General features: G+C 36.9%; 4 protein-coding genes and 2 long non-coding RNA genes across 11 annotated transcripts; 2 read left to right on the plus strand and 4 right to left on the minus strand.

The window, feature by feature from the left end:
* Positions 1 to 3,831: 3,831 nt before the first annotated feature.
* Positions 3,832 to 7,472, minus strand: GJD2 (gap junction protein delta 2). Its single transcript, XM_079127486.1, has 3 exons — positions 7,277 to 7,472; positions 6,455 to 6,623; positions 3,832 to 5,407 (listed from the first exon to the last, which is right to left on the minus strand). The coding sequence occupies exons 2-3, from the start codon at positions 6,523 to 6,525 to the stop codon at positions 4,513 to 4,515; spliced, it is 966 nt and encodes a 321-aa protein (XP_078983612.1). The 5' UTR covers positions 6,526 to 6,623; positions 7,277 to 7,472; the 3' UTR covers positions 3,832 to 4,512.
* Positions 6,546 to 37,841, plus strand: LOC306654181. Of its 2 annotated transcripts, none has more exons than XR_013761894.1 (3): positions 6,546 to 7,326; positions 37,388 to 37,485; positions 37,582 to 37,841. It is a non-coding gene; the product is annotated as an uncharacterized lncRNA (long non-coding RNA). The 2 variants fall into 2 exon arrangements; XR_013761895.1 differs by having other exon boundaries at positions 7,139 to 7,326; positions 37,388 to 37,475.
* Positions 37,842 to 41,511: 3,670 nt separating this feature from the next.
* Positions 41,512 to 46,966, minus strand: ACTC1 (actin alpha cardiac muscle 1). Its single transcript, XM_079125764.1, has 7 exons — positions 46,811 to 46,966; positions 46,026 to 46,176; positions 44,549 to 44,873; positions 43,703 to 43,864; positions 43,368 to 43,559; positions 42,381 to 42,562; positions 41,512 to 41,842 (listed from the first exon to the last, which is right to left on the minus strand). The coding sequence occupies exons 2-7, from the start codon at positions 46,152 to 46,154 to the stop codon at positions 41,699 to 41,701; spliced, it is 1,134 nt and encodes a 377-aa protein (XP_078981890.1). The 5' UTR covers positions 46,155 to 46,176; positions 46,811 to 46,966; the 3' UTR covers positions 41,512 to 41,698.
* Positions 44,883 to 76,515, plus strand: LOC306653005. Of its 4 annotated transcripts, none has more exons than XR_013761606.1 (4): positions 44,883 to 45,767; positions 51,219 to 51,525; positions 55,917 to 56,016; positions 75,172 to 76,515. It is a non-coding gene; the product is annotated as an uncharacterized lncRNA (long non-coding RNA). The 4 variants fall into 4 exon arrangements; XR_013761607.1 differs by having other exon boundaries at positions 55,920 to 56,016; XR_013761608.1 differs by having other exon boundaries at positions 51,219 to 51,338.
* Positions 76,516 to 104,655: 28,140 nt separating this feature from the next.
* On the minus strand, positions 104,656 to 213,530 carry AQR (aquarius intron-binding spliceosomal factor). The gene is given in 39 exon segments (XM_079127489.1): positions 104,656 to 108,954; positions 111,663 to 111,776; positions 113,899 to 114,073; positions 118,409 to 118,494; positions 124,331 to 124,501; positions 127,252 to 127,423; positions 128,069 to 128,256; positions 129,312 to 129,383; positions 131,550 to 131,687; positions 133,332 to 133,541; positions 135,088 to 135,223; positions 137,723 to 137,832; positions 139,830 to 139,940; positions 140,726 to 140,795; positions 141,588 to 141,731; positions 144,812 to 145,053; positions 148,545 to 148,714; positions 150,244 to 150,411; positions 153,793 to 153,971; positions 159,040 to 159,181; positions 161,391 to 161,511; positions 164,268 to 164,370; positions 175,730 to 175,833; positions 177,226 to 177,339; positions 179,450 to 179,566; positions 180,583 to 180,647; positions 184,790 to 184,866; positions 189,428 to 189,528; positions 190,866 to 190,870; positions 190,873 to 190,930; positions 192,845 to 192,898; positions 192,900 to 192,929; positions 192,931 to 192,967; positions 192,969 to 192,985; positions 195,491 to 195,611; positions 201,046 to 201,081; positions 205,879 to 205,919; positions 208,641 to 208,697; positions 213,269 to 213,530. Coding segments are annotated over 39 exon segments (4,467 nt in total). The 5' UTR covers positions 213,344 to 213,530; the 3' UTR covers positions 104,656 to 108,618.
* Positions 213,531 to 218,224: 4,694 nt separating this feature from the next.
* On the minus strand, positions 218,225 to 226,591 carry ZNF770 (zinc finger protein 770). 2 transcript variants are annotated; one of them, XM_079126430.1, is made up of 3 exons: positions 226,478 to 226,575; positions 223,825 to 223,905; positions 218,225 to 222,400 (listed from the first exon to the last, which is right to left on the minus strand). In XM_079126430.1, exon 3 carries the CDS (start codon positions 222,342 to 222,344, stop codon positions 220,239 to 220,241), a length of 2,106 nt encoding a protein of 701 aa, XP_078982556.1. In that variant the 5' UTR covers positions 222,345 to 222,400; positions 223,825 to 223,905; positions 226,478 to 226,575; the 3' UTR covers positions 218,225 to 220,238. The 2 variants fall into 2 exon arrangements, with proteins under 2 accessions (XP_078982556.1, XP_078982557.1); XM_079126431.1 differs by lacking the exon at positions 223,825 to 223,905 and having other exon boundaries at positions 226,478 to 226,591.
* Positions 226,592 to 288,358: the final 61,767 nt, after the last annotated feature.

A 288,358-nucleotide genomic window follows, 5' to 3' on the forward strand; every position in this document is an offset into this window, starting at 1 on the left:
AATTTTATACCCATTGTTCTTGTGTTTGATCCAATTAGCTATGCCGTGTCTCTCATTCTCAAAGATGCCTTATTTTATACAATAAATTACATAGTCCCCTTAATCATAAGAGTACCACTTGAAAATACTTACTGTTGTGGGTTGAACTGTGTCCTTCCAAAATCCATGTCAAACCCCAGTACTTCAGAATATGTTTATCTGGGAATAGACCCTCTAAAGAAGTGGTTAATTTAAAATGAGATGACTGAATTAACAGTTAAGGCTTAATCCCACCCAACTAGTGTCCTCAGAAGAAAAGAAAATTTGGACACACAGGTATTAGGGATGCATATGCACAAAGTAAAGACCAGGCAAGAAGGCAGACACCGGCAAGCCAATGAGAGGCCTCAAAAGGAACCAAACCAGGCAGCACCTTCACTTGGACTTCCAACCTCTGGACCATGAGATAATTCATTTCTGTTGTTTAAAGCACTCTTTCTGTGACAGTTCATTATAGCAACCCTAGTAAACTAATATACTTAATAAAATGTGAAAAAATAAAACCAATCTAAGTGTTGTTTCCTAAGTATTCCAATCCTCCAAAATGAATGTTTATACCATTTTCCAAGAAATGCACTTGGAATTTTGCACTTGTTTTGATTTTAGACCTTTTGGTTTCCCCAACTGTACAATAAAAGGCTGGCTTTAATGTCTTCACAGTATGTGTTTAGCTTTCATATTTTGAATCTATAAGATCATTCCCAGTCAGTCGCAGAGGCACACACCTATAATCCCAGTGACTCGGGAGCCTGAGGCAGGAGGATCTTGAGTTCAAAGCCAGCCTCGGCAACTTAATAAGGCCCTAAGCAACTCAGTGAGACCCTCCAAAAAAAAATACAAAAGAGGGCTAGAGATGTGGCTGAGTGGTTAAATACCCCTGAGTTCAATCCCTGGAACAACAACAAAAAAAATCATTCCCAGATGGAAGACTGAGGCCACCATCTCCCTGGTTGCAAATGTCCTATGTGGTTACGATGGGTAAGGCACAGTTCCTGCCCCCAAGGAACCACACCCTGATCCAGAAACATCTCATCCCCAAGTGAGTGACAAACTGGCTTTTATGAGGGATCAGGGCAGGGGCACTAAGTCAGCCTGCCAAGTTTAGAATAGGCTCCTGTGTGAGGGGATCCAGATTGATTTTCCATGGGTGAAGAGGATACTCCCAGTGAAAGGAGGTGGTGAGGCAGGTATTCCTCACTTATAAACACCAAACAACACCAATGATAACACAAGCTGGGGCAAAAAAGAAACCAAGCTCTCTTTAGTGCTTTTCTAACCTACCCTTTTGACTTTAAGTCTAGTCCTTGCCCTCTGTCCACAGAAGTTACAGAATACAGCTGTTATCTCACATATTTTTAACCGTTTAAATATTTGAGGACTTACAGATTGTAAATTCTGCACTTTCCGCTTTTTTCCCCAAGATGAATAATTTCAGTCCCCCAGGCCATTTTTCCAAAATTTTAAACCAAGTTCATCTATTAACACTCACTACTTTACCAATACACACACACACACACACACACACACACACACACACACACACACACGATGGGTCAAGAGGTCCTACAGTTCACCAAAAGGCCCTTTAATTAAAAATAACACATTAGTCCTATGCTGTCACAAAATACAGATTAAGGTCACATCCATCACATAGCTATGTGAACCAGCAAATCACCAGTATGTTTTCTTCATTAGATAGAAAGCAAAAGACTCTCTGAAGGATGATGCTAAGAGTTGATAGGTATGTTCCCTTCTCTATGTCTGACATACGAATTCATAATCTTGCTGTTCACAGGTGTTCAAAAACATCAACAACTGAAATAGATCAGCCCCACTGATAAGGGAAGCATTTCCACCAGGAAACACTACTGTTCTTTTAATCCTATATCAAGGCATAAATACAACAGACCTTGTTTTCCACACAGATTCCTGTTTCTTTCACACCCAAGCATATGCTAAGAGCTCTCAGGCGACACTCTTCCTCCATTTCTGGGAGGTGTCTTGAAACATTTTTAGCTTACCAAACACAAGACAGAGAAGGATCTCTTTCTTTGCTCAAGGAGAACCTTCTTCAAGTGCTTATTTATATTGCAGATGGAAACTATAGATTGCAATAAACAAATTTTCCTTCTAAAACTGGCATCTGTGCTGCCATAGTTAAAAGGTGCAACAATTGTGTTTGAAAAACAATCATCCAGGAAATTCCATTTTGCTTCCTAATGTTCAAAGTGCGCTTTGGAATCAGATGGTGAATAATGTTAAAGAACAGAGAAACGACATCAGCCTACTAAACTAATGGGACCACATGTCAGCAGACAATGCCAAAAATGGAGTGGTAAGTGAGGTTTTATGACATATAAGAAAAGACCAATCCCTTTTGATGAAGCCCAAATGATATGATTCATTAAAATCTAGAACCGTACTACATAAGACAGCAACAACTAATTATACATGGCTATTTAAATTAACTAGAATAGAATAAAATAGAAATTGAGTACTTCAGTTGCACTAACCACATTTTAGAAATTCAATAGTCTCATGTGGTTAGTTGTTGCCACTTTGGACAGCACAGATGGAAGAAATTTCCATCCCTGCAGAAAATTGTCCTGGTCACTGCTGGCTTAAGATGGTTCTGTTTGACTACTAGGTTAGCTAAGCATCAGGTCCTGAGGAGATCATCAGGAGAACAGTATGCCTATCAAATGCAACCATCCACAGCAGGAAAAACTAGGCTGAAAAAAGAAAAAATAAATTCACTCAGAACGAACTGCTACAGTTCAGTATTGGCATTAGTATTACAAGAAAAATACTTAGACAAGCAGAAAATTTTTGAGCTAAAATAGAAAGGAGTTCATAAACATTGCTATCTGAATACCACACTCCTCCTTTCTAAACATTCATAAAACATACTAGCTTCTCTTCATCTCCTAGAGGCTGATTGGATTTTATTGTTAATCTCTCAGAGATTCTTCATCCATTGCTCACTTCCTGCCTCCAATGTTCTGTTGTAACATCTTTGAACTTTTGAATAAATATAACCCCAATCAAAAATAGGAAAGTGCAGACTCTTCCAATTTTACAAAAAAAGGCAAGAACTTTATTTTCAACAAATCCTCAGTTGTATATTACACCATGTTCATATCTAAATCAAAAATGATAATGATAATTCAAAGGAAACAGTGGGCTTCTTCAAAGCACATTATCCAAATATTACTCTTGGCCAATCCTTTAACTAAATACACAGTGAATATGAAAAGTACAGTATGGCACTTAAATAAATAAGAGCAAAGAGAAAGAAACATATTCACAGTCCAAAGCAATAGGTTTTAGAACCTTTGGTATATGTCTCAAATAAGTATCCGTAAACACGTGTTAGCCAATAGTGTTTAGTTTCAGGTTTTTTAGGCTGAGTGATTGTGTAGGTGTGTGTGTTTCACAAATAAGAGATAAAATAATAAGTTGGGATTGACATGGGCTGATTAAGGTCTCTGGTGTGAGCACACAGGTAAATTCAAACCATGGCAAAATGATGTGCATCTGCATTGCACAATGAAACTATGTAACAAAATGAGTAAGATACACCAGTTAGAAATTCTGTGGCTTGGGTAGACACCCTCCATATTAACAACAACAAAAAATATGTTTACTGCTATCTAAAGTCCACAAGCTGGAAGGCAGAAGTATCCCAAAGCTCATAAACACATGCCTTACCGTGCAACGACCATCTCACAAGTGTTGTAGTTGCATATTGCAATTCCCTCCCGCCCGCCCATCCCCCACCCCTAAAACAGCACCAGTGCAGTTTGAGTTAGAAAATTGGAAATATTGAGACATTCCTAAGGTTTTCATAATGACTAAGAGCCAATCAGTTGGGCTCAAGTGCAAACCTCTGCCATGGCCAATTTCCAAAAAGCACCCCACGTAATTCCCTCTAGCTTGCAGATAAACCATATTAGGTCTAATGTAAGGCCAGGTTCAGAAAAAAAAGCTGGCATGCTATCCTGGGTTGAGGAAAAGGGCATGCTGATGGGGGAGACAAATGAAGGATCTTCCAGGATATTTGTCCTGCAGCCCAGGATAAAGGGATATGTTTAGATAGGTCACAAAGTTTATATCAATTATTTAACTCATGCCATTCGCCAGAATAGAACTCAGCAGAGATAAGTCCTACTTGGTAGCTGTGCAAGTCCACTGTTATCAGGATCAAGAAGGGCCATAAAAGAAAAGGTCCCAAAGAAATCCAAGTCATCCACTCATCACCCTACCCAAGTGCCTATGTGGAACCAGTGCTACTGATGACATGTGATGATGGTTCTGCTTTTTCTCCTCTCCTTTTGACACAAGATCTTCTGTTAACCAACCTTATCCTACATCTTAGTAGTGAGTCACATATGAGGGCAGATATATCCACCCTTAAGCAGTTATCTGCCTTGTGGCAACTTGTCCCTGCAGGCCTTCCTAAAATCTGCCCTTTCACACATAGGCGGAGTCACTGGACTGAGTCCTGCCAAAATTGGGAACACTGACCCTGGGCAGGTCCTTGTTACGGATCTCATAGACTGACTTCCTCTTGGCCTGAGCCCCTCGAACAGCCAGCTTGATCTTGCGCCATCCCAGGTGGTTGAGTTCAGCCAGGTTGAGCACAACACAGATGCCACTCACAGCAAACATGAACACTAGAAAGACTGTCTTCTCAGTGGGCCGGGACACATAGCATTCCACTTCCTTGATGCAGGGGTAGCGGTTACACTCATACAACCCTGGGACACTAAAGCCATAGAGGAAGTATTGGCCCACCAGGAACCCAATCTCCAGGGCATTTCGGAACACCACTTGGATAATGTAGAAGCGGGAGATGCCTTCCTGTCTTCGAAGCTTGGATCTCGCTGCAGTGCGCAGCCCGGATGGATGTGGAGTCAGCTCCTTAACCTCTAAACAATCTGGCTCCGTCTCCTTGCTGGTATTCTCTGTGTTCTGCAGCACCCCATTGACAATGGCATTTTGCAACTTCTTATCTTCTCGCTTTCCCCCACCACTGACCCCACCCCCAGTTCCTCCAGGACCCCCCATGGACTCAGGAGGGTCTCTGTCCAGGGCTAGGAAGACAGTAGAGTACCGGCGTTCTCGCTGCTTGGCAGACTGGTGCACAGAATATGTGATGAAGCAGAGACTGGGGGTGCACACCATTATGATCTGGAAGACCCAGTAACGTATGTGGGAGATGGGGAAAGCGCGATCATAGCAGGCCTGGTTACAGCCGGGCTGCAGGGTGTTGCACACAAACATGGTCTGCTCATCATCGTACACCGTCTCCCCCACAATGGCCACAATGAGGATCCGGAAGATCACCACCACAGTCAACAGGATCCTGAGCAGGGGAAGAGGAGGGAGAGAGGTTCTCACCGGCTGCATCACTGATGGGAAACCCCATTTTTCCCTTCCCTCTTGGATGTTTATCAGTTCTTTCACTGGGGAGCTGTCCATCCCTGAGTGGTACTGAACTGGGAATCTGGGAAACATGTTTGTCTTTTCCTTTTCTGCTGGGTGCTAGTAGGCTGGGGACACTTGTTATTACAAGGATCTCAGGCACGCACACCTCTATTTGGTTTATTTGCAAACTTATAGGTTTCATTTTTGTGTATGGAATGTACAGAGACACGAAACACACCTTTACTCTCCACATGGCAAATGCACACAGAATACCTGTACAGATAGTGCAGATTTCAAGGTCTACACACAGGGTGTGTATCAAACTACTCTGTGTGTAAATTTAATCTACTCTTAATATGAATATTGAATTTAATGCTTTACAGAAACAGGAACACATGCATTCATATATATATATTCATATATATGAATATGTATGCACAGATAGATACAAACATAGATACAGACTTACAAAATGCCAAATGGGTGTGTGGATTCCTGATACTATAAGTTTTCAAAGACAAATCAGTTTAGCTTAATAAATATTTGCTGAGAAAAGATTTATCTGTTCTGCAAATCCATCTCCCCATTTGCCCTTCTCTGGCCAAATGCAATCCTGCCTTCTTTGTAGAATCTATTTAGGGAACTGGATAGAGATTGGCTCTGACTCTGGAGAGTGTGGGGTCAAGATTGAGCCAACAACTCCTTTTCTGATGTGGTAACAGTGACCTCCCCCTCCCCCAGTGGTGCTTCACAGGAAAGGGATGGGGAAGCTGCTCAGGAGTAGCAGGAGAAGGGGGGCGTCACTGGGCGTCGGGTAATCCCTCAACTCGGGAGGAATAAGAACATGGACCCAACAGGATGGAGAGGAGGCAGAGGATGGACTGGGAACTCGGGGAGGGGGTCGGTCCGGACCTGAGAAGGTATTCCCAAGGACCACCGACGGGCCCGCTGACGGGCCCACTGACGGCCGGCTTGGCGCCCTTACCTCCCGATCATAGTGGAGTGCTGCTGCACCGCGGCTTCCAGCAGCCTCTCCAAGATGGTCCATTCCCCCATCGCTGTGCATCCGGGGGCAGCAGACAAAGACTGGGCAGCACCGGGCACGTTCCCGCTCCTGGCCCCTCCCCGGGCCGCACCTCCCAACTGGGAGCGAACTGCCTCCCGATTAAAGAAGCAAACGAAATTTTTTAAAATCCACGAATTTCCCCTCCCTTTTATTATTCTTAAAAGAGGGAAGCGGGGAAAGAAATCCACGCTCGTCCCGACCGATGGGGCAGCTAGCGCGGTCCGGAGCCGGAGAGCCGGCACGAACCGGCGCCGTCCGGGAATCGCGTTTGGATTCTGCAGTTGCCGGGGAAAGGGGCGGGGCGGTGTTGACAGCGTGAAGGTCCGAGAGCTCCCGCCAGCCAGAGAGAGGTCTCTGGGCGCCGCTTTCCGCCGGAGGCTGGGGATTGGGGGAGGGTCCGGGCACTAGCCCCGGCGCCTGCCACTTCAGCGGGCACCTGGAGCTCCCGCGCTGCCGCCTGCGATGCCCGGGCGGTGCGCGCCGAGCTAGCTGCTGGGCTGGGGAATCCGCGGCCGCCGCCTCTAATCCGCCTTTAAGTAGTCTCTGCCTGCGTCACGCCAGGTCGGCGGAGGGGAGCCGAGCGCTGCGTGCTGCTGTCGCTGCGCGTCGGAGCCCGAGGGGTCGGGGACGCGCGCGGGGGGAGAGGGGCGAGAGACCCGGGGCCTGGCAGGGAGTAGGGCGACTTCGAAAGAAGAACTGCAGCGCCCCTTGGGGCTTCTTGGGGCGCCCAGGTAACCTCACCTGACTGCCAGCCCCAGCAGAAGGAGGGGAAGCCCGGAGCAGACGCGTGGGTGAGTGGGGAGGGGCGTGAGTAGGTAGTTTATCTTCTCTGGATGCATCCGTCGCCTTTCGCTTTTTCCTTCGGGGAAACATCTGAAATTTCTTTTCTAGGTGGAGACGCTGGTTGGGGGAGGGCGTTTTAAAATCTCTAGAAGAGGACAGCTTTGCTGAGAGTGAAGCTGTGGTTTTGAGACTCCGTGGATCTGATGCTGGGGTGAGGAAAACAGGATGAGAGTCCATTTAGGCTGAAACGCAGGTGTGAAGCTGACTCTGAGAATGAGTGTCTGGGTCAAAGCCTGTGCCCAGCCTACTCGTAGGGTGGCCATGGTTAAATGTCTCATTTCTCCCAGCACAAACACAGATACTCTGCTGTTTTATTTTACTAATGGGAGGAGGGATACTCTTCTGGACAATGGTCTATTTTCAATCTAAGGAGACCCAGTATTCCGCCAGCAAAAACACAGCTCACAACCTCACCCCACCCCCACTTTCCTTACCCGGCCTTGGCTTTCTTCCCTGGACAAGCAATTCTGGTTTCTGTTTTTAAATTTTACATTTCGTCGTCAGTTCTGTCTAGAGCAACTACTTAATTGCCACTGGAAAATTGAAGCAATGACACCAGGCTGCTAATCAGCCCAGGGTTTAGTTTTAGAAGAGAGTATTTCATATAAATGCACCATAGTTGGGAGTGTTTCGTAGAAATGTACCAAAAGCACAATGGCTAAGTAGTTGTCATCTTTTTAAAAATACAACTGTGAAAGTCTTGCTAACTCATCTTAAGCATAGAATGCAGCCTTAATTATCCATGGCGATCATAGCACATATGTGTGTTACATAAGCTACACCATGGAGCGCTTTCAATTCTAAAAGAACCAAGGTGGTTGGGTAGCTGGTGGGCCAGGGACTAGGAGGATGCTGCAGGATAGAGGATTGAGCCCACTCACAGTGCACTTCCACATAAATGATGTTTAAAGACATGGCCCAAGGTTCAGTGCCAGAGGCATCACTGAGGTCCTCTCCTACGGCTGACATCTTTACCCCAAGGAAGCATCTTTTCACTGGAAGAGTAGAAGAGTCTCCCCAAAATGGAGAAAGCTATAAGGTGTAAATGGAGCACTAGGACAAAGGCAGATATTTCTGTTTCCTTCTGGGCAGGGAGGAGACACAAGGATGGGTATAAATGAATATCTTATCATTCGCTTGGCTTCTGGAAGGAATAGTGATCCCCTACTTGCACCTGGTATGTTTTCCTAGGTTTCCTTCTTGCTCCCTCAGGCCCTGGGTTTCTGTATTTACTCCTTCTCTGGCTGACACTTTTAAAGAATTTCAGACAAGAGAATGAGTGAGAAAGTCCCAAGGGAGAGCTATTTAACATCTTTAATTGTACCATAATAAGCTGACAACTCAGTCACTGAATTTTGGCTTTCCTAAACCTTTAAAGATAGTAGTCCTAAAGACGGATTGAAGAAAATATACTTTAAATGTTCTCACAGTGCAACTTTTAAGCACTAGCCTTTGTCTGAATTGTCCGTATCAGTTTAGTATTTTGAAATGTACTTTACTATGACATGTAGATTCAACTTACGAACACACACACACACACACACACACACATATATATATACACATCATTGTGTGTATAAACATACAAAACAACTGTACACAGAACCTGTATTTTAAGACTCATCTATTAAACTAGGTAGGTAGTTTTTAAGGTAAAAACCTTTTTCTGAACACCATACATTCAAAACTATTAACTACTTTCGCTTTTTAAAAAAATCATAAGTTGGGCTGGGGAGATAGCTCAGCTGGTAGAGTGCTTGGCTTGCAAGCACAAGGCCCTGAATTCGATCCCCAGTACAGCAAAAAAAAAAAAAAAAAAAAAAAAAATCATAAGTTGTTTACATTTATTATGTTGTGCTTCATCTTTTGAGCCCTGTCAATTCCATTTTCAACTAATAATTTTCCCTGATAGTGCCACATGAGATACAAAACCTTTCTGTGTCCAGCTGGGCATCTCTGAGTTTTCTTAGTACATTATTTCATCTCCTTAGATTCTATTTCAAGTCCCCTCTGAGATTCCCATTTAAATCATCAGGGAAGTTCTTTCCATTAACTCTTATTTAAAATTCATTCTATGCTATTAAAGTAATGACTTCGGATGAAAAACAATGGAACTCATAGAATAAAGTTGAGTGTGCATTAGAACACCTAAATATTTTCACTAAACATACAGACACTCATTCCCATCTGATAGGTACTAAATTAAACTCAATGGAAGTGAGGTTTAAGTACCTGCATTATTAATAAGCTCTCATCACTGGCTCTGATAACAATAAAATTTTGAGAACTTTTACTTCCGTGAGTACTGTGGCAGAAATGAATCCTAGAAAACAGAAAATACCATCTCCTGTTTTCATAGACATTAACACTTACCCAAAGTTTAGGTGACTTGCCAAAAATGTTACAAGTGGCAAAGGAAAAACTTTGAAGGAAGTGATTTAAGAGTCTTTGAGAAGAAGATCAAAATAATTTAAAAGGATGAAGAATGTGACTTTTGAGGACAAAAAAAAAAAAAAAAAAAAAAGAAATTAAAGTGGTTTGAATCATGGGAACATAGCCACCTGCAAGCATTTAAAGGAAAATAAGCCCTGGGTTGTTAGCCATGTCTTACTGAACAGTAATTTCCATTTACAGAGCAGAAAAATATTCTCCACTTCTAGGAGAAAAAACTGCAAAATCAGGTAGCAAAGGATGTGGTTAAATATTATAATTCAGGGATAGAATATAGTTACTGACAATGATCCCATAGGTTGTGTGTGTGTGTGTGTGTGTGTGTGGATTTGCTTTTATCTTTACATATGCTTAACACTTCATTCTCTTCTTAATCAAGAGAACCTTTTAGCTTTACAACTTCCAATAATTGATAAGTGCAACCTCATAGGAACTCTGTGTTTGTTGCAAGAATGAAAGTTACTCTATTGTCTTCTCTACTGGTTCATAAATTCTTGGGGCGCAGAGGACATGCCTCATATGTCATGTTGTTCTCTTTAGTGTCTTTAGTATGGAGGAAACCAAGCATTTGTTGTAGGAGTAGGATAGCTACTTTGGCTCTCCATTCCTCAACCTGGGAGAACTACAGGTTCCCTTAGTAGAAGTGGGTTCTGGCTGTCCTCCATGACCATAAAAACATTCAAGCAAGAGGGGAGAAAGGTGCTCTATTTGCCAAGTGAAAGTCCTTACACACTAAGGACAGCCTGGATCCCTCAGTAGAAGGGTCTTTCTAATCACCAGCCTCCAATGCTCTCACTTCCATTCTTCTCTCCCCCATTATGGTCCTGATACTGGTTAAACTAACCCAGGGGATGGTGCTGAGCATGCAAAGCTTGGGCTGCAACCTCAGAGAGTTGACCTTGGAAAGCTGATCACAGCCCTGGCTACCTCTTCCCTGGGAAGCACCAGCACCTGAAGTCTCCTGGAATTTGTATGGCTGAGAGGGACTGCATTCAATTTGGGATTGGTCTCTGTGTTACTGTCCTCAACGTTTCATTCACAAATAGCTAGGATTAACCGAGCTTCATCTCCCCCAGTGGCCTACATACATCTGTTTCCTAATGAAATCATCAAATTGTCTTCTGAAAAGACAAACCCAACCTGTCTTGTGAGACTTCAAAAAACATGTGGCTGTGAAACCTATTCCTCTTTGCTGTAAAGTGATATTTCTTTTTTCTTTTGTGTCTCCCTATGTTTAAGCCTCAGCTCAAATGTTTATGGCAATGCTTTTGGTTCTGGTGATTAGACAGAATCTATAGAGCATTATTTCCAAAGGGAATAGCTATCCATCCTCCCAGTCTGAAGTAGCCCTAAGTATGATGACTTGCTTTGTGGTCTAGGAGTTTCCAGTGCTTGTTTCTTTCAAAACTGTTCTGCCTTCTCAAGTACCCAAATGCCAGACTGTGTCTTAACCCCAAGAGATTGTGTATCCAAATGATGGAGAAATCTAACATCTTCGGCCTTCTAGTCCTTTGAGTAAAAGGGTATGTATCCCTTTAAAAAAATCACATGTACAAATTCCCCATTCCCCATCTACCTTGTATACAGAGAATATACCTTTGTGTAGTAATATCTCAGGGATTAACGTAATATGGCATTGTGGCCAAAGCAGATGTGTGAAATCACAGCAAATAAATTAACACTCCATTAAGAATGAAATCAGTCCCGCTGACACATAATCTTTCCCATTTATGTCAAGTCGTGATTCCCATTCACCTCAGGAGCTTCCCAGGGGGGCTCATTAGACCTGCAGGAAGAGATTTCTTTTAAGTCAATGCTATTCAAAAGTCATTCAGCTACTGTGCAGAAGAGTCTGCCTGGGGTGTGGGCATCCGCCTCTTCACAATCTCTTTGTCGCTGTCCAGCCAGAGCCCCGGCCATGCAGGATATAGCTGGGTTTCCTGCTGATGCATTTCCAGTCTGTATAAAGGAGATGAGGAAATTGCAGGGGAAGTGCATATGAGTAGGACCTGCCCTTGGAGAACTGGGAGAATATATTGGGAGAGTATATTTTAGTTCCCACATGTGCCCTGCCTGCACTTCTTCCACATCAAAATGTGTGCTGAAAGTTAGAGCACAATTTTGGATTCTTCCTGGTTCTTCATATTAACAGCCAAGATAGTAATGTGAAATTGATATGCATCCCCACAGGAACCTTCTCTAAGATCTGAATCAAAGCCCTTCCCTGCTCTGATAATTGTACATGGATTCCCCTATCTGCTTGGCGTCTTGACCTCCTGAAATTCAGCCAATTTCTGCCTTTGCCAGGACTCCTGGAGCTCAGGCATTACTCAGCCCAGAGGCGTTTGTGTTTATGCAGTTCTCGTCAACCTTCCTGCCTTCTGCTCACTCTTAGGCTCCAATGTTCAAGTCTGGTTTGTAGATCCTCTTGTTTCTGCAGCTGGGGTGAGATTGGAAAAGGGGCTTACTCATCACTTGTCATTCATGTGCTCAGCCAACAGTATGTCAAGAGCATGAACTGCAGCTTGCCTGTTTGATCTAGTTCAGTGTTCTCTGGCCTTCAGAGCATCATACCAAATTTACCTTTTTGGAATATATTCATCTTTCTACCTCCATTATAGATGTTCTTTGTCAAATATTCCATACCAGGAACTCACCTTGAATCTATATACTATTGATCTCTGAGCCTCCCACCACTGTGTTTCACCCACTCCTTGCCCCTTACTCCACTACCATAAAGGAAATTAATCCGATAAAGGAGCACACACCAGGGTGTTAATAACCGATAACCACTTAATGTATTATCCTTCTCAGAGGAATTATCCTCATTTAAGTTGTAAAGCCTTCATCCAAAGAAATGAAATATTCTAGGTAGTTTTCCAACACTGCACTTAAGAAGTGAATAGCTATTTGGAAGCAAGGATGTTCTGAGCCTTTCCAAATGACATCACACAAGGGCTTGCTTTTTTTTTTTTTTTATTGATCTATAAAGTGGTCTTACTTGTGGAAATCCTAGAATTACACAAATGCAATGGTTCTTAAACTTTACTGCACCTTAGAATCACTGTGGGAGCTTTGAAAAATCCCAATGCCTAAGCTGTATCTCAGAACAATTAAATCAGCATTTCTAGAGGCAAGATCTATGTGTAGTATTTTTTAAAAAACCAGCTAGGTGATTCTAATATGCATGTTTGCTCATTAGTGCAATGAGGTAAACCATTAACTACTTAGGCACAGTAGCCTTGCAGGACTCCAGTAAAACAGACTTTCTCCTTGTTGTGGGAACAGTGTTTCTGGACACAAAGCCAGAATTTCATTCTGAAAATGTGTTCATGTGGTTCTCTAAGTACTTAATATAATCCATACAGGCTAAGTAGTTAGTTGCTAAACTGCAAACACCCATCTCATTTCATCTCAGTCCACTCGGGGCCATCTGGTCCTCTGTATTCCCATTACAGGGCCATGTGTATATTAATGAAATGATTGCATCCGATTACATCTTTTATTCAGAGCACAAGAAGAACATCCATGTATTTTGTTTTCCAGCATCACTGCTTCTGTCATGATGTCATAAATTGTTATTCTATTTCATGCAAAGGTCTTATTAAGGTAAGAACAGAAATTCAATATGCTATTGCTGATAAAAACATTTTAATTTTACTGCCTTGTATCTATAGATAGATATTTCAGTCAAAAGCACAGAATTTCCCATGTTGGATACATGTTAGTAGACTCTTTTAAAATGTCCATCATAGAGTTTATATTAATGATCAAGTTGTGACAATTGTAACACAAGAGGGATCATCTAAGAGCTGAGCTGATCACTTTTTCTCTAATTTCTCTAGCCTTCGTGTCTGCAACAAGACGGATGATTAGAAAGTCACAGGCCTAGACTACACTACTTTCTCATTGCTTGATGGCATAGGGGATCCTGTGGGGGAAAAGGACTCGCCTCTTAAACCAACACAGTCCTTTGTGTTGTTACAATCAAGACACTTCTCCTCCTAAGGGAAAGTGTAGACAGTTCTCTTTCCAAGGGAAATTTAAAATGAAAGGAAATTTAAAGATTTTTTTTCATCTTGTGACATATGACTAAATAAAAATGATTGATGAGTGGATGAATAGCTTGGTATTCACTCTTTATCAATTAATCATGTTCTCTCCTACCCTTCTATCTTCCTGAAGTATACATTAAGCAATCAATAGATGCCCACAAATATCTACTGTATGTCTGCTTTCCTTGCTACAACAACATTCTCCCAACCCATTATTTTTATATGTGTATATATATTTACACGTATATATTCTTGACTTTCTCATTCACTTATTGGTCCAGTGAAGTTTTATTTATCACCTCATTTGTGCTAGGGGTTATATTGGCCCCTGACCTTGTGGAGCTTAAAATCTAGTAGGAGAGGCATATTACTTAATCAGATATTTATTAATCAAATAATCTCAAAGACTAAAATGTAATTTTTTGTTCTTTTTAGTTATACATGACAGTAGAATTTATTTTGATGTATTTAGACAAGCATGGAACATATCTTATTCTAATTAGGACCCAGTCTTGTGGATATACACAATAGCGAGATTCACCCACTCCTTGCCCCTTACTCCATCTTATGTACATAAGGAAAGTTATATTAGATTCGTTCTTTCCTATTTCCAACCTCCTCCCTTCCCTTCATTCCCTTTAGTCTAATCCACTGAACGTCTACTCTTCCGCTTCCCCCCTTGTTGTGTGTTGGCATCCACATATCAAAGAGAACATTCTTAGAACTCTATGATAAGTAACTACTAATGAATAGCACTGAGATATGCAGCCCTGGGTATATAATGGAGCCACAAGGGACTGACTTTCACTGTGTGAAAGGGTTAGAAAGGGAGACATTCTGTAGCTGACGTTTAAAGGAAGAATAAGAAAAAAAAAAAAAAAAAACAAATGAAAGGGTGAAAGAGGATCATTCTGAGCTGGAGGACCAACAGTGAACAGGGTGGAAGAAAGTAGCACATTCAAAGAACTTCATGGTCTCTATGGCTTAGCAAAGGAGGGAGAGGTTTGAGACAAGACTGGGTGGGAGGCAGCCAGGGATTGATTCCAGCAGGAACTTTTAGCTAGTGTAAAGACTTCGGCATCTTTCCCTTAAAGTCACATATAGAATTTGAAGACATGAAAGAGGGGAGTGACAGATTTATTTTTTAAAGCACAAGCTATTTTTTTTACAGTGTGATTAGATTGGAGGGGATTGGCAGGAGTGGGTTCCAAGAAATGAGTGATGATACTACCCCTACTGAACAGTTGGGCTCAGATAGTATCCCATGCACCTACCTTTTTCCCCTTGGTATTCACTCTTTATCAACTAATCATGTTCTCTCCTACTCTTCTATTTTCCCAGAGTATACATTAAGCAATCAATAGATGCCCACAAATATCTACTGTATGTCTGTATCTACTGTAGATGCCCACAAATATCTACTGTATGTCTGTGTCTATATCAAAGACACATCTCTAGCTTTACTCTCTGCTGCCAGGTAAACAAGTTGAATGACTTCTTGGAAATATCTCAAATTTGCGGTATTCATTAATTATGCAGGAAACAAATAGGCCCTGATTATGATGGCCAACCTAAATAATTCCATGATTAGTTGAATCTTAAGTGACAACTATTAATTGTAATGCCTTCCTTCAAACATGTTCATTTCTGGGTACAGTAGACAAATTGTAAAAGATGGTCTCCTGGCATTTAATAATTTCCAAGAGGAGGGCAGAGAGGACCTGGCCTCTCAATTAGGAAGGCCACAGTTCCTGTGTACTCCCCCTGCCTTTTTTTTTTTTTTTTTTTGCATTGGAAACCTGAATTTTGTGAGAGTCCTATAGTTCAGTAGAGACCAGAGTAAAGTCCAAATGGAAGGTGGGTTTCATGGCAGGAAGAAGAGCATATTGAGACATTAATATTCAGGAATTTCCTGAGATTTTGGTTATTTGTTTTGAATAATATTATTTAAAGATGATGCAACTACCCAATAGTACTAAGGAAATCAACACTTCTATTGATACCCTGAATGGAACAAAAAGAAGGTTGTCTCCCTAAGAAAATAGAAATTGGTACCACGTTTCACTTGAAATCCCAAATACTAAAATGAAATTTTAGAAAATCATCCCCAAGGACATCAAAATTTCATCTCATAGTTTTCAGTTGTGGAGAAGTTAACACAAATACTTATTTTTTTATTTTGAAATCAGTGCTATTAAATAAAAATATTGTCTTTGTTGCAGTTAGAAAAATACCTTGAGAAAATATCCTCTCTCACCAAATCCACATAAAAACTCACTTATTATTTTCCCCAGGGTAGCACAAATAGTGTCAATGGTCACATCAAAGACCTTAGCTATTTTTGTACTCATTTACTGACATATTGAATTCTGAGATCAGTAGCTTTCCTTAACTAATGATTAGTGTATTAATTTTTAGACAAAATATGTTTTTATATCAATTGCTTATACGCACTTAAACTGCTTATTTTCCTACTGGAACCACTTTTAAAAAAATGTTTATAACTAGAATAGTGATATTTTGAAAATTTAGGTACGATTTATTAACATGCTATAGTAAAAATAAAAATTCCATGGAGTCTGTTACCATATATATATACAAATAAATTGGCTCCAAATTTGGTGCCAGAACTCCAACTATTTCTGAGGCTTCTCTTGATATTGTCTTCAGAGCCCCTTGTTTGTACATAATAAAGTCTTCATTGCTTGAAAAATTACATCTTGTTTATTATAAGTTGTATGAACCAATTTGATTACCCAAATTATTTTTATTAGTGGATTCTGAAAATGTATATTTTAATGAGTCTGAATTTAAAAGAGGGAGAAAAATGGTTTGTGCCTGCATCTTGTAGAGTTTCTTGCTGGAATCCAGGTTCCTTGTGCTTTTCCAACTTATAAGTTGAATGGTTTCTTTGTGTTGTCTACTAATCGCCAATAACTTCTGGCTGTTTTTACAAAATCAAATTCCCCTTCAAAGAATGGGTTTGCCATTATCAAGGATATTTAGAGATAGTTCTTCCAGTTCCAAAGGAAATCACAATAAGCAGTTGGTGAGTTCCTAAAATGTTCTATGTAGTGGCAGCAGGCTGTATTGCGCAAGTGACCTTTCATGTTCAAGAGGAGTTACTTTGAAATATTTGGTTATTCACACTGTCAAGTGTGTGAGTGTTGATGCCATGGGGCAGAAATCCACATAGATTTTTTTTTTTTTTTTTTTTTTGTGAATGGATAGGTAATGCTAGATAGATTCATCTTTCACTCAAAGTGTGTTTCCAAGGAATGTTACGAGTATAGCACCAGTAATACCGCCACCTTATGTCTGCTTCGTATCTTTATCTTAGTATTTTCAGGGCACTGTTTTCCCCCTGTAAAACCTTATTTAATATAATTATATTTATATAATATATGTGAGCTATTTGATTTTCAAGACCTTGGAACTATATTCTAACATATTATATGTATGTATATCACCATACAAAATCAAAAAGTATGAGAAAAATAAATTACCTAAAGCACAAAATTTATATGCATATATGCTGAGTATGACAGAGGTATTTAGTTATTTTAGTCTAGGCTGAAAAGAAATGGTCGGTTAGTTGTTTTGTCCCCTCTTCCATGTAACTTTATACATATTGCCAACCCCTGAAGAAGTCTCCAAGTTGCCAGAGTACTAGTTAAATGCATAAACTATTAGAAATATTGTGATCTCTCAAAGGATCACTAAATGCATATTAATCCAGAGTCCTTTTAAAACACCAAAATCATGTCTAATCCTTAAAAAAAAAAAACAAAAAAACAAAAACTTGAGTAGGAAAAATAGGTCCTCACCAAACTGGACAATGAAGCTCAAAAATCTATCTGCAGCCCAGAACTACTAAGCTCCCTATAGTTGCTTCACAGACACATAAAAGTAAAAACATTGATAACAGCCTCATTATTTCCTTTCACAATTCTTCCCTATTCTATTTGTCCTCCAGATGCATTCTCTGTTCTTGTCCTGGGAGACTGGACTTTGTAGACTGCTACTCTGGGCTTGTATTAGGTAGAACCAGGGGAGGCCTTGGCAGAAGAATGAAGGGTAGAAGGGACATGAGTTGAGACATTCACTCTTCCTGCTTTGTGAAGTTTTGGTTATATTTCTTGTTTCTTCCATGGCCCTCAGATCTCAAAGCAGTCTGCTATTTCTACTTCTTTTCCTTGTCCCTTCAAGCTGCAGATAGTAAAAACTTTCTAATGTTGGTAGGCCTTGGGCATCTCGGCATCTCTTGTTGATTTCCTTTAACCTGCCCATACATCTTTCCTTCACTGAAAAGTTTCTTAGAAATCCAAGGTGATCCAGAAATGTGTTCCCTACTGGAACTCTGACTGACACACAACTTCCTTATTTAGTTTAATTTTATGTCATCCTGATTGCACAAATCATAACCTAGTTGCTCAAGCTAAAACTCTAGGAATTCACTTCTACCTTTTCACTCATACATCAAGTTGTTATGACCTGTTCCTCCCTTAATATATCTAAAAGCATTTTCTATTTCTCTCTTCCCATCATAGTTTATTTGGTATAGACCCACCAAAAGAGCCCCCTATTAACCTTCTAACTTGTCCTTTGTATTGCTGATGGAATGGTCTTTCTATAATGAATTCAGGCCAATTCTATTTACAGTTCTTCAGAGATCCCTGTAATCTTCTGGGGATGTTGTTCTCTTTGCTAGTCCCCTAGGGAGTGTGTATGGAATTTGGCCCAAATCTATCTTTCTAGTCCCTTCTGCACCCTGTACGCTGTACTCATACACATTTTGTGCAGTTTCCTACATTCCCATAGTTTTATCTTTGCTGTTGCCTCTGCCAAGAGCGCCCATCCTTTCCCACTGGCTGACTCTAACTCATGGCCCCAAACCTCCTTCCTTGCTATAACCTCAGAGCATGGCAATGGCATGAATGTGGGCACATGGTGGACAGATGATGCTGTAGATAGTCCTCCCTGCTCTTCCGAGTTCTAGACCAGCTCTTGTGAGGGGAATCGGGGCAGAAATCTTAGCAGGAATAGGTAAACATCCTTGGGAACTGTTTTTGGACACTCTTAAATTCACCTGTCTTTCTTCATCTTTATCACTACCTAGTTCAGGTCACTTATCATTCTTCCCTTAATAATTCATTAGGCTCTTCAGTGACCTCCCTGCTTCCAGCCTCACTCCTCCCTTTACTCTTCATGCTGCAGTGATTTACATTGCAGGTTCAATCCTTTCTCTACTATCTGTGGAGCATCATTAATACGAACTTCAAAAATCCAAACTCTTTAGCATGCAAATCCTTACATAAACTGGCTCTTGTTTATCTCTTCAGTTTCATCTTTTCCATGTCTTTCTTAAATTTTAAGCTACAGCCAGCCTCAGCTAGTTGCAGCTTGCCAAATTCACCATGGCACTCTTGCCTCAGGGCATGCTGTGTGAGGTACCCTTTGCCTGGAAAGCCTCTTAACCTCTGCCTGCTCCTCCGGACTCAGTCCAGAAATGTCCCCTAGGAACCCATCCCTGGCTCCCCACCCCCACTACATCCCCTGCATAATTGTGTTAGGGGCTCCTGAAAGCACATGGTTTTCTATGCTGTATAATAATTGCTCTTGCCAATAGACTATAAGCTTATCCAGTGAGGAATTATTTTATATTTTCATTTTGCTCTGTTTTGTTTTGTTTTTATATCCTTCAGGACATACTATAGTTCATAGCATATTATAGACACTCAAATATTTGCTGAGTGAAACTTCATGTATAGTCTAGAAGGGATTGATTTAGTCCAGTTTTTCCATGGCCAGCAGATCCTTTCATCAGCCCTCCCCTCTGGCATCACCTTCTCCAGGAATCTCTTCGGACCTTACCCTCTTCTTTGTCTAAGCTTGATGTCCCTTAGGGAGCACATGCTTTGAAAGCTAGAATAACATGTGAGTATGAAAGATTTAATCCTAAATACCACTCTGCAGCTAGTTTCTAGATGCACAACTGGAGTTAAATTACTTAACTTTTCTGATCATTGATTTCCAACACTGTAAAAGACTAGCGGTATTACAGGTTGCTGGGAGCATTATATGACATGTTGCCTAGTATCTAGCAAATGCTTAATAAGCATTAGTTTCCATTCCTCCTTTGTGCTCCTTTAACACCCTGTGCATATCCCATATCCTGCAGTGTTCTGGTTGCCTCTCTCCTTAGACCCCAAGTCAAAGAGCGTATATTTCATTTGTTTCACAGGACCCATGGGACATACTCAGTAAATGTTAGTCGACTGATTAAAATTCCTGCTTTTATTGGCTACCAACCTGAGGTTTGGAGAGATTAAATGACCTGCTTAAATCATATAGCTAGGAAGTAGCTAAGCCAAAAACCACAACACAAATCTAATGCTTAAGCTAATGCTTATTTGGTCAAACGGCATGAAACCACAAGATGAATGTATACATATATCTCTGAAATAGGATCTGTGCTCCTCGTCACAGGCATGGCCTCAGGAGGGCTTATCAAGTACTAGGCATAATCTAACTTCCTCTGATGAGAGAACAGGATTCTGTGTTTGTCTCCATTAACACCACCCTGCCCCACCACATATCTAACCCTTCTGGTTCTACCATCTTCCTAAATAACTATAGTATAATTTTGTTGAGCGCAGAGTTTGCATTAGTTTGGCTATGTAAGCACTATTCACATTTCTTCTTTCCTGCCCAAAGTTTTATTTTCCCAAATTGTTCTGTCCACCCCACCTCCCAAAATATCTGAATACAGGGTGTTCTATCAATTACATTTTCATAGAGAAATATCTCTCATAGTCTGACTTGATTGGAAAAGTGTACAGTTGGTATGTTCCAATATGCCTTCTCCATTATCCTGGAAATTCTTTTCCTTCTCTTCTGTGTGGAATTATTTGCCCATGCTTTCTTCCTTCTTGGTGTTCTCCCTTGTCTTGATGGAGCTTGTTGTCTAATAGCTTTCTGAGAACAAGTCCATGAGAGGAAAAATTTAGAGTTCTCACATTTGCAAAAGACTTCAACTTACTGTTATGTAATCGTTTCCTTCAGAATGTTGAAGACATTCCTCCACTGCGTTCCAGCTTCTGGTGTTATATCTGAGAAGTACAAAGCCATTCTGCTCTTTAAATAGTGTTTGTTACTTTGCCTTTGAAAGATTGTCTCTTTGATTCTGGTATTCCTAACTTTCACAATAATATGCTTTGGTGTGGATCTTGGATTCATTTAGTAGGCTAGTTACTCAAGGGTCCTTTAAATAAAAAAAAAAATAAAATAAAAAACCTCATGGACCCCGGTTCTTAGAAAGATTCTGAGATTATTTTGATGATTTTCCCCCCTAATCTTTGCTTCCATTTGTTCTGTTGTTTCTTTCTAAAATTTGTCACTTGGATCTTGGTTCTCCTAGTCTTATCCTCCAATTTTTTATTTCTTCTTTAATGTTCCTTTCTTTGCTGTACTTTCTGGGAGATTTCATTAACTTTTCCTTGTATTTCTTTATTGCATTTTAAAAATTTCTATAGTCCTATTTTCACTTTCCAAAGAGTTCTTTTGTACTGCCTTTTCCCTCTCAGGAAAATAATGATGATTTTTTTGAAGTTTTCTTGTCTTCAGCTTATACAGCCCGTTTTCTGTAAATTTTCTAAAGTTTATTTTGATTTTCACATTTTCTATTAGAGGCTTTCCTTCTCAGATGTCTGCTGGCTTTGTTTTTAGAGTGAATAAAGCTCTAGGAAGCCAATTGGAAACTCTTGAGTGCGTGAGTGGGACTTGCTGACTCTGAGTTCAGTATAGAACTATGGTTCCCAGCAGGGGGCAAGACTCTGGTTACCCTCACTCTGGGAGATGCCACTGGCATCTAGCTAGGCATTCTGCTAAGCATCCTACAGTGCACAGGACAGCCCCCAGCAACAATCTATCCTGCCCAAAATGTCATTAGTATTGAAAAATCCTGGTATAGAGTACCTCTGTGGACCACTGAGTTGGGAAGCCCATGACATCGATGCTATTTATCTTTCTCTTGATCTGGTCATGTTCTCCAGACAAGAATCCACCCACCTCCTGCCTTGGGGATACAGCATTGGCTTCCAATATCCTGGGAGATGGGGGTGGGGAAATGGACTGATGATTTCACCGATCAGTATATAAAAGTCACTTAATCACTCTTTCTGACAGTATTGATTCTCCACTGATGACTATGACTGGTATTCCCTCCAGGCCAGAGTCTGGAAGGGGGTTCAACATCTAATTTTTTCTCCTGGGGTGGTAAGGAGGGGAAAGGCAGTTTCTTGACTGTATGCAGTATGGAATTTTCAGTTTTTCTTTAGCAAACTTGCAAACCATTCTCCTGTTCTTAGCTACAACCTCCTATTCAACCCCAGTTCCAAAACCTTTGGTGGGTGGTAGATTTATGCTGCATAAAACAGATCATTCCTAAGTTGGGGATGCAGTTCAGTGGTACAGCACATGCCTAGCATGTGTGAAGCTCTAGGTTCGACTCCCAGTACTTACAATGAGACAAAACAGATTGCACTTAGGCTATTTCTATAGGTGACTCCTCAGTCATTATCACTTGTCTCTCTGTTTCCCAGCTTTCTACTCTTTTTGATCTTATAGAATTATGTCTTCTTAAAAATTGCTTTGCTATCATAATGGTGAGGATTCTAAAGGGAATGGGAATAAACGCATGTGCGCTCTCTCTCCTCCATCTGTTGTGTGGAGGTCTGACAATTTTATTCTTCATGTTGAAGCATTCCTTAGTTTTCTCCAAAAAGGGAATTCTAAATCCAACAAACCTATTATCAAATGAAAACAATATATCTGTACTGAACACCTGCCATTTACAAGGTAAAATGCCTGCACTCTGTTGAATTTCTCATGGGCAGTTTGGAGGTACATGTTACCAGATGGGTTTTGACATCAGGGGTGGTTTGGGTGGATGTGTGTGTGTGTGTGTTTCTCTTAAAAAAAATATACTGACTACAAATATCAGAAAAAGCAAATTTAGAGTGCATATAATCTTCAGGATTCAGTATAATAGGAGCAAAAAAAAAAAATTAAACCTAAACCCAAGCAAAAACAAGAATCCAAACACAATCTGCTAAAAATAAAATAACAGTGTGGACTAATTGGCTCTCTGAAGTTCTGTGTGAACAGAATTCAGATTTCTCCAGCTGACCAGTTCCCCAAGCAGCTGGAACAATGACTTTAGCTCAGTGTCACTGGCTGTGATCTCTCCTTAGAAATCTGATTTTAACTGTGGCCCTTTGAAAGCTGGTGATTCTGAAGGAGACCCAGATTGCACTCTGGATTTCCGTCCATGAACAGATGCTGCTTGCAACAACACTGAAGCATCACTTACATTAAAAAATCTGCTTTGAAAGCAGAAAGAGGATACGGTGATACTTCCCAGGTACAGAGGGTGCCAGCTGTGATTCTTTCACACTACATTTTCAAGTCATACATGAAGGCAGACATTACATTCCACCACTAGGAAGCAGAATTTCTAATGTGAAGTAAAAGTCATATTTCAAAGGCATATTTTCACTGGAGTTGTGCAAATAAATTCAGCCCTGACCAGCTGAAATCTTAGCCTAGAATGATATGACTCCTCCATCTTAACATCTAAAGGGACCACTTGAATGGTACCATGGCAACAGCATCACCTTCAATGATTCCCTTGAAGAAATCTTGCAGAAGCATGATCAGCACACATGAGGATTTGGCATTGATTTATGAACAAGAGATCAAAGGATTACATTTCTTACCATTTTTATTGTTCACTTTTTAACTTTTAAAGATTACATATATAATACTCAGCATAGAAAAATTAGGATATGCATATCAAGTTAAGTAAAGAAAACTGCCTGTAGTCTGTTTGCTCAGATATGAGCACTGACTTGCAGTTATTTATCTATCCTTCTGTATATCTATCCATACACAAGGAAGGACAAAATAAGACTTTTTGAAGACAAAGAATGAAAAGATGTCCTACTTACAGACCTTCAGTGAAAGAATTACAAGAGCTATAAAGAAAGAAAAGAATTATGCCCAGAGTGGTATCTGAAAAAATTGTGGAAAAGGTATCCTATCCTTGTTTTAAAGAAGTATTTATTGCAAATATAAAATGTGGGTGAACTGGGAATAAAAACAAAGCAATCATAACAGGAGGTACATAGATGTTAACTTTACGTTGTATTGTTAAACACATGCTACATGCTTCAGAGCCAACACTAAAAGAATAGAAATGGAATGTAAAACTTCAAGACTAACAGAGAAAAAGCGGAGGAGGGGAGAAAAGAAGACATGGACTTAATAGAAGTCAGTACTTAGTCTGTTCCAGCTGCAGATTAATAGAATGGGTGGCTTGAGCAGCCACTGCTTATTTCTCACAGTCCTGGTCACTGGGGAGTGCACCATCAAGGTGCTTACTGGTTCAGTCCCTGGAAAAGCTCTCTTCCTTGTTTGCCTTCTTTGCTGTGTCCTCTCATGGTATAAAAGAGAGAGAGAGAAAAAAGACACAGAGAGAGAGAGAACACAAATAAGCTCTCTCCTATCTCCTCTTATAAGAGCGCTAATTTCATATTCAGGGATTCACCTCAAGACTTCATCTCAGCCTAAACAATGTCCAGAGACCTCATCTCCAAATAGCCTCACACTGGGGATAAGGTTCAACACGACTTTGGGAGCAGGAAACAACACAAATATTCAATCCTTAGCCATCAGTAAGTGGGGAAATAGAAACAAAACAAAAACATTTTTAAAAAATATGGTTGTAGAAGCATCAAAATACTCTGGATTTCTTCATATGATGAAATTGATCTATAGATCTATGAAACTAAATGCTGACTGAAAACCTCAAGATGCTAGATAAGTAGAATATGGCTCCATTTGTATGACTGTTCCACACAAGAGCAAGTCTGTGTTTCATCTGTGGATATTCAGTGGTCCATGTGTGGCTATTCAATGGAATGAATGAAACACAGACACATGGATTTAAAGAATAGACACCAATTTCAGAATAGTGGAGGAAAGAAGGGAAAAGGGTTCAGGGAGTACAAAGAAACTTCCATTATATCTGATATTATTTTTAACATCTACCATCTTGCAGGCCCAGTGTCAAAAGACAACGGGCAGAAAGAGACAAGATTACTGTCCTCATGGAACTAACAGTCTGAAGGGAAGTCAGATATTAAGTAAATAATAAATGATTACTGTTATATACCCAAGAAGGGTGGTGGAGGAGGAGTGCAGGAGCGGGAAGAAGGCAGTACAGTGGATGAAGAGACTAGCACTTACAAAAGCCTGCAAGTGGGAGTGGCGTTTGTGAGAAGGCAGTGGGGCTGGAGTGGGGGAAGGGTGGCAGAGCTGGGGCTGCAGAGGAAGATGGGGCCAGACCACTTAGGTGTTGAGACAACAGAAAGGTCTACAAGCAGCAGAAAAGCACTGAGGGGTTTCATTGGGTAGGGGAGAATAATCCAAGTTACAGTATTAGACTACTCCTCACCTGATGTAGAGGGAGGCTGGGAGGGGCTGCAGGGCAAGAGGAGACATGGAGTCACTGCAGCAGTCTGCAATAGTCTAGGATTGAGGAGGTGAAGAGAAAGCAAGAGGAGATGAATTTCCTTTAACAGAATCGAGATTTTTAGAGGTACTTTCAAAAGGACTAGGTGATTAGCCATGAGGACAGAGAAAGAGAAGGCCAAGATGTGTCCCTTGCATACCTGTATGGACAGTTGCCATTTCAGAGAGAGAGAAGGAACCCTGGAAGAACCCCAGATTTATGGAAAAGGTTATGAATTTGGTTTTGGACAAGTTGAATTGAAAGTACCTTTGATTAAATGGAGACTAGAGGGAACAATCAAATATAAAAGTTTAAAAAATACAGGTGGTAATTGAAACCAGGAACATTGTTAAATTAGCCTGAAGGGGGAGACTATTTATGGTCTAAGTCGATCAAGGTCCTGAGAAGTTCCATCATGACTGATAGGTGGAAGCGAATCCTGCAAAGGATACAGAAAAGCTACAGGTTGGGGGAAAACCAAGAGTATAGTCAGGAAGGGTGGTGTGTTGGTAAGAGGCAGAGGTGAGCCATGCTGAGGATTGAAGAAAGGTCTCTGGATCCAGCAATATGGACGTCATCAGAGACCACAGGACTGTGCTGGAGGATAGACTCAAGTGACAAACTGGAGTGGACTGAGAACGGAGTGAGGGGTAGGGAAAGCCCTTTTGAAGGGTTTGACCATGGAAAGGAGAAAGAGGCCAGTAGCTAGAATGGAATGTAGGTTTTTGGCACAGTGGTTTCTTATGAAACATTTGAACTTGCATGCTTGGTGTGGAAATTGATAGTTTGTGACTTCCATTTTCCTTTTGAAGTTGGAAGGAGGCAAGTCATAGAGGACAAAGAAGAGGAAGGGGAACCAATGAGAGTAATTGTTCAAAAGAGAGAAGGTGTGACATAGCTACCAGTTATAGGATATTTACTCTATGTGGGCACCACACTAATATTTAGCCTTCATGCATTATCTCTTTACACATGGGCACAAATGATATCTCCAATATTGTGAGGTCTTTGTTTTATTTATTTATTTTTAAAAAATTTTTAGTTGTAGGTTGATACAATACCTTTTATTTTATTTTTATGTGGTGCTGAGGATCAAACCCAGGGCCTCAGTCATGCTAGGCAAGCACTCAACCACTGAGCCACAACCCCAGCCCTCTTTATTTGATTTAGTTTAGTTTTTCTCCATAGGAGCCCATCCCATAGTTAAAATTTTATACTGTGCATGGAGTTGGCATTCATGGAATGATGACCAAGTCCTGTATGTAACTTCTGAAACCATCAAGAGCCATTTTTGGAATACACAGGGCAGGGGTTTCTAGTTGAGATTTAAAAAAAAAGACCTGAGTGTGCAGAAGTATACGGGACCATATTGATAATGCAGCTGGGCCACTGCTAGTTGAAGTGGCCCAGGGAAATAAAACAGTATCACAGGAAAATTGGTGACTCCCTCCTTTCTCATCTCCCCACCAACCACTCTCCACATGTTCCATCCAAAAGAGGACTCACTTGGTCCAACCCTCAGGAGCAAAGCACTGAGAGGGAAGAAGGAAACTTCACATTTATTCCTAATTTACCAATGATATTATCAGAGGCTCTGGCTGAGAATCTTGACTTTCTTGCATCCTGGTTTTCTGTCTATGAAAGGATCATCTTACTTCTAACTATCCTGGTACCATTTAGAAGCTGTTAGCTTTAATAAATGAGAGGCTCTCTTGGCTAACTCATTTTCCATCCCTAGAGTTCAATTTCATTATCAACAAAGAGAAGGACAGCTCAAACTTGATATTCTCAGGTCCCACCCAGCTACACCTTTCTCTGATCTCTAATTCTATGCTTCCAAATAGGATAAGGTAAAGGGGACCATGGCAGGGGAACTTTTGAACTGAACCAGATGATCTGTCTCTTCCACAAAAGGTACAGAACCTGTGTTTGCAGCACCTGTGAGGTTTTCCGGAGCTTTCCTTCCAAGTTTGCTTTTCTCAGTGGTTTCCTGAGATCTCAGTGGTTTCCTGAAGTCTCCCCATTGATCTTAAGATTCACAATTCAGGCCTCCAGAGAGGATTCCCTAAATTCTGCTGGAAATCTTACCTGCATTTGGTAGGATGCATAAAGAAATAATGAAAATAAACTACTGAAAGAAATGGAAAGGATTTTATTACCTACAAAAGACAATTTGGAAACTGGATGAAGATGCAACCAGGTCCATTCTATTATTGTCACTACTTGTTTTAGTCAGATTTTTCATTGCTGTGACTAAAAGACCCAACCAGCACAATTGTAGAGGAGGAAAAGTTTATTTGGGGGCTCACAGTTTCAGAGGTGTCAGTCCACAGACAGCAGGCTCCATCCCTCAGGGCTCCAGATGAGGCAGGAACATCATGGTGGAAGAGTGGCAGAGGGAAGGGGCTCACATGACAATCAGAAATCAGAGAGGAAGAAAGAGAGATCTTCACTTGCCAGACACAAATACATACCCCAAAGGCATGCCCCTGATGACCCATCTCCTCCAGCCACACCCACCAGCCTTCAGTTTCTACTCAATTAATCCCATCAGGTGATTAATTCACTGATTGGGTTAAGACTTTAGCAATCATTTCTTCTCTGAACTTTCTTGCATTGTCTCAAATGTGAACTTTGGGGGATACCTTACATCCATAACACTACTTTTATGTACATGTGAACATTTTCCTAATAAAGGAGTTGTTGTTGTTGTTGTTATTGTCGTTTTTAAGAATAGCTGAAAATCAACTTCATACACCGGTTACTTTGAACTTTTTTCAAAAAAGACATGTTATATATGTATATACATGTGGTAATAAAGAGAAAAACTAAAGCATATATATGAATATATATACATATATAGACTTGAGCAAAGTTCTACAAAACATTTGCCCTCACTAAATATAATAAACTAACATTTTTTATGTTCTTTCCTGTTGGTTATTTTTTTAAAGATTCTTGGAACCTACTTAAGTGATTCCAAGACTCATTCATAGGTTATGAGCCACAATTTGAAAAATACAGCTAGAACTGAGCAATGTCTAATCATTCTGGTGGTCCATTGAGTATTTACCTGTTGCCGAAAGTCAAAAGGAGAGAAATGACTGAGAGGAGGGAAGAGAAAGAACAGGCATGAAGATTTCATCAGCTGTGTTGGAAAAGCCCCACCCTCACGTGCGGTCAGGTGTCATTAGAGCTTTATGAAGCAAAAGACCTTCACAGGTTCCCACATTTGTACAAGGCTCGGCTACCCAATGTTCTCTCCTTCTAGATCTGACAGGGCTTGCAGCCTGGCCTGCTTCTGAGAAGCTTTGCCCTCTCTGAGGTTTATTTCCAGTCCTAGGTCATTTCTCCAACTTGCCTGATTTATGAATTTTCTATCCTGTTCCCTGATTCTCCTCTCAATCCCCCACATGGTGACTGTCCCCCAGACCCAATGTCATAGACAAAAGCACCATCCATCCAAGAGGAGAGAGAAATAAGGACATAGCTGAGATTTGCTTAGCACTTAAATCCTATTAAAGCAAAGGTCACATTAGGTAAGCAGGGTATAGACAAAGACTAGTGTCTAGAAGAGTAATATTTGACTTTAGTATTTAAGAATGAAGTATCAACTGCTTAGTCCTTCAACAAATAAAAATTGAGTATCTGCTGGGGAGGAAAGTGAGAATTTCAGGATGACATTATTAATTCAAAGAACATGAAGAAAATACAGAAGAGACAGCACCTTGATCTATAATAAAATAACCTCAGAGGTGTCATTTTTAAATGCATTATAAAGGGCTGCATTACATATCTAGGGGTTTTATATATGTGAAATTTCACTAATCAGAAACCCATTTACAAAAACTGGTAAAATCAATGAACTTTCAGATATGGAAAATAATTTATGAGTGTTCATATAATCAGAACTCCATAAGATGTTTCATATAAGCCTATCATGAAGTGTTTTTATTTGCATAATTAAAATGAATAGATGATTCCGCAAGTGTTTATACAAGCAGTCTTTCTTACAATGATAGTTTTAAATATATATATCACCAGGGGCAGTGGTGCACACCTGTATCCCAGTAGCTCAGGAGGCTGAGACAGAAGGATCAAGAGTTCAAAGCCAGCCTCAGCAAATTAGTGAGGCCCTAAGCAACTCAGTAAGACCCTGTCTCTAAATAACATGTTAAAAAAAAAAAAAAAAAAAAAAAAGAGCTGGGGATGTAGCTCAGTGGTTAAATATCTTTGGGTTCAATCCCTGGTACCAAAAAAAAAAAAAAAAAAAAAAAAGTGTCATATACCTACAGAAAAAGCCTCCTTTGTGGAATTTCCAACTTATATAATTCATTAATCAGAAGGTATAATGGAAGTTTCTTATGTGTGCATGTAGCATTCATCCCAATGAGAGGTGCCTAGAGAGAAAGATCTGTCATCAGCAATAACCTTCATTTTTTTAACTGTGAAAACTTGTGTTAATGTGAATAATAATCTCAAATGTTTTTGGAAAAGTTAATCATCTGATAAAGCTTTTTACTTGAATGTTTATATGTTGTAAATGCATAAAATAATCAATGCAGGTTGAATATGGGAAACAACTGGATTTGCCAAGAGAAAGAAAATTTGAAAATACGCAAACATCTTAGGTGTGGAATACAGTTTGACCTAAATAGTTGTTTCAAAGCCGTTATCAATTTTTTGAAAATAATTAGGGCTAATATATAGAAGTATATTTCTAATTTTACAAATTCTGATTTAATGGTTAAATTACTATGCATTATTGAAGTTAAAACTTATTTTATATACTTTTCATGATGTTTCAGTGTATTGATAATATGGTTGTATGAATTTATTTCAGTGCCTTAAAGTATTTTGAATGCAATATTTTGCTAATGGTTAAAGAATTGTTCTCTTAAGAATGAAATGCTATCCGTTAAAAAGGATCTATGAAGTAATTTACACTTGTACACATGGATGCATTTGTCATTTTTGTTTGAGTCATGCATTTGAGAGTCAACAAATATTTATTAGGTGCCTTTGCTTTAACCAATGTTGCTTCCATTTAATACCCAGAAATGTAAAAAATGTGGTATTTGTAGTACCAACTTAATGGTTGTATTTATTTTTTAAATCATCCTTTGTGTCCTGAAATGAACTAGCATGAAGGCTTGTTAGTAAGAGTTTCTCCTTTGTTCTTTCTCTTCCAAAATAGAAACTGGATTTTAAAAATCATCAAATAGAAATGACTTCTTCCATAGATTAAAAAAAAAAAAAAAAAAAAAAAGAAAAGAAACCCATTTACAATTAGAGGAACTTCTCCCTAAAAAGCTCATTCCTCAGTTCATGAAATATTGCTGTTTGTGTTGACTGGAAAGACATTTCCGCTTCTCCAACTGTGAAAGCTGTGTTTCTTTTAATATTAAGGTTAATGAGGGCTGGGGCCCTGTAATCTACATGAGTAGGTTAATTCTCATGTGTCCTAGATAGTGGAGAGAGATTTAGAACTTCAGCTGAAGGGAGAGGCACACACTGCCAAACGAATGCATGGGAAGGGAGCAAGGAGGAGCTCTCTACCGAAGGAGCTCTGTACCTCAGCTTCTCCATCACCAAGTGCAGATGCAGAACATGCCCCGCCTCCCCTGTGCTTGAGTGAAAGAGGCCACTTCACAGGCTTTAGACACTTTGGAGGGAAGGCAATTATATGATGGAAGTTTGATTATATTATAGTAAGAAGTATTTTATCAAAGTTATCGGAGTTGCTGTGACATTGCTGGTAGGACACAGGTGTCTTTCAGAAGTGGGAATATGGCTTGAATTGATCTCCTGTTCTGTTATCAAAGGTATGAATGTGCAAAACACTATTTAAAATGTCTTCATCCACAAAGTTCAAAGTTTCAAAACAATGAATGAATATCTCATTTAATTAAATGAGACTATTCCAACTCACTTAAAAATAACACATTTTAATCAAAAGCAAAGAAATGTGGGCCCTATTCCCCTATTGTGACTTTCTTCCCCATTTCAGGCCACCTTTGACCTTGGTATGATGGCAGAGGTGAGAGGAAGGAAAGCAAGAAAGCTAAGGAGATGGAAAGAGACCCCAGCTCGTTAACTCCCATGGTAAAGTCCTCACCATTTCCTACACATGCTTCTGTGTCTTAAGTAAAAGGTGATGCATAGAATTATTTGGCACATTCATCCTGGGACTATCTGATTCTGCTAAACACTCAATAAGGAAACCATGATTATTTTCAGAAGAGTCTAATATGAAAGAGATTAGCAAAACAAATTACTTGAATTATGATTAGTATAAAATTTCAGAACAAACAAAACTAACCTATAGTGACAAATAGCATCGCCTGGGGTAGAGATGAAGAGAATTGAATTTGGAGGAATTTGGGAGTGATGGAATGTGCTGTATTTTGAGTGGGATGGTAGCTATTGGGTGTACACATTTGTTAACAATCATTGAGTTACATGTTTCAAACAGGCACATTTTACTATATAAACTATACCGTAATAAAGTTAAAACAAAAAATCACATCGTATGTGCTGTGGGCCAACATAACATGGGAGGAGGTGGGAGGAGGAGGCAAGACATGAGTACAACTTAGATGAGGTGTCTAAAAAGGCTTCTCTCTGCTAAAGAGATTTTCTGCTTTGAGGAGGTTAAACAGATTTCACAGGAGGCCATTGTTTTAGACTGAGCTTCTGCTGAGGCCCCAATACATCAGACTGAACCAGGATGGAGTCACTCATGCTAGCTACCACATAAGCAAACTGAACTTAGAAATAGGCCAGTTTTCCAAAATACAGAAGAGTCATAGTAACCAAACCAATCATGCTGGCTCAATCAATCCATGAGCCAGCATGATAAGGAAGTACCCTCTGCTTTAACCTATAAGTAGGGTGACTTCAAAATGACCAGTCCACTTTGTGTTCATCATCTCTGCTTTCTTTTTATCTGCCTGGAAAACCCACCTACTTTTGTGCGATATGCTGCCTGATTCACAATCGCCTATTAAAGTCAATTATATCACAAAATGCAATTTATTTAGGTTTTGCTTTTTGACAAGAAAAAAGAAGCCCCACGAGGAGAGCTGGGGACGTGGCCAGTGCTTGCATAACATGCACAAGGCCCTGGATTCAATCCCCAACACCTCCAAAAGAGGCCCTAGGAGGAAAATAACCCTGAACAGGGAGGAAACAACCCTGAACATTTTTCTTGCTTTTCCTTCAATAGAGGGCATAGTTCATCCTTTTGATTAAGACAAAAGTAGTAATTTGACTTGTCCCTGGAAAGAAAGTATATGCAACCATACTGCCCCACTCAAGTCTGGATGCAGGTGCAAGAGAATGATAGCTATAGTTTCTTTTTGAGGTGATGAACATGTTCTAAAGTTGACAGTGGTGATGGTTGCACTTATCTGTGAATATGTAAAAAATTATTGAATTATGCACTCTAAATGGGCTAATTGTATGGTATGTGAATTACATTTGATGATGATTCTCTTTTTTAAGTTAATGCAATTCTATGCGAGCCAGGTTAAGAAACAAGAAACTTTGGCGTGGATAAAGCAAAGGCAACTGAATGAAACCCTTAGTTTTTGATTCTATTAGCATTCTATCTACATGTTAAAAAAAAAAGGTGCAAATAGAGTAACTTCAAAGATATTTTGTATTTCATTCATATGCCAAAGAAAAACAAAATTTCCCCAGCCTCAAAAAAAAAAAAAAAAAAAAAAAAAAAGAATACAGTCACCTAATAATTAACTTCCGTTTCTGACAACATGGCAGTTTGGATAACCTGAACAACTCTTAAACATTCTGGGTGGCTTATATTATTTTAAATAAAATCACCTCAGAGCCTCAAAGCAAAGTGAAATTTTGGGAGGGTGAGTATCCCAAGCTGAAGATGACAAAATAGACTAGGTTAATCTTGTTGGTTAGCATACAGTAGCTTATTTCTCATTCAGATTTCATGTCTGCAGAGGCCTCAAGTAATTCTAATCCGGTGGGGATCCATTCTGGTGGAAGCTCCATTTAACATGTGAGCACTTTTTGGGTATGTGGTTTAGTGATAGAGCACTTCCTAACATGTGTAGGCCCTGGGTTCAAACCCTAGCACCATGGGGGTGGGGGAGAAGGGTGAACATTGCAATCGATTTTTTTTATTCTTCCATGCTTCTTTCTCTAAAGTTTGGAGATCATTTTATTTTTTATATTCTCCCTATTTATATTTGGAGTAAACACTCATCAAATTCTTCTTGCTGAATCCCTCATCCCTACCAACCTACGGTTTTCTTTTTAAAAACTGAAATCCTTACATGATATTTCAGTAAAGGAACTCCCTTTTCTGTATTAAAATCAAACTAGTTATTATAACACAATGGAATTGACACTCCAGAGTAATGGATATAAAAGGGAATGTGGATACCCTTTACTGTAAGATTTGAACTGTTTTAAAATAAATTCCTTCAACTTGAGAGTAGATTCAAAATGGTGTGAAAAAGTGCTTCCTACACTGAGAATTCAGAAAACCAGTTCAGAGTAAAATAACAAGATGCTATAAGATCATAGTAATTATTAATTGAATTCCTCTTTAAGCCCCATTTCATGACATCATTGTTTCCCATACTTTTTGAAACTATTTCAGTCAGTATCTCCTTTGAAAGATAAGGGGGAATCTAAGTCTATGTTCTTGGCCTACACTGTACATGTGCCATAAATTTTCCAGTTGTCCTTAGATTAAGTTTGTTCACTTAGGTTCTTTGCTAAATCCTTTTGGATTCAAATGCCAAAGTTCACCTCTTTTTTTGAATTTTTTTTTTTTTTGTCATTAAATGTCTTGCTTTGTTCACTTTTAAATGGAAAAATACATTATACTATAGAATATATGATATAAATTCATCACAAACATCCTTCTAAATGACTCTGTGTTGTATGTCCCGGTTAGAAGTAGTAGGCAATTGGTTTAACTATGCTGTCTTTGTTGCAATTCAGATTAACATTTACAAATCATGCTTTGAAGAATATTTTTGTATATAAAGTTTTTGTTGTATTTTCCCAGATTTAGATTTCTATATACAGAATTACTGGGTCAAAGAACATGAAGTCTTCACATGCTTTGCAACAGTTTTTTTCTCAAAAATATCAAATCAATCATACTGCTATTAGCTTTCTGCACCTCATCAGCACTGGAAATAAAATGTGCTTTTTATTTTTAATGTTTACTAATTCGAGTCACCTTCTTAAACATCATTTCCTGAGAAAAGCAGTGGCCCACTGTCATCGGTAAAAACATATGCTCTCGTGTCAAATCCAAATTTCCTTATGTGTCTTTCAAGTTCTTATACAGCATGTACACACATGTGTATATAAGGTATACAATATACACCTGTGTGTATAAGGTAACATGATAAATATACAATATATAAATATATGTAAACATAATGAGATTAATAATAAAAAGATCATCATTTAAGGTCCTACTATTTGCCAAGGCCTGAGTATGGTACCAATTTTATCCCATCTAACTCTCATTACAACTTTGGAGGCAGGCAGAAGGACTATCATTGCTGTGTTTTATAGACCAGAACACAGCCTCCTTGTATCTCCAAATCCATACTCTTGCTCTCACCCTACCTGGTGTAAATTGACCTGATGGCTATATCCCAATATACATCTCCTGCTCTAGCAAGTTCTTCCCACCATCTTTCTGATCTCAAAACCTCCATCTCTGCTCATTCAGTCTCCCTCTTTTCTTCTCTTAGCCACCTTTTTCTTTTTTCAGTCCTAGGAATTGAACACAGGGCCTTGCTCATGCTAGGCAAGTGTTCTACCACTGAGCTACATTCACAACCCACCATCTACCACTATTCAAGATCCAGTAACTCTCTTTTTATGTAAGACAGAAGCTGTATTCGACTGCCTAGAAATTTGGGTTTCTTTGAAAACAGTTTTCTTCCTTGCCCCTATCCAACCATCTGGCACAGTCTGTCATTACTGTTCATGAAACCCGCTCTTCTCTGCCCGCACTTCTCTGTACAATTCTCTGTCTTCACAGTGTCCTCAGCTCCAAGCCACAGCATCTTATTTTGCATCAAAGAGGCCCCCAGTGATTTACTTGCCTTTGCTCCTGTGTTTCCAGTCCAATCTCTACAGGACACCTAGAAGATCCTTTAAAACATGAGTTAGCTGGGTGCAGTAGCACATGCCTATAGTTCCAGGGACTCATGAGGCTGAGGCAAGAGGAAAGCAAGCTTAAGGCCAGTTGCAGAAACTTAGCAAGAATCTGTCTCAAAAAAAAAAAAAAAAAAAAATCAATCAGTGTTAGAGTGCCCCTATCAAAAATAATTGTTAAATTAATGATTTATTTATTTTAAACAATGATTTATCTTAACAAAATGCTAATAATCCAATTTTAAAATGGACAAATTATCTTAATAGAAATTTCTCAAAAAAAAAAAAATAGGAATGGCCAACAAATGTACAACAAAATGCTCTTAGAGTAAATCAAATTCCATGCATGTATGATTTTGTCAAAATGAAATCAACTATGTTTAACTATAATGTATTAATTTAAAAAATTTGTAAATGCTCTTGATATCATTAGCCATGAGGGAAATGCAAATGAAACCATAATGAGATAACATCTTACTCCAGTTAGAAAGGCTATTATAAAACAATAATAATAACAACAACTACAACAGCCACAAATGCTGGCAAGGATGTGGAGGGAAAGGATACTATAGGTGGAAATGAAAATGAGTACAACCATTGTAGAGAAATTGTGTAATAAAGTTCCTTGAAAAAAATAAAAATACATCTACCGATTTCACATCTGGGTATATATCCAAAGGAAAGGAAGTCAACCTACCAAAAGATAACTGCACATCCATGTTTATTTTGGCATTATTCACAATTGCTGAGATGTAGAATTAACCTAGGTGTCCATCAATGAATGAATGGATAAGGAAAATATGACATATACATATATAAATATATATCACATGTGATAGGATTTCTTTCTTCTTTATAGATGAATAATATGTATAATAATGAAAAAAGAAATCCTATCATTTGCAGCAAAATAGATTGAACTGCAGGACATACGTGAAGTGAAATAAGCCAGACACATAAAGACCATTACCAAAAGTTCTCTCTCATATGTAGAAGCCGAAAAAAGTCAACCTGAATGTGGAACAGTGATTAATTGAGGTTGGGAGGGGTGTGAGTGTTGGGGGGTACATAAAGGGAGGCTGGATTTGGTCTGTGCGCACTATATGCATGTGTTGAAATATCACTTTGAGCTGCATCGATATTTACAGTTAATAAATGTTAATCAAAAATAAAACTAAAAATATATGGATCATATTCTTATGTTTAAGGCCCTCTAGCATCTTTCAGTTACACTTAGAAGAATTCAAACTTCTTGCCATGGTCTGAAGGCCCTGTGTGTTTGGCATTCTGACCACCACTCAGTCCACCCCTTCAGCCCCCACCCCCATAACCTCCCCACCACATGGTCTTCTCTCACTTCTCTGTACATGTGGCAGACTCTCCTAGGTCTTTGCACATGCTCTTTGCATAGCCTGTTTTCTGCATTCTGCAAGTCTGAGATTTAATGTTACCTTTTCGAAGAGACAGTCCTGACAACCTTATCTAACTAGAATTTTCTGCATTAGAATCTTTCACCGCACCTTTTTATTCCCTCCATGAAGTTCTATATATTTTTCTTTTTTTCTTTTTTTCCACATAAGGGAGTTTATTAAGCAAACTGAGTGTCTCCCTGCAGGGTAAGAGAGAATATGAGAGGAGAAGAGAAAGGAAAGTGAAAGGGCACGCAAGAGAGAGTGTGAAAGTGAGGATAGAGAAAGTGAGGAGGAGAGAGAGCTCTCTATATATTTCAACGTGGCTATTGTCTGTCCTCCTGACACACAGGTATGCAAAAACTGGATCACTGAACTGTAAGCCATGTGAGTGCAGTGGCCATGTTTGTTTTGCCCCATGGACCCGGAAGAGGAGCTCAGTAAGTATAGGTTGGCTAGATCAATTAGTCAATCGAATAATCAATTCCTCCAACTTTATTTAAACCTTTTGACAGAATTAACTTTTTTTTTTTCTTCTCCTTAAAGCACTTGATTGGACACTGTAAATGTGACAGGAACTCAGAAACTCCTCACAGGCGGACTGTATTCATGCTGAGAGTATGTCTTCTGGCTTCCAGCTACCCTTGCTGGTGATAAGATTCCCTGGGCTGCTGGCAGAGGTGTGGAACCATCTCAGTAGAGCCAACTCTGGACTCTGCCATTTACTTGCAGCATGATCTAAGGCAAGGAACCTCTTCAGACACCAGTTTTTTTCATCAATAAAATGGGTATAATAATAGACCCTATTTCATCGTTCTGCTACAAAGTTTAAATAATATTTTTGAAGGACTGTTTTTGAATAAAATCATTGCTCTTCTCAAGTCTTTCTCAGGGCCTACCAAATGAAATAAAACTCCTAAACTGGAAAGTTGGAGCCTTCCAACAATTGGTTCCTCCTGCACAAACCAGCATACCTGCCCTGCTTTAGCTCCTTGGGTATGGTGTTTGCACTCTTTGGCTCCCCTTCTTTGGAGAACCACCCCTCCCCCATTCAATAACACCGATTAGATCCATGGTGCAGGCCAGTCCCCAGTCCCGGCCAGACTCAGAGACCTCCTGGTGAAAGTTTGCCAGTATTATATGGAAAACTCTGTTTTACCCCAGAGGCCAGTAAGTTGGTAGACCATGAACCTCAGTCCTTCATGTTCAACATGTGGAGAAACCTTATATAAGTCTGCTAAGACTGGCCTATTACAATACTACAGACTGAGTGGTAGTTGTTATTTTGTTTTATTTTGAATTTTGAGAGTGTCTCACTAAGTTGCCCAGATTGTCCTCAAACTTACCATCCTCCGGCCTCAGCCTCCCAAGTTGCTGGGATAGACTGAGTTGTTTCAGCAATAGAAATTAATTTTCTTTCAGTTCTGGAGGCTGGAAAACCATGAGCAAGGTTACAGGAAGGTTTCTGGTGAGGCCTCTCCGTGGCATGCAGACAGTTGCCTTCCTACTATATATTCTTACATTGTCTTTCCTGCATGTTCTTACTCCAGTGTCTCACCAGTCCTATCGATAGGACCCTGCCCTTGGAACCTCATTTAACTCTCATTATCTCCTCAAAGTTCCTCTTTCCAAATACAGTCATCTCCAAATACAGTCGCATTGGGGCTTAGGGCTTCAATATATGAATGGAGTGGGGCAGCACAATTCATACCATAATAGATCCTATAAAAGTGGACAGAATGGTAAGCCCTAGTAACGGGTTTAGGCCCTGGATACAGCAAATTAACCCTACCCTTCTAAATATTCCATTTTCTCCAATAATTTTCCTTTCCCCTCTATTTTCTTGAATGTTTAAATACAACTATATAATGCCTTTTGATCAGTTAAAAATGAAAAAATAATGTTTGGGGCTACTAGAAGCTACTAACAAAACTCTTTTCAACAAAAATTGAGAAGAAATATAATAAATGACATGTTTTTGTAAAAGGAAAGTTAACCAGATATATATTCACTGTAGATATCTCAATTATTTTTATACATTATGCCCAAAACAAAATTTGCCTTTGTAACTTCCTTAAGCACAATTTCTAGAAAATTCAGCTGTTCTAATACCTTATACCCTAACATGAAGCAGAGATGATCAAACTCAAACTTCTGCAAGGATCTGTGCGCTTACCACTTCTGATACAAATATCGGAAGGTGATTCTTAAAGCTTTGTTATGGTTTGGATATGTGGTGTCCCCCAGAAGCACCTGTGTTAATACAGGCTTATTTAGAGGTGAAATGATTAGATTATAAGAGCTGTAAAGTAATCAGTCCATCCTAATTTGAATGGATTAACTATGTGGTAACAGTTGGCAAGTAGGGTGTGGCTGGAAGAGGTGAGTCACTTGGGGCATGTGCCCTTCCCTGTGGCCCTTTCTGTCTCTCTCTCTTTCTCTCTCTCTCTTCTTCCTCTGCTATGAGTAAAGCAGTTTTATTCCACCATCCCCTTTGGCCATGATATTCTGCCCTCAGACCCAAAGCAATGGAGTCAGCTGACCATGGACTGAGACCTCTTAAACCATGAGTCAAAATAACATTTCCTTCTCTAAGTTGTTCTTGTCAAGCATTTTGGTCACAGTGATGAAAAACTGACTAACACAAGTGTCTACTTTTAAGTAAAAACACAACAGTATCCATTTCATTCCCATTCATAAATGAAAAAACTATAGGTGATATTCTAGTCAGTTGTTTACACTTAAATCATTAATATTGTTTTCAGAGGATAAAATTTGTAATGTTTATGTGCTGAGAGACAAGAGACAGAGACTCTCTGAATCATACCTCCCCATATCTGCCCCAAATCAGTTTCCTCAGCTGATACCTAGCTTTGAAACCAATATCTCTGTGCTACAAAACACAACTGGATCGGGGGTGGGGGGGGATATCTACAATAGCACTAATACCTTATCTAAGAATCCTACCAAATTGATTTACTATTTAGACTTTTTTTTTTTTTTTTTTTTTTTTAAAGAACTTCCATTTGCCTATGCTAAACATAGAGAAGTCTAAACTCTGAGCTCCTTACACACTGAAAATGTGCTCTGACCCATCTTTGGGTCCCTTTCTCCTACTACTGTACCTGACCCAGAGTTAGAGATGAAGAGATACATTGTGAATTAATGGACATAAAGACATGCTTATGACCTTGAATGATAATGACAGTGACAATTTATTAAAGATGTTGAGCCCAAAGTACTCCAAATTTGAACCCAGACTTTCAATTTTGATAGAATGGGGTTACCCTTGATAAACTATGGCTAAAGTTAGAAAAGATGCTTTTAAAAGCATCATCAGACAAAATGTCAAAAAACTGGGCTCCTGTCTTGGGTGCTTTACAAACAAACCATATAGCATTGTACCAGTTGCTCAATCTGTGTCTTAGTTCACACAATAGATAAAATTTATTAAACCCATCAAAACCCCTGTGAGCTCCCAGTTTTTGAACAATTTTTTAACTTACAAATGAAAAATCTTAAAGCTTTTGTAAACAGATTGAAATCTACCTTCCCAAAAGGTTTCCTAAAATTCACCAGCTCCTATAAGGCTACTGTAGGCCTGGCTTCTGCCCCATTTCCTCCTGCTGAGATTTCCTCCCTGTCCTTCTTAGCTCTCAAAACTGAACTATTCTTCAAGAGCCTCACCCATGTCCATCTCCTCAAAGCCTCCCAGACCATATATGCCTATAGGGTATGTGAGCCCCTTAAAGGAAGTGCACTCTAATCCTCCTGGCATGCTCCACAGAATCCAGCATGAAGCAGGACAAATTTTGTGGCTCCCCCAACCGTTGTTCCCTTAGAACATCAGTCTTCACTCCACTCAAACCAAGATCCCAAGATTACAAATGAAGAGATTGAAGATCTTGGCCACACAGTTACTGACTAAGAAGTTTCTGGCTCCTGCTTCCTCACACTTATTTTGAACATGCTTAGTGATCTTGAGTTGTTTACAGCATATTTGCAATGAGACATGGCTAAGTCTGTCAGTTGGACTTGTGTTTCATGCATAGCCCTCAAAAATACAACTGCAGAATCCAAAGAAATAAGAAGATAAGCTAATTTGTATAAGATAATCTTTGATCTTCTCATTACGTCTGTGTGTGAGATCCACAATGTTACAAAAACAACTGGAGTGTATGCTAAAAACAACAATGTTCAGTGTCATTCTTAGCAAATCATCTTAAAACATTGTCTTGTCATTTCCATTTCTTGCTTACATGGAGCTAAATCTAATGGAGCTTACCTATAAGTTACAAAGTACATTCATGATTCTGTCCCAAAATATGAAATCAAAACATAGTATATAACTTCCAGCTCAGTGTGACACTTATTTATCTGATGAACTTTATGATACTGTACTATTATAATGCTCAGGGTATCAAAGCAAATGCCTGCCCCACCTCAAGTCTACCCCAAAAGAGAAATAAGAGAGGCTTTTGTAGGTTGCAAGTCCTGGTCTGGTTTATTTATAAAGCAATAAATATTAGAAGCACAAACAAACTGCACGTGTGTAAACAAACTGTACAATGATTGATGAGACATGAGGAAGGGTGGTTTGGAAGATCCCAACAAGCATAATACCGTCATCCTGAATGTAAAAGAGACTAAGAGAGAAGGCACCTTAGAAGCATTTGCGATGGACAATGGATGGGCCTGCCTCATCATACTCTTGCTTGCTAATCCACATCTGTTGGAAGGTGGACAGAGAGGCCAGGATAGAGCCCCCAATCCAGACAGAATATTTACGCTCAGGGGGAGCAATAATCTGCAGAAAGAAAACAAAAACTTCCAGTGAACTCTGAGGTCCTAAGCAATGGAACAAGTAACATGTCAGAAATATCAACAGAAAGAAATTAGATAATAATTCAGTATAATGTAGGACACTTTGTATCACCAAATATTATGATAATCAAGTTTTATGAACTTCCCTCTTTTTCATCATTTCCATTATTAAAGACTCTACAAAATAGAATTTCTCCACTCTCTGAACTGAGTATAATGTGGCAACAAGCTAATTGCATGGTGAAGGCTAACCCAAAAGTTGGGGGGCTTAAATGTGTTCAAAGAGTTAGCTGTATTTTTTCCCAAGAATTTATTTTTATTCACTGCTTGAAAGCATTTTTAAAGTTTTCTGTCTTGGGGAAAGTACTGTAAAAAAAAAAAAAATCAAGAAAAGTGCTAGAAAAGCTGACAGGTAAAGTTTATGGGAGTTGGGAAGCTATGTGTGAGGGAAAAGGAAGAGTGAAGTTCGACTTGCAATACCAAGATCTGTGCTGGTCCTCCCACCCACAAAAGTTCTTTACCTTAATTTTCATGGTGCTAGGAGCCAGAGCAGTGATTTCCTTTTGCATACGATCAGCAATACCAGGATACATGGTAGTGCCTCCAGATAAGACGTTGTTGGCGTACAGGTCTTTACGGATATCAATGTCACACTTCATGATGCTATTGTAAGTAGTTTCATGGATGCCAGCAGATTCCATGCCTAGAAACAAGTTTTTTTTAAAAAAATCACAGCATATTCAAACTGCAATTCAATGTGGAGAGAACATTCTGCTGGGCAGAGAGAAGAGAACAGGACTCCTCTGTGTTGGTGAGCTGCCACCACTTGTCGCAGAAACACATGTTGCCCTATAAGATACAGTGCAAGGAATATGTGGAACAGGTGTCTCTTAAAAGAACTAACAGAAAATCCATCATAGATGGACAGGAAACAAACAACTGTGTTTAGCATCTATTTGGAGTGAACACCTTCTGTACCCATCAGATGTATGCAGATGTACTGCAAATGGCTAAAACAAACATTTAAGTTAAATGAACATACTTTTTATTTATGGACTAAAATCACATCCAAGCTTCTTCTTGGAAATCACTGCTTAGGAAAGATGTTTGGTGACATACAAGTCTCCCATTATCACTATGAGTAATTGTGTGGTTGCATGAGAAACTTGAAGCAAAGTCTAACTACTTGGTAATGGAACTTAATGAAACAACTCAGCTCTCTTGAGTAATTACCCTTCCCTGCATATATATAATATTCAGTTACTGCTGGGTCTCATCCTTGGAGATGAACCCGCATGTCATCCTTGATCACATCACTAGAGCATCATTAATGAGCCATCAGGACTTGAGGCTGAGCTGTGTGGGACTCCAAGCTACAACTTCACTCAAGGGTCTCTTAATTCTTCTAATTATATTGGATTTTACTCTGAGAGACCCCAAGACTCTCAGGAAAAAGCTGTGCCTCAGCACCTGACCCCACAACTCACCAACCTGACCCCACAACTCACCAATGAAGGAGGGCTGGAAGAGCGTCTCAGGGCAGCGGAAACGCTCGTTGCCAATGGTGATGACTTGGCCATCAGGCAGTTCATAGCTCTTCTCCAGGGAGGAGGAAGAGGCAGCTGTGGCCATCTCGTTCTCAAAGTCCAGGGCGACATAACATAATTTTTCTTTGATATCACGGACAATTTCACGTTCAGCTGCAGAAATAAAGAGCATCACAGTAAAGCTCTGAAGAAAGAAGCCAGTCGTGGTAATCCTCTGAGGGAGGAAAAAAAGTCTACACATGCTGCAACACATAAGACACACACACACACACACACACACACACACACTCACTCACCAGTGGTGACAAAGGAGTAGCCACGCTCAGTGAGGATCTTCATGAGGTAGTCAGTGAGATCCCGACCAGCCAGGTCCAGACGCATGATGGCATGAGGCAAAGCATAGCCCTCGTAGATGGGGACATTGTGGGTTACACCATCCCCAGAGTCCAGAACAATGCCTGTGAGAGGAAATAGACAAGAACAAAGTAAATCTCTGTAGACTATCACTTTAGTCCTGGTAAAACCTACTTCCAGTCTCAGCTGAGAGATGTAAGACTGGGCACTAATCCAGATAAAATCAGATCCCTTACAGACAAAGAATAAAAATGAGCATAATGGATAGATACTAAATCTAAAGCCAACAGAAGCCCATCCTTTAAAATACTGGAGTAGAAAATTTTCCTAAGAATACTTTCCAATGACCATCCCTCTTACCAACCATTAGCACATTATGTAAGTGTCTAGCAGGTTTTTCTTTGCTCCAATCTAACTTGCACATTTTTCTCTCTTTTTTGATTCAGACCCTATTGGGAATGTGTGTTTTCCTTGAAGATGTTGCCCAGGGGCTGTAATGGTATAAACACATGGTGACTGCTGCATTCCCAGTTGCTACATTGTGCTGGGCTTTGATCTTCAAAATAAGGGAAGGATCTAGCTCCTCAAGCTGCTAGCTCTTGCAATAAGTGTGCTCTGAAACTAACCTCAGGGAACTATTATAACCTCTCTTTTTTAGCATGGACACCTTGCTGGAGGGAGTGAGGGAAGGGGTCACTCTTCTTTTCAATTGAGGAATCAGACTCAGAGCAAGGTCAGTGGTTTGGGAACATGATGAATCAGTGACCAACCCCACAGCCCAAGCATACCTGTGGTTCTTCCAGAAGCATAGAGGGACAGCACCGCTTGGATGGCCACATACATGGCAGGGACATTGAAGGTTTCAAACATGATCTGGGTCATCTTCTCACGGTTGGCCTTGGGGTTCAGTGGGGCCTCAGTGAGCAGGGTAGGGTGCTCCTCGGGGGCCACACGAAGCTCGTTATAGAAGGTGTGGTGCCAGATCTTCTCCATGTCATCCCAGTTGGTGATAATGCCATGCTCAATGGGGTACTTCAGAGTCAGGATACCTCGCTTGCTCTGGGCTTCATCACCTACATAGGAATCCTTCTGCCCCATACCCACCATGACTCCCTATAAGAAGAAAAAGATAGGGAAATCATGCTTCCACCACGTCAGGAATATAATCAGCACCTTATCAGTCTATGTCTAACTGCCCAAGTCAAGGTACATCTTGAAAACATCACAAATAGTAAAAAAGTAGGATTTTACCTTAATATAGAAGACTCATTTAAAATCAGCTTTGTGCCTTATCACTCCACAAAGATGTATAATTCTATTGTTTAGAATATAATTGAGGAGGGGGAATAAAGCTATTTCATTGAAGAAGCAGAGTCTCACCTCAATTTTAAAATGCCTTCATTATTAAGTTTATCACCCAAGTCAAATAGAAAATAGATGGTTACATTCAGGAATGACTGAATTAGTGACACATCCTATTTCTCCTAAGAAAAGATTTTGACATTCATCAAGTGAGCATAAAAAGATGGGCTGATTGGCCACTGCCAGTCCGATGCAGCCCATCCAGACCTACCCTGGATACTGGTCACTCACCAACACTGAGGACTAATAGCTTTCCTCCCTGGCAGCCTGTCTGGCCAGGACTGTGACAAACCCAGAGTGCATGGCATTGCTTTTAATAAACAGGTGGTATGTCACTATCACCATGGCACTCACTCTGTCACGTCTGGCTTCTAAAAATGCAACAGCCAGGAAGGAGAGAGATTACATCTTTCGGGAGCCCTGTGAATTGGCTGTGAACAAGAGAGAGGAATGTGGGTTGTGTCCAGGTTGGTTGAGGGAAGTTATATTATTTTAAATTTTGAACAGGGCTGAAAAGGGGCGGAGGTGGGGGAGAGAAAACCACATGTATAAGAGGTACAGAAGACCCTGAGGACTAAAACTCAGAAGGTCAAGAGTGGAGACAGTCAATGGCTTTTCACAGGAGGCAGCTGGACCGGTTGACAGGTGTGCCATTGAAGTAGACTGGGGGAGAGTGTACATTTCTTAGTATTCGAGGGCTTGGTAGGGGTATTGCTTGTCTTGGCTTGAATCTGAAACTAACCCAAGTTGTCCTTATTTGACCCAAGCTGTTCATGAAAAAGCTGGGTCAGGAGAAACATTTCCTTAATTGCTGGACTGACTGAGGAGGTGGCAGGAAGGGGTGCGGAGTGGGCCTGGGGGCTGCCCCATCTGGGAGTAGGCCAGGAAGGTCAGAAAATGTACCTGGTGGCGCGGGCGGCCCACAATCGAAGGGAAGACAGCGCGGGGCGCGTCATCGCCGGCAAAGCCGGCCTTCACCAGCCCAGAGCCATTGTCGCACACCAAGGCAGTGGTCTCCTCGTCGTCGCACATCTTGGCACAGCTTCAGAGGGGTCTGCAGGTTGAGGAAGGGAAGGTGGGCCACATTCAGCGTCTGCGGAACTGGCCTTGTCCTTACCAGGAGAAGGGTCTAGAGCAAAAGGTGGATTCTAGGGGATGGGGCGGGATGGGTGCATCCTTCGAGACATAAAAAGAAGGGCAAGAAGAAGCCACGGAGGAGATTGGGTTCGTAGAGAAGAAAGAGAAACCCACCCAGGTTCCCTGGACCAGAAGTGCCACCCCCCCGCCTCGGGCTCAAGGAAGGACTGTCCCAACTATTCTGGAGAACCAATCCCTTAGGAGGTCTTCCTCGGCCCTTTTCACCTTTCACGAACTGGGACTCCACTCTCCCGCCCTACGCACACCCCATGCCTTGCCCCAGTGGAGAGAAGAACGCACCAAATCAAAGACAAAAAACGCCCCTGGCGGAGGGTTAGGGACGCGGGACTCGCTTTCCGCGTGCTCCTATCCCTCAAGATCCAAAACTTAGCACTAAACAAGTTAGAACCTCATCAAAAAGTTTTTTGGGGGAAAAAAAAAACCCCGACGGGTAGGAGGGCCGGCGCGGGATACGGCCGGGGGCGCAGCTGGTGTCCCGTGCGGCCGCGGAGCCGGGCGGGGAGCGAGGGCGCAGGGCGTCGCTGACTCACCGTCCGCGGCTCGGCTGGGCTCGGCTGGGCTCGGCTCAGGCGGCGGCAGGCGCTGGGTGCCCGCGCCAGGAGCGCAGCTTTATAGCGCGCTGATGGACGGGGTCAGTTGGAGCCACCGGGGGCAGGGGTGGGGGGCCCGGTCTGCCACCTTGCCTTATTTGGTCGCCTTAGCACCATCTAGGACCGCCGAGGCCATTCATGGAGGCAAGGGCAGGGGAGAGGATCAGCCGGGGGGCTCCCAGACCATGTAAGGAAGGGGAGGGGGCAGCCAGAGGAATGGCCAAATAGGGAGGTAGGGAGGGGCAGACGCTGGAGGGTAGGGGGCAGGGGAAGACTAAGTGACGCCAACCCTCCTCTCCCCGTTCCTGAGGTGGGGGAGCTCCCTGGATGGGCTGTGGGTTTGTTCCTCCGCACTCCTGCTGGCCTAAGAGACAATAAGCCACATGCAAGAGGAAAGTCTTGGCGCCCTGCCCTCTGCTAAGGGGTCCTGACAGCTGGGCGGGGGCAGCAGGGGAGCGACAACAGCTTCTCATCTTCCAGGACTGGGAGGTGGAGGAACAGATCCCTGGCAGTTCTCTTGGGCACAGAGGTTACCACAGCCACACGTTCAAGTGGCTCAAAAGGGGCACCCTTCTGGTCTATCCCCCACCATCCTGAGATGGGGCTTTGCTCGTCTAGATGAGAAAACTGAGATTAATCAATCTAAGTCCCAATCCACACAGGGATCAGGGGCTGGCATGGAAGAGGCTAACAAGGGTTACTTAGAGAGTCCAGCCAAGGCTTGCTGTAGAAGGGATCACCCCAGATACCAGGTACCACTTATCCAAGCTGCAGGGGTTTTGCTCCAGCTCAGACTCTCATTTTTAGGCCAGAAAAGGGTCCCCTGATAATAAAGTGAATGAAGTCACAAATGCCAAAAGTAACTTGGCCACTTGCGGTGGGTAGATGAACATCTTTAAATTGGGGACAAAGGTCTCCATTCCAGGTAGAGGCAAGACAGAAAAAGCACATACTCTTGTTGAGAAGATAACAAACAGCAACTTAAACCATAAGAACATATCAAGTCTCCATATTCAAAGTACAGTCTGTGGACCAGAGTGTCCTGAACCTGGGGATGAGTAATGCAGAGTCTCAGGCTCCAAAGCAGACTACTGACTCAGAATCTGCTTTTCAGTAAGGTTCCAGTTTGACTTGTGTGTACATAAAGAGGGAGAAGCACTGGTATAAATTACTAATATCAGCTCCTTCATGGGAAAAAGGTTTTGAAGGATTGAGGGATTTTTGAGAAGGAAAAAAAAGATGGCATGAAGTGAAGGCGCGGGAGGGACCAGGGAGACATAAGAAGGACAAGGGTCACTGGTTTGCCCTGGGGTGCCCTGTATTCTCAGTTCTTGACTAGCGCTAGGATTTTTTAATGCTTGTGCTTTTCCTCCAGTTCACACCAGTTAAAAATAGAAAACTGGGCACAGGCATCCCTCTCTAGAGTGGTCTTGGATTGATATGCTAAGGAGGCCTGCTGATTAGATACTTGTCCGGACTGGGGAATGTTAGGCACTCTCCTCTGAGCTCCCCAACCATGTTTGGGTTGGTCTGGAGAAGAAACTACAGGGGTAGCTAGGTGATGGAGCCAGGTGAGAGGCCTGGCTGGCATCGCCCCCTGCTACACGGCAGGCATAAATGCACCCGTTGGCAGGATGCAAAGAGCAGAACTGACTTGACTTAGGCAGATGCTGAAGAAGCAAGGAAAAGGAGAAATGGAACTGGCAATGGAGGCGGACAGCCCGGGCTTCAAATTCTGCCTCTGTCACTTACTAATTGCTGTGTGTCTGATCTTGGGCAAATCTGTAAACTTTCCTGAGTCTCCAAAAAGAGACACAATAACTTTTCTTCTAGGGGCTGAGTATTATAATACTCAAAGACAAATGGCATGTCATATAGAAGATAAAAGTGCATTTGACCTGTATTAGTAATAAAGATACTTCTGGAGGCAGCAGTAACTCTCACTTTTAAATAATTTGGTCGATTTTATTCATTCGTTGATTCAACAATGTCCTACTGGTTGTGGGACAGGAACTGTGCTAGTCACAGGAGCACAGTGATACACACACAGAGCAGGACTCATCCTCCATGGCCATCTCAGAAAAGTCAGAGACAAGGCACATGCCAGGAAGGAAAAGGGGGTGTCACTGGGATCATCAGAAAAGGGGGAATCTAAAATATGGTTCAGGGAAAGTCTTCCTGGAGAATTAGCATTTACTTGCTTTTAAAGTAGAATAGAACTGAAGTTCATGAACATTTGTGTGAGATAGGGCGGCTAATGGGAGCTTTGCATGTTCACTACCCTTATGGTAAAACTCCCTGGAACTACTCCATAAGGTATAACCAGAATCCTTAGTAATACTTTTAGGGCTCAGGAAGCCAATTCCAGCTCACCTGTTCCAGGATCATGGGTCCTAGTGAAGGATGGGTAGATCAGTGGAAGACCAGTTGTGTGAAGCAATATTCACTCTTAAAATGTTTTAAAAATATGTTTTGTATTCCATTCAATTCTTTTTTTTTTTTTTTTTTTTTTCATTTTTCGGTAGTGAGGATTGAACCCAACCAAAGGCACTTCATCACTGAGCTACATCACCAGTCCTTTTTTTTTGTTTGTTTGTTTATTTTTAATTTGAGGCACAGTCTCAGTAAGTTGCTTAGGTCTCCCTAAATTGCTGAGGTTGGCCTCAAACTTGTGATTCTCCTGCCTCAGCCTCTAGAGCTGCTGGGATTAGAGGCTTGCTCTACCACCCCTGGCTCAATTCATTTTTTAATACTTGGAGTGTATTGCCATATGTGTTATGTGTATAAGAAAGATACTTTTTTTCTTAAAGATTTATGGTAAAAACACTCAAAATCCTTTCTTTTAGCATTTTGAATCATGCATTCTATTATCATTATCTATAGTCACCCTGCAGTGCAACTGCAAACCAGAACTATTTGCTCCTGTGTCCCTGTAACCTAGTATTAATTGATCATTCTCTCCCCACCCTACTCCCTCAGCCTCTGGTAGCCACCATTCTACAATGGTTTTAGATTTCACATATAAATGAGATCCTGAAGTGCCTGTCTTTTTATGCCTATCTACTTCACTTAACATCATGATCTTCAGTTCAATCTATGTTGTCTCAAATTACAGGGTTTTATTCTTTTTTATGGTTGAGTAGTATTTCATTGTGGATATATACTAAGTTTTCTTCATCTATTCATCCATTTGGTTGTTTCCATTTTTTTGGCTATTATGACTAGTGCTTCAGTAAATACTGATATGCGATTGCTGGATCATGTTGTAATTTTAATTTTTTGAAGAAAAACCATACTGTTTTCCTTAATGACTGTACTAGTTTACATTCCAAATAGTGTGCATGGTTTTCCTTTCATCCACATCTTTACCAACACTTACATTTGTATTTTTGATAATAGCCATCCTTACTGTGGTGAGGTGATATCTCACAGTGGTTTTGATTTACATTTTTCTAATAGGTGATGTTGAGTATTTTCATCATGTGTCTATTGACCATTTCTATGTCTTCTTTTGAGAAATGGCTATTTGAATCCATTGCCCACTTTTAAAAATTGGATCATTTGTTGTTGTGGTCGTTTATTTTTGTTTTTCTATTGAGCTCAAATTTCCTGATATTTTAGATATTAACCCCCTGCCAGATGTATGGTTTGCAAATATTTTCTCCCCTCCTATAGGTTGTCTCTTCACTGTTGCTTCCTTTGCTGTGCAGAAGCTTGTGAGTGTGATGTACTCCCATTTGTCTATTTTTGTTTTTATTTCCTGAGTTTGAGGGGCATTGTCCTTAAAGATTTATGATTGTTAAGTAATTGCTATTGTAAATTTCCACATTAAAAAAAATCGAACCCTATTTTATATATTTTTAAATATAAGTCCATGGGAAAGTAAGATTCCATGACCAATTTTCATTTAACACCAATTTTTGGAGATCCATTTCATTTGAAACTTGAGATTGACTATCTCAACTACTTCAGTGTATAAAGATCATTTCTTCACTCTGCTGGTACATTCTAGATTTCTAGACATGCTTTTTTTAAAAAAATTGTAACAAAATAAACATAACATCAAATTTACTGTCTCAACTATTTGAAAGTTTGCAGTTCAAGAGTGTTAAATACAATCAAATCGTTGTCTGATACCCCAACTTTATTTTAATTTATTATTATTTTGCGTATATTATTAGTTTGCAGATTGAACCCAGGGGCGCTCTACGCCTGAGCTACTTCCCCAGCTCTAAAATGCTGAGGCTGACCAGGAACTTGTAATCCCCCTGCCTTAGTGTGCGCCTCCACACCTGGTTCTTAATCTTATTTTTATGCCAGCCATAACTCAATTGATTTCCAAACCTAGGAGTGGCTGTGTCCCGCAGTTTGAGAGAGATTGGGTCATATCCTAGAAGTTCGGAACCACTGAGCCCGCTTTGCTGAGGTCACACCGATGAGCTGATGGTAGTGTGAGATTCGAACCCAGGTACCCAGGTTGGGCTTTTTCCTAACCACCACCCAAGTGCCTTCCTGTCTGCCTTGAACTGCCCTTTCTCAGAAGAGGATGCTGAAAGTACCTGCGCCTCTGCTGCCTAACAAAACTTCAGATTCGCGGGTTCCACCCTGGAGGACTGAATCTGCATTTTAAATGAACCCTCGCCCTCCTCCACCAGGTAATCTGCTCCCTCCGCAGAATGAGCGGCACGGCGTGGCCCTTCTTCCCCAACCCACGGCGCTGTGCTGGACGCCGCCCAAGCTGCCAGTGCTGGGCCGAGTCCAGCTTGGCTGACCTTGCCCATCCCAGTGGGACGGCAAAGCCCGGCGGTCCCCGGGGCTCTAGAGGGCCTGCGAGGCCCTTCCCGGCGCGGACGGGCCATGAGGGAGACGTGCCGGCCAAGCTGAAGGAACAGAAGGTGGGACTGTTCCCGCTGCCCTTGCCTCGGGGGAAGCCTGTTTCATCCACCATCTGCTAGGATCCGGAGGGAGCGGCCTAGCCTCCTCCCCGGCACTGGGGGATTAGCAGTCACTTATCTCAGCTGTTCCTCCATTCGGAGGTGTCGCAGTATTTACAGAGAAGCCAGAAACAGACCAAGCCACACTTAATTCCTCCCCACGAGCCCTCTCCAGCCCCTCCCGCCCCTCCTGCATTCTGTGTGCTAGGAGCAGGGAGAGGTTCTTTCTAGATCAGAGGAGGAGTCGGGGAGCCAGCCTTCCTAAACATTTCTGTTTTCTCTCCTTACACATTTGTTCAACCCCCACTGCCCTCTGGCAGAAGCTGGGTTTCAATTTTCGTTAAAAGAAGAAAGTGACAGGACAGGGATGCGGGCCCCCACACATCCCGGTGCTCAGAATCCAATACCAAGGCAAGGCTAAGGTTACCACGTTTTACATGCAGCCACCAAGGAGATTAACCCAGGAGGCGGGTATTTCAACCCCAAATGGATTCTGTTCTTGGCAGATTCCAGCAGTCACTGCCTTCTGACATGATAAGACCAACTGCAATGGAGTCATTTAAAAAGGTTCAGAAAAGGAGGACAAGGAGGAAGGGGTTGGGGGAAGGGATGGGGGAAGGGATAGTGGAAGGGAGATGCTTCTGGATCCTGGAGTCACACGGGCTTAATTATCTAAAGCCTATATTTTCACTCTCCTCTATCCTGGTGTACGGCAGGAAAATCAGGAAGAATTTCTAGATAGCCTTTAAATTCCTTAAAAGGAGTTTGTCCTTCAAGAATGAAATGCTTTACCCCTGTAGGATTCTGCTTGGAAGGTATTCCTCTTAGTTCAGATTTGGCTTGCTCCCACACTGGCAGTGACTCTATTTATGGAGGTTCAGTTTTTCAAGTGTTACCTGGAGCAAGCCCGCTTTGCCTGGAGAGCCCAAACATGGCAACGTCCACCCTAAGTTTGAGTTTCTTGCTAGCAGAGGCACTAGTGGATATGCATAGGAGATGAGGTTTGAGCCCAGAAATTTCCTGAAGGCATTTTCACTCACCTGCCTAACGTGGAAATCTCTCTCCTATCAAAGATCACACATCTGACACACAATAATAGTATCAGTAATTAGACATTTATTGAACAATTCCTAGGGGCTGCCATTATCCTGAGAATTTTTATGTGTATATGGTCAACCTGGTTAATTTCTAGATAAACAGACTAAACAGACTGCCAACTACAGAATCCATGTTACTGACCTGCATTTGATATGATGTCACCAGCCTATATTAGGAAGATGTGTAAGAAATAGATTTGCTTCTGTTGCAAGGACATTGTCCTAGATGTTCATCATAGGACATGATCTACTCTATGAACATCTTGGGAGAATTTCCTGTCTGACTCCAGTACCAAGAATAGTATTACTTCTACCAAGCAACTAGTTTGACTCTGTGGTTCCTGAATCTAATGACCAACCAGGTTTCTCTTTTGGTTGTGGCTAAGAGATTTCTTGAAAAATATATGACCCAACTGTTACACAATTACAGGTCCTTGTGATTTATTTTATATACCCACCTCTAATTTTCATTTTTCTACTTATACTTTTAACTTTCATTTCCCATCTATTCTTATAAATCTTTTGTGGAACAAAACAAAAGGTGGATGAATAACGTAGATATGAGTGAACTTATGGAAATAATAGAGAATATCTGAATTGGAATTTGGGTGTCACTTTGTAAGTAGCCAAGAGCTCACAATGACTTGCATATATCAATAGATTTCTTCCACCCCAAAGGAAGTATATGCCAATGAAAAAAGCCCATTGCTTATAAAGTATAATAACATTTTGATTTTCCTTTTAGCATGGCAAGTAAAACTGGCAATCTAAAATAACATTTCCCACCGTATAAAATAATATGTCCTTATTGTGGTAAACGAAGAAGCATTTAAAAGAATACAAAGAAAATGACATATCTGGGAGATTTGTAAAGCTCTGTTTTATAACTTCCCTATAATAAAACTAAATGTGACATGAAATTCATAAGGCCTTGCTTTCATATCTACTTATAGCCACTGGTCTGACAAAGAACAAATAGTCTCCTATTCTGGTAGTTTGCAAGAATGTACACTTGTTCTTCAAAGAGAGACAAGCAATGTAAGGAATTTGCATTAAAAGCATTTCTTGGTCCTACTATTATAATCTAAATTATTTCTAGTCAACAGCTGGAACCAAAGAATGCCCAACTGTAAGCAGGCTCTGCCCTGGGGATTATATCATCCATATCTCACTTACGTATTTTAGAGGACTGGCTCTGGTTTCCACCTCAGCTGTTGAACTCTTTCAAAATTGCAGTCTAAAAACAGTGACCTGTTACAAACACAAAATTGAACTATACAAATGTATTACTAAAGGCTTTGTTTTTCTGTGGGGAGTCCGAAAGCAATTGCTTTAGGAAAAATCTTTACAACTGTTATATGATCAGCATTTCTAAACTCCTCTTGGTTGGGGCACAAATAACCAATTTATCTTACCCGCACAGCCTCTACTTTAATTTCAGAAATTAAAATAATAATAATAATAAAGATAATAATGGTTTTGCCTAAAGCCAGTGCTCATACCTAACCAAGGGAAAGAAAACAAACGGTTCCTCCACAATATAAATAACTGAAAAGCTTTCTGGACCCATTACTTTCATCTGAATGTTGTCACTCACAAATAAGTAGACCTGGGGCTTATGGTATTTTAGTGAGAAGGGCCAGCCTTCAAGGACTGAGGGGAAAAAATCAGCAGTTAAACCGTGATGTAGCACTGAAAATTGATCAGAGCAACCTTGAGCATGACCTGAAGGATGGAACAGAGTAAAATACTGCATCTTTATAGAGATGCTGCAGTGACTGAAAGCTCAAAGGTGAGAACATTTTTGTGGATAAACAGGAAAAGTACTCTCTGTTCAGCTAATCCTTTCACAAACTCTATAAATATGCAATCTTCCAGGTAGAGATTCTAGTTACTATCTAATATTATAGCACGATATTTATTGCTGCCACAAAAAATTCACATTGGGCTTATCTCTCCACCAGTGGTTATAGCCATCTTATTTCTGTACTCCCTGTTCAAAGACAGAAGAGTCCAGAGCCCTGCTCCTAAGTATGCAGAGGAAGAGCTCTGAAGCCTTAAGCCAATCTCTTAGACTGGCACAAATGGTCATTTCTGGTACCTACCCAAGGATCTCATCCTGAAGCTGCTAATGCAAGGTGGTAGATAGAGATGATAGAAAGGAGGTGGAGGTAGGGAGATGGAGATGGAGGAGTGACTTATGATACCCTCCGCCCTTCCTACCCATTTCTACTTGATAGAAAACTGAACATCTATATCCAAAGCATAGGTACTGGCACAAGGGGCTAGGCTTTGTTTCCATATCTGGCAATGGAAACCCTTAAACAAACTATGCTCATACTGTCCAACTCACTGATAACAAACTCCTAAAATGGAAATGAAAAGAGAAAAAGCAAAACTGATTCCACAAGGTAGAAAACCTCATGCATTAGAACAGTTCCAATGTTCTGGTTCCTTCTGGAAGTTTCCACTTCTCAGGTCTAAATATCAAACCCTAAAATGTCTTTCCATAATTTATATCTTTATGCAGCCAGATTTTTCTTTGATCTATCTGGGAACTAACTAAACCTAATTCTGACTAAATGTGAAAAGTTAAACGCTAAAATTTGCCTACTTTCTGACCTGGAAAATATTCCCGTGAATCTGAGAGAATCATTTGTGAGTGACAGGTTTGCCACTTCCATTTCCTGTGTTCCATTGTCACAAGGAAAGACCAAGTGCATCTTTCCAAAACATCTGATCAGTCACAATCATGTAGATGGGGTTTAAAAACTTTAAGGCTGGTATTGGGCAGTGGCTAAGAATGAACAGATGTTCTTTGTTTTGTCAGATATTTGTGGATGTAGAAAGGCCAGATGATATTTCATTATCACCACTCTGAGACTGTGAAAGGAATAAACCTTCTACAAAAAAAAAAAAAAAAAAAGTGTGTCATGCTAGGAAAATATAATGCCTTATAGTTAGAACATGTTCCATTTCCAATAAAGCACCCTTTACCTTTCTAATCTCTCTCAGCAGCAACTAAGAAGACATCCAGCAACTGATTTTTAACAAGGATCTTCAAATCAGTTCTCTAGGAGGTGTGAGGATTGCTTTCACCTATGCAGAAACCCAAGTATGTTAAGACTCTCATTTTGTAAATAGCAAAATATTTCAGATGAATAAACTCTTTGGTTTGAAAAAAAAATTGTTTCTAAGAAAATAAATATTACAATAGTGATGCTTCTCATGCAAATGTAAATACATACAAGAAGAAAAATCCAAATTTTGATGCTAAATAGTGTTCCTTTGAAATCGAGATGTGTTTTAGTTCTCTTCATTTGATGGATATTTATTGAAAACTTTCTCTGGGCAAGGCATTGTACCAAATACAGCAGAGACTATTAGATTGAATGAGACAGTGCCTGTATACCAATACAGTTTTCACTATAGTAGGTGGCTCTCTTGTACAACCATCCACCAGAAAGCTCAACGCCTCCCAGTAATATTAAATGAAGCCAAAGGGTTGGAGAAAAGGAGGAAATCTTTCCCATAAATCTCACGGGGAAAGCTTCGTAGACTACAGAAGTTGAGCTGAGCCTGTGAAGGCTGAATAATAGGTTCCTTTCCACCCCAATCCAATCCATACCTATTTGGTATAATTTTGCAAATGAATTAGGGAAGAGGATAGGAATGCTGAAGACCAGAGGTTTCCAAGGAGAGGAAATACTGGAAGAAAGATATTAGTAAGCTTCAGCATGTTATTCTATATTTATGAAATAATTTTCTATCCTAATTGTGTTTTTATAGGGAAAACAAAAAGTTATGTTGCTTTCCTCTAGAATAGTTTGCTGAACAGAAACCCACTGAATGCCCACTATGTACCATGTGCTTTGCTGCTGAGAAGTCAAATTCAAGGCTCTCTGTCAAGTCCCAAATAAGCACACAGCAGGAAATGTGGATGTGCATTAAAGCATGGTCACATCTTATTTTTTGTGAATTCAAAACTGGAACAGACCCGAGAGAGAGAGAGAGAGAGAGAGAGAGAGAGAGTTAGTTCTTCCCTGCCTCCATGCGTCATCTGCCATAACTGATTCTGAAAACCTCCAGGGAGTGAGCTATTTCAAATTTACCTGTACATAGAAAACTTGGACCGCTGATGGTTATTTCTAAAATCCAAGCAAATACACTAAAATTGTTAATAGTGAGGAGAGTACTGAAGAACAAGGGAGGGGGGAATTATTACATTTTTCACATTATACTTACACATTATTTGAATATAATTCCAGAAACAGGTATTCATTTTATGAATAAGAAAAGAGCAAAATAATCAGACTATCTTCTTGCTAAAAGTCAAGCATATTTTTGTCTTATTTACCAAATGGAGATTTCTACATAATAACTTCCATGTACTCGAAGAAAGACACCTCATCTGCAAGTATTGTTAAGATCTTTTTCACCACTGTTTTTAAAACTGCCTTCATATTTGGCCTATCATCTAATTCTTCTTCCAAGTTTTTTGTGTGCAATAAAATCTCTCTTAGCTAAATTGGTTGGAGATTGGGTTTCTGGTTAATTTAAAACTGCCAACATTTGGAGACTTGAACTTATCTAGATGCTCCCACACAAAACTGCAAAGAAAATGATTGAATTACTTGATTTATTTACTTATTAATTGATTTATTTATTTGGTACTGGGAATTGAACCCAGGGGTGCTCTACCACTGAGATACATCCCCAGCCTTTTTTACCTTTTATTTTGAGACAGGACCTCACTAAGTTGCCCAGGTTGAAACCTGGGCAACTTGAAATCCTCCTGCCTCAGCCTCCCAAGTAGCTGAGATTATAAGACGTGTAGCACCATACCCAGCAAAGATCCTTTAATTTTTGTTTATATTTCAAGTTACTTTCATAATAATCTCATTTTAAAAAGTTATTCTTGTCATGTGCTATGACAGTGCATGAGACAGATGTAAAATATCAGGCTACACTAAAATGACATCCTGAAAAGTTTATGTTCTGGACGTCACCCAGTACCCTGTTCCTCCCAGGCTTTCCCTGTGGACACAACAAATAAACACAGAAAGACTCAGGGAGGAGGAAAGAAGGGGGACTGTGTTGAGACTTTGAGACTTGGGAAACAATATAGCAGTGACTTCCGGGGTTTTCCTTGCTGCCTCTCAGATATTGTGGACATTGTGCTACAGAAACTTCCGATAAGCCAGGACTGCCAACAAGCACAGACAAAATAAGCTCTAAGAAAAGTCTGTTAATTCTATGTGAAGGACCAAGAAAAAGGGTGTCCTCAGGATGGAAAGACTTTTGGCAATGCCTGCCCTTCTTTTGACAAATAACAAAGGGAAAATTGCATCCCCTCCCCATAGTTTACATGGGATAGAACAGGGAGCCAATCTTCCTCCCACCCTCCGTCCTGTGGTATCAGGTGATGGTGCTCCAACTTCCCTGCCCAGTGGTGATGGTGGCCCTGATCAGATGCTGATCTTCATTCCTGCCCAGGCGAAGCAAGCAGTGCTCTCTTCTCCAAACAGGGCATGGTGAAAGCAGGGATCAGCAGCAAATGGAGCCTCTGCCCCTCCCCTGGTATCCTCAAGACTCACAAGGCTGTGTAGGTTGTGGCTGGTCAGCACTCCACCTCTGGTGTCAGTAGAGTCCCGTGGAGAGCTGAACCTGCCCACCCACCTGGCAGCAATGAGATCAAACAAGGATGTGCAAAAGAGGGCTAATCAGAACTCTAGTCCCCTTCCCTCCACCAACCAGCATCAGCCAAGAAAATGGGGTGGGGTGCAGATTGTAGCTGTGCCCCTATTTTCCTGTGTCTCCTCTGGTTTCAGTAGAGCTCGGTGGAGAACTGACCCTCTGCCCTCACCCTGAAGCAACAAAGCCCTCTAAGTCAGCCTTCCCCTTCCGTGTTCTCTAGTGATAATGGATCCCCGCAGGGAGCTGAGTTTTCACCCCATTTTGAAGGCAATGAGATGGTAGGGGTCAGTGCTTCACTTTGACTAGGAAGGTTTCAGTGGGGCCAAGGGGGGCTGAACTGCTTCCACCCATCCCACTGCAATGAAGCAGTGTGACTCAGAACTCCATTTTTGCCAGGGAAGATAAACATACATACCCACTTAGCTCTCAATATCTCAACCAGGGAACCAACTGCTAATAAAAGAAGAGAAAATAGATCCAGAGTGTCATGATGTATTATCAAAGCAGTCAGTATACAATTAAAAATCTTAACGTGAATTAGAAACGACAACAGATACCAACATCAAGATGAATCTGATGATGGAATTATGTGACAAGATTTTTAAAGCAACTATCTTAAAAATACTTCAGCAAGCAATTACAAATTCTCTTAAGGCAAATGAAAAAATGGAAAATCTCAGCAAAGAAATAAAAGTTACTAAATACTAAATAGAAATAATAGAAATAAAAATAAAATAAGTTAAATTAAAAACTTACTGGATAGACTCAATAGTAGAGGGGAAATGACAAAGATTACGATCACTAAACTTGAAGTCAAATCAATAGAATTTAATCAAGCAAATAGAAAAAATAATAGAAAAATAGTGGAAAATGAACAGTCTCAGGGATCTGGGGATATATAGGTATCATTGGAGTTTTAGGAGGAAAAACAATGGAATCAAAAAGTATTCAAAGAAATCATGGCTGAAAATTTTCCACATTTATCAAAACACATAAAGGTGCAGATTTAAAAAGTTTAGAGAACCCCAAATAAGATAAATCCAAAGATTCTCACCCACTAAGGGACCTTATCATGAAAATTTTGAAAACCTAAGAAAGGATAATCTTGAAGGCAACCGAAGAGAAATGACACATTACTTATAAAATAACACCAATAGAAATAAGAACAAATTTCTCACCTGAAATCATGGAAGCCAAAAAAAAAAATTAAATTAAATTAAATTTAAAAAGGTGGCACAACAATTTTTAAGTACTGAAAAAAAAAAAAAAAAAACAGAACTCTTAGTATCAGATTCTATATCTGGCAAAAATATCCTTCAAGAATAAGACAGGAATAAATTTATCTGAGAAAAACTAAGAACATTTGATGTTAGCCATTGTTAAAGATTGACTAAAAGAAGTTCACCAAACAAAGGGAGAGAGAACAGGAAACTTGGGACTTCAAAAAGGAAAGAACTTTGGAATTGGCAAAAATAGAGATGCATTTGATGGACTTTCTCATGAGTCTCTTAACTCACATTTGATGGTCAAAGTAAATCATCTTTGATGGTTGAAGTAAAATTCTAACATCATCTACTGCAGTCTTAATCTTAGTGGAGGAAATAACCCAAGATAATCACACTCAAGAAAAAGAGAAGGTAAAAGACCTCAATGGGAGCTGGGTGTTTATACTTCACCAGGTAAAATTACCAGTAGGCTCTGATAAGGTATATATAAATTGTCATAAACAGCAAATACTAAAATAACTTTATAAAGCCACATAATAGATGACTCCATTTGTATAATATTCTGGCAATGACAGAATTACAGCAATGGAGAACAGATTGGTGGTTGCCAGGGATGAAGGAGGTAGGGAAAAAGGAAATAGTTGTGAGTGTGAAAGGGTGGTGTGAGGGATCCACATTTTAGAACTGTACTATATTTTAGTGACTATATAAATCTGTGGAGGGGACAAGATAGCATAGCACTAAATACACACATGCACACACACACACACACACACACATACACAAATGCAAAGGAGTGTGCAGTAAAACTGGTGAGATCTAAATACAGTTGATGGATTATATCAATGTCAATTTCCTAGTTGTGATATTATAGTGTTTCTCAGTGGTAACCAGATGTTACCATTGAGAAAAACCAGGTGAATGATATGTAGGATCTCTGGATTACTTTTTATAACTGCACATGAATTTATAATTATCTTAAAACTTAGAGTTTTGAAAATCGAGTAAGATCAAATATACATAAAAATCCCCTTATTTCAGTTTTACAATCAATTTGATTCTGAATGAATAGCTTCCTATATTTAGGTGATCATAATTTATAAAATAACTATACTCAATATATTTGATATCTACAAGCAATCAACAAACATATGGAAAAATGTTCAACATCTCTAGTAATAAGAGAAATGCAAATCAAAACCACCCTAAGGTTCCATCTCACCCCAATTAGAATGGCGATTATCAAGAATACGAGCAACAACAGGTGTTGGCGAGGATGTGGGGAGAAAGGTACACTCATACACTGCTGGTGGGGCTGCAAATTAGTGCAGCCGCTATGGAAAGCAGTGTGGAGATTCCTTAGAAAACTTGGAATGGAACCACCATTTGACCCAGCTATCCCACTCCTTGGCCTATACCCAAAGGACTTAAAATCTGCATACTACAGAAATACAGCCACATCAATGTTCATAGCTGCTCAATTCACAATAGCCAGACTGTGGAACCAACCTAGATGCCCTTCAATTGATGAGTGGATAAAGAAACTGTGGTATATATATACTATGGAATATTACTCAGCCATAAAGAATGATAAAATTATGACATTTGCAGGCAAATGGATGAAATTGGAGAATATCATGCTAAGTGAGATAAGCCAATCTCAAAAAGCCAAAGGACGAATGATATCACTAATAAGTGGAGGTTGACACATAATGGGGGGGAGGGAAGGGTTAGAGTTAGGGTTAGGGAGGGGGGCAAGTATAGAGGAAGGAACTACTGTATAGAGGGTAAAGAGGGGTGGGAGGGGTGGGGGGAAGGGAAAAAAATAACAATGAATCAAACAACATTGCTCTATGTAAATTTATGATTACACAAATGGTATGCCTTTACGCCATGTACAAACAGAGAAACAACATGTATCCCATTTGTTTACAATAAAAAATAAAATAAAAAAAAAAAAAAAAAAAAAAAAAAAAAAAAAAAAAAAAAAAAAAAAAAAAAAAAGAGTCCTGTGGGCTGGCCCAGGAATATACTGGCATGTGGGGTCAGGTGCCAGAGAGGCTGAGGAGGTTCCTAGGTACACAGCCTGTCTGATGAATCAGGTGCCAATGATGCAAAGCAAACTTCAGGATGATGGAAGGACCCAGGAGAATTTATACCTATGTCAGATAGAATCCGGCACAGTGAACAGACTCAGCAACAGAACCTGAAGACTAGAGGAGAGTGGTGCTTCTAATTAGTAGCATGGAAGCTATTTAAAGCACCCTGATTGAGCTATTCCAGGAGCAGGTGAACACCTTAACATGGAAGACCTGTTGTGTAAGTGGTGAGAGCTGTCAGAATGAACTCTTGGGGCCTGGGGCCTCTGCTGGGAACACTCAGCAAAAGAGCAAAACTTAGAGGATGGGGAGTTAGTTTCCTGCTCTGGTCCAGGTTCGGCTAAGCAGTAAGAGATGATCAGCCTGAGATTCAGCACAGAAGACATCCACAAGGTTGGGATGTTAGCAGCAAGGAGCAAGAAGCAAAGACTATTAGTGAGGGCCACCTTGACCTTGAGTATCTGTGAGATGCTCCCTTAGGGGCTCCTGGAGATGGGAAGGAAGTGGAGGCAGCAGTGTGTGAGCAGTGTGTGAGAGGTGGGAAAAGAACCAGTGCAGTTCAGCCTCACTAAGAGAAAGGAGGCAAAATCAGGCCAATTGTATTGAATCCTGTACACATTAAAACCACCTTAAGGAGCAGACTCCTGGGCCTTGCTTCCATAAATTCTGATTTAATTGGTCTGGGTGTACCTAGGCATTTGGGAATTTTTAAAAGCTCCCAGGTAATTCTCATATTTAGCCAGAATCAAGAAACCTCCTTAAGTAGAAGCTTGTGCTTTTTGAACTTAAACTTGCATCAGAATTACCTGGCAAAATCCTATCTCAAAACATAAAAAAGACTGAGGATGTAGCCCAGTGGTACAGTAGTAGGCATCCCTGGGTTCAATCCCTAGTCTCTCTCTCTCTCTCTCTCTCTCTCTCTCTCTCTCTCACACACACACACACACACACACACACACACACACACACACAACCTGGAGGGTTTGGCATACAGCAGGTTGCTGAGCTCCACCTGTGGAGTTTCTGACTCAGCAGGTCCAGAGTGAAGCATGAAAATCTGCATTTCTGAAAAGTTTCCAGACAATGTTGATGCTGAACATATGTTGGCAGAACACATGAGTGGCACAGATCTAGGGTAAATATTTACTGAGGCAGCCTTTGTATCCTCCAGGTGGTGTGGCTGCTGGGCAGAGTTGGATATGGGGAAACTGTATATAGTCAGGGTAGAAGAAGTCTGAACAGGTTCACAAAGGCCTGAAACTCACTGCTGCCTCTGCCACATACTAAGTAAATGATCTCGAGTAATTTACTCAAACTTGCTAAACTGAAAGATCTTCATGAGATCTTCATGAAGCAAGAATAACTATATTCAGCAGTTGTTGCAATGCTAGCATTTTAAAAGTGCTTTTATCATGGTGAACACATGACATATATTAGGACAATTTAACCTTCGACCAACCTTTTGATGTATTATTTCTTCTGCTTTAAAGATGAGGAAGCTGGGTTTAGGGAAGTTACTTGTCCAAAGGCACACAACTGGTTAGGACAGGCTTAGAACTGGAATTCAGTCCATCTGATTCCAATACCAATACACACAACCATTTCACTATACTAATCCAATAAATACTAACTATTTGGGGTAGTAATTGTATTAGGAATGAGATATACATGGAATTCCAAAAACCTCAAACAAGTTTCTTGTTTTCATGAAATATAAATTTAACCCAGTATACACTGGGAATTGCTAGGATTAAATCTAATCTCAACTCTAAAAGCGTGGAATCATCTGTAAACTCCCATCTCAAACCTATAGAATTACAATCTCCTGGGGAGCAGGGCTCCAGAATCTGAGTCGTGGTCTGAGTCACAGCTAATATATTGAACGTATTTTGTAGTTACTCTTCTATTTCTTAGGCTGATTTAGTGTTCTTCTCAATGTTACCATGCACAAATTTGTACTATACTATTTTTGAGTAGACCAAGTAGATAGTCCACAGTTTGAGAAAATTAAATCAACCACTTAAGCTATTAAAAATATGCAAATAAAATAATTTCTTGGATATTTAACTTAAAATCTAAACCATTATGAATGTAGTGACTCAAAAACCCTAATTTGATAAAACAAGCAAAGCATTTCATTTTAGAGAAAAAAATTAAATTATAGCTATATATGTAGTTGACCTCCCTATTGTACTTCCTCAATTAAAAGCTGAGTAATTAAGACTTTTTAAACTCAACTGTATTGACATAATGCAATTTCATGGAAAAGTTACTCCCATTTGAGGAATTCCTCTGATTAAGCATTGTGAATGAGGACTTAAATGTGAATGACAAACTTCTTCCCTGGTCATGATGACCAGCATGTTACCACTGAGAACAACAAAAGTCAATTTTTCTAGTTTTTAAAAACACTCTTTAAACATTTAAAACATTTCTTTGAGGGTATAGAAGAATTACTAAGTCAAGAGAATATTAGGGGCTGAGTTATCAGAGAGGAAGGAAGGAAGCAGTTGAGTCTCAAACTCATTGGCTGCTTTTCCCTTGAGGAATCTCCCAGTTTATAAGGGGTGGGCATTGGGTGGGGGTGAAGAGTTATACTGAGCTCTCAATGATCTCTATAGTGCTTCACACATAATGCCTGACAGGTAATAAAAGAGTACAAGACCAAATGCTTGAAAAACCACAAGAAAAAAGTAGAAAACAGAGATCATCAGGAAATCCAGATACTGAAGTTACATTTATTTTAAAAATTGACTAATGTTTTCAAGATAATAATTGGCAAAATAGAGAATTTTATCACAGATTTAGAATCCATTGAAAAGAATCATATGAAATTCTGCAACTAAAAATATTATAAAAATCAATAACTCTATAAATGATTTTAAGAGCATATTGTCAAAGATGAAGAGAGAAGTAGTGAGCTTTAAGGTTGGTAGGATATATGCAGACTGAAGGGGAGGGAGCAAGGCAAGTACAATAAAGAGCTAAAAACCACATGGACCATGGTGAAAAGGTTTAGTACATGTAATCAGAGTTCCAAAAGGAGAGGAGGAATAGAACATCATGGCAAAAGCAAATTTTAAATAAATAATGGTTAAGAATTCTCCAAAAGGGAAGAAAGACATTAAATCACATGGCCAAAATCCTACCAACCTTAAACTGAGTGAATGCAAAGAAAATAAGACCAGGCACAATGTGCAAAATTGCTGAAAATGAAAGAAAAAGAGAAAATCTTAAAAGCAGCCAAAGAAAAGGGTATGTTGCTATCAAAAGGAAAGCAGGAAGAATGGAAGCTGACTTCTCAGGAAAAAGTAGAAGCCAAAGGTAACATAACACCATCTTCCACCCACCACAAAAGTTTGGCACAGTCATTAGAGCAATTAAAGTATGTGTGCTTGTACTGTCTGGAAGTGTGAAACAACAAACTAATATTAGTCTAAAATATGTCAGAAATAAAAATTATAGCTGGATGCAGTGGAACACACCTGTAATCCCAGCAACTAGGAACACTAAGGCAGGAGGATAGGAAGTTCAAGGTCAGCCCCAGCAACTTGGTGAGACTTTCAGCAACTTAGTGAGACCCTGTCTCAAAATGAAAAATAAAAGGGCTGTAGATGTAGCTCAGTGGTAAAGTATCCTTGGTTCAATTTCCAGTACCATAAATAAATTAATTAATAACTAAAAATAGTATTACATAGTGTTAAGGTTTGAATATTAGGTGCCCCCAAAAGCTCCTGTGTTAATGCTGGAGGTGGAGTGATTAGATTATGAGAGCTGTAAACTAATTGGTGGATTAATCCTTTTGATGAATTAATAATTCAAATGAATTACTAGATAGTAACAATAGGCAGGTAGGGAATAACTGGAAGAAGTAGGTCACTGGGAGCATGCCCTTGGGAATTATATCTGATGTCCCTGGATCCTTCCTCTCTTTCTCTGTTTCCTGGTTGCCATGAGGTGAGCAACTTTCCTCCACCATGTCCTTCTGCCATGAAGCTTTGCCTCACCTTGGGCCCAGAACAACTGAGTTAGCCAACAATGGTCTGAAACCTCAGAAACAGTAAGCCAAAAAAAAACTTTTCCTCCTCTAAATTGTTCTTGTTGGGAATTTTAGTCACAGCAACAAAAACCTAACACATGTAGGATAACCATTAAAAGATTAGTAAGATAAAATGTATGACCCCTAGTTGAGTATCAGTGTTCAAAATGCGTTGTATTTTAGAGTATTATCAGTTTGGGACTTTGGGATTAGGGATATGCAACTTGTATAATAATAACTACATTATTATAAATGGACTAAATCCAATTAAAAGAGAAAGATTGTCAAACTGGTTTTAAGAACTCAATTACATAGTGCTTATTAAAGTCATACCTAAAATATAAAATTACAAAAAAGTTGAAAGAATGAGGGATAGAACAAGATATTATTAAGCTGGGCATGGTGGTACATGCCTATAATCCCAATGACTCATGAAACTGAAGGTGGAGGATCACAAGTTCAAGGTCAGCATCAGCAATTTAGTGAAACCCTTGACAACTTAGTGAGACTTTCAATAAAAAGTAAAAAGGATTGGGGATGTAGCTCAGTAGTAAAGTGTCTCTGGGTTCAGTTCCCAGTATCAAAAAAAAAAAAAAAAAATTAAAGTATATTATTGTGTTAATTTTCTATCACTGTCACAAAACACCTGAAATAAAAAACTTAGAAGGAGTTTAAGAGGTTTAGAGATTTTAGAGGTTTTAGTCCTTGGTCACTTGATACTGTTGCTTTGGGGCTAGTGGCAAGGCAGTACATCATGATAGAAGCACATGATAGAGGAAACCTGTTCACCTCAGGACTTCCAGGAAGCAAAGAGAGAGAAGGAAGGGTCAGGAGTCCTGATATCCCCTGCAAGGGCATGTGCTCAGTGGCCTAACTTCTGTCCACTATGCTCCACCTCCTAAAGGTTCCACAGCCTCCCAGTAGCACCAACCTGAGGACCAAACCCTCAACAGTGTTGAGGCACACATTGCAATTATACAAATGTAATCCAATAAAAGCTGGGATTATTTATATAATATCAAAGTAAACTTCAAGACAAGAAGTATTATCAGAAAGTAAGAGGAGCATTTGTATTGATAAAAATACCAGTCTAACCAGAAAATAGACCAGTAAATTTTTATTCATTTAAAAAAATGCCTAAAAAAATGTGCAGGATATGCAATAAAAATCAAAGAAGAAATCTATAAATATACATATGGAAAAAGCAGATAAAAAAGATTGTGAGAATACAGATTCGAATCACAAGAGAGGGTCAAATATTCATAAGATTTGACCTAAATGATATACAGAATATTGTACACACATATGTCAAATATCCATAGAATATTATTAGAACATGACTATATAGTGGGTTATAATGCAAGTATCAATTGCAAAGAATTTAATTTTTATATTTTTTCTAACAATAATAAAAAATAACACACCAGATGTTTGAGATGTAATCCATGGCCCATGGGTAAAATTACAGTGGAAATAAGAAAGCATTTCAAACTGAATAATAAAAAATATGATATCTCAAAACTTATGGGATACAGTTAAAGCTTCAAGCACATATGTAGGAGAAGAATAAAGGTTACAAACCAATAATCTAAATAACCTAAGTAAGTTGGGAAAAGAAAATGAACTAAGGGCAAAGAAAATCAAAGAAAGAGACAAAGGCAGAAATTAAAATAGAAAAATAAATATAAGTAACACAGTCAAAAATTGTTCTTTTGAAAGCTAATAAAATTGATAAGCCCATAGTAAAGCAGATCAAGAAAAAGAAATCTTAAGTTGCTCATATCAGATAAGAAAAGGGGACATCATTTCCTACAGATATTTAACAAATATAATAATATTTATGTGAATAAAAGTATAGATGAAATGGAAAAATTATATATAAACAGAACTTATCAAGGCCAACACAAGAAATGGAAACAATAATTCCCCAGTGTGTGTGTGTGTGTGTGTGCGAGCGCGTGTGTGTGAGTGTTTGCATTGCAGGGGATGGAGCCCAGGGCTTTGCATATGCTATGCAAGCACTCCACCACTGAGCTATACCCCTCAGTCCTTGGAAACAGAATAATTGTATATCTGATGAATAAACTGAACATATATACAAATTTAAAACAAAGGTTTTGAGGTCTTGTTGGCTTCACTAATAAATCTAACCAAACATTTAAGGAGGAAATAACATCAACCTCACATAATCTTTTCTGGAGAATAGATAGGAGGAAACTCTCCAACTCTTCATGAGGACAGCATAAAACTTACACCTAAACCTGACAAGAATATGAAAATACAGGAAAATATTAACTAGTCTCTCTCTTGAACATAGATGCAATAATCCAGAACAACTTAATATAGCAAAATATAAAGATAACATAACAAGTTGAGTTCATTTCAGGAATGCAAGGTTGGTTTAATATTTAAAAATCAATTCATAAAATTCAGCACAAGGAGGGATATCACATGATTCTTTCAATATATGCACAAGACACATTTGATGACAGTTAACACCCATTCATAAGAAAAATTCTTAGCAAACTAAGAATAGAAGAAAATCTTTAATGTAATGGAGAGTATCTATAATACAACTAAAACAAACATCATATTTCAACACTTGTTCCAAAGATTGAGACTAAGACAAAAATGTCTGCTACCTTACTTCTATTCCATATCTTATTAATGATCCTTAGCAGTGCTATAAGGCAAGAAATAAGAAGAAAGGTATAGGAATTGGAAAGGAAGAAGTAAAGCTATATTTATAGTGAGAATATAAAACACAAAAGACTTTGTAGTCAAATTATTTAACAAGTGAACATAACAAGGTTAGAGAAAGAGTCAACTCCATCTCTATATGCTAGCAATGAAGTACAAAGATTACATTTTAAATATCATCATAAAGGATCAGTACCTAAGGATCAAATCCAATTAGAAGATTTGTAAGACCTCCTCCCTTAAGACTACAGAACATTAGTGTAACAAATTAAAGAAGAGTGAAACCAGAGGAGAGATACATTTTGTTCATGGGTCAGAAGATTATAAAGATGTCAATTCAACACAAATTAGTTTTTAGATTCAATGCAATACATTAAATCACTGCTGTGTGTGTGTGTGTGTGTGTGTGTGTGTGTGTGTGTGTAAATGTTGATTCAAAAATTATACAGAAATGCAAAGAGCTAAGACTAAGTTCACTTTAAAGAGCAAGAAATTTGAATAACTGACAAGTTATCAAGATTTATTGTAAAGTTATAATGACCAAGAGAATATTGTATTAATGCAATTTTAACAGAGAATCTAGAAAGTGACCCACATACATATGTATACTTGATCTGGATGAGTGTCACCCCAAACAACAGTGAGGAAATGGTGGGTTTTTTGATAAATGGCACTGAATCAAGTGAATAAGTATATAAGAAAATATTGACTCTATCTCATACTATCAACAAAAATCAAGTCTAAGTGAATTAGAGATCAAAAGGGCAATTTTTAAAAATTCCTAGAATAAAGCATGAACAATACATTGCTTACTTTATAATAGGCAAAGACTTTCTTTTTCTCTTTGAAGTGCTGGGGGTTGAACACAGGGCCTCACACATGCTAGGCAAGTGCTCTACCACTGAGCTACATCTCAGCCCCAAATATTTGTTAAACAGAAAACACTCTAACCACAAAGAAAAACAATGATAAACTAGACAACAATTTTGCTTCAAAAAGGACTCTGTTAAGAGACTGAGAAGATAAGTGACATTGTGGGAAAATATTTGCAATATATGTACAAAAGGGCTTAGATCCAGGTTGTACAGGGAATTCTTATAAATCAATGAGAATAAGACGAGTCAATGGAAATAGGCAAAAGCCTTAAAGAGACATGACACAAAGGAGGATTTCCATGCAACCGTGAAAAGTCTATTCTACAAATTGGAGTAATTTCTGTCACACCCCACTCGAATGAATAGAAGGACTACAGGAAAGAAAGGGAGACTGTCCTATCTTTATGACTATTTTTAGCCAGGGGTGGGCTCAGTTGTAAAGCAGTTGCCTAGCATGGCACTGGGTTTGATCTAGCTGGGGAGCACTGTTGGGGTGGGGGAAACTATTTTTACTTTACAAATGATGATGGAACTGCCAACTATAACCCTAAGATTAACCTTACATAGTAATTGCCTCCGCCTGTCAGTCAGATCTTGCCAACCCCCACCAGCATCCAAAGTGCCAATGAACTTTCAAAGTAACTTGCATAGATTCCTCTGTCCTAATAAAATCCCCAAGCTTTCCTTTGTTGTCCAGACATACCAGAGGCCACCCCAGCCTGTTCCCTGTGTGTTCTGGATTGTGATTTCTATTCTTTGTTGATTCCAAAATACAAGTTCCTCTATTGGAGATCTGTCCCCTTTTTTGTTCAACTTCAATACAGTCAATAAACATATAAAAAACCACGCAATCTCAATAGCAAAGGGAAACACAAATCAAAATCACAATGAGTTGCCATTTCAGACCCTGCAGGATAGCTAAAAATTTTGTAGGTTCCCTTTTTCTCTGTGTGTCTCTCCTTGTCTCCTTTCCTAGGCTTAAGGTTAGACCTCTGCCCAGAATATCATGTATTATCTTTCCTGCCAAGTCACGTTTCCCCCTTTCTTCTAATCTTTGTAACATTCCCTTTCAAAACATCTCTCCAGCACAGCACCAGCCTGATTCCCAACACAATAAACTTTCTTGATCAGCACCCTGGTCAGTCACTGCCAACCCCTGATCCCATGCTGGGTGGGTAGGTCAACTTTTCTATGTATATTGGAGCTCATAACCACATAAGCTTCTGTCAGTTGTCTTAAATAACTTCTTTGTGTTTATCCTTTTTCTTCTTTTGAAATTTAGGCTCCCAAAGGTGAAAAGCTCTCTCAGAACCTATGAGTAGATTATAATTTTAATTGTTTGAGGCTAAGAAAATGAGATGTTTCAAATAAATTTATTTTCTCTGTTTTTAAAAAGCAAGCTTTAAGGAGGGTATTTTGATTAATGAAAGTGTTCCAGCTGGGCACTGTGGAGCACACCTGTAATCCTAGTAACTTGGGAGGTTGGTAGGAGAATTCCAAGTTCAAGTCCAGCCTCAGCAACTTAGCCAGGCCCTGTCTCAAAATAAAATTTGAAAAGGGGCTGCGGGTGTAGCTCAGTGGCAAAATACCCTTGAGTTCAATCCCCAATATGTAGTGTGCACACACACCAAGTATTTGAATAAGAAAAACTATGAAGAGTTTTTATTATCTTTGCTAATGCTTATTCTAAAATCTCTACTTTGATAGCCTTGAAAAACAACCAAAGAACTGTAGGTATGAGAGGTGAATTGAGAAAGAATTCTTATCCTGTAACAAAACACCTCCAGATTCTGTTGAGTTAGGCTATAAACAAAACAAAACAAAACAAAACTTAGGTACATGCACAAACAGGGGAAGTGTGCAGGGGAGGGGGTGTTGGGGGGAGAGTTGGGGGGTACAAGGGGGGAAGGTGGGGTGGGTGAGTGCAAGGCTTTGCTGTGAGCCCTAGATGACTTCCATAACCTTGTACCAATACAATGGAAAACAACTTTGGCCAAAGAAAGCAGAGAAAAATCATGAGAGGGTGGGGGAGACTTACCTGGTCTTGTCACTACCCTGCCTTCCTGGTCAGGGTCAAATGCCTATCTTATGGATCCTCTCTAGTAGAAAGCAGGATGTGAATCTCACCTCCAATGTGAATTTGAGATGTTTGACTTAAGAAATACAGGGAAACAAATAAAAAACAACCAGCTCGCAACCAAAGTTCTTTTCATTAAATTGTCAGCAAGTTTTCAAAGCTGATGTCTCCAATTTCATGTAAATAAAAGAAAATCAAATGCCAGAATGTCAGGAAAACAAACACCATGTTTATAATTAGCAGCTCTTCTGCAGATCTGGTGGTGTCTATGTGTGGTGCTACACAGACTGAGCCCTGCAAGTGCACCTGGAGGCAAATGTCCTCTGCAGGGATAAAGCCACCCAGCCACCCTCCCCAGCTGCGCTGCTCTGCACATCTGGAGGGGCAGAGGATCTCTGGCAATATACAATCTTGTTCCTTCTCCCAGTTCTCAAATCTTTATGACTTTTTCTTCACTAATTAAATATTCGTTTAAAAGGATCAAGAAATATCTTTTCCTTTACCCTAGTAAGGGTAAGCCTATTGTATTGTAAATATACCTTTTTCTTGGTTGTTTTAATTAAGTTTTCTGCACTTTGCTAAAAGCAAAGATTTTGAGCAGAACCAAAGTCAGTTGATCCCTTTTGCTTGCTTGAGCTGGCTGGCAGGCACCATTGCCATTGTGACAACATCTAGTTTTAGAACAACAAAGAGAACAGAATGCTACTGGCACCGAGGAGTAGAAGACGACTGGGGAACTTAGTGGAGAGATTTGTGAAGGGGAAAGCTGTGTACTATTTTTATCAAGGGCCCTTCTGCAGGCATCTGTTGACTGTCCTGTCTCCATGGTGGGCATCTACAATGGATAAGCCACGCCCCTGAATATTTCACTTGAAAAAGTACAAGACACAATCCCTTGCCCTACTGGCAGAAGTTTGCCCAGACAGTGATGGGTCATGAGTAGAAAAGGAGGTTATGGCTGGCTGGAGTGATCAGGGAGGGCTTGCTGGAGGAGGTGGTGTCTGGCCTTGAAGACAGGGTGGGAAGGAAAAGGAATAGCATTCCAAGTGAGAGGCACAGAAAAAGCAAAGCCACAGAAGTGAGAAAGTGTAAGATGTTTTCAATGGAAACTAAGGAAAGTCCCCTAGTTGAAGCAGAGAACTTCAGACATACAGCTTATTCAATGGATCTAACAGTTTAACTTGAGAGTGAGAGAAACTTTCCAATGGCTTATTTATCAAAAATGTTTTTTTTTTTAAACCTGAAGTAGTAATATCAGAAGCCCAAAGGTAAATTTAAGATACCAGAAAAGGTTGATTTGGGTACAAACATGATAATAATTATGGTAAACACAATATCCATGTGACTGACAAAAAGTCCAATTCTAGGAGGGAGATTTTTAAAGCCCTCCTTCTTCAGGCTTATACCCCAGCAGCTGAGAACTGAAAGGAACATTTTACCATCTGGAATCATGGTTGCCTGATTGTCTTTATGTCTTTCTAGTCAACTTGTGATTATATTCTGCACATTATTTTGCACATTTTTCATTCTTTTTGAACCTTTGATAAACTCCACTCCTGAGACAGGCCTATGAGAAACAGATTTAGAAATGAAGCTACTGGCTGGGTGCAGTGGCACACACCTGTAACCCCAGCTATTCTGGAGGCCAAGGCAGGAGGCCTGCAAGTTCCAGGCCAGTTTCAGCAACTAAATAAGACCCTGTCTCAAAAGAAAAAGTAAAAAGGGTTGGGAATGCAGCTCAGTAGTAGAAAACCCCAAGGTTCACTTCCCAGTACCCTACCCCCAACACACATGCATGCGCACGTGCTCACACACACACACACACAAAGAAATGAGGCTAGTGGACAAATCTCAGTCATAACAGGAGTTTAGAATGAGCGCTTTCTGCTACCACCCTTCCTAGGCCTTCTCTTATCCTTTGCTTTCCTGAATTTCTCCTTCCACATTTTACATACACAAATTCAGGTCCTTCTCCTTTTTTGCTATGACCTGTCTACTCTTCCATAGTTTTGTGTTAGTATACTGGCTCTCTGAAAAAGTTAATCCATGATAGGTAGTATTTGCTGATCTCTGTGGTATACATACCCCTACCACAGATAATTTCAAGTTCTCACCAGCTTGAAATACTGAACAACCAAGCCTGGAGTCCTGACCCACTCTCTGGTCCCCTGTGCTACGTACACTGTGCTCCTTCTTCATTCTTTAGGAAACTTTCCCTGGGCCTCTATTCTCTGGCCTTTGTAGGAATTCTGTGCTTAATAATAGAGTAACAGCAACCAGGATCAGTTGTCTGAAGTCCCTTTGAATCACTCAGGTTAGACCTGAAGGATGTTGAACTACACGTTTTACCATTCTACATGCTAGGGCTCACCCTCCATCACTCTGGTTCAGTATTCTTGCAGGACCAGGTAATGTTAGATCAGCACAAGAAGCATTAAGGAGCTTCTTTCCTCCTTCACAAATTCCTCCTTCTTGTTCCCTAGCATTCTGGGCAATGTTCTTGACCCTCTTGATAAGAGGCAAAAACCTTTATCACTTGTGCCCTCTCCAGCAGTGCTTGATGCACTTCAATGTGTATACAACTATCCAGGAATCTTATTAAAATGCAGATCTTAATTAAGGAGGTGGATGGGGGATAAGGATGCTGAGTTTGCATTTTTAACAAGCTCCGAGATGGTGTGTTTGCTGCTGGTCTAAGAACTATACTTTGAGTAGCATTAGCTGGAGGGAGAATATGGTTGCTCACCCAGGGCAGATCCTTGGCCCACTGACTGTTGTTTAGGGGTTTTGGGGTCAGGGTGAGGAAATGGGGGATGTGATAGCTTTATTTACTGGCTTCTTCAAGGAGTGAACTAAAAGAGTTCCTATACTGGAATGTATGCTTATGTTTTTCTGACTGATACAAACCTCTTTCTGTATCTGTCTGTCTGTTTTTTTAGAGGCACTAGGGATAGAACCCAGGTATACTCTACCACTGAACCACATCCCCAGCCTCCCCCATGCCCTTTTTTTCTTCTTTTTATTTTGAGACAGGGTCTTACTAAGTTGCTGAAGCTCTTGGGATCCTCCTGAGTCACTGGGATTACAGTCATGCACCTCTCCATTCAGCTCTGTATTTGTGCAGAGACTTTCATCCACACTCAACAATTCTGAGAACTCTAGTGAGGCTTGCCAGCCTTCCGCCTCTAATTCCACTGCCCTCATCTTTTACCTCATCTTGGCTAACATCCTCACCTGCCTCTCATCCTGGCAAAGTCCATTAACATCTCCTGCTCCTCACACAGCGTTGTCAACACATTTATCCTGCCCTCTACCTTCTTGCCCACTAACACTCTCCATCCCCAGCTCACACTCACTGCCCAGGCTTACACCCACCCGCTCCAGGTCCTCAATCCAGTTTTAGCAGTGCCCTTAACACATGTGCATTTTTAATTGGGCCTATTTATATGGTGTCACTTTTTGTTTGTGTTCTCATACACATAATAGCTATTTACATCCCCCCTTGAATCTTCAAGAAGAGCAGCTGTGACTTTTGCCCCCCTTGCCCTCCGCTGCAGGTATGGAGCTCTACACTGATCGCCTCAGGAAGACAGGAGCTCTAAGTCTCACCCAGTGGCCTGAGGTGGTGTCTCACCTTCCTTTTTCTTTTCTAAATCCTTCCCTGACTGACCCTTCCTTCTCTATGCCAGAAATTTCTCTCTTTTCATCTATAGGGTGTCATTGGAAAAGCCAGTGGATTTGGGGCCAGATAGACCCAAGTCCAAACCCTTCGGCAGGTGAGGCAATGTAGTGCTAATGTAACAGGGCGAGAGCCCTTCATGGAGCTGAGGCAGCCATGATGGTCCCTTCTCACCCATTTTTGCGATCATGCCAGAAAGATTTCAGACATATCACTGAGAGTAGCAGGCATTAAAAGTTCATGAAAAGGGATAGAAAAAGGAAAAGGAGGATATTCTTTAGTGAGAAAGGGGTCCTCAGAGAGAGGAGGATGGTACATCCCTCCTGCCTTCCAGTTTTATTGAGGGTCCCAGGGAAGTTTCCAGGGAGTCCTGCCCAGGTTCACCTCTTTACTTTTGACTGACAGCAGGATTGAACCAAACATCCAAGTCCCCCTGAGCATGGTAAATATTCAGGGCAACTGTAGGTCATTTATGCCCATGCTGACAAGTTCTAATTGGGGGGAACTTATAGATTTTATAGTTAGGGGAATTATCATTATCTCCCTGAGTTCTGGAACCTGATCTGTGTAAGGTCACAAAAGTTCCCCACTTCAGGGTAACTGGTGTTCTTATTGGCATTTCAGGCATGTTTGTTTGCTGAGGAATGTAACATATCCTATTGACTTAATCCAGGCAGGGATGCAGGTAAATTGCTTTTTTAAAAGAAAGCATGTGGGTTGGAGTTGTGTCTCAGTAGGTAGAGCACTTGCCTGGCATGTGTGAGGCCTAGGTTCGATCCACAGCACTGCATATAAATAAATAAATAAAATAAGGTTCATTGACAATTAAAAAAATATTTAAAAAAATAAAAGAAAGCATGTGGGTGTCAATTTATAGAATTTTCTTCTTAACCTCATGTTCCCATTGCTCATGTATGTCTGTTATCTACCACTAAGAGCCCAGAATTTGGGTCCTTTGAGAAGGTCCTTCCAGAGTTCAAATTCACTTACCTCTTACTCAGCATGTGTGTTCAGGTAGGTTATTTTGTCTCTTGAAAACTATTTGTTGGTAACTGATGCAGTTGTAAGGGTTTGATAAAATAATTCATAGAAAATATTTAATAATGCCAGGTACAGTGGTGCACACCTATAATCCCAGTGACTCAGGAGGCTGAGGCAGGAGGACCACAAATTAAAAGCCAGCCTCAGCAACTTAGCGAGGCCCTAAGCAATTCAATGAGACTCTGTCTGTAAAATATAAAAAAGGGCTGGAGATGTGGCTCAGTGGTTAAGCACCCCTGGGTTCAATCCCTGGTACAAAATGTTTAAAAAAGAACATGTTTGATACAGTGTCTAGCACAGAGTAAAAATGTGATATAAACTTAAGAAAGTGATATAAACTCTTTACTCTTGGTTTCCTCCTGGGAAAAACTAGAGTGATAGTACCCATCATACCCATCATTTGTGAGCACAAAATAAAGCAGCATATGTGGAGTGTGAAAACACTCAACCCACAGATGTCTCTCCTTGGTTTTCTCTTCTTCCCACGTGGGCAGACTCCTGAGGTGCTCTGGTTGCTTTCCTCTGCTCCACAGCCACTGCTCCCCTCCTCTCCTTGCCCTTGTCTTTTAGGTGTGCATTGGCTCCAACGACACTGCAAGCAGACAGTGGAAGGTCCTTGGTCTCTGTTAATGCAGTAAGATGCAGGGAGAAGACCGGGAGCTGACTGGTAAAAAGGGATAAAGGGATAAACATATAAAAGAACGACCACTCTACATTAGCTCTTTATTCAGTCAGTAAAAACTAAGCTCTATGGAAAATATTCAATTATATGAGACATAGTACTTCTCTCTAATGCTTACACTCCCAACAAACAAACAAACACAACACAACACTTTAAGTAAGACTACATAGTGAAAATTTAACCACAAATAAAGAGCATGTCAATTAATTGGAAAAGAAACAAGAACAAGTCCTTTGGAGAAGGGGTGCAAAAGACAAAGTTTGCAGATCTTTCTAGAATCTCAACCTTTTTTTTTTTTTTACTTACCAAACCCAGCTCCCACCTTAGATCAATTAAATCTAAATTTCTGGGCATTAATTTTTTTTTTAAATAATCTTCCCAGGAGATTCTCACTTGCACCCTGAGTACCAAAGTACTATTTTAGAGACAGAGACAAATACCACCTGAGGACATGTTCTCGTTCTTTTTCTGTCTTCTGGTCAGGGCCGTCTTTTAATTCCTCAAATGCATCTAACCCTCCCACACAAGAGCCTTCACAAAGGCTCCTTGCTTAGAATCTTCCCCATCTTTTTTCCCTTAAAAAAAAATTTTTTTCTAATTAGTTACACATGTCAGTAGAATGTATTTTGACACATTATACATAAATGGAGTATAACTTTCACTCTTCTGGTCATACATGATGTAGAGTTACTCAGGTCGTGTAATCATATATGCACATAGGGAGCCCCTATCTTTTTTCATATACCCAGTTGCTGAGGCTGGTCTCAAACATGCAGTCCTTCTGCCCCAGCCTCCCAAGTAGCTGGGATTACAAGTGTGCACCACCACTGTGCCTGGCAAGCTTTATTTTTAAAACCATTAAGTCTATCTCAGAACTGACTAGAGAAGGTCAAATATGCTTCTCAAACCAATGAGATAAGATGCCTGTTTCTCAGCCAGGCACAGTAGTGCTTGTCTGTATTCCCATTGCTTGTGAGGCTGAGGCAGGAGGATCACAAGTTTGAGTCCAGCCTAGGTAGCTTAGTAAAACACTGTCTGAAAATTAAAAAATAAAAATGACTGGGGATGTAGCTCCATGATAGAGCAACCCTGAATTCAGTCCCTAGTACCACACACACACATGCACACACACAAAAAGTCCACTTCTATTTAGTATAACTCCAGCTGTCTCATGTCAACAACCTCCAATCAGGCATACCTGAAGCCTTCTCTTTTTTTCACTATAAATATTCCCTATTCCCTGCCTTTGAGTCTCCACCAAATGTCAGTGATGGTGGATGAACCTTTTGCTACAGCCTATTCTGTCTCATTGGGGTGATCTTTCCATATACTAGCGGACAATAAGTTTAAATGAATTCAAAATGATCTCTTGGCTATCATAGACTTGGTGGAATAAAATTCATAATTAGGATATGTTGAAAGTAGTCTGAGGGGAATAGAACTATATTTTCACAAAGGTATTTAAGACATATGGAAGCCCATGGTTGGATGGAGAACATTTGTCTAAGGATAAAAGAAAAGAGAGACACATGCTATTTCTGCAGAATGAGCTTCTGCTACCATACCCGGTTAAAGAAAAATATTCTCATAGTATAGACTACAAAATTGGAAAAAGATAATTCTAGTAAAAATTATGACTGTGATTATGGACTATCTGCTAGAATCTAACACTTTGCAACATAGAGAATCAAGCATTTCTGACTTGCTTTGTCAATATTTCAGGGATATAACAAAACCGTGAAATCAAAAAGATTATGTGGAAGTTGGCGGGGGTGGGGGCAGTAGTTAGTAGTTACCTCCTTATTAGAAAAATTTGAAAACGGACTGAATTGAGTTGGAGAATTCGTTTCTGCAAGCCATGGATTAGGAAGATTTTTTTAATACTCAGTAGGCCTGTTGTTGAAAGTCTGACATCACATTTTTTTTTCTATTAGCAATATGGTAAAAATCTCCCACATTTATGTATAAAACAGTGAGGTCTGATGTTAAGTCATTTTAGCATATGGTCTTATTTCTGATATGCTAATTTTGGTAGATATGTTGGACGGTTAGTGCTAACAAGTAAAATAAGAAAAAGCCACCACCTACATTCTACTACAGTTATATTTTTGACTTCAAATATTTTAAATAAACATTTTTGTATTGTTACTTTGCTGAATTAGTTTATAAAATTCATTAAAAATCAACGTGTGGGCTGGGCATGGTGGTGCATGCCTGTAATCCCAGCAACTTGGGAAACTAAGGCAGGAGGATCACAAGTTTGAGGCTAGCCTCAGCTATTAAACAAGGCAAAAAGCAGCCTGTGAGGCCCAAAGCAACTTAGAGACCCTGTCTCAAAATTAAAAACAAATAAACAAAAAAACAATGTGTGGCTCATGATTTCAAAATTTAAATAATCATCTCTTTTTAATCATAAGGGAAGAAATGAATCTTGAGATAAGGGGCCAAGTGCTTAGGACTTCCAAGTGCATATCTCTCAGCATGCATGCATTCTAGAATTTTCAGCTGTGTCTGCACTTTAATGTAATAGTTAATAGTACAAAGAGATCTTACAAAGGGCCTCTGAGATCATATCTGTACTAGGCAAATTATTAACATTGCAGACTGTTTTTTTATGTAAAGATTGAAATTATTCTCTTTTTCTTGACGGATAGATACAGTTCACTAAAAACTTGCAATGATTAAATATATACGTGGGTATCAACTGTGTGTAAGACACTGTGTTCTACTATAAAAAACAGACTGAACAAAAGATGGAAAATTTATTCTTCAAGTTTCCCCAAGTTTCAAAACAAATTTCCTCATTTCTCCCCTTCAGTGCTTGTCTTAGAGGCATTCAATTGATGTATCTTAGAATACTATAAAAATGGTTCCATCTTGTTCAATTAGCACTTCTTTGACACTTTGACAAAACAATTCAACTGTGTTTAAAGTATATTTTTTAATTAAAATAAGTATTTCTCAAGTTTATTAAAGGTCTGTTATTTGGACAGCATATTTGAAATACTTCTCAGAAAATAGCCTGACAAACAGAAAATGTTGATTTTGTGAAAAGTTCTCATTTTGGAGGTCTGAACATCTGGGTGCCTAAGAAAATGTATACCAGGATGTCACTCTTCCCCACTGAAGTTCCAATTCTCTACATGTGAATGCAGCACTTCTGTAATTAGGAGATTACCAATTATAAAATTACACTATTGATTCAATAACATATTTGGGGGAAAATAAAGTTCTATAAAATAATCATATAATTGTGTTAAAATAGAAGGTATATCCTAGAAACTACAAAAGATAATGTTCTTATAAAATACATATGCATATATGACTTTTTTTCTCATGAGTATTCCTATATATATTTCAATGTATCTCCCCCATCATCTGTGTGGGAAAACGTCTACCACAATAAAGACTGCAGACTCACATTCTGATTAACACGCCCACCAGCAGAAGCACCCTTCCCACATATGTGGCACACCTCTCATGGTTTGGTGACATTTTCCCTGCTTAAATATTTCAGTACAAATGAGAGTTTCAGAGCAATGATATCATGGGAAGTTTAAAATCACAAGAGCCAGGAAATTCCCCATGTAGAAGAAGAACTTCTAAACATTGCATGTGTACAAGATAGTTAAGTGTAAATAGCAACAGTGATCCTAACTTGGGTTTTCATTGTGTTTAGAAGCATTTAAATTATGTCACAAATAAAACTGGATACTTTTTTTGTGTTGACTTATTTAATTTTAATTATTTAGGACCAAGCACTTTCTAAAACCCAATAAGCAGGTTAAATGTACCATTTTGAGGGAAGTTCAACATGGCTCCTAAGCACAGGTGAAAAACACAAGACAGAAGATAAAAGAGAAACAAGAATGGAAGATGACAGCCATCTGTCAGCCTCCCAAAGGATATGTTGGTTTCCATGTCGATGTTTTCTGCTTTCTTTTTCAATGCTTTATTGGGAAGCATGTTGCTCATCTAGCAATATTCAGGTATAGGACTGAGCGAGAGGCAACTGATAGTACTTAACTGCCTTTTGATACCCTCCATATACAGCCCAATTTCTCCACCAACAGACTTTGAAAAATGATTTGAAAGCACAGGTTTTAACTCAGGACTCTCAAAGCTACCGAAGAAGAGATAAATTTTTACATCCATATCTATATATTATTTCAAGTACACAGCAAAATGTACCCTAGACAAAATCCCTAGAGAAGGTAAAGATTTCTGATGCCAGCACAGAATAACAGGGTAATTTTAAACTATCCCATGGCAAACAGCTAGAAATGACAGATCAAATAAAGCTGTATGCACTCTTTTTCCCTGCAAGTCTCTGTAAGATGAGGTGATCCACAGATGCTAGAAACAGGGAAGTTTGAAAACCCTGAGAAATAAGAATGTGTTTCTGATGAAGTTTTTATTCTAGAAATCAGATATCCATAGTAGTGACCTCTTTTTATGCTAACTTAAAATTCTGTAAATTTTTAGAATTATAAATCTGTTATGTACAGATTTTAAGTACATAAACTTGATGAATTTTGAAAAATGTACATATCCATGAAATCAATACCCCCAGTCAAGACATAGGACACATTTAGTGCCCCAGAAAGTTTCCTCAATTCCCCTTCCAGTCAATATCTACATCCACCCACAATTATTATTTCCATACCAAACATCATCTTCCAGAATTTTATATAACTGGAATCATATGTATGCATTCAGTTATTTATTTGTGTATAGATTCTTTCATTCAACATAATTTTAAGAAATTCAAACATTGGGGCTGAAGTTGTAGCTCAGTGGTAGAGCATTTGCCTGGCATGCATGAGGCACTGGATTCAATTCTCAGCACCACATATAAATAAATGAATAAAATAAAGGTCTATCAACATCTAAAAAAAAAAAAAAGAAATTAAAACATGATGTTGTGTGTTTCAATAATTCATTCCTATTTATTGCTGAATAATATTCCATTGTATAAATGGAATGTTTGTCCAATGATTGTTTCTAGTGTTTGGATATTTGAATGACAGTGTTATACTTATTCTTGCACAAGTCATTATGTCTTCATTTTTCTTGGTTACTTACCTAAGTATAGAATAAAGTAGGTATGTATCTAACTTAAGAAACTACCAAAATGTTTTCCAAAGTTATTGAAATAACCTACAACCTTATCAGCAATGTGCAAGAGCTCTAGTTGACCACAGTTTCACCTTTTTTCTGAGAGTTTTACCATGAAAGGGTATTAAAATCATTAAATATCTTTCTTCATCTATTAAGACAATCACATTTTTGTTTTCTTACTTTCCTGTTCATGTGGGAAACTGATTATAATTGTTTAATTTTTGAATATTAAATCAGTACCGCACTTTTTAAAACTACTTAGTAATGGACTATCCCAGAGTTTCGATATGGGAAACACTACCAATGAGAAAACACAGGCCACTTATGAAACCAATCTGCCACAAGAGTCATATGAACTTCTGTGTCTTTTCGAAAGAATGGAAAACATTGCTGTGCAGGGGGATTACATGGAAACAATATGTACAGGTGGAAATAGGCCTTGTTAAAGCAGAGTTCCTAGGTGATAAGGAAAGGAGCAGGGCTGGAGCCTAGAAGCTTATTATCAAGGTACCTACAGGTTAGCCATTGCTGCTGCCACCAACTTGGGACATGGTTGCTTACATCCAGGGATAACAGCCCAGACCTGAAAGATCATCACCAAGGGCCCTGCAGGCTTGGTTGCATCTGAGGTATCCCTGCTAGGTGTGCTAATAGCCACCATCTTGCTGCAGAGGCAGGAGAGAGCCTTGCAAGGGGTCGGTAGGTAGGAAAATGTGAGAGGGCATCTTGATCGAAACATCCAACCAACCAGCCTGGCACCCACTGGGATCTCAGAGACAACTTGGGAGCACTTGCTGGGACCCAACATCAGCCACCTGGTCCACGATTCCACCAAGCACCTGGTCCTACTGGTTTGGCAATCAACAGGGCCCTCCGGCTCCTCAATCCCCAGTCTCCCAGCCATCCCCTAACCACCAACCATCCCAGTTCCTGCAGTTACATGACTTGCCCACAGCTTTCAATGTCTGATCCTGACTTGCCCAATACAGAACAGCTTTCCAAGACAGGTGCACAGGTCCTGGCACTCAGACTTCAGGACATCCAGGTAGGAAGATTCCTGATTGGGAAGTCAAAAGGTGAGGGGTAGGAGAGATATAATTTAGAGACTAAATTATAGACAAGGAATTGTAGGGTCCACAAGTGAGGGAAGGGGCTAAGGCTCCTGTGTCACACAAGTAGATCCCACAAGGAGAGTCCTGGAGTGCAGTCTTCCAGAGGGACTGGCAATTGCTATACCTTGGCAATGTTCCAGGAGTCCCACCTCCAAGTCTAATCCTCCCACCTTAATAACTGTCACCATCCTGAGGGAGGAGTTTACAGCAAACTCCAGACAACCCCGCCTAACAGAATAGAAGATACTGAATTCCAACAGAAACAATTGTTCAATTTTTCCTTCAAGACTCCCCCCCCCATTTTTTTCTATTTTCTTTTTTCATTTCCCACTCTCACATCCCTATCATCTTTGAAATCAAGTACTTTTCATGCATCAGGCTACTGAGGACTGGGAGGTTTGAATGGTATATTTCAATGGTATATTTGATTGTAGATTCCTTTTTTTAAAATTATTACTTGCTCTATTTTCCTCTTATTTATCTGTTTCCTTGGAGTCTCTCCCTTTTCTCCTGCTAACAACCAACTTCTTTTGATTCCTTTTTCACTCTTCTGATCTAGTACCTCTATATTCTCACTTCTTACCTCATTAACATCACATCCTACACCCCTCCCCATCTTCTTTGTCCACCATTAGAAATTGTAGATCTTATTGCAAACCTATTGTTTATGCTGTAGATAATAATCAAACATATCATCTCTGTTTATTTATACAATACTGTAATGCCTTAATAGGGTTACATGGTTTAAGGCTGCATATTATTTGCATGGGGTACTGTTAATGTTGATCTCCCCCTTAAAAGCAAGGTATTGGAAACCTGCAGGGACACTATAAATCTATAGGGTGGAAACTATAATACCTCAGATCTGCACTGCTAGAGGGAATGCTACCTTCAAGAGACTCACCTCATAGTAAAAAAGCAGGGATTTCCACCCTCATATCAGATAAAGTGGACTTCAAGCCAAAGTCCAGAAGGGATAAAGAAGGACATTTGATACAGATTAAGGAAATCATTCATCAACAAGACATAACAAACATAAATATATATGCCCCAAACAATGGAGCATCTATGTACATCAAACGAACCCTTCTTAATTACAGGAATCAAACAGACTACAACACAATAATACTGGGTGACTTTAACACACCTCTTACAACACTGAATATATCTTCCAAACAAAAACTGAACAAAGAAACCATAGAACTCAATAACACAATCAATAACTTAGACTTAACAGAAATTATAGAATATTCCATTCATGTATGAGCAAATACACTTTTTTCTAAGAGCACATGGATCCTTCTCTAAAATAGACCATATGTTATGCCATAAAGACACTCTTAACATTCTATCAGATCATAGTAGATGAAATTAGAAATCAATGATAAAATAAAAAATAGAAACTACTCCAACACCTGGAGACTAAATAATATGCAAATGAATGATGCATAGATAGCAGAAGACACAAGGGAGGAGATAAAAAAAATTCTTAGAGGTAAAAAAGAACAAGAATACAATATATCAAAATCTCTGGGACACTATAAAAGCAGTACTTAGAGGAAAGTTAATTGCATTGAGCTTGTTCAATAAAAGAATAAAAAGTCAACAAACAAATGACCTAACATTACATCTCAAAGCCCTAGAAAAGGAAGAACAGATCAACACCAAAAATAGGAGAACTCAGGAAATAATTAAAATCAGAGATGAAATCAATGAAATTGAAACAAAAGAAACAATTCAAAAAAAATTGACAAAACAAAAGTTGGTTCTTTGAAAAAAATAAATAAAATGGATAAACCCTTAGCCATACTAACAAAAAGAATGAGAGAGGAAACTCAAATTACTAAGAATCATGATGAAAAACAAAGTATCACAACAGACACTACTGAAATACAAAACGTAATTAGAAGCTATTTTGAAAATCTATATTCTAACAAAACAGAAAATCTCAAAGATATTGACAAATTTCCAGAGACATACACTCCACCCAAATTGAATCAGGATGACAGACACAATTTAAACAAATCAATTTCAAGGAATGAAATAGAAGATGCCCTCAAAAGTGTGCCAACCAAGAAAAGCCCCAGAACAGATGACTTCTCAGTCAAATTCTACAGGACCTTCAAAGAAGAACTAGTACCAATAGTCCTCAAACTATTCCATGAAATAGAAAAGGAGGGAACCCTTCCAAACTCATTCTATGAAGCTAGTATCACCCTGTTACCAAAACCAGTCAAAGACACATCAAGGAAAGAAAACTTCCGACCGATATCCTTAATGAACATAGATGTAAAAATTCTTAACAAAATTTTGACAAATCACATGCAAAAACATTAAAAATATAGTGCCTCATTATCAAGTGGGGTTCCTCACAGGGATGCAAGGTTGGTTCAATCTCCATAAATCAATAAATGTAATTCATCACATCAATAGACTGAAGACAAGAATCATACGATCATTTCGATAGATGCAGAAAAAGGATTTGACAAAATATAGCACCCCATCATGTTCAAAACACTAGAAAAAATAGTGATAGTAGGAACATACCTCAACATTGTAAAGGCTATCTATGCTAAGTCCATGGCCAACATCATTCTAAATGGAGAAAAATTGAAAGCATTCCCTCTAAAAACTGGACCCAGACAAGGATGCCATCTTTCACCACTTCTATTCAACATCGTCCTTGAAACTTTATCCAGAGCAATTAGAGAGACAAAAGAAATTAAAGGGATATGAATAGGAAAAGAATAACTCAAACTATCACTATTTGCCATCAATATGATCCAAAAAATTCCACCAGAAAACTTTTAGAATAAATGAATTCAGAAAAGTAGCAGGATATAAAATCAGCACTCATAAATCTAATGCATTTCTGTTCATAAGTGATGAGTCCTCTGAAAGAGAAATTAGGAAAACTATCACATTCACAATAACCTTAAAAAAAATACTTGGGAATCAATCTAACAAAAGAGGTGAAAGACCTCTACAATGAAAACTACAGAATACTAAAGAAAGAAATTAAAGAAAACTTTAGAAGATGGAAAGATCTCTCATGTTCTTGGATAGGGAGAATTAATATTGTCAAAATGGCCATATTACCAAAGGCACTATGCAGATTCAATGCAATTCCAATTAAAATCCCAATGATGTACTTCACAGAAATAAAGAAAGCAATCATGAAATTCATTTGGAAAAACAAAAGAGCACTGAATAGCAAAAGCAATCCTTAGTAGGCAGAGTGAAGCAGGAGGTATCACAATACCAGACCTTAAGCTGTACTACAGAGCAATAGTAACAAAAATGGCATGGTACTGGCACCAAAATAGGCAGGTAGACTAATGGTACAGAGACAAAACCACATAAAAACATACAATGGAGAAAAGATAGCCTCTTTAACAAATGGTGCTGGAAAAACTGGAACTCCATATGCAGCAAAATGAAATTAAACCCCTATCTCTCACTCTGCACCAAACTCAACTCAAAATGGAATTCCTCAACAAGACTCCTAAAGTGCAAGGAGTAAAATCAAGAATCAATAAGTGGGATTGTATCAAACTACAAAGCTTCTTCAAAGCAAAGGAAAGAATCAAGAATGTGAAAAAAGAGCCTACAGAATGGGAGAAAATCTTTTTCACCTGCATCTCATTTACAGCACTAATCTCCAGAATTTGTAAAGAACTCAAAAAAACTTAACACCAAAAAAATAAATAATAATAACCCAATCATTAAATGGGCAAAGGAACTGAGCAGACACTTCACAGAAGAAAATATACAACTGATCATCAAATATATGAAAAAATGTTCAACATCTCTAGTAATTGGAGAAAATTTAGAAATCAAAACTAAGATTTCATCTCACTCCAAAAAGAATGGCTATTATCAAGAATATAAGCAACGACAGGTGTTGGTGAGGATGTGGGGGAAAATGTACACTCCTACATTGCAGGTGGGATTGCAAATTGGTGCAGCCACTCTGGAAAGCACTATAGAGATTTCTCAGAAAACTTGGAATGGAACCACCATATGACCCAGATATCCCACTCCTTGGTTTACACCCAAAAGACTTAAAATCAGCATACTATAGTGATGCAGCCACATCAATGTTTATAGCAGCTCAATTCACAATAGTTAGATTGTGGAACCAACCTAGATGTTCTTCAATAGATGAATGGATAAAGAAAATGTGGTGTATATACACAATGGAATATTATTCCATAATACATAATACAAGTCATAAAGAATACAATTATGGCATTTACAGGTAAATGGATGGAGTTGGAGAATATCATGCTAAACAAGATGAGCCAATTCCAGAAAACCAAAGGTCAAATGTTTTCTCTGATAAGTGGATACTGATACATAACAGGGTGGCAGAGGGGGGAAGGTGTAAGGGAAGAGTGGAGGAACTTTGTTTTGTGCAGAGGGAACTAAGTGGAGGGGAGGGGCATGCGGATGGGAAAGATGGTGGAATGAGGCTGACATCATTACTCTATGTACATATATGATTACATGAATGGTCTGACTCTGCATCATGTACAACCAGAGAAATGAAAAGTTGTACTCCATATGTGTACAATGAGTCAAAATGCATTCTGCTGTCATGTATAACCAAATAGAACAATTTAAAAAAAGAAAGAAAGAAGCAGAAGATGGCTATTTCCTTATTTCCTGTGCTTAGTCTGCTCTGTGTACCAGAATCAACAATGCAGTATGTCTCAGTTCATTCAGGCTACTATAATGAAATGCCTTAAACTGGGTAATTTAGAAATAACAGAAATTTATTTCTCACTGCTCTGGAGGCTGGGAAGTTCTCAATCAAGGTGACAGTAGATTTAGTATCTGGTGAGCATTTACTCTGCTTTATATATGGTGCCTCTTGCTGCACCCACACATGGCAGAAGGGGACAAAGGGGCTAGGGCACACATTTTAACCTATTCTAAAAGGCCATTAATCACATTTATGAGGGCACAACCTTCATGACCTAATCACTTCCTAAAGGCCACACCTCTTAATACTATTTCTGGGGATTAAGTTTCAACATGTGAATATTGGGGCACACCAACATTTAGAAAACAGCAGCGAGGGACTACCCAGATATTCACACAGAACTATGCTTTAAAGGGTTATTTGAAACAAACTTGATGATAATGGCAACCTACATTCTACCGTACTTTAAAGGGAATAGAGAAAATTTTGGCATAAGTTTTATGTTCTGCTCAATAAGAGGCTATTGGTCATCCTTCATCAGTGTGGACAAGGAATAGCACTGGTCTCACCTTCGTGGTATAAACCATCACTGTCATTTCTGCTTTTACTGGTATGGCCTTTTCTTTGAGTGCCATAGTTTCAATTTTGCCCTCCCAGCAGGCATTTATTTAAAGACTACCTTCAAGCCCTGAGTTTTACTTGTTAACTTGAACACTTCTGCAACTTCCCATCTCTAATAGGGGTGCTGACTCTTGTTTTGTAGCTGGAGAAGATAGCCTTCATTCGATTTTCCTTAGAAAAGACATAGAAAGGATTTAGTATCTGTTTTTTTTTAATAAAAGTCTCTTGCTGTGTCTGAAGATGCTTCTGTGTAACACCTTGCAGTTTCTTGCAGTCAACAATAACACAAAACTTCTATTTATTTACTTTCAAAACTGTGAATTACCCTATAAGCACTACGAAGTGATCAAAAGCTATGAGAGGAACCAGATTGTTTTATCCTTTCTTAAAAAGATGGTGATTACAGTAGTCTACAATACTAATCTACAAATGGCATTTATTTGACTCTCTAGATATGGAAATGAATGAATGAATAAAAAAAATTAAATGCCCAGGGGAAGCTAAGACACCCAAGTAAAAATTTCTCATCTTTAAGATTTTGAAATGCCCATCACTGCATTCAGAAAAGTGAGAGTTTGGGGCTTACTAAATGCTATGATTTGAATGTCCCCTCCAAAACTCATACTAAAATTGAATCCCCATTGTGAGTTAGTTAGAGGTAAGATCAGGTCGGACTTTAAAAAGTGATCAGGTTCTGCCCTCAAGAGGCTTCTGTCCTCATGAATGGGTTGATACAATCATGGATGGGTTAATGGATTAACCATCTGGATTAATGGGTTATCTCGAGGGTGGGTCTACTATAAAAGCTAACTTGTATATGTCTCTTGTATGAGCCTTCCTGCCACGTGATGCCCTGTGCTGTTTACACTCTAAAGTTCTCACCAGCATGAAGCCCTTATATTCTTGGACTTCCCAGTCCCCAAACTGTAAGATATAAATTAGTTTTCATTATAGACTACCCATCTTAGAAAATGGACTAAGACACTAGGTAATGATTGATGCTGACCCTGGGCAAGGTATAAAGTTGCAGGACAGCCGGCATCCTCAGATGCTCTGAACAAGTGGGCATGTGATTGGTAAATTGCCTCTGCTGAGTTAAGTGGGGCAGTTTCCTAGACCTGAGAAAAAAAAATACAGATGGAAACAACTTGGGTCCCCACACCAAACAGGTGACCATAGCTCAGGAGCTTTCTAACAGCCCTCTCCACATGTGAAGGTTTCTATCAATATGGGTGCTCCTTTTTCTCCAAGGACAAATTTTGGTTGTTTTAGTGACAAATTTCTTCATTCAAAGCTTTAGGAAGGATTTAACCAGCAGCTCAGGACTGGAATGGCCCTTAAAGGTCTGGTGAAGTCAACGCTGCTAGAATTTAGACTGTGCTTCATGATTTCTCAGTCTAGGATGCCACTGGGTACCTTCTCTATAATAACAGATGAAGAGGAAGAAAACATTTCATTGGAACAAGTTGGAGTGGGAAGGGGAAGAGAGCGGAGAAATGGTACCATGTCCCATTGAGGATTGGAGAGTCTAGGTTTTGGAGGAGAAAATAGACCAGTTGGGTCAAGGGGAGTGAGATTGATCTGGGGAGGGCAGTGAGAAGCTCAAAACCTAGGACCCTGAGAGGTTGACTCAAAGCAGAAAGGGATAGGAGGCGGTCCCTGTGTGGATGCTGCCTGAGCTCCCCTCTTGGCCGGAGGCAGTCACAGCTGAGCAGTGAGTCAGCACCAGGCAGTCATTCATCCATTTTGGAAGCCAAGTCTCTAGTCATTTCTAAAAAAAAAAAAAAAAAAAAAAAATTAAAAATATCAAGGAGGAACTGGATTTTTTTTTTTCTTCAGAACTCACGTGAGTGAACTCATTATGTGTTTTACCAATAAAAACAGCAACATTTTAATCGCACCTTAGGTTGAGGGAGTGAATGCTACTATAATACATTTTGTGCATCAGTGCTGCTGCTGCCAGTGGTGCCAAAGGACAGATGCAGCTTGTCCAGCAGTGACATGTGAGGATCTGTCAGTGCACTACCACCCACTAAAAATACATTTCCAGAAGCTAAGTGAGGGCTTCCACTCACCTCAGAGGCCAGACTGGGCCAGCTCACCCTCTGCATGTATCTCAGTAATAGACAAACATGGATGCTGTGTCACATATTGTCTCAGAAGTTCCCTCTCCCCATCCCTGGGTCTCTGTCTTATTTCCTGGTGGCATAGAACTGCACATACCAGTCACCAGCCTCTTGTCCCTAGGCCCAGAATCCATACTTCTGAGAAACACCTCCATGTGTTAGAGCAGGCCCTATGTTCAAAGATCCTGGTTCAAATCCTGACTCCTCCTCTTACTGGTTGTAAGTGTAAACCTTGGTTGTTTCTTAATTTCTTTAAACTTCAGTTTCATTATTTGCATAAAAGGAAATATATAGTACCATAGTGTCCTTGTGAGTAACAAATCTAGTCATCTGTAAAATACAGATGATGTATAATAAAAGCTTGATAAATATCATTACCAACATCTCCACCATCATTACCATTGCCACCAGCAGCAGCAGCAGCAGCAGCAGCAGCAGCAGCAGCAGCAGCATCCTGAGTCTTTGGCCCTCAGACTGTACCTGCTCTGTGTCTTCCTTTCTCAATGTACTGTTCCCTAGCACTGGTCTGCTAAACCAACATGCATCAAAAGCAAAGGATTTGGATGTCAGGACTGAGAAGGAACATTCTGGTCAGATCTTTTAGCATATTTCAAACCACACAGAACAGGTCAAAGAATAGTATTTATTATTCTATTTGATGGAAGGGTATAATATATGGCAAGGACTCCCTAAACATTTTTGGCTAAATAAATGATTCCTGGAACTTTTCTGATTAGCAAACCAAGTCATATGCTTCTTCATTGTAAGGTGATTTCTAACTTGCTTGAAATAGGAAAGCTGTTCTAGGAATTCAACCTAATGTGGAGACAGAAGCATCCACAAGCAACTAATTATAGGACAGTGATGCCATTCAGATGATGATGATCATGGTAATGGTGGCTACTATTTACTGAGTTTCCATTATGAGTCTGGCAGCATACTGGTCAATTCCCATATTTGTACATTATAGCAATCCTTCAAAGAAAGTATATGTTATAGTCTGGATCTGAAGTGTCCCCCAAGGGCTCATGTATTAAAACCTTAGTTGCCAGTTTGTGACACTACTGGGAGGCAGTAACACCTTCAGGGGGTGAGGCCTAGTAGAAGGTTAGGTCACTGGGATTGTGTCCTTGAAAGGAATACTGGAACCACAGCTCCTTCCTCTTTATTCCTCAGCCACCATGAGGTAAGCAGGTCTCCTCTGCCATGCGCTCCCTTCCATGTTGTACTGTGCCAACATGAGTTCAAAGAGATGGGGCCTAGTACCATGGACTGAAACCTGTGAAACTGAGTCAAAATAAACTTTTCTTTAAGTTTGTTATCTTAGGAATTTGGCCCAGTGAACCAATACAGTATCATTATCCTTATAATACAGAGGAGGAAACTAAAGCAAGTGGTTTAAGTCAATTGGATAGCTAGTCGGAGAGCTGCTTTAGTATCCTGTAATTTAGGCCTGATACTAAAACATGGTGGCAGGGAGCCTGGGAGAGGTGTCAGTGGAGAGCACAGCTGAAGAGGGAGTTATTTCATAAGGAAAGGAGGTGAGGGAATTATCCTAGAGGAGAAGAGGTGGACTTTGAAGAATCGGAAGTTTTATGGGTCTGTGAGAAAGTGCTTTTAGCAAAAGAAGCCATATGAATAACCATATGGAAACATGCTGTATTCAGGAAACAGGTGAACCAGCATGCTGGCTTAGTGTGGTGTCAGCACAAAGCATGAGATGTGGCTACTCTCATCTGGCTCCATCCCTATAAGTTGAGTCATGTGTCCCAGCACTAGTACAACCATACTTCATTCACAGGCTCCAGTGTGTAGGATGCTGCTTTACCCCACTTGGCAGCACGTTTCCAATCTGTTCTCGCTCTCTACAATGCCTGATCCTATGCCACCTGATATTTAATATGGTCCTGCGATGACAGAGCCCTGGCCTCAATCCCTGATCATTACTGATTTCCCCGACTTCCTGTAGTTCAAAACAATCAACCTGTCCAACCTTGTTCAAGACCAAGGACAGTCTTGATGTGCTAAGTTTTGCAGCCCCAGAAACAGGCATGGGCTTTACTTTCTATCTAGGGGTTCTTAACTAGGAATACACAGATGGATGGGCTCCATGGAATCATAAACCATTAGAATTCTAGGCAAAGTATTGTGATTAAAGTGTTTTCAGAGCTAGGGATTGAACCCAAACCCTTGTAAATGTTAGGCAAGCACTCTACCACTGAGCACATTACAGAATTTTTAAAGGAAAATGAAGCCTTCATTAAACACAGGGAAATATGGCTTTCCTAAAAGATAAAAAATTATAGAAATGCTGTGCTGTATATATAGTCACTAGCTACATGTAGTGATTTAAATCATCTAAAATTAAATACAATTTTAAATTCAGTCTCTCAGTCTCACTAGCCACATTTAAAGTGTGTGTGTGTGTGTGTGTGTGTGTGTGTGTGTGTGTGTGTGTGTGTACTTTGGGCAGCACAGATTGCAGAACATTTCCATTTTTGCAGAAAGCTCTCCTGGATACCAGTGCTGGCATGTGTAATGGGGAGCCTTTGAGCATGTTCAAGAGGGGAATGACATGGCCAGACACGAAAGGGAACGTGAAGGACAGATTTGGGGAGGGATATGCTTTTGAGGCAGGCAGACCAGCTGAGAGGAGTTAATCTGTGCAGTTATTGAGGGAATGAAGAGGAAGTCACAATTTTGAGCCGTTTCAGAGCACTCAGGGAAGGAATGGACAAAGCATAGAGGCAGTAAAAGAAGTCAAAAGCAATCCTAACAGCTCACATTTGAACAGTAGAAAATGTCAACACTGGTCCTATCTCCCTCTTCTTCTACTGTCCCTTTCACTCATCTTGAACACCCTGGGCCAGTCCTGGGCAGGGTCCCTTCACAGCTGCTGGCTCTGCCTGGAACACTCTTCCTCTAGGTATCCAAATGGCTCCCTCCCTCACCTCCTCCAAGTGCATGCTCACTGGGGCCTTCCCTCAGCCGCTCAGGTCAGTAGGAGATGAGGACAGTGAATATTGCTAAAGCAGGTGCTAGGGAGGCAACAATGTGCCACTCTGCAAGTGCTGAGTTTACCAGGGACCGAGTCATGGATGAGCAGGTATGTGTGGCATCAAAAAAGGGTAGATTGTCTGCCATCAGTCCTGGCTAAACTGCTCTGTCAACCCTCTATCTTTTCAAATCTTCTCCTGGGAAATGTCCTGATGAACTTATGAGCACTAGGTCCTAAGATAGCAGTACAGGTAACATGTTAGTCAACCAGAGCGATTTTCATTTTAATGTGAGGAAGGGTCCCAAACCATCACACTGAATCTTAATGGTGGATCTGTATGTATCAATGACACATCAGTTGAGAAAACCCTACACTTCCTCTTCAGAGGTGGCTTTCTGATCTTATGAGCTGACTAAAGCAATTCAAAAGGCATTCAGCCTAGGGTAAACAGAAAAATTCTTTGTGACTAACTTTCCATTACTCTGAAGATTTAAGTAGATCAGACGTCTCATCCCCTCACCCTCTGAGGATCTTGGTAATCACAAAGTTACTGTATAATGTGAAAATTTCCAAATAGAACTAAACTCAGGTCTATAAATACACATGATTAAGTCTTCAAATATAGCTCTGCTTTCTTTTCATGGGGGCTATTTCTGTGTGGTGATTGCCTGGCTGATATGCAATTTCAGAATACAAATGGCTTTTCTCCATAACTAATGAGAAACTTGGCAGGGCGCTGCACACCCAGGCACTCTCAGTGGAGGCTGTTAAACAGTGGTGAGTGCTCTTCTTCTGAATTATATAAGCGGAGCTGACAAGAGGAAGCAGTATAACTCTACATCCTGCTAGATGACATAGCGTTTGTTTGGTTTTTCTTCTGGTGCTGGAGGATTACTATTCTTGTAATAAACAATAAAATGATCTTGAGCACATATCCCTATTTTACCCTAAACTCTGCTACAGTGCAAATTAGGAATGACTGCCAAAGGAGATATATCTGACCCCGAATTCATAAGTAAATTTTTAAAATTTAAATAAGATGATGTAAATAAATTCATAAGCATGGTGACTAAACCAAAGAGCAAGCAAATCCCTGAAGTAGAACCCAAAGGTGTGATGAGCAAAATACTGACCAGCATTTGTCATCTCCATCCTCTAGAGAGGAATAGGGTTGGGATTAGAGAGGGTTAGAATCATATGGTATTCTCAACGCATAAAACAACTCTGATAATATCATCAGATAACAGAACCCAACTCTGAGTCAGGCCTCAGACCAGGTTTTATAAATATAAAAAGCAGTTTAGAGAAGATGGGAGTTTTGTGTCCAAGTTCAAATCACAGTTGTCTCACTTATTGATCTGGTGACTTTAGACAAGTAAGGGGGATTATGAATACCCGTATCTTGGAATAACTGAAAAGATCAAATGAGATAAACCATGTTAAAAAAAAAAAAAAAAAAAAAGCATTTTGCATATAGTCAATACCAAATGGGTGGGGGACATACTTAATATTTATCTGGAAGTCTGTCTTCCGTGCCAATTGACTTCTGAGCTGCTGCTCTGGCTCCATGGTTCATCAGAACCTGGGACTGTGTTTGTCGATGCAAGTGCTCAGCTCCACCAGCAGAAGAGTGACCTGAAGCTGCAGACCAAGGGCTAGACCTGGGGTCTTATTTTCAGGACTGGTTGTAGAACAGAGAAAGTCTCTGCAAATAGGTTCTAGGGCTTGAAAAGAAGAACCAAGTGTTACCCAGAAAAGGCAGGGCTTAACCACATTGATTCTTAAGGGCATTCTGCAGAGACTTACAGGTCCCTAATGGAAATGAGACATTACAAAAGTAGGCACAATAAAGCATCAAACCACTGTTTCTCAAATGTGGTTCAGCTTAGCCACGATAGACTAGCCTGCCCCACATGCTCACCAAGATGAACTCAAACACGCAGAATGTAACTAAGAAAAAAAATCTTCTGGAAATCACCAGAAAGATACCAAGATAAGTGAAACTTGAGAGAAGGGAAGCTTCTTGGGGTGACTGGTTAGGATCTCCACTTTTCGCACAATACTTTACCTGTAAGGGCTGTTAGAAAGTCTTGGTGTAGGAAAACCACCCAAGAAATGAGACACTTTAGGTAATTTGATAGGCCTTGCAAGATTAAAGTTTAAGTTTGAAGCTGACAAGGCAATTAAGACTTGCATCAAGATGCCAGAGAAAAGGGATGCAAAGTCATGAGTACAACACTAGAAGCAGTTTCTTCAAGTTATTTGCTAATTAAGTTGTAGAAGACAAGAAGAGGCTTAAAAACCAGAGAGTAAGAAGGTAAAGCAGAATTTTGGGCAGTTTCATAATGTTATGGAGACAACTGAGTACAGAACTTGCCAAGGAGGACAATTCCAAAAAATATCCCAGGCCTTACACTGGGACCTCTATAAGACTACATTTTAGGAATGAGGGGTCAGAGCTAGAGTGACACTGTCTAAGACAGCAAAGCTGCCCAAGGGCAGCACAGGCCTAGCTAGAATGAAGCAGCCTGCCTTTGGCTGCTTGCTAGAGAAGGCCGATCCTCTCTTGAGGGAGAACCCATCATTCAGAACCTGTGCATTATTTCAAATACGATGTCAGGCATTCATTAAAGAAGTGCCAGACACAGCAAGAATCTGGACTGAAATTAAAAACCAGAAAACAGAAACAGTGACAGGTGATCCAGCATTAGACACACAAAAATACTTGATTAACGGGTTTCAAGGAAATAGATGAGAAGATGGTGAGTTTCATCAGAGTTGGGATTTGCTAAACAAATAATAGAATGAAAATTATGGAGATGAATAGTACTATAACCAGAATTAGAGCTTGATAGATGAACTTAACAGCAAATAGAGCAGAACTGAGAGGGGATAATTGTACCGAAAGTTAGGTGAGTAGAAAATATCCAGACTGTACCAAGGCACAGCTGAGGCAAACTGATAAAAATCAAAGGTAGAGATAAAAGTTTTGAAAAGCAGCCAAAGAAAAGAAATACTATTTTCAAAGGAACAATAAAAGACTGATAGATAACTTTCCCAAAGACACAGGCACAAGACAATAAAATAACATTTTTTTTTAAAAATGCTCAAAGAAATTGACAATCTACAATTCGACACACAGAGAATCAAATGTGAAACAAAGACATCTCCACACAAACAAAAACAGAATTTGTCAATAGTACACTTGCACTACAGGAAATAGTAAAAAGAATCATAAAGAAAATTATCCCAGACAGAAGCACAAAAAATGAAGGAAGGAGTCAAGAGCAATGGAAGGGGTAAATAGATGGGTAAATTTAAATGATCATTAAGCTATAAACAACAATAGCAATGTTTTAATTAGTAGAAAAATTTCAAAAATTTACATAGGGGCTGGGAAGATAGCTCAGTTGGTAGAGTGCTGGCCTTGCAAGCACAAGGCCCTGGGTTCAATCCCCAGCACCACAAAAATAAATAAATAAATCTTTAAAAATGAATTTAAAAATTTACATAGAAGCAAAATTTATAAAAACAATAACAAGGTGCTATTTAGTATTTTAGTTGGTGTTATAAGGCCCAGGCATCATCTGGGAAGTAGAAGAGCTTTTAATTCTTATAGACTGCAGTAAGTTCATAATGCCTGCAGCAATCTTCAGCACAACAGGAAAAAGAATGTATTACTAATGAAAAAAATACTTTATACCTCTAAAGGCAAAAAGATGAGAAAAAGGAATATAAAACAGAGCATCGAAATGGTTAAGATACACCAGTCAGATAATCAGCAATTATATACAATTAAAGTGATCTACTCTAATTAAAAGGCATTGTTGGTCTAATTACATGGCATTGCTTACAAAAGAAAAACCTTAGTATATGGACACAGAATGCTGAGCAAGAGGATGAGATAAGCTATGCCATAACAAATCTAATCAAATAAAACTAGGGTACTTATATTAATGTACAACAAGGCAGACTTTGAGGCAAGAAGTGTAGCAGGAGTTAAGAATGGATGTTTCCTAAAGATAAAAAGTCCATCTACCAGGAAGGAATCATAATTCTGAATGTGTACATATGCAGTTACACAGTTCCCAAATACAACAAGCAAAAATCCCTGACACAATGACAAAGAGAAATGGCAAGCTCACAACTACAGAGCACCCCTTCAGGCTCTGTGGGGTGTGCCAACGACACATGGCTGCTTTTCACTCAGGCCTTTTCTCTAGAGGGTTAAGTTTGCAGTAAAAAACCTTGAGGATGAGGTACTATCTCCCTGTGGGATGAAGAGCAGGCTTGTTTGCTGCTTGCTATGAAAGTGGGGGATTCCCCAATGTTTCTCACAATCCACTGAGCGTACAGGCATCCATCTGGGCCCTCTGCGTTACCACTGTGGGACTTGGGAAGCAAGAGGATCTGACGCAAACACACACACCAATGCTCATGCTGCTAACTGTGCTTTGCTTATCACCCAGGAGTCTTATGCTTTCTGCCAGAGATGTGCAACTTATTAGCATAAGTAGGGTAAAACCAAATGCCAAGCCCGATAATATGTAGCTTATAATAGAAAATTCCTAAATACAAGGATATAGAAATTGAGAGTTTAAAAAGAGGAAAAGAAAGCTGCTGTAGCTACATTGATGTAAGACAAAGTAGATTTTATGGCAAGAAGCATACCTCAAGTAAAAGAGAGGCAGTATTAAAGCCTCATTAGGAAAGTAGAATAATTCTGTTTCTATGCTTTTATATAACAGACTCAAAATACACAAAATTTGACAGAATTACACTGGGTGCAGTGGTGCACACCTGTAATCCCAGCTGGTTGGGAGGCTGAGGCAGGAGGATCTTGAGTTCAAAGTCAGCCTCAGAAGCAGCAAGGTGCTAAGCAACTCAGTGAGACCCTGTCTCTGAATAAAATACAAAATAGGGCTGGGGATGTGGCTCAGTGGTTGAGTGCCCCTGAGTTCAATTCCTGGTATCACAGCCCTCCCAAAATTGGATAGAATTAAAAGAATAAACAAACCTATAATCATAAGTGTGCTTTAAAAAAAAAAATCTCTAGTATTCGACAAGAGATTAAAAAAATAACAAGAAATGATATAAGGGATTTGAACAAAATGATTAACACAAAAACACAACAGAATACTACAAAACACACAATCTTTTCACATGTACTTAGAACACATACCATAAAAGTTGTGATAAATTTCAAGGGATTAGCATCACATACAGTATGTTCTCTAACCTTAGTGGAAGGAAGCTAGAAATTAATAACAAAATGCCTAAATGCTTAGAAATTGAGAAATGTACTTCTTAAAACGTGAGGTGTTTGAAATGAAATTCATGTAACACATAATAAACCCCTTAAGAGTAAGCAGTAACATAAAAGCAACAATTTTAAAGTGAATAATTCAGTGGCTTTATTGCATTCTCAATGTTGTGTAACTATTACTTTTATAAAGTCCCAAAATTTCAATGAAAATGACAAAATGTGGGTTAAAATAAAATCGCAATGGAAATTAGGAAATATTTTGAACTGAATGCTGTGAAGATATGATATAGGATGTGTGAATAATAGCTAAAGTTATGCACAAAGATACTGTTACTTTTCAAATATAAATTTTTGAAATATAAAATTTGAAAATTCAGCTGAAATGGACAAGTTCTTAGAAAAATGTAACTGACTAAAACCAACAAAGGAAACAGAATAGTTCTAAACTATTACATAAATTGAATATAGTTCAAATCTTCCAAGAATCTTGTCTTACATGAATTGTTTTAAGCACTTAAAAAGAAGATTATAACAAATTTACAGATACTTTTCTAGTGAATAGGAGAAAATATATCTGAATTAAATTTGAGGTCAGCTTAATCTTGACAACTTGACAATAAAATAATAATTATTACTTAGTAGTAATAACAGAAGTAATAATTATTTAATAATTGACTTTAGTATTAATATAACAATATGTATTAATCTTTATAATTATAAATTACTCAATTATAATTAATAATTATTGTTATAGGTCACTCTCAAAACAAAAATGTAAGAATCCTAAAAATATTAGCAAACATTATTTTTAGATTAGGAATGTAAATCTGCTTTAATATATATAAAGCCAATGCTGTTCATGAAGTAGTAATCCATCATTCCACTGTAATCAACTAGAATACTAGACAAAATATATGAAGTAACTATTTTCAGACACTGAACAACAGGAAACAGAACTTGTCATTGAGTGAAAGGGAATAAGCAAGGTGAGCCCTGTAACTGTCCTGGCTTTTTGCCTGAAAGCAATTTCCAATCAGCAGCATAGTAAAGAACTCAAGTGAAGGCTAGCCTTTTCCCCAAAATTCAGGGATTGAAGCTTGAGGAGGCCAACCTGGACAGAATTTGTGAGGCTAAGTAACTGAAAAGAGAGTATTATACCAGAAAGAGCTCTGGAAATCTGATGAGGCACCCCTCTCAAGTCTTGGCTAATGCATGGGATGAAACTCCATGAGGTCAAGCAGGGAATACCTGCTAGTCTGATAAGCTACACTTTCTCAGAGTTCACACAAGAAGAGGAAATATTTACATTTAAACTACCCTCAATAGAGACACTTCCTTGAAGACCTGGGGCATCCAATAGGGATCACTGATGGGTCACAACCTAGGTATTGAGCTAAGCTATTCCTACAGTCAATGCACTCTATGCCTGCATAAAAAACTTAAAAACAATCATCAAAAACAACAAAAACCCACAAGTAACTACCTGCCAAAACAAACTTCAACACTCTTTAAAGGAAGAAAACAAAATCCAAATATTCAACAACATGGCGTTTGTAATGTTCAGTATTCCAATAAAAATTACTAAACATGGGAAGAATGGCACTTTAAGACTTTAAATGGAAAAAAAATGAATAGAAAAATGAATTAATGTAAATCATGACAAATAGCAAAAGAGAAACACATATGATTATCACATGATGGGTACAGACTTAAAAACACTTAGTAAACTAGGAATAGAAAGAAACTTAAAATTTGATAAGACATTTTTATAGAAATTAATAACAAAATGCCTAAAAATATGCAACAAAAAACTGTAACAGATGCTTCACTCAATGACAAAACACTGAAATCTTTGTCTCCAAGATGGGGGAGAAACAAACGTACTTGTTCTGATCATCTTGATTCATCACTAGAGGCTCAATAAGATCAATAAGGTTGAAAAGTAAATGAAAGGCATAAGACAGAAAAAGTATAAAGATTAAAGAGGATAAAACAGCACTTTCATTATAATAATTAAAATAATCTACAAACTATATGAAATCATAAATTTAACAAAAGCACTATACACCAACTCAACATATAAAAATGTTGTGTTTCTATATGCTGACAACAACCAATTAGAAATATAATTAAATGAATCATTTATAATAGCAAAAACAAATGAACTACTTAGAGGTACCATATTCCTAGATAGTAAAGATACCAATTACTATAGATTCAACGTAGTCCAATAAATATCTCAGCAGGGTCTGTGTGTGTGTGTGTGTGTGTGTGTGTGTGTGTGTGTGTGTGATTAAGAAGGTGATCCTAAAATTCCACAAGGACTAACAAAGCCAATAATTTTTTTGGGGGGGGCAGGGGAGTACTGGGGATTGAACTCAGGGGCACTCAACCATTAATCCACACCCCCAGCTCTATTTTGTATTTTATTTAAAGACAGGTTCTCAATGAGTTGCTTAGTGCCTCATTTTTGCTGAGGCTGGCTTTGAACTCATGATCCTCCTGTCTCAGGAGGGATTACTACTAGAACAAAAGATACAAACCTTCCTAAATAGCAAACGCACAAACATATATAGACATATCAATGCAAATATACAATATGAAAACTTTTAAGAGAACTATTTAAAAGAAAACAATAGGACCATAAAAAAACACATCTATTAATAAATATAAGGAATCTAAACCCAAGATTAAAAAAAAATTAATTTTGGGGGTACTGGGGATTGAACTCAGAGGTGCTTTACCACGGAGCTACATCCCAGTCCTTATTTTTTTATTTTTTATTTTTTTTTTAATTTTGAGACAGAGTCTCCCTAAGTTGCTATCGTCCTTGCTAAGTTGCTAAGGCTGGCCTCAAACTTGCAATCCTCTTGCCTCAGCATCTTGAGCTGCTGGTATTACAGGTTCAAGCATTTTTTTAAAAAAAGATTTTCAAATAAATCACAAAGCAAATCCAATTCTACATCGCACACAAGAAATATATCTAAACCAAAATAATTATCATAAAGGGTAAAAATAAAAGGATAGACAAATATAAACTTAAACATAAAAATATTAATCTTGCTCTAATCAGAGAAATGCAACTTAAAATGACATTAAAATGATTCTTCACTTATAATGGCAAGATGTTCCAAAGTTTTATAATATATATTACCGGGATGGCTATTTTGAGCAAACTACCAAGCAGTCTTACACTTTGCTGTGGGAGTGCAGATGGATACACTTTTGTGAAGGACAAGCAACATATATTAAAATTGTAAGTGCTCATAACCTTTGACCCAGTTATTCCACTTGCAGGGATTTTCTTTGAAATACACTCAGACTATAAAGTAATATAAAGTTATTCTTTGTAGCTGGCCAGCATAAGATATAAGTATCCGAAACAAAAATAAAAATATATCCAAAATGATTTAAATGTCTATTAGGAAATAGTTAAATAAAATGATAAATAAATAAAATGACTCCTTCATTTTAGTTTAGGAATCCTCAGAGCTGACACCTTCAATCTGTTCTGAGAACTCTGTGTTTGGTGTCAGGGACCTTTGTATTCATTTGACCTGCATCTGACATTTCAGAATAGCTGGGTGAAGAGATGGTACTCCCTCTAATTGTTAGTTCAAGACAAGAACCAATAATTTCACTTCCTATGCCCACTATTAATAGTTGTATGGCAAGTTAAGATCAATTAGATTACTGAAATATCAATGAAAATTGACATTCATGACTTTTTCCCTAAGATAGGATTGTATTTCAGTAGAGGACATATTCTCTGCTTGCTCACATGAGCCCATTCTTTGAATGAGTTCAACTAGATTAAGATATGCAATGGCAGCCTCGGAAAACTTATTTCTGTAATTTTGTAGGAGTATATTGTTTCGAATTGTTTTACAAATAAACTTATACCCTTGGGGACTTTTAACTCACATGGATGTTCTTTTCAATTCTCAAATATACCAGTGCTGGGTTTGTGATAGGAGGAGTTAACTGGAAGGCTGAACCAGTTAGTGTATTAATGGTAAAGTACAGATTTTAATGAAACCTATCTGTCCCCTTAATAGACATCACATATTTTAAGAGTATTGCTATTTAACCTGTTCTTTCATTGTTTAAAATACAAAATGGCTTCTGGATAATTAACTAGAGTTTTGGAGGATCAGAGTACCCCTACTAAAGTCCTTTCCCATTGTGAGGCATCATACATTTTTTTAAACCAAAACAAATACTAATTTTGCTTTCTACTAAAAGTATAAACATTGGAGCATTCTTTCTACAGACCTTATTTCCTATCCTTATTTTGGTAACCTAGCCTCTTCTCTGGTATGTTAACCCTGACAGGAATTCTTAGTAGGTTCATTTTTCTCATGGGGAAAGCCTAAGTGTTGCTTCTTCTACTTCAGTGTGTCTCAAGGAAGTTCAAAGAACAGTATGGTAAGTAAATCTGCCTGGTTCTAGTCCCAGTTCAATCAACTGTGGTAGCCTTCAATTCACCCTTGGTGTTATCTATAAACCAATGGGTTGCTTCTGGCTCAGGTGCCTGGCACATAGTAGGTACTTAATAGACTGCAAACACACAAGAATTAGAAATGCAAAGACATCTTGCAACATTTCGTTATACAGAATTCAAAACACTACCAGTGAAAAGTAGTCAAAAAAGCAAAATGAAATGCCAACTAAGTAGGTCTACTTCTCTTCCACTGCTATTTTGTGGTAGTCAGAGGAAACCAGCACACTGGAAGGTGCTACTCAAAAGTCAAGGGTATCAAGACTATAGTAACAGGGCACTTTCAGTCCAGCTTGTGAAACCAGAAGAAAAAGTCAACCAAACAAACATGGCCAAAATGAACCAATGAACTAAAGCAGATACTGTTTTATACTCACCAATTCCCATTCAGAGCTATGAACTTTTTAAAATGTTAGTAACTCAGCTTGTCAAAAGAACATTTTATATTAAAACAGGTATTTCTTGGAGAGTTATCTTTGAGGTTCTTCAACTTAAATTGCAACATGACGCATAAATTGAAAATACAATGTGAAGTCACAGAGGGGAAGGGAATTGTGGGGACAGTCATTTATGGATATCAAGCAAGAGAGAATTCAACCTGCTGATGCAAGGTAACTATGTGGGTTCTCAGCGTTTAACACTCTGATGAAAGGAAATTGTATTCATTTTTATATTTGCCTTAATTTTCTTCTATTATTTCTGGCTCACTCCTACTATGTGAAATAATTCATTTCTTTCTCAGAATTTAAACTGAAAAAAAAAAAAACAGAAACAAAGAATGGAGAACATAAGACATATTGGAAATAGGAACTCTTACTGTACAATAGGAAATGAGAAGAAAAGCTTGGTGTGAAATTCTGGAGTCTCAAACAGAGAAAGCTCAGTGACCTTTTCTTAGGAGGCTCACATGAAGGAATGTCATGTTACATTGATCAAACTTATTAACTTGCCATTTCAGGATGTTGGTATTAATGCCACATGACACTCAACAAATTACACTATAATATGACATTTTATACAAATCACTCACCTCTAGTTTTTTGTTCAACTATGTTACTTCAGCCTCTAGTTACTTAGAGAAAAAAATATTTGGGCTTTATTTTTTAAGGGTGAGTCCAAGTTGTAAAGATATCAGTTCCTAAGCTATGTTCTGAGGAAACAGTTACATAAGGTGTTTTAATAAAAAAATTTAAAAAAAAAAAAGTTCTATGTTCTAAAGTTTGAGAAGTGATACATAAGCTAAACACGTTTCTTTTCAGCAGGACTTCTTAGAATCTTTACTTGGCTAAGTGAGATTCTGCAAATGGAGAACACAATTATTCATTTTGTTTCCCAAAAATACTTGACCAAGGAAATTGCTTTTTTCAGAGTATTTTTCAAAAGCAGTATTTTCTGAAATATGCTGAAAGATAATGGGATCAGAAATCTTTGTATATAAGTGAAAAAGCTTAACCAGCCATAGCAATTTGTGTATTCTCTTGGAGAAGGCCAAGAGAATAAGATTGGAATAATGTCAGCAGTAACCAGGCTGTATTCTGAGCCACACTCCAACGGACTGGGCTAGGGTTCATTCCTACAAAGAAAAACCTGGGCATCAAAAGCTTCTAGATCCCATTTAATTAAACCTTTTCTGGGGCACTAAAGAGTACCAGTGGGTAAAGGAAAAACCGTCTCTCATATCTTCATTTACAACCTTGGCTTAGTACAGTTCCAGTTCCACCATTCATAAACATCTATTAACACGATTGCCTAATAATTACAAAGATAAATGGCTAAGTGTTTTCTTACAGAAGGCACTGCTTATCTTTCGCAGCTCTTCTGGCTCCTACAAAAGGATTGTTTTTTTAAAAAAATCTTTTGTATCTTGTCTTAATTGAAGAAACAGCTCTGAAAATACCATTTGAATGATTGAAAAATAAGAAAATAGCACACTCCCGGCACAAAGTCAAGCAAATCCAACAACATAAATGATTTAAGGCTGGGGCAGTACACAATTCATACATGGTAGACATTCACAACTGATAGACACGATCAGCTCCATGCAGTTAAGACACATGTCAGAAGCATGATGGGACCTATTGACTATCCTGGTCACAATGTTCTGTGAGAATTTTAATTTTAGCAGAGACCACCCTCAATGTTATAATAGACTGATTCAGAAGTCTCTAACCAGAAGACCTGATTTTGATAGATCCTCAATGTCGATTGCTACCATGTCCCCTTCATTGTCTTCTGTGCTCTCTGGATAGGGACACGGGTAGGTGCTCAACTTAAAGGATTAGTTGACAATTTACTACATTGTCTCAAGGCTTTGGAGAAAAATGAGAAGACAGGGACTGTTATTTCCTGAGTGGCTAGGAGTTGAATCTTTTCATAAACATTATTCTATAAAACAAACTAACAAATCCAAACAGATCTCTACCCTGTTTTTATAAAGAAAACTGGGACTTACAGAAGTTATAAAGTTATAAAACTTGTGTAAGGTCAAATCAAAGGCTGATAAACAAATTAGGTAAAATTTGAGCCAGGTCAGGGTGAGTCCAAAGTTTGCTTTACAATATCATGCTATTTCCTGATCATAAAAGCTTCATTTTTAATAGAAGCACAAATGATCCACTTATACAGTTTCTTTTTAGTATCTAGCAAAACATCTCAACTTTTATCATCACATCAACTTCAAGAGTCCTGATAATGTTTAGATCTTCTCATTCATTTGCCTAAATCAATGGAGTTATTTATTCTCAGCTGCTGGTAATGAACTTTCTTAACTCAGCATTTTGTGGGGAAAAAAGTCTCAATACTTGAATTGCTTCATTTCATCCTCATTCTCTTAGCATGCATCTTTTTGGTCTCCTTTTAAAAATAGAATCCCAAATCATGACATATTCAAATATGAAAAACAGGATGGAGAGCAGTGGGAACACTAATCTGCAAGAGTCAATGACTCTAGTACCTGTCTGTAGAATATGTTAAATAAAAAATTCTTGAATTGGTAAAGCCATCACTCTTGATTTAAAATACAAATAAAATACTGCTTTAGGAGTATGGACTTAATTTTACCTTATGCCCCCATTTGTCAGCCTCTCCATTCTGTTTCCTCATTATTTTAAAAAACAATCTCTAAAATTCCTTAAAAATTCCAGGATTCTCTGCAACCCTCTGGCCTTTCTGGTGAGTGAACAATTTAATTACACTGCCCTTACCCATTTTTTAATTCCTTTGATAAAAGGTTTATCCATCTTCCACCTACGTTTGCCTTTTAAATTGTGGTAGAAAAATCAAGCAGCAAAGAAAAAAGTATGATCATCCAGTTAGACAGAGATTTTCTAAGTTAGACTTGGAAAACAGTTTGAGAAAGCTGCCCAGCAGTTTGCTTATTTTGGCTGCAGGTATCATAATTCATATCCTCTAAAGGGTAGAGAGAAAAATCAATCTTTTCCAGGAAAGACTGTAATACGGCAAAGCTTCTTTCCATCTTGCTTAGCCTGATACCATATATTCACAAATGAAAATAATTCTGGGAGTGCTATTCCTCATACAGATGCCCACAACACCTGCTTTCAAATTCTTATATCAGAGAAATTACATAACAGACTGGTTTGATCCTTACTCTGATAACAAACAGACTAGGGATTCCTAGTAGTTTCCTTCACATTTTACTCCTTTCACATCTCTTCACTTCTCCCTCCTCACTTAACATTTACACAGTGTTCTAATGCAGTTACACACACTGTAAGGTGAAAGTGTGAATCATATCCACCATAGCCTGGTAGAATTGAGCAAACATTAGTGATTCAAAAATACAATTGACTGAATTTTGTGGGTTTAATTTCCTTATGAATTAACCATCTCTTCAAACTGCCAGGATCAGGGGTACAATTCTTATTCTTTCCTCAAAAGTTTCTTGGATGTGGTTAATTCCATAGGTAGATGTGCTTTGGGAAAATCCTCTCCTCAGTCAGCCTGCCTAGCGGATGATCAAGATGGGAAGAAGAGAACAAGTGGGCAATGTCTCTGACCCCTACAAAGACACATCCATCTCTTCTTTTGTGCTCTGACCATCCATTCCAGTCCTTATAGGCACAGGTCACTAGTCAGAAAACACACCAATCTCAGTACAGTGATTCTCAAACCACAAAATACAAATGAATCAGCTGAGGACTTTGTTGAAATACAAATTTAGATTTAATGGATCTGGAGTACAGCCCATACCTCTACATTTCTAATAAACTTCAAATAGGAAAGTACTCATACCTCTGCCCTCCCAAACTTGGTACACTGTAGACCTGAAGGTATCCTTGTGGATAGTTATTCACAAAAACTAAACAGCACAAAACTGAACTCTGCACATCCACAAAGAAAATGAAATGGCACAAAACAGAACTCTGCACTGGAGGCTTCCACCCTGCACAATAGCTGAATTACTGCCCAGAGTCTGGGCCCTGCTTCCTGCCCAGAATTACTGGCCAGTTTTCCTGTTCAGTTGAGTGACAAATCCTATTTCAGCCTCACCAGCCTTACCTGATGCCACTCTCCCAGCAACCCAAACACTATCAGCCTATCTAACCTTGAGATTCTGAATGACCAGGTCTGAGGTGGACCCTAAGAATAAACAATACTATAGGTGATTCTGATACACTCTGAGATTCTGGGGAAGGTAACCTCTTTGACAGACTGCAGAAATCTTTATGGAATGTCTTTAAAGAAAGAACAAAAGGTAAATCAAAGGTGATGGAACTTGAGTATGCATGACAGAAGAAACCATTTCCTCCCTAATTGGGACATTTGCTCAAGGGCACTTATAGTTAATTACAGTGTATTTTGTTCTTTTCTCTAGAGCTTGCTAAAAATGTGAAGTATGTCTTATACATTCTAGAGGAAATTATATTAAGGTAGATACATTATAGATACACTCAGTGATCAAATATAAAAGAAACGGTTATTTGCCCTTCTGCTTAAGTAGATGAAACCGAACTGTTTATATACATTTAATTTTTTAAAAAAAAATATAGAGGACAACCAGTTAACAAAAATAAGAACTGAACATTAATTAGCGCCATTGAAATAGCAGAAGCAAATGTAAGGTACCAAAAGTAACTTTGCTTTGACTTTACGACTGAAATGTCCTCTCTAAAAAAAGCTAATTTGACTAGTTGGTCTTTGCTGGGGCAGATGTGGCATCCTGAGGGGTGACAGCCTCTACTGGTGCAGTTACAGTTCCTGCCACAGAAGCAATAACCTCACATGAAGCAGTGAGTGTTTGTGGATTGGAATCAGCTCCTGTCTGACTGGCAGTGGTCTCAGTCTGATTGGGGGTGGTGTCAGACTGAGGTGCCAGGGTCTCTTGACTACAGCTGTCATCAGGTGGACTTGGTATGTCATCAGCTTGAATGAGCATGGCTTCTTCTTCTGCTTCCAATTCTATTTCTTGATTTTGAACTTCTTCACCTTCTTCCACCATCGCAGGTGGTAGTTGTAAGAAAGTCTAATAAAAAAAGACAACCCCAGTAAGTTGAAATGAAGAAACAAAACAAACAAAAAAAACAATGAAACCCCACTGTGTTCTATAACATCACCTTCCTAATTAGATAACTGTTGAGTTCTCCAAACACTGCTGGTCATTTTATATTATGGATACTAAGACCTGTGATAACAATGGCTGATGTTCTACTAATACCAAGGCATATGATGTCACGCACTATACTAAATCCTCAAGGACTAAATGCCACACCAACTCAAGAAAGGACCAACTTCAATGAAGAACTCTGAGAGAGGTATAGTGGAGCGTAGCCTTGAAACAAGGCCAGGGAGTAGGGAAGGAGCAGGAAGGGCACAAGATTTCTGTCTCATTCAACTAGAAAACTGGAGCATTATAAATGCTCAGCCTTTTGCACATCCCAGCAGTCTGGAGCTAATGCATAGCTTCTCCCCCTCACCGACTCTGTTTACCTTGTTGGAGATTATGAAACAGCAAAAAACTAACAAAATATGTGTAAGGTTTATATACTGAAAACTATAAACTCTGTGAGAGCATTCAAAGAAGATCTATATAAACAGAGAGATACATATGATATTCATGGAAAGGAAGACTAGTATTTTAAGACGTTAATCTCCCCAATTGACCCTAAACAATTCTACTCCTCAAAACATACTATTTAAAAATTGCAGCATGCAGTGTGGTGGTGCACGCTTGTAATCCCAGGGACTCAGGAAGCTGAGGCAGGAGGATCACAAGTTAAAGGACAGCCTCAGCAACTTAGCAAGGCCCTAAGCAACTTAGCGAGACACTGTCTCAAAATTTAAAAATGATAAAAAGCTGGAGATGTGGTGTAGTAATTAAGTGCCCTGGATTTAATTCTAAGCACAAAAAATTAATAAATAAGTAAAAACTACAGCCTGAAGAAATCAACCAGATGGCTTTAAATCTGAAAAGCAAAGACACTACAAAATAGTTTTGAAAAAGAACAAAACTTAAGTACTCATGTTGATTAATTTCAAAATTTACTACAAAGTTATTATAATTAAGGTAATGTAATGGCAAAAAGGACAGACACACAAAACAATATAGTAGAATGGAGAGCCCAGAAATAGAGTCACGTATATGGTCAACTGATTTTTCTGAGTACTAGTATGACATGCAATTCAACAGAGAAAAGAATAGTTTGTTTAGGAAATGATGCTGAAACAACTAAATATCCACACGCGAATGAATAACACTCATCACTACCTGAAACCATAACAAAAAAGGGTCTCAAAACGTATCACACCTGTATATCAAACCTAAAATAATACAACTGCTAGAAGAACAGGACACATGTGAATTATAGGAGAATAATTCCATACATTGAACACCAAAATTTAGAAGTGTTCTTTCAAAGATACTTAAAAAAAGAAAAAAACAAATCACAGAGTAGGAGGATATTTGTGTATTTGTGTGTGTGTGTGTGTAGTTCTGGTGACTGAACACAGGGGCGTTCTACCAGTGGGCTATGTTCCCAGCTCTTTTTATATTTAATTTGAGACAAGGTCTCACTAAGTCACATGGTGTGGCCTCTAATTTGCCATCCTCCTGCCTTAGCCTCCTGAGTCTGGTATTTCAGGCATGTGCCACTGCACCTGGCTAGGAGGAAATATTTGTAAAACACCTATCTACTTAAGGACTTATCACCAAAATACATAAACACCTCTCCAATCTCAACATACTTAACATACAACCTACTAAAAAAATGAGCCAGAGATCTGAATAGACACATTCCCAAAGATACAGAGATGGCAAATCACTACCTAAGACACTTTTTATTAGGATAATAAAACATTTAAAAACACACTGAAATCACTATATACCTACATATCAGAATTGCTAAAATAAAAAAGACATACTCCATAAAGTATAGGTGAGGATGTTGATCAAGTATAGGTGACTCTCAAAGCTGGAGAGTGTAAAGTGGTACTGTTTTTCACTTTGAAAAACAGGGTGGTGGTGTCTTAAAAGTTAAACATATACTTAACATATTATCCAGCAATTCTACTTCTAGCTATTTACCTAAGAGAAAGTGCACGGACTTCTACAAGAATGTTTACAGTAGCTTTATTTGTAAAAGTCCAAACTAAACAATCCAAATGCTCATCAATAAGTGAATGGGCAAACTGCTGTAAACCCACACAAAGGAATGGACTATTGATATATTCAACAGGAATACAAATGAAATACAAAATAATTATGCTGAGTAATAGTAGCAAAAAAAAAAAAAAAAAAACCAAAGAAAAATATATATTGTTTGATTCCATTTATATAAATGCCTAGAAAATGGAGACTAATCTATAATGGCAGAAAGCAGATCTTTGGTGGCCTAGAGAAGGTGTAAAGGGGACTGATGAAGGATAATGAGGGATTAAAGTGGCTCAAGAGACTTTGGGAGGATAATGGACGTTCATTATCTTGATTGTGATGATGGCTTGATAGGTATATACATATGTCACAATATTTTGAATTGTACATTTTAAATACATACTTTATTGTATGCCAAATGTTATGTACATAAACATGTTTTAAAAAACATGAATGCTACATGAATAACAACAATCTACTTTGGTTGGTTCCTCATAAGAAATTAGGTACTTCAAAGATTCATTCAGCAAGAGAAGATTCTTTCTATAACAAGAAATGTAAGAATCAATTTTAAGAAAACTTACCTGATGATAATGATGTGTGGTCTGTATCAAATGCATGTACATGTTGTAAACAAAGTTTGCCATCTGGGGCATATTTTTTATTATCTGTACTTCATGAGATGGTCTTTCTCCATTCTAGAAGAAGACAAAAGGAAAGTTAAGCATCTAGTGAAAAACCCTAGAAACTAAGCTATCAAAAGAAAGCTGTTTCTCAATCTTATGAGTAAGCACCATTTGCGTTTGGAGGATTCAAGCACAGTAAGAGAACATAAAATGGCAGTGTAGATTCCAATATGAAATGATTCCTTTTAAATCTAAAAAAGCTAGAGACTAGGAAAGTTATGGAGGAAGGAAGGACTGTATAGAGGGAAAAGAGGGGTGGAAGGGGTGGAGGGGAGGGAAAAAAAATAACAATGAATCAAACAACATTGCCCTATGTAAATTTATGATCTTTAATAAAAAAAAGGTAACTATATACAATGGTGTGTATGTTCAGTGGCTTGACTGTTGTATTCATATCGCTATGTAAATACATAGCAAAGTAATATGCTGTATGCTTTAAATGTATACAATAAAATAAACAAATTTAAAAAAAAAGAGTAAGTAGTTTTTAAATACAATTTTGAACTGGTCAATAAAATATGGGTTTTAGTTTATTAATTAATGTAGAAGAATTAATAAGAAAATAATTTGAATACAGAAAAAAATCAACATGGTCTAAAGTAGCATTTCCTAACACTGTATATGCTCCAAAGGTGTTCATAAAATAATTTGGAAAGAAAATACCAAAATTATTCTTCCTATTTATGTTTTTCTAAAATAGAAGAAGTTAACATTTATTACTATTAGTCATGGAGGTAAATATTAAAATGTCCTTTTTCAAACTTTGTAACGTCTACCAGAATCCTCTTGGGGAGACTGTTAAATTGTACATGTCTGGGCTCTAACTCCCTGGGATTTAGATTTAATGTATCTGGGACAGAAAGAGTTGATTCCTATAAAGTAGTGCCTCATAACAATCTGAGAAACATTGCTGTAGCAGTGTAAAACAGTAAAGCAAATGAAGACCATACAAAATTTATATTCCTTCCTGAATGGACCTGGAATAAAGATTAACAATTTTCCTACTAACAAAATGCTTATAAAGTTTTACCCTTTTCTGTGATAGGGACCAATTCAGAGAACAATTTAGGCAAAAAATATATACAAAGAAAAAGGATTCTATCTTAAAATGAACAATTGTCTAAATTTGGTCTACAAACAACTGAGAAGCACAGAGATATGGGACTGTGTCCAAAATGCAGAGTCAGGCACTCAAGGTTTTATGTGACATCACCCCAACGAACATGTCCCTTTTCTTCCTATACTTCCACAGCAGCATTTCATAAAAAGCAAATAAAAATGCAGTTAAAGAGAAATACTTAATACTATTATAAAACATGCACAGAATTTGTTTTTTCTTTTTTGTGTAAGAGGTGGGGGTAAGAAGTATACCATGAACATTTAAAATAATTTTACTTAAAATCTAATGAACCTTCAGGACATTTCATTAAATGAAAAAAAGCAAAACCTGAAAGTCTATAGCATGCTAATTAACCTCCATAAAAGAGACAATAACATAAGAAAATAAACAAGTATCTGCTTCTTTCTGCAGAAAGACTATAATAAACTATGTACTAAAAAGACTGCTTACCTTCAGAGGGAGGCTGGTAGGAAAAGGAAGGAGCATTTCTGAGTCAATGTTTTTGTTAAATGTTTGTGTCCCCCATTTCTTTAGAACATAAGTTCTTAAGAACTAAACTATTCATTACTCTGTTATCAAGTAAATAGCTAATTCTTCTCACAAAATAGAAGACAGGATATATAGTAATATGATTATCATATGGACTCTGGAGTCTGACTGTCTGGAATTTCAAATCTTGGATCTTCCACCTACTAGATACATGGCTGTTAACTACTTAACCTCTCCTACTTTCCCCATATATAAAATGGGGTTAATAAGAAAATTTACTGAACAGGGGAAATGAGATGAAATGAGATAATGCAGGTAAACAGCAAATAGCCTGACACCTGGAAAATACTCAGTGAAAGTTAGCTGATATTTTTTTATGTAGAAAATCTAATTCCGTCCATTGGTGAAAGGAATATTCTAAATTAGTGACTGAATATTACTGGCTAATGTAATTATATGTAACAGAATTCCAGTTTCCCATTACGGGGAATGCTAATCTATGTAACAAAGAGAAAGAAGTTCTACCTTTCTAGTGGTTGGGAAAGGTTCTGTTGGAATTATATGCAAATGAAGTGGGCGGGCTGTGAGTTGGCTGAAAGCTGGAGTTAGTTCAAAACAGTTTTGGAAGAGGGATACTCTGGCGAAGATATAAAGTCCGAGTCTGGCTCTTGACATGGCCACTACTAAGCGACGAACATCCCTTTGTGAAACAAACAAAATTATTAACACACTTCAAGATTAATAACATATTTATGCAGCTTATTTTTTTCTTTTTTTTACAGACTCCACTAAATTCTATTAAACTATGGCAATAAAAAAATAAAAACTTCTTAAAACTTAATACATTGAGTAACCTATATAGTCAATAAATGTTATATGACTAGTAAACCAAGTAAAAAATTACTACTTTATTACTAATCTCTTGTTGGCTTTTGGGGGAAAGGGGAGAAGATCACAAAAAATCCAACGTACTGATTTAGAAGGTCCAAGTAAGTCTATTAATATTATGGTTCAGTTCAGTTGTCAGTCACCAATTTATTGTACTACTGCTATTAAGTAAATCCAAACCAGCTCTCCTAATTCTTTTGCCTACCAAATTCTTAGGCTCCATCAATCTAATTTTACTTCTTCAGTAACTCTTGCCACAATGTTTTATAATAATGATTATTTTAGTAATAAAGATAATTGTTTTTTATTTTCTCTGCATTTCCTAAGAACCCCAAGAAGTAGAGCTATAGGTGAGTACTTCCAATACCCCTAAATGGATATACAATACTGGAACTACTTAGCATGAGTTCTCACAAAAATATTATAAAGGAAATTATGGTTTCAACAGCATTGTCAGAGAAAAAAGGAGTAGTGGAGGAAGGAAATGACTTAAACTACTATTTTCAAGGTAATCACTATTTTATGTTCAGTTCTCTCCTTCACAACCTGTCTATCTATAAACACAAAGAAAGAACCAGTGCTGTTACAGTGGCCACTGCACCAGTCACTCTGAGAGAACTGTTCCCTCCAGTCCTCAGTGCTGCAGTGCAGTGAAGAGTTTTTTGTATCATGCCCACTGTATATGTGGAGAGGTGAGTTGAAATCTGCAGATTCAAGTGTAGGATCTTCCTATGTTATTTTTAATGGATTCTAAACTCTACAAGGGCAGAGGATCATGAAAGCTATATTTATTATTGTATTTTGAGAAGCTAGCACACTGGCAAATAACAGACGGTTCTGAAAGCAATTGATAAATGAATGATCAAACACTATGAACATAAAAAAGTAAAAGGCAAAACACAAAGACAAAAAGCATGAGTGGGCTGGGTTCTTCAGAGCTCTAGTGAAAACAGGGCCATGGAGACTACCACCTTCTTTCTTAGTCCCCAGAAGAGGACTACACGAGAACACTCTTCAACGACAAAGCCAGCACTCTGTAAGAACCCCTAACAAGAAATAACAGGAAGTTCTGGCCTTACTATTTTGCCCATAACAGGTCACAAGCATCTCCATTAGTACCTAAGCTCTACAAATCAGTTGGGCAAGAGAACAATGAATGATGGAAAAGGGATGAAAAATGTTCCATGACTCTGGCTTCTAAACAGTTCCACACTGTCCTCAAACAGGTCTCTGGAACTGAAGCTAACAATCTGGTTCCTATTCACTCAGTTAGTTCATCTTGATGAAAAAAGGTATAGATAGAAGAATATGGCAGTACTTTAGTTCAAACCAAGTTTGAAAATGGATACTCTGGCAAAGATATAAAGTCCAAATCTGCCTCTAGACATGGGCCAGTTACTTAAAAGGTTATAGAGATAACAAATGGCCGAATAATTCCACTCCTACATTTAAACCCAAAAGAAAACAAATCTTACATAAAAACTTATATAAGGATGTTCAGAGCAGCACTATTGATAATAGTCACTAAATAGAAACAACCCACTGCCCGTCAACTGATGAATGGATCAATAAAAATGAAGTACTGATACATCCTACAACATCAATAAACCCTGAACACATTGTGCTAAGATAAAGAAGTCAGTCACACACAAAAAAACATATTGTATGATTTCATTTATATTAAGTACTCAGAAAACGCAAATCTACAGAGACAGAAAAAGAAACAGTGGTTGTCAAGGGTTTGTGGGGAGGAAAGGGGAGTGAATGCTAGTAATTATAGGGTTTCTTAGGCAATGAAAATGTTCTAAAATTGATTGTAGAGATAGGTACATAATTCTAAAATTATGCAGTTTAAAAAAAACATTAAATTGTACACTTAAACTAGGTAAATTGGTTAGGCATAGTGGTATACACCTATAATCCCATGAAGACTGCAAGTTAGAGGCTGCATGGGCAACTTACTGAAACTCTTAGGAAGTTGGTAAGACCCTGTCTCAAAAAATGAAAAGTACTGGGAATGCAGCTCAGTGGCAAAGCATTCCTGTGATCAATACCCAGTAACACAAACAAATGAAATAGGTATCTGTATGGTACATGAATTCTGTCACAATAAAGCTATTATTAAAAGATAAAACATGGTAGGAAGTAAGTAGGTTTTCTAGGTCCCCTGAAACATATTTTCCTACTTACAAAAGGAAGGATATGAAGGATTAGCTCTAGAAACCAAAAAGTTCTATGTAGAGTTTGTTAACAGTCTAGGTAAGATATTTAGACTGAGGTACCTGGGTAATGGGAATCGTAAAGAATAATTAAATTGACACATCTATGCTCTAACACAACATCAACATGATGATCCCCTGATGAAGAAGTTAGATTTTCAAAAGAAAAGTCTGGCAAATACAAAGACTAATTTATTTGGTAAAGGTATTTTTGCTTTGAAAAGTTATAGGCAAGACAATACTGAAAACAGGTTCTGTTTTATCTTTTCATTTGGAAGACTTATAATTTAGATCTGTGTTGAAGCCTATAAGTTGAAGGCTTGGTACATACCACTGGGAGGTGATAAAAACTTCAGGAGATGGGGATTAGTTGGAAGAAGCAGGTCACTACTTGAGGGCATGACTTTGAAGGGTACACTGAGACACCAGCCCCTTTCTTACTCTTTCTCTACCTACTTTTTGGCCACCATGAATTGAACAGCTTTGTTCTGCCATGGTCTCTATGCCCATAATACTTTGCCATACCACAGGCAAAGAACAGAAACAACAGAACTAAATGGCTACAGACAAATTTCTGAAACTGTGAGCCAAAATAAATCTTTCCTTCCTTAAGTTGCTTTGCTCAGGTATTTTGTCAGAGTAACAGAAAGCTAACTTGCACAATAAGGGTTTCATCATCAAAACCCTTTAAAAATTTTTCAGAAAAATGAAGTAAAGAACAGTATAGAACTAAAGTCACTGGAATCTGAAAGAGGCAAACTACTACAAAGTAAGAAAAAATGAAGGGGAAAAGAGGAAGCAGCATTCATAAATTCATACAATAAAATTTTGAGATATTTTAATTGTGCAAACCATAATGATGGCTAATTATAATTAGTTATAAACATCAGTGAGGAAAAGGAATGGCTTTTTAGAAAAGCGAAGACTCCACATGCTTGAAACTTCAATAAATAAGCAAAAATAAACTATTTTAAAATGTTATCATCTTGAAACAATTTCTTAAAATGTTACATCTTTGCTTACTCTTACATAAGTTATTAGGCTAATGGAATTTGATCACTGGGTTAAGCTCCAAATAGATCTTGACTTAATGATAACATACAAGAGCTTGGGGGTTTTTCCTTTTATATCTACCAAATAAAATAATATAACAAACTCTCCATTTAATTTTGCTATATGAAGTCATATAAGATGAAGGTTTATATAACACTAAATGGCTACTTTGTAATAAAAAGATATGATTCCCATAAATCTCTAACAAATAAATACATCATAATAAATGATTAAAAATAGATTATTATTTCTTTTGACAATTCTTAATCCTAGGAGAACAAATGGCTCTTTTATTTCCTAACACTGAAACTGAAAGAATATGTGTATGGAGGAAAATCAGAACCCCACACAATGAAAAATTTAATCTGAAGAGACTATCTCTCTGATTTAATTTCTGGTACTGTTTCTAACGGACATAGGATAGCTCTATTAAGATTTTTTTGAATAAAATTCCTATCTTTCAAAGCAACTGAAGAGTAAAAAAGCTAATTACTAAAACATTTAAGAGTAAAAAATCCAGTAAGCAATGGCAATGGTTAACTACACAGGGAATCTGATAATGTTACATTCTAACAAAAAGCACCAGAAGTTGTTATAACAATGAATTATAACTATATATAATTTAAACCTAAAAATTAGAACTACTTTGCCACTGAGATTCAAAATGGAAACAGTAAAGTTACATAATTTGTTAAAGAATTTTCCTATGGGGGCTGAGTTATAGCTTGGTGGTAGGGCACTTGCCTTGTATGTGCAAGGCACTGGGCTTGATCCTCAGCACCACATAAAAATAAATTAAATAAAGGTAATGTGTACACCTACAACTTAAAAAAGTAAAAAAAAAAAAAAAAAAAAAAAAAAAAATTCCTACGCACCTCAGATGGCCCACTGCCCTGGTTCGTACCAGAGAAAGAAGAATGTAATCATTCTGTTGACCTTGAAATCTATCAACAGTTGTTACCTAGGAAGATATAATGGGAAACATGGTATATTTTCAAAAGCACAATAAAAAGGCTCTAGAGATTATTTGAACAATGTACTAGGAATAATCATGTAACTCTTCATCACTCTCCAAAGAAACAGTCATATGATTGGAATTGTAAAAGCAAGTTACTGAACAGTTAAACAGATTGCAGAAACCATATTACCCTATATTCTTGTATTATTCACACTTAGTGACACTTGTCTTTATCTTTGCTAATAATTGAATTATTTTTAGAATTCAGAGTCTCCTATTAGACTGCCAAGTTTCATGAAAGCAGGCACTATGTCTACCTTATTAACAGTAGTGTCCCAGTTTAATACTCAGAAATATATCTCAGTATACTTGTTTATTAAACTTAAAACCTAATATATATTCATACTAGTTGTCCACAGCATTCCTCTGTTATATAAACAAACAAGAATAACAATAAATAATCTTCATGGTACTTTTTGTTCAGTTTGAAAACATCTGCAATCAGGGAAGTTCAGAGAGGTTTAACAAGTAGGACATAATCCCTTTTTTATCAATTAAAAAAAATGCTCTGCTTGCTCTCTAACAAACTGTAATTTATAGTTTCTCTGCATTTAGAAATAAGACACTTCTTTTTAAGTTAACTTCACAAAGATGTACTTTATACAAGAAAATGTGCTCATTTTAAGTATATAATTTCATTGATTTAATTAATTCCCATGTTAACACCATAATAAAATGTTCATCACCTCAAGTTCAACTGTAGTCAAATCTGCATCCTATCAGCTCTAGGCAATCACCCATCTATTTTCTGTCACTATGAAGTATCATTTTTTTCCCACATTTATTGGTTCATTATCATTGTACATCATGTTGAGATTTGTTGTTGCATATTTACACATGCACATGAACTGTAAATAATTTTTTTCAAGTTTGAGAATACCCTAAGAGTGGAATCAAAAAGCACAGGCTCCTGTCTAGTTTCTTTCACTCAGCATAATGTTGAGATTTTCCCATGCATTCTCCACAGATGTTCTCACTGTTTTGCTTCTGAGTTCTCTTCTGTTGAATGAATATACCACAATTTGTTTAACTATTCACCTGTTCATGGATATCTGGGTTGTTTCTAGTTTGTGGCTATTTTGAACAGAGCTGAATTGAATATTCAAGTGCAAATATTTTTGTGGACATATATTTTCCTAGCTCTTGGATAAATACCAAGGAGTAAAATTACTGGGCTAAATGGTTAAGTGTATGCTTAAGCTTGACAAGAAATTGTCAAACTGTTTTCCAAAACTGCACCATCACCAATATACATATTCACCAGCAATGTCCCAGTTCATGAGTTCCAAGTTGTTCCACATCCTTGTCAACACTTGGTAATCTGTCAATCTTTTTAATTTACCTATTCCATTGGATGTGTAGTAGTATATTATTGTTTTAATTTACATTTCTCTGATAATTGATGATGGTAAGCATTTTGGGGGTCTTACTGGCTATTTGTAGGTCTTCTTGTATGAAGTACCTGTTCAATCAATTTTCCCATTTTTGTATCATGCTGTTTAAGGACTTTTATAGAAGTTTATATACATTGTAGATATAAGTCCTCTGTTGTTACGTGTGGTGTTACACTTGGAAATTCTGTTGCTATCCTAACCAGGTGCATAACTTATCTGTGAGCTAGGCTCACACACAGAATGGTAGGGCAGAATGATGAAATGAACTTCAGTCCTTGCTAACATCACTGAGCCCACCCTGCATCCCAACCCCAGAACCCTCCTACTTCCATTTTCTTGTTTCTTACTTTGTTTAGCATATGTTCCAAATCCATTCATTTACCTGCATTTATACTATAATTTCATTCCTTTTTAAGGCTGAGTACTATTCCATTATGTGTGTGGGTGTGTATATATATATATATACACATACATGCCACATTTTATTTATCCATTCATCTGTTGAAAAACATCTAGGTTGGTCCATAGTTTAGCTATTGTGAATTGAGCAGCTATGAACATTGATGTGGCTGTGTCACTGTAGTATGCTGATTTTAAGTCCTCTGGGTATAAACTGAGGAATGGGATAGCTGGTCAAATGGTGGTTCTATTCCAAGTTTTCTGAGGAATCTCTATACGGCTTTCCAGAGTGGCTGCACCAATTTGCAATCCCACCAGCAATGTGTAAGTGTGCCTTTCTCCCCACATCCTCACCAACACCTGTTGTTGCTTGTATTCTTGATAAAAGTCATTCTAATTGGAGTAAGATGAAATCTTAGGGTAGTTTTGATTTGCATTTCTCTTATTACTAGAGATGTTGAACATTTTTGCATATATTTGATGATCAATTGTATATCTTCTTCCATGATGTGTCTACTCAGTTCCTTAGCCCATTTATTGATTGGGTTATTATTATTTGTTTTTTTGATGTTAAGTTTTTTGAGTTCTTTATAAATTCTGGAGATTCGTGCTCTATCTGAAGTGCGTGTAGTAAAGATTTTCTCCCACTTTGTAGGTTCTCTCTTCACATTGTTTCCTTTGCTGAGAAAAAGGTTTTAAGTTTAAATCCATCCCATGTATTGATTCTTGATTTTATTTCTTGTGCTTTAGGAGTCTTATTAAGGAAGTCTGGTCCTACACCAATATGATGAAGATTTGGGCCTACTTTTTCTTCTATTTAGTGCTGTTCTCTGGTCTAATTCCTAGGTTCTTGATCCACTTTGAGTTTTGTGCAGGGTGAGGGATAGGGGTTTAATATCATTTTGCTGCATATGGATTTCCAGTTTTCCCAGCACCACTTGTTGTAGAGGCAATCTTTTCTCCAATGTATGTTTTTGGAGCCTTTGTCTAGTATAAGATAACTGTATTTATGTGGGTTTGTCTCTGTGTCTTCTGTTTTGTACCATTGGTCTATATGTCTATTTTGATGCCAATACCATGCTGTTTTTGTTACTACTGCTCTGTAGTATAGTTCAAGGTCTGGTATTGTGATGCCTCCTGCTTCACTCTTCTTGCTAAGGATTGCTTTGGCTATTCTGGGTCTCTTATTTTTCCAAATGAATTTCATGATTGCTTTTTCTAGTTCCAGGAAGAATGTTATTGGGATTTTAATAGGAATTATATTAAATCTGTATAACTCTTCTGGTAGTATGGTCATTTTGATTATTAATTTTGCCTATCCAAGAACACGGGAGATTTTCCCATCTTCTGAGTTCTATTTCTAAACTGTATACTTCAAAGTTATCAGTTTCTCTTTTTAATTCTCTTCTTATACAGTACTCTGTAGTGTTTATTCCTCTCTATTCCTACTGATTTTAACTCCTATGATTTTATTTTCTTATGCCTTACATTTAATTTCTTACTGAATTCTTGCATTTCTTTGTTTTGTAGCCTTTCTTTATAAAATGGTTACATCAATAAGTATTAAAAAAAATTTTTTTTTTCTAGTCAGGGTCTCACTGTTACACAGGCTAGCCTCAAAGGAGCCTAGTGGTTCAGCCCTTCAAGTAGCTGCAATACAGGCACGCACCACAGCTTCCAGCCTATCTTATCTAGGTTTTGATATTCTTTTACTCATTTTTTTCCCTATATATGTTGAGCACTTGTGATAGTTCTTTTCAAAATTCATCCCTGAATAAGTGGGTTTCTTAAATTAGCTAAGGGTGAGCAACTGTGGTTTTCTAAAGGATAGATGATTTTCACAACAAAAGGCCTTCTTTTCCTCTGCTACTGTAGAGTCTATATTCAGTAAACATAGATCACCTGCAGGTTTCTTTGAACCAGTCCAACATCTGCATTTGAAAAGCAAGGGTATGACTTCATCCTTTAAAGTATGCTTCTCATCTTCAAAGTATGTTTTTGCTGGCACTTGAATAATATGTTCTCAGAATTCTTTTCCTCCTATATTTTCTTCTAGATTTTAGCCACCTGATCTGTCTATTCTCACTAAAAATGGAATTTGTCCCCTCTTCCTCCATTTTTCTGTCATTTTTGGTCGATTTCCAAGAAAAGGTTAAAGAGCTTTTTACACAGTCATGTTTCTTATCATAGTTGCAATAATCAGTAATACTATATTTATATTTTGTTATTTAATTTATTAAGCCCATTAATAAAGTCAAGTTTTTTAAAAGGCTTTTTACTTTAACTTATATATTTTTAAAATTTTTATTTGTTCTAATTAGTTATACATGATAGCAAAATGCATTTTGATTTGTTGTACAAGAATGGAGAACAACTTTTTATTTCTCTGGTTGTACATGATGTAGAGTCATGCCATGTATGCAATCGCTCATACATGTACCTAGGGTAATGATGTCCATCTCATACCACCATTTTTTCCACCCCCATGCTCCCTCCCCTCCCCCGACTCCTCTCTGCCCAATCTAAAATTCCTCCATTCTTCCCTTGCCACCCGACCCCCGCATTATGGATCAGTATTCACATATCAGAGAAAACTTTTGGCCTTTGTTTTTTTTGGGACTGGTTTATTTCTCTGAGCATGATATTCTCCAACTCCATCCATTTACCTGCAAATGCCATAATTTTATTCTCCTTTAAGGCTGAGTAATATTCCATTGTGTATATATACCACGGTTTCTTTATCCACTCATCTATTGAAGGGCATGGCATCTAGGTTGGTTCCACAGTTTAGCTATTGTGAACTGAGCTAGACCAGAGACCCTGCATCTAATAGAAGAAAAAGTAGGCCCAAATCTTCATCATATCAGCTTAGGACCTGACTTTCTTAACAAGACTCCTAGAGCACAGTAAATAAAATCAAGAATCAATAAATGGTATGAATTAAAACTAAAAGGCTTCTTCTCAGCTGAGGAAACAATCAATAGCGTGAAGAGAGAGCCTACAGAATGGGAGAAAATCTTTACCACACATATCAAATAGAGCACTAATCTCCAGGATATACACAAAAAAACTTAACACCAAAAAAGCAAACAAACAATAATAACCCAATCAATAAATGGGCAAAGGAACTGACACTTCACAGAAGATACACAATTGATCAACAAATTTATGAAAAAATGTTCAACGTCTCTAGCAATTAGAGAAATGAAAATCAAAACTACTCTAAAATTTCATCTCATTCCAGTCAGAATGGCTGTTATCAAGAATACAAACAACAATAAATGTTGATGAAGATGTGGGGGAAAAGGTACACTCAGACATTGCTAGTAGGACTGCAAATTGGTGCAACCACTCTGGAAAGTAGTGTGGAGATTCCTTAGAAAACTTGGAATGGAACCACCATTTGACCCAGCTATCCCACTCCTTGGTTTATACCCAGAGGACTTAAAATCAGCATACTACAGTGATGCAGCCACATCAATGTTTAAAGCATATTTACTTTTGATATTACTTATCATTTTTCATTACTTAAAAAATTTTTCAAAATCCTTAGGTCTGCATATACTATACAAACTTTCTTTATCCTTCAAGATAACCTTTAGCCACCTATGCACACACTAAAAAGCAGTCCAAATTATCTCAGTGCAAAACAAACAAAAAAAATGCTACAGTTCATATCTCTGTAATAGTACCTAAATTATAATGAAATTATTACCTACCATTTTACCAATTAAATGTTTTAAAAATACCTCTGATGAATGCCAACAAAAATTTTCAATCTGGTAGTTGAGATGGAAGTTTGTAGCAAACCAGTAAAACTGTTGCCAAAGAATTATTTATAGTTCCTATTATTTCACTTTCTCACATATCTTAAGAGGAGACAGCAAAGTAGCAAGGTGGAGTAGTATGAGTAACTCATAAAATATAAACCACTCCAATGTTGCCAAAATGATGAATAAGAGAACATACTATATTCATAAAATTACCTTATTTGGCCTTCCAATCAATGGATTATTCCCACATCGTCTATTGATGATATCACGAATAAGATGCTTTTGGCCATTGTAAGTTGTTAGAATACTGATCCTGTCCGCAGGGTAACCAAGTAAGCACATATACATAAAAAGTGCTACTACATATTCTGCCTCTCCAAGATTCTGTAATGCAAACATAATTAGATTGTGCATTTATTTCCTTTTGTTTCGATTTTATAGAGAAAATGGTTTATCTAATACACTTCAAAAAAAGTGAAGCTAATAACCTAGACAAGTGAACATTTGGTAAAATTGAGGAATAACCTTATTCTAGGTTAATACTGATAAAAACTTTGATATTTGGAACATATGTATAATACATGGCACAGTCGTAACACAAAAGTCACCAATTTGAAGGCCTGATAGTCCTAGGACCAAAACGATCACACTGTATATCAATAATATTTTTTACAGTATAGTGAAATTGTAGTTATAAAAAGAAATTGTAATATAAAGGAACAAAGTAACTTAAGTTCAAAGTGAGGAATCATACACAGTTTAGTCCAGTAGAGGAGAGACTAAATTCGAAGTACTAGATGAGAGAAGAAAGCAAAATGAACACATACATGAAATGAAGAAACAAAGATAAGAAGCTGGATTTTAGGCAAAGGCAATAGGAAAATTACTGGAAGACCTTCAGAAATATCATTTATATTCTGGTTCTTTATAACACAAAGACCAAGTTATCTCTGTCATTTAAATTTTCTAGTCCTTTGGAAGATGGGAAAGAAAAGCAGCCACATGACTGTAAATCTTTCTATTTTCTATATTGGAAGCAACATACATTTATTGAAGTATCAGTTCTAATATAGATAAAGGAACAAACTGGGAATCATGGAAATGACCATAATAAAAGTTTGGGCTGGAATTCAGTTTTCAGGATTTGAGTATCTTTGGCAAGACAAATGAAGTGAGTTCTCAACAAATAAAGTCCATTTCTTTATTAATGTGAAAAATAAACACTGCTCAACTTGATATTTGGCCCAAAGGTCAGACATAAAGTATTAACAATAAAACAATGTGAATTATGTGTTAACAAACATTTTAGGACTTGGGCAAAATAAGATCCTTTTAAATTAGTGACTTTTATTAATCTGTCCATCTATTCTCTTTTAGACACTAATGTTTCAAATATATTGTTTAAATGCAGAGTGTTCTTATTTAGGGGGATAATCTTTTCAAAGGTTCAGAAATATATTTAACAGTAAAATATAAATCATCGTTTAAAAAATACATTAATTTCCTGAAATACAGAAAACTCATCTGGAGTTAAGACTAATGATAGGGCTGGGGAGATAGCTCAGTCGGTAGGGTGCTTGCCTTGCAAGCACAAGGCCCTGGGTTCGATCCCCAGCACCGCAAAAAAAAAAAAAAAAAAGACTAATGATAAAACAGAGAACCAAACAGGATAATAATGTTCCAGATCAATACTACATTTAACTTAGGTAGTGAAACTGACTCAAAAGGGAAATTCCAAAACCATTACATAATGAAAACATCAAAAGAATACTGACAGAATTCTTAATCATCTTCACAGGTGGCTAATTATGAAACATATTACCAATCTGAATTAGGTTCTACTATTTTTAAAAGTTATCACTTAAAGGTCACATGTGTTCCCAGACTGTAAGAATACAAATAGATAGAGTAAACTAACTTAATACAAGCAAATATTTGGAGAGATAATAGAATTTTCATGAGTTATGGCCATATATTATATATAGATATAGATACAGAGATATATACATTTAAGTCAATGGTATGTAAAACTTTTTCATGTATAACTCAAGGTATCTAATTTATACAACAACATAAATTGGATATTTTGCTGTTAGAAGAAAAAAAGAAAAATTTAAAATAACTCCACAGAGTTTGTTATCTTTTGGTGCATATGCTGTCGGATCTTTTTGTATAGGTATCTGTATCTATTTCTATAGATATTTTGCTGTTTCATTTCAATAAACAAGTGAGACACTACAGATATGTTTAGCAACTTATGTTTTTAATTTGATACAGCATAAATATTTTTCCTGTCAATAAACAAACATTATTTTTCATTGTTATTCAGTATTTCAATGGATATGTAATAATTTAATCCCTACTGGTAGATATTTGAACTGTTTTTCATTTCCAAAATACTTTGCAGTGATGAATATTCTAGGATGTAAATCTTTGCAAAGCTGCCCAATTATTTCCTTAGGATAAATTCCTAGAAGTGAGAATACTGTTTAAACACATACTATCATCTGTTTACAAATTATTTTCCTACTAGCACTGTATGAGAATTCCCCCAAACCTACTCCAACACTGAGTATTGTCTGAACCAGTAACTGATAACTGTTATAAATCTATTAACTTTTTTGGGAAATAATTTATTCCTATTATTATTATTGTATTTCTCTGTTAGGGGATTAATTTTAAAATTGAAAGAATTATACAAAATATGCAGAATTCAACCCATTATTTGAGAATGTAAATTTTTCTCTTGAATCAATCAATATTTTTCTTTTATGACTTTTGCTCTTTTTTTTTTTTTGCGGTGCTGGGGATTTGAACCCAGGGCCTTGAGCTTATGAGGCAAGCACTCTACCAACTGAGCTATTATATCCCCAGACCTGACTTTTGCTTTTATTAACAAGCTTAGGAAGCTCTTTCTTACAACATTGTATATTCATTAATATTAACTTCTACTTTCTAGTACGTTTGATGTACCTTTAATTCATCTGAAAATTGATGACTTTTGTGTTGTAAGGTGGGGCTCTAAACTTTCCTTATTTCTAATGGCTAGCCAAATGGTTCAGTATCACTCAATTAGGTAGTATTTCAACCAGGCAAATGCAAAATAAACTTAAAAGTTTCACATTTTTTCTTACCTGATAAAAGTAGGGATTAGGTTCTGATTCTCCAACTCCTTGGAAATCTTCAACATTAATGAGCTGGAAGTCATATAGTAAGCCAGCATTTGCTGTGCTGAACTCTGGCAAGAGCTGCACATGGGGTAAGTTTCCTAGATTCTTGTATCGCCAGTTGTAAAGGTTGCACAAGCTTTCCAAAGACAAATCCCCCCGCAAAACAGGAAAGATTAGTAATGCTGAATCCCTTTAAATACACACAGGAGGTTTCTAAGGAGGTTTTGCTTTCTTTAATTTTCATGTTGCTCATTTTTTTTCTCACCACTTTAGCAATAATTTTTTTCATCCTTAGTCTCTTTACTTCAAGTAACCAGTGGTCAAGAGACTGAAAACATTACAAAATGGTAGCTCTATTGCACTCTCTGAGGTAACTGCTATTGTTATGCCATAAATTAAAAAATCAGGGAAGAATCTGTAAATTGAGGACATTGGGAGTAACTACAAGATGGGGATGGTATTTCATGAAGTGAGAATTGTTGTAATCTCTGGTATACTTTTGCATTAGGTTTCAAAAATATATTAACTCTTTATCTTTTAGGGACATGAAGAAACAGGTAGGAACAAGTGAAGTTTTTAGATTATAAGCCACTTAAGTTAGTCTCAATATAATGAAGACAATAACTTATTTAGTCAAATCACACCTTTAAAGCAGAGAGCAATAAAGGTACTTTCAGATTTGCAAATGACAAGTAAAAACCTTATATGAGATGTTCACAAATATTTGGATAATAGAGCTGATGTCCTTCAGAGAAATGTTTTTTCTCTCTGTTGCCTTTACCTTGCTCTGGCTCTCCCTTGAGCATCGAGGTCCACAGTAGGAACACCAACCCGGACAAAGCGAGTAAAGAGAGACTGCTCCATGTTTGAATATTTCTGAAAGGCCATGTTCTTAATGACTGGAGGTAACTGGTGATGATCACCAATCATGATCCATCGTTTCAGTCGGCTAAATCCATCCTGAGGATTCTAGAAATGAAAGGTAGAAAATGGTAAAATACTACACTTAATGCATTAGTCAGTTATTGTGCAAAAGACTTTTCTTCATCAAATGGCATCATTAACTGAAATTCTTGACCTTCGCCAGATCCCATAGAGAAGAGTGGCAAATTTGTAGGATAATGTACCAATCAGGTATGGGTATCATTGCTCTTGGCTGACACTGGGCAAAGGAGGGAGGAAGACTTGAAGAAGTAAGCATGGAATTAGCCTACTTCAACAGTTAGGGCAATCTAAAGAAGTCTTGAAGGCTTAGGTTAATATTTGGTAAAGTCACAGGGAAAAAAAACAAAAAGAGAGAGAGAGAGAGAAGACCCAAGAGAAATGGAGAAATGGCAAAATAAACACTTTAACAATTATGCCTGTTCTGAACTTGAGACAGTAAAAACTGTATCTTCTCTAATTTCCTCCACCACTACTATTAATTTCCTACTTTACATGCTTCCTTATTCCTTGAAACATAGCCTGTGTTGAATAAAACATATTCCAAGTTCCAGATAGTTTGGCTTATAAAAATTTTTCTAACGCAATTAAAAATATAACTACTCTAAATTACACAGAGAATTTCAGATTGTTTTTAATGCTTCAATAGTGAAGAATATTGTACATAAAATTCTTAATATATCACCATTTATCTCAAAAACAGCCATAAAATAAACCAAAGTATTCAGTGAACATCAGAAACAATTCTAGAATAACTCTAACAAAAGAAATGAAAAATATAACATCTTCCTCTTAAAATGAATAACAATGTAATTTCTTAAATAAAATTAGTCTTTCCAAAGCCACTTTTTGTAGATATAAACCATGAATTTTTAGAATACTATTCCCAAAAGCAAAACAAATTACTAAATGGTCTATAAATAGATTAAAGGAAACTTGCACACTTAAAATAGAATGGCAAACAAAATGAATTTTTAAAGAGAACATAAAATTGTGAAAACTAGCACCTCTAAACTGTACAGCTTTCAGATGTTTTCCCCAAGACTTCTTAAATCTTTTTGTTTCAGATCTTAATTTCTTACCTGTAGGAGAAGAGGTATAAAAGTTTCTATCTCCAGAATTTGAGCAGCCTCTTCCATTAAAATGTTGTCATACTAAAAAAGAAAGAGAAAAATTTGTTGAAAAATACCTCAAATGCCAAACAACTACCACTACAACCATAGCAACTGTCAAAAACATAAGAATTTCAGATAAAAATAACAACATATAAATTCTTCATTTATCATTATACGCCTGCATCTGCAATTCACATCTCTAACCTAAGGAAAGACCCTCTCTCCCCCTAACTGTGTTTGCATTGAGTAGATTTTGTACATCATTTCCTAGATTGCAATATCTATTTAGTTCTTTTCAGTTTATTTCTTTACATTCTACATAAGCAAGAATTGGTTTATTGGTATATATGAGGTAATTTCTATATTCTTAATTTCCTTTTTTTTTTTTTTGCAGTGCTGGGGATTGAACCAGGGCCTTGTGCTTGCAAGGCAAGCACTCTACCAACTGAGCTATATCCCCAGCCCCATTTCTATATTCTTACCCTGTATAGTATTTTGGAGTAATTTTTTTTCCCCTTTATGAATCTTACACTCATCCTGACAATCCATTTCTGTCTTGACCCCAGGCATTCCATCCAACACCAAAGTGTGTCAATTTTACCTTCAAAACTCCCTCTAGAATCTATTTTTACTTTTCACTATTTCTACCAGAACTAACCCTCTAGTCAGGACACCACATTAGTCCTTTCCCTTCCTGTCTTGCTTCCCTTAAGCCACTGGCAAACAGTCATAGGATCACATCCCCTCCTGATTTCAAATCTTTCACATTGTGTCAGGGGGAGGGGAAAGAAAAAAAAAAAAAAAAAGAAGCAAGTCTTATGGCGTGCTCAAGGGAGTAGAGGACTAACTCTCTTATGTTAAGTAGATCTATAGGTTTATAAACTCTTAGGTTTGAAAACCTATGTACAGCATTAAAAATATTTTAAAAAATCTTTCACCACTCATGCTAAACACCTTTAGATATGTTAAGTACAGAATAGGATTAATGAAAATTTGATAAGCAACAATATTTTTGGAATTTGTGTGAAAAACTGAATGAAAGAATAAAATGCTAGTTATGATTGTATAATTTCCCCTTGTTATTTAACTAATAGAATTTAATATCAAAGTCAAAGTATGTTTTATATGACAGTCTCAAGAACAAAATATTCAGGTGAAAACTTCTCACTAATAATTTGCAAAAGGGTAAGTTCACACTACTTTTTAACAAATTATCGTATTTGTCCTACCTTGCACCTGAGGAACCTCTCCTCCAAGATGACAATTCTATCATCTTGAATTTATTTAGCACTATCTTTCAATTTGATCATATGTCTTAAAATCCTGTTACTTTCATAAACAAATGAACGGCTAACTTTGAATTCAAACAAGTATACAAACCTATTTTAAACAGATAAACCAACTGCAGGAAAATTAAATGATTTGTATTAAAATTGGAGTTTAGGTAAATATCAGTATCAAAGTCATAAAGAGTCTGCAAATTCGAATTTTTGGCTCCATCATTACCCTACTTCAATTCAGTCATAGGTTAACAGGCTATCAGGCCATCCTTTTGTCTTTGTCATGTGATAAAACATCTCATTTCAGATGCATATTCAATATTTGAATAATGTAAACATACAAATGTCTTACAAGTAACAAACATTGTGACATGTTACTTATAGTTTTTAGTTCTGTTTGGAGATTTTTTAACAAGTGATATTTAAAGTAAAACCTTGCCAGGCACAGTGGCACATGCCTGTAATCCCAGTGGCTTGGGAGGCTGAGGCAGGAGGATCACAAGTTCAAAGCCAGTCTCAGCAACTTAGTGAGGCTCTGTTTCTAAATAAAATATAAAAAGGGCTGGGATATGGCTCAGTGGTTAAGTGCCCCTGTGTGTTCAATACCTAGTATTGACCCCCAACCCCACAAAAAAAACCTTAACAAGTTTGAGAATCTGGTTAAGCAACCACATGGTTATGCTAATTAGTAGACAAAATACTAATAAACAAACTTAGAAAAATTAGATTTAAGTTCACTAATCATATAAACATTGGATATTATTATTCACATTAAAGAGACATTTTAAAGAAACTATAAATGAGAACTTTCATAGGAGTGAGCCAATATCCAAGGGAAAAAGCTAGGTAATTGAAAAAAAGTAAAATGACAAAAAACTAACAATTTAATAGAGATGAAGTAAGGAACTAAAATGTAAATCTTTACCTTAAAACCTAACTTTACCAAGTCATGGCGTTTTAAGGCAGCATGAGTACAGGTCATAGCAATGATTTTGGCTTCCTTCACTAACAGGTATTTAGATCTGTCCAGTCCACTGCGGAGAAGTTCAGAGGCTCTGAATTCCTATAAGGTGGGGATGAGTGAAAGATTACTTTAGGGTAACACACAGTTTATGCATAAAACTATACAATCCAGTCAATCAAATGATTCATGAGAAATTAATATGAATATATAATAAACTAAGCCTAATGAATCATAATCCTGTTTGTTATTATTTGGGTGCCAACTGAGTTCAAATAATAGCTGATAATCAAGCTACAATTGGACTGGTTTGTGTGTGTGTGTGTGCACACACGCATGAGTGTGTAAGATTAAATATTCAGAATATAAACAAGATAACTGAATAAAATATCAATAACTATTGTATCTGTATTATTCAAGATTCCTCTAGAAAACAAACTATTTCAAATATTTATAAAGAAAGGAATTTAAGCAATGAACAGGTTATACAGATGACAAATGACCTGAAAAGTCAACATGGGAATAAAGTAACCCTGAAACTGAGAAGAGCTAGAAGTCTCTGCCACTCCTAGACTAGGGCAGATAAAACTGGTGTTATCAGAGATCAGTGACTAGGGTCACAGGTCACAAAACAAGTTGGAACCACAGTGGGCCAATCCAGGAGTCATGGAGAGATGAAACACAAGGCAAAGGTAACTAAAGAAGAAATACCTTGGCTTCTCCCTTTTATAAACTCTTGCCTCATCTCTCAAGATGTGGTTAAACATAGCGTTAAGTCAACTGACATAAGCAGCTGGGACATGAAACCTGCAAAGATCAGCCTGAATCTCAACCACAGTGGAAGTTGAGGATGGACAACAGAAGGTGTGAGGAACAAACAGGCCCAGGCAGAGTGCCCCATATCAAGTTTGTTAAATCTGAACATTACCCATACTGAACCAAATCTTTTTAATATTTTTACCTTGTTTCTTTAATAATTTAAACATCACTGATACAGGTAAGGTACCAGTCTCCCTACTCCTTTGTAAGGCAGCTACTGTTATGAACTGAGTATATTTTTCCTTTTGACTTACTGTTTATTGAAGCATAAATACAATAATACATTCCTTCACAGGTTTTAAAGTTGTTATTTATTATCATATTTTATATGATTGCTATATTTTTCCAATGATGTTTGCTACAGGGAGACATCCCAGGGAACCCAGGGTTCCAGATGTATCTTCTCTGTCTCCTCTGTGTACTGATGATTCTTATTTAATTTTAATATCAGGATCAATCATCCTGGCTAACAATGAAACTTCACTTTTTGCCTACTGATCAAGAGGTATGAGAAACTAAGAAAGGCCACATGGTAGTTTCAAATTCTCAAAGAACTATCATTGGGGCTGGGGGCATAGCTCAGAGCTCAACTGCTTGCCTAGTATGGCCCTGGATTTGATCTCTAGCACCAAGTCGGGGGGTGGGGGAGTAGAGGGGAGCTGACTGTTAAATTTCCTGATGGAAGCATTCTTTTCTTAAGAACTAAGACCTTCACACCAGAAAAATCAGAATAATGAGGATATAACTCATCTTAATTTTTGCTTATTTCTTGAACTAAAACTATAAATGTGTTTTTAATAATTTCACTTAAAAGTAACAATCTGATTTGTAACATCTGAACATTCCACAGTTACTTCATTGAACAAAAAACACTAAACAAAATAAAAAATCTTTAAAGGAAAATTAAAAGCACATGAGAATTCTTACCTCAAGCTGAGTAAAGATTTTCTTTATATGCCTGAAACATCCTTCAGCAATTTCCATGTCTTCTTCATAAGATCTGCCTTTAAAAATGGGTTGAGGAGCATTTGCAAAATATTCATGGAAAGGGAAAAAAGTGGAGATTTCCGTAACATCTGGTAATGTACTGCCTTTATTTTTTACTTTGCTGATATATTCTTCCCAACGAGACATTACCTGTAGGAAAAAGGACTCAAGGTTTATTTTGCCAGCTAATATGTTTTAAATGATAAAACTAAATCTAATAAAAATAAGATCTGCTAGATGAAGAAAAAAAAATGCAGTCTTATAACTATTTCCCATCCAAGTCACTGAGAGAAAACTAATAAAAAAAGTAACCTTAGAACTTAAGAAGAAAAAAGAAGAAAAAAAGATCTTTAATAAAAAATGCAGAAACTGGAGAGAAATTCAAAGTCGTTTCAGGACTTGAGGAGAGGAGAAGAGGGGAGGGCAGGTATACTCTTCTCTTACACCTTTGTATTTTTTTCCCAAATCTCTTTAGAACATTTGACTTTGGACTGAGTATACATTTGAAAGCACACCTTGTGACTTACGTGATACAGTTCAATTACACCCTTGTACGATGTCAGCTATGTAACTAACCAGTCAGTTTCTACTTAACTTCAATTTTTATAATTTCCCAAAGCTTTTTTTGTTAAAATTTCAGTGTGTCTCAAAGTGTAGTCCTTATGCAGAATATCTGAGGAGCTAAATAAAAACACAATTCCCATCCCTACTGAATGCTTTTAGGGAAGGACTTAGGAATCTGACCTTGTGAAATGCTTTCCTGATGTGATTCCTTTATGTAAAAAACTGTTGATCTACACTGTGAAACTTCAATTGAGTTCACTTTTTCAAAATTTAGAGATTATTCCTACTTTAAAAAGTAGGTTTTACTGAGAAACAAATGATTTTTCCCTGTCAAATAGACATTTAAGCATGATTTTTTTTCTCCATTCTTCAAAATTCTAAATAGTCTAAGTCTAATAGTAAACTTTGCAAGACAGTGCATGCCTTCCTTGCTTTACAAGAAATCATGAAATCTGCTCATTTTGAATATACTCAACTCGTTTGTCTATCTCCTCAGAATAAGCATGAACTCATTCTTTCATATAGAATATTCATTATTTGATTATCAATCCTTTAGAATTATTAGCAAGTCAAATAAAGTTTATTTTTATTTATTTTATTGGCTATTTCTCACAGTTTTTCAAACTCAAAGAAGTCAACAGAAATTTTAATTTACAGTCCCAGTGTGCACTTCGTTCTAAGACATAATTTATTTTGGGAGATTTGAAAGAAAAATGTTTTCCTTTATTAGTTGATTAATGAGATAATAAAATTATAGAACTGTACTTTGTTACCACTGGGAGGCTAGAAAATGTAGTTAGATTTCTACAGTAATAAGAGAGGAGAAAAAGGGAGGTAGGAAAGAGGGGGGGAAACTTTGTAAAGGCAAGAAAGAAAAAAAATTTAAAGCTTGCCAACACTGGCCTTTCACTGAATGAGTCATCAGCCGAAGTTATTTAGCAAAGAAAATTAAAGATAATAAAAAATACAAACACTTAACATTTATAAATATAGCTCTGGCAGTACCATATATTTTAATCTGCTCAACAACAACAAAAAATATACTTTCAAGAAGAATCTTGGGAGCCCATCCCAATTTTCAACTGGGACCACATTATAATTAGGTATAATTTAAAAACCTTTAACATCTTACCTGATATAAGAAGAAATAACCTGCAGTTTCACAAGTGTATGAAGCATCTCCTGGAACCCCCAGACTCTTCTGCAGTCGCTTGACTTCTTCTAAAAGTTCTATTCTTCGAGCCAAGACATAATTAACTCTTCCATACCTAAAAATTTAAATTAGGTAAAAATGCAAAACTCTTTAATGAAGAGACTTTGAAGGAAACTACTAGCGAAATTAAAGAAAATAATTAATAGAACTACAAACAAAAAGGAAAAACAGCAGAAAACAATTTATATTTGTATGTGGTAGTTCTTGGATTATGTTACACCAAAAGCTACTTAAAGTATACCCAAGTTCAGTGTGATTTGGGTCTGTGTGGGGGTAAATCAATTAGTTTGGCTATCACCCCACTGCTCCAAATAAAATTTCCACAAAGAAGGGAGTACAGTGCATTCTGGTGCTAGGACCAAGAACAGTCTACAGATTGACGACTTTGAATAGAACTGTTCTGCATTATCATGGAAGGAGATTAGATTATTTCCAAAAGCTTTAAAAAGTAATCAGTATATCCTAACATATAGCTTGGTACCCAAACCTATCAGGTTCCTAAATATTTGCTGAATTAATAAGAAAATAGATGCTTGGGAACAACCCTGTCCAAAGACAGAGTTAGGAAACAAAGTAGTGGAACCAGACTTTGACAGAGTTAGGAAACAAAGTAGTGGAACCAGACTTTGAACTCAAAGTCGCATATATACTCTCCATAACAATGAAGTGCCTCCTGTAACTCTTACAACACTGAAAACAGTCTAATCACTGCTATTAACATGTTTAAAGAACAGGTACAGGGATAAGTCATATTCCTAGATACTTCATAATACAGAAATTCACCTTTGAGGCAGCCAGAAATGATGAAGAGTAGAAAAGAGATTAAAAAATAAGGTCTATGATTTGAAGAATTTTTCCACTTAGAAGGATAAAAACATTGAGAGAGGAAACTTCTTCTGTTTACTTATATACAGTTTAAATTTTTTTCTACAATGAACACTTTGATAATGAGAAAAAAATTAGGAGTTCTTAGATCTTATAAAATTGCAATTCTTGTGATATACATTAAACTTAAAAAAGCAGTATATTGGAACTCTATGTACTATCTGTACAATTATTCTGTAAATATAAAACTATACTTAAAAACAGACTGTAAATTGTTTTTTAAAAATACAAAACCTCAAATAAACAGCCTGATTATAAAAAAAAAAGATTAATAAAGTTTTTTTAGGGAGTGTAATTATGATTGGTCACCTGCCCCTATACTATTTTACCAGGTTTTAAATTTTTTTTCTTTAGGAAAAGTGATATTATTTTTCTTTCTAATTATGACAAAGAGAAATGAAAGAACATGCTCAAATGAATAAGCACATACATATACAGAGCTTAGCATGTGTATCAGAAAGCAAAAAACACATTTCCCCCTAAAATATAGTAGCACATGAAGTTATTTAAAAATCATTTTCTACTATAATACCTTTAAGAACTATAAATTCTACTGCAATGTAACTGTCACTGCATTATTAAGCATTTCATCAGCACCTTTATGTTCACTGAACTCTGAATTACGGATCTTAGAGTCTAATCCACTTTCTTAAGTTAGCTTTAACATGAGAAAATACTATGGGAAAACTTTAGGGAAGTATCACTGGTAGAGTCAATAATTTATGATGTGTTGTTCTGTGTAACACACTGACTTTTATAAGCTAAATATTTGGTGATCTCTGTACTACAAGAACTCAGAAGAGACATGATGCATTAATTTAGTACCCTTTTAAATGTGTATGATCAATAACCAAATATTCAATATGTTCAGCTGTTAATTATGCTTATCATCTGAAACTGTGCTTTAAAAATAAATTTAAATATAAATGAAATGAAATATAAAGTAACTTTGAAGATAAACATAAAATATTAATGGCAATAGAAATTTGATCTGTAAAATTTTAGCCAACTTACAATAAGTAATATTAATCATAAAGTACAGCTAAACTAGCAATAAGCTCTAAAACTTACACTATTATTAAACTATTAATTTAATTTACATTTCTCTAAATCAACCTCTTAATTAGTAGCTAAAAAATGTAAATTAAATGTCAAGATAATATGTGAAAAAGGAATCATCTAAAGTTGAACAGTTTTAAACTGGCCACATTAAAAATTACTTCAATAAGCTGGGTGCAGTGGTGCATGCCTGTAATCCCAGCGGCTTGGGAGGCTAAGGCAGGAGGATCTCGGGTTTGAAGCCAGCCTCAGCAAAAGTGAGACCTTGTCTCTAAATAAAATACAAATAGGGCTGGGGATGTGGTTCAGTGGTCAAGTGCCCCTGAGTTCAATTCCCGGTACCCTGCAAAAAAAAATTACTTCAAGAAACAGAAAACAAACAGCAATTCGCAATTTTGTAATGAAGAACGTGATAATTCTCTTCATAGAAATGACTGTATACTTGAAAACATGGTATAAACAACATATAGTCTAAGTGGGTTATACTAAAAATTTGAGAATTACACTTGATCATTCATAGTTCTTTTCTATTGGTGTATCTTTAACAAAAGAAGAAAAAAGTTAAATATTCTTTGGTACAATGTTTCAAAATTCACTATCTTTTGCTTACCTGCTGAAATCTTTCTCTGTCTCCAGCTCTTCTTCTCCATGACCAAGACGCAGCAGGTGGCGCTCATCAATGTCTAATGCCATGATTTTCTCAAACAACTGGTTCAGGGCCTGGAGAATAAAGCAAAAAGGTTAATGGTGACTTTCAAAGACTCAGTTAGATATCTTTGAAAATAACAGAAACTAACATTTAGAAGGACAGAGTACTGCTCAATAAGAATCGCAATCTAAATAGAAGGAAACAGGTCTTATACTAGGCCATTTAAAATTTAAACAAAAGAATAGTTTTATTGATTTCTGATATTGCCATATTTACATTTGGCCAAATGAATAACTGGAAACCATAAAAACTACCCACCCATGAAATCTGAGTGTCTAATTTCTGAAAAGAGAAAGGCACTGGTTCAGGTGCTATTTCCTCCAAGATGAAACAATTCCTAAAATAATTCACCACACTGAGTTTCATTTTACTCACAGTAATTACAAGGCTGCAGAGAATCAAAATTTTTCACAGTTGGAAAAGGACAGTGAGAAGACAATGTGTATAGGTAGACTACACTAAGAGGACCAGAAAAAGGTAAAATGCATCATTCAAATCTTAAGCTGAAAGTCTTAATTTCTCTATACAATAAGCAGGGTGCTCATTTAACATAAACTATTCTGATGAAAGCCATTTAGAAGTTACTTCTCTCTACCTATGAAATATTCATATTTATGGGTTCTTCAAATCCTAGTATCCATTATCTAAACCCCTGTAGTTATAAAGTTTTGCAGAAAGGCAAAAGTTTCACAGAACAGATACACCAATGGACATCATTTAAAAATTAGCCCTATTCAAACATTTCTCCTCCTTTATCATGAATCTAACCCTACTCATCAACATGTAGTCTCATAATCATCCAAGCTACATAATGTAAATGATACCCTTTACTATCAAACTTCCAGCAGAGTTCAGAAACTGAAGAGATTAATAATTTTTCAGAAAAATTTCCCACTACCCCAACTTTTGATACTCACTATTCAAAACTCAGGACCATACAAACCATCAAACTACCTGGCATTACTTGCTACCCATAGACAGGAATCACATAGATTTAGAAAGCAAAAAAATTTACAATCTCAGAAAAACTATATTCCATTGTGAATTAGAAAGATATTGAAGAAACTACTTGAATTATACATGCAAACGAAGACCTAACAAATAAAACAGTTAATTCAAGGAAAAAAGCCCTTAGCAAACAATGAATTCTTTGGTTCTTTTTGCAAATAACCTTCTCTATGACTATGCTATATAAGTCAATCACAAGTAAAGGACGCTGCAGAAAGTACTATCAAGGTAGGGCAAAATAGTAAAAAATACTATGCTAAAAACTTGACTTAAGTCTTTGTTCATTCTAAGACTTCAGAAATAGGTATAATTATTACAGACTAAAATTTACTAAGTAGCAGAAAAAAGTTCCATAATTTTTGTTTCCTTTATCAAGATGTAGTCCAAATCAATTTCCCAAGACAAGTCCCCTGCATAAATTCACCATTTTGTACAACAAGTCACCATTATTCATAAACTTTGAAAGTACTACCTATAAAAACATGGGTGAATGAACTGGATAGCATTACTAAAAATAAATAAGTCAAACTGTAGATTTAATGAACAAACTGACATTCCCAAAACTCTGTACTTCTTTGTAGAACACAGCTTCTGAAAATGGGCCAAACAAAGTCACCACTGTTAATAAACACTCTGAGAAAATAAGTACTTTTGAAGGAGTAGAGGACCATGTAAATTTCAGCATATTTTAGGATGTTCTCAGAACTGCCTGTTATATTTGGCTCCAGAATTAATAATTTGTTCTTACCTTTTTCTGCCAGCTTCAGAAGGACTAATAGCACATACAGTGCTTCAATGTAGTAAGGATATTAGCAAGTACACTTCACAAAGATTTTAAATTTAATCTAGCATTAATATATTTTAGACCTTAATCTTTTAGTAATACTTATTCTACTAAGTGAAAAAAAAAAACCTACTTGTAAGGGTTAGCCAATACCTTTAATCTCAAAGTGCTAGTGTTCTCATGCATGCATGCATGTAAATACATGCACATATTTACCTGATTCGAATGAGTAACAATTAGAGTCCTCTGCTCTGGGAAATTGTGGTAGATATTGGATATGATCTGTACTGCTACATCTGTTTTTCCTGTACCAGGCGGGCCCACAACCTAAAAAGAAAAAGAAAAAAAAAGATGAACACATCAAACACTAAGTTAGTACATTACCACATTACTAGAAAATGGAAATTCTAGAACTGAAAGATTAAATAACGAATTAAAAATTTGTTGGAAGACAATAGTATAATAGGACAGAGTTGAAGAGTAAACTTGAAAACAAAAAATAAGTGGTTTAGAAGTGATCAAAAAGAAATAGCAATCAAAATATCAATCAAAAGAAAGATGCAGTGACCATATTATCACCAGACAAAATGGACTTCAGAGCAAAGATAATTGCCAGTGATAGAGACGTTACATAATAATACAAGGGTCAATTCACCAAGATGACATAATAGCCTTGAGGTATGTACTCATCTACAAAACTTCAAAATACATTAGGCAAAAATTAACAGAAATGGAAAGAGAAACAGATTCACGATTATAGTCAAAGATGTCAATACTCTTCTTCTCTCAGTAATCAACATTAATTACTATTTCAATAGACAAAAAAATCAGCAAGGATAGAGAAGAACTAAAAAAAAAAAAAAAATCAACCAAAGCGATCTAACTAACATTTATAGTTCATACCACCCCCAAAACAACAGACTATACATTCTTTTCAAGTACATATGGAATAGTCACCAAGACAGATCATATTCTAGGCTAGAAGACAAATCTTAATAAATTAAGATTTCTCTTTTTTAAAAAGAGAAACCACACAAAGAATACATTAAAAATCGTGTGCTTATTCCTGGTCTAAATTCACATAACAACATATGTAACAGTAATTCTCTTACCATAGTAAGCCCAGGCTGCATTCCAGCTCGAATGGCCTCAATCTGTGTATGAGTGAACTGAATTGTATTACTGTAAACAGAAGTGTCAATAAAAAACTGGTTAGAATTAGATAAATGATATTTAGTATAAATTTGGACAACAATGACCAGAAGTCTGTTTTGTATTTGTCCTTGTTCTTTCACTCTCTTTACATTTATATACTTCATACCTCCAAGTAAAAGAATAAATCTTACGGAAAGACCAATTATTTTTCAATACACGTAGCCCATTCTAGACCTGTTTTGGCCTGCAACATCTGCAGTTCCCAAATATAATACCACTTTTTTAGTTATGGTACAACTTGCACTAGGGCTACTGCTATATGTAACACAGGGTCATGAAATAAGAACTCAGCTCAAATTAAAGTAACTCCGTGTGGTAATATTTATTTCTCAGAGTACCTGAACTGGTTCCTTTCTGAAATATTATTACAGATTAGCCTAAAATGTCTAAGCTATTCAGTTGGCTAACACAATAAAAGCAAAGAGAGTCCAGAAACAAAAGTATCCTAAGGTTTTAAAAGCATAAGAAAGCCAAGTACAGTGGTGCCCGCCTGTGATCCTTGCAATGCAGGAGGCTGAGGCAGGAGGATTCTAAGTTTGAGGTCAGCCTTGGCAATTTAGTGAGATCCTGTCTCAAAATAAAAAATAAAAAGGGCTTGGAATGTAGCATAGTGGTAGAACACCTCTGGGCTCAATCCCCAGTACTGCAAAAACTGAATGAATGAATAAACAAATAAATAAATAAAATTAAGTTAAAATAAAAACAGTAATCCATCTGCAACAGCAAATTTATAACACTTAGAATAGGTAGTAAAATTACCGTTTGGGTTGGTTATAAGGATAAGGTCCCCTGTTAGGAATAACATGAGGTTCAACAATTAAGGTTTTTGCCTCTTCAGTGTCTTCATCTTCATCTGCATCTTTCCTTTTCTTTCCCTTTCCACTTCTTACTGGAAAAGTTATCCTACAAGACCAAAAAAAACCTTTGTTCAATTTTGCAATTAAAAAGGATTTATTAAGTACCTATCTTGTGCATGACTTCTACGGAGTATAATCAGATGAGTAAGAAATATTTTTGGCCTAAGGGAGCTTACTATTTGTGCATAAACTCTAAACAAAAGCAAATTCACAAGCATTAAAATGTGGTGTTAAAAAAAAGTCTTGGGTTTGTGGCTCAGTGGTAGAGCTCTTGCGTATTACGTGTGAGGCACTGAGTTCGAGTCTCAGCACCACATTAAAAAATAAATAATATTGTGTCCATCTACAACTAAAAATATTTTTTAAAAAAGTGTTCAGATTAGGAAAAAGTCATTCAATTAATGAGAATCAAAGAATTAGAAAATATTTATGCCATATGCATTGTAAAGTGCTTTATTTGTGTCCTTCATTGAATCAGAAAAGATATTAAGAGATAGCAGCTGAGTCTCAAATAATTTAGATATCTGAAGATGGAAAGGGAAGATACTACTGGAAGAAAGAAGTAACAGTAGGGGTCAAGTACAAGCAGCCCAAATTTGCTGGAAAATAGGATGCAACAAAGTAAAGGGCTGATAGGCTGCATGAGCCTTGTTATGACACTTCAGGAACATCAAACTTTTTAGGCAGAGGTTCTTAGCCTGGGTGTGAAAGTGACTCTCCATAGATACATGAGGGAAGTCTGATGAACTTCCTAAAATTAAACTAAAGAATGAATCACCTACATGCAATTTTAAAAATCTTTCTTCAAAACCTTAAAGGACAGACAGTTCCAGAAATGGCTAAGAACTACTAGGAGGCTAAGCGGGTCAGTCTTATTTGGTAAGTAAAAGGAGCGATCAGCTTTCTTAGGTAGTGAGTAGCTCTAGTAGTAAGGCATTTAATAGTTAAAAGTGAAGAGAGAGAGGTAGAAAAGATACAGCTACTGAAGGCCTAGAGTTGTAGTAGTCGGGAATAACATTTGAAAAAACTATACTTATGGGAGAAGCTACTCTATGTGTCACAAATTATGAGAGTAAACAGATTAAAAAATAATGCTGAGATTTCAATAACTAGGTTTTTAAATATGTTTAATTATTATATTTATATTTAAGAATCAACTGAAAGCTGTGTGTTATAAAGTTCAGTTCAGAAAGTAAGCCCAGGGATACCACCCACAGCTATCTGAGTCTTCTGCCTCTAACCCATAAGAAGAATCCAGGGAACGGCAACCAAATGCTTCAGGCATTTCATTCTATTTTTCTACTCAAATTTTAAAACCAAAGCTAATTTAACATTAACTATATTTGAATATAGGTTGAGTACCTCTAATGTGAAAATGCAAAATCCAAAATGCTCCCAAATATGAAACTTTTTGAGCACTGAGATGACACTCAAGATTTTGTCTTTACTAGTTACTCTTCTGACAGAGGATTGATAGAATATATAAAGAACTCAGAAAAACCTAATAACCTAATTAATAAATGGGCAAATGAATTAAACAGACACTTGTCAAAAAAAATTCAAATGGTTACCCATACATGCAAAATGTTCAACATCTTTAACAACTGGGAAAAGCAAAGAAAAAATACACTGAGATTTCATTTCATTCCAGTTAGAATGGCAATCATCAAGAATACAAATAATAAATACTGGAGAGGACGTGAAGAAAAAGAAATACTTTATATAGCTGGTTGGAGTAAGTAAGTACAATCACTATGGAAATCACTATAGAGGTTCCTCAAAAAGACTACGAATGCAACCATCATATGACCCAACTATACCACTCCTTGGTATTTAGCCTAAAGAATCATCAAAGTCAAAATACCTGAGTGATAACGTATACCCATGCAGCACAGTTCAAAATAACCAAACTACGGAACCAGCCTAGGTATCCACCAATGGATGAATAGATAAAGAAAATGTATATACACAATGGAGTTTTACTGTCATAAGGAAAAATGAATTATGTCTTTTGCTGAAAAATGGATGGAACTTGAGACCATTATGTTCAGTGAAATAAGTCAAACTTAGGTTGAGGGTCCTATTTTTTTTTCTCATATGTGGAAGATAGAGAGGAAAAAGGAAAAGAAAATTGGAGGCAAGGGTCTCATGAAAACCAAAGGGAGGTCAGTAGAGTAGAGAAAACAGATCAAGAGGAGAGAGAAGAAAAGAGAAAGGACAAATAGTGGAGAATGATACTGGCCAAATTCTATTATTATATTGTGTGCAGGTATGAATACATAAACAAATCCCACCATTATCTACAATTATAATGTACCAATAAAACATATGGAAAAAATGTTTCAGATTTTGAAGCATTTCAGATTTTAGATTTTCAGATTACAAATGCTCACCCAGTAAAGTTTATGCAAATATTCCAAAATTTGAAAAAAACTGACATGTAAAACACTTCTGATCCCAAGCATTTAAATAAAGGATACTCAACCTGTATTCAGAATCTGTGAGCCAGACATGGTGGCACACACCTATAATCCCGGAAGCTTGGAAGTCTGAGTCAGGAGGATCGAGAGTTCAAAGCCAGCTTCAGCAAAAAGCAAGGCACTAAGCAACACAGTTAAACCCTGGCTCTAAATAAAATACAAAATAGGGCTGGGGATGTGGCTCAGTGGTTGAATGCCCCTTGAGTTCAATCCCTGGTGCCCAAAAAAATAAAATAAAATAAAACAAGCAAGGATAAAAGAAAAAAGCGTTTTTCCTAAAATCTAAATAAAGTTCAACATCACATGGCTATGTGTGTTAATCAGAAACTATTTCAGACTATATGTAAGATGAAAAGACACATTTCATCAAACACATTTCATCAAACACTCTCTCCAGACAACATACGCTTGCTGATTTTTCAATAAGACATGAAGTTACTTTTATTGTGTTTTTAAAACAGCTTCTGCTCTAATAGTCAGAAATAGAGTAAAATGTAATAAATGTATCCCAGGAATTATATGTAGAGACTGCCAAAACAAAATCCTGATATAATAACTTAAAACTCATGTTAGCCATCGGTGCTGATGCCCGATAACTGGAAGACCATGGAATGCTTGAAAGGAGTATATGCAAGTCTGACTTTACCTGAAAGGGGGTATCTGTAGAGTTGGGTCATCCACAGTTACTTTAACATTATGACCAGGAAAGCTGGCTTTTAAATGTTCAATGGAGAGAAATGTATCATTGAAATCAAGGGTAGCAATCTGATTAGGCATTTTTGAATAATGAGCACTACTTGGGTCCCCGTAACCTAAAATGATATCATGCAGCCAGTCAGGTACCACACAGTCAGTATTCATCAGGTTTCGAATAGTCTCCAGCACAGCCTGTCAGTAAAAGAACAGAAAAGGATTGTGTCAATAAGACATTTCAAACATTTGCACTTCACTGGAATGCAGAGCTGGCTGCATTAATCCAGAATTCCCAAGTGTTTCAGGGCAAGAAGCTATTTTCTGCTGACAGGTGCTTGGCTAGACTGAATCAACAGCTATATTTTCAGCTGATACCATACCCTGATTTAAACAAAAGATCAAGCTTAGCAAGAACAGTTTATCTGTTGAGTTCATTTAGGCATTAAAGACATAAATGAGTTTATCACTTGACTCCTCTTGAGTAAAATAAAAATCAGACTCACATCAACCAAATAACATGAAAACATTACAGAACAAACCAAAGAAAATGTTTCCTTAGGCACTCCTGGAGTCTTTCCCTCTTATATTCCATAGTTCTATGTTAAAATCACACACAAGGGGATGAGGATACATTTCAGCTGGCAGAGTGTTTGCCTCACATGTATAAGGTCCTGAGTTCAATTCCCAGCACCACACAAAAAAAAAAAAAAAGAAAAAAAAAGAAAAACCAGACCATATTAATGTATGCCTTAATCATGAAACAGATCACAATTTAGAAATACTAAAATCAGCATGGTGAGAAATAATAAAAAAAAAAAAAAAGTGAACAGAAATAATAAAAATGAAGAAAATGTCAAATAAAATTTCAGAATAAAGAATCAGGACTACAACAAAAGGTTCTTGTAATAGCTAATATATATATACATATTATCAAAAGAAATTACTTAAGGCCAAGGCAGATTCTTACAAAAATCACTTGGACAAAGTAATCTATCCTACATATAGAAATTAGGAGATAAGGTTATTCATTTCAAAGAATAAAATAACCAAATCAACAATGTTTTGAATCATAAATGCTACAAAATCCAAATTTAAAAAAAAAAAACACAGGATAGAATATGTTAATCTTAGTGCCTGGTTTTATATACATGCCTTTATCACTTCTGAAATTCTCTTGGTTCATATACTCTTGTCATTTGTTTAATCACCCACCAAAATACAATTTTCAGAGTAGCAGAGACCTAGAACAGTTTGAACATGGGATAGGTGTATGGATATATAGACAGATTAACGAGTTTGTTCATATAACACTGATGAATAAGATGAAAGCTCTACCCTCCAGGGAAATTTTAATTCTAACAGAGAGATAAAATATGTCCTTAACTATGATACAAAGCAGCAGAATATGGCCAACAGTAAAGAATATTACAAAATACAATAAGAACACTTCACAGATTAGAGAGATGGATTCATGGGAGACTTTTAACATTAGGAAAGGTTTCAAGGAGGAAAGTGGCACTTTCTCTCAAGTAAAGAATTTCTGAAGCACTCGAATTTATTTCATCATTAACGGAAAGTCACAGAAATGTTCGGAGAAGCAGAGTAAAATGATCAGTGTCATACAGTAGGAGGGAAGGTATGAAATACAGGTGCTTATGAGGAGACCAGGGAAGAGAAACATCCAACTATCTAGGCAGGAAGTGAAATATCCAAATTAGAAGAGGCTGTAGAAGCTGGAAAAGAGACAAGGAAATGAGGGATGCTGCTCAGGTAAACAAGAAAACACTCAAGATGCCAAAAGAGTATTCTTCCTTTCCCCAAACAGGCAAATTAATAAATCCCCCTTTCTTGGATCAGAACCTGAATGGCTCCTCTGAACTCCCTGATACTTTCTACATGTACCCCTTTTTATGGTTTTTGACACCTCCTAATCTTTCATGGTAGCTATTTGTTTATATTTCTAAGTTTATATTTCTAACTTCCCTTAATAGTAGTTAAGCTCTCTAAAGGTGAGTTGTGTCATTCATTTTTATAAGCCTCATATAACTTTGCCAAGTACATACACTAGGCACCAAATAAATAAATATAGGAAAGGATTTTTTTGTTATGTATAGTGAAGTGATTGAGATTCATTTACTGAAAACTGACTAAATCTGAAACTGTCCTACGTATTTGGAAAATTTGAAAGCAGATTTCTCCATCCTACATTCACTGAATAAATATTTATTAAGCACATACTATATATCAGGCACAGCTCTAGGTGTTAAGATTATGTTGACAGACAAAAACAAAGACTGTGCCCATACAGACTTGACATCTAATGGGCAAGTCAGATAAGTAAATATATAATTATTAGGTATGTCAAGGGGTTTGAGGAAAAAATAGAGCTAACAGGATAGAGAATGCTGAGAAGGGATAAGTAGGTAATCTTACCTACTTCAAGTAAGGTTGCCAAGGAAGGCTTCTCTTATCAGGTGGCATTTAACTCAGTTGTTCATGTGCAGTCTTGGGTTATTAAAGAACACCAGAAAAGGTCAGTGTGGCTTTGATTTAGTGAATCAGGGTCAAGATAAAATGAGAGAGGAAGCCAGAGGATATATAATGGCAGGGCCTTCTGGATTATGGTAAGAATTTCCTAAATGATGGGAAAAACTGAAGAATGTTAAACAGGAGTACCAAAGTATAATTTGCATTTTAAAAGGATTATTCAGCTGCTATATGGAGAACAGTGGAATGAGAGAAGAACACAAGAATGGTGCATGGAGGTGAGAGTTGAAGGTGTCTAGACATGGCATCAGTGGCAGTATTGAGCTAGTCAAATTATTGATGGATTGCATGTGCAGTGAGACAAAAAGAAATCAAGGATGCCTCCACTGTTCTTGTCCTCAACAACAGGGAGAGACGGAGAAAAAGTTCCTTTATTTGATAGGTTTCTGGTTTGTTTTCATAACAATGGATAAATAGAGGTAATAAAGTAATAGGAATACATAAGAAAAACTGCATTTTGAGGCAGAGAGGAAAGAAAAGCACTTTCCACAAAATCCAGATATTATCAGACACTAGACATGCTCAATGTTTAAGATTCATAATATAGTTTCAAACAATTTTTTTTAAAAATCTTCCTTTACTAAACTCTTCTCCCCACAAAATGATAAAAGTAAAACAGTAAGTTCCCAAATCTCCCCTTGCCAATAATGGATAAAGCATAGATATATCAGAGTAATTCAGATTTAAAAAAGAAGTTCTAGTAAACAGTTTTCTTCACCTTATCCTGGTGTATACGCTGAGTACCTAATATTAAAAAAAGCTTGAAAAGAGAGTAACCGGGGCTGGGGATATTGCTGGGTGGGTAGAGTGCTTGCCTTGCAAACATAAGGCCCTGGGTTCAATCCCCAGCACCACAAAACAAAACAAAACAAGAAAAGATGGTAACCTTTTGAAATAAAACTTCCATTCATATTTTAAGATTTTTATCTCTCAAAAGACAAAACAGATACAGCAAATGAATTTACTTAAATTTTTATATTTAATTAATATATTAAGAATTTAAGAGTATTATTTAGAATGAAATTAAAGCAATGATTATTTGCTTAAAAAATCTTTTATATCCAACATTTTTGCATTAATGTCTTAGGGCTATTTAAATTATGACATAAGTACTTTTAGTTATACAGCCAAAATAATACCTTAAAGTTATTTTCCTTTGGTTTTCTCCTCATTATTATATTGAAAGTTTCATACACATCTTCTGCTCCATTTTGTATAGTATTGGTCATATCCTGTTGATACTGGTTTGGATCCAAAAATACTCTAAATGTTCTTGATTCTCCTCTAAGATTGGGTCTGGGTTCAGGACCTAAACATTTTTCAAAAGTCTGTTAAATGAAATACTTTTCAAATATCAAAGTAAGTTAATAGTATCTCTTATCTGGAAAAAAGTAAACCATCCAGACTTAACTCCAACCATTCTTCTCACTGAAATGCTCTTTACTCATACACTTCATATTCAAAGAAGTTAAATCATTTTCTTCTTTCTCTAGAATGTTATGATTCCTTTCAAGTTGCATAATACTTACTATGATGCAATGATGTGAACTGCAACTATTTGTATATATCCTTGACTAATATTGGAGCTCTTAGAAGTCAAAGAACTTGTTAGTCACTCACAGCTCCTACTAGGGCCTTACATACAGTAAGTACTCCATAAATATTTTCACAATAAATAAACTTTATATTTTAAGATTTAAGGCACAGTTTCTCTACTTCTAATTCGACAGAAGCTGTCACTCTTCTCAACCTTCTGTATTCTGCCTACTATCACCAGCATGAAAGGAAATTTCATATACACAGAAAAATGGGATACTGGCTGAAAGTCCAGATGCTGCTTCTTGTCCCTTTGCCTTCTCTCTCTTTTGGGGTCACAGACCTCCAACTTTGGTTATGTAGTCTTATGTTTATTCTACCCAGTCTCCATTTCCTTCTACTCTAGAGATGAATAGCCTAACCATAAGTAGTTTAGCAATGGTTTGATCTCAAAATCACAGATGGCAGAAACTGATTTAAGTTTTAAAGAAACTTCAGCAACCAAGCTGTAAAATAAGCATTAGACTTTAGATATACTTATAATGTAGCAGGTATTTTTTATAAATACCTACTAGGACAACAGAAGAAAGAATTTCAAATGAACAATTAGCAATAAGCATACAAGAGCTGACTAACCAAGTAAAGCAGTTTTTACGTGGTAATAATGCTTGTCATCTCAGGCAGGGTTACTCTGTTTATACTATAATTCTTTAAATGTTTAGCATCCCTGGATCTCATCCACAAAATGCCAACAGATTGACATTAACCACCCTTACCCTAGTCATTTGACAATCTATGTACCATCATACATTTCCAAATGTAATGCAGTATTGTTTCCAGTTGAGAACCATTACTATAATGAATCAACATAGTAAAATTTAAGAAGAAAACAATTAGATAAATACATCACTGAATCCAAAAACCTTGAACAATTATTAAGAAGTGCTTAGGAATTTTTCAAAGCAATATTGTAAAGTATTGTAAAATGATGGTTTTGAATAATGTGATTTCAAAAGATCCTGTCCTTTCCAATATCTAATACAGAAGCTTTTACAAAAGTGTCTGACACAAAATTGTGCTTATTTATGGGGTACAATGTAATATTTTAATACAGCTAACACAGAAGCTTTGAATCATTACCTGTTCTAAAACTGTGAAGTAGGTACCTTATATATACTTTATATATAAAATCTCATGTTGAGTTAGTATGTACACAACTAAAAATTTTCCTTAAGAAACGAAAGAAAAAAGGCAAAGAAACTTATTCTATACAAACAATTTCAAAGAGATAGATCACCATACCATCCTCAATGACACGCCCTTTATCATCCAGCATGCCCTGGATTTCACAGCCTCTGACATAAACCAGGCCAACCTGCTCAATAAAAGGTCTCCTCCGGTCAAACTTTGTGCCGTAAGGTTTTGTGGGACGCACAGTAATTAGAAAACATACATCATGTTTACGAAGACCTAGTAAAACATAAAAAGACATATTCATTTTTTAGAACTTCATTGTTTTTAGATTTCTTTTGGCAAATTCTCAACCTTTTATAAGGAACAGAGATTATTTAAAAAAAAATTTAAATACTAAGGATGACCAATGATACTTGCATTGTATACAATTATGGGTTTTCCTATAACCTTTAATACTTAATATCTCATAGTAATAATTATGTTGAAACCTTCTATATTAAAATTAGAAACTTTCACATTATGAATCCATTATTGAATAAGCCTTTTTAAGTCATGCTACAGCTCCAAAATTGGATGCTCGTCATCATTCTTATTTTTAACATTCTTAATAAGTAACCAAAAATGTGGTTGGCATATAATTCATCTATATCATATTTAGCAGGTTTCTAACATCTATTTAAGCCACCTATCAGTGTCATTCCAACCATAGCCTAACTGTACTGCATTAAAACAGGTCAACTCAAGAATAATTCATCAAAGGCACAAAACTGTTGTTTATAGATAACACCATGAGAAACACGGTTGAATGTATTAGTTTTAGATACAAATAGTGAACATTTTGTAAGTGAAATGTCAAGAGATAGGAGCTTTGTGCCAAAGTACAAAGTTTCTCAGCCATCAGATCAAATAATGGACTCAAATGATTTCCCAGTCAGGCATGGTGGCACATGCCCATAATCCCAGTGACTCAGGAGGCTGAGGCAGGAGGATCTCAAGTTTGAAGCTAGCCTCAGCAACTTAATGAGACCCTGTTTCTAAACAGAGGATATAGCAGTGGTAAAGTGCCCCTGGTTTCAATCCTCAGTACCAAAAAAAAAAAAAAAGACTTACTGGATCTATTAAAAGTACAGATACTAGAAGACAGGGACTATACCTCATAACATGTGTAATGTTATGCAACTTAATCTTCATTGCTTTTCTGATCCATTTTTTGATCATTGCATTTCTGATGTACTATATAATATAAATGAAAAGTTAAATAGTCTGCTTCCTCATAATATTAGTAAGAAGATATACAACTAAATCAAATCACCAAAATGAATGTATGGCTAATAGAATTTGAGAAACCAGTATGGATTATTTTCCTTTGTAGCATGTTCAAGTGTGGATAAAGCTAGAAACACTTAATTATGACATTCTATGCAAAGAAGTAGGATAGGCAAAGACAACTAAGGGAACCATTCTACTTTGTTATACTGCTTCCATGACCTCTAATCTGCACAATTCATTGAAATGTCTAAGAGCCAAAGAAATGACTCTGACAAGTCTCTCCCAATGGAGATGTCAATTTTTAGCATTACTGAGGTATGAATATATGTTCCTTTCAAAAGCAGATTATTCTACTGTGATCTAAGATGAATATTAGATCTACCTATCTTAAAACCTACATTGTAATGAGCTCGATTACTTGTCTCTTTCCAATCATTTGTATCCACCCTCTCCTGGCTGTGCTTTCTGGAGTAGAACCCAGCATTCAGTTTCATTAATTCTGCTTCCTTAATTTTAAATGTAAGTAAAGGAAAGGATAAGGACCTGAGCTTCAAATTTTCTTGAAGGCACAAGATGACCGTTTCATAAATTCTAGTTGGAAAATTTCAAACTATTCTCTATTTTTATAAGACAACACTCATTAATGTTTGCAGAGCCTCTCATTTTTTGCCCCAATTTCCTATTTGATTACCCCTTATGTGATCAATATAAGAGCCAAGTCTGGACCCTGGTCTATTAAACAAAGCACTCTCTTTCCACAATATTCCATAATATGAATCACTAATCCTTAAATTCTCTAGCTTACCCACCAACATATACCCACTATTTATCATTCTACCAGTGGCCCATGTTTAAAAGAAAGACTGAAATAGAAAGAGAGGAAGGACGGAAGGAAGGGAAGGAGGGAAGGAAGGAGGAAGAAAAATCAAGAAAAATCTATTTTAGGCCTTCTAATAGCAACTGTAAGAGGGGGCGGGGAACAGGAGTTTTCAAGGACAATACCCTTTCTTCCCCCTTAACACTGTAATGCACATGGGTCATCTGTCATCTATAAATGCCTATGAAGAAACTTTTAAAATTCCCAACTATTACTATTTACAGGGATACACAAGTTATTTCAGTATGTTACCCACTGTGTAGAAGTGTTTAATACCTCCTTAAATTTCAAGGGGTAATAAGTACAAGAACTTCTACACCAATTTAATGTCTTTCTCAAGGTTCAGCAATAATAAAGGTGCAAGTCATTCTAGATGTGTACTGCAACAGACTGGAACTCTTTTAAAGGATATAGGAGTCACAAAAACAATCTGTCACAAACTATACCCACTAGATTAGCCATTTGTTAAACATTTGGCCAGCCTCATTGCTGAATTCCTTGATAAATATATCATATGTTCCATATGTTTATAGTTATGTAGGGGGCAATAATTTCTGAAAACTGATCCATTAAGGGAGTATCCCTTTCCTTCTGGCATGCAAAGAAGGTAGCAGATTAAAAATGCTGGCTACTATTTCTTACGACATGGCAGCAAGTAAGAGCTCTCACAGACAGCTGGGGGGAAAACATAAAAGTGTCAATTAAGAATCAGCGCATGATCCACTTCTGACACAGGTGTTAGTGATGTTTTAACTCTTTGACTTGGAGAATTTGAACATGTCTGCCTCTGAAAAAAACTGTGACATAGAATGCTCATCCCTAAAAATCTTGCCTAGTAAAAAACAGAAAAAAAATCACTGGTTCCATTTCTCTGCAACTGTCATATATCTTTGAACAAATTTGATCTCACTAATTTATCTGCCTTCTTCACTTTGGTGACAATAAACTATTATTTCTTTCTGAGTTATTTCACTATATCTCCTTCCTCCAAACTCCTTTTTTAATCTTTATTCTTCACAAAGTATACACATCCCTATACTTTTTCACTTTGGCTGCTTTTATCTTTTGAAAATATCAACTTTCCTTACTTACACTGAACATGTGTGCAAATTATATGTGGGTTTTCTCCCTTTCTAAAATGAACACTAATGTTTTTGTACTTCTTGAATTATTCCTATAAATTCATATTATCTTACTTTATGACTTAAAATGCTGTCCTCTCGCCTTTGCAAACTAATTTTCAAAACACTGGGATACATATGTGATCTTATTCTTTTTATTAAAATATTTGGGATACTTATATATTCTTGAATGATCCTTAGTATTTTTACTAATAATAATTAGAAGGACAACTGATATCCTTTAAATCAAATTTCAGGGATAAAAGTTTAAGAAAAACTTTATTTAAAAAAGGGAAACATTTAGTAAAGTACTTTGTTAATATTCTTAAATGAAAAATCTACAAACTAAAAAGGTCAAAGGTAACTTCAACATTTGAAATACAAAATTACCTTCCCATTCGTCTTTGATGTGATCTCTGACATTCAAATTGATGGTGACATCTGCACGAACTCGGGTTGGCCAGTTTTCACCTATGTTGGGTTTGGCAACCTCAACTACAGTGAAAGCCACAATGGGCTGGGCCATTCGTGCCCAACCACCAAACACTACACCACCATACTCAGATTGCCTGAAAACCAAAGAAGTAGGTGATTACTCAAACAAAAATAACTTTCCCCCAACTTTCAGACAAGTAAAACTACTAAGAAACATGTTTAGCTAGTATTTAGATACTAACATTAGCAACCCTTATTTTTAAACTTATTAAAAAAAAAAAATCTAAGTCCCAATATACAGGAAGTATATGTGATAGTATAAGACGAGTACATATGGCCTGGAAAAGAAAGGGAAGTGGAGGAATATTCCCTTATCTCTAAAAAAAAATAACACTATGCATATTAAAGTCTTCTGGAGTGGAATTATTTTATTTTAAAAAAAACATAATTCAGCACAGTTTTATTTCTGCTTTATAAGCTATAATTGACAAAATGTGTATACATTTAAGGAATATGTATGTTTTACACATACAATGTAAAATGATTACCAAAGTCAAGCTAAATTAACATATCCATCATCACAGTTAATTTTGTTTGGTACTATGAGAATACTTATGTTCTATTATCTAGCAAGTCTCAAGTATATAATACATTCATTATTAACTACAGTAACTATGCTGTATATCAAGTCTCTAGAACTTAAAACTTTTTTTTTTTTTTGTATAGGGGATTGAACCCAGGGGCACTTAACCACTGAGCCACATCCGCAGCCCTTTTTAAATTATTTTGAGACAGGATCTTGCTAAGTTGTTTAGGGCCTCACTAAGATGCTGAGGTTGGCTTTGAACCTGAGATCCTCCTGCCTCTACCTCAGCCTCCTGAGCCACTGGAATTACACGTGTGCACCATCACACCGCTAGAACTTACGGATCTTATAGCTAAAAGTCTATAACCCTTGACTACTATCTTCACATTTCCCTCACCTCTGATCCCCCACAGTCACCTTTCAATTCTTGAGTTCAACTTTTTTTAGATTTCATATATAAGTAAAATCATCAGTATTTGTCTGTCTGAATGTGGCTTATTCATTTAGTATAATGTATTTCAAGTTCATCCATGTTATAAAAACTGGTAGGATGTTCTTTCTTAAATAAAGCTGAACAATATTCTACAGTGTGTACATGCATACACACCATATTTTCACATTTTCTTTATTCATCCATTGATGGATACAGTTTGTTTCCATATCTTGGCTATTGTGAATAATGAACATGGACGTGCAGGTATCTCTTTGGTACAGTGATTTTATTTCCTTAAAATATATATGCAGAGTGGGATTGCTGGATCATACAGTTCTATTTTTAATTTTTTAGGCATCTCCATATGGTTTTCCGTAATGGCTATACTGACTGACATTCCCACCAATAGTATAAAGGGCTTTCCTTTTTTCCACATCTTTGTCAACACTTATGTTTTTACTTCTTTATAATAGTCATCATAACAGGTATGAGGTGATAATCTCACTGTGGTTTTGATGTGCATTCCCCTGACAATAATAATGCTAAACACATTTTCATATACCTTTTGGTCACCTGTCATCCGAATACTTTCTTTGGAAAATGTCTATTCAGATTCTTTGCCTTCTTTTTCAATTGTTTTGGGTATTATTATTTGTTTGTCTGGCTTTTTTTTGGTATTGAGTTGTATGAGTTCCTTATATATTTTGAATATTAATCCATTATTTTATATATGGTTTACAAATATTTTTTCCCATTCCAGAGGGGTTATCTTTTTATATTCTTGTTTCCTTTGTTGGGCAGGACTTTGTTAGCTTAGTGTATTTTTATTTTTGCTTTTGTTGCCTGCACTTCTATTATATCAAAAAGAAAAAAAAAAATCACTGCTAAGACCAATGTCATAGAACATTTCCTCTGTGTTTTCTTCTAGGGGTTCTATGAATTCAAGTCTTATGTTTACATCTTTGATCTACTTTGAGTTCACTTTTGAGTATGGTACAAGACAGGGATTTAATTTCCTTTTGTTTTACTAATACCATTTATGAAAAGACTATCCTTACTATCCTTTCCTTGTATATTTTTGACACACATGTGAAAGATAAGTTGTATATGTATGGATTTATTCCTGGGCTTTCTCTGTATATGTATGGACTTATTCCTGGTCTTTCTCCTTGTCTATTGGTCTATGTCTGCTTTTATGTGTGTACCACACTGTTTTGATTATTGTAGTTCCGTAACACATTTGAAATCAAGAACTATAATGCCTCCAAGTTTATTTTCCTTGATTAAAATCACTTGTTTTAAGGGTCTTTTCATGTTATTAATTTGTATCCTTTTGTTTCAGCTTGAAGAATTCCCCTGAACATTTCTCATAAGGCAGGTGATGAACACCACCAGCACTTCACCTTCATTTCTGCAGGACAGCTTTACTTAGTTTTACTTTATACTCTTATTCTTTTGCCTTCTTCATCAAATAGTCTCAACTGCTAATATTTCTATTTTCCATACTTCAAACATTTCTATAAGCTACTTCAAATACACAACTATAAATTTAAAAAACTAAAATCAAGGAAACAAATGGTTACATATATGCAAACACCTCCTTCAGAACATAACATTTAAATAATTAAAAAGACGCTGCCATAGATTGAAGGAAAAAAAAATAAGTCAATTACAATTACTAGAACCACTAACGTCCAAATACCCATTCTTTCTTATGTTAGTCTAACTTGCACTTTAGTTTTTACATTAAATAGTATATTAGGGAAATCTGTAACACAAAAACTCTAGCAGCACTCACTCCCCTACTAGAAAGTACTGCCAAACATTACAAGCTAACAAAAACAAACTACATACAATGAAAAGGCTTCGTGTCATAACAAAAAAATACAGAATTTCATAACATCAAAAAGAAACTAGCTAGGCACAGTGGCAGCACACTTGTAATCCCAGTGGCTCAGGAGGCTGAGACTGGATTGCGAGTTCCAGACCAGCCTCAGCAACAAAGAGGCACTAAGCAACTGAATGAGACCCTGGTTCTAAATAAAATACAAAATAGGGCTGGGGATGTGGATCAGTGGTTGAGGGCCCCTGAGTTCAATCCATGGTACACAGGAAAAAAAAAAAAAAAAAAAAAAAGACAAACTAATTAATAATAAAGGCTCTGCAATCCAATGACTTAGCAGTAGAACCGCCCCTTGTAAAATAACTATCACTTCCTCCATTTTTATAGTTTTATTTCAGTATAATTTATATATTATAGAATCCATTCATCATAAATGTACAATTTAAGGATTTTTAGTAAATTAACAGAGATGTACATCTATCAACACAATCTTACAACATTTCTATTATCCTTAAAAAAAGATCCTTCTTGTCCAACTGCAATCAATCCCTGTTCCCACCCCCGCTAACCACTAATCTACTCCCCTTATTCCTTTGTCTTAATATATGAAACTTTGGGACAAAGCACTGAAAAGTACAAATTTGTGCTCCTCCTCTCTTATCAATGCCCAATGATTTCAGCAGCCTGAAAATATGATCATAATGTAATAAGTAAAAATGCCTCTGCTACTTTTTCACCTTCAGGATACTTGCTATATAGAAACAACACTGGTTGCTTTTATGATCTTGTGATTTTTAACTATTTTCACAGATAGGCATTAAGAATGCAAACTTAGAAAAATTTAATATTATAAATATGAATGAAAAAACTACAGAAGTGACTTTTCCCCCCTCATATCTTAAAATGGTATCATCTTTAAAAATTCCTCTATTGATAGGTCCTAAGTATTTTTATTGTATTTAGCGTTTAAATAAAATATAAGTGCATTCTATTTATTGAACTGCTAGTTAATAAGTCTGTATTTGGCAAAATGGTCAAAATTAGGGCCTGAATCCATACATATAAATTCAAGGTAATGATAAATTGTAAGGAAGTTTTCTGATCAAGAACTCCCGCAGGGTTCAAACAATGGGCAATAATTTCAGCTAAGCTGTAGGCAGGGATGATCAGCCAGTGGGTATACAAATTTAACAGTGCTAGCCTGCTTACTGACTCAACTGATTATTAAGTCAAAAATACTTTGTCTTGTGTTTTATAGTCTCACCCAGAATAACTTTTCACATAATAATTAATTAAAAAATAGAACTAAGTATAAAATAAAATATGGAAGTGAAAAAAATAGATCATAATCACAGTGTCCATGGTAGCTCTCTGCAATTAGTAAGGAGAAGTCTGGAAGATACCTGAATTAGTTCACTTTCAAGAAATGTTTCAAGTTTTTTTTATATAAAATGTAGGACAATTATGTATGTGTATGGAATATGACCATAATGTAATGAAAATTCATTTCAAAGAAATTTACTCATTTCCAATTGGTTGTTTTGCATAGCTTATGTCACATCTATTTCATACTTTGAATGTCAGAGTCATTGGAGAGCTTTTACACAGTCAACATCTAATAAACCAAAATGAACTTTCATAAATCTCATAATGCAGAGCTCTCTACCATAACTACAGTTACGGACTTCACTAAAGAATTCTAGACATGAGCCAGCAGGTGGAAAGCCAAGTTTAAACAGAAGCATTCTCAAAAACTACACCTACTCAACTGGTTCTTAAAGTAAATCCTGATGATTTAGCCCCTTCAAGTTCACCTACAGCTGAAGAGCCAGGGAAGACTTAACAGTGTACCACTCCATGTAATGTTCAGCAACACCTCCCATCCCTGGCCAGTTCCCATGGAGACACTGATAATGACAACAGTAAGATGAGTAAATGATAGAGGAGTAACCCTTTATCACAAGTTTCATCCAGGACCTGAATCATTTATCCTTCCCTGGTACAGGACTGCGAGTCAACCCACACCCATCTCTTTACCCTTTACCAATGTCTAACCCACTTTTCTCTACATCTTTCCCTTTCTTCTCAAAGTAAGACAACTCCTCCTACTTTATCCCCAGGCTCCCAGCTCCATCTCCAAGTACTCAAGTACATACTTCATATTTTAGCACTTCTGATAGATTTTAACTCACACATAATTTCTTAAAGAGCAAACATCTCCTATTTTGGAAGGTTTCATGTCATGTAACTATTTTTTAAACACATTTATGAAGTTTTTGACAGAAGTATATCAGTTACTGTATAAATCTCTCTATTACAAAGTGGAACCAATTTACTTACCATGGTTTCATTCTGCTGACACTATCCTCAATATCCTGTCTAATTTCATATGTTGATTCTAAGCGGAAGAGATTAAAATTCCTTAGGAGATAGTCATGAAGAGTCAAAAACTGTAAATTCAACTTGGGAAGAGCAAGACAACCTAAAAAATAACATCCATATCTGAATTACCCTATTAATCAGTCACATGCTCTATGTATTTTTTTTAAAAAATAGTACCACAAATTTGGTAAGAATTTAATAAAAAATGAAATCATTTTTCATTAATCAGTGATAACATCTTCATTTTCACATAGAAATTGAAACCAGGTTAACAAAAGTTGTCTATTAAGAACTGGGGATGAGAGCTGGGAATGTGGCTCAGTAGTTAGGTGCCCTGAGGGTTCAATTCCTGATATCAAAAACAAACAAACAAAAAACAAAAAAACAAAAACCAACCTGGGGTGAAGGATGAATTTTATTAATACGTGTAATCTGCAAATCAGACTCATAAACAAAGCTTCTTTAAAATATTTAAAGATACCTAATACTAGTAGTCTCAAATACTTTATAAAGTCCTCTTTTATCATCTAATTCACATTTGCCAAATCTTGAAGTATAACCTTAGACCCTGACAAAATTTACCATGAAAACTGGATTAGTACATTTCATTGCATAAATAGATCTCTAATGATCACTACTGTGCTCTAAATTTGCCTTGTTATTCCAGACTTGCTCTTCTCTGTTAATGATAAATATTCTTTCCATTATCCTCACTTAACACTATCTCTCTTAGATAATAAGTGACCAAGTATTTCATGACATTATTAAAAAGTAAAAAAGAAAAAGCAAAGAATCCAAAGCACATTTTATTGGCAAATCACAGTTTATGATCCTTATGCAGAATATCAAAGATAAAACAAAGACAAGAAACAATGCTGCATAAAAATTTTCACATCATTTATGTTAGTAAACTCTGACTTGCAATCCAATTCAATTTCTTTCAGGCCAGAGATGAGATGAGGGGAAGCATCTCTTTTCATAGCACATTTTATTAAAAAAAAAAAAAAAAAAAAAAAAAAAAAAAAGAATTAAAATGTTACCATCTTACGACCAACCTCACTTGAATTAAGAAATCAAGATGTTAAGAATCAATGGATACTAACCCAAAAAGAGACAATTCTCCTGATGAAAGAATAGACCACCACTAAGAATCTTACCAAAGAAAAACCTTAAGACTGACCAAGCCTCTGCAAAATTTGTTAGCAAAATGAAGAGTGGACGAACATACTGCATAACAACACTATTCATTTTGAAAAGTCTAGGCTGTGGGAAACTGCAAATCAAACAACCCAGATTTTTCAACAGAGGGGGAAGAAAGGATATAGGGAGATATGCCAAAAAAAGTATAAAGGACATTTAAAAAATGAAACCTTGGAATCACCTTGTTAGCTATCCAGGACTCTCCCATATGCCTATTCCTAGTTACATTTTCTTAATTCCACGTGGAAGTAACCATTTCCCAACTTTTATAACCATCACTAGCTTGAGTTTCTGTAGTTTATCACCCAAGAATGCATCCTTAGACACAAAAACGACACATCAACCTTTCAAGCTATAAAAAATAGGAATCCTGACTGCCTATTCTGAACCTTAGTACAATTTTAGTACACTGGTTTTGCTACAGTTATGCATTCAGGATACAACTCTGAAGTAATTTTTTTTTTTAATAAATGTACCAATAATACATGTCACTGGAGCTGGGGAGATAGCTCAGTTGGTAAAGTGCCAGTCAAGCACAAAGCCCTGGGTTCAATCCCTAGCACCGCAAAAAAAAAAAAAAAAAAAAAAAAGACAGAATGTACTTCCGTATATACGCAGTTGTAGCAAAGTCTCCTTCTTAGGGGATGAGCAAAAGGTACATAGAACCAAATGTAGTGAAAGGTAGGTGAACAAACTATGTAATATCACTTTGGATCAAAATTAAGGATTTAGTTATCAACTAATGATATGTCTTTTTGGTGGTCATCACTTTGCTCTACAAAGAAGTCAAAAGACCCTCTAAAAAAAGTTTGATGAAACAGCCTATGATAATGACAAAATGAAAGTTATCCTTTCAGGATTATCTTAAGAGTTTTACAGTCATACTTTCTATGTAGTGTTATATATACAATAAGGTATAGTTAAATTTAATAAAAATATTAGTGCTAAGCATTCAAAATACTAAATATTTTATAGCTTCTAAAGTTGAGCTTCAGGGTACCAGAAAATTATTCTAACTATGAAATAAACTGGAGTACATTTTCAATTACATATGATGAATCTGAATTAAGTTTCATGTTACAACTGAATCCTATATTTCTTTACCATACCTTCCCCAGAATAGTACTCAGTTGGGACAATATTTTCATCCCATATGATTTTTTCAGTTGGATACAAAGGCATCTGATTCAATTGCTGAATCTGAGAAATCCGACGTTCATGTCGAGATACCTAAGAGAAATGAAACAGGTTCATATAGAAAGTGAGAATCATCTTTGTTCACTCAAAATAATTTATGGACAAATTCACCATAAAGTACGGAATGAGAAATTTTATGCCTTTTAGGTTACTGAAGCACTTTTAACAAAATGTTTTTTCTTTCCCCCATTTTCTCCATTAAAACAAAGATGAAAGAGGAATCAACAGTGATGGGCTTTGGAATCTGATGGGCTTTGCAATCAGATGGACCAGAGTTCAAATCTCAGCCTCTCTATGTTTGAACAATGAAAACCTGAACAAGTTATTCCAACCTACCTAATCTTAAGTTTCCTTTTTAGTAAAACAGAAAAAGTGCTACTCACCTCTCTGGTTTCTCATGTAAACTAGATAGAATATTGTAAAATTGTGGAAATCCTTGGTATATACCAAGAGTTTAAAAACTGAGTACTTATCATTAACCAATATAAGAAAAAAGTAGAAGCCCTAAGACCCATTTTTCATTCTTATACAATCTGGTCTCAGTCTTCTGCCTTGAAAAATGAAAAATGGATTGTCTGTATTTCCCCTTCAATGATGACCTTGATGTATCTTTATTAATACAGCAATATGGTTGTAGCTCAGTGGTAGAGTGCTTGCCTGGCATGTATGGGGTACTGGGTTCGATTCTCAGCACCAATAAAGATAAATAAATAAAATAAAGGTAAAAAAATATTAAAGAAATCCATCTCACATACAAATGTAAGTTTGTTACCTAATCAACAATGCTAAAATAATAACACTTGAAAATGTCATACTCTCTTCAGTACAGGTGACATTATTTTAGGAAAAAAGATATTGTGATAGCAGCTAAGCAACTTTTTAAAGGTAATTTGGATAGTAGAAGAAACCAAAGCTTGAAGTCCTCCTTTAGGAAAGGAAGGAAACAAAAGCTACGTTATATCATTATAAATCGAGAATTATTTTCTTTTATAATACCTATTTAAATTTTAAGGGTAAGATTTTAGTTAAAAGACCCAAAAAAGCATAGTATCAAATTTATACTCAAACATACTTTGTTAAGATTCCTAATAAAAAAATATGCATTTTCTTTTTATTATTATTAACACCAAAAATCTGACTCACAACAGATTTTATATTGTCAGGAAATAGCACAAAGAATTTTCAGAAAGCACACATGTGGTCAAAGACAATGAAAGTGATTCGAAGGAAGAAAGGCAAAGATAGTAGTCTAAGAAATGCTCTTTATGCAAGTAAATTTATCAATAAAAAAGCATTTTTTCCATATTTAAATTAATTTAAAATGCTTCCCAAGGACTTCTCCCCAGTCAGCACTTAAAACATCTGTCACTAGGCTTTAAACACCTGCTATAGAGTTTATTGTCTCTGCAAAACTAGTACATCATCATCTTACCTATAGTGAGGGATTATGTTTTACATCCTGGAGTAAAGATATTAGCTGGGAAAATAAATCATAAAACAGTATACTTAATATGGTCCCGTATGTATGAAAAAAGTACACACGCACATCAACACAGTATGTTAGTTTAGAAACGAAAATGTCTGAAGTACACAAGAAGCTAATCTAGAATAATTCTATTTTATTAGAGAAAGTACTCCATGAATATATAACTAATAAATTAAAGTTATATTTTTTAAAAAATCTGGAAGGATGTAGAGGCAAGTGTTAACACCATCTCTGGGGAATAGAATGAGTTCAAGGAGAATAAGGTTTTGACTTAATTTCAAATACCTCTGTATTGTTTTATTTATAAATAATAGGAAACTATGATTTCTATGGAACTACAAAAAAAGCTTCACACACAATAAGCACAAAGTAGTCTGGAAGTTAAAGTCTCTCATTTCCAAAAATGACTGAGAAACCCCTAAGAATTCTTTCAACTACTTAGTGAAAGTTCTTCTATTTCTAACATATCCAAGATTTCCTAGTGATAAATGTAAAACCTAATATTCAAGGAACTATATTTAAATGATCACTTAATCAAATATGAATGTTTATTCATATACATGTATTATGTGTATTTAATTGAACCTCCTTAAAGAAAGGAATGGTGTCGATTATGTATCTCCAATGTGTGAATTCAGTGCCTGACACACAAGCTGCTCATAAATGCTTGATAATGTAATGAGTTCTTGTCAGAAAGCAGTTTCAAGGGATGAAAGACCTAAGAGAAGAAATTCAAGAAATGAAAAAGCAAATCTGACAAAAAGCAAATGATAATTCCAAGAATAGTTGTTATATGTTGTTACAATTTAAATTTGCATTTCCCTAATGACAAGACACTAAGCATCTGTCCACAGACATACTAACATTTATCTGCTTTGATACTGTGTCTATAATAAACGGAAATCTCTTTCCATTTATTTATTTTCTTACTAAAGAATTCTGAGACTTTGGGATACCAGTCCATATTCTCATATTTTTCTCCCAGAATATGGCTTGCCTTTTCATTCTCTTAACAATGTCTTTCAAAGAGCAGACATTTTAAAAATTTTGATAAAGGCCAATTCATAAATTTTTCCTTTATACATTAGCATCTGCAGAAATCTTGGTATGAATCATAATCACAAAGATTTTTTTCCCTGTTTTAATTTTGATATTTAAGTCTGTGATTCATTTTGAGTTCATTTGTGTATATGATTTGTGTATAATCTTTTAGTACAGTAGAAATACATAACAAACATCTTTTTGAATAATTCAAGAAGGCAGAGAAAACAACATGAAAAATTCAGAGAAAATTAATATTTACCAGCAATTCTAGAAGAAATTTTTTATCAAAAGTTGTATCTTCATTTTTAGGAAGGGTTGGCAACAAGCAGAGGTATGATGCCACCTGGTGGAGTGTGTTTGAACTGCAGAATGAAGAACATAACTTTATTTTGCTTTTGAAACTGTACTTCTACAGAGAGTTTAAAAAATAAATATAATCTTATGATATAGGCAGCCAATATCAAAAGACAGCAATGAAAATTATACTTCTAATTCAGGGCTTTCCAAGTATTTCCTACAAACCTCATGGTACCTAAAATCCTTCCAAAGGGAATTACAAGGACAGCATGATTTTAATAGAAAGACATTTTCCCCCCACTGTGTTCATATATACATCGACAGTACAAGGGCACTGGTGGGTAAAACTACTGGCAAAGATTTAGACAGTGGCACCAACCTGTGCCGAAAGTAATCATAGAATGCCTCACTTGCCACTGTTATTGAAGAATGTCCCTGATTCAATAGTAAAAATATTAAAATTGTTATTAAATTTGGATTCTTGAATATCCATTCCAAATTCTACTATGAACTTGACAGCTTTCCACTAAATAGTTTCATCAACTCCCAAATTTCTCCCATGCCACTTTGCATCAAACCTTCATTCCAATCTCTAGCAACTGCTAATGTATTTCCAGTCTCTATGATTTTGTCTTTTCCAGAAGATCGAACCACACATTTGGTAACCTTGGACACTGGCTGTCTTCTCATATTGGTAGATGAAATTCACCCACAGTGTGGTGTGAATCTATAGTCGGTTGCTTCATATTGCTGAGTAGTATTCTATTACATGGATATATTACAGTATGTTTTTTCATTTACCAACTGAAGGATATTTATGTATTCTAGTTTTTGACAATCACAAGTAAAGCTACTTCACATTTTCGCATATATAAGATAAAATTTTTAACTTTCCTGGGTATATCTTTTAAACAAGGAATGCTGGGTCAAACAGTAAACACATGTTTAATTTTAAAAGGAAGTGTTGGTATTTTCTAAAGTGGCACTCATTTTTATTTCCCACCAGCAATGTCTGGAAATTCTAGTTGCTCCACACACCTGGCAAACTGTCCATTTTTTTTTTTTTTTCTTTTAAATAATTCTAATACATATGCGTATATTATGATTCAATGCTGCATTTTCCCTAGCACCTTTTCATGCACTTCACTAACATCTATCTGCTTTGATACTGTGTCTACTTATATTTCTTGCCATTTAATTAGTTATTTTCTATTATGGAATTGAGACTTTTGAATTCCAGTCCTTCATCAGGTTTGTGTTTTTTAGTCGATATGTGGTTTGACTTTTGATTCTCATAACAATATCTTTCAAAGAGCTGACTTAAAAAAAAAATAAAGATCAATTTATCAATTTTTTCCATCCGTGCTTGATTGTCTGTAGAAAATCTTGGTACAAACCACAATGACAAAAATTTTTTTGTTTTAGTTTTGATATTTAAGTCTGTTATTTGTGTATATGATGCAAAGTTATGGTTCAAGCTTCATACTTTATATATGGAGGTCTAACTGTTCTAGCATCACTTGGAAAACTGTCCTTTCTTCATACTAGTAAACAAATTTAGTACTAATTAAGTACACTATAAAAATCAACTAACCATATGGTCTATTTCTGATTACCAATTCATAAATCAACCCCATTTTTGATACTATAATATCTTAATTACTATTTATACTAAATAGTAGAAGCAGGTAGTAAAACTCATCCAACACTGTTCTTTTCTAAAATGGTTTTGTCTCTTCTAGTTCCTTTGTCTTTCCATATTACTTTAGTATAAGTTTGTCAATTTCTACAAAATATTGTGCTAGGATTTCATTTGGAATTAAATTATATCTATAGATTAATTTGAAAAGGATTGACATCTTATCTGAATCTTTTCTTTATGAGTAAGACATGGAAGTTCATGTGCAAACCCAACCATCTTCAATAAACCAGACATTACAGAGATTCACATAAATATAAATCAATGCCACTCTTCCCATCAGGTGTTCTTTTCATTCTAGAGAATATATTTATCATTAACAATATACATTTAACATACAATGGACCATAGTTCATATTTTATTGAGTTATTGGACAAAATAATTTTCCCAAATGTATCATGCAGATAAAATAAATGTAAAAGTAATCTATAAAAATGACCTAAAGATATGAGACAATAAAGCACAATTACTAAAAAAATGATTGACAGATATGATTAACTAAAAAATTAAAAGGTCTGCAAAACAAACCCAAAAAACAGAGTGGGTGCAATAATATAAAAAATTATGAAATTATTCAAACATTTATAAAGATATGTGATACTGAACTTTTAAATCAATTTAATGACATTTATAAATTGATATGGATATTCTTGCAATTTAATTTAAAATGCCACTTTCATTTGAGATCATTATATTAAATCACAACCTGCAGTTATTTTAGCATGAAGCAGAACTAATAAAAGTTCAAGAACTAAAAAATTAAAACATCTATAATAATAAAAGATACTACAAAGTTAAACTAGTTTGAGGAAAAAAAATCATGAAATACAAACTAGATAATGGATTAACATCCAGAATATATAAAGGTTTCTAAAAATAAAATCAACAAGAAAATCAGCAATCAAATAGAAAATAGTAAAAAATAACAGGAAAGTTACAGAAGAAATGCAAACGGCTAAGAAAATTAAAGATACTCAATTTCCCAAATATTAAAAAAAAAAAAAACACAAAGTAAAACAATGAAGATTTTTCTGCTCTTGGATGGGCAAAAAAAGTAAGGACTCATTTACTTATGGCTGGTAGGGAGAAGCCTCATGTGTTTGCTGGTGTTAAGTGTAAACTGTTCATCTTTTCTGAATGAACAAATTTTTAAACATATAACCTTTGAGGCAGCATTAAAAAATTTTTACATAGAAGAAAAAAGGAATGCTGCTACAGTTTGAATATTGAATCTCTCTCAAAGCCCATGTGTTGAAGGATTAGTCTCCAGCTTTGGCATTACTGGGAGACCTACTAGAAGGAAGTTAGGTCATTGGAGACATGCTCTTGAAGGAGAATTTGAGACCCTAGTCCCTTCCTCCTCCTCTGCCCACCTACTATGAGTGAGCTATTTCTGCCATGTACTCCTGCTATGATGTACTGCCTTCACACAGGCCCAAAAGTAACAGGGCCAACACACCATGGACTGGCACCTCTAAATTTTAAACCAAAATAAATTTTCCTTCTTTTAAGTTCATTTATCTCAGATATTTATTACAGCAATGGAAATCTGACTAACACAGATGCTCAATGTAAAATTGTTGGTAACAACCCAAAATTTTAAAGTTAAAGATCCATCAATAAGAGAGTGATTAAAAAACAGTATGATAGTACCATTTAATGGAATTCAATGCAGTTATTTAAAAGAATGAAAAAGATCTATGTAGAAAAAAATGAGAGGGAGGGGGATAAGAAAAATGGTACAAAGAGACAGACATAATTACCCTATGTACACGTATGATTGTATGAATGGTGTTAATCTACATCGTGCACAGCCATAGAAATGAAATGATATATACCCAATTTGTGTACAAAGAATCAAAATGCAGTCTGTAAAAAATTAAAAAATAGGAGTTTCAAGATGGCGGCCTAGAGGGTGGCTGCATTTCATGTTGCTCCAGGACTCAGGATTCAAAAGAGGAGATATTGAGACACTTGGGACCAACTCAAAGCAGCCGGGTGAGTCTCTCCCATTGGGGAGGCGTCCCGGATGGGACGGTGGTCCCGGAACGCAGGAAACGTTGTGAAGTAGAGCTGCCGGTGAGACGCCCCTCCCCCCACTGGAGCAGTGAACTCGGACAACTAGGAGCGCCGAAAAGGAGGCCGCTCGGCACAGCACTGGGACTCGGAGCAACCACTGGGGCTCCGGCGGCTGCCCAGGGGAGGAGTGGCGAGGAGAGCTGTGTGGACTCAGGACACTGGGGCCTGCCCTGAGGAAGAGGAGGAGGAGCGTGGCCACTTGCATTCGGAGTGAATGCACCAGAGCTACAGGCGGTTGCCAGAAGAGAAGCTCCGCGGCGAGCTGTTTAGACTCAGAACGACGCTTCTGAACCCCGGGGCCTGCCCTGAGGACGAGGACGAGGAAGAGGAACTCGGCCGCTTGGATTCGGGGTGACTACACCAGAGCTTCAGGCGGTTGCCAGAGGAGAGGCTGCGTGGCGAGCTGTTTGGACTCAGACCACTTCTGAACCCCGGGGCCTGCCCGGAGGAGGAGGAGAAGCGCGGTGGGTCCTTTGGACTCGCAGTGACTGCAGTGAGCGCTCCAGGCGGCTGCTCAGAGGAGAAGGCGAGTGGTGAGTTGTTTGGACTTAAAGTGACAGCGCCTGAACACAGGGGGGCTGCCTGGAGGAGGAGCGTGGTGGGTCGCTTGGTCTTGAGTGGCCGCACCAAGAGCTCCGGGCGGTTGCCCATAGGACCCGTGCTGCGGGTCACGTGGACTCAGAACCACTCAGAGCGACCGCTCCTGAACACCCCGGGGGTTATCTGGAGAAGGAGGAGGAACGGGGAGGGTCACTTCGACTCGGAGTGATTGATTGCCCAGGGCTACGGGTGGTTGGTGGGAGGAGGAGGCACGCAGTGAGTTTCTTGGACTCCTAGTGATCGCACCGGAATACTGGGCGGCTGTCTGGAGGAAGAGGCCTGTGGCGGGTCTCTGGGACTCAGAGAGATTGTACGGGGCCCCAGGTGGCTGCTCAGAGGAGGGGCCGCATAGCCAAGCAATTAGGGGCAGAGCAGGGTCCCAGGATCTAGGAGGCTTCTGGGTGGAAGAGCCGCACAGAGACAGACTTAGGGCGGAGCGAAGGTTCCAGGCCTGCGGGCATATTCTCTGAGGAGGGGCAGCCTAAGGAGATTCATCTGCGAAGGGTGAGGCTCCCAGGCCCAGGAGGTAGGGCCGGGCCCCTGAGAACTTTGCAGAGGAAGGCAGCCCAGCCCAGGCGGTAGCTGTAATTGAAGGGAACCTCTAGGAGGGTACTGACCAGCGAGACCTCCCACCGGGTGAGTCTTCCCTGCCGGGTGAGGTGTTCCCCACAAGGACGGTAAAACTAGAGACTCAGGCCCAAACAGGCCTTGCCCTCAGCCTGCAGCCTAGGTCCCCTTTGGATGACCATGGTCAACAAGTGGAGGCAAACCTCTGCCCACTAGCAGGGGAATATACCCCCACCTGAAGGCCACCACTCCTAGAGAGGCAGCTTCCTTGTGGCGCACTGCATTATCAACTTCCTCCAAGACTTCAGCCTACTGAAGGCTAAGGGGGGATATATATAGAAATCTTCAGGGACATTGTAATTCAATAGAGGAAATCTGCATATCTCAGCGGTCAACTGATACCTGAACAATATGAGAAACAAGGAAAGAAAATGCTGCAAACAAATCTAGATGTTACATCAATAAAACCCAATGACAGCATGGCAGAAGAAATGACAGAAAAGGAGTTCAGAATGTACATAATTAAAATGATCAGAGAAGCAAACGATGAGATGAAAGAGGCAAATGCAAGCATTGAATGATCGCACCAATCGACAGTTAAAAGAGCAAATACAGGAAGCAAAAGATCATTTCAATAAAGAGTTAGAGATATTGAAAAAAAAACCAAACAGAAATCCTTGACATGAAAGAAACAATAAACCAAATTAAGAACTCCATAGAAAGCATATCCAATAGGATAGAACACCTGGAAGACAGAACCTCAGACACTGAAGACAAAATATTTAACCTTGAAAACAAGTTGAACAAACAGAGAAGATGGTAAGAAATCATGAACAGAATCTACAAGAACTATGGGATATCATGAAAAGGCCAAATTTAAGAATTATTGGGATTGAGGAAGGCCTAGAGAAAGAAGCCAAAGGAATGAACAATTTATTCAATGAAATAATATCAGAAAATTTCCCAAATCTGAAGAATGAAATGGAAAATCAAGTTCAAGAGGCTTATAGGACTCCAAATACACAAAATTACAACAGACCCACACCAAGGCACATTATAATGAAAATACCTAACATACAAAATAAAGACACAATTTTAAAAGCTGTGAGAGAAAAGAACCAAATTACATTCAGGGGGAAACCAATACGGATATCAGCAGACTTTTCAATCCAGACCCTAAAAGCTAGAAGGGCCTGGAACAACATTTTTCAAGCCCTGAAAGAAAATGGATGCCAACCAAGAATCTTATACCCAGCAAAACTTACCTTCAAATTTGACGATGAAATAAAATCCTTCCATGATAAACAAAAGCTAAAAGAATTTACAAAAAGAAAGCCAGCATTACAGAACATTCTCAGCAAAATATTCCATGAGGAAGAGATGAAAAACAAAGCAGCAAATCAGCAAAGGGAGGAATTATCCTAAAGGAATTGTCAAATAAGGAGGAAACAAGTTGTGTCAAAGAAATAAATAAATAAAATTTAAAAAATGAACCAAATGACCGGGAAACCAAATCATATCTCTATAATAACCCTGAATGTTAATGGCCTGAATTCATCAATCAAAAGACATAGACTGGCAGATTGGATTAAAAGAAAGGACCCAACAATATGTTGCCTGCAAGAGACTCACCTCATAGAAAAGATACCCATAGACTAAAGGTGAAAGGATGGGGAAAAAACATACCATGCGCATGGACTCAGCAAAAAAGCTGGAGTATCCATCCTCATTTCCGATAGTGTGGACTTCAAGCCAAAGTTAGTCAGAAGGGATAAAGAAGGTCATTTCATACTGCTTAAGGGAAGCATGAACCAGCAAGATATAACAATCATAAACATCTATGTCCCAAACAGTGGCTCATCCATGTATGTCAAACAAATCCTTCTCCATTTCAGAAACCAAATAGACCACAACACAATAATACTAGGTGATTTTAACACGCCTCTCTCACCACTGGACAGATCTTCCTGACAAAAATTGAACAAAGAAACCATAGATCTCAATAACACAATCAATAATTTAGACTTAATGGACATTTATAGAATATACCATCCAACCAAGAGCGAATACACTTTCTTCTCAGCAGCACATGGATCCTTCTCTAAAATAGACCATATATTATGCCACAAAGCTAATGTTAGCAAATACAAGAAGATAGAGACACTACCATGTATTCTATCAGATCATAATGGATTGAAGTTAGAAATAAATGAAGAGTAAAACACAGAAACTATTCCAACATCTGGAGATTAAACAATATGCTATTATATGATGAATGGATAACAGAAGATATTAGGAAGGAAATTAAAAAATTCTTAGAGGTAAATGAGAACAAAGAAACATCATATCAAAATCTCTGGGACACTATGAAAGCAGTACTTAGAGGGAAATTTATTTCATGGAGCGCATTTAATAAAAGAAGTAAAACTCAACAAATAAACGACCTAACGCTACAGCTCAAAGCCCTAGAAAAAGAAGAACAGACCAACACCAAAAGTAGTAGAAGACAGGAAATAGTTAAACTCAGAGCTGAAATCAATGAAATTGAAACAAAAGAAACAATACAAAAAATTGACAAAATAATAGTTGGTTCTTCGAAAAAATAAACAAAATTGATAAACCTTTAGCCACACTAACAAAGAGAAGACGAGAGAAAACCCAAATCACTAAAATTCGGAATGAACAAGGAAATATCACAACAGACAGGATTGAAATACAAAACATAATTAGAAGCTATTTTGAAAAACTATACTCCAACAAAATAGAAAATTTCGAAGACATCAACAGGTTTCTAGAGACATATGAATTGCCTAAACTGAACGAGGAGGACATACACAATTTAAATGGACCAATTTCAAGTACTGAAATAGAAGAAGTCATCAAAAGCCTTCCAACAAAGAAAAGTCCGAGACCAGATGGGTTCTCAGCCGAGTTCTACAAAACCTTTAAAGAAGAGCTCATTCCAATACTTCTCAAAGTATTCCATAAAATAGAAGAGGAGGGAACCCTCCCAAACTCATTCTATGAAGCCAATATCACACTGATACCTAAACCAGACAGAGACTCATCAAGGAAAGAAAATTTCAGACCAATATCCTTAATGAACATCGACGCAAAAATTCTCAACAAAATTTTAGCAAATCGCATACAAAAACATATTAAAAAGATAGTGCACCATGATCAAGTGGGCTTCATCCCAGGTATGCAAGGTTGGTTCAACATCAGGAAATCAATAAACGTAATTCACCATATTAATAGACTTAAAGTCAAGAATCACATGATTATTTCAATAGATGCAGAAAAAGCATTTGATAAAATACAGCACCCCTTCATGCTCAAAACACTAGAAAAAAATAGGGACAGTGGGAACATTCCTTAACATTGTAAGGCCATTTATGCTAAGCCCATGGCTAATATCATTCTAATGGTGAAAAACTGAAAGCATTCCCCCTAAAAACTGGAACAAGGCGGGATGCCCTCTTTCACCACTTCTATTCAACATCGTTCTTGAGACTCTGGCCAGAGCAATTAGACAAACCAAAGAAATTAAGGGATACGAATTGGAAAAGAAGAACTCAAACTATCCCTGTTCGCTGATGGACATGATTATATATTTAGAGGAACCTGGAAATTCCACCAGAAAACTCTTAGAACTCATAAGTGAATTCAGTAAAGTAGCAGGTTACAAGATCAATGCCCATAAATCCAACGCATTTTTATACATAAGTGATGAATCTTCGGAAAGAGAAATTAGGAAAACTACCCCATTCACTATAGCCTCGAAAAAAATAAAATACTTGGGAATCAATCTCACAAAAGAGGTGAAAGACCTCTACAATGAGAACTATACAACACTAAAGAAAGAAATTAAAGAACACCTCAGAAGATGGAAAGATCTTCCATGTTCTTGGATAGGAAGAATTAATATTATCAAAATGGCCATACTACCTAAAGTGCTATACAAATTCAATGCAATTCCAATTAAAATCCCAATGACGTACCTTACAGAAATAGAGCAAGCAATCATGAAATTCATCTGGAAGAATAAGAAACCCAGAATAGCTAAAGCAATCCTTAGCAGGAAGAGTGAAACAGGGGGTATTGCAAAACCAGATCTTCAACTCTACTACAAAGCAATAGTAACAAAAACGGCATGGTATTGGTACCAAAATAGAAAGGTAGATCAATGGTACAGAATAGAGGACACGGACACAAACCCAAATAAATACAATTTTCTCATACTAGACAAAGGTGCCAAAAATATGCAATGGAGAAAAGATAGCCTCTTCAACAAATGGTGCTGGGAGAATTGGAAATCCATATGCAACAGAATGAAACTAAACCCATATCTCTCACCATGCACGAAACTAAACTCAAAATGGATTAAGGACCTCGGAATCAGACCAGAGACCCTGCAGATATAGAAGAAAAGTAGGTCCAAATCTTCACCTTGTTGGTCTAGGATCAGACTTCCTTAACAGGACTCCCATAGCACAAGAAATAAAAGCTAGAATCAACCACTGGGATAGATTCAACTAAAAAGCTTTCTCTCAGCAAAGGAAACTATCAGCAATGCGAAGAAAGAGCCTACAGAGTGGGAGAATATCTTTGCCAATCATACTTCAGATAGAGCGCTAATCTCCAGAATCTATAAAGAACTCAAAAAACTCTACACGAAGAATACAAATAACCGAATCAACAAATGGGCTAAGGAAATGAATAGACACTTCACAGAAGAAGATCTACAGGCAATCAACAAACATATGGAAAAATGTTCAACATCTCTAGTAATAAGAGAAATGCAAATCAAAACTACCCTAAGATTCCATCTCACCCCAATTAGAATGGCGATTATCAAGAATACGAGCAACAACAGGTGTTGGCGAGGATGTGGGGGAGAAAGGTACACTCTTACATTGCTGGTGGGGCTGCAAATTAGTGCAGCCACTCTGGAAAGCAGTGTGGAGATTCCTTAGAAAACTCGGAATGGACCCTCCATTTGACCCAGCTATCCCACTCCTTGGCCTATACCCAAAGGACTTAAAATCAGCATACTACAGAGACACAGCCACATCAATGTTCATAGCTGCTCAATTCACAATAGCCAGACTGTGGAACCAACCTAGATGCCCTTCAATTGATGAGTGGATAAAGAAACTGTGGTATATATATACAATGGAATATTACTCAGCCATAAAGAATGATAAAATTATGGCATTCGCAGGCAAATGGATGAAATTGGAGAATATCATGCTAAGTGAGATAAGCCAATCTCAAAAAGCCAAGGGACAAATGATATCGCTAATAAGTGGAGGATGACACATAATGGGGGGGAGGGAAGGGTTAGTGTTAGGGTTAGAGTTAGGGTTAGGGAGGGGGGCAAGTATGGAGGAAGGAAGGACTGTATAGAGGGTAAAGAGGGGTGGGAGGGGTGGGGGGAAGGGAAAAAATAACAGAATGAATCAAACAACATTACTCTATGTAAATTTATGATTACACAAATGATATGCCTTTGTGCCATGTACAAACAGAGAAACAACATGTATCCCATTTGTTTACAATAAAAAAAAAAAAAAAAAAATTAAAAAATAAAAAAGATTATATAATTAATTCATTTGAAAATGAATAACCAAATCAACCTTAGTTTGTTTCAATTCAAACAGCGAATGAACTAAATAATTTCTTCCAAGAGTTAAGACAAACAGGGATAATGCAACATAGTGTTATAACTTAGGGTTCAGGAATTAAACTGGTTCAGATCTTATCTCTGACACTTATTTGCTGTATAACCCTAAGCAAATTACTTATTATAACTCTTATCTTTATCTTTATCTTATCTTTATCTTATCTTTATCTTATCTTTAACTTTAAAAAAGTTATCTTTTTTAAAAACTGGTACCTATTACTAATATGAAGTTTTGACAATTATTTACATACTTAGCAGAGTGCCTCTTACATAGTAAATGAACATATGTGATTACTATTGCTATTTTCAAATAAAGTATATTAGCACATAATAATGCCAGGCAATATTACTAATTTTATAAATTTTAACCATGCAAAAATGTTTCTAAGTCATAAAGTTAATATCACAAATGATGAACCATTACTGGTGTCTCTTACATGACTGATGGGATTGGCCAGTTTAAACTCCTACTCTAGGACAAATTTAAGATCTAGAAAATGACATAAGTTATGAAAAATATCTTTCACCCCAAAAAGGCAAAGAGAGAGAAAGAGAGAGAGAGAGAGAGAGAGAGAGAGAAAGAGAGAGAGAACGCAAAATGGAGAACTGCATTTAAGTGACTCAAAGATATCAAACTGCTAGAGAGTAACACAAGCTTAGATGTCAATGAAGAGTGAAGGAACACGCAGCATTACCTAAAGTAGTGCAAAAATGAATAAAAGCACAGAGAAAAGTAAAATTTAAGGAACATGATACTAAGAGAGTATATAGTTTTTCTTTTGTGTTGCTTACCTAAGAGGGCCAAAAAACTTGACCAAGGATTCCCGAGTATCTACTTCTGCTACATTTGAGAGGGCAAAATCATAGAGTTCAGGGAAATGTGCAAAAGCAGCTCTCTGAAAAAGAACAGCAAAAACTATCAATAATTAATATCTACATATTAATAAAACCATCTACAATTTACATACTGTGTAGTGGAAATATTTTCTAAAGTATACGCACTACCCTTTCTTATGTGGCATCTCCTATGTGACTTCTGCCTTATTCAGCCAGAAGTGTGCAATACAACCGGATAAAAATAAAAGCAAAAAAAAAAAAAAACTGTTCAAGCAGGAAAACAAAAATGAAGAGCCAGTGTTCAGATTTTTATTTATGCTTATGCCTGTTTTTGTTTGGAACTCTAAGAAGAAAAGACCTGGTAGGTTAATATTCCCAACCAATATGGGAAAAGCTATAAGAAAATAGAAATAGCAGCACTATGATGGTAAATGTCTAAGACAACAACCTTAATTTTCCTTGATGCCCATGTGTTACAGAAGAGACCCAGATATTTCTATGTTCTCCATGATGAAAGACACACACAGGTCACCAACGTTATGAGTAAGTTTGCATGGGATTATTGAAGACAACTACAAAATGACTGTAAGCAAGTTGAGAGTGAATGGCCTAAACCAGGAAATGAGTGAGAATCAGTTCTCAGAACATTAACAACATAAAGAATAAAATGGGAGCCTCCATCAGCAGTGGAAACAGACAAGTTCCTTGAGAACAGTCAACATGCTTTTGCCTGTGCCAACAGGAGAAACCACATCCACATCAACTGTGATCACTTCAAGCGCAGAGGCAAAGAACAAAAACACTTATGTTCTAAGAAAAGAAGGATAAGACATCTGAGTTCATTCTTCTTCCAAAACAATGAACCTTAAAGCCTCCATGCACACCCAGATGTGGCTTAGGGCAAGAGAGTAGAATTCATTACCAAAGAGAGTTTGAACTTCAGTTTGACTGAGTCTTTACCCCAAAAGACTCTTGAAAACAAAACAACTAGTTGACAAAAGCTTCCTTCAGTCATCAAAGAAAATGGAGCTCAAAAGCAAAGTAAGAACAGTAACAGAAAACAAAGGTACTTCTTCTGGCATATATCAACTATATTGGTAAATTTCAGTCCTATTACATGTGTTATTTTAAAAATGTGTAAAATGCTTACATTTACTTTACCATATGATGCAACACTTGCTCATAAAATGAAAGTGGCAGCAAAGTCAATATTTAAATGTACCAAACTGATCTAGAAATTAATATTTCTGAGTACAGAATAACAGCATATTGATTTATAGGACTTACATACACTATGAAAGTCATTTTTTCATTAATTTATCAGAATTAGCTTAAAAAAGTTAAAAATAAAAAATTAATATTTTTTTCTATCTGCATCTATACAAACACTAGATTATAGTATGATTCAACCTTTTAGAACAAAAGAAAAGGCTATAAGACATTTCAATTACCTGTAGAGAAGTAATTCTATCATAATGAATCGTGGTCATCTCATTCTCTGTCAGAGCATTTCCAGTCTGGTCATTAATTTCAAAACCAGTATAGAACTTAAGCATGTCCAAAAGCTGAAAGGACACATTTAAACTAATCAACCATGGAAATAAGACCAAGAAAATATAACACTATTTAATAAAATAAACAAGTCAATATACTTTCTTAGAGCTGCTGAAAATTTTTGGAATGTAAAGATCACAACAAATATTTCATAATATACCCAAACACATTTAGTTTATGTAAAAAGAGTATGTCTTATGAATAAATTGCTGAGTCTATTACTTATACATGGTCTACTTCTACAGAGAATTTAAACTGTAACCCTCAAAAGATATTAAGGAGGTGATCCAAGAAAGTCTCATATTTTAATGAAAAAAGAAAAAAGCTATCAATATCACTGAAAAATTATGAAACTGTACCATTAGAGAGAAGTCCTGAGGTCTTTAATTTATGCCACTTAAATGGATTTTCTGAATGAGGGTTTTGGATTTGTAAGTGGAGATCTCTTCTATGTGCTGCTTCAGTTAGGGAAAAACTGTAAGGTGGGAAAAGCTAAGTTGTTCTTTCCTCTCATCAGTCTCCATGGCCATAAAGTCTTTGTTTAGCTGGATTCCTGCGGTTAAAGAGTCCCTGCTTTGAGATGGAGATTCAAAAAACTAGGAATGAAGCCACCATATGACCCATGTATTCCACTCCTTGGTATATATCCAAAAGATTTAGAATCAGCATACTACATTGATGCAGCCACAATCAATGTTTATAATAGCCAAGCTATAGAACCAACCCAGGTGCCTTTCAACAGATTAATGTATAAAGAAAATGTGGTATATACACACAATGGAGTCCTAAACAGGCATAAAGAGAAAGGATATTATGGCATTTGTTGGTAAATGGATAGAACTGTAGACTATCATGCTAAGTGAAATAAGCCAGTCCCAAACAAAGTTTGAATGTTTCCTCTGATGTGTGGAAGCTAATCCAAAATAAGGTTGGGGGAGGGCTAAAAAAAAAAAAAATAGAAGAAATATCAGTGGACTAGACAAAGAGAATTGGAAGGGGAGAGAGGAGGGATGGGATAAGGAAAGAACAGTGGAATAAATCTGACCTAATTTTCCTATGTACATATATGAATAAGCCACAATGAATCTCACCATCATGTATATCTATAAACACAAATTTAAAAAATATATATGTATATATATATATATATAAATAGCAGAAAAAATATATTTATATAAATAACAGAAAGATCAGTAGAGTAGAGGGAAGGGAACAAGGGGAGGAAAGGAAAGGGACTGAATTAGAATAAATTATATTCCATAATTTAATAATTTTTTCAAAATGAATCCTAATATTATTTATAACTAAAAAGCACCAATAAAAAGAAAAAAATAAATTTAAAAAGTCTGCTTTTCCTATGTGGCTGCAGCATAAAAGAGTTCACTGATGCATTCACCCCAAATCTGAATTATTTTCACTTCAAATTCATGGCAGATCAGATACTAAGATTTTAAGACATATGGCAAATCACTGGTCAGAAATTTATAAAGACAATGAGAAAAAGAAATGCTTTCAGACGTGAGATAAAAAATATGTAATACACACAAAAACTATCTCCAATTATATCACTGAAAGACAATAATTACAAGTTTGTTATGTTTTCTATATGACAGTACAGAAAATGTGAAATATTAATATTTTTACCTTCCTTAAAGTGAGTTTACTTTCCTACCCAAAGCAGCAGGATAAGTGCACATACATTTCCATGCTATCAACTGCCTACCACCACCATAATATGGAAAGACAGAGCCATGGTATTGGGTAATTTAATTGAAACTAATATTCATCATTGACTATATTCCACAATAGTTATTCACATAAAATCAAAATATGTGAATATATAGAACTACAACCCCCAAAACACAATTTAGTCCAATAATAAAATCATACATAATTAACGTAGTTGTAATATATACTTACTAAAGGTCACCTACATAATAATGCATTGACTTCATATATTAAGACTTGACTTTAAAATGATTAATTAGAATTTTACATCACTCAATTTAATATTTAGAAGAATTTCCTTTTTCATGTGCTGGTTCTTCCAGTTGCATGGCAAAGAAAAGATCAACTTAGAAATTAAAATGGTTAAGTGTGTTTAGATATATCAGTGCTCACCTGAGAAAAAAGATGGCCATCCTCTTCTCTATGAACAAGATTGGAAAGGTAACAGTGAACCAAAAGATGAGAGTCATCTAGGATGGTATTAAACCAGCGCCTAGTAGGGAGCAGGGCCTAGGAAAAATAAACACCACAGCAATAATTTTGCACGTATTCTCTGCAGATAGCGTAACGGTGAAGGTGAAGTCTACTGTATCTAACTCAGAAGTACATACCACAAAGTACCCTCTAGCATCTACAAACACATACTGTACACAAAGCAAGGGGACTGGTCCATGCTGTCAATAAACTCAGTGGCAATGTTTTTAGTTTTAATAACGATGATAATAGAACTTTAAAGATAAAATTAAAAATAATATGTAACACAGGAAGAATTTCAACAAATCATCTCAACTAATAGTTTTCCAACAAAATCCTACATGAAATTTCAGTGTGAATTTGCAATTAAGTTTAAAACCCAGTATAAATTGTTTATGTTTAAAAATGGAGCTGCTTTTAAAGAAAAAGGTAAAGGTTGCCTAAATGAAGACCCCTGTCTTCCATTATTCTCCCCACCTCCCCCTATAATAAATAGTCAGAAAGGTAATAATGAGAAACTCTAGGACTGTGACAGTTTAAAAATCACTATCTAATCAAACATATGCATTTAACCGATGAAGCTGAGATTCTACATACTGAAAGGACATAAATTTATTACTAACACAATTAGAACACAAATGAAGACTTATGGAATGACTGCTATTCTAACATCTTAATAATCATTTCAAAATAAAGCACAAAGAGATATTCTTTCAATTTCCCATATTAAAAAGAGAAAGAAAATGGATTTAATTTGAAATATATCAACTTTCTATCTTTATCTAAAATTTCTATTAACATTCTACACATAGTATTACGGGAGCTTATCCTTTAAAAATCTTGATTTAACAAGTTGACAATAAATAGATGCCAATGCCAAATGGGACAGTCAGTCCCAAACCTCAAAAGATAATAACTTGTGAGTATGTGACATCTTGACATAAGGTTCAAATAAGGCCAATTAGAGGTGATAAAGAAATGTATCACATGTAGTCATATACTTAAGCTTAGACTCTTAATGCATACCTAACAAGTCACTATATATTTCTTACCTCTAGATCTATCATAAGTTCAATGAATCTTTCACAGTAATGAACTTTGTCCATAGTGACAGGTTCTAGATATAAGAGAAACACGTTAGAATTTTACTAGGCTATCTGTGTGCTGCTTCTTAAAATTAGCAATTACTTAATAATATAAACAAATCAGTTTTCTCACAATAATTTAACTATGATTCTGAATAAGAATTTCATGTATTTTTTAAAAGGCAAGCTGATTTTTAGCTCTACAAATATAACTATGTGTCAGGTGTGCAAAAAGATATTTCTGAAGTGCCAACTTTTAAAAACCTACACTTAGGTTTTGAAAAACTTGGGGATATATAAAAACCAAAAGGTAGTTTTATATCTAAATTTTCTCTACTTTCCTTAGTATAATCACATACTAAACTTCTAAAAGCTTTTTCAAATACGTAAGTACATGTGTATATGTATATATATGTGTATACACATGAATATATATGCACACATCTTTAAAATACATAGACAATTAGTATAATGTATGTTATCTTTTCCCACTGTACATGTATTACTTTTGATATTAAAATGCCAATGACACAGAACAATGAAATATTTAAAAATCACAATTTTATTTTATGCTACTTAATGCACCATTTTAAAAATCATTCATTTTGTTTTAAAGTAATTTCAACCTTGTGAAAAAAACTTTCAGACCATGTAAGATATTTTTAATGCTAGGTAAGGACCTACCATTTATCAGCTAAAACCATCCTGCTAACTTGGTTTCAATGTAAATACAGATAACTTTCAGGTCCCTATGTTGCACAAAGGACTTCCAGCAGTGACAGCTCAAGTGGCATGTCTGTAAAAGACATCCTATAACCACTTCAAAAACTTCATTTGTTTTATTTATTTATAGTGGAAAGGAAAATGGAAAACTTTATATGAAGAAATGTAAATACTTTGGTGACTCATACACAGAAATGTTAACTAGAATTTTCTCTACAACTTTTAGTTAAAATGTGCCCATAGGGAGTTGGGGATATAGCTCAGCTGGTAGAGTGCTTGCATAGCATTCACAACACTCTGGGTTCAATCCCCAGCACCACCAAAAAAAAAAAAAAAAAAAAAATTAAATAAAATAAGCCCATAATCCAGACCCTAAGGCAGAATTTGATAGCTGGAAAAGACCTTAAAAAATAGCTAGTCTGTTATGTACAACAATAATGCACCAATTAAAAAAAAAAATGTGGGGTGGGGCAGGAAATATCTATTCTACATATTCATTTTCCAAGTGGGAAACTGAGGACCCCACCTGATGAAGATGCAGAACTGGGAGCCAAGTTTTCTGACCTTAGTATAAGTCATACAGTTGTTCAAAGAATTAAAAGGAACCAGGCTCAGTGGCACAGGCCTGTAATCCCAGTGGCTCAGGAAGCTGAGGCAGGAGAATTAAGAGTTCAAAGTCAGCCAGCAATTTAGCAAGGCCCTAAGCAACTCAGTGAGACCCTGTTTCTAAATAAATATAAAAAAGGCCTGGGGATGTGGCTCAGAGGTTAAACACCCCTGGATTTAATCCCTGGTAACCCCCCCCCCCAAAAAAAAAAAATTAAAGGAGCAATTTTCAAATTAAATTAATTAAACTAGCCCTCTGTTGCTATCTTTCATTCTTATAATTGTCAAAGGAAGATATTTCTTTTAAAACTTAAAAAGTGAGCAAATTCTGTATTCTGTATCTTTGGAAAAAAAAAAATGGCTGGCAATGGCCTGGTTAAAATTAGAAAACAAAGCTTGGTGCTATTAAGTACTATGCTCTAATGGTCAGAGGTACCCAGTGTAAAAACAATTTGTTGTTCCAATTTCAGACACAAATATATCCTTATCATTTGTGTCAAGTATTTTGCAGTTTTTTTTTTTCCCCCTTCCTCTGAGAGCAGTCTTGACATCTTGGAGCATCCTACACATATTGCTTTTAACAACTAATATGGGTGTTTTGTTTTTATGATTCTATAAAATGAAATTACAATCCTCATTCTTTTAAAAACAAGTTTTCTGTTTCATAACTCTTTCATCCATCTTTATACATGCTTCTTTGAACTGGCACATTATTTTCAGCATTTTATTGATTCCTTTGTCAGCAAGTTAACTTTTTTTTTTGTACCAGGAATTGAACCCAGGGGTCCTTAACCACTGAGCCACGTCCCCAGCCCTTTTTTAATATTTTATTAGAGACAGGATCTCACTGAGTTGCTTAGGACCTCACTAAGTTGCTGAGGTTGGGTTCAAACTTGCGACCCTTCTGCCTTAGCCTCCCAGGTTGCTGGGATTATAGGCGTGCCGGCAACAATTTTTAATTAAAGCTTAATATTAATCTAAGAAGGCTAGGTGTGTTGGTGCATGTCTGGAATTGCAGCAACTTGGGAGACTGAGGCAGGAGGATCACAAGTTGGAGGCTGTAGCTCAGTGATAAACTAGTTTTTGGTTCAAACCCCAGTACCAAAAAAAGAAAGAGTATAATCATCTAAGAAATGTTGTTAATTGCTTTTTAAGCCTAGATGACCCCAGATTAACAATCCATAATCAGAGAAATTTTTAAGACCCTGATTATTACAGACATTAGTAGTTCAAAGCATACTGTTACTATTTGTGCCAAGAAATTCCAATCTTCATCTTCATTTGAGGTTTAAGGAACTTAACAAAAGATTTAAATGTACTAATATTAAACAACTTAGATTATAAGCACATGACAATTTATATTGTTTGCTAATAATATTATACTACAAATGGGGAACAGGTAATTTATGGCATTGGTGTCTATTCCTGACTGAATTTTAGTTAAGATATTCAGTTGTTTAACATTACCTGGAAAGTCAGCATTAATAAGTAATTCTGTGGCATTTTAAATAAGACTATAACCTCTGAAAAAATATAAACATGATAAAACTATAAAGCTGTTCTTAAAAGATATTTCACTTATGAAATGAAATATTAAATGATAACATTTCACACAGCATATATACCTTTATTAAGTAAAAATCTGTACTCATTAAATGCTTGTCAAGATCTTAAGTATACAGGTATATAAAGTATCAAGTATACAAGTATATAAAGTATTAAGACCTTGGTACACAGGTATATAAAACATATGCACACACATGTGTATAGTATAATCATGTGTATATAGTACACTCATAGTATATTAACACAGTACAATCTATATAGGGTATAATTATATTATTCTCTTCAATGAACAGGTCATGATGGACCCATTTCATCTTTTTTTTTTTTTTTTTTGGCAGTCCTGGGGATTGAACCCAAGGCCTTATGCTTGTGAGGTACACACTCTACCAACAACCGAGCTCTATCCCCAGCCCCAGACCCATTTCATCTTATAGGTTATATCTCAAAAGTCATTCTTCTCTTTTCCTCTAAACAGTATTTAATATCACTTGAAAAACACTATTCAGTACTGCATTACAAACAATAAGCAAACAAGTCTCTGTCTTGTTCACTACTGTATTCAAGCTCCTTGTACAGGACCTAAATCAGTAAGCAAATCTAAAATGTTTGCTAACTAAATGACAATTTCAATAACCATGCTGATGTGTGGGGAGCCATTCATGGCTGAGCCACTGGGATACAGAGGTCTGACTCCCAGGAACTGGCAGTCATGGAAGACTATTACAGATAGCCAAGGAGTAAGTGGCCCTGTACAAAGTGGTTTACCGTCTGAGGATATGCTAATTCTCTAAGCAAATCGCTTCCCTAACTCCACTCCATCCTGTTCCTCACAGAAAAAGCCCCTCCCATTCTAGGCCTCTTTACCTATGTTACTATAAATAAAGGTGAAGGTGGGGTTCTCCATCTTTTTGGAGGCTAGATCCAGTATGGCCCAATCTGTTACATCCCCCTTCCACTGGAAAGGAGTACTGGCTCTTGTGTTTACTGATTAGATAAGTTAATTAGTGATTAAGTGATCACCAGCACCATTGTCCTCTGACAGAAACTCTTCCCCCCATCCACATGGGACATGGAAAACCCTCATACTGGTGCCTTTAAAATAACCTTCAAGGCTGTCAATGTTCAGACTTGCAATATACTGGAAAAGGAAAGGACACATACTTTATTGCTACAATTTGAAATCATTCTAAGAGCAGTTTTTAGACTACAGACAAGTAAATTCCATAGGGAAATCTATATAATAAATTTACAAATAATCTGAAAAAAAGAAGACGGTTACCAGAAAGTGGGACTGATTTCAGAACAGAGATAAACTTCTGGATGAGCTGTGAAAGAAATCTTCTTTCTTGATAGGCCCTAAAATTAAACATGACCAAATTATTTTTAAAAAGTTATTTCAAAGTAAATCTTGAAGGATGAATAAGCATATTCAAATATTGTTGAAATGTTTCATTTCACACTGACACTGGGACCATAATTTGAACAAAGTGTCGTCTTTGTAAATACAGTGCTACAGGAAGAGCCTCATTCCTGGTCTAATAAATATCTAAGAAAACCCCTTCTTTCTTCCTGTCAAAGTTTTTACTTGTAATTTAAGGATCAGAATTGCAAAGATTTCAAATTTTCTTTGTACTTTGCCATTAAAATTTAAAATCTAGTATTTAGCTGGGTATGGTGGCACATGCCTGTAATCCCAGCAAATTAGGGACACTGAAGCAAGAGGACCACAAGTTTGAGGATAACTTTAGCTCAGGAAAACCTCAGAAACTTAGTAAGACTGTGTCTCAAAAGAAAAAAATAGAATGGGGGATGTAGGTCAGTGATGAAGTATCCCTGGGTGTAATCTACAGTTCCAAAATAGAAGGAAAAAAAGAAAAGAAAAAAAAAAAAAAATACAGCATTTAATGTAGTTAAGTCAAGGTAAACAATTTTATACTTTAATATGTTTAAAGTACTAACTACAGTATTTCAATAGCTAAAGATTAAATGTTAGTTTAAAAAACAATTTTCTTGACCACGTTCTTTTTTGGGCATATACAAATATTTCACAATGCATCCCACTATTGTGTATTATAAAGTACTAAAAAAAGAAAAACTTGCCATTCATTATTAATTTAATTACTCAACATTTATCAGATACTGGATAGCTACAAATGATTATGCTAGTTCTGCTAGAAACACAAAGGATGGAAATGATTAAAATCTACTTGAAGTGATAAATCATATATAAAGATAATGACTAACACAAGCCAGCATGCAATTATTAAAAAACTGCCTGACATTAACTGAGCACTTACTCTGCCAAGACATGGGCTGGGCTAAATAATTCATGCAAGAAATCTCATTTAAAAATGACAATAATCCTATGAAGTAGGTACTATTGCTCACATTTCACACTAAAGTTCAAAGATGGAAAGAACTTGCCCAAAGTCACACAGCCACAGAGAGCAGAATCTACTTATAAACTATGGCTTTAGAACCTACACTCTCAACTGCACATATTCCAAACATCACACATACAGCTAGTGTTATGTGTTCTACGAGTACAAAGGCAAAAGCATCGTGGTCTGAAGCAGGTGGTAGGGAAGAGTGTTTAGATGGCTAATATTCAATCAAGTAGGTAGAGGAGAAAGGGACCCAGGGGAGGAATGGTGAAGAAAAAATGACTAGACTGGTCAGAATGGTTCAATAACTGGGGCAGGTCAGGGTGGGGGTGGGGGGGTCACAGAAAATGGAGGTTTTATAAAGCCATTGTAATGAGTTTAGTGTTTATCCTATGAGAATAAGGAAATCACTGAATACTGAGCAGAAGTGGGGCAAAATAAACACAGTTTCTATGAAAAAGAATACTTAAACTATATTGTTACGGGAAAGCTGGAAGAAAGACCAAACAGGAATTTATTGTAGTGGTTCATTAAAAAGGCATAGGGCCTGAATTATGATAGTAGTGTGAATACAAGAAAGGAGAGGAGAGACAAAGTGGGAATCTACTAGCATTCCCTGACTGGTTATAAAGAGGCAGTCAAAGGTCTCGAGTTTTCCAAGCTCAATTGGCTGGCATAATTGAGAGGAACTGGGCAGAAAGGTGAGTTTAAGAGGAAAAAACAATGATTATTCCTATGTAGCTGAGCAAAATTTGAGTTCATGACAATCATCCATTTAGAGGTATAATGGAAGAAATATAGTGAAAGGACAGAAAAGAAATCAGGACCAGAGGGATTTAAGATAAAATCACATCAAGGTAACGGAAAGGAAAGAGGGGCTTCTTAAGCCAGACAAACAAGAGTCAAATTTGGCAAAAAAAAAAAATCAATTGTTCAGCACAACCAAGATGATAAAATGCTGGCTAAAAAAACTATGATGAAAGTAATGAGAGTGGAGCTGAAATAACAACAGGGATGTTCCTACTCGACCCTAATATCCTTCCTACAGTATCCCTTACTCCCAAACTCATCTCTCTGACTTGCAGCTTTTCAATTTCTTCAGTATCACCAGCATGACTCCAGGTTTCACTTTCTTTGTCTTCGCCCTTCTGCTCGTGAGTTTACGCACCTCACTAAATAATCTCATACTCATGACTCAATAACTACTACACATGTACTACGAAAAGTGGCACTTACTGCATTTCTTATAACCATGATCTCCTGCTAGAAATCTCCATTTGTAATGGCAAAACTGGAACCATCTTCTTCAGTGCCAGACCCACTCTCCCCTCACATTCCCCATCCTGGCGAGTTATCTCATTATCACCCACTCATCTAAACAGAAGACCACTTATTTACTGTCAATTTCACACTCAACTCAAAATAGGAGGGAGGGGGAGGGAGAAGGGGAGGTTCACTGGATTGGATGGGGCGGAGTGGGGGGAAGGGAGGAGAGATGGGAATGGAAAAGATAGAATGAATCAGACATAACTTTCGTATGTTCATATGTGAATAAATGACCAGTTTAACTCCAAATCATGTACAACCACAAAAAAAGGGAAGTTATAGTCCATGTATATGTCAAAATACACTGTCATATATAACTAAAAAGATAAAAAAATTTTTTAAATGTAAATAAAACACAGAAAAAAAACTTCCCACTCAACAGCTTACCAACACCCATTAAATAACTCCGCTTTCTCCATTTGCCTCCAATTCACAATTAGTCCAAAATTCTGACTCTCTTGCCCAATTATTACCAAATAATTGCCTTAAATCTTGCTCACCTAAAATCTACTAATTCCAGAGAGAATGTTAAAAGAATTCAAGTTTGATTATAGCACTCTATCAATAAATCTTTTGGGGGATATCATCACGTAAGAGATATAAAAGTCTTCTCACAAAATTATATTTCTTATTAAAAAGTGGTCAAGAAAAAAGTCTAGGATGAAGAAGTAGGTCCATATTAGAATTCTTCCCGATACATCACTTTGTATTTTTAGGGGCAAGTTACTTATTTTTTTCCAAACTCAGTTTTCTCATAAACCCCTGGGGCTATGGGAAGGCCTTGGAATGTGTCAATACTTTGTTCACAGAACCAGGGAAGACAGAAAAAAATCCAAAAGAAGAAAAAGAGAAGTTATAGACTTAAGGAAGGAGAGATATATAAGAAATGGTAGCACTACTGACAGAATAAGGGGTCAAGGGAAAGACAAAACCAAACAAACCCCCTGAAATGCCAAATGACAGAGGTGACTGGTAAGGTGAAAAAGAACAATTTTAGGTTGGAGTGGAAAGTAGAAACCAAAATTCAAGTCAGAGTTACAAGGTTTGAAGGAAAGGCAAATATAAGCTACTCTCCTATAAGGCAGAGGTAAAAGAAGCTATCATAGGCCCAAAGAAAGTAAACCTTGAGAGTGTATGTGTGTGTGTGTTTGCATAAGAAGAAGAGAAAAAGAAGACAGTAGAAGAGTGAATGAAGATGAAGAAAGAAAAAATACTACAGCTAGAACAGTTCTGGAGCAAATAAGTCAAGAGCAGAGACCAGATAGTTTCAAAGACAGAAACAAACCTGAGAGCACAGAGGTCCTTCCCTGGGTCCTCACAGCTCTTTATTTCATGAAATAAATATTAATTACCACAGACTTTCATCCAATTGCCAACAAACATCACTATTAGAAACAACCCATAAAGTAAAGCTGATGGCTAAAATTGTACACAGTAAAATTTGATAAAAAAAAATTAAACTTTGTAGAAATAACTGACCATTTAAAAAAATGATCATGCCAACATCTAAATAGCACATAATAAAAATATACTGATCAACAATGAAGGAAAAAATCAATTTGTAATAAAATTTAGATCAGAAAATTTTGGATACGGATGCTATAAGAGTCACTGTCAACTGCTACTTTAATCCCTATACTTGATTTATTTTTTCCTAGGTATGGATCACCATCAAACATACTATATAATTCATCTGTTCATTGCTCTCTTTTCCAACTAGAATATAAGCACCATAAAAATAGAAATTATTTTTTACTTTGTTCTTTGTTGTATCTCCAATGCCAAATATAATCCCTGTCAAAACAATACACTCAATATTTGTTGAATAAATGAATGAATGATGGTGGGGTATAGAAAACTCATTGTTAAGAATAAAGGAGTAAGAAAAAGTTGAACTGATTAATAGTCTGAAGACTGGAGAAAACAGAATCACTCTTGAGGGACAGATGAGGGACAACAGGAAGAAAGAAGAAAAGTGGTACACTGGTACAGAGAAAAGGAAAGAAGAAAAGTATGATGTGGCTTTGATGATGTTGTGGCTTCTTTTTAAGACCTTTGTAAAAAACATTCCTACAATAGTCTTAATAAAAGCACTTATTAAAAACTTATTTGGACACAGCAATATATCAAATGAAGCCAAAGATACATTGTCTAAGAACTGTAATCCAGCACAATAAGCTAATATGGAATTAGCTTTGTTAACATACTGTTCTCTTGCTTCTGGATCCATCTTCTCATCATTCTTTTTAATCAAATTCCAAAATTTTCTTAGCTTAGGTGTCTTTTTTAATTCTAATTCCAATCGCGCCTGAAAAAGAGGTACCGTTACATTACCAGTAACTTCAATATTTAAAAGGATAAAGACTAAATAATCTATTAACTGGTTTCCTAATACATGATAGAGGGCAATGTGATAAAATCTAAAAACAATAAAACAAACCTTGAAAACTAAGAAATGATTAATTTCTAAAATTCAATTCTAATACTTGTTGAAAAAAAAAGAACTGCCTTTTCTAGTCAAGATTTTAAGCTCAAAGATAAAATTTCTTTATTTCTCAAATTCAGTCTGAAAAATATCAACATTAACAACTGTGAACATAATCACAGACATCTGAAAAATGAGTCTCAAATAATGAACTATCAAAAGTAAAAACAGAAATGCCATCAGTAAATTCTCTATTATGGTACTTAAGTTCAAATTATTCATATGTGCCTTATGTTTTTATTCCATTAACTGCTATAGTGAATGAGTATTCATATCTGAGCATGTACAGAAATAACTTTGTGTAGGAAATACAATTAAGAATAAAGGGTTAGCTGGGTGTAGTGATGCATGCCTGTAATCCCACCAGCTTGGGAGGCTAAGGCAGGAGGAACCAGCCACCCTCAGCAAAAGTGAGGCACTAAGGAACTCAGTGAGACCCTGTTTCTAAATAAAATATAAAACAGGGTTCGGTATGTGGCTCAGTGGTTGAGTGCCCCGATATTGAAAAAAATACATAGGGGCTGGGGAGATAGCTCAGCTGGTAGAGTGCTTGCCTCACAAGCAAAAGGCCCTGAGTTTGATCCCCAGTACCAAAAAAAAAAACAAAAAAAACCAAACAAACATAAATAAAGGGTTACCTTGAAATTTGATAGTTTAAACTTACTCCCTGAGATATGTAAATTTGATATATGCACATATTATCCAATAAAGATTAGGTAAAAAAAATGAAAGTCATTAATATTAAACATGATTCAGACCTTCTTCTGCAGCTGTATGTACATTCTAATCAAGGAAACAATAAAAATTCAAGTTTACATATAGTCTTATCCAAAGAACTACAATAGGAACAATAACCATACATTGTTAAAATTAAGCCTTTCTCTACAAGCTCAAAAGAGAAAGGAATAATTTCTTTCTCTATAAGTTCTATTGATACTAAACTTACCTTGTAATATTGAAATTAGGTGAAACATGTATTATGATGCACATTAAAACTTTAAAACTATAAAAACTACATATATAGTTATGCATGATAACTGCTAAGGAGGAAAAGGAATTTTAGCTAAGCACTTTTATAACCATATTAAAGCTACAGTCTATCAAACTCATTCACTTACTACAAATATACATGCATAATATTCTGAAATTAGATACAGTACGCTGTAAAGCCCATCCACATTGGGAGTGATAAGCGCTGTACTTGACTCCGTATCAAGTCTACTTCCTATTAAAGGTATGAAGCAGAAAGTCTATAAACTTCCTAGCATTTTCAACTAAGTTTTTATACAGGTAATTTTACACTTTTTAAGTTCCTAAGGGAGAAAACATGGCACCAATACTGGAAAGTTGGTGAGATTTTAATAAAAATATTAAAATGAAAGTTTAAAGTTCAATATTTTAAATAAACAAAAGTTAGTGTTAGTTATTAACTGATTCATATCTGCAAAGTCACCTATTCACAGATCTGTACCCCAAATCAACAGCACAGAGCCTCAAAAATTGTGAGCTGCCCTGAATGTACATTCCTAGCTAAGGCTGAGCTGACCCTATTGAATTTGCAGTTCTCACACTAGAAACAAGTATCCTTTTCGTGATCTGATTCAGTGCTACTTTTTTGGAATTAGTGAAGCTTGTTGTTGGTGATTTCATAGTGTTAAAAATGTACCAAACACACCAAGAACAAACATTGAACCTTATTTTTGCGTTTCTAAGTTCACTGGTGCAATAAAGTATTTTTTTCTGTCCCGCACAGAGAAAATACAATTTGTTATATAAGCTCATTCATGAATAACTCACTCAGGAAGCATTGAGTTCTAAGTTACTGAATCAAAAATATTATATAAATAAGATGTCTGTAAACAGAAACACCATAAAATAAAATTATGCAGTGAGAGTTGGACAAAATGTTGCAACCAGAGACTTGCAGGAACCTAACCTTACTTTTCCTTTAGGAGCCAGGGTTCATTATTAGCTTACTCAGGATTCAGTACTTTACAGAGCAAATGTAATTGCTTCAAATAAGTTGACAGCATACGGAACAGAAAACCATTTTCAACATAAATTGGGTTTTAAGTTACTTAAAATTAGCACCAACTACTGGTAACTAAATCTTGCTTTTATTCAATTTCTCATAAGAAATTATATCTATTTGTATTTCTTTTTGCTGTTTAATTTAATTAATGTTAAAGAGATAAAATGGGTATCTATGGGAGCACCATAAATCTTTTCTTTAGGGCTTTACAAGATCCGAGTGAGGCAATACATAGAAACAAGCAATAATCATTCATCAATCAACATCCAGTCGTCAGGATAAGAAAGAATTCCATGCATTCTCCTGCAAGGCTCTAAGTGCATTATCAATAAAAAAATATTTTTAAATAAATATGGATATACCTTCAGATAACCCAGAAGGAAGGTCAAATGAAATTTCCATTTTTTACAAAGATAATCTTACAAAGGATGAAAAGTTATCACACACAAGCATTTCAAAGATAATCCACTATTGTCCTTAATAGTCAACTCAAAATATAACCCTCTTGCAGGGCAAGTGTTGCACACGCTTGGGGAGGCTGAGGCAGGAGGATCCAGAGTCCAAAGCAAAAGCGAGACCACTAAGCAACTCATGAGACGCTGTCTCTAAATAAAATACAAAATAGGACTGGGAAAGTGGCTCAGTAGTCAAATGCCCCTGAGTTCATTCCCAGTACCAAAAAAAAAAAAAAAAAAAAAAAAAGAACCCTCTTGCTTATTAGCCAGTCTGAGCATGAAGCAAGACCCAATAATACTGAAACTACATTTTAGCATGCAGCGTGTGGCACAGGTTTCATTAATCATAGTTCATATTAGTCAAAACTCTGCTGCTTCTCATTTTTGTGTTCTCTTTGAATTTCCAGTTCTCATTATCATTTTTCTTAGAGGTCTAGGTAGAATAAGCTAGGATCAAGTATAAAAACCACTAAAAAGTGAACAAATTTTATAAAGTTATTTTACCGAGATGTGATTAAAATCAAGCTTTTAGCATTCTTTTATTCCCCACCTCATTTGTTATGAAAAGATGGCCACAGAGGTAATCACACCTAAACTCAAACCTAAAAAAACAGAAAACTGAAAGCTGCCCCAAAATATAAAGTAAAATTACCAAACTATTGAAGCAATGATCAAGAAAAAGCAATAGAACTGTCGGTTCATGGAGTGGAAAATTCACCATCATTTTCAGCTAATGCCCGCTTTCAAGATGCGCTTAAAAAAGAATGGAAGTGATCTGGTTCTTCTTAAAAGTCTGAAAAGAAAAATAAGAATACATTTTGAACTAGCTTGTTCATGGGCATTTTCCTCCTTAAAGCACACATCAGTAGCTTTAGAAATCTATTAACAAAATCAAAATAATTAACAAAAAAGATTATTTGTACATGGGTAACGAGGCATTACATGCTTATTTACAATTAAAGATAGCAATTCAAAAACAGGTTTCTAACAGAAGAAACTTGCAGAAATAGCTATAAAATAATGGCTTTAATTCCTTTTGTTTTTCCTTCTGCAAACTATACTTGTATTGAGCTAAGCTTTGTTTTCTTATTAAGAATCTAAAGCATTTTTAATTCTTTGATTTGAACAAAGGAAACTACATGTTTAGGAAAAAATAGTTTTCATACTGTAATTAATCTCAGCGACAGCTTATCCTGCTTTATAAGGTGCTTTCCTTTCTTAACATGTAAATATATTCAAACCTCTTTGATCTACTTCCCCTCCTACTTACTATGATAGTCAAGTGCTCCAAATGTGTGCTCCAAATACTAGTTTCCACTAACTTCTCTAAACCAAGCTTCCATCAATATCACTCCCATGACACTATTATGGCTGGCCAAGTCCACTGAATCCTATCAAACCTCAACTCCTTTTCACTGTACTGAAGGTTTCTTTTCCTTTGTTACTTAAACAGTTGTGTTCCTATTCTTCTTTTCCACCTCATATTACTTTATGGTATACTAATGATTCCAAGTATACATCTTCAGTACAGATTTCTCTCCTCAGCAATATATTCTTAGGTTCCTCTACCAGGAAATTTCATCTAGTTATTACAATATTCATCTAGATAATACAAAAACAATTCAAACTCAATGCCCTAGACTCAACTGAAAAGTTTTGTACCCTCCAAAGTATTCCTCAACCCTCTACTCCTATCTTGGGAATGATACTATCATCAATTATATTCAGTTGCCCAAGTTTGACAGATTTTTGACAATAACCCCCTTTCCTAATGCTATTTTACTTATCAAATCAGATTGATTCTACTTTCTAAATACTATATATCCTCTGAATCTGTACCATGATTCTCCTTATCCATAAATTCACTTTCTAGGTTCTAGTTACTGGTGGTTAACAACCACCAATATTAAATGGAAATATTAAATGGAAAACTCCAGAAACTTAAAAAAAAAAAAAAATCCCTAATTTTAAACTCTACACCACTGTGAATAGTGTGACAAAATCTTGCTCTATCCAGCCTGGGGTGTGAATCATCCCTTTGTTTAGTGTATTCATCTATGCTATATACATTATCCACCCATTAGTCACAGCCCTCTTAGTTATTAAGCACACTGACTCTAATGGTATGGCAGTACTTATGTTCAAGTAACCATTATTTTACTTAACAATGGTCCAAAGTCAAAGAATAGTGATGTTGGCAACTTTAGTCCAGGTGTATTTTTATAGGAAAAAATAAGGATACATACCATTCAAGGTTTTAGATTTCTACTGGGAGTCTATGGATGGCAGGTGGGGTGAGCTCCTATGTTGTCATTTTTCTATTTTAAACCCTAATCACCAAAATGGTCTTCATAACTATCTGGCTCAAAAAAATTTCCTTCCCCCTTTCTGTAATAGCTTGAAACAACTTCATGAAATCCATTGGGTCTCTCAATAGGACAATAAAATCATAGTTTACTCTAAGCTGTAATGTGTCCTGAATGGCAGTCACTTAATGAATACTTGAGAGACATGTCCATGGTTTTATCTTAAAGACTCTAGGTAGAGTGCTTGCCTCGCAAGCACAATGCCCTGAGTTCAATCCCCCAGCATCGCAAAAAAAAAAAAAAAAAAAAAAAAAAAAGACTCTAAATGTCATTTTAAACACCTTCTCTTTCTGGAGACTACCTCCTCAAAGTAGATGACAAATATCCATTCCTTTTCTTCATTTAAAAAAGTATGATTGGAAGGAAAGAGACTATGGATGAGTTGGCCATTTTATGATGGGCAAAGAAAATCTTGGACCTCTAACTGACCAAGTTTCTATTGAGTCAACATCAAAAGAAAACATAACTTCATTAGAAATCTCAAAAAGGAAAAACAGATCCCAAATTGAGGACAGAAAAAACTGAAACTACAATATAACCTCTGTCTTGACTTTTGACATTGTCTAATTGTACTTATTAATATAACCTTTCCTTTATTCCAGCTTCTTATGTCTCTATAATTCATGTTATTCTTTAGTTCTAGGCAAAGCAGAAAAATAACTCCATATTTACTAATTTTTCAATTACAAATTAGAATTTGTAATTACTTATAACTAATTAGAAGTATAAATCAGTAGTGTTCACAGTAAATTTAGAAGTGTCATAATTTAAAAAACTGATATTATCTTTCACATGTCCACTCTTAATAGTACTTTTTACTGGGTAAAGTTCAGCTCTAAAATCACATTTATTGTCTTTAAAAAAGTTCCTCTACTTTATAATGGCTTAAGTAGATAAAGTATAAAAGCTATGAAGTCATTTAAATCTGTTACCTCCCATGCAGGAACATTTTCTCTGAATTTCTCATTCACCATACAGCAGATGGACATTAAATAGGCCTTGCTAGATACCTCTGGAGAATAATTCATCCAGAGATAGTTTTCAAGATACTGGCTGTAAAAAGTAAAAAGACACTGAATATTTCATTAGTACTACCAGTCACTGTATTATTCACTCACCTGGAAAAACAATTATTTACATAGTCCTACACTTTCAAGTAATAGATATCAAAGGTTATCAACATACATAATTATCTCTATAAGATGAACAATAATGTCAAATACATATCAGCTCTAAAACAAAATAATATGAAGGGCACTTTCACAAATAAATGTATCTGAGACATTAGCACTAATTCCTATCAGGAAAAAATGTCTTTCAGAAACTAAGAAAGAGACTGAATCAAAAGGAGGCTTGGTAATTTTTAATTTACATGATATTCCACTTAAGTCAGTTTTCCAATGTAATTAGCATTTCCCCCTCCAGATACCAGAATTCTTGTTTTAAGACTTGTGGAAATATTCCTAAACAATTTGAGGTACTTCTGATTTCCAAAACATAATCTAGTCATTTCTTACCATTCAAAGTAGTTATTAACATCAATTATCCTACTGGCTATAAAATACTGTCAAGCACTAACAAAAAAAGGCAGGACAGTATACGTTGTGTGTGGTACTGGGGACAGAATCCAAGGCCTCATGCCTGCTAGGTAAGCATTCTACCAATGAGTTACATTCTCAGTTCTTTATTTTTAAATGTTTTTATTAGTGCACTATAATTATACATATTAATGGGGTTCATTTTGACATATTCATACATGCATGGAAAATAACTTGCTCTGCTTCAATCCTGAATACTTCCAATTTCCCTTTCTCCCTTCCCCATTTCCCAGTCTCTACTCTATTGGTCCTCCTTCTATTTGTTTATTGTTTTTTTTTTTTTTAAATTGGTGCTTTTTAGGTATACATAAAAGTAGAATTCATTGTGGTATATTCATATATGTACACTGCATAATTTGGTCCATTTCATTCTACAGTTCCCTTTTTTCCCGTCTCTCCTCCCTCCCCCTCAATCTCCTTCTTTTACTTTGCTGATCTCCCTTTCATTTTCATGGGATTCCACCACACCCCACTTTTTATCCTTATTTTGCACCAGCCTCTGCTGAGATAAAATATTCAATCTTTGACTTTCTGGATTTGGCTTATTTTACTCAGCATGGTATTATTCTCCAGTTCCATCTATTTATCAGCAAATGTCACAATTTCATTCTTCTTTATGGCTGAGTAAAACTCCATTGTGTATATCTACCACATTTTCTTCAGCCATTTGCTTTTGACCCAGCCCTTTATTTTATTTTTTAAATTCTGAAACAGGGTCTCCCTAAGTTGCCCAACTATTGCAAACTTGTGTTCCTTAGTCTCCCAAGTATCAAGATTATAGGCATGTACCACCATACCTGGCAAAAGGCAGGACTTTGGCTCCAGCTTTAAATCATTATATATGCATAAATTTTCAAACACACACATGAATACATGGACAATCATTTTAGGTTCTGTTACAGTACTATAGGTTTTTTACTTCTTTTTATGCTTCAAGAGTCTATTTATAATGGTATGTCCATGGACCTTTAGCAATCCTTGGTTAATTTGCAACAACCTTAGTAATTATGTAAGATTTTAACCAAAATAATGGTCAAAAGAATACAAGAGACTAGAGTGCTATGTCATAAATGGGTGAATCTTCAATGCATTCTTTTCTTACAAGTTTAAATTTCTTTATCCTGAATTATGTCCTTTAGCATTTCTGTCATCAATAGTGTATTAACCTATCTTTCTTTGACACTGATTTCATAGTTTAGCTGGGTACAGAATTCTATTTATCCCCCTACATATGATAATGGAACATCCCATTCCATTATATTCTCTATTACTATAATTGAGAAGTCTATAATCAACTATTTATTCTCTTCTTTAATATGTCTTTTTCCTCCAGCAAATTTTAAGATTTCATTCTATCTTTGTTGTTCTGCAGTGGCTGTTTATGATTTGCTGTATTTCTAGAATTTAAAAGACTTGTATTTAAACAACTCTAAAAAATTTTTGAAGATAATCTCTTCTAAACTACCACTTTCCCACCTCTCTAAATCCTTTCTGAAACTCCCATTAGACTTCATTCTAGCCTCTGTATCTCTTCGTTATTTTTCATCTTTTCTCTGTTATTTTCTAGTTAACTTCTCAGATCTCTCTTGCAGTTCACTAATTTCCTTTTTAACTATATCTAATTTGATATTTAATTTGCTCACTAAATTTTAAGTATCAATGATTTTTATTTCCATTATCCCAAAGTCTGTACATTTTTAGTGTCTTCTTTCTTGATCATATATTTTGTTTCTCCTTTTATACCCATACTAATTTTAAACATAAAAATTCAACATTGTGGCTGGGCATGGTGGTGAACTCCTGTAATCCTAGCAGCTTGGGAGGCTGACGCAGGAGAATTGTGAGTTCAAAGCCAACCTCAGCAACTTAATGAGGCCCTAAATAATTTAGTGAAACCCTATCTCTTAAAAATATATATATAAAGGAGTGGGGATATAGCCCTGTGGTGGTAAAGTGCCTCTGGGTTCAATTCTTGGTTCACTCTTGGTTAGCTTAATTTTTGTAACTGGGACTGTGAACTCACCTTTATCAGGGGTTTATCTGTAGGAATATTTTGCAAAATGGTTGGACTACCTATCCTTTCAAAGTATCTTCATATTTATTTCTGCTAGATGCCCACAGATTTCACTACCTAGTCACTGTTTCCCAGAGTAATGTCTTGTTCTGAGTATGACAAACTCAAAACCGATTCTGTACATTTTTCATACAAAGAAACAAAGGCAATAGTCAATGATTGGCCTCATGTAATATAGACATGGCCTTGACTGTGAACAACATCTCTTCCTCTAAACTTAAGGATTTGTTCAGTTATTCCCTGATAGTATTTTAGCAGTTACATCAAATGCAATTTATATCATATATAACAGTACCTCCTTCCAACAAATTTCATCAACAGAAACCTTTCTTTCTCAGTTCACTTTCCAATACCCAGCTAACTTTGTCTCACTTTCTTCTCTAGCAAGAGCCCCTAAATTACTTTTTTCTCTTTTTTTAAATAATTATTTTATTTATTTTTATGTGGTGCCGAGGACTGAACCCAGTGCCTCACTCACGCTAGGCAAGCACTCTGCCACTGAACTACAGCCTCAGTCTCCCTAAATTATTCTATAACACAAATTTTAGAATGGTTATGTCTGGAAGCTGGTTAGAGAATATGACATTCTTACATTGAAGGTATACACAAAAGTTCCTAAAAGACAACAACCCACTTTTTCAGTTATCAAAAATCTTCCACTGTCATTGATGAATTCAGTGTTTTGTTATCCAAAACACATCCTGCCAGTTGCTTAGACAAAGGGAAACGACAGAAAGGGAGGGAGGCTGGGAATAGGAAAAAGGGAAGAATAATTTCCTATATTCATATATGAATTCACCACTAATGAAACTGTATATCAGGTACAATCACAAGAATGGGATCCTAATTAGAATAAGCTATACTCCATGGATGTATAATATGTCAAAATACACTCTACTATCATGTGTATGCAAAAAGAATTTTTCTAAAAATCCTGTACATCCTCCTGATGTCTTTACTCTAGATGTCTGATTAATTTTAATTGTATAACATTATCCTCTTGATTTGCTATAGTCTGGATCTTGAATATCTTCCAAGGGACCATGTTTTGAAGGCTGGGAACTCAGCCTGTGGTGCTATGTGGAGATCGTTAAACCCCTAGGAGGCAAGGTTTAGTGGGAGAAAGTTAGGTCATTGGAGCCATGCCCTTGAAGGGGATATTGGGGCCCTAGCCCCTTCCTCTCCCTTTGCTTTTCAGCTGCCTAAGGTGAACAGATCTGTTCCACCATGTGTTCCTGCCATAATTTATTATGACACCACAGGTCTAAAGAAACAGGGTCAAGCAATCATAGTCTGAACCCTCTGAAACAATGAATCAAAAGAAACCTTTTTTATTATCTCAGGTATTTTGTTACAGTAATAAAAAGCTGGTTAACACAGCATTCTTGAAAGCTGATGTGACACGGTGGAAATGGCATGTTTATCTAAGGACTAGGTAGGTCTAATTTCTAGCCTCAATTTTCTCCTCTACAAAACAAGATGATCAAAATGGGATTTTGTGAAGATGTAATGAGATCATATTATAATACAGTTCTCACAGTTACTTACTTTAATTCCCAACTACAAACTTCAATTTCCTTCTGTGAGAATGGTAAGACCACCCACTTTATGTCATTTTTATGAGGACTGAATTACTGCACACAGAGAATAAATATTATAAATACAGAGGCTTTGACCTCTGATTCAAAGCAGATCTCAACAGGCAGTGAGAAGTGGAAAAACCATGAGTCTTGATATCAGGCATTGACACACCAGCTCTCCCAATTACTTAATTGTAATATCTTGAACAAATTACTTCAGTTCTCTGATTCCAGCTTCTTCCAGTAAATGGAAAGGATAATATATCCTTTATAGGATTGCTACTGAGTCATCTATAAATAAAAATGTTTAACACTAAGCCTAGCACAGGCAAGAATTCAATAAATGGTAAATATTACTATTATCAACAACAATCCTGGCTTTTATTTTCAGCATACTGGCCCAACCTAATTATAACATGATCTAATCTACCTTCACAATTTAAAGTTGTACATTCTCTCATCTGAAATATCTGTTATCAGTGAACAGGCTGAAATAATGTTTCAATGGTAAAAACACATTAGGTTGGCAGGAAGAAAAAATGGCTGTAGAATATACCAAATTTATTCAAAATGATCACTACAAACCTAGCAAGACAGAAAATGCTTAGCATTTGTTACCTTAAGTAGTGAGAAACAATGCAAAATACAAGTTATTCTGATAATGGGGCATCTTTGGAAAATAGGATATATATATATATATATATATATATATATATATATATATATATATGCCCAAAATAAATCAATCACAAAAATATGAATCCTCACAAATTTAGAATTATTTTCTTTCTTTCTTTCTTTCTTTTTGGGAGAGGATGGTACCTGGGATTAAACTCAGGGTCACTAGACAACTGAGCCACATCTGCAGTCCTATTTTGTATTTTTATTTAGAGATTTGGTCTCACTGAGTTGCTTAGTGCCTTGCTTTTGCTGAGGCTGACTTTGAACTCATGATCCTCCTGTCTCAGCCTCCCGAGCTGCTGAGATTACAGGCGTGTGCCACAGCACCCAGCTTAGAATTACTTACTTTATTTATTGTTGTTCTTGTTTATTATTTTGGTGCTGGGGACTAAACCCAGGTCCTTGTGCATGCTAAGTATGTGCTATACCACTGAGTTACACTGTCAGAGGACAGAATTATTTTTTTAACTGCTCACAGAAATATATTTTAAAAGTAGCTAAAACTTAAATCGCGTTGTCATCTTTAACTTATCAAATAATTCCTTTTAACTCACCTAAATTCCAACAGCATTATCTTTCGGATGGCAAATCTAAAAACATAAACACAAATAATATTTAATATTTAATAAACAGGTATATCAAATAATTAAATAGAAAACAAAATACTGAAGAGTTCTCAATGTAAACGCATTTTGGAATCTTTTGTTTTAAAATTAAATAACATCAGATCACAACTGTCAAAGGCTAACCAGTACAACCTGTACAGAGGCCTCACACATTTGGTAAGTGCTCTATAACTGAGCTACACCCCCAGGTCTGAACAACTTCTTAAGCATTAACCATCATGCTTTTATTTCATGGGCACATTTATGTCACAAATTTCAAAGTCAGATGTCTCACATAGTTCTTAGTCTTGACAGTGAACCTAAAATATAAGCAAATATTTTGTAGGGATTACCAGATCATTTTGCTTCCTTTTTATAATAGAAATACTTTTGTTTTATATGAATAGATGATACTACAAGTCATGGGGTATCTCTCCAAAGGCAGGTTCGAACAACACTAATTTAGTTTTATCATCTTATAACAGTAGAAATAAGTAGCCAGAACAGAACACTGCCACTAGATAATAGTTTCCAACTTGAAAATTACATGTATATGAATTATAAATTTAATATCCCAGGAGACCATTATCGTGTCAAAATCCTATTCCACTGATTTCTGAGCTCTTAAATAGTTTCACTAAGCAAATAATGTCACAGAACTTTGCTGAGAATGAAATGAAGATTTTTACTATATGCAAAAGTACAAAGATAGAACACTATTAAGGTACTGGCTTCTAGAGCTATCTAGGCTGCAGAGTGGATGCAACACCTTGAGTGACACACACTAAATCTCCAGCCTAACTAAAGTGTACATGCAAAGCACTAGACATCATTTCAGAAGAACTTCGAAGATAAGTATGAAAAGTTCCAGTTGTATAAGTTACCAATATTCACTGAGAGCAAGCATACAATGTACCCAACACTGTGCCACAAACTTAACAAACATTTCATTAAATTCTTCCAAAGCTGGACAATTTATATACAGCATTAACTGTATCAGTAACTCACTGATTAAATCTAATAAGAAAAAGAGAGGACATGCAAAGGAAAATTCCTTTGCTGCCATCACTGCTACTGCTTCCTGTCCTGGGATACGGTCATGTAAAACATGGGGTTTGGATGGCTGCAGCCTCCTGGTAATCACAAAGGGAAAGCCAAAAGAATTTTCTGAACATAGCAACAAGAGTCCTGACATTATGAACTTCTGAACTATCTACTTCTAAATTTGTTAAATAGATGATTAAAAAATAAATAACTGTGAACAAAAGATGCCAGTCACAAAAGGGTATATATTGTGATTCTACTTAAAGTTCAAAAAGAAGCCAAACTATATTTTTCTTTTTTTCATTACAATGTTAAAATAAAGGAACAAGGAGGGGGCTTCTGAATCACTGACAACATTTGCTACATTTTGTTTTTCTGTTGTTAAATTTCATAATAAAAGGGTTTATACATTTCAAATAAAAATTATAGGGGCTGGGGTTGTGGCTCAGTGGTAGAGTGCTCAACTGGCACGTGTGAGGCACTGGGTTCGATCCTCAGCACCACATAAAAATAAATAAAATAAATGTACTGTGACCATCTACAACTAAAAAATTTAATGTAAGCATTGACAAAAGTAACTTGCAGCCAGACACGATGGCACACAATGTCGTCCCAGCAGCTGGGGAGGCTGAGGCAGGGAGGATCCAGAGTTCAAAGCCAACCTCAGCAAAAGCGAGGTGCTAAGCAACTCACTGAGACCCTGTCTCTAAAAAACACAAAATAGAGATGGGGTTGTGGCTCAGTGGTTGAGTGCCTCTGAGTTCAATGCCGGGTAAACACCATCCCCCCCCCCCCCCAAAAAAAGAATAAATTGCTCTACAGGTAATTTTTTAAAGCATAAAAACCAATTAGACGAATTCACAATAGGATTAATAATCATACCACAGTATGCAAGAGATTTCTAGAAAGCAATGGACTCTGTCCTACTTAAGAACAGAGTACTGCATAAAAGTCAGAGAATCTGGAGTTAGTATAGTCCTTTCCAACTGCTGGGAAGCAGTGGGGCAAATTATTAAAACTCCTTGTACTAATTTCCTCATCCCCAACATGAGGATGATAACAGTGTTACAGGGTTCTTGTGAAGATGATAAGCTACTACATGCAAGGTGCTTAGAAAGAAGCTGATACAAAGTTGGCACTTAACAACAATTATAATTTTGAATAGTTTACAACTCGGATATATAAGTTTGCCAAATCTGACAAGGCCGAGAACAGCAAAAAAATGAGTCAATTATGTAACATACACACATTAATTACATGACTGAGCAAAAAGACTTTTTAAGAATTACCTAATTTTGAGATTTTAGAAGTGATTTTTTTTCTTTTATTACATCATAAGAATATTAAGATCTAATTGATTTATTTCCCAAATGCATTCTGGGGAAAATGGAATTGAGTGCAAAAAATGTATATCATGAGAAGTTTAATTATATATCAAGATAACCTTAGGGCTATACACCCGGCCTGTTATGATAGCCTACTAACAGGTTAATAAATATTACATCGAGTCATTTCCCCAATATGGAAGGTGCCACATAGCTCAGCAAAATAATTTCCTCAAACACTAATCTAAAACACTGGTCATTTACATTTTAAACACATACTCTGATTTATGTGTTTGCTCTTAGTATTCAAAAATGTATACAGATGAGAAAATGGCTATTAAAGTGCCACTGTAAATCTCTGCAAGTTCCACCAGTAACAGTTAAAAATAATGTAGCTGATGTGGCTTTAAAAAAAAAATCACTGACAGCTTTCAGTTATGTTATTACAAAAATTCTTTCAGGAAGAAATACTAATAGCAAGAATTTAAATGGGAAAAAAATTACTATCCAGGGCAGTGAAAGGTATATTATTAATATGGAAAAAAAACGCGCGCGCACACACACACACACACACACACAAAATATCACTCCAAGAATTTACCTACCAACTCATCTTAAAAATCTCCTCAGGCAATTTTATCCACACCCATTCTCAGATCAAGTCCTATATCAAATATCTGCTCAAATTTCAGGTCTTTAAGGAGGATTTGTCTGATCATTTTATCTAAAGTAGGGCAGTCCCTGTCACTATGCCCTAGCTACATTTTAATTCATAGCTGGTAATGATGGCTGATACAAAGTAGGCTCAAATCAGTCTAATCTGAGCGCTACACCTAGATTCCCAACTATCTATTCTAATTCCCATCTGCATGGCTAGAAAATAGAGTTCAAGATAACCAAAACTGAACTCATGTTCTACACCCAATCCCATCCCAATAACAATGGCAAAAGTCAGTAATGGCACCACTAATCACCCAATGAGTTAAGCAAAAAACTTAGGAGTCATCCTTGATTTCTCCATTTTCTTCACCCACTACATCTAACAAGTTTCTTCAATTCTTTCTTTCTCTGATGATTTCTCAACTTTCTTTCCATGCGAGTCCAAGCCATCATTATCTTAAACATGATTACTATAATATTCAAGTAATTTCCTGCCCCTTGCTCCTCCAAAACCAAATTCTCTTTTTCAAATATTACCATTATAATTTAAAGCTCTTCACTGGTTTCCTATTGCTTTTCAAATAAAGAACAAAATCTTTAACATGGCCTTTGTACCCTCCTACTTCTATAGGCTCACAAATTGAAAATTAAAATAAAACAACTAGCTTCCTATTTTGACATTGCCCTAAGTTTGCCTTCAAAATATTTAACAAAATTTGTCTCTTAAGATTCAAACACATGAAAAATCTGTAACATTCATAACATTAATGTTTCTATTTCATATTATAACATTTAGACAACCATCCTGTTAAAATACTGGGCTTATATCCATACAGGTGAATATATGGTAAGATATGTTATTAAATTTAGAAGAAAAATGAATGATAGAGAATGGCATGTATAAACCCTTTTGTGTTGAGTGAGGCAGAGAACCAAAACAGATATATACACAGATTTTATATATATATAGTATATATATAAAAATATATATATAAAAATATATACACATACACTCACATAAATTAGGGGCTAAGGAGCATGAAAGATTTATTGAAAGTTATGTCCTTTTATATTTTGTCTCAAAATAACTTTAAATGATTATTTTTTAAAACTACACTTTTGTATGTTACATATACATATTATTATTTTGAATTTGTTTTAATTTTATAATTTTTAAAAAAAAAACCTTTTAGTTGTAGATGGACATAATGCTTTTATTTCATTTATTTATTTTTATGTGGTGCTAAGGATCAAACCCAGTGCCCCACATGTGCCAGGTAAGCACTCCACACTGCCACAACCCCAGCCCTTAATTTTATAATTTTAAGAATGTTTTTCAGAAAATTTTTCAGACAGACACGATATGAAATTAGCATTAGTGAAGTAGAATCTCTATGTTTACTCTTTCACATTTCTTCAAAAACCAAATAAACTATGGTATTTAATCCATGCAATTTTGAGTCAAAAATTAAAAGGCAAAGAAATCGGGCTCGGGAGATAGCTCACTTAGTAGAGTGCTTGCCTTGCAAGCATAAGGCCCTGGGTTCAATCCCCAGCACCAAAAAAAAAAAAAAAAAAAAAAGGCAAAGATATAATTTATGACTTCATTCCCTTCAGTTTTTCTGCCCACCATCTCCCAATGACCACTGCAATGAAGGAAAAAAAAAATTCAAAGTTCTGATCACAGAAGCTCACACAAGATCCAATTTGGTCCAGTCATAATCCCAATGTACAAAATTAAACTACTTCCTACCTTGACTTGACAATCTCCTTCTCATATATTTCTTCAATAACCTGTTACCAAAAATATAAAAATGTTTTAATATCTCAACTTTTTTTCAGACCCTAAATTGATAGTTTTCAATTACTGAAATTATACAAAATAAGGTGGTTTAGGAAAGTTATCATATATTACTGCTATTAAACACTTTTGAGTGTTTTTACACTTACGAGTGTTTTTAATAATCATTATAGTTCTCAAAATGTAAAATAACAGAACGCAAAGTAGTTGAAAAGGTAAATAATAAAATATATCTACATAAAACAGTCCCAAAATAGCCATCAAATTGATATGCTTATAATATTTCCAGAGAAAATTAAGACTCACATGATCATATTTTAAAAAACTAATTAGAAGTATATAAATGCTATTGGATTCCATCAAAGAATTCTAACATATTCTTTAATATTCTTTTTAGTTTTCAAAAGCCAGACAGTAAGTTTAAAGTATGAAGACATAAAAGAAACACATTAATCATTATATCCTACTTTCCAAATGAATATGATAAAGCCCCAGAATTTCCATTAATTTGAGTTATGAAGGACAGAATTCACACTGTGGTATAGTAAGCCTACTTTAAACCATCCACCTTCACTGGTGATGGCTATGACCCTACAACAAGTGTCTGACCTCTCTAATGTCAGTTTTCTTATCTATAAAATGAATACAAAAATACAAACTATTCCACAGGGTTGTTGTAAATAAGACAGAACATGTAAATAATTAATACAAATTCTGACACATGATGAACATGATAATAGTTATCAGGAGGAGTATAAGTAATAGTTGTGCTAGCAGTAAGCACACACATTACAATGTCTTAACAGTACAGAGTGAATTTGTCAAATGTGTGAAGGTGATAGAGAGATGGAGGTTATGAATCAAGCAAGCCTTGTTCAGGCTAGATGTATTCTCCATTATTGCTTTTATCAAACTTCAAACATAATAATAAAACAAAGGCACAGATCACTTTAAATATCAACCTGTAATGAAGTTCTTCTGAATAAGAGTACACAGCTTTATCTGGAAGTATCTAGTATAAACTAAAATAATCTGGATATGAGTTCAATCACTAAAAAGCTTAATCTAATTAGGTTAAACTCAATCTAGTAGTCCCATCGAGATATTTTGTTATTTATGAAAAATTACTCCAAGACTCCTGGCCCCAACAAATACAAATGAAAAAATACACAGACAACACAAAAGAGATAAAGCAACCCTGCTGATAATTAAAAGTAATTAACATGCTAGGCTCAGTGGCCCATGCCTGTAATCCGAGTGGCTCAGGAGGCTGAGGCGGGAAGATGGAAAGTTCAAAGCCGGTCTCAGCAAAAGCGAGGCACTGTTACTCAGGGAGACCCTGTCTCTAAATAAAATACAAAATAGGGCTGGGGATGTGGCTCAGTGGTTGAGTTCAATCCCCAGTACCCTGCCAAAAGTAATTACCATATGCCATGTTTATGGATATTCTTCTGATGAAAAGGATTATCAGAATAACAAAAATATATTTATCAATGAAATATTTAAGTTCAAATAATATAATACATTTTTAAGTTAAGAGGTGCAGTATTACCAAGGGTTCCTAAAGGATCATACTTCAATTTATAAAAGCAGAACTTAAAGTTTGAGTCTTCAATACTTGTTTAATGATATGCAATATATCAACAATTACTTCATAGGAAGAACACTTTAAATAATCTATTTTAACGAGAATTAACCCCACAATTAGAATTTTTCCTTTCATTTATTCTAAATTGCTTCAATTAAACTGTTAAGTCCATTCCCTTACTGAATATTATGGGCTTTTAGTCACCTTTTCTATTTTTTCCACTTTTTTTATTGGTGCATTATAGTTGTACATAATGGTGTGATCTGTTGTTACGTATTTGTACATGCGCACAAAATAACAATATAATTTAGCAATATAGCAACATAATCATCAGTTTAATCATCTAATCTTTCTCACTAAACAACTCCCACTCCTTCTACCATTATTACAGACCTTTATCTGTTTATCAACCTAACAATAAAAAGAAAAAACAATAGACTGTACCCTAAATGAATTACCAAAAAACTTATACAAAAATTTCTGTATATTTACAAAAATATTCATCACATGTTCATTTATAATAATTTAAAATTGCCTAAGAATCTATAAACAGGAAAATGTTTAAACAAATAATGTACAAATAATTTTTTAAAAAGCTTTAAGAAAAACAAAATAATAACAAGGACTATATCTCTGGGTACTGACTTTTATTTTCTTATGTGTAACATTTAAAAAAAAATTTTTATTTGTTCTAATTAGCTATACATGACAGTAGAATGTATTTTGACACAACATACATAAACGGAGTATAACTTTCATTCTTTTGGTTGTACATGATGTAGAGTTACACTGGTCTTGTAATCATATATGCACAAGGTAATAGTATCCAATTCATTCATTCCTCTATCATTATTATTCCTACCTCCACACCCCTTCCATTCCCTTCACGCCTTTCTGTCTAGTCCAAAGTACCTCTATTTACCTCTATTCTTCTCTAGCCTCCTCCCGCGTAACATTTTTATTTTCCAAATTTTCTAATATGAGTAATTATAAGTTTGATAATAAAAAAACTGTATAGTTACCTTTTAAAAAATTATGAAATGTTTTTATAGACTTAACCATTTTTAAAAAAGAGACAAAAAGCATATCTACTCAAAAAAGCATACTGCAAACCAAGAATTCTTACCTTTATGTCAAAAGGTGATTTTTTCTTGATGTGAGGAGCCCAGTATTTACATGCTAACTGTAAAAAGTAAACATTATAAACAGTAAGTCACAGATTCATACCACTGTGGAGCTGAAAGACAAAAATAACTTAAGGAAAAACTGTTTCTAAAAGCAGTAATAGTATTCAGGGGCAGACAACTCTAAACCCTAAAGGGACTATACAGGTATACAGGCTAGTTGGCATCCTCCACTCCAATCCACGAAATGCCAGGAGTGCTGTACACTGCAACTTGCCATTGTGTGATTTAAAAAAAAAAAAACAAACCTATACCTCTCTTCATCTGGAACTAAGAAAACTGTATGGCCAGGTTAAAAACCAGAGTTTAATAATAAACCTTTATTTTATTTATTTATTTATTTATTTATTTTTGCGGTGCTGGGGATAGAACTCAGGGACTTGTGCTTGCAACGCACTGGGCTATCTCCCCAGCCCAATAATAAACCTTTAAATGATCACTACACACCGACGCAGACATAAAGAAAATCTTTTTTAAAAATATTTTTTATTGTATATGGACACAATACCTTTATTTTTTATTTTTATGTGGTACTGAGGATCAAACCCAGTGCCTCACACATGCTAGGCAAGCACCACTGAGCTACAACCCCAGCTCAAAAAAATCTTAAAAGAAAAAAAAAAAAAAAAACTAATTTATAAGCTAGTTGTTACAGAGAATACAGGAGTTGGTATGCCATATTTCAGCGAGCTTCACCTGGAAATTTAAATTAATATATATACTCTCTTCAGATACTTAGTTGAATAGTATAACATGGAAGAAGCAACATGTTCTTATTGTTTTTTAAAAAACTAAATTTCAATTTCTTAAAAAACAGAAAACTCTAGCAAGCATAAAGACTCAACCAGGCTGGGGATATAGCTCAGTTGGCAGAGTGCTTGCCTTGCAAGCACAAGGCCCTGGGTTCAATCCCCAGCACCACACACACAAAAAAATAATAATAAAAAAGACTCAACCTATTTATAAAAAGATGACTTTGCAGTGTGCGGCACATTGGAGGCACCCAAATAATGTTTGATGGATAAATGCTGGATGAAAAGATGGGTGAACATATGAAGTAAAACCTTACATGTTACCACTTCTCCGAGGCTTTCCTGAACTCTACCTGATAACTCCTTCTTCCTTCTCTTCATTTTGTAAATAACTTCATTATAGTCTCATTTTTGTGTACTGTGATCACTGACTGCGTGATTTTCTTCCACATTTAACCGCAACATTTAACAAATGGAACCTACATGTTCAATTCTATAGCTCAGCACCTAATGGCCAATATACTTACAGAGCCCCTCACACAGTTGAAACACTGGTTCTGAGGTAAAGTCTCTAAAAATATAACGGCAACTGCCCACTTAAATGCCACTTACCCAAAGTATCAAACATACTCCAACCCAACACTTCTGGGATGTCCTCATCCCCAGTTTTTCAGATGTCATTTCCTGATGGGCACCATACAACCTCAACCATCTTCTCTTTATATCATAACCCTTAAAAAAACTGAGTCTAATTTGTCTTAATGGGTTCAGGAATTTACGTATGTTTTAAATCCTATCTTCTGACTGAAACTGTTTACTACACATATAAACTTGATTAATAATCCAGCAAACATTTATTAAGCATTTGCCCTGTCTCTTTTCTCTGAATTTTTCCTTTTCCTTAGTGTCTAATCTGTGATCTCTCAGATACTACCACTTTCAAGTACATCTTGCCAAACCCGACACTCTCCAGCCTCAGGGTAAAATAAAAACTTACCAATAACAATAAATAATTAAAAGCGCCTTCTCTGGCTAGATGTATCAGATGCTCAGAAATTAGAAGAGGAGGAGGAGGGAAAAGCGGAGGAAGAGAAGGAAGTGGGGGAAGGGGAAGAGAAAGAGGAAGAGGAGAATGGGAGGAGGGAGATGAGGGAGAAGCAGAAGAGGGACTAGAAGGAAAAGAGAAAAAACTGAGGCCCAAGATGTCCTCTCTATCTTGAAAACCAATTTGTACACTTTCCTATCTAAATTTCAAAGTCCATCTCAAATGCACTTCCTCAATGAGAAAAATTATCTCTGGAAATTCTTTCCTTAGGAAAATGCAATTATTTTAAATTCTATTTCAAAGCACTTCCTTCACATCTCTAATCTGGCATTTATCACATCACACTAGGACAAGTTCTTTAAAATTTCTTAAAGTCTCCATCCAAAGACTGTGAACTTCCTGAAGACAAGGAGCACCTTTCTTTGAAGCCCAGAAGCACCCAAAGAGTATCTGGCAAATATCAGTCATTAACTTTTGCCAACATCACCCACTATTACCAAGAATCTTCATTCCCTCCACTACATCTTAATGCCATAGTCCATTTGTTCATTAAATCACTGATTCATTCATCCAACAAATACGCATCATGCAATGCATGCCTAGGTGAATGCAAGGTACTGGGAGTACATAAGGAATAAAACAGAACTAGTCCCTAGCCTTAGTCTTCATAATCTAATGTAGGATACCATAAATGTTGTATATTTACAAACGATGTTCTCTAGGCCTTTCTCAGTTAGGACTATAGTTTTAAGTATCATGTCAGATCAATAACTCTCAAAGTTATACTGATACCAACCAATCTTGCCAATATGCTCTCGTCTCTCGTGTGCAACTGCCCTCCCAATACTTCCAACTATATCTCTAGTAGGCATCTCACACTTAATGTGGCCAAAACAGAACTTAGGATATTCCCCCACTAAACCTCTTTCCCAGGCATCCCCCTCTCAGTAAATGTCCAAACCATTCACTAGTTGTTCAAACTCTTCTTAATTTATCTCCCCTGATCCACAATCTGTAATCAGGTCCTACTGCCTTTAGCTTCAGAATATAACTGGTCTACTTCAATCTTAAATAGCAAGGACTCTATCTAGACTACTCATCGGTATCCCTATTACTAATTTTGTTCCCTTGAACTCACCCAATTTCCACACTTTAACCAAAGTGATCTTTTAAAAATGTTATTTATCAGATTGCAATTAAAATCTACAACATTTAAAATAAAATACAAACTTCTTCCCCAGTCTCCAAAACTTGGTATAATCTGGTCTCCACATACCACTCTGTCCTCTCTGGTACCATTCTCCTTCTCATTTATGTTCCAGTCACCCTAACCTCCTTTACAATCACACCTTAAGGTATTTGCATTTGCTATTCTCTGGACCATTTCCTTGCTCTTCCTACAACTGGCTCCTTCTTTTGCAATCAGGTGTTAACTCAAATGTTACCTTTGAAGACTTTTCTAACTGCCTTTTATGCCCACACCAGGCACTGTCACAACACCCTGCCTCATTTTTTTCAGAGCCCTTACCAATGTCTGAAACTATACTGTTCATTGTTTGGCTCTTCTCTCTGTAACGTGAAATTCATGAGAGCAGGAAACTAATTACTTTCACTACAAAAAAAAAAAAAAAGGTATATTGGGGAATGGGAGCTCTGATGTAGTTTAAGACACCAGGAAAAGCCTCTCTAAAGTAGTGTAGAAAGCTGAGAATAAATAAAGGAATATGGGATAAAGTAAGGATTTTAAGCAAAGAAAACAATATCAAAAAGCCAGGAAGTGAAAGATATCATGGCACATTCAAATAACTGCAGCTCAAAATGGCTAAGGCACAAAGAGTAAAGTGAACACATAAGCACAGATCAGATTATGCAACACTTTGAAAGATTACAGTAATTATTCTAAAGGCAAGGATTTTAAGAAGGCTGATATGATCACATTTGTACCTATGTAAAATCACTCTGATAGCAACACGAAGAATGAGCTGGAGGGAAACAAGAGGAAAGGCAAGGTAACAGACTAGGGTGATCTGGTTCAGGCAAAAAACAATGGTGGTCTGGTTCAGGATGACAGAGGTGTAGAAAATAAAGGTTTAAAAGATATTTAGAATTCAGATGTGTGGAGCTTAAATAAAAGTGAGGACTCAAATGACTTCCAGGCTTCTGCCATGGAAAATCTACTGAGACAGGGAGCAGAGAAGGAAGAAGGTGGGTTTAATAACTTCTGCACTGAGCCACTTACACTCTTACCTAATTCCCAAGTAACTAATAAGGATTAGGAATGTTGTGTTTTCCTATTCAAAGCCAAGTTGGGCTAACAATGCACGAAGTAAATAGGTTCTAATGAAGGCTTTCAAACGACTGGATTATTCTCTTCATAGATGGAGCCACTTGGAGAAGGTGTCTTAGCAGATTATTGTCATTCTGCTCACGACCAAGAAAAAGCCTCCTTCATGTTAGTCCAGTCCTATGCCAATTTCAGACTGAAGTGTTCCTTCCTCTCTGAATCCACTGGTCCTGCGACAAACTCCAAAACCAGCTAAATCTACATAGTACCTTTTTCTCTCTCGTTCCTGGACAATGAACCCCTTGAGGCAGGGTGGCCTCTTTCACCATGGCATTCTTAGCACCTAGCAGATACTAAGCAGAAAGACTTGAATGGACTGGCCAATGAATGCCTTCAGGTGCTCCCAATCCAGAAGAAGATCCCACCCCCAGACCTAGGGACCTCGCACGTTCTTATCCCCTCCCAAACCCCAGACTAGCCCGGGCTCACCTGGGTCACGAACTCTGCGTTGATCTGGGACACCGTAGGGGCTACGATTTTCTTCGGCTGTGCAGGGGCCGCCATCGCCACACTCTCCTTCCACTCCAGCAAAAACCAAAGGGCCGTGGGGTAAATCCAGTGCACTTCTTAGAAGAAGCTGCTAGCCCCGGCCTCCCGATGAAGAACCCGCTGACCCGGAAATCCTCAGCCTTCACAGTCCCACACGGAACCCGTACAGCCGTCCGTGCACCTCTCCGGAAGCGGAACAAAATGATACCGGAAATTAATACCAGCGTTGAATCTGAGCTAGAGAGCCAACGGTTTCAACCTCCCCAGAATACGCCCCCTAAGGGCTGGCAGAGAAAAACTATCCAGCGTTCAGGATTGGGGTCACTGGGAGAGACCAGTGGTGATGGTGGTGTTGGGTAAGGGTTCATTGTGCTTAATGAGAAGTAGGGGTCGAGGAATCGGGATTTGGGTTTCTTTCAGCCCTAAAGAAACCTGTAATGTAAAAAACGCTGGGAGTCGGAGGATTTTTCTTTCTTATTTTATGTAGATATGGATTAACATACAACAAACTGCATTTATAGTGTGAAATTTGATGTGTTTTGACATACTTATACATCCATGAAGCCATCACTAAAATCATGATAATATGCATATACAACTCCCTAAAACGTTTTTTCACGAACTTTTGCAATCCATCCATATACCAATCCTACCTACCATCCATCCTCAGGCAATCACTGATCCTCTATTACTAGTTGGCCTTAATTTTATATAAATTAAATATTGAAGTATGTGCCTTTTTTTTTTTTCTTTCACTCAACAAAATGATTTTGGAATTCATCCAGTTTTTGCATGTCATTCTTTTTTATTACTGAATTATATTTCATTTTTCAGACATATCACAGTTGGTTAATTTGTTAATGCTTCTATAAGTATGTATGTATAACTTTTAATAGGGACATGTATTTCCTCTTAAGTATGTAGGAGTGAAATGGTTAGAACATATGATAGGTGTATGTTTAACTTATTAAGACTCTTCCAGCTTTCCAAAATAGTTGTACACCGGGAGCATGTGAAATTTCAGTTTCTTCTCATCCTCACAGTTAATATGGTCAGTTTTTGAAATTTTATCCATTTTAATAGGTATGTGGTGTATCTCATTATGGGTTTAATATGCATTTCCCTAATGAGTAGTATTGTTGTACATGTTTTCATGTGCTTATTTACTATTCATATATCTTCTTTAAGAAACCATGCGTTCGGATTTTTTAATTGGATCACTTTTCTTATTCCTGAGTTTGCATATCTTATCACTCAGAAATTTATATATAAATATTTATCTCTAGTAAACTCTTCTGGATAAATACAGGCAGGACACTGGTAACACTATTGCCTCCAAGGAGGAGACACTGGAGAAGTGGGGAACAGGAGTAGGAATGGCTTATTTTATACTGTGTACCCTTTTGTTACTTTTGAATTTTGTAATATATATGACCTGTTCAAAAGTGAACAGTGTGAAAGAAGAAACAAAATGTCTGTTGGTCTGGAGATTAAATGCATAAATGTAAGTCCTTTTTTCTTCTACATCCCATTGTATAAAGTTCCTATATAGAGTTATAAAATTTGCATAACAGATTTTGAATATATAATAATTACATTTTATTTCCAAAGGTACTGTCTACAAGACAGTAAAACAAAATTGTTTAGTGGTTTAATGATGAATATTGACACATAAGTAATGTTTTGATAAACAGAAGCTGCAAGGATTTTATTTATATACTGCATTATAGTTACAGTATAAAGTCTGCTGGGGGAATGTTAGAGTTAGCAATAGACTTGAGGTGTTGAAAGCTTTCAAGTCTAGGGAAAGGAAACTGTCTTTATTGCTGAACATAATGGGAACCATTATTAGAAATTACTTTTGGGAGAATTTTCAGTAGCATATCAGATAGGTTGAAGTAGGTACCCTGGGGATAGGAATACAAACTGGGAAACTATTGCAAATCTAAGGCTAAAGAATGGTGAGTAAATTTGGTTCTGGCAGTAAAAATGAAAAGAGAAAACTAAATGAGGAAAACAGTAGGAAAAGAATAAATAGTAATTCATCTTAAGTAGTTGAAAGAAACGTGGAAGCATAAAACACATAAAGACAAGAGTAGATTTTAAAAGAAAGATCATTCCATTATATAGAGAGGCAGTCTGAGGAAGAGATCAAGGTAGAGATTAACAGTTTATTTTCCAGTTTGACTATTTACTGAATTCATAATTTATCTGATTCTGTGGATAAGAGGATATCAAACCAATAAGCTCCAGATCATATGTAGTTTTCTAGTGATTTATGTGAATGGTAATCCTATCTCCTTGTCAGTGGTTTGCTCAGAAATGTGTTTCTGTAGCAATTCTGATAGATGAGAGAGGTGAGGTTTCTGTAGGCTTCTGGGAAAGTTGTCCCTTGCTTTTAGGTTTTCCAGATCTTTCACTCACTTCTTACCCCATTCTACCTCTCATAAAGTATAAGCCATTGATTTTAAACAAAGCGTCCTAAAACCAAGACAACAAAGGAAAATAACCTATCATTGTGAAAGACAGGGCATATGGAAGGAAGCAGCAATCAATTCAACATATTCAACAGCTCTAAAGCTGACCTCATCAGTGAACTTCAAGTCATGTGAACCAATAAAGGTCCTTACTACTAAAGCAGTTTGTATCAGGTGTTTCATCACTTGCAGCCAAAAACATAACTGAACAGGGAATACATGGAAAAAAACATTTTTAAGTGGAGGGAAGGGAGCCAATGGAGTGGGAAAAACTAGACAACAGGAAAAAAGAAGGGCCTGTTAATGAAGTTCCTAAAAGGGGGCAAGGAAAAAAGATGGATGAACATTATTCAGGAACAAATGATGAGAAAGATAAGAGTAAAGATAAAGAGATCTGTGAGTAAAGTTTAGAACACATGTTGGATTGGCTTTTATCTCAGCACAAGAGAAGGAAAACTCATCCTCTGAAAGTGAAAGATCTAAGTTACAGGTTTAAAGACGTAACTTTAACCTCTTGGTCCATCAGCCATGTCAAGCACCACTTCCTCCAGAGCTGGCTTCTGTTCCTGATTCCTCCAGCACCTCCCAGGGACCATGGCTGGGACTCCGTGTCCAAAATGTTTCCTGCCCCAAGAGACAAACCACAAAGAGCTCTGTGCCCTCCTGGTCCCCTCTTCCACTTCTGCCACTAGATTCCCAAGGTGAACTCCACAGGTCAGCCTTTCCCCCTCCCTCCATGGCTACACCCTGTCATTTTGTACCATGCTTTTAATAAGGCCAATACACACTGAAGTTTAGAAATGATGTGTAATGGGAGAAAACACTGACAACAGTGTTGCTATAGTTTGGATATGGAATGTTCCCTAAGGTCCATGTGTTAAAGGCTTAGTCTTAGCTTGGGGCTATTGGAAGTTGGTGGAAACCATTAAGAAATGGGGCCTACTGGATGTTTTAGGTAATTGGTTTGTGCCCTTTCAGGGGATTATGGGACATGGGTCTCTTGCGTTTTACTTCTAAGTCAGCTTGGGGTGAATAACTTGCTCCACCAAAGGTCCCAAAATGAGAGGTCAGTTGACCATGGACTGTCTACAAAACTATGCCAAATAAACCTTCCCTTTTTTAAAGCTGAATGTATCACATATTTTGTTACAGTAACAAAAAGCTAATACAAGAATTATGACAAATAGTAGTGGACACACAGGGAATGGAGTGCCCGGGTAAATCAGAAAGGCTCCCAGAAGAAGTAGTATTTATTCCAACTTCAAAGGATCAATAGAAGCCAGCTTTTGTAGATGCAAAATATTTTTATGTCCCAGTTAATACCACTGTGTCATTTCTTTGCCATTATGTGCTCTTTTTTTTTTTTTTTAGTGGTAATAGAATTCTAGCACTTAACCCTGATATTCTACTCTTCAAACTGGCAAGAGAAACTGCAAGATAGGGATTAACTGTTTTTTCCTTCCCTGAAGCTTCTAAAAAGCAGATACCATTCCGCATCACAAAACAGTCTCTGCAAATGTTATTTCTAACAAAGGATTTTTGTAAGATAGTCACACTTCAAAGAACATTGCTATGTCCTAAAAATATCTGTAATTTTAACTGGTTGTTTTATATAACATGTATGTTGAAATTTATGTTTTCTGCAAGTGACTTTTAAGCACTTGTTTTCTCCCATGCTTGTGGAACGGAAGAAAAAAAGAATAAAACCTGTTAAGTTTCTTCTTTGAAGAGTGACTTTCTGTCTAAATTAATACTTGATAAACCAGAGGCAATAACCATATTACTAGTAGTAGAAGTAGTAGTCATCATCGTAACATGGGAGAAACTAATTCTATATTTCATTAGTACAAATTGGGAGAAGGCAGCCAGAGAGAAGGATGGGTAAATGAATAGGAAGGTATATCATAGAACATGCAATGGAGTCAATGGAATCTTTTGTAGGTAATAAGGATCTATCCAAGGAATAAGTTAACAAGGAAGTAAGTGATAAAATTTCCATATATGTTCAGAATAGAAGGTTTGATTGGAGTGGATCCACAAAATTTTTTTGGCAATCAGTGCCTTGTTCCAATGAGTTTAAAAAAAAAAAAAAAAAAAAAAAAAAAAAAGGTACAAATTGTGTAACTTGAAACTTTATTTTTAAAATATTCTAAGGTTTTTCAAGATTTTAACCACCATTTACCTCCCATGAATACATACATTTTTATCTTAAAATTATAGGCCCTATTGAAGTACAAAACAAGACAGTAATTCTAACTTAGCTAATCAAACTCCTCCAGTAATTAAACATGCTACAGCCTAGAATCACCCAAACTAAAATTCTAGTTCTCTTTAAAATATATTTATAGCCACCCCAACCCCTCCCAAAACCAAAGTAATTGATTCAACAACACTTATAGTTCTAGCATGCAGCAAACCATCATTAAACAACTGTTTATTCTTCTTAACATAGACACGTACTTTATTTTCATTCCTATAAAGTTTCCATAAGAAGCTTGTACTGATAATAAAGGTAAATAAGTATTTTGTTACAGGTACTTCAAATAGCACTACAGTATATCTTTGACAAAATCTTTACAATTTTCCAACTTTCAATATGAAACAGCTTAAAAAGGCATGGGTCAAAAAAAAGTATAGTTGCATCACTTAGGCAAATAAAGTCTCATATAGTCATACAAGCACAACACTCAGAACTCTCCCTGTTAGGTTGGGAAAGAAGTAAAACATTTCCATCAAATAAAATTACATAAATAGCCTAAGCCAAAATCCATAATTTCAGACATTAAGGAAGTAACTCTTGAACTTTTATTATTGGAAAATATGAACTAATTATTCCTTGATTTTATGTAATAGGTGTGTTATTGAAGAGTTTTGTGTAAAGCAAATTCTGTAAACCATATCTCACTTGCGCTGGAGAAACAGTTCTCAAGGAAACATGAGAAAGTCTTCTTGTGATTCTCCTTTGCTTTCTAGCTGAATGCCTCTCCTTAAAAAACAGGCACATTTGTACATCACTAGGTATATTATCCTATTTCATCTCTGTAAATTAAACTCAAGTTACTTAAAATTCACTTGTGGTAAAAGCAAGCAGACCAAACCCCTTCCCACCCCCAACTCCGCCACCACAAAAGACAGTTCTAAGAATATGATGCAAAACTTACAACTGTTCATTTAGCCACATTCTCAGAGGGTTTTTCACTATATTTGTGTGCTAAGATACTCACCTGTTCCTTTTACCTTAGAAACACAATAATTTCTTGTTACTACAAAATGTCATTCCTAAAGAGTTCTATAAACAATGACACATCTAAGGACAATTTGTGATTATAAGTTCCTCATAATTTAGGATTAAGTGAAGTATTCCCCAAATCACAATTCTGTTATAGAAAATGGATAACTTTCAACTCTGTTATTCCTATACAGGGATGATTACCTTACTAATCAAAATACAACTTAATAAGGATCAAAGTAACATCTTTAGCGTTTTCTGCAAAATTATAAAGGAATAAAAAAAACTAAACCTACATATATTCATTGCCATTTGATTAAACTTATAATAGATTTAGTTGTCACAGAACCATTCAATTAAAGAGGCATTAAGTTTTACTAAAGTAAATAAAAATCTTATGGAAATGCATTTTTCTAGATGAGATTGTCTATGACTACTACTGTCAACTATTATCAAGCAAAGAGATGAAATGCATTTATTCCTCTGAAAAGATAAAACTGTGTACATATTTTTTAAAAAATCATGGCATTTGGAAAATATTCCTGGTGAATAATTATGATAAATGTGGATATAGCCTAGCCTCTCTCATATTTTTAAGTTCTTTGGGGGAAGACAATAGCAGTAAGGACAAAAAAAAAAAAAAAAAAAAGAATCCTCACCTGAGGAAAAGGATGTGAAACAATCACAGTCCTAATCTTTGAGATTTATGAAAATAATGCTGTAATTTTTTCATCCATTTTTAATTTATTATCTCTAAGAAAAATGTTTTCCAATAAAAAATTTGAACTACAGGTGGACAAAATTATGCTATCGTGTAAAATAAAATATAGGGGCACGATTTGCTCCAGCTAAAAGGCCATTTTTGCCTCAGTCTTTTGAGCAGATACATATATATCTTAAAGGAGATGGCATGTCTCAAGGATTCCTTTCAAAAATAAGGCTGTTTGTGTAACATGGATTTATAACTTCCAATACAGCCAAAGTATGCGTATAGTATTAAAATAAATGCTTATATTATGGCATTAAATCATGTTCTTCCTTTTAAAAATTAATTTGACTTCCTAAAACATGGTATTAATTTTCTGTTTATCTTGTCTCCTTACACATAGGACAAGCAACTGCATATGCAATCATTCAAAATGCAGGTCTTTAGATAAAAATGTTTTAAAAGATGACCAGAGACAAGCATGTTGATGGTTTTCAGTTACATAACTGAATCTAAGACAGCTATTTTCTCTTGTGGTCGTTCTTTAAAGTGAGTAAGTTGATGTCTCTTCCAGTGAGGAGCCTGTCTGAATGTTTTGCCACAAACTGAGCATTCAAATGGTTTCTGACCTGCATGAATTAGATAATGTCTTTCCAGTTTAGATGGAGATCGGAAACTTTTACAACAAACACTGCATGGGTAAAGAAGGCCATCATTTTTCTCAGGCTGCCCTGAATAACTATAACAATGGTGGCTCTGCTCTGATTCCAAAAGTGCATTAGAGAGATAGGGTTGTTTGTTCCTACAATGGGTACCAAGAATGAAATCCTCTGATTCTGCCTTAACTTCTTTTTCAGACATCTGACCTGACTCTGAAACCTCATATTTTTGAAAACCAAGAGCCTGACACTGTTGGGAAGCATTATAGCTAACATTATCACCTGAGTGAAGAAATTTGTTCATATTTTCAAAATCTATTTGGTAAAGAGAACTATAAGCACCCTTTTCAATATGTGTTTCTTTATGTCTTTTTAAGTGAGCTGACTGTCTAAAAGACTTCCCACAATCATTACAGGCAAAAGGCCTCTGTCCAGTATGAATTAAATAGTGTCTTTGTAGTTTGGATACAGAAGGAAATACTTTCTCACATTTATCACAAGGAAACATCTTATGTCCATTATGTATGTTTTCGCTTGGAACTGAGAAGCCACACTGAAGTACTTCACAGTTATTAAAGAGTTCCTCACCTGATGAGCCATAGATAGACAAGTCTTTATTATTCACTGAACTATCCCTAGTTAATATGCTTTCTGTCATAAGGACATCTTTCAAATTTTTCCCAGTATTTTGGCTCTGGAATTGCTTTTGCCAAGAAAATGGCAAAGTCAACATTTTCTTCTTTCTATTACCAACTGTTTTAAATGTTCCATGTTTGCCAAGAGAACCCATAAATGTTCTCTGGGTTTGTTCAGAGTTCTGCTCACCAGAAATTAGATCACTATTTTTCAAGAAACTGTTTTTAAATACTTTTTTCTCTGTTCGAAAGTTATCTAATTTTTTACCCCCAGCACGTTTAAGCTTGGCCAAGATTTTTTTAACAATGGTTTTATAGTTGTAGCTTCTTTTGAGCCTCCTTGGAATTTTGCCACCTCTGGCAGGAAAACACTTGTGTCCATTGAGAATCTGCTCTGATTCAAAACATTCTTCACACTCTGAACACTGAAAAGGGACAATATAAATAGAGTGGACATCAAGTGGATTATTCTCAGATTCACCCATATCGCCATTTTCAAAACCATCTTGCTTTGTATTTAATTTATTAGGCAGAGGGCATGATTCTGGACTCTTCACCTTTAATGAAAGAGTCTGAAAAGTCTTATTTTTAGTATGGATTTGTTTATGCTTCAGAAGTTTGCTTTGAATCTTAAATCCTTTTTGACAAAAACAACATTGAAAAGGTCTTTCTTCTGAATGTGTGAGTTGGTGAATTTTTAAATGAGTTGACTGTCGGAAAGATTTACTGCACAGGACACATTTAAAAGGCTTCTGACCAGTATGAATAAGTGCATGCCTATCAAGTTTTGATTGTGACGGAAACATCTTGCCACAGATTGTACATGCATGAATACTCTTTCTTCTCTTCGTTGTGCTGTATGTGGGATCAGGCTTAGAGCACGGGTGTAATGCCCATCTCTCCTCGCTGGTAAAAGTGTTATATACTCCATATACTGGCTTTTCTTGCTTGGCCTCCAGCAATCTTCTGACCTGCTTAACATCATTCTGATAGGTTTCATTGTGAAGCTGCTGGTGCTTCACAAACGTCTTCAGATTTTTAAAGTGGCGTTGACAAATACTACATTTAAAAGGCAGATTATGAGTTAGCTGATGCCTCTCCAGATGAACTAGTTGTCTAAATGTTTTATGACAAACATCACATTCAAATGGTTTTTGACCAGTATGAATGAGATAATGTCGAGCCAATTTTGATGGTGTTTCAAAGTGCTTGAAGCAAATATTGCAAATATATGGCCTGTTTCTAGGCACTTTGTTGGCTTCTACACACTGCTGAATCTCAAGCATTTCAAAATTGTTTTCATCCATCATGTTCTTCAGTAACACACTCTGACAAGCTCCATAGTGTTCTTAAACTCCATAGATGTCTAAAAATTAAAAAAAAGTGTTAATTTTAAAATTTGTTTATTCATATGAAAAGAAAGAATTTATGTTGTCTCCTTTGGCTGTAGATATCAAGAGTAAAGGAGAATTTGGATTCTTAGAAGTTAACCATTTTAGAAAAATCAATAATATTTTCACACATGAAGATAGGTTACATCTTAGAAAAATATCTAACCATATATAATTTTTATTTAAATTCTATTTCATTATTAAGTAGATTTAATCAACATTTCATTACTTTGTCTTTTTTCATTTTGCTTTGTCATTTTTTAAAAAATGAGCTAGGAAGGTACAGTGTGTAAAAATTAAAATACTAGAATATGATACATTTGTATTCAATTAGAGCACATACTGTAGACATGCTCTGAGAATGGACTGTTTCACTTATCAAAATTAGATTTCTTGGCCTCATTAACTCTATTTATTTTTAATTACTTCTTTAGATCAACAAAGACAATATGGACAACTAGGAGAAAATTCTGAAAGACCTGGGTTCTAGTCTTGGAATTTTTACTACATGATCTTGGTGATAGGAAGAAGGAAATACAGATTCCTTATCTGTGAAATAGGGAAATGTCTTATAGAATGACTATGACACCATGTTACTGTGCAAATTAACAGAGTTAATGCATGGTGAATGTGTTGGAAAACCCTGAAGTGATATATAAATGTAAGGTATTATTTACCTCAAGCCTAATCAAATTCTAAAATTTTATTCTTTTCTCCTTAATAACATTTTTAAGGTTTCTAACTAAGAGATATACAGTTCTTTTTATTTCTCCTTTCCACTTTATTATAAACTTCCTTAAAAAAAAAGTATAGTAAAATGATGCCAACAAATTGCATTCATATATATTTATGAATAAGTCATTAATTGAATGTTGGAAGATGATTCACTTGTCAGGCAACATAATAAAAAGGTTATTCTGGCCTCATAACATATAAAAATGTCTTCCATGCAAGACACATAAAAGTTTAACAGGCACTTCCACAACATCTTACACACTATCTTTTTGATCATCAGAGAAGCCAAATTTCTTTTCCTCCTACTACTACTATAACCCTCCTTACACAGAGTCAGAGGCAGGCATGGTGGTGCATGCCTGTAATCCCAGTGGTTCAGGAGGCTTAGGAGGAGGATTGAGAGTCCAAAGACAGCTTCAGTAACTTAACAAGACACTAAGTAACTCAGCGAGACCCTGTCTCTAAAATATAATATGAAAAAGGGCTGGGCTGTGCCTCAGTAGTTAAGTGTCTCTGGGTTCAATCCCAGGTACCAAAAAAAAAAAAAAAAAAAAAAAAATTACCAAAAACAAAACCCACCATCACCACCACCACCACCACCAAAAGAACATAACCATGCTGGCTCCCTCATTCTAATTTATCTTCTAAAGAGTTGATAACTCACCAGAAACTCAGGGTTCTTTCATCAGCTGATTTGGCAAACAGCCAACATATATGCTATTTACTGTTTTCTCCTAGAAGACACCTTAAACACAAAATCAAATATACCCATGGTGATTTTTTTTAGCAATATTAATTTAGAAATAGGAAAAAAAATACTTTCTACTGGTAGCTTTATTAGTGTTTTTTAAACTGCAGGTCATTACTCATTATTTGACTTAAGTCAACTTAGTGGATCATCATCAGCATCTTGTTTTAGAGTAGAAAGTACCAGAGCACATATCATATAGTAATGATAAATACTGTTTTGTGAAACATCTACAGGAAAAAGTGAAGACATTTGTGAAAACTGTTTCTAACATACTCTTTGCACAACACTACATAGAGGAACCTCCAGTAAATCAATCACTTTATTCAAAGTGGCCAAGTAAACTATTAGAATGATAAAGGTAGAGGCCCATGGGATGAAATGAAATTACTAAGGAAAGCATCAGTGTCCGTTTTTTTTTTCACTTGTTCTATATTATCTCAAAGTATTTACTAAAAAATCACCCATTAGAGGCCAAATGGAAAATGCCCCAGAAATATATGCAAAATAAAATCATCTGACCATAAGCCACTATGTTAATTTATAAAATATACTAAATAGTCCTATGAGAATCAGCTTAACAACCTTAACAACAAGCAGTTGTTAGTTCTATGAATATGAATTATCACTACACTGAGCTAGAGAAATTACAGGTAAACAAGTTCCAAAATGCTGATGGTTAAGAGTTGCAAAGATCAAAAGACATAAATCGAGTGAATTACCAAAACTCAACATTTAATTCCTATTGAGCCAATAGAAGTCAAGGTGGTCCATCAGGATAATGAGCCAAAATGAAAGTAATAATTAAGCCTTTATTCACTTACAACAGTATAAACAAACCACTGGTTCTCTAGTGGTCCCTCAGACAGAAGGATAGTAGGTGAGGGTTAAGTGTAGTGCATAGGAGGGAATCTTCTTGCCACAGAGGAGCTCCTAACCAAAGGCTCCTGCGTAATGGACCAGTGGGCCAGGGATAGAAGGGTTAGGAGTAAAAGGACTGGAGGCAAACATGGAGAAAGAAGTGAAAGGACTGGAGACAAAAATGGAGAAAAGTGCCTCAGCGAAAGCATTCAATAGGAGGACCTCCAAATGGAGGCACCTGGGCCAGGAAGTTGTGGTAAGAGCATGGCTAGTAAGAGGGGAGAGGAAAGTCTGTGACTGCAACTTCTTCCAGGAAACTGCAACTTTTGCACTGCCAGGCACTAAGTCTGGTATGGAAGGGCAGCTTTCCCCCATGAGGCCAGGAGGCAAAACCTAACAATTGTCTAAGATTGGGCCATAGGATTTTGGTCTAAACTGGGGTTCTCAATTCTCTTTGAATGCTTCTCCTTCCATTTAGTAACTTTTTTGTGGAACCCATCCAGAAAAATTCAAAAACAATGACAATAAAACCCACAGTAGAACCACAGAAGACAACCATTTCTGATTATAAGAGGAATTGACTACCTATACCTCCTGTGCCAAAACAGGTCTATGGTTGATAACCCAGCACTAGCACTAAGACTGGATACTATTGTCATTTGCCTCCCCATCATGTGGGAAAGCACTTACTGGGAACCTTATGTTGTTAGAACCACTGGTGACAAGTGGTGATCTCATCCTCTATTTATAAGTAAAGGTCAGGGATTTCCACACTCCAACTGCAAACCCCCATGTATTCATACAAGGATGTACATGGGATTCTAAATCCCATTTCAATTGATTTTCCGTTCTCTCTCTTTTCTTTTTTCTTTTTTTTTTTTTTTTGTCAATAACATTTAAAAACCCAAACTAAGACTTAATTTTTATGTCAAACGGCAACAAAACTAAATCGTACATCTGCTCAATGGTTTAACCCAGAAATCACCCTGACAAGAGCGAGGCGTATTACACTGGATAACTATAAAAACTGACCTAAATGAAATTCAATGCTGCCTCAAGACTTCAGGCTGATTTTGTTTTAATTAACACCATTAAAAAGACGTTAGGATATCACAAAAGTAAATGAACAAGAAGCTAAAGACCTAAGAGAAACATCGACAACTTTCGGTCAGGGAATAATGTGGTGGCATTTACCACAGCCTTCGCCTCTTCGTCACTGGTTTCACTCCACTACTCCCACCCTCACCCGCTCTCGTGGCCTTGAACCCTCACCTTTCCCTCCCAGTGGGACTACCCTAAACAAAGGACCCTGACGACTAGTTCTGTCTAATCGCCCACAACCAATGAGCACCTAGGGGTGAGTCGTGTCAAGAAACTATAAAATCCCACACCTGGAAAGGAAGGGCAAGGGTGAAAACTCCTCTGAGGGCAGCCAGGAAAAAGAAAATAAATAAATAAAGCCGTAGGCGATACTGCCCACCGAGGGGGATTTGAGGGGAAGCTTTCCTTCCGTGCCTTCCTCTTAGATTCCCGCTCCCAGGGAAACAAATTCAATAGACAGGGAAGTGGGAAATGAAGCTGAGGGGTGCTGTGGTCGTGGCACCCCTGCTCTGGGTCCCCGGGCACCTTGGCGGTATCTAGGCAGGCCTGACCCTCCCTGGGGTTCACTACACCTCGCACCCGGGTTTCTGAAGTCCTCCACACGCACCTGGAGCCGGCTAGGGCCCGGCAGCCGCGCACCTCAAGGCGCCGCGAGGGTAGCAAGCGCACGTCCGCAGGGTCTGCGCGGCGACTGGCTGAGTGCGCAGGCGCGGCGCTCGGGCGCGCCCCAAGACGCGGTCCGACTGGAAACAGGTTCTCCCCATCTCTGGGCCGCCCGCCGGTCCTGAGAACCCGGATTCCAGAGGCGCGCTCCCAATCCTAGCGCTGCTCGCTTGCAAGTGGGAGGGTGCATTTTCCATCTTATGAAATCACAATTAGGGAGGGAAACCCTGTAATCAGGCTAGAAGGGTCAAGGCTTGGAAATGAGAGTCAGCACACTAGATTAGTCCTCTCTAACGCGTAGGACCGGTGATAAACCCCCATCTATTCGGGGGGGGGGGGGGGGTGTGTGTGTGTGTGTGTGTGTGTGTGTGTGTGTGTGTGTGTGTGTGTGTGTGTGTGTGTGTGTGTGTGTGTGTGTGTGTGTGTGTGTGTGTGTGTGTGTGTGTGCGCGCGCGCGCGCGCGCGCGCGCGCGCGCGCGCCATCTCTGCCTCAGCGCTCTCTGTACACGGGCGTTGTGTTCAGACATAACTCCACTTTCGGCTATACCAATGGCCTGACAGCTAGGGACCTTGTTGGCCTCGCTCTCTCATTCATTTGATATATTTTAGATGTCTATGATGTACAAGGCCCTGTGTACAGCGTATTAGTTTCTTAGACGCTCTGATAATTAGATAAAATGCATGTAAACTGCTCAGCATAATTACTGATGTGTAATAGGTCCTCAAATAACTATTATTTATTCATTGCTATTTTATGTTGATTAGAACAACTTTATTAAGTGAGAGGGTCCAATTTTAGGAAAACAGGCTAAGAGAAGTTAAGGAATTTAAACTTATATAACTGATAAATGATACAGGTGATATTTTAACTCAAGTAATCTAATACCAGACCAGCACTTTCGATTCACTACTGTTTCCCAAATTATAGATATTTCAACATTTTATGTGGACACAAGGGCCAAAGATTGTTGCACAGTTATAGACTGAGGTGGCACATTATAGCTAAATAAGATGCTAAGGTGTTGACTAAAGATTTTAAGGACAAAGGCATTAGGGAAGAATTTATTGTAAGTTTTTACAGGTTCTGGACTGTAATGGTCTGACCTTAAGACAAGGAAGTGAGAGCAAGTATCAAGCAAACTTTTCCAGCTGTAATCAACTTTTTGCATTATTTTCCAAGGACTATTGACAAAAAAAAAAAAAAAAAAAAAAAAAAAAAAGTTAGTTTCTAATTTTGGCATATTTTCTTCTTAGGGTAAGGAGAAAATTGAGCTAATAAAGATAAATCTCTACTTTGGACATAACAACATGAGAAAATGACCGATAGTAAATGATTTTTGCTTCTGACATAGGAACCTTGAAGGAGTCAGATTTGTGAAATTGCTTCTTCCAATAGTTACTTCCTCCAAAAGAAGCATGTATGCAGAAGGGAAAGGAAGGGCTTTTTAGGTGTCCCAAATGCAAATCCCAGGGTAGGATGCTGGTAGTTCATACAACCCATGGAGTCTTACTCCATTCTGCACTTTCTCCTGGGGAACTCAGCTCAGTCAAATCATGCAAATAATTGCATACTTCATCAGCCACATAAATCCTTAGGAGAGATATACAGACCCTGAGAGAATGCTACCTGAAATTGCAGCCCAATGGAGGGTAGGATTAGTTCTTTATTCATTCCCTGCAAACATAGGCCTTTGCATCAAAAGCCTGAGTATAGAGTGTGGATAGCAGTCAGAACCTAGATAATCTATTCTCCAAGGCCACATATCCCATATGATATCCTTTCCCATTTACTCTTAGAGCTATCTTGGGAGCTTCCTGTTTGAAAAAAAAAAAATAGAAACTAATGTAAATAAGAGTCATCAAGGAAGATTTTATTGAATAGGTGATATTTGAATTTGCACTTAGGAGTGTGTAGAATACAGATAAATAGAAAATGTGGGATCAGGACTGAACATGGGAGACGGAGGGCTGGGATGAAAAAAAGGCAGTGTGACAAGGAAAAATAAAAGAAATGACACAATAGATATTTCCATTAGTAACTTATGTCTACAACTTACTAATTGAGTTCTTGTAAGTTATTTAGCCTTCCTGAACCTCAGTTTCCTCATCTGCAAAATGGGAACTTATTCATTTCTTCAATGACATATACCAAACATGAACAATTCACTTCTAGGTATATAAAGATGAGAAAGTGAGGCCTTTGACCTTAAAGTGGTGTTCAGCTTACAGGAGAAAACAGCATACAGACACACAAGTACAAGAGACAATATATACAGAGTGGCTTGAGAGAAATAACATCTAAATCTTCCTGAGGGCTTCAAGTGAAGATGGCCCCTGACCTTAGGCTACATCCATCCTTCCTTCCTTCCATCCAACCATCCTTCCATCCATCTATCCATTCATCCATCCTAAATGTATTTTATTAAGCATATCCTGTGTTCCAAGTCCTACTCTAGGCACTGGGGATAGAGTAACAGACAAATTACAAAGTCAAAAATCTCTGTCTTAGGAGATCTTTTTTTCTACTGAGGAAGGCACACAAATTAGATGAGTAAAATAGATATGTTAAACTTTCATAAGAAGTAAAAACAAAAAGTAAAGCACAGAAATGAGCTATGAAAATTTTGTGGTAGGGATTGTTGGCATTTTAGTAGATGGCCGGAAATGACCTTACTAAGAAGTTCTGTGATTTTTAAAATTTGAAACCTGATGGAAACAAGAGATCCTGCCCTACCAATGAAAGGTAGTAGGAGGCATGACTATAACTGAGTATGAACTTATTTAGCAGACAACAGTGTGTGCTTTGGGGAGATAGTTGAGGAAAGGAAGGATAGGCAGAAAATATTCTAAACACAAAAGACAGTGAAAGAGAGCATACAAATGGGAAACTATGAAATGCAGGTCGGGGAGAGGGGAATGGCAGGAAGAGATTCATTCAACCAACAATTTGGCATAAATACTACTCAACAGGCTTTATGCAAGAAGCCTCAAAAGTCGTTCTCTACAAAGGTTTCTTCTATTTTTTTTTCTAACTGTTATGAAAGTTAATCATACTTAAAAGCAACCTATACTTTTAGCATCTTTTATAGCATTGTGTGTGGGGGGGGGGGGCGGGTACTGGGGATTGAACCCAGGGACTTGTGCATGCAAAGCAAGCACTCTACCAACTGAACTATATCCCCAGCCCCTAGCATTTTTAATAGTATAAAGGCAAATTTTTTGAAATTGAGTTTACATGCTCTGAAAACTCTCTTCTGCCCTCAAGTAACAGGCCTGGCAGGAAGGTTCCATCTTACCTCTCTTATCTTTCCTTTCTTCTCCCCGCCCCTCTCCTGTGGAGCAACCAGTACAACCATCTTCTTGTCTCCTGCAGATCATCTACCAAAATCTGCACCCCTCAAGTATCAGCTTCACCCGCAAGCAAATTGTAAAAGAATTTTTCCTACAAAGAGAGCTTTCCATTTATAAGAGGATTTGTGTGTGTGTGTGTGTGTGTATGTGTGTGTGTGTGTGTTTGTGTGAAAAATCATGTACTTCCTCAAGAAAAATATTTGCAGCCTCTTGCACATTTTGCTACACAATCTGAGGGCCTTGTGGCATTGGGGATGAGGTAGAAAAGTGGAGGGTGGTAAGTAGAGAATTAACTGACATCAGAAGATGAAGCTCAGTTTGGCTGTATTTTATTTAGGGCAATTATACCACTCACAGGCTAGTCCCAGTTTCCTAAATACTTCCTGGAAATTTCTAAAGCTCCTTTGCTGATACTGCCTAGCTATTAGATTTCTGGGTCTAGTTAGGTGGTTGGATTGTCCCACCCATTCCACACCACTTCCCAAGTGTCCCTAGTTCAAATTCAGTAGCCCTGAGGTTCCTAGAAGGATGACAGGATCCCCAACATAGGGGTTTGACCCCTCCTGTTTACCCTTAAGTCAGGGCCAACCTCTTGACCTTTCATCAAATAGCCCTCTGACTACTTTAAATTCAGAGTGTATGACAACAAAGAAGGGAGGGACAATCTAAGTTCTTTACTGAGCTTTTAGCTTATGGGATCAGAGAACTTGAGACTGTGACCCTCTCCTTTCCTGGATCTAAATTTCTGAAGGATAGTGATAGAATTCTCATAGGCATGTAACAGTGGTCCACTTCACCTTTTGAATATAGCCCTCCCTGCTTATTTTTAAAAGGACATGTTTTTCTTTTCTTCTTCTCCCTCTCGCTCTCCTTAACCTGGGGGATGGGGAACAAGATTACCTTGAGTTTTCTGTCAACCACAGAAAGGAGATGTCACCAGAAGATCTAGGAAGTGACTATCTCCCAAATTAACAAGTGAATTTCAACACACTTGCTGGGGGCACCTGGGACCCCCTGTCAGGGCACACCTGTAGTGTAGCCTTTGAATAGCTTCTTTCAAAGCCATCTGTTTTTCCGGATGGGGACAATCACATCCTCTGGGACAGGAGTTCCCTGTGTTTCTCTTTTGCTAGCAAAGCAATAAAACTACTTTTTCCTTTTTCTCAAAACCGTGTCCTCATTATTAAATTGGCATGAATTGGCATCAGGGTCAAAGACTAAACTTCAGTAACAGAAACAGTCTATCAAAAAGCATGTCTTCACAAGAGCCAAAACATGTCATTTTCTTCCTCAGTTGCTACCCACAAATAGGACTGTGGATTTGGTTATTTTGTTAATTTTTACTTACTTATTATTTAGTTGACACATAAAATTGTACATATTTGTGGGATACCATGTGATGTTCCCATGTTTGGCCATTGTATAATGTTCAAATCAAAGTAAGCATATTTTCTCCTCAAACAGTGGTTATTTTTTGGGTGTGAAAACATTCAAAATTCTTCTCATTGTTTTGAAACATGCAGCACATTATAATTTCTAAAGTCAACCTCCTATGCAGTGGCACACCAGAAATTATCTCTCCTACTGTTACTGAGTGTGTCTATTTGGGGTCCAGGTCCTTGGTGTTTGAAACAAAGAATTGAGCAAGACATGCACAAGTAACAGGCAAAATACAGATTTACTGTGGAAATTTGTGTCTTATATGCTGAACTGTGAGGTGCTCTCTTCCCTATATGGACCTAATTGAACACCTTATCCCATTTGCCCCCATTGGTTACCTGATTAGAATATTGTCCAATATTTCCCCATTGGTTACTTTAGAAAACCTAATTAGAATAATGTCCTATTTCCCACTTTGGTCATTTTAAAATACCTACTCTGCCTCTGCCATCTCAGTCACCCTGAACTCCTACCTAACACTACTTAGCTGTAATTTAATACCCATTGATCTGCCCTTCTTCAGCTTTATCTCTCCCTATTTTTCCCAGCCTCTAGTACCACTTTATCTCAGCTTCCATGAGGTCATTTTTTTATATTCCACCTAGGAGTGAGATAACATGGTACTTGTCTTTCTACATCTGACTTGATTTAACAGAATGACCTCTAGTTCCATTCATGTTGTTGCAAATGGCAGAATTTAATTATTTTTATGGCTGCATAAAATTTCTTTTGTGTACATATGCCAGATTTTCTTTATCCATTCCTCAGTTGATGGACATTAGGTTGTTTCCATCTCTTGGTTATTGTGAATAGTGCTGCAGTGCACAGAGGAGTACATTTCTCTTTGACATATGGATTTCATTTCCTTTGGATATCCACCCAGTACTGGGATCACTGGATCATATTGTAGCTCTATTTTTTATTTTTTTGGAGGCACTTGCATACTGTTTTCCATAATTGCTGTACTAATTTGCATTCCTACAAACAATGTGTAAATGTACACTTCTTTTCACATCTTTGCCAGCGCTTAGCTTTTGACTTTAACTGAAGTGAGGTGATTTTGCTTTGTATTTCCCTGATGATTAAGGATGTTGGGTATTTTTTTTCACTTATCTAACATTTGTATGTTTTCTTTTGAGAAATGTTTCTTCAGGTCTTTTGCCAATTTTTAATTGTAATAGTAGTACATTTTTGTTTGCTTGTTTTTCTTTCTTTTGCATTTTCTTACTGAATTGAGTTCCTTACCTATTTTGGATATTTATCCCTTGTCAGATGTATGGTTTACAAATATTTTCTCTTTTTCTGTACACTATCTCTTCACTCTGTTGATTATTCCCTTTCTGTGCAGAATTTTTTTTTTAGTTTGATGTTTTTTTCTGTGCTTTTCAAATCTTATCCAAAACAAAACAAAAATCCTTGTCCATTCCAATGTTTCAAAATTGTTCTGTATTTTCCTCTTGTAGTTTCATATTTTCAGGACGTACATTTAAGTCTTTAATCCATTTGAATTGACTTTTTTATATGATAAGAAGGATCTAGTTCCATTCTGCTATGTGGGATTTCTAATTTTCCTGGGACTATTTTGTGAAGAGACTGGCCTTTCCCCAGTGCATGTTCTTAGCATAACAAATCAGTTGTCTGTAGCTGGATAAGTTTCTAGATTGTTCTGTCCCATTGATCTACATGTCTGTTATGTCAATATCATGCAGTTTTTATTAGTGCAGCTTTGGAGTATATTTTGAGGTAATGCCTGCTGCTTTGTTCTTTTTGCTCAAGATCGCTGTGGCTATTTGCTTTTTGGGGGGTTCCATAGACGTTTTAGGATATTTTTGTATGTTCTGTGAAGAATATTATAAATATTTTGAAGCACATTACATTAAATATTAGTCTTTTTTGGGTGGCATGAACATTTTAACAATATTGATTCCTCTAATTCATGATTATGGGATGTCTTTCCATTTTTGGTGTCCTTTTTTGATTTCTTATATTAATATTTTATAGATTTTATTATAGAAATATTTCATATCTTTGGTTAAATTTATTTATTTTTCTAGCTATTGTAAATGGGATTACTTTCTTGACTTCTTTTTCAGATATTCACTATCGACATATAGAAGTGCTACTGATTTTTGTATGTTAATTTGTTTATTACTTCTAATTTGTTTTTTTAATATACGTATGTGTGGAGTCTTTAGTATCCTATCATCAGCAAACAGTGGCAATTTGACTTCTTCCTTTCCTATTTGAATATCTTTATTTCTTCCTTTATTTTTGCTTATTGCTTTGGGTTAGACTTCCAGTTGTATGCTGAATAAAAGTAGTGAAAATTGTTATCCTCATATTTTTATTTGGTCTTTTAATAGGTCTTTTCCCACACCTTAAAGGGAAAATTTCAGCTTTTGCTCTCTCAGTATTATGTTAGCTCTGGGCTTGTTATATACAGCCTTTATTATATTATGGTATGTTCCTTCTATACATAATTTGTTCAGCATTTTTATCATAAAGGGGATGTTAAATTTTAGAAAATACTTTTCTGCATCTATTTAGATGATCATGTGTTTTTCATCCTTTATTTTGTGGATGTGATATATCATATTTATTGATTTACACACGTTGAATCATTTTGAACCCTTGGATATATGTGTGCATGTGTGTGTATGTATACATAATTTCTATTTCTTCATGATTTAATCTTGGTAAGGTGTATATGTCTAGGAACTTATCTATTTTTATAGGTTACCAAATTTGTTCTACATATAAATTTCAAAGTTTCAGAATGCTTCTAGTGTCCACTAGATTCCAGGAGCAAATATATGAGATGCTACTGATTTCCTGTTTAAGGCCTGTCTTCCTAATTAGGTAGTCACAGTTTAGAAGTCATGGCTTTTGTTCATGGTCCCAGGGCTGTTTTGGTTATGCAATCTTACCCAAAGTATAGTAGCCAGTTATCTCATGGCCAGGGTGTTTTGGTAAGTAGATATTTAAAATCAAGTAGCTAAATTTTATCTCCTGCACTGCCAACTCTGCACATAGAGATGCCTTCCCCTCTAACTCTGAACAGTTCTCTGAATTCTTCCTCTCCTTGAATAAGTTTTTTTAAGAAAAAGGAGTGGAGATAATTTCTCAGGTTTTCACAGAAAGTTATGAACTTCTGCAATAACTTCTTTAAATTTCTCCTATACCAACTTGATCCAACAAGCATGATTTTTTCATATGTCTTCCCAAAAGCAATATGGAATGGTTTGTTGCTAAATCCTCTTAAAAATTCACACAAATGCAAGGGTCATTTCTCCTTCCATTTATAACATTGTCAAAAACCTGACGTACAAATCCAGATAGTTTTCCACACTACCAAATAGTGTTAGGCATTTAGTTACTCACAGTTCCCCAAAGGGATGCATTGGTAGCTTAAAGATCAAAAAAAAATTTTCCTCATTCTGAGTCAGGGTAACAATTAATTATTTTCTTCTTACATCTCAACCTCAACACATCTAATATTTTAGTGTGCTATAAAATCCTCCTTTCTGTGTTACCTAAAAATGTCTATACAGTAAGTTTCTTATGGAATGTATATGGAATGTAGTGTTCAGTAGGGGCCATAGTAGACAATCTGAAATTCAGAGTCTAATTTGCAAGGAACCCTGCTCAGTAAAAGTGGCTGTTGTGTTAGGAACTTTTAATCAGCTCAGTAAAGTGTTGAATTGTGCCCCTACCCGCCCCCAAAAAAGATATATTTAAGTCCTAACCTCAGGAATCTTTGTATATATAATAAGGATTTCAATATGAAATCATCTTGGCTTTGGGTGAGCCCTAAATCCAATACCCCACGTCCTTGTAAGAACAAGAACAGACACAGAGAAACATACAGAGAAGGCACTGTGAAGACAGAGACTGAGATTGCAGGTATGCATTTAAGAGCCCAGGAATTCCTGTGCAAACTGAAGAGGCAAGGAAGGACTGTTCCTTAGGGCCTTCAGAAGCAGCACAGCCTGGCTAACACCTCATTTGGACTTTCAGTCTCTAGAACAAAAGAAAATAAATGTCTATTATATTGAACTACCTATTTTATGCTACTTTGTTATGACAGCACTAGAACACTAATGAAAATTCCAATATTTTTATTTATTACCTTGAAAAACATTTATAGAACACTTATAAAGCATAAGGCAGACAAATGTGAAAATCCTTGTTCTCATACAGCCTGTAATCTGATAGAGATGGAGATGGGAAAGAGAAAAGGAAGCACAATAAATTAAAAGATAATTTCTTTTTCTGTTTTTATGGTGGTGCTGGGGATTGAACCCAGGGCCTTGTTCATGCTAAGCAAGTACTCTATCCCTGAGCTACACCTCCACTCCTGAACTCAATAATTTCTGATGATAATCAGGACCATGAAGACAGGTGATTTGAGAGAATATTGGGGTGTTTAGGGACTTCTTTAAATTAAGTGGTCAGGGAGGAAGGTATCTGAGGAGATGACATTTGAGCTGAAACTTCAATACAAAGAAAGAACCAGTGATATGAAGATCAATGGGAAGAATGTTGCATGCAGATGTTACAGCAAGTGAAAGGACCCTCAGACAATTCACTTGTGTCTGAGGAAGAGGAAGGAAGCCAGTGGCTCAAGAATGGTGAGACAGGAAAAGGTGGTACCAAATGCAGGAGCTCAAAGGATGGCAGGGGTCAGATTTTGTGCAACCTTGTAAATAATTATTCCAGATGCAATGGGAAGCCCTGAGAAGGTTTGAAAGGAAAAATGATCTGATCTATATTTTTAAATAAACTCTATTGCTGCCATGTTGAAGGGATATGGAGGATTTGTATTGCATCGATTTAGCTGAAGACATCAACTGATCCTGTGGGACACACCCTCAGCAGTGTCAGAGGCTTACAGGTAGTGAGAGACTGGCTGAGTTTCCAGGCCATCCTCATAGATTCTAGTTTATTCGTATAGATTACAGTTGGTGCTTGAATCCCTCTCTTCACATCTATCATCACTCCTAAGTGCTGGCCCTGGGCTCTGACTCCAGACACGTGCTGTTAATCAACTCCTAAGTTGTAAAAGGTCAAACTCCTAAATTCATATAGATGTTAATTTATATACTTATATAAGTACATTTACATATTATAATTATTTACATAGTTATGTAAACAGTCAAACATTTCTATAAACATTTAATATAAAATATATTTTATGTAAATATATACTTAAATATATTATATATGAAATTCATGATATATACTTAATTTTTTGTGTATAAAATATGTGAGTTTTATGTACTTGTTTGCATGTGCTTATATGTGTGTGTCTGTCTGTCTTCTACCTCCATCCTTTGTGGTTCTGCTTCTCAGATCATAAGCTATTGAAGGAGAAACAAAGGTGAAAGTAGGTATACTTGTTAAGAGGCCATTACTGTTTAGTTTATAACCACAGATCCAGAGATGTTGTCATGGAGATGGGCAGAAATGTACCAATTTAAGAAATGTTTTGGAGGTTGTGCTCATCAGTGTTGCCCTGAGAAATAGAGAGAAATAAAACCAATAAGGTAAGGGTGTGTGTGTGTGTGTGTGTGTGTGTGTGTGTGTGTGTGTGTGTGTGTGGCTGTGTGTGTGTGTGGTGGATGTGTATTAGGAGGGGGAGAAAGAGAGAGAGAGAGAGAGAGAGAGAGAGAATGAATAAAAAGATTTATATGAGGAATTGGTTCATACAAGTATAAGAGTCTGAGAAGTTCCAAAATCTGCTGTTGGTGAGCTAGAGAATCAGCAAACCTGCTGCTATAATTCTATCTGAGTCTAAAGTCCTACAGACTAGTAGAACTGAAGGTATAAATTTTATTCTGAAAGTCACAGGTTCAATACCCAAGAAGTGCTGATGTTCCAGTCTGAGAGCAATGGCAAGAAAAGACTAATTTCCAAGATCAAAAAGTCAGGCAGGAGGAATTTCCTCTTTTTCTCAAAAAGGTTAACGTTTTTGTTCTATTCAGACCTTTAAATGATTGAATAGGGCCTGCTTACATTAGGAAGGGAAATTTGCTTTACCCAGTTTACCTACCTATTGAAATGTTAACCTCATTCAGAAACACTTTCACAGATACATCCCACATAATGTTTACCCAAACTGCTGGGCACCTCATGGTCCACTCAAGTTAACACACAAAATTAACCATGATAGAGGCAGAACTTACAAAATGTTAGATGTATATTGGATGCAGGATAGTCTTCCTTCCAGTTATACCAGGCCTCACACTTAGAAGGTCCCCAAAGTTGGTTTAATACTCTGCTATAGTTATATTGCAATTTTTCATAATTTTTCAATAAGAGGCCCCGAATTTTCATTTTCCACTGGGCCCTACCAATTATATAACTGGTCTTGACTGGATGTGAGGAGTGAGGAAAAATATCTCAAAGATCACACAAAGGTTTTTGGCTTAAATGACTGACAGATGCTATTGCATTTGAAGGTGTAGTTCAGGAAAAAAGTCAAAAGAATTCTGATTTGAACATGTCAATGAAGAATTGCCTCTTAGACACTGTGGTAATACATTTATTGATAGCCTCTTCAAGATTCATTTCCCTTTTCCTATCTAGACCTACCTGTTAGGTCGGAATTTGGGCGACTATATGACGGAGTGCAAAGCAACTGAGGCAAAGGGCAGCACGCCACTCCGGGACCAATCAAACCGGCAGGAAAACTCCACTGACTTTTACCTCCACCTGTCACTCAGCAGGACCCCCGCCCATTCTGGCCTATAAAGACGCTGGGCAGCCGGGGCCACGTGCGATTTTCTCAGGCTCCCTACCCTGACCTGTAACGGTTGCGGGGGTGGGGAGCCAAATTCCAATAAAGCTTGCCTCGCTTCTTTCTGTCCGATTTTATTTGGCCGCTAGCTGAGCCCTGAGCTTACACTACCCATCTAGCTTCATGTTTAGAGTTTGATTTGCTCTAATTTCACAAATGTCCCTGGCATGAAAGGCCCTGTTCTATAGGGGAAAGGTAATATACTAAACTGAACAGACTGATAAGTAATCTTTGTAATTCCCTTTGACTCCATATAAAAGAAAAGAAAAGAAAAAAAAAAATACCAGATACTTAACAAGTTGGGCAGAAGCTGCAGATATTCGGCCTAAAAAGTTTATCAAAAGTGATTGACAATTCTTTAATCTACAATCAGTGAAACTATTCATTTCCCCCAATGTCTGCTTTTACCTTTTCCTACATAAAAGAACTTCCACTTTTAAGCTGGACCAATAGATCCCTGGCAGAAAGACTACATTGACCAGCCTTTCATATAGGCAAACACAACCATGTGATTATATTCCATTTAATGGTCCATCAGAGAAAGTGGTATGTGCAGTTTTCTGGATATATCCTTAAAGTAAGGGGAAATGCAATTCCTCCTATTTTTCTCCTTCCAGTGGATGAGATAGTGTATACATTGACATGTGAGTTAAGTCAGCTTTTCATTGCTGTGGCCAAGATGCCTGACAGAATCAACTTAGATGAGAAAAGTTTACTTTGGGCTCATGATTTTCAAAGGTCTCAGTCCATGGTTGGCCAGCTCCATTGCTCTGGATCTAAAATAAGACAAAACATCATGGCAGAGGAGAGTGGCAAGGGAAAAGTTCTCAGCTCCTGGCAGCTGGGAAGGAGAGAGAGAGAGAGAGAGAGAGAGAGAGAGAGAGAGAGAGAGAGAGAGAGAGAGAGAGAGAGAGAGAGAGAGAGACCATGCCCTCAGTGACATGCCTCCAGTCATACTCCACCTGCTCACAGTTACCACCAGTTGTTCTTTCAAATCACTATTTCGTCAAACGGTTTAGTTCACTGGTAAGGTTACAGCTCTTATAATCTAGTCATTTTACCTCTGAACATTCTTACATTGTCTAACATGTACTTTTTAAGGGTCATTCTTAGATCCTAAGCATAACAATAGGAATCCCAGTAGTATGCAGCAGAAAAGGATATCACGGAGCTAGCCAGTTCAGAATAGGCGAGCTCTGGACTTTTACAAGAGAAATAAATTCAATCTTGTTAAAGCCACTACAATTTTGGTTCTATCAGATGTAGTCAGTGCTAATCATAAGTGATATGATATCCTATAATTAACACCTTTTCCTAAGGACACAAAAATGAATATCTGCTTTCTATAAGCAATGGTCCAATTATAAGAATATTTTTTATTACTCAGATCATGTGCAATTTAGTTTTCATACACACCAAAGACCCATATTTTGATTTACTTTTTTAAGTTCTGCAAGAAATAGAGACTTTTTATTGGTATCTATTATTAAAAGTATTACTAATTCCTCTAGGGAAGCAGCAATTGATCCACATTTTCCTGACAGCAGCTCACATTTCATAAATCCTTGTTTAAAATTAATACAGATCATTAAACAACATAAAAAGTTCTTTTTAAATTACACAATAAAAGTTGCCTTCTGAGAGAATGAAAAATGTGAGTTTAATGTAATCTCAGATAAGGTGACCAAATATTCAAAATTGGTGAAGACAGGCACAACTCCCAGACTGCCAGTTGCTCTGGTTTCTGTCTCCGCACACGTTCTATGGTTCTAACCAGATGTCATCCAACTTTAGGATGGAAATTTCTGCTTCTGCTCAGAAGCACAAGTCATCATAATGGGAAGAAACAATAGGAAAAATATACATGGCAAAACAAAGCAAAAATAAACAAGAACAAAAAAAATCCACCAAACAACTGTAACTAAACTATGTTTGAAATTTTAGCTAACATTTTGGTTCTTTGACAAAGTTCAGGAGCATTTGTCAGTGAATATTGTTTTTTAATTCGGAGTCTTCCACACTGTGAATGACATGATCCACTCCTAGGGCTTGCTTAATATTTTTAAAAAGTGATATAAACTAGGAAAGACTACAAAATGCCCAAGAACATTGCATATAATAAGGGTGAATATTTTTCAAAAGTTTTATTTTTCAAGCCTTTTGCAAACCTTTTTCAAAGGTTGTATTTTGTTTGTGAGTCTTCAGTGTGGGGGGGGTAACTAAAAGAAGTTTAAAATCCACTGGATTTTAGTCATTTACAAATATACTGACCCATAGTTTTCTTGGCTCATGCAACCATATTAAGACATTGTAAACCCTCCATTCAATATATATTTAACATGTAAAGTAGCAGTTCTTATGAAACCATAACTCTGGATGGAGTTCAAACTCCATTCTCCCACAAGTTTTCCAAGACTGTTCTGTGGACCTAACACACTCAAGACTGTAGGATGGTAGGTTGTCTACAGGGGATTGGTTGGTGGTAGTTCAACCTTGAAGTTCACTGGACAGATAATGTTTAAATTCAAAATCAAAGTTAGCCAGGTGGACAAGAAAAGGGTGCACAATCCAGGTAAAGAGAACTGTATGTTAAACATAAGAAAGAAACAGTATAGCATATGGATTCTTGATCTCTTATGTGTCTTTCCGACATCTGAAACAAAATTTTCTTAATTTATTAGAAAAAAATCCAGACACAACTCAGTCTGAAGTTATTGGTGTGCTGCATTTGTCTGCAATTCATCAGGAAACAGGTGGCATTCTCCAAATGGGGTTACTTGAAGAGGATTTAATAAAGAGACGATTTTCAAAGGTGTGGATGGGGTTCAGAGATAGATACCACAGAGGATAGTGCTGACTCAAGGGATAGAAGGGTGACTATGAGACAATACCCTGGCACTAGAAACAACAAAGCTCTTTTGATCCCTAGGAGATCAGAAGAGGGAGTGGTTCTTGAAACTCAGAAGGAACAGGTTGTGGAAATATGTCTAAGAGCAAAAGTGAGTGTCAAAGTCCTTCAGGGAAAGGAAATAACCTAACCTTTCTAGAGGACTCCAGGGTTGCCCATCGACTGTACCCCATCAGAACCCATGGGAGCAATGGAATGTGGAGCCCAGATAGGTCAGTTTTCTGGGGCCAGAGCAGGGGAGAAGGGTGCATGAAATATCTAGAAAGGTCAAAGGAAAGATACCTGGCTCCGTGGAAAACTGACTGAAGTTATTTACAACCTTATCTGACCCAGTGTGAATAGTCTAGGTCTCCTGCAGAAATATTTATGTGTTTGATGATACATCAATTAGACCTTGTTGGGGGTTGTATAACATACAGTGTAAGCACAGTATTATTTGCAGAAAACCTAAACAACTTATGAATTCTGAAACACCTCTGGGTTCTGGGAGTTTTTGCTAAGTGAGCACAGGTCTGCATATTGTAAACTGGAGACATCTTCATTTGTCTAGAAGATTTTATATGGAGGAAATGGGAAAAGATTTGGTTAAAGAAGAATATAGAAGACAATACAGGAGTCAGAAAGGTGGACTGAAGCCATGGCAGAAAGAAGCTCTCGTGTCAGACAAAGAGGATAGACTTGGTGATAAATGGTGGGAAATAATGAACCACCATTTGACCCAGCTATCCCACTACTCAGTATAAATTCAAAGGATTTAAAATCAGCATACTAGAGTGACCCAGCCATATCAATGTTTATAGCAGCACAATTCACAATAGCTAAGCTATGGAAGCAAACTAGGTGCCTTTCAACAGATGAATGGATAAAGAAAATGTGGTATATATACACAATACTGTATTACTCAGTCATTAAGAAGAATGACTTTATGACATTTTCCAGTAAATAGATGAATGTGGGCACTATGCTAAGTGAAATAAGCCAATCCCCTCTAAACCAAAGGTCAAATGTTTTCACTGATATGTGGAAATTAATTCACAATAGGGTGAGGGGTGCGGGGAGAATAGAAGTTTAGTAGATTAGACAAAGGGGAATGAAGGGAAGGGAGTGGGTGGGAAAATAAAGAAAGTGGAATGACTTTGACATAAAGCACCACAGAGAATACACCACTACCAGGTGTATCCACAAGAATGGGGTCCTAATTAGAATAAGATATATTCCATATTGAATAATTATATCAAAATACTGTCATGTGTAACTAAAAAGAATTGATTTAAAAAATGCAGAATTTTAAACTGGGGTGACATGGTTAGACATATTGTTTAGGAAGATCATGTTAGCTATGATGCATAGGTTGGGTTGGACTGTCTTGGGTAGACACCTGACAGTATGAGTTTCTCTCACTCCTAAAGTGGAGAAGGAGCAGAGGAGGGGAGGCTCAGAGGTATATAAGACTGCCTCAGTGTCTTCCATGACTGTACCACGTGACTCTTGCATAGAACATGAAAGAAGCAGGGGAAACACTTACTAGGGGCAAGGGGAGGACATTGATAGCTGTTTCAGATGTCATCTTCAGCACTGCTTAGTAAGCTGCTTAACAAGGCTTTGACCAACATTGGCGATGCATGCCCACAAAGACAGATGACATTCTCTTCTTTTTTGAATCATACATTTTTTTTTTAAAGAGGATCAGACAGGAACACATAGGTGTTAATTGGCAGCAGTAACCTAGTGAGTCAGTGCCTGAACCTTTACTGAGCTTCTAACTCTGTGCCTATTGTTTGTGTCATACTACACTGCCACTTACTCAGTGGTTTTAAATTAAACAAGCAGGAGGCCATTGGCCAGAGGCTGTCTCAATTCTCTGATTTCCTATGTAACAAACCACACCCTCACTTGTAAAAAAAAACAAATGGCAAAACTTGCTTGGGAGTATATGTTGTAACAAACAAGGTAACTTCAGCCAATCACAAGCAGCCAACCCGATCAGACCATGCCCAAATAAGGCAGCCATCTAACTATAGTTAATGAAGTGATGCTACTTTGATTTCATGTTTGACCTATAAAAGCTCACTGCTCATGCTGCTAGGCCTACCTCTTTCAGTGTAACTCTCTGAACTTCAGATTTCCGAATTGTTTAAATAATCTAGGTTAAATTTATTTGTTTAAAATTTTTAACACTGTAAAATATGGTGTTGGGTCACATAAATGTGTATGAGTTTCTACAAAGAATACATAAGAATAAAAGATATTGACCTGTCAGTCTTTAGAAGATATTTTCCCCTCTAAGTTTTTATGAAAATAAACCTACAAGTCCATAGGCATTAGCAAAATAGAAGCTTGTTAAAACTAGCACAAAATTTTATGCATAATTATGGATGGATTTGTGTATAGAGTCGTTATATACATTATGGGTCATTTTGTCAAATTTATACACGGTCCGTTTGTAATTGATTATTTCTTAATCTCTCTCCAACTGTTTAATGGTTTCCATATGCTTGCTTGTGCTTTAAATCAAGTGCATTTAGTGAATCTTACCTACCAAAGCAAGTAGGAGTCTATAAAGTAAAAATTAATTTTCTTTTCACCACCACCCACTCTCAGCACATTCTCCAGAAGTGTTTAAGAGGTTTTTATGTATTTTTCTAAAGTTTTTCTAATTGTATCCAAATATACCTATATGTTAGAGGTACAGAAATAAATGCTATTGTGTGATTTTCCCATAAAATGACATAATACTAGGAAAGTATTCTGTTTATAAAACATATAGTTATCCTTTTTATGTATATAGAAATCACATATATGTATATGTATATATATGTATGTATGTGTATATATATATATATATATATATATATATATATCCTTGTTTAGTTTTTTTTTAAAGTTTTTGTTATGGCAAACAATACTTCAAACAAACATTCTCTATTTACTTCTTTGTAGTACTTAAAGGATTTTACTCTCTAAGATCCTTGGCCAAAATGTATATTTTTAAAAACTGATATCTTTTTTTCTTTTGAAACACAGAAGTCCTTCATATTAATTATACACAGAATGACAAAAATCATTTTATTGATTTTCCTGCAGATGATAAAAGTGATAAGGGGGTTTGGTTCAGATTTAATCAAAATTTCTAATTTCTCCCTATTTTCACCTTTAGCTCACTGATTGCAACTTCTTAAGCCAGGTCATTTTGGAGATTACTCTTAGAATTCTTTGGTGTTCATTTCATCACATCCTTTATCCTAAGAACATCTGAGAGTCATAGATCTGAGAAAGAATCTCTGGGTTAAGGAGGTAGATGTTGCCAAGAGTTAAAAGTGGCATTTCCACAGTAGACAAGCAACATGCTAAAGGCCCTGGTATCCAGGACATTTTCTAACTCCCACCTGCTCCTTAAATAATGACCTACTTTGAGAGGAACAGAAGAGTATAGACTCCATACTAGACACTCTGGATTCTGTTGCTCATTAGCAAATAGCTTAACCTCATTGTGTCTCAGTTGCCTCACTGCTAAAACAGGGGCAATGATAATGATGATAAGATTGCTTTTCTGTAGTTTGTTATGAAAAATCAAAAATTAAAATATCTTTTGTGCTCAATATAATATTCTAACAAGAATATTTGCAAAAGCACACCATAGAAGAAATTGAGTCAGATTTCAGAAGTATAAATATAATGAAAATTGCTGAATTCTAGGAAATTCAGTGACTTCCTAAGCATTAGGAAATTTGTTGACAATATATATTTATATCTTGCATGTTAGTCAGTTTTCTATTATTGCAATGAAACACCTGAGAAAAACAACCTAAAGGAGGAAAGATTTATTTTGGCTCATAGTTTCAGAGGTTTTAGTCTATAGTCATCTGACTTCATTGTTTCTGGGCCTGTGGTGATGCAGAATAGAAGGTGGTGGGGAGCAAAGTTGCTCATCTCATGGTAAGTCAGGAAGTAAAGAGAAAAGAAAGAAGGGGCCAGGACAAAACGAACTCTTCAAAGGCATGCCCTGTCTGTTAACTATTTTGTCCAACTAAGCCCTACCTCCTAATGTTTCTGCCACTTCCCAATAGTACCTTCAAGCTTCAACATGTGAGAATTTATAAACAGTCCAGTTTCAGAGTCTAGAACCTCATTTTCAAATTTTGATATTAGAACTATTAGAAGTATAACCACATTTTATCTATTCAATATCTGATTAGCCAGATCTGATATTTCAAAAGTACTTAGTTGCTATTTCCCTCCTACCCTAACTCTGCAATTCCCTGCATTTTGATCAATTTCAAAGCATGTGAACTCAAGGCAAACTGAATAGTTCCTCACATTCTCTTTAGCAGAAAGATAAAGAATAAAGAACTAAAGAGTCACTCCTAGCGCACACATATGCTCTGGAGTAGTTTGACTATAGCGTTGAGTATTCTGAGCAAGTAGTTTGGCTACATCATGATTTAGTTTCATAGCAAAGTTGAATGTGTCATTGCTCATTTTATCACTAACCGGTTTTGGGGGCTTGATACCAGCTTTCAACCCCAGCTTAAGCATGGAATAATATTTGTAGGACTTTGAGGTATGTTATTGCCTGCATGTTTGTGTTCCTCCAGTTTCATATGTTGAAATCCTAATCCCCATGGCGATGGTACTAAGAGGTGGGGAGGGAGTTAGTGAGGACAGAGCCCTCAAAAAGGGATTGGTGCTCTTGTAAAGGAGACTCAAGAGAGAATCTTATTCCCTCCATCATGTAAAGACATGCTTAGAGGGCATCTTCTATGAATAAGACAGTGGCCTCTCACCAGACACCAAATCTGCTAGCACCTTGATCTTGGACTTCTCAGTCCCCGGAACTGTGAGAAATAAATTTCTACTGCTCATAAGCCACCCAGTTTGTGGTATTTTCTTATAGCAGTTTGAATGATCTGTGATGGAGATTCCTGATGCTGAAAGAGGGCGAGAAAATTAGCATGTGGTGTGTCACCACTGAAGTATTAATGGAAAGTTGACTTCCAAACCTTCAGACTTACATGGTAGCACTAAGGACAGACACTGTATTAGATACAACTATAGCCAATAAAGACATATTTCATGTACATTTGTTTGTTTATTTTATGTCTTACCTTGTTCTAGAAAGTTAAAACAAAGCTATCCTTGGATTCTTCTTCCAAAACAACAATAGGAAAATATTGAGCTCTTGTTTCTTTTCTTTCTCCTTGGCTGCAAAGACCTGTGGTCAACAATTTCTTTTCAAACTTGAGTTGCTCAGGCAACTACACTCTATGCTCTCTAACTTGACCCCATTTCCTGATGAATGGCCTTTTCATTTCTTTGCTAAGTCCTAAAGGTTTTCCACATTCTGCAATTTTCTCTGCTAAATAGCTCTAGGCATAACTGCTTATAAAATCATAGGCAATCTTAAAAGCTTAGATCTAGAAGGAACCTTAGAGACCATCTAATCCAACCCCTTCATTTTACAGTTAAAGAAACTAAGTCCCCAAGAGGGTAAATAGTGGTTCAGTGACATCCGGCTAATATGTACAGTGGTGGAATTTTCCCAAGCTAATTTTTTGACTTGGATAGAACTACAACTAAAACCATTTTAAAGGGCACACACTTTTTCAACTTGATCATTTTGAAATATCATAATAATGTAATTTACAGAACCAAATTTACAAAGTCACCACTTCTAATCCTGAAAATGATGTCTGTGACTTACAAGCTTTTTACTAGATCATTTATTACATCTCTGGTCTCAGATGCACCAGTTAATTGAAGTTTGGTTGGGTCAGTCTAAAGAGATTGCTTTGCTTTATCTAATGACCTTTTCTTGGAGAACTGAAGGAAAGTGGGCCAATAGAAACTGAGAGAAATAATGTCAATGTGAGATTCAGATTAGGTAGAATAATCTATTGTCATTATTATTACCATTAATATAATATCACATTCTGTGCTCACAAGATTATAACTCTACTTTGGCAGCATGAAGTCCAGATAAGAAATTATAAACTAACATTGTGTTCAGAACTTGAATCTAATTAGACACAAATATGAAAAGTCTGTGTTCCCCATCTTTCTATGGCCTACTCACTCTAGGAAGTCCTTCTGTGTGCCGCAAAAAAAACTCATAGAACCCTTCGAAGGGTCATTTTTCTTGAGTGCTCTGTGCCTCTTTTTGTAAGATAGTATATCCCACAAGTGGGCCCATTCCTACATTTGTGAGCTTCAGAAGAATGTGCAAATGTGTGTCTCCCACCTTCTTCCAATGGCTCACCACACTTAAACCCATCCTTATCTCAAAGAGACTTGGGTAGAAGTGTATAGACTACCCCACCTATCTAAGCTCCACGACTCCAAAAACCTAGTCTGAAAACTTCCATCCCTTGAATATTCTTTGGGCAGTATCATAAATAGAAATTGTCAGAAATTCAAGCAGACCCTAGCAGAAGGTATGGCAAGGAAAGGAAATTTGGGGATTCTTGGGAAGAGGAGTTTGGTTTAGAATAGGGGAACAGGCTAATCCCTTTGGTCACTCAGACCCATTACTCTGTAGGAAGGAGGAAGACAAGCAGGGATCCAGAGTAGGGCCTTGCAGCACATAGGACCCAGGAAGAAATCCTGGTAGACCCGATCAACAGTGAAAGTTCTAGAATGGGGCTTTTCATAGACATCATTTCTTGGATTAGACCTGTTCAAGGCATGGGAGCAAAAATATTTGACAGCTAGAAACAAGTCAGCTTGCACAAGTTATTTTTTCAAAAAGGAAAGTTCAGAGATGTTCTAAAAGATTATAAAAGAACAAATCTGTTCAAAAATGTGTCATGTCAGACTGAAAAGAATCTTCAAGATCATCTAATAAAGATGGAATGCTACTACAGAGACAAAATGACTTGCCCAAGGTCAGACTGCAAGTTAGTAATAGAGCTCAGACTCAAATTTGGAACTTGGGCTCCCAGGCCTGAGTTCTTCCCATGATCTAGTGATGAATTCCTTTAAAGTATAACATTAAGCAACATGGGAGAAGGATGGCCACAGGGTATCTCTTTTACTATATCTTTTTGCCTATGTGGCAGAACTGCAAATACATTTTCTACAAAAAAATCAAAGGTCAGTAAAATTGTGTGTGTGTATGTGTGTGTGTGTGTGTGTGTGTGTGTGAGAGAGAGAGAGAGAGAAAGAGAGAGAGAGAGAGAGAGAGAGAGAGAGAGAGAGAGAGAGAGAGAGAGAGTGTGTAACAGAGACCGAGAGACAAGAAAAGAAAGTGGGGTGGGGAAGCCCCAAAGCATAAAAGGCAGAGGACTATGTACTGGTCAGGATGCTGATGCTGAGCATTGGAGAAGCTTTATCTTATCTCATGGATCAAACCAGGAAATGAAGTCCTCAGCACTAGGTATTTCAGTTGGGAAACTGGCACAATGAGAAGAGGCAAAAGTAAAGAAGGGAGTTACAGGGACTCTGAGTCACCCCTTTATTCCCATTTACTCCCACGTGGGGATGAAATGTCAACCCCCCTCATATCCTCCCATATTGTCATTAATGTTTGCTTTTAAAATGAAAGCCAGGAAATAAAATGTATTGAAGTGACAAATAAGGTCTAAGCATTGATTGATGGTGTTACAACAAATTAACAGTTGAGGTCTATGAAAAAGGGAATTAAACTGGAGTATGAAATTTTTATCCCAGTTGCAGCTCTGTGGTAAGCCATTTAACCTCTCCAAGTCAGGTTTCCCAAAGGTAACATGTAAATAAGACAGTTCTTAATATTTATGACAGAAAAAAAAAAAAAAAAAGAGGGTAAAAACCTAAAAGGCCAATAACAAGGAAATAAATTATGGAGTACTTATATGCTAGAATACTGTTAACATTAAAATTAGAGCTTTGAAAGTTGTTAACAATATACTAGAAATTCACAATATCATATTAAGTGAAAAAGCATGATTCATAAACTGTATCTATTGAAATTATACCAATTTTATTAAACATTTACATGCATATAAAATACTTGAAAGAAATACATCAGAAAGTCAATTTTACCATTGCCAGATGGTAATTGGAGCTGGTTTTAATTTTTTTCTATATTTAGTATCTTCAGTATTTTCTGAATTATGTTTAATGTTAATTTACTAATTTTACTGTCAGAGAGAATGCTTTTAATAGAAACAATATGTTCACAATTAATTTATAAGGATGTAGTGAGGGAAATGGAAATAATATATGTTTAAAAATTCTCAAGTCTGACAAACATATGCTAAATAATCCAAGTACTTATGTTAAAGGAAAAATTTGATATATGTTTCCATGGGCATCTTTTTGTCTTAGTAATACATGAATGTGCTAGGAGTAATTGTTCATTATTGGAGGAACACAATGTACTTCATGACCAGACTCAATCAACTTCTCTTTTAAATAAATATTTAACACAGGTATTAAATATATTTCTCTGAAGACACATAAAGTCATTGGCTTGCCTCAATTATCCCCATTTTCATCCTACCTGTCTCTGACACCACTCCCACATCCTCTCTCCTCTGGGCCTTTGTACATCTATTCCCACTGCCTAGAACATTCTTCTGCCCTCTATTCACTCCTTCTCTTCACTTTCCTTATTAGTTCTTCAGATCTTGGTTTCAGCATCCCTTTCCCTTAGAGGGAGGTTTCCTCTAAGCAGAGGTTAGAGAATTTTAGTGTATGTTCTGACAATTGTCTATCATGGCACTCATTACATTTCATTGTTACTACATATCTATTGCCCATTTCCCCTTACACTTTGAGTTCTCTGAAGACAGGACCTTTTTTGTCTTGTCCACCACTGTTTCCTCATAGCTAGTCCAGTGTTTATTAAATGTGCATTGAAGGATTAAATGAGTTGAGAGTCTGAGTCTATGTACCTAGTAAGCCCTTGCTTAGAAGGATCAAAACATGGGACTAGAAGTGTGATCGGCTCTTTGGAACTCCAGAGTACAGTCCCTTACTTTACCAAAGCTCAACCTCATCAAATGACAGTGTCAAGAATTCCGGAATGAGAATCAGGAGCATAAGACCCACCCAGTGTGTCAGCTTTCATGAGTTGTTCAACCTCTTCAACCTCAAAGTTTTTCTGTGTAGCAAAGTGTAGGAAAAGTACTTGAAAACAGTACAAATATAAGTCCACTTTAGTGGCAACACAGAGGAGATGTGGTCGTCTTAAAGGGGCTGTGGTTGGGACAGGAGGGCCCCACTCTGGTTCTCATTTTTCCCACCTCATGCACAGTCAGTACAGTGGAGCCCCTCATCAGCCCCCACTCACCACTGCCATTATCTGACTGATTAATACAGTTCATGTGTTATTGCAAGGGGAAGGGGAGGAGGAGAGAGAATAAAGTGGCTGTGTTGGCTCGTTTAAGAATGTGGTAGATCTGTCAAAAACACTTTCCAGATTCCTCATTCTCTAGGGGATAATTTTCCTGCTGGCATTTTGAGATCTCAGAATTAAAATACCTGTGCCGGAACTGCCATCTCTAAGGTGACAGTGCTAGAAATTGCCTTTGGCTTCTTCACGTGAGAGGTTTTAAATAATAGCTGCCTTCATGAGGTACCACATGGATGACATTTTAGGACAAGAAGTCAAATGGTGATAAGAAAGAGAAAATAATCAACTCTAAAAACAAGAATTAGAAGTAGGTTTGCCAATAAAAATATTTGGGACATACACCAAAACATTATTCATCATTTGTCTGAAATTCAAATTTAACTGGCTGCCCATATTTTATTATAATTGAAGGCCTCTCCTTTTCCCTTAGTTCTATTTATTATTTCATGGTGGAAAAAATTAAATGTTTGTTCTTTGGAAAAAATAATTTTATAGAATCACTCCTTAAATGAATTGAGCAGTTTTTGCTTAGTCTCTTTAAAATAACATTTCCCTTCAAAACAGTTATTCTTTTTCACTCATCTAAAAGATTAGGGTTTGATTTACCTTTTCAATTATTTTGTGCATTTCTTAGGATCTTCTGTGCTTTAATCTTAAAGCCTTAAGGACTTTTATTATTGTGGGCCGTTTGTAGTTGATATCATGTATCATCTGAAGACAAAAGAAATCACTTTACACAGTTGAAAAACCTGGATATTGCATTTCATTCATTCTGTTCAGCTCTCAATAGAATTGTTATTTTATTTTACTCTTTTTTGAAAATTTCAAATGTATGTAACAGTAGAAGGAATATTATCAAAAACTTTCATGTGTTATCATCCAGCTTAGACAGTGATCGCTTCCTGGTCAATCTTATTTATCTTTCTACACTTATTCCTCTTCCTGACTACCACCCTGATTATTTTAGAGCAAATCCCAGACATGAAATCATTTCATTGGTGAATATTTCCGTATGTTTCCCTAAAAAGGTAAAGGTCTTTAAAAAGTATCCATAATACCATAAGTACGCCTATAAAATTAATGACATCTCTTTATTTAATATCAAATATCTAATGAGAGTTCGAAATTCTTTTGACTCTTTCATAATTTTTCATAGTGCTTTTTTAAAAATCAAAAACCAAATAAGGTCCCTTTTTTGCTTGGTCTCTGTCTCTGTTTCTGTCTCTCTGTAGCTCGCCCTTCTTCCCTCCCTGCTCACTCTTTCTCTCCTTTTCCTTGCAAGATAGTTGTTAAAGAGAATTGGTTGTCCAGTTAAGTCTCCCACATTCTGGATTTTTCTGCTTGTATCACTTCCATGTCTGTATTTCTTAATTAAATCTAGATAGTTTTTTTTCCAAATCAGATTAAAATGTTTTGCAAGAGTATCTCATAGGTAGTGAGTGATACATGCACCCATCAGGAGGTCCCCAAGAGCCAGTTGTCTCCCTTGTTTTTGATATTAGCAAACATTGACAATCATTGTCTCGAGATCCTAAATTTAATTAGGAATTTGAAAATGATTCTATTCTTATTATGTCCTTTTTTCTATGTATTCTTGAGAGAATTTCCCTCATCAACTACTTGACTTTGTATGAATATCATAGTATCTTAAGTTAGTTCCCTGAGGTATAGACTATGAGATGGAGATTGCTTGCTAGAGATGCAACAGGAAGCACTCCAGGGAACAGCACCTTCCAGACACTGAGGAGGGTGAGAACAAGGTGAGGGAGAAGTTGGGCTGGGATAGAATTGCAAAGGAGAACTCAGCACCTTCCTTAGGGAGCTTTGAAGCTTGGATAGCCCTTCAAGGTTGAGGTCAGATTTTGTATCCACACTGTATGCCACTTCCCCTCCCCCCAACACACACCCTGACTAATCTAACCATTGTGGGTTGCCCTGGGTTAAGGATATAATTTGTGTTAAACCAGCTCCCTTTACCCAGGGGCATTCCTGGGGAGGGGCTCAGCTGAGAAGGTTTTGCAGCGAATACCCCCATTGACTGGATGATCATCTCAGTTCTGAGAGGGGTGATCTGCACCAAATACAAAAAGGCAGATTATATTTTCTCTTATATTCATTAAGAATCCTAAATTGATTCTGAAGAGAATCTTAAAATGCCGCTTCAAAATATTCAACACTGGCATGGGATGATTTGGGGCTAAAGGCAACTGAGAAGCAACAAGCACAAGGAAATCTTGCTGCCTTCCCTCTGTCTGAAAGCAGATGATATGTTTCCCTTTGTGAAGATGCCCCCTCCTCTCCCTTACACCAGAAGGAGGAAACAACAGGAGACAGTACCAGCTTGAACCTAGGTGAACAAATCTTATTTAAATAACCCTTATCTTCCATTAGTTTTCCCATAAATTTACCTTCCCACAATTTACCACCAGGGGTAAACCCCAAACTTTCCCCTTTATCATTTCTCCACAAATTTGTCATACTTTGTTAATATGGTATATAAGCTTTCGATTCTAACAGTTTCTTTGGGATTTTATTTTCTTTTGCATTTGATCTAAGTAGTAAAACATTAATATCAAATAAAATCCATATGCCTTTCCCCTATTAATCTATCTTTTGCCAGCTTAATACAGTTTCTTAGCATGCACCATAGATAACAAATGAAATTTGTTTTTTAAGTACTGTATACTTTTAGATTTTAGCCCATTTGATGTATTTGCAATCCTTTGCAGTCAAGATTCTTATTGATTTCCTTCTTTAGCCAAATTAAACCTCTTCAGTTGGCTCTTGACCCTTTGACATGACCTCAGTAGTCTTTGATATCTTTATTTTCTTAATAGCAGAATGTCCAAGTATAACTAGTACAATTCCTGTCCCAGACCTATAAATCACTATTTCTTCAAGGAGTCCTGGCCCCATTAAGGGAGGAATCAGATTTAGAGACCACAACCTGAATGTGAGGGATGCTTGCTACTACTGGGTAGCTACTGCTCAGTCTTTTGAGTGGACAGAACTAGGAAATATATACATTCCTAAAAAAAGGGAAATATATAATGAATTCTTCACTGGTATTTAAAGCTCAAATTTAGTTTTACAGGAGTTTACTAAATTTCTTTGTTTCTAAGTCAGTGTCACTTTCTCTAGAAATCCTGACTCTTTGGAGGGTAGTATGATTTCTTGCTTGCTCTTTGTCCTTTTCTATGTAGAATAGTTCTTGAGTAATAATACTAACAATAAGATCACTGTGAAGAGTTTAGAATTTTGGCAGGATTGTCCCCCCCCCCATAGTCATATTTCCCTGGTGATATACAATGAAATTATGGTGTCTTAAAGTCATTTGAAATATTTTTTTCTCTGCATGGTCAGGTCACCAAGTTTATATATGTATCAGATTCATGTCTCCTCTTTTGCTTTTGTGTGTCAAGGTTTCCTTTTCTATTTTTGATATGAATCTATTGTATTACTATGTAAAAATGTTTCCATATCCCAAAGGCACAGCTATGAACAAGGTACATCTAGAGAAATCTAGCTTCTACCCCTGATTATTTATCCTTTTCTCTATAAGCAAGCATTTATTTATTTATATTTCATCTTTGTATTTTTTATTGTTGTTTTTAGTTAAGCAAAACCAGAAATAAATATACATCTGCACTTTCCTCTCTTTTTTGCTAAACTGAAGCATATTTACTTTTCTTTAGTTTTTTTTTTTTTTTTTTTCATTTAATATTGTAGCCATCTACAACAATGCATAGAGAAAGTTCCCTTGCTTTTTCAGGTACACAGTATTCCATTTTGTGGAAATTTCCACTACTTAACCAGTCAATTGGCAGACATTGGAATTGTTTCTAGTCTTTGCTATTACAAATAATGGCATAATGAATAGTCATATAACTTGCTTTTTAATATTTTTGAGAATGTATATTTATGATAGATTGAGAGAAATGATATTGTTGAGTCAAAGTATAAATGAATATGTATTTTTGCTAGATATTGCCAAATTCCTTTCCATAGGGGGTTGTACCATTTTGTGTTCCAATCAACAATATACATGTGTTTTCCCATAACTACTCCAAAACATGTCAAACATTTGGACTTTTGCCAAAAGCTAAAGTAAGAAATGGTATTTCATTGTAGTTTTAATTGGCATTTGTTTTATAGTGAGTGAAGTTGAACATCCTGTAAAAGCAATTTGCATTTTATTTTCTGTGAAATGTCTGCTCATATTGCTAGTCCCTTTTTTTTTTCTTTTAACATAATAGTTGGTCTGTATCTTGTCAAGAATATTTTTAAAAGCTCTTTAAATATTACGAATTTTAACTTTGAGTAAAACAAGTTGTGAAATTTAACCCTTTGTGATATAAGTGGCAGATTTTTTCCTCTAATAAATCCTTCACTTTGCTTATGGTGCATTTTTTGACCATGACTAAATTGAAAGCAAAACAAGAGAAATAAAAACATGATGTTAAATTTGCCTGTAATAAATTCATCAATCTTTTCTTGTTTTTGGATTTTGAATCACACTTAAGAATTTGATTTTTCATTCCTTAGTTATAGAGGAACTTAACCATACTTTTTACTAGGACTTACACGGTTTCATTTTTTACATTTAAATCTGATCAATTTGGATTTTTATGTCTGAGAAGTGAATTCAATTTTCTTTTTTTCTTATGTTCATCTAATTATTTCAGTAGGTCATTTTATCCTAAAGATCCTCTTTTTCTTGAGCTCAGAGTTTTTTTCCCATCTTTCCCTTCTCCTTTCTCTCTGCCTCTTCTGTCTTCTATTATTTCCCCTCTATTGTCTCTGGGCTGAAAGATGTTGAAATTCCTAGATTCTTCCCCTATTTGGTAGTCTTTCAATTTTGTCTTATACTCTCTATTTCTTTGGCTTTCTCCTTTATGCAACAGATAATATTTTTTGGATTTATCTTCCTGATTACCACCTTGAGCTTTGGTACCATCTAGCTTATTTTCCAAACTGTCATTTCATTATTTTCTAATCATTTTTGAGTGTTAGCTATTTTTACTACTCATTGAATTATTAAATTTCAAAATGATATGTCTGTCTGATTTCCTGACACTATGCTATTGTTCTCTAATTACTCTTTTTTCATAGCAGCCTGCTCTTGTTTAACAGATTTAATGATTATTTGATTTTCTCTGATCATAATAATTAGATTTGTTTCTTCTTTTTATTTTGATATCATTATAGATTCACAGAAGGTTGCAAAGAAATGCACCCTGCTCTGAGACTCCACCAGTGTTAACTTACGCACTATTGTGCGATATCAAAATCAAGAAGGGGCATCAGGGGCTGGAGATATAGGTCAGTTGATAGAGTGCTTGCCTCACATGCACAGGACCCTGGGTTCAAACCCCAGCACCACGCACGCACACACACACACACACACACACACACACACACACAAATAGTGGGCATCAGTACCATCCATAGAGCTTATTCAGATCTCACCAGATACACATGTATTTATATGTATGTGCTTGGTTGCATGTAACTCTATGCAATTTTATCACATGTGTATGCTTGCAATATCACCACCTAATTAGAATCTCCAAGAATATTTTTTGTTACCTGAGTTAATTTTCTACTTTTTGAACATTAGAAAACTGTCTTCAGGGGTTTGGGGGTGGTGTTTTGGGACAAAAGCAGATGGTAGCTGAAGGTAGATTTATGTGCTGTTTTCTCCCCAGAAATAGAGAAAGAGGACAAGGGAAGAGTCAACCTGCCCTGTTGTTCAGAATGAAGTTTTAAAATTAAGTCTTGATTGGTAATATAGGGTTCAATCTCAAAGCCTAAACTGGGCCTTTACCAGGGTTTCCTAGGAAAAGACTTTTCTCACCTTAGGATGATTTGGGATACAGATTTCCCTATTCTGTTTTCTCCCTTTTTCTTCTATTTCCTTCAACTTTCTGGTCTGACATTGGCTCCTTTTTTATTTTTTAGCACATGTATATTAATAAATATAATTTTTTGTGACATTGGGATTAAATGGAGGTAGTACTGTACACAGTCTGAGGTTTTGAAACACATGCTTTCCTAATACCAACAGAAATCCAAATGTAGTTTCTTGCATGACACATCATGTTTCCAATTGTCTTATGCCAGAAGTCCTTAAATATAGGTTTAGAAACTTAAGAACTTGTTGTTTATTTCCTTCATACATCTGTTTCTTTTAATTCCACATTTCTTTTGTGTTGGGGTAGGTCCCAAATGGCTGTAGTTCGGCTCCTTCACTGAGGCTTCCAGTGGGCTGTTCTGGTTTTAGTGTGTAGCCAGGGGCTGGGAACCAGCTCCATTATGTAGTCAAGGCCAGAAACACTCTGATTCAGTGCATATACTCAAGATCATAAACATTAGCTTGTGACCATGCACCCCCTTATGTAACCTGTTGGCAGCATGCCTTCTTTGTTTGGCTTGCATATAAAAAGACCATGGAAAAGACTCAGGAAATAATTGACTAATAGGCACTAAAATGGAACTGGCTGAGGGCTAAAGCTGAAGCTGGAGGCTATTACCACCACTGAATAAAGCATGTCTACTACCCTATGTCCCACATCTTCTTCTACCTGCTGGGACTCTGAATCTGTTTCCTGGGTCTGCATCCCTGCAGGACACTTAGGTACTACAGTGTGCCCTGAGCTGTGGTACTATGTTCTGTGGGTCATCTTCTACCTCAACTTCTGATTCTTGGCTAAGTGGCTTAACTCACCATGTCTGGCCTTTGGGCTATTTTCACTTAACTATTGGATATTTCAGAAGGTTGGAGACAGCATATCTGGACTACAACTTTTGTGAGGATTTTTGTATTTTCAGAATCAGAGAGAATAGAATATTATTCATTTAACCTCATAGGGGAGACAGTTATAGGATAAGTGGATGACATTGAGACAAAAATGTCCTGTTGGTACTGGGAAATACAGGTCTGGGATGAGGAGGAGAAGTCAAGGAAATGCCTCATGGGTCAGAAGTCTCTGTAGCTGTTTTCATTTCACCAAACGATAGAGAAAATGCATATGTACTTAAGCTGCAGCCAGAATACCTTAGAAAGAATTTCTTGGAAGAGTGAAGAGCTTAATGTAGAAGATGGTTTAATAGCTTTTCCCCAGAATTTGGAAAGTTTTGTGTCTGTACGGGCCATAGATTCTTATCTGGGGTCTGGGTTCAATAGCTAATAGCTTCTCAGTGTACTTTCCAGTCCCAGGAGTCAGTAATTTAGTGTACTTAAATAGGGATCTCTCTGACATTTTTGCATTGAAAATCAGAATAAATAGGTAATAGCATATCCATATAACTTCCTAACGTGTCATTTAGGCCGCCTGAGGGCTGCTGTAAATTGCTCTGCCACCTTTTTAAGTGAATATACAAAAGCTAAGTATCAGTGATAAGATGATTCTGTGTTTTATTTTATTATTATTCCTCCCCTTTGGTGCTGAGAAATGAATTGCTTATGGCTTACTTATGACCAGATAAGCCACACAGCAAATGTAAGCTTCCTATTTTTCTATTTTAGCCATCTTTTTTTTCCCCCCAAAGAACAAAAGAACCTTATAATGTGAGAAAAGGCATATATAATGTAGTAAACTCTGAATATAAAAATGTTTGTAGGAACTAGGTGTATCTGAGAATAAAACAATGGAAGTTGTGATTGGCGAGTGTGTTATTCTTTCTGAAAATAGTACCAAGTGACACCAACAGACACCAATAATAGTAATAGCAGTAGTAGTAATAGTAATAAAAATAATAATAATAATATGGGCTTGATATGGACTAGACACTGTTCTAAATGCTTTAGTATCATTATCTCAGTGCTTAACAACAACTCCGTGAGGTAGATACAGCTATTATCTCTATTTTAGGGAGAGGGAACTGGAAAATAGAGGCTCAGTGATTCACCCATGGTCACACTGCACAGGTACTGTGCTAAATAGTCCCTAATGAAATACTGATTTCTTGACTGTATTTGAATTTGTTCAATACTGAGTTTCTAGGGAAGACTTAATCAGTTTTTGAGAAAACATGGCATTCAGTCCAATTTCAAATTAGGAAGAATCGTTGGCTCAATTCCTTTAGTCTCTAAAAGTCCCTCAGAGCCCTTACTTGGATAATTAGTTGTGAACAATATCAATTATATCTAAGTGGACAAATTTAATTACGACAGAAGAACAATTGATTTTTTAAATTACCATTGATTGCTCAGTGGTTATCTCAGTGTAAAGATTTGTACATTCTGAATCTTTAATTGGTTTATAAAGGAGTCTGACACCAAAGTGAGAGAGAAGTTTCTCTCTGCCTTTTCCTTAATGAAGGCAAATACGGTAAAGGCCCAAGATATTCAACTACGAACACAACAATGACAAAACAACAATTAATATTAAATTATGTAAGGTGTATTTGGATCTTCTCTTTTTTTTTTGAGGATTTATTGGAGGCAGTAATGCCCTGGTTTTCTTAATGGTGTGGTAGGAGTTGCCATAGTAATTCTCTCACTTGGTATAGGATGCTGATACTTTTAATCCTTTAAGTCAAATCCATGATAAAACCAGTTAAAAATCTTAAAGATAGTTGGAAATTGGTTTGGTTTTATAGTAATGCAACCTGGATTCGATTCTAAGTCCAACCTTACCCTTATTCCTTTTCTCAACAATAGCTAGATGTGATTTAAATATTATAGTGTTTCAACTTTCTCATCTTGAAAATAAGGATAATTGTATCTGTCTTACCTTCAGACCAAGTATCATTAATATTTAGAGATATCCATGATATTTGTATTATGTTGCTATAAAATATTGTCTGACACTAATGTTTATCAGTATTCTATTGCTGCATAAGAAATGGCTACCAAACTTATTGGTTTAAAACACACCATTTAGGGCTGGGGTTGTAACTCAGTGGTAGAACACTTGCCTCACACGTGTGAGGCAGTGGGTTCAATCCTCAGCACCACATAAAAATAAATAAATAAAAAGAAAGAAAGAAAAACCAAACAATTTATCATTTCTCATAAGCCTGCAAGTCATCCTGATGGATTCTCTGGTCTGTGCCATTCTCAGCTGTTCTGAGTGGGCTCGCTGGCATCAGCTGGTGGGTTGGCTAGAAGCTGGTTGGTCTAGGACTGCCCCAGCTGGGACAACTAGCTCTCTTTCACATAGCTCAGAGCTGTTCTCAAAGTAAAGGAAGAGGAACAAGTGAGCAAGAGAGTATTCAGAGGACTTCTTGAGGCCTCAGCTAAGGACAACATTCCATCATGTCCACTGCACTCAGGTAGCCAAAGCAAGCAACAGGACAACCTGATTCAAGGGGTGTGTGCAGGACAAATAAATTCCACATCTTGGTTGGAGGAACTATGTAGACACATTGTATAGGAGTGTGAGGGAGTGAATTCCAATCATTCATTTAAACCCTTGATCTTTTCAAATCTATTTCATTATGCAGTGAATTTTGACCTTTTCAATTCTTAGGTCACTGTGTTATGTATCTTTTTATGTATGTACACATTCATATGCACGGCTTGCTTCCTATATGCAAAACTAAATTAAAACACTTGAATGTATTTGCAATTATTATAACCTACACTCAACTGGAAAATCTATTAGATATATTCTTATTTATTTATTAACTCTGACTTTCCATATTAGCATTTACACAGAGACATAAAACCTGCAAAACACCTGATCAGAATTAATTGTTGAAATTCTGAGAGCCAACGTGTTTTGCACTACTGGTTTCTCTTTTGCACTGAAATGATTAGTATACTTCATTACTGATCCTATAAGCAGTAAGAGCAAATGAACTGAGACAATAAAATAGAAAACCTAGGTCTTCAGCCCTGCCCTGGAAAAGAGAGGATTTTTGACTTTTATTTTGCTTGATCTAGAATGATCCTGTGATGACTACATTGATTAAATTTCCCCACTCTTTAACTCATGATTTTGCTTGGAGTTAGGCATTTGGTTGTATAATGCCAAACATCTGAAAGCTTTTTTTTTTTTTTTTCTTCAACAGTGCCAACTATGCATCTGTGTGGAAGAATGTTTCCATTTTGGGTTGTAGTTGGCATCTTTATATATGTTCTTAAACCAGATACACCATACCACCTGAGTGATTCTGTAAGTTTGGGTCAAAAAATATATTTCTGATTAGGTTTAATTATAAAATTATAAATAAAAACCTGTCTGAATTATGTATGGGCACTTGGCAATTCCTGTAGATTCCAGCGTCCCCCTTTCCTATGTTGACATTATGTTCAAGAATACTTAAAATATATTCCCATAACATTTTCTAAATGACTATATTGTAATTTAATGTTATATTTGGCAAACACAACTTAGAATACAGTAGCTAATAGTGCAATCTCATTTTATTTGCATATCATTGTTAACCACTTTCATGTAGTGCTTACCAAACGTGTCAGATTATTACAATCTACTTAATGACTTAATGGATGAGCTACATTGTTCTTAAATTCAATTATACCCTTTGCACCTCTGGAATTAAGGTCATGTCAGTATTTCTATTATGTAAGTATCTGGGTTTAGCAGTTTTTAACTGAGCTATAAAAGTTGGCTTTCAAATCAAATCTTAGTAATAAAGGTCAGTGCCTGAGGGACCCAAATATAGTATATAAATTTTCTGATGCATCTCCTACTTTCTAAAATAATCATTTAGGAAAAATTCCCTTATAGTCTTCACATGAAAGACAAAAAAGTACTCTTCATTTCCTGTTTTCTTTGTAAGATTAGTTTTTTTCTTCCTTTTTGAATGACAGTCATCTCAGAAAATCTGGCTTTTAACACACTCTTTACTATTTATTGATTGTATAACCTCAAGTTGTCACTTACTCACTTTGTAGCTTATCTTTAAGATGGACTATTAACAGTGGTTACCTTGTAGAGTTGGAGTGAGAATTAAATGAAATTCTACATGTGAATTTGGGATAATACATATTAATTGCTCAACAAGCGTTAGGTTTTATTATTAAGGGATTTAGAATGAGTCTGTTGAACCTTAGTGAAACATGAAAATAACAGGCTATTGAGATGAATTAGTCATTTACTGAGAGATGTGGAAGAAGCTAAAGGTATAAGACAATCAACACTCTAGCATCAATAATTTTTCTTTTAGAAATTAATATTTTTATTGTTTATAAGACAATAAAATCAGTCTTTGGTTATTGTTTTGCTTAGGAAGAAAACAAGATTTCCTTGTAGTTGTATTAGGTATAGAAGTAACTCCATTCAGCAGCATAATAATCACAAGAACATGGATGCATTTTTCTGGGTGCAGGGTGCAGGGCAGTTACTCCTTTACTGATTCTCTTTATTTCAAATAATTCACTGATAGATTTGGTTTTGCATTGATCATGTGCTCAATTGGTTCCTGAATAGTATGCGGAGATATATTCCTATAAGAGGTTGACCCATTGACAGAAAAGTCTGTTTTCCTCTGTACTCAAGGAAGAATCACAGGTTCCATAGTTGTTATATCCTCCTGTCTCTGCAGGGGATAGATGACTGTGTAAGGGATCCCGCACCAGCAGTGTGATTATATGTGACTCTACACAGATGTCCTAGCACTGGTGATGTGTGCTACATGGAAAAAAAAATTCGCCCAAATGAATATGCATGTTTTATATCAAAAGTCCTTGGAAGAGCCAAGTGTGGTAGCACATGCCTGTAATCCCAGTGACTTGGAGGCTGAGGCTGGAGGATCATAAGTTGGAGGTCAGCCTCAGCAATTTAATAAGGCCCTGAGCAACTTAGTGAGACTCTGTCTTAAAATAAAACATAAAAAGGGCTGGGGATGTGACTCAGTGTTTAAGTGCCTCTGGGTTCAAACTAAAGCCCTTGAAAGGATTTTAATATCTTTTAGAAACTTTTATTTCAATATATATTGTCCAAACATTTAAATTATAGGTCCCAATTCAATTAACTGACTTTTTCACCATTATTAAAATTTTTTTGGACTATTCTATTTGATCTGATTCAGAATGAATTTGGTATTTTTTTCTCTGACATAATGCAGATGAAATTTATACAACTACAGTCCATTATTTTCACCCTGCCATTTTACAAATAGAATTCAGGACATGAAAAGTTCCGCAAAACTCATTTTCCCAAGTGAGTGTTGAATGTTTAAACTCCTCTGTTCACACAATTTCCTTTTTCTAGAGAGAAGAAGTTCACAACTTTTGGTGGACAAAAGTCTAAAGTGGGGGAAATGACATTTAAACTCCTTGCTAGGCAGACACATGAAAGTTAAAGGAAACTAATGGTATGAAGGTACAGAATAAAGCTCTGTAAAAGGAAATAAATAAGTAAAGCCTTAAAGTATAACCTGATTAATAATAAATATAGGAAAGCCTTAAAGTATAACCTGATTTATTTGATTGAAATATGTAAAAAAAAAAAGTTCAAAATATCCTGCAGTATTTACCAGCAAATAATAAGGAGGGTAGATGCCATTCAAGATTCTAGATTTGATTGATCATCATAAAGGAAGTTAGAGAAATATCAAATTCCTTTTCAAAATTCAGTGAACAGATCAAAGGACACACAACATAGTTGTTTGAGAACCTCAAATTGGTATGATTTCTGAATAAATCTGACCTCTATAAGTTGACTAGAAACCATCAGTATCAACTATAAAATGGAGATTACATTGTTCAGTGATCCATGCTACATCAATACCAATAAGAGATTAAGACAGAGTGATGATACAGTGTCTTAGAAAGTCATTATTGCCGTTGTATAAATTCCATTTAACCAAATTAACTGGGGAGGTGGGCAGCATATATAATAGGTAGTATTTTTTTTTCTTAAAATTATATTGAAGGTATAGTTCAACTGGAAAGAAAAATGTAGTAGTTACAGGATATAACAGAGATGGAAAGTAATGCCTTTAATCAAACAGATGGACAGAAGACTGCCCTGCTCAACCATGGGTAGTGTCTGTCCCAGTAGATTGGCATCCTGACACTACCAATGCAGTGGTAAATTAATCAAGGAGCTTGATAATTAAGCTTAATGCTTATTGATCAATAGCAAACTGTTCTTAATCCACTCAATAGAAGACAATGGAAGAAGATACAAAATTTTGTCAATTTAAAAAGATTACAGACTTTACGGGAGACGAACTGACTATGGACTCTAAAGAGTTTTTAATGTTGCAATGAGAGCATCTGATATTGTGTGGTTCCATGCTGTTAACTGAAGAAAAAAAATCTAATTATAAAGCAAGGGTATAAAGTTGTGTATGTGCATAAACTTCCCCATCTCTTTGCTTTTAATCCCAACTCAGACGACTCTTTCTCTGTGAAGCTTTATCCTACTCACAGAGGCAAAAATAATACTTCTATGATCCCAGATATATGCATGTACTTTTAATATTGAATGCATTCCACTGCATTCTAACAATATATGTATGTGTTGGTTTATTAATATAATGGGAATTGGTTGGCAATGTGTCTTATTTATTTTTGAATACTGGGCACATAGCTGTCCATATGAACTTATGCTGAATGCATGTAGGTAGTCAGTTTGAGAACAAGAAATATTCATTATGTCTAAGGTGCTTGTAATTCCAAAGATAAATGGGCCAATAGGCAAAAAAAAAATTTCACAAAACCAGATTTCTGTTAACCTAAAACATCCGTTTGTCAGATCAAATTATGTGTCACCTAAAGACAAAATTCTGAGATATTGAAGAGCTGGAGAAAGCGTCTATTACAACAACACAAGATGATATTTAATTGAAATAGGAGCCAATGACAACTATTTATCTTTGATCAGAACCTTTATCAATAGAAGAAGAAGGAGGAGGTGGAGGAACAGGAGGGGAGGAGGAGGAAGAGGAGAGGGGAGGAGGAGGAGGAGATTAGGTTAAGAAAACTTGGGGAACAACGAAAGATCTACATTTTAAAAAATCATTTTTTTCCCCTAATACTTAATTTGGAAACAAGCAACCCTTCTCTTTGTGTCTTAGTGGGATAAGTGGTCAGGCAGAGGGTGACTCGTGGCTATAAATAATCAGAGATTTCTTGGGTTCCCCACCCTAAGACTTTATCTGGCCTCAATGATGACTGGTAATATTATGTGTTTTTTTTTTTTTCCCCTGAGCATAATGAAAATATTACAGAGAGAAAAATCAGATCAATAGCAGAAAGCACAAAAAGCACAATATAAGGTTGCAGTGGAACCTTATTTTTTTTTAATTATTTTTTTTTTAAATTTTTTACATACTACATTTTGATTCATTGTACACAAATGGGGTGCATCATTTCGTTTATCTGATTGTACACGATGTAGATTCTTACCACTCGTGTAATCATACATGTACATAGGGTAATGATGTCTGTCTCATTCCACGATTTTTCATACCTCCCCTCCCTCTCATTTCCTCCTACATAATCTAAAGTTCCTCCATTCTTCTCTTACTCCACACCCTCCCACCCCCATTATATATCATCAACCACTTATGGGGAAAACATTTGGCCTTTGTTTTTTTGGGATTGGCTTATTTCACTTAGCATGATAGTATGATTAACGTTTTATTGAGCTATCTAAAACTGGTACAGAAAGAAGTTGTTTTTCTAAGATACATATGTTGTTTAGATGTAATTTAAATATTTTTGCCCTGAGTTTACGTAATGAAACGTTTGACTTGTCAAGTGAAAGCAGTTGGTCCCGCCATCTCGAGAGCCTCGCTGCTGACCTGGTAGAGTGTTTCACTGGAACAGTTTGGGAAGGGGTTGGATCCCTAGAACAATGTCTCGCTTCTGCTCTTTGCCAGTTACATCACCTGGGGAATTATTTAACCTTACCCTCATGGTCCTCATTTAAAAACGAGGATAATCAACTGTTTGGCAGGTTCTCATACCAATGACATTGTGTGGACAAATGCACTTGTAAACCATAAAGTACATTATAAATGTGGGTTATGATTATGGCTCGATCTATCATAACATCACAAAAAGTCATGGACTATAGGGAGGCTCTTTTTCCTAAATGGACTTCTCTGCAACACACACCATGAAGACTTTTCCCATTTGCTTCCTCATATTTTCCTTTTCCCATTTTTTTATTGTGATAAAATACATGTAACATAAAAACATAACTATCAACTGTTTTCAGTGTACAATTTTGTGGTATTAAATCCATTCATATTGTTGTGCAACTACCACCACTGTCCATCTGCAGAACTCTTTTCATCCTGCAAAACTGAAACTCTAGATCTACCGAGCAGGAATTTCCCATTACCCACCCTCCAAGCCTCCTTGTATTTTGAGGCAGTTGAGAATGCAAATGCTACTCCCACCTTTTCCCTAACACAAAATTTACTGTCAATCTGAAATCTATTCATGGTAATCTCAATTTCATCTTCTACCTTCATTGTTTTTGGTCCTGGAATGATAAACAGAAGATACAGTGAAGAAATAGAATAATACAGAATTTGCATAAGGAAGGTTTGTAATTCCGATACACATAAAAAGCTTTAATGTTTGCTAACTTTTGGACATTGTGATCTTCTGAAAATACGTCCTAAGGAAATGGGGATTTGTACAAAATGTTATCTGTTAATGGTTTAAAAACGTAAATAGATCTCCTAAATTCCTTTCAATTGCAATTGAGTTAAAAAATTGGTGGTATATAAATATAGTGAATAGTATGTAACTGCTAAATATCTCATTATAGAATAATAATTAAGCTGAGTGTGGTGAAATGCCCCTGTAGTCTCAGCTGAAGTAGAAGGATCTCTTGAGCCCAGAAGTTTGGGTTCAGCCTGGGCAACACAGAGATAACCTGTCTCTTTAACAGGAAAAAAAAAAAAAAAAAAGGAAAAAATAGTGATTTAAAAAATGGGGATAAAATTATGATATAGCTATACTATTAAGTTCTTAAAATTTACAGAACAATATATTTACATATATACCTACTGTATTGATGTTACTTAGTCAATATGTCAATTAACTAATAAAAATACACACATAGGTATGTGTGTACATTTGGGTATGTGCATGTGTATGTATGTACTGTGCGTGTGTGTGTGTGTGTGTGTGTGTGTGTGTGTGTGTGTGTGTGTGAGAAAAGCCTAGAAGTTATATAGCAAAAATGTCAATGGCAATCTCTGGGTAGCAGAGTTATTAGCAATTTTAATTTCTTCTTTGCATTTTTTTATGTTTTGTAATTTTTAAATGACCATATTTTACTTTTATAATCAGGAACAAAACATAATTAAATAAAGACTCAAACAGGCCACCTTGACAGCAAACCCAGCAATGAACTCTGAAGTATTTCAGCTATGAACACTTAAGTAATTGGAAATTGGGAGGACCATAAATAGTGGTCACTGGGGGCTACTATTTGAATGACAAACCCAGAGAGCTTGTTTCGAATCATGTCCACTTTCACATTACTAATATAATTAAAGCAAGTAAATCAGTCTGGCAACATGCCACTCACTTTTCAGACACACGTCACAGCTGTCTGCATGTTCACTATCTTCACCTTGCTCAATTTTTACAGTTTTTAATATGACTATCAATTCCCTTTTTCATAAACCTAACCTATAAATGCCACAACCCCTCTGAGGGATTTCCACAGGCTTCATTTTAGGCTCCACAAGAAAGGATGTAAAAGAGACTTTTCTTTTGTAAAGTGATTCTATAATTCTGTCCAATATCCATCATTTTCAAGGCCAAGTAATCATATTTAATAGATACTAAATTACATTCTGTCAGGCAAGGATTCCCTCGATGATATTAACCAGAGTGGAGGACTGACAGTCAGAGGCCTGAAAGTAAGATATTGCTCCACCAAGGGCTTCCACACTTTCCTTTGCAGGGGTCGACCCCACTAAGTGCGCAGTGCTGTAGGATCTGCACCTTCAACACAATCCTCAGCCTTTCCCAGGTTACCCACAGAACAGCCCCTGATTTCCTGTCCTAAAAATCACTTTTAAAATTAAATTACTGGGTATATTTTTGACCTTTTCCTTTGAGGAAATTGCCATCATGAACTTATTTTTATAATACTACTCTAGCAAGACAGCTAGATGTGCAAGACTCCGTGTACTCTATCTCCATGGTTGGAAAACAGGAACAGATGAGTGGTGAAGAAAGCCAGGATGTGCCCTTACTACTTGGGTCATTTATACAAAGTGTGAGGTTGGAGATGTTTTTCTTGACAGGAAAAATTGTAAGGTCGCGATGTTGAATACTGAGCAAGTGCACAGGTTTTCCTTTGAAAAAGGAGGAACTTCTGGACCAGATTTTCATTAGGGGGAAAGTTCCTGTCCCTTCTTTTTTGAGCATCTGTATTGAGTGGGACTGATTTTGTGTATTTTATATCTCAAAGGCATTAAACAAAGGTAAGAAGGTATTTCGAGTAAGCATGTTCCACAAATTAAACAAAGTTTAAGTTTTTGATGCTTCAGTGATTAGAATAATCCAAGCACAAATCCTTATTTTAAACTGAATCTTCATTCAATATTCAGCTTAGAGCTCTTACATTGTGCCTCAACCATGTTGGTGCTTTATATACCTTAACTCATTTCATTCTTACCCTGTGCCTGGAGATACTCTTATCCAATGTTATAGATGATAACTGAAAACCAGCTCTTCCTTTGTCATTTCTAAAATCTTAGGATAGCTTTGACTCCCAACAATTTGAGCCACACTCAATTATTATTATCATCATTACTACCACTACTACTACTACTACTATTACTACTACTGCTACTACTACTACTACTACTAGTACTAGTACTGCTACTACTACTACTAGTGGTAGCAGGGATTGAACCCGGTTAGGGCTTGATTATGGTGCCATATCCCCAGCCCTCTTTAAAATACTTCATTTAGAGAAAGGGTCTTGCTAATTTGCTGAGGCTGGCTTTGAATCCCTAACTCTCCTGTGCCAGTCTCCCAAACCAACTGAGATTACAGGCATGAGCCACTGCACCGGCCATACCCAGTACTTGATATATAATCTCATGACACAGAATTGTTCCAGAAAAATTAATACCAACCCAGTTGCTACAAACTTCAAGATACATGAATCAAGAAATTCTTGCCTAAAGAAAAACTGAAGGGTAGAGTAGGAAGGAGGGATAATGGTGGTCAGTGTTTAACATTCTAGAACAAGAAGGAGGAGGATAAGCAAAAGTAGTCAAAGAAAAATAACTAAACCATTACCAAGATATTTGTTTTATAAAAATTGCATGAAGGGACAAATTCTGTCCAATTTTCTTTTTTACCTCCGTTTTTCAGCGCTGGGGTTTTTATCTTTCCTTAGTGCTTCTTTACTTATTCTTTTATTTTTGCTAAGATTGCTTCCTTCTCATTTTCATTTTACCATCAGTTTCTCTTATCCTTTAATATTTTCCCTATGCCAAAAAAAAAAAAAAAAAAAAAAGAGAGAGAAAGAAAGAAAAGAAACCCAGTCTCTGTGCTTTCCCTTTAAATGTAATAAAATGCAGGTGCAAACACTGAAGGATTTCGTCTCCCACATTTCATCATCATTAACTCCCCTGCTACTCTCTTCTTCTTTACTTCCTCCTTTCCAATAAGTCACTTCCTTCCTTCCAATAAATCACCAAGGCTCAGATGTAAAAGCACTTTACCGTATTCTGATACACCACAGTAGTTTAATTTTCATATCAGTCTAACCCAAATTGGTTTCTCATTGACAGAGCTCAGCAGCTGCCTCCTTGCCCACTGATTCTGCCAAATGGAAAATCTCAGTGAAACCTGTATTTTCATTTATTTCCACTGTGGAAACATTAAGTAAGTTGGAATATGCTGGTTTCTGTAGATTTAAAAAATCATAACACAATTGTTGGAATAACAATTCAAAATTTCCCTGGAAATGGAGCTGGTTTCCAAGAGTGACCATTTAAAATCTCACTATCAGATCTCCAGTGAACCTTGGTGATTCATTGTGTTGTACATATTAATATACGACTTTCTTCTTCTCAATGCCATTATTATTTTTTTAAAAAAGTGTTGGCAATCCCCCCAATGCCACTTATATTTTTATTAGAAACTTAAAAAAAAAACAGTTAAAGACAGAAATGAACAAGCAAGAAACCTCTCAACTAAAGTTCAGAACAAATTAGGGCCTTGAAGAAAGAATTTTGAATTTATTCCAAATGCAGTGGAAAACTTATGTAGTTTTTGTCCCCCTTTTTATTGATGCACTTAGAGAAAAAGTAGGTGAAAGTGATCTGTGACACTTCATTGCTCACCAGAGACTGCTTATTTTTCTATATGACGTGAACATAAATACTTATTTTTTGATATTGACCTGAAGAGTAATCAAAACAGTGCATACTAAGAACTTCATATATCTGCTTTGGCATAAAATTGATTAAAAGGATGATTAGTTAAGGTCTGAATTCTCTCTCGAGGTGAACAGTACAACATATACAATTTTATTGGTGCTATTAGCATAACCCAAAGAAGTCAGGGATGGATATTTTCCCTTCCTCCAGTTGCTTGCCAGAAGTTTAACAGTTTACTTCTTCAAAAGGAGAACTTCACAGGAGGTTACTGGCATGTTCCCTGGCAGTGGTCCCTGCTCACATGTTGCTCCTCCCATCTACACTGAAGCTATAATTTTTTTGGTCAACCTCTCAGAGATAGTAAAACAGTAAGAATACATTAAGACCAAAGGAATGAAGGTACACAGTGATATGTCACTCATCAGAAGGGTGGCTAATTAAAATTGGGAACCTAAAATAAAGCAGAAGGAAACACCTTTGAAAAACACTTTTAAAAGCGAGCATCCCAATAGATACTTAATTCAGTTTTGTAACTAACGTACCAAATAGTCTAATGATCTCTCTCTATTTTGTTTTTGAGGTACAGCAATACTTGGCTTTGTTTTCTTTCTTTTTTTAATTTTTAAAATATGTTCTAGTTAGTTATATATGACAGTAGAATGCATTTATGCACTTTGATATATCATACCCCCAAAATGGGGTATAATTTCTCATTTTTATGATTGTACATGTTGTAGAATCACATCGGTCGTGCAGTCATATATGTATATAAGGTAATAATGTCTGTTTCATTCTACTATCCTTCCTATCCTTATATCCCCTCCCCTCTCTTCACTCCCCTCTACCTTATCTAAAGAAATTCTGTTCTTCCTCAGTGCCCCCCCCACCCCTTACTGTGAATTAGCATTAGCATATCAAAGAAAACATTGGGACTCTGTTTTTTGGGGAGTGGCTTATTTTGCTGAGTATGATATTTTCCAACTCTATCCATTTACCGGCAAATGGTGTTGGCACTTCTTAATGGTGTTATTTTAACGTGAATTTCTCCATTTTCAACTCCATTGAATATGCAATGTCAGTTACCTGTATTTGTGTTTCATTTTATATTTTTCAGAGAACTCTCATATCATCTATTTAATCCTCATTAAAGCACTGCCAGTTATCACTGTTTAGACATTGTGGTTCAGATGAAAATGTTGCTCAGCTCCTTTCTTAAGAAGTGGGAGAGAAACCCTGGCGACATGTAATAATTCCACATGGAATAATGTTATGAGTTTCAATAACTGTATATATGTATACAAAGTGCTACATGGATATAGTATATATATATATATACATATATGCATAGTACTAACAGATACTGGGACCCAATTATTAATTATATTTTTTTCTGATAGGATTAATCACATATTTGTGATTTAATATATTTAATCATTTGACAGCTCTCATTACATTGTGAGTTTTTGAAAATAGAGAGGGTATCATATTGGTCTCTGCCTTCTCACCATCAAACAGTGCTTTGAACATGATAACCATTTGTCTTCAATGAATGAGTGAATGAATAAAATGGAGATATATTTAATTGAGAATTTCAGGAAACCAGGGTCTTTTCTATAATAAGGGGAAATAAATGAATTGTTTTTTAATTAATAGAAGTATTATATTCATATTAATACAAAGTTAATTACCATTTCCACATTTGTTTCCAACTACTTTTTTTTGTTGTTGTTTGTACTGAGGATTGAACTCAAGGGTGCTTAACCGCTCATCCCCAGCCCTTTTAATATTTTATTTAGAGATGGGGTCTTGCTGAGTTGCTTAAGGAGTCACTAAATTGCTAAGGCTGGCTTTGAACTCACAATCTTCCTGCCTTAGCCTCCCAAGCTGCTGGGATCATAGGTATGTGTCACTGTTCCAACCCTTAATGATGATGTAACTGTCTGTGATGGTCAAAGTAAGACTTCTAAGAGGGATCAGATTTCAATACTTCCTTTTATTTTGAGGAGTGAAATCCTTCAGGTGTCTCTCTTCCTTGCTCTTGTTTTTCTTTTCCAACATGATGAAAATTCATGCCTTATTTGGGAAGCTGTCTTCCTTCTATCTTTAATTAGTAGCACAGTTGGCTTCTTAAATGTGTGCGTTCTTGTGTTCATCAACTTTCCATCACTCTGACAAATACCTGAGATAATCGACCTAAAAGAAGGAAAGGTTTATTTTGACTCACGATTTCAGAGGTTTCAGTCCATGCTAGGCCCATTGCTTTTGGGTCCCTGGCAAGGTAGTACACCATGGTGGGAGCATGTGGCTAAGGAAGTTGTCACCTTGTGGCAGTCAGGAAGCAAAAAAAGAGAGGAAGAGGAGGGTCCAGGATCTTAGTAGCTCCTTCATGGGCACACCCCACTTACTTAAGACATTCCACTAGGCCCCACCTCCAAAAGGTTCCAGCATGACCCAAGAGTACCACAGCCTGGGGACCGAGCCTTCCACATGTGGCATCGGGGGAACTTCACCCAAACACAGTTGCATTTTCATAGCAACTGCATTCCTGCCTTTTGTGTATTTCTTCATATGATTGTTGCTTCAATTTCAGCTTTGCCAACCACAATCCTAACTATATTTGATTGCCTATTTTGGGGGACAAAGGAAGATCTATTCGACTTAAAGGAGATATACCCGGAATCTTGCTTTCTCACGCTTAAACTACATGAAAAGTAGGTGATCAAACTTGTAACTTGGCCAAATTTCTAGAAATTTTTAAAATTAAATTTTTTTTTTTTTTTTTGCAGTGCTGGGGATTGAACCCAGGGCCTCGTGCTTGTGAGACAAGCACTCTACCAACTGAGCTATATCCCCAGCCCTTAAATTTATTTTTAATTGATACATAAAAATAACAATTGAACAAATTTATGGGACACCATGTGATATTTCAATCCATGTTTGAATTGGGTTAAACGTATCTATCTCCCCAAACATTTGCCATCTCTTAATTTCTAAAAATTTCAACCTAATCTAATTTCTAAAATTTATTCATTTCCTTTGCTCTTTGATATGTCATTTTAGGAGAATGCTAGAATTCATGTAGTTTTACTTACATAAATTCTGAAAGCAAAATGACAATACTCTTCCCTTTTGTGAAGACTCTGCTTAAAGATATTTTGGGGGTGGGTGGGCAGGTAGGTTAGAATAAAAACTTTCAATGCCAATGCCAACACCTTTTTAAATGATGCATCAATTTATATGTGATGTTTGCTTTACTTTTATTCCTCCATTTATGTCAGCTGGGCTGCTCACCCCCACCTTTGGGCTTCCCTTGCTTGGGAATGAGGGTCTAATCAGCGCGTCTGTGAGGAATTATGTGCCTTCCCTCAACTGGTCAGTCTTCTTGGCTCTACTAGGATGAGCTTTAGTCATTTTTCCCTCATTTTCTAGCTGCAGGGTTTTATGTGGGAAAACTGACATTCAAAGGTGATCCTCTTTGCTACTGACCCTGTGTCTAGTCCCCACTTCCTCCAGGGAAGATCCCTGACAGCTGCCTCCTCTGTTCCTCCTGGGAGAGACTCCTGCTTTTTCGTCCTCAGGAGCAGAAACAATGCAATAACCAAATGGGAGACAACAAAGAAGTCACAGTGCAGACTTCTAGATGATGCCTTTTGTCTTAAAAGAACCACTCCTGGCTAAGGTCTCTGTGTGAATTTCTGACTCTCACCATACTCTGTAAGGCTCAACTTTTCCTAGATGGTTTTAGCTTTTTAAAAATTTTTCTGGTTGTCCCATTCAGTTCTGGGTTAGACAGAAGAGAAACCTACATACTCTGTGGGAAAAAGAGAAGGTTCTCTTCACAAGAGAACCAGACTTTTGGGGGTCAATGAAATGATGACTTAAATTTAAGAAACTTTTAACTGAAATGTATGAAGGATCGCCTCTGGATCATTCCATCTAAAGGCCAAAAGGTCCAGAAACGTGAGAACCCAGGGTAAAATCTTAGAAGACTTCTCTTCAGTCTTCACTTATTCCCACACTCTCCCTGAAATGTTTACATTCCTTGGCTTGCAGGTGGAGATGGAGAGGAAAGCAGCCATGGCTTACCTCTGTGCTGTCTTTGGCTTGCCCATCATTGCTCACTGTACTTTGCTGCACTGCTCTATGCAGGAAAGGATCACCCTTAATATACAAAGGGCAATAAAGTACCAAGAGGAAGGAAAAGGCATGCTCAAAGTGGATGTTTCAAGAGAGTTTAAGAAGGTGGAGGCAAGTTTAATGGAAACCAACAAAATATCCCACAACAAGCAATGTCTGGGAGTATTGACCAGCTCCAGGTCTGAAGCATCAGAGGGAGGAAAAGGTTACCAGAACCCTGAGATGGCTGTGGCCATTGGAAACAATTCATGGTGGTGGCTGAGGAAAGGAGCCACTGCCAACCCTTATCAAGTGGGACATAATCTCTCACCATACTCTGCCTCCTCCGCCCATCCTCACATCTCCCCCATTTCTTGCACAAAGCTCCCATTGGCTGAATCAACCAGAAAGTGAAGAAGGGAGTTGGAATTATGTAGCTAAGGGAGGCCAGCCTCGCAGTGCTCAGAGTAGGAACAAGGAGGATAGAGAGAGCATTTGAAAGGGTGATGCTGAAGATATTTAACTTACTGGGTAATTGTGCTCAGTTGAGGTCAATTTACACAATAGGAAGGTTTTTCTGCAATGAATGGAATATGTCAATGAAGTCTCTTTGAAGCTCATCTCCCCCATGATACATATTGTTTTAAATTATCAGATAAGGGCTAAAGATGTAGCTCAGTGATGGAATGCTTGCCTGGCTTGTGCCTGGACCTAGGTTTAATACTCAGTACTGCCAAAAACAATTAAATAAGTAAATAAATAAAGAGTAAAAATAGTCAAATAATATGGTAGAGGGAAGATTCTTCACATGCTTAGGTTCTTTTTGGATCTTTGGCTTGGAGTTTTCTCCCAAAACCTCTTAGCCTCCAACATCCAAGTCTTTCAAAAGTGCTCCCGGTAGCTGCATTCATGACAAAACTTCAGTTTTCTTTGGTGCTGTATTTGGTTTTATTTCTTTCAGCAACTGATATCAAACTACAAACCAACTTTCTTCCCTCCACTCTCTTTCATTGGAGATTAATCTTTATCAGACATCTACTAATTATTGGCAACTTTAGAAGGATGTCTCCTTCCTTTCCCATCCCAACACACACACACACACACACACACACACACACACACACACACACACACACACACATACCCCTTCTGGAAAAATTGAAAAGAGGATCTTTGCATTTCAGGAGAAAGAAACACACTCCAGATGGGAAACTGAGATGTTGCTGAGTTGAGTGGCAGGAGAGATTCACAGATGTAACCTCTTCTGAGTTTGCGTAGCTTTGTGATTCAGCATTTAGTTTGGAGCTAATTCAGAGAACTCCATATATACCAGCTCCAAAAGGGGCAAAGAAAAATTACATACTCTAATCTCTAGATATAAGTTCAGATAGAGGACACATTGAAAACAAAGGATGTCACTCATTTTTATGCATAAGTTCTTTATTTCTATATCAAATGACATTTTAAATTTTGTTAAGAGGAGGTTTGGAGGTGGTACCCTCTCCTTTACATTGTGACACCGTTTCTTGTCATAGCTGCTCAAAAAGAGCTGTAGCAGGGCTGCTTGGTGCTTCTACAGACCTCTGCTCTGTGCTGGAAAACCTGAGCTGGGTGGTTGCCCTCTCCATGCTGGGACACACTTGCAAAGTGTCAGAGAAGCATAATTAAACAAAGGAAGGAGATTAACACCAGCACTTACCTCTGTGTGTGCATGCTAGGGGCCATGGTGAGAAATGCTTCACAATTTGAGAGCTTCTAAAGACTACCTGCCCTGCTGAGTCACATGCTAGAACCTTAGGCTGTGGAACTGGAGTTCTGCATTGTTCTAAGTAGCATGTTTCCTAGGACTCAAAGGCTAATTTTTTTTTTTTTTTTCATTCTTGGTCTATTGGGTTTCTGTTTCTCTCTCTTGTAATTAGGGCAACTGTTTCATTCTGGTGTGCCTAGAAACTTCCCTGGTTTTAGCACTGAAAAATCTCATCTCCTGGAAATCCCTTAGTTGGTCACCCTACTTGTGACACTGTGAAATGTGGGGGAAGGTCTGCCAGAGTTTTGTGACACATTGGAGAGTCAGAACTCCACTAAGAGTGTGGCTGCAACATCACATCCATCCTCACCAAGTTCCAAGGGGTACTATTTCTGTCCCATGGAGCACGATGTATGGTTGTGGGCCAGCTGAGGTTTACATGCAGTTATACATGTTAAAACTTTTTTAGATTATATATCAAGTGCTGCATGAACATAATTATTTTCCTTATATCAGGCTTTCTTCATTGAGAATCTCTGTCCCTGAGCATGATCTTTAGGCGAGACAAGGAAATTGTAAATTATTAAATATGTTAAGTAATAATTTAATACATTTAATCACAATTTGATATATTAAAATAATAAACATCTCATGAATCCACTAAACATTCCTTAAGTGCTATATATATATGTATATATACTTTATTTCATATGATATGTATATTTCCTTTAATTATTCTAAAAATTCTATGAAATACTTATTATTCTCCTTTGCCCTGAAGTCCCATTTTTTTAATTTGAGAGTCCTCTCCTCTATTGATTGTAGGCTTAGGGCTCATGAAAGTGAGTGAGCTGGTGTAAGTTCGCATATCTTGCTGTTTTGCATATCAACTTAAATCTTGTGGGAGAACTTTTAGCTGGCTGACCCTTTAGAGTAGGGTGAGATGCTCAAATTCATTATTCAGGGATGGAACATGTTTTTAGTGACTCTCTTCAGACTTTGATTCTGTGGGTCTGGTTTGGAGCCATTTGGAGCCATGTGGTTTAGTGGAGCATCCTGAGAGTCTGCAGAAGCAGGGAGCTCAACTCCATTGTAAAACATACAATAGAAAGCATTTTCTCTTGGTAACTAAAAGAGTTTCCAGATAGTGTCAACAAAGTTCTAGTACAGACATGATAAAAATAATTTTCTAAAACACATTTATATAGCTTATCTCCTTATTGTTTTCATTTTTTTATGATTGAGTTTAAATGTTTTCCCCAAGCATTCATCTTTTACTTTCCAGTGAGTCAATTTATTTAAAAAAAAAAAAAAAAAAAAAGGCAAAAGTGAAGTTCCCTTCTTATCACTATACATTGCATTTTATACAATTAAGGTATGATGTTGAACCATTTCCATTGATAAAAAGAAGTTCCCTTAAGGCATTCAGACCCCATGTCCAAGGCACAATTTACTTATACTCTGAAAGAAGATCTTTTACTCTCTTGATAGCAGCTAAGTTTGAATTATATTATCCAAAGAAGAAATTTCCATTAGTCAAATCAAAGTGCTTAGTTTTCAAAGATACCAATTTGCTATATATTTGAGAGCTCTTGTATATACATATAATGCTCTTCAATGATATTTCTTAGCTGTATGAAGTAGTAAAAAGGATTACAGTGTATTTCTTGCTAAATGTTGTTAAAACAACTTGTTAGACAAGTAAATTGTAACCCTGGGTCAAATACTTATTTCAAGCTAGCTGCAAGGAGTGAGACCTTTTAAGTATACCAATTCAACATTCCCTTTAGGAATTGCATAGGAGAAGTGAATGGTTAATCATTATTAAACTGGATACAAGAAAAAAAATCATGTCTGGTTAAAGATGATCAGGCCAGCCAGTCAGCTGCATGGGTAACTGTGGTCTCCCAGAAGTCCTTCATCTCATTTAGGTCTATCAGAAAAGTGTTCAAGCATTTTAGCAGCAATGCCAATGGCTTCCCAGAGGACCTTGTGAATTATACCACATAAAAAGTTCTTCCCCCAGACCAGTTTTAGAACAATTTTTGTTCTCTATGCAAATATAACTTATGCCAAGAGTTATTATCCACTTTTTTGTTCTCAAATAATAATTTTTAATCTATTCTTGGATTTAACATGGCTAGTTCCTTTGGAATAAATCTATGAAATGCTTCTTACCTTAAAAGAATGTTGCAAGATTTGAGAAACAAGATAGACAAATGTAACACTTGTGAGACACAGTAAGATTGTGTATCAGAAATAGTACCAAAGCGAACTGCAAATGGGATTTTGAAATAAGCCAGAAGCATCTAGATCTGTCTATGGGATTGTAGGAAATAGTGAACTATCACATGGATGGGCAATGGGGATTATCTAGACTTTGGGATATCCTGATAGACCCCAATCCTGATTTTTTCAGCAGCAACAACAGCAACAACAACAACAACAACAAAACTACATACAAAGAGAAAAAGAACCTTTTAAAAACACTTAGGAGACTCCTAGTAAATCACAACATGTGGACTTTATTTGGATCCCTATTACAACAAACACATTATAAAATAAAATTATACCATTCATGAGACAGTTGAAAATTTGAACTCTTATTGGATGTGTAATATTAATGAATTATGGCTTATTTTAAAATTGTAATAATGCTGTTGAGTTTATATATAAAAAAGCAATCTTACTGTTATGAAATATACAGTGAAAAGTTTGCAGGTGAAATAATATGATGTCTGGGATTTGCTTCAAGAAATACAAGAGAAGGAAAAGTGAGTAGGGATATAGATGTACAATCAACCCAAAATGATCATCATGGATGCTAAGTGATACATTTTGGGGAGTTCTTCCTAGGAGTCTGCCTATTTATGATACAGTAGACACTCTTTTTAATAGAGAGCCTAAATGAAATGATGTCAGGGTGATAGTTTCTCTGAGATGTTGGTGCCTTCATTGCAATCCTGGCCAAACTCCTGTTCTAAAGTCCACAGCCAGAGAAGCTCTGGGCACAAAAAAGGGTAAATTGGAGGGTTGTCAGTCAATTCCAGCACATATCACATGATGTGAGGGAAACCTTTCCTTTGGAGCATGGCATAAAGGAAGAAAGAAATCACAGCTGGACACCAATGAATATCTCTCACGCTTGTTCACTCATGTCTCTTTTGGAAATAAAAAAATCTTGATGGGTAGAGAAAAGGAAAGCAAGCAAGGAAGAATATGGTTCCAAGCCTGGCTGGGAACAGAGCAGAACCGTTCTTACAGAGGTTCAAGGTACCAGGCTCCTTCTGGGGAGTAACTAGCAGTGCTGGTCAAGGCTGGGGAGATGTTACTGAGTGGGAGTTCTAGAAAGTTGCCACAAACTTCCCTCAGGCTTTAGTTTTCTGTCTTCCTCCTGTCTTCTTCTCAGGAACAACTCTTCCTTCTTACTTGGCATTCTCTTCTTTTTACTTTCCTTTTTCTTCTTCCCCATAGATGGTTGTCTGAAGAGTGAATCTTTGCTTTGTCTTACTGTGGTCTCTGAACCTGCAGCAGACTTGAAATGAGACTGGCATCTCTTATTCAGTTTCTCCAAAGACTTGCTTTCTTTAGTTGTTTCACCGATACATCATACTTCAAAGGAATCTTGGACTTTCTAGACCAGCAGTTTAAGGAAGGTGATGAGAAGTTAGAAAGAGGTGGCAGAGAGAAAGGAACGAGGAGAGAGGGGAGTTGAGCAGTAAGACCAGAGGCTGGGACTTTGGAAGGACACAACTCAGGAGAGATTGCTGTACCTGACATTCAACTTGACATTATTTCCTGATCTATGTTGTTAATACTCCTTTCCTTCATCATCTCAGTAAATGACAACCTCATGCCTTAGTTGTGCAAGTCAAAAACATCTTGCTTTCTCATTCTTTCACATGCACATTTGATCCATCTGCAAATCCTGCTGGCAGACTTTCAACATACATCATAACCCAACCTCTCCTCATTGACCTCTCCTCCTTAGTTCACTCTATGGTAGCAAGGACACTGGTTCCAGCCACCAGCTCTAACCCAGGCATTGTAATAGTTTCCAACTTATATTGCAGTTTTCACCTTTGCCTCTTTCAGTTTCCTCACGACTCAGAAGCCAAATAATCCTTTTAAATTGCAAGTTAGATTGTATCACAGCCCTCAATCCAGAGCCTGTAGTGGTTTCCCAGTTCACTCTGAGTAAAAGCTAGGGTTGTCACACTGGCCCAGTGACCTGTATGACTGCTTCCCACCTACTCCTCACCAATTATCCCCCTGAGCACAATGCAGCTTGGCTTTTCCCTCCTTAGTTCTCTCTACAGCCACGCTGGCCTCCTGCTGTCATCTCTGGGGTCCTACACTTGCTGCCTTCTCTGCCTTGGTGCTCCTTCCTCCAGACATGGGCTCACTCCAGGACTCTAACATCTCCTTCCCAACTTTATTCAGTCTGAGTGCAGGGGAGATAGGCACTGGTTTCAAGCAATGAGATGGTGAGCTAATAATACTAAGAATTTAATGGAAATGGACATTTCAAGTGAGAGGTACCAGTGGAACTGGAACCCCTGGGGAGCCTCAGGGAACTTTCTGATTTTCCATGACAACATGAGACATTTTACTTGGGTGTTAAAATGAGGGCACTCATAGACATTTGGAAATATTTGGGGCTATTTGGTTACTTTTAAAAATTTAAAATTACATTTTCAGAAAAAAAGATCCCATTTGTTTACAATAAAAAATAAATTAAAAAAAGACACACTTTATAATTCTGGACATTAATATATCTGCTAGTTTTGTATTTTTTATAAAGAGGTTTAAATATTTGGAATTAGACTTCTGGTAACCCCAGTTACTAGGGTAAACAGGGCAGAGACAGTCAATGCTCTATTCCTGTGCAACATAAAACAGCCTCCAAGTTGAAGATGGGGACCAGGGTGGGGGTGGGCAGCATGAAGGGCAGCTCGCATGACACCCTGAAGACATCTGTGGGTGCAGTGGATCACACCATTCTGAGGTCACTGTGGCTGAGGCCAGAGCTGATACACGTCAGCCTGTGTGTGTCAGGGTACGTGGCTGGGAGAGGTAAGAGGGGGAAAGAAGAAAAATCACACTTCAGCTGAGCGTGGTCCTAGTCTAATTACAGATCCAGGTTTGGAGCAGGTTCTTCCACTCGGCTTCCTCCCTGTGGAGTCTTGGATGAATTACCTAACACCCCAAGTCCTGGCTGTCTATAAATGGACTTTATGTCCATTAGAGGCCTATTCTGAAATTAAGTGGCATCTGAATGTAGAGTGCCCTGTGCAGGGTTTGTCACAGCACTAGTATATAGCAGTAAATCCTCAACAAATATCAATTCTATTTTCTTCCCATACTAAATAACTTGCACACTGATAAACAAATGGCAAATTATTCCCTAATAAATTAACTTTAGCATTTGTTAGGATAATCTGAATGAAAGTCTTGACATGTTAAGTAAGCATACCAATTTAATTTTATTCCAGTTCCAACTATAACCTGTAGATGTCTTTGTGAATCTTCTGTACCCAGTTATGGATAAAGGTACAGAAAACAGTTCAACTTTTGGTGTTAATGATTATTCATAAAGCACCAGGGTCTGTGCATGAGAAGGGAACACTGGTCACTGTGCCCACCTAACTCTCCCCTCTATCCAACACAGGTTAAGGAGATGAGGTATTCCTCAAATTTGCCCCTTTAGAGTCATCCACTCTCGGCCTTGCAGTGAGGATACAAGCACAGGGCAAGGGATTGTAGGTGAAGAAGCCAAGTCCTTCTGACGCCCCTGACTCCTCAACCAGAATGGGATCTTCAGATCAATGTCTGCTCAGAGCTGTCATGTAGATGTCCTACGTGTTCCATAGGAAGCTATTTTTTTCCCATGGTACATGATGCGACTTACATGATGACCTAGGTATCAATCAGTTAAGAGAGAGCTTCTGCTGTATCTTGCTGCATGAGACTAAACACTTCTTTTTCAACAGACACAAGCAAAGCAGAAGAAATGACTGCTGAAAAGGGAGGGAATTGGATTTAATAAATTGTTTTTGTAACATTTTTTGCAGCATACCAGGGATTGAACTCAGGTGTACTCAACCACTGAGTCACATCCCTAGCCCTATTTTGTATTTTATTTAGAGACAGGGTCTCACTGAGTTGCTTAGTGCCTTGCTTTTGCTGAGGCTGGCTTTGAACTTGTGATGCTCCTGCTTCAACCTCTGGAGCTGATGGGATTACAGGCATGCACCACCTCACCCAGTGAGATTTTTTTTTTTTTTTTTTTTTTTTTTTGGTGGTGCTGGGGATTGAACCCAGGATCTTGTGCATGCTAGGCAAGTACTCTATCAACTGAGCTGTATCCCCAGTCCAACTCTGTAACATCTTTTTAAAATGACATTTTCAACTCCTTGAAAATAGGACTCCTTAGAACCCCATAAAATAGATGCAAGTAAATGCTCATGCATTGAGGTGGCCTGTCCTCTCCCAGGTTATATTTTATGTGGCATAAAAAGTTTCTGATGAATAGTGTGCTATGGGGGTAGGTGTAGGTGAGCAAGGAAAGGCAGGGACAAATCTTCCATCTGCATTCCATTTCATTTTGGAGAGGATAAAATCAGTATTGGCTTTATTTGGAGCTAAGGGCTCTGTACTTTCTTCCTGAAAAAAGATCAGGATGAGTTGAGTGGAATGTGATTTGGCATCTTAATTTCTGGATTGCCTCAGTCTCAGTCCCTTGAGGTTAGGAGTGCCTGGGGTCCTTGAGCAACACTGAGTAGGTGGTAAGCAAGGCTCTTTCTTCTCCTAGAGTTGCTGTGCAATCTGTTTTGTTCTGTGCTGTTGCTTGTCTGTGGCTGATGGCACTGATCATGTAGTGGTTTGTAGAGGAGGAGAGTGAGACAGTGTGTGTTCTATCATCCTGGGCGAATGATGATCTCATTCTCTTGGAGAATGGTTAATAGCGTGGAAGCTATTAACCTTGGGGAATCTGTTGGGGCAAAGGCACCTGAGGTCAGCCGGGAGATGAGAAGGAAAAAGACATAGATGAAGCAACAGGATATTAGATCTGGAAGAAGTCTTGGCGCCAGCGGAGGACAGAATTTGGATCAGAGTCACAGCTATATGTGGGACTATCTGGGTCTTGCTCTCCTGCAATAGACAACCTTATGTCCTGGTGTGCTCAGGATACTCGTGATGTAGATGTGTTGCCCAGGCCAATTAACAGCTGTATCTCCTTTCATTCTTACCAGGATCCTGATTTGGATGGTAAATTAGATTGTCACCATTCCTATTCACCTCACTAGACAGTCAATCAGTATCCCAGGATAGTGCTATGCTGGGCAGTCAGTAAACTACATGCTAAAGCTTCTTCATGACCAAGAAACTTGAATTGAGCAAGGGTTTTCTTTGAGAGGCAGTGGGTTTCCCAGTTCCTACTATGTGTTTAACTCTGATTTTATCCACCTTGTTTCCTACTTTCTTTCTAGCTAAAAAAGTTTTTTTAATCGATATTTAACTCTAAATTTCTTTTTGTAGTTAAAAAAAAATGAACTTTATTCCTGTATTAATGAACAACTTGTTTCCTCTTCATGAACAATGTATATACTTCTGGTTTGTTGCATTTATTTGTTTCTTTATCAATGAAGAAATCACAGAAGGGAAAAGAAGAAGAAAAAAGAAATCAGGATGGGCATTAGGGTTAAATGAGATAATGTACATAAAAGCATTTAATAAAGTACAGAATAATTGTTGAATAAAATTGGCCCCTATTATTATTTAAATATTATTAATTCCATAAATTCTTTCTCCTTTTGTCTGGGAGCCTTCATCTCTGGGCCTTCTGACTAGTGGAAAGGAGGACTTTAGGACCTCATGTCCTTTCAAGGTCATGGGCAGGGCTATGACTTGTCCACATAAAGTGTCTTCCTAAAGTTTCACTTGGGACCTCGTGGGGGTTCCAGGTAAAGTCCAGTTCAGCTCCCAGTTTCAAAGTGGATCTGTTAAGTTCCTAATTTCCCTAGGGGCCAAATTACTATTTGAATGTCATCATTGAGACAGTAGATTTTTTCCCCTCATATCTGAAGTGTAAGGTTGAAAATACCCACAGAAGTGGGTTTGTGAGACAGGAGAATGAGAGTGGTCCTTTGGAATGGGAGGTTGGATCTGCCTCCCTTGTCATTTGAGCTTTGTTTGGAGGAGCTCCCACAGACACAGGAATGGGAAGGTGGAGGGTAAAGAGCCGCCACAACTTTTACATTTGGAAATATGGTTTTCAGATTTTTTTTTCCAGGCAGAAATTGTCAGTATGATAAAAAGTCAGCTGCCTGACCTCAAATGAAGGTAACCATCTGCCCCCTAAATATTTCTCTGCAGTCTAGGGCCTCTGTAAGGAGCTTTCTCTGGATGAAAACCAATTTTTGTCTGAGCTGCTTTTGTGTTTTTTCTTAAAAGCTTTGAACAATGTGGCAAAAGATAAGAAAGGAAGGTTTTGCTCCAGATGTGCAAGGTTCCCTAGAAAACACAAGATCTAAAAGCCTTCTCTACCACCTGTCCTGAGGCAAAAGGAGGACTTGGCCTCACATGAGAAAGAGTATTAAATGAAACACTGAGCGTGTCAGAATTGTCTGTCTAGATCCTGTCCTGCAGAGGCACGTCCTGACGAGCTGCAGAGTCTCCACTGACCAAAAGTAGAGTGATAAGACAGTCACTCAAAACAGGGCTAGGTAGAACTGAGGGTTTAAGGAGCTACCAGGAACAAAGGGAAGATGCTACTTCTACCCAACAAAGAAACAGAAAACCTGTTGGAGACAGAGGAATAAAAGGAATTACAATGGAAGACCTATTAACCACCTTTAATCTTTACCCACTTTTAGAAGGTTTACAGAATTGAAAACAAATAACAATGAAAACATAGTCTAGACTTTAACATGAACAGGTTGATAGGTGGCTACCATGTGCCTACTTAGTGCACGTTCAAAGGCTATAGGAGAGACAGCACAGACGAATTAAATTCACTGATACCCAGAATGAAAATTCCATTTTGGTCTTTAATCTTATTTTTTTCTCAGCCACAGTCTAAGAAAGGGAACCAAATCACTTTGAGTTTCAGCAACTTTCTTTTCTGTATTTGAATTAATATGATTATGGTTACTGGCAAAAATGAGGAAAGGAATAAACAACAAGTCTCATTTGACTACATTGTGGCTGTCGGAGAAAGGTTCTTCACAGACGGACTGACTCGCAACTGTGTGAGGGAGAAGTAGCACATAGGGCTGTCAGCCTTACCACTGTGTTGAGAGATGGATGGATCTAGCTTGGTAAGTAATAGGCACTGTGATTGTTGCAATACAAAAAATTACATTTAATGTTCACAACAGCCTGATATTTTTGTATATCTCTTTTACAACCGATACAACAGATACAACTCTAGGTTCTAGAAGAACCTAGAGTTCTGAGAATCAAAGTTCATACTAATGATAGTGCAGAGTGTGCAATTTACATTAGTCACATTACTATTCTCACCTGTGGCCCGGGATGACACATATAAATTAAAAATTTCTACAACTTAAGGCAAAGAAATAGTAAGAAATCAAATCAAGGCATCTCTAGAAATTTTCCTTTGTTAACTCTTAGGCTTCATTAGTTAATACTGAGCCTGAGAGGCCAGGATGATAGCTCAACCTCCCACAAAAATGATCACATTAATCTCTGGGGAGTGAAGGGCTGAGGTGAGGGAGAACAACAGGTTCAGTCCTTTAGCAAACCAAAAAGAATCCAGGCCCACTTTTCCAACCTCATCCCATCAACTCAAAGTAGAGTTGCCCTGTCATTTTCTCAAGAACATTGTCTGGGATGATGGCTTGTTTATTTATATCTTAGATTTATGGATCTGCTTTCTTCCAGAAGACTTCTATGAGAAAATTTAAACTCTCTTCTTCCTGTCATCATCACCTAGCTAAAAAGGGAAAGTGAGAGAGCCATGTGGTCTAGCGGTTCAACAGCAGTCAAGGGTTCACAACCAACCCACCTGTCGCATGCGTTTGTCCTGCAGGTTGACGACTCTTTTGAAAAGAAGAGTTTGACAGCAACTTTCAGGTAGAGCCAATGTGCTCTTTATTTTTCTCTATTGTGTTTCCCTGGTTGCTCCCAACTAGTCTCTGGGGGAGATTATTTCCCTTCTTATCACCTGTGTTTCTTCCTCAGCCTTTCCAGCTTCTCATCTGGGCTGTTTTCCCCTTCCCAAACCTTAAAACATGTCAAAAATTCAACCTTTTCTGCTCACTCTTTGAAACTACAAATCAAATGTTTTAAAAGTCAGCTCAATAAACTCTCTTCACTTAAAAATAAAATAGAATAAAACAGGAGGATATGGGCACCTTGAACAGAATTCTATAATGTGGCAAGAAATACCAGGCTTTTCTCAGACAGACATGGAATTCAGACTCTACAGAACTTGCTAATTTGTTTCCCTCACATATCTTAAATATGGATGATAAAATGGCCAACGTTGTGTTCATTATTTGTGGGTGTCTGTGAATGATTGTGGACTCAGAAAGAGCCTGGTAAGGGCACCTGCACTGAAATCACAAGGTTAGCAGCTAGTAGGACTCTTCTTTTGTGATGATTTTTCTTTCCTCTTTATAGAAGTGAGACTTCTAAAATGTTCTGTGGTTGAGTCTTCCAGTCACAGATGAAAAAGCATGTGTATTCATATTTGGGAGAGAACTGTTCACTGCACTCTCTGACTGTTACCTTTCACTAATTATTGTTGTCATTACCAGCTTAGCATGAGATTCTAAGGGCAACGGGGAAAGTCCAGTAGAGAGCCAACTGCCTTGTGAAAATGTCACTCTCCTAGATTGGAAGTCTGGGCCATCTAGCCTCTGCAAGCCTTTTGGCACAGAGTCTTTACTATACTATACTGGCTATACTGGTGGAGATACATTCAGGGTAAATCTGAAAGTGAGCAAAATTGGTAGAAGATGGAACAAATAGAGTCAACCGAAGCTGGTTCTTCAATGAAAGGATTATTAGGCATTCAGGATGTTTCACCTTTATATCCCTAGTACCTAGAGTAGTGTCTGGCAGGTAATAGACACTTAAGAATTGTTGTAGGGGTGATTGAATGAACCTGAATGATGTGTTAAGTGGCATTGCCAACGAGCACAGGTGACCTGACTTCCTGGTGCACAGAGGTGATCTTTGGGAGAATCCTAAGGCTCATTTATCTATCCATCCCATTAACGACAACTACCACACACCAACTACTTGTCACTTGGCATTTGATCTGAAATTACCCAGGTCATGTATACTCCTGCCTCTGACCCAGCTGGGCCCTAGAATGTAAGCTCTGTGAGAGCAGGAAGCTTGCCTACACAGGGTGTTGCTCTATCTTTAGCACCTAGAACTGAGTCTCGAGATGGGAGGGATCCTTGAAATGTGCCAGATTGAATTTTTCTGCCAGCTAATATATCTTGACTTGGAGAAGTGGTGGTGCGTTGGGCTTGGGATCCTCTCCTATCACAGGCCATTCGCTCATCTGATCAGCCTATGTCCCTGCCCCAGTCTTCCCATGTTGATCCTATATCTCACACTACCTCACTTTATTAGGGCCAATTGTACAAATTTCAGAGTTTTTCTGTATTTTTTTGAAGTTCAGTTTTGAAGATAGAGTCTAATATACCTTGGTTTTAGTTATGTCTGCTCTTCTTGTATTTCATAAAATCCATAAAATGTTGGAGGTTAAAGGTACAACTTTTGTCTTATAAAAAGTGCTTGCAAAAGGTCTTTGGTGAAACTGTTTTCTCTATGCTCCTTGGCTAGGATGAGTCTCATAAACCTTTCAGACTTCAGGCTGGAAAAGAAAAAGTCTTAGACTGAAGGTTGCCTGCAACAATTTCTCCAGTCCCTGGAATACCATTTATTCTATATTTGCTTCTTGAGTCTCTATTCTGAAACTGGTTTTCTCTTACAGAGATAGAGAAATCAAGAGGAAGAAAGATATTACCATAGAACTCTACAGTTTACAAAGCTTTTACATATGTTATCTTTTTAAAATCCTTGCCATTGAACTGTGAAATGTGTGTTATCTCAGTCTAGAGAGATGCAGAAACAGAGGCTTAGAGAGGTTAAATAATACACTAACAAGGAAAGGAACTATTGTTTCAACCCCTTTCTTAAATATGAGCCTTACATATTTCTCTACTTCCAACTTCATAAATGGGTCTCTTAAGTTTGCTGGACTTTGTTTGTTTGTTTCTTGGTTACTTCCATGTGGGCATTGTGGTTTTCCAAACATGCCTTCTCCTATATCTATCTGTTTAGGTAATTCATTCATCCCTCAAATCTGAGCTCAGGGAGATAGTGGAAGATGGTGGTAAGAGTAGTCTTTGGAGCTAGCCTGCCTGAACCCCAATCTAGCTGCCATTTACCTTCTGTTAGGCCTTGGACAGCTTCTTAACCTCTCAATCCTTAGTTATCTCGCCTGTATGATGGGGATAATTATAATGTGCTTCTTCAAGAGCTGGGATGTAAATATCACATTGCCTGAAGTATATTCAGTTGACTGCTGCTCCCACTCGATTTAGAACGCTACCTGTCTCCCCTCCTTCCCCAAATTTGCCTTATGATCATTCTGGAGTTTCCAAACAACAAGCCCTCCCCAGAAAGAGGAAAACAAAAGGGGTAAAAAAGAAAAATAAAAAAGGGAATGGAACAAGTGGAGAAAAGCATGAGGTATAAAGAAATCTTACTTGAAGGGAAAGAAGAGGAATATTAAAAGAAATGTATAAATGCTGTTCTGGAGAAGGTTGGGGAGAAGAGAGAGAAATA

This window comes from Sciurus vulgaris (genome assembly GCF_902686455.1).
Source record: "Sciurus vulgaris genome assembly, chromosome: 2".
In the NCBI taxonomy this organism is placed as follows: domain Eukaryota; kingdom Metazoa; phylum Chordata; class Mammalia; order Rodentia; family Sciuridae; genus Sciurus; species Sciurus vulgaris.

What these genes read in the sequence shown, in the direction of transcription:
- ZNF770 (XM_079126431.1), bottom strand. Translation starts at nt 222,344, where the DNA reads ATGATGGATGAAAACAATTTTGAAATGCTTGAGATTCAGCAGTGTGTA.
- ACTC1 (XM_079125764.1), bottom strand. Translation starts at nt 46,154, where the DNA reads ATGTGCGACGACGAGGAGACCACTGCCTTGGTGTGCGACAATGGCTCT. An exon ending in TGCTTCTGGAAGAACCACAG is followed by an intron (nt 43,865 to 44,548) that starts GTATGCTTGGGC and finishes TTCCTCTCACAG; the next exon opens with GCATTGTTCTGGACTCTGGG. An exon ending in CTACTCCTTTGTCACCACTG is followed by an intron (nt 43,560 to 43,702) that starts GTGAGTGAGTGT and finishes TTATTTCTGCAG; the next exon opens with CTGAACGTGAAATTGTCCGT.
- GJD2 (XM_079127486.1), bottom strand. Translation starts at nt 6,525, where the DNA reads ATGGGGGAATGGACCATCTTGGAGAGGCTGCTGGAAGCCGCGGTGCAG. An exon ending in CACTCCACTATGATCGGGAG is followed by an intron (nt 5,408 to 6,454) that starts GTAAGGGCGCCA and finishes TCCCCTGCTCAG; the next exon opens with GATCCTGTTGACTGTGGTGG.